This window comes from Phoca vitulina, unplaced genomic scaffold, assembly GCF_004348235.1.
Source record: "Phoca vitulina isolate PV1807 unplaced genomic scaffold, GSC_HSeal_1.0 scaffold40, whole genome shotgun sequence".
Lineage (NCBI taxonomy): Eukaryota > Metazoa > Chordata > Mammalia > Carnivora > Phocidae > Phoca > Phoca vitulina.
Window position 1 is genome coordinate 24,137,303 of NW_022589743.1, and position 282,750 is coordinate 24,420,052.

Sequence of the window (282,750 nt, forward strand, 5' to 3'; positions counted from 1 at the left end):
TTGGGGGCAGGGCATTTAACCCTGCCTGTGAAGTCAGAGTTAGATAGACAATAAACCTGGAAAAATAAAAAAGCCTTGGGGAACAACTTTGCTCAGTGTCTTTACCACTCCCCCTCCGTTCCATTTCTTCTCTCTCTAGCAATGATTGCATTATGGAGTATATAGTGGACACCTTATAAATGCTTCTTGTTTCCCTCAGGTTCTGCCTGTTTTGCTGCCTGAATTGTGCTCCATCTCCTGCCATCCTTGTTTCACTTTCTCTCTCATTCTATCCTAACAACTTTATTTATTTATTTTAAGCTTTCTTCATTTATTTGACAGAGAGAGACACAGCGAGAGAGGGAACACAAGCAGGGGGAGTGGGAGAGGGAGAAGCAGGCTCCCCGCTGAGCAGGGAGCCCGATGTGGGGCTCGATCCCAGGACCCTGGGATCATGACCTGAGCCGAAAGCAGACACTTAACGACTGAGCCACCCAGGCGCCCCTATCCTAACAACTTTAAATCTGACTTAGTCAACAGGTAAGTTTGTTTGAACTCACACAGTTTACTGTGGAGGATGCAGAGGAATTGTAACTGATAAACCTCTCAATCTGGCTGAGAATTTAGGACTCAAAGGTGAAATAATAGAGAAAAATGCAAAGAAGAGTTCAGGCAAGGGCTGGCTGGTGCGGAGATTCACAGTCACAGAAGGAAGAGGAGCATTAGTAAAGATTTGATGGAAATGGATGGGTGTGAAGGATTTGATGGAATAAAGAAAGAGGAAGGAAAAAGGAATCCCAAGTGGTAGACACTGCTAGAGTTGGAGTTTAGAAAGAAGAACCAATATGGCAGCTCTGAAACCAGCCAGTCAATCAGACGGGCAACAGTAGAAATTTCACCATCATTATTATTATGTTCATCATTGTCATTGTCATGAAGTCCTTCCACCTGTATAAGGTTTACTTGTGTGGCTGGTATTGTTCTAAACCCTGGTAATGGGGCGCCTGGGTGGCTCAGATGGTTAAGCATCTGCCTTCGGCTCAGGTCATGATCCTAGGGTCCTGGGATCGAGCCCCGTGTCTGGCTCCTGGCTCAGCGGGGAGCCGCTTCTCTCTCTGCCTCTCCCCCTGCTCGTACTCTCTCTCTCTCTCTCTCTCTGTATCTCTGTCTCGAATGAATAAATAAAATCTTAAAAAAAATAAAATAAACCCTGGTAATATCCTACTATTGTCTGTGGTTTTGTTAAAAGTACTAATGTCGATTTCTGGTTTTGATTTTTCTGCTATGGTCATGTAAGAAGTTCCCAAGTGGGTGAAAAGTACATGGGAACTCTCTGTACTATTTCTTTTTCTGTCTCCAAGATCAAGTACTGAGCTGAGATCAAGAGTAGGACACTTAACCAACTGAGCCACCCAGTCACCCCTCTTTTTTTTTTAAGATTTTATTTTTTTTTTTTAATTTTTTTATTGTTATGTTAATCCCCATACATTACATCATTAGTTTTAGATATAGTGTTCCATGATTCATTGTTTGTGCATAACACCCAGTGCTCCATGCAGAACGTGCCCTCCTCAATACCCATCACCAGGCTAACCCATCCTCCCACCCCCTCCCCTCTAGAACCCTCAGTTTGTTTTTCAGAGTCCATCGTCTCTCATGGTTCTTCTCCCCCTCATAAGATTTTATTTTTAAGTAATCTCTACACTCAACGTGGGGCTCTAACTCACAACCCTGAGATCAAGAGTCATGTTCTCTACTGACTGAGCCAGCCAGGTGCCCCTGTACTATTTCTAAACATTATTATTGAGATATAATTTGCATTCCATAAAGTTCAGCTGTTTCAAGTGTACAATCCAATGATTTTTAGCATATTTATAGAGTTGTGCAATTATCATTACTATCTAGTTCCAGAACATTCTCATCATCCCAAAAAGAAACCTTGTACCCATTAGCACTCACTGCCCAAGTCCTCCTACCTCCTACTCCTCAGCCCTAGGCAACCACTAATCTACTTTCTGAGTCTATAGTTTTGCCTGCTCTAGACATTTCTTATAATTAGTACTATACAATAGTGATCTTTTGTGACTGGCTTCTTTTACTTAGCATGTTTTTGAGGTTCATCCTCAAAATATACACACGTACACACACATATGCATATATACATATACATATATATGTATATAAATCTTCTTCGGAGAAATGTCTATTCAGATCCTTTGCCTATATTAAAATTGTGTTGTCTTTTTATTATTGAGTTCTGGAAGTTCTTTATCCTAGATACAAGTCCCCTGTCCTTGGGGCGCCTGGGTGGCTCAGTTGGTTGAGTGTCTGCCTTCAACTCTGGTCATGATCCCAGGGTCCTGGGATTGAGCCTCATGTCGGGTTCCCCGCTCAGTGGGAGCCTGCTTCTCCCTCTCCTTCCTGCTCATGCTCTCTCCATCTCTCTCTCTCAAATAAATAAAATTTTTAAAAAAACAAAACAAAACAAAACAAGTCCCCTGTCCTTTATTTGATATGCAAAAATTTTCTTTCACTCTTAGGGTTATTTTTTCATTTTCTTGATGGGTTCTTTGGAGATCAAAGGTTTTTAATTTAAATAAAGTTCAACCTATCAAATCTTCTATTGCTTATGATTTTGGTGTCAAATCTTAGAAACCATTGCCTAATCCAGCCTACAAAGATGTACTCCTGTGTTTTCTTCTAATAGTTGTATAATTTTAGCTCTTACATGTAGATCTATGATTCACATTCAGTTAATTTTTGTGTGTGGTGTGAGATAGGGTCCGAATGCATTCTTTTGCATGTGCATATTCCGTTGTCCCAGTACCATTTGCTAAAAAGACTATTTTTTCCGTTTTGAATTGTCTTGGCCCCTTTGTCAAAAATCAGTTGACCATTTGTTTGTTTCTTGACACTGTTTTATTCCATTGATCTATATGTTTATCTTTATGCTCTCTGTGCCATTTTTGCAATTTTTTTTTTTTAAAGATTTTATTTATTTATTTGACAGAGAGAGACACAGCGAGAGAAGGAACACAAGCAGAGGGAGTGGGAGAGGGAGAAGCAGGCCTCCCGCGGAGCAGGGAGCCCGATGCGGGGCTCGATCCCAGGACCCTGGGATCATGACCTGAGCCGAAGGCAGACGCCCATCGACTGAGCCACCCAGGCGCCCCTGCCATTTTTGCAATTTTAATGTGAGCTTAAAATCATTTCAAAATAAAAAGCTAATAAATAAATAAACTAATTTAATCCTCGAAACAACCTTAGAAGATAGTTATTATTATTATACCCATTTTACTGATGAGAGACCCAAGCTCAGAATGATTGAGTAATCTGCCTCGGGTCACATGGCTAATTACACAAAGCATGTGTCAGGTTTTGTCTAACAACATTATATGCATTAGTTCATTTAATTGTCACAATAATCCAACAAGGTAGCTGCTCTTTTTTTTTTTTTAAGATTTTATTTATTTAGGGACGTCTGGGTGGCTCAGTCGGTTAAGCGTCTGCCTTCGGCTCAGGTCATGATCCCAGGGTCCTGGGATCGAGCCCTGCGTCAGGCTCCCTGCTCCACGGGAAGCCTGCTTCTCCCTCTCCCTCTGCCTGCTGATCCCCCTTCTTGTGCTCTCTCTCTCTCTGTCAAATAAATAAATAAATAAAATCTAGGAAAGAAAAGATTTTATCTCACCATAAGCAACTGGATCCAGAACATATGGGTTTTTTGTTTGTTTGTTTGTTTGTTTGTTTAGTAGATTTTGCCCCCAACATGGGGCTTGAACTCATGACCCTGAGATTAAGTGTCGCATGCTCTACCAACTGAGCCAGCCAGCTGCCCCTGGAGCTTATGTTCTTAACCATACTGCTATATCATCTCTAAGAAGCATAATGTTGGATGGGAAAATCTGGCCTAAGCTGTAGTTGGTCTTGAATTCCAGAGCTTTGGCAGCATTTTGACTTTGCCAGTAATTTGATCTATTTGCCAATGTTTTCCAAGCTTTTTGTTTTAAAGCTGGAAAACATTTTTGTAAATGGAATAACTTACAAATGAAGAAACTTTAAGACTTAAAGAGTTAAGAACTTCTCTTAAAGTCTCTTAACTGGTCAAACATAGTCTGAGTTAGTCTGACGAAGCTCAGTTGAGTAGCAAAGTGACAAAGCCGAGAACAGATCTGAACAGAAAATATTACCTGTCATTGTTATGGACCATTCATTACATCCAAACCAGTCTCCTCATTGTTTATGGAGTTTAAAACTGGACTTGGAGAGGTGCCTGGGCGGCTCAGTCAGTTGGGCATCTGCCTTTGGCTCAGGTCCTGTGATTGAGCCCTGGGTAGGACTCTTGTTTCTCCCTCTCCCTCTGACCCTCCTCCCCCCACTCATGTTCTCTCTCGTGCTCTTTCTCTCTCTCTCTCAAATATATAAATAAAATCTTTAAAAAAACTGGACTTGAAGGTGATTGTGGGTTATATAAATGAAGGAGTCCTCTGGCTAGAAATACACAAGTGTTGAGTCTGGAAGCTAAGACTAGATATTCAATCAACAGACCAAAGCTGATACTAAAGCCATAAAAACAACGACAGAAAGTCAGATGAGGAAGCCCAGAGACACAGTCTGGAACAGGAGGATGCCGGAAAAAGCCAGGGAAGTAATAGCTGGAAAGGTTGGGAGAGGCCCATAGGAAGGAAGAGCTTCAAGAAAAGGAAGCCCTCTACCGTGTTAGATGATGCAAGAAGTAGAGGAAGACAGAGAAAGGACATGATATTGGCAAGAAAGAATTCTCTGAGCAAGGAGAGCAGTTTCAGAAAAATAATGGGACAGTAAGGTTCCTGGTTGCCAAGGAGGTTCATAAAACAATGAAGACAATGGGAATCAACCATTCATTTGAAAATTTAGGCATAAAAGAAAAACAAGAATTTGGACTGTAACAAGAGGGTTAAGAGAAATTGAGATAAGGAGGAAGGTAGATTAGAGTCATAGAAGTGGCAGAGGGGTGCCTGGTTGGCTCAGTCAGTTGAGCATCCGACTCTTGGTTTCGGCTCAGGTCATGATCTCAGGGTCACGAGATCAAGGAGCGGCAGGCTCCAAGCTCAGCAGGGAGTCTGCTGGAGATTCTCTCTCTCTCTCTCTCCCTCTGCCCCTGCTTGCACACACACACTTTCTCTCTCTCTCAAAATAAATAAATAAATCTTTTTTAAAAATCTTAAAAAAAAAATCGTTGGTGTGCCTGGGTGGCTCAATTGGTTAAGCGACTGCCTTCAGCTCGGGTCATGATCCTGGAGTCCCGGGATCGAGTCCCGCATCGGGCTCCCCATTCGGTGGGGAGCCTGCTTCTCCCTCTGACCCTCCCCCTCCCTTATGCTTTCTCACTCTCCTTCTCTCTCTCAAATAAATAAATAAAATCTTTTAAAAAAAAAATCATGGAACTGGCAGAGACATCAGAGATTATCTTGTCCAAAGTCCTATACAACGCAGTAAGTCTTTTCAAAGCATACATACACTTAAAGATTTATTTCTACAAAAGTTTAACACACACCTCCAGGTGCTGGCCTTGCCAGGGTGCCAGGATACAGAAGACAGCCAACCAGACCAAGGCTATCCCTGCTGGGAGCTTGCATTCTAGATGGGGATATTAAATAGCTAGTTATACAGTGAATGTTTTTAGTTTCAGTTTTTACAAAGTTATACAGTCTCATAGAATTTGTTACAAAGAACAGCTGCCTAATATACCCTCTGCCCATTTCTCCCTCTCCAAAGAAAACCACTTGCACCAATTTTAGGCGATCATTTTGGCGTTTATTTTCATATCTCCAAATAAGTGTGTAATGCTACCTTTTTTAAGTAGGCTCAACGCCCAACATGGGGCTTGAACTCAGAATCCTGAGATTAAGAATCACATGCTGTGCCAGTTGAGCCAGCCAGGTGCCCCTGTATTGCTATGGTTGATCTTTTGCTTTCAGAGATTTACTTACTTCCCACTACAGAAAATAGAGATCCAAATCTCCCCGCTAGCCTCCCAAATATATGTATATCCTTCCCACTACCATTCTCCCAATCTGGTTATTGAATAATTTTGGAAAGATTTATAAGCAGTGTTTATGTAATTGTGCATGTAATAACAATAGCCAGCCCTTATACTCTGTGTTAGGCACTTTTCTAAGCACATTGCACATGTTAATTAATTTAATTCTCATGATAATCCTATTACTGTCATTCCATTGCACAGATGAGGATACTGGGGCACAGAAAAATCAAGTAACTTGCCCAAGTCCACATAGCTATTTAGTGGCAGGTTTGGGGTTGTAATCCAAGCAGTCTGGCTCTGGAAGCCACAAGCTCAGGTTCCCTCCCCACTTGCTGTAGGAGGACATAGCAGTATTGGGTGAGTGCCCAGCCTCTGAGACTCTCATTTATTTCCTCACTCCTCAGGTACAGAGGGCTGTGCCAAGGCCCACCTCCTGGGCAGACATTTTCCTCTTGCTAAGGATCCAGCCTATAGGGGAGAATCTACACCTCTCCTGAACCTTCCCCCTAAGTTATTACCTCTCCTGTCCCCCTGTTTAGTGCACTCACCTCCACCTGCCATTTGTGTGTCTATCATCAGTAATTCACATGAGGTATTTTTTTTTTTTTTTAAAGATTTTATTTATTTATTTGAGAGAGAGAATGAGACAGAGAGAGAGAGAGCATGAGAGGGGGGAGGATCAGAGGGAGAAGCAGACTCCCCGCCGAGCAGTGAGTCCGATGCGGGACTCGATCCCGGGACTCCAGGATCATGACCTGAGCCGAAGGCAGTCGCCCAACCAACTGAGCCACCCAGGCGCCCCTCACATGAGGTTTTAATGTAAAAAAAAAAAACAAACCATACAAACAAAAAAAACTTTATTATTCCTGTCTATACAAATGTTATGCACAGATTTGCAGCTCATTCATGTAGTCAACAATGACTGCATTTCCTTTCCTAAGCAACTGTTCATTTTGTCTATAGTTAACAGATGCATCTGTTCAGTTTTCTATAGACTCTTTGGCAATTACTCCCCTGGCTCCTCATTAGTTTTAGATCTCTTCTCAAATATGCAGACATATAAGGCAGCCTATCAGTTTCACCTTTCCCAAAAGGTACCTTCCAGAGCTTTATGACCCACTGTAGTATGCCAGCTTCCCTCTGTGCTTGCTTATTGTACAGCTCTCTTCCTAGGATCCCCATTCAATATCATCCTGGAAAGTCCTTTCTTCTCTTTTATCTTGATTCTCCTGTTTTCTTCATCTGTGTGCTCCTCTTTCTTGTTTAACTCCCCCCCCCCTTTTTTTTTTTGGTGAAGTGTATCTTCTAGTAGTTACCTGAAAAGGGTGCATGGAAAATGAATTTGGGGGGACAACCCTCACACTTGATTGGTAGTTTGGCTGGGTATCAAATTCTAGTTTGAAATAATTTTCCTTCAAATTTTTGGTGACATCACTCTGTTACCTTTTAGCTTCCAGTGTGCTGTTTAGAATTCCAAAGTCATTTTTATTCCCAGTGTTTGTATGTAACTCTCCCTCCCCTCTAGAACATTAATCTCAATGTCCTGAAATTTACCTATAATGTTGCTTGATGTAAATTTATCTCCTTTCACTAGACTGGGCATTCCACGGACCCCTCAATATGTAATAACCGCAACTCATGTTCTTTGGTTTTGAGGAGTTGTCTTTCATTACTTCACTAATGATTTTCTTTCTCTTTTTTTCTCAGTTCTCTCTTTCTGGGACTCCGATTATTATTTTTTATTATTTTTCTATTTTTTTAAAGATTTTATTTATTTATTTGAGAAATAGAGACCGAGCACAAGAAGGGGGAGGGGCTGAGGGAGAGGGAGAAGCAGACTCTCTGCTCAGCAGGGAGCCCGATTCGGGGCTCAATCCCAGGACCCTGGGATCATGACCTGAGCCGAAGGCAGACGCTTAACCAACAGAGCCACGAAGGCGCCCCTCCCATTATTATTTTTTAAAGTAAACTCTGTGCCCAACATGGGGCTTGAACTCACAACCCTGAGATCAAAAGTAGCATGCTCTACTGACTGAGCCAGCCAGGGACTTCGTCCCATTATTTTGATGTTGGGTCTCCTGCACTGGTCCCATGATTGTCTCATCTTTTCTCTCCTAATTCTGGAAAATTTGCTCAATTTTCTCTTCCAACTCTTCCATGAATTTTTCATTTCCAGTATTACATTTAATTTCAAAGTACTCTTTTTGGTTTTCTCTGAACGTCTTTTTTTTTTTTTTTTGCTAGTTCTTATTTCATGGTTACAATATATTTCCTGGTCTCTCTGAGGAAAACAATAAGAGCTTTTCTGAAATTTTATTCTCCATGCATAGTCTCTGCTTTCTGTGTGTTTTCCCCCATTTTTCTTTTACTATATATACCATGTTAGAGGCTTTCCTCAAATGTGCATAATTGGTTCTTTAATTAAACTTGCAATAAGTACTTCCAATGAAAAGTACAGAGAGATTTGACCTAATTATAGGGGGAGGGTCATGGGCATTTCTTTGGAAAAAGACATGTTGGAAATGAGCACTGAGGGGTGCCTGGGTGGCTCAGTTAGTTAAGCACCCGACTCTTGTTTTGGCTCAGGTCATGATCTCAGAGTGGTGAGATAGAGCCCCATGTTGGGCTCTGCGCTCAGTGTGGAGTCTGCTTATCCCTCTCCCTCTGCTCCTCCCTCCCCCCACCCCCGCTCTTGCTCTCTCAAATAAACAAAAAAATCTTTTTTTTTTAAAGATTTTATTTATTTATTTATTTGAGAGAGAGCATAAGCAGGGGGAGCAGCAGGCAGAGGGAGGAGGAGAAGCAGGCTACCCGCTGAGCAGGGAACCCGATGTGGGACTCGATCCCAGGACCCAGAGATCATGACCTGAGCCCTTGAAGGCAGACGCTTAACTGACTGAGCCACCCAAGTACCTCAATAAATAAAAAAAAATCTTAAAAAAAAAAAAAAGAAATGAGCACTGAAAAATGAGAATGTAAAAAAGAAAAAAAAAAACAAAGAAAAAAAGTAAAAGAAAAGTGAGAGTATATAAGATGTAGGGTGTGGGGTAGGAGGAGGGGAGCCAGAAAGATGGGAGCAGGGGATAATGGGAAGCCTACCAGGCATTGGCCATTGCCTGTGCAAGGTCCTGAGAAAGAAAGAGTGAAATAGTGAAACACAAAGTACCATGAGTCTGGAGAGTAGACAAGGGTAGATCATGCAGAACACTATAGGCCACATCATGAGTCATGCCTTTATCTTAAAAAGAAAGAGGAGCATCTGGATGGCATCAAGCAGGAGAATGACACGATCAGATTTGCATTTTAACAATCACAGACTGGCTGCTACATGGAGAATAGTTAGAGAGTCATCCTCATGTCACCCGGGCTAACGATGACGGTGACTTTGACCAGTGTGGGAAAGCGGAGATAGAAAGGAATTAATGGATGTGGAATCCATTCCAGACTGGGTGATCAATCAGATATGTGAGTACGGGGTAGGAAGTGGGGTGACATGCTTGAGGGTGATTCTTCCGTCCCTGGCTGACGTGGTGAGCTGATGGCAGCGCTATGCACAGACCGGGAGAGTCCTGGGAAGGCTGCAGGTCTGGGCAGAAAGTGCCTGACTTCGCTTCTGCACAAGACCTTGGATGTCAGAATGCAACAATCCCACCCTCTAGACGTTCGTTCTGGTTCATTCTCAGTCTGTCGATGACCCGTTTTTACATTTCTTACCTCTGGTTTCCCTCCTCTGGATGACCCTTCCTTTTCCAATTTCCCACCTTAAAAAAATCCTGATTCCGGATTTCCCATAGCCAGGGATCTGGCGTGTTTACTCAATAGTATAAATACTTTATAGGTACTTGTTGAAAGGAGAAATAGGGGCACCTGGGTGGCTCAGTGGGTTAAGCGTCTGCCTTCGGCTCAGGTCACGACCCCAGGGTCCTCGGATCGAGTCCCGCATCGGGCTCCCTGCTCAGCGGGGAGCCTGCTTCTCCCTCTCCCTCTCCCTCTGCCTGATGCTCCCCCTGCTTGTGTTCTCTCTCTCTGATAAAGAAATAAATAAAATCTTAAAAAAAAAAGAAAGGAGAAATGAAGAAAAGTGGTGCCAGTAATAGCTGGAGACACAGAATAAAATGGGCACATCTTCCTGGATCATAAAACTGACAATTTCACTTGATATTTTGTAAAAAAAAATACATAATATATACATATATATGTATTTATTTATTTTTAAGATTTTATTCATTTATTTAAGAGAGAGGGAAAGAGTACCAGCGCATGAGCAGGGGGAAGGGCAGAGGGAGAAGCAGACTCCCCGCTGAGCAGGGAGCCCGATGTAGGGCTCGATCCCAGGACCCCGAGATTATGACCTGAGCTGAGGGCAGACACTTAACTGACGGAGCCACCCAGGCACCCCTATTTTTTTTTTAAAGATTTTATTTATTTATTTGACAGAGAGAGAGCACAAGTGGGGGGTAGGGGCAGAGGGAGCGGGCAGACTCTGCTGAGCAGGGAGCCTGACTCAGGGCTGGATCCCAGGACCCCAGGATCATGACCTGAGCGGAAGGCATGAAGGCATATGCTTAACCAACTGAGCCACTAGGAGCCCCTTTATTTATTTTTTTTAAAGATTTATTTATTTATTTTGAGAGAGAGAGAGAGAAGGGGGGAGGAGCAGAGAGCAAGGAAGAGAATCTCAAATAGGCTCCATGCCCAGCATGGAGCCTGACACGGGGAGCCTGACATCATGATCTGAGCTGAAATCAAGTGTCTGACACTTAACCGACTGAGCCACCCAGTCGCCTCTGTAAAAAAATTTTAAATCAAGTATTATAACTTCTTGGGGCGCCTGGGTGGCTCAGTCAGTTAAAGGTCTGCCTCGGCTCAGGTCAGGATCCCAGGGTCCTGCTTGATGGGGAGTCTGCTTCTCCCTCTCCCTCTGCCACTCTCCCTGCTTGTGTGCTCTCTCTCTCTGTCAAATGAATAAACAAAATCTTTTTAAAAAAAGTATTATAACTTCTAAGTAATTTCATATAGTATTTCATATGAAAACATAGCAAGAGACTTTGAAGCAGAATGCAAAGTTCATATGAATTTCTAGAATTCAGTATATGTCAAGGAAGGGCTGTTGTAGCTGCCCTACCTAGGCCGTGCCCCCTGTTTCCCTGCCCACATCCCCTCGACCTCCCCAGGTCTGCACCCTTGCTTGCTGTCAGGGTGGAAACCTTTGGATTTGGGGAAGAGCTGGGGTTAGGGAAGGAAGGGCAGGAGCTTGAAGCAAACAATGTTTGGACAAACTGCTGTGGGGAGCAAGTAACCAGCAGAGTAACGGTGCTGTTGTTTTTGTTTTTTTTAAGAATATTTTATTTTATTTATTTGACAGAGAGACAGAGAGAGAGCACAAGCAGGGGGAGCAGCAGGGGGAGAGGGAGAAGCAGGCTCCTCGCTGAGCAGGGAGCCTGATGCAGGGCTCGATCTCAGGACCCCGGGATCATGACCTGAGTCGAAGGCAGACGCCCAACCGACTGAGCCACCAGGCGCCCTAGCAGTGCTGTTCTAGGCCAGTGTGGCAGCAGGACTTTGTGGTATTCCAGTTCTTCAGGCTTCTCAGTCCTCCTCTAGCCATGCCCTGACTTGGGATCAGGGGCAAACACTGTGCCAGTCTCTCAGCCCCCAGGATTAGCAATGCCAACCAGTGAAATTCAAGGAGGTCAAGGAGTCTTTCAAGGGCATAGGCAGGTAGGCCAGAGTGAGGGGGACAAAGCTGAAGCCCAAGGAATCATTTCCTATCCCTGGAATGTCAGACACCACCCCAGAGTGGTTTTGGGGTTGGGTGGTGGTAGGCAGGGAGCCCTTTGCAGGGACCCTCACGTTGCACGACACAAAGGAACTCCCATTCTTCTACTCCTACCCCTGGGTTTACATCCTTACTTCAGCTGAAAGAGCTCACTAGGTCTGAGAATCGCTACTGTGTCCGGTTCCTGCAGAAGATGTGGCAAGTGAAGGTTTGTTTCCCACCAGGTGAGAGGCAGGGAAAGAATACACACAACATGGAGTTAAGTGATATTCTTGTTTGCAGGGGAAAGCTGAAATGGACCTCTGCCCTGCAGTTACTACATTCCTGAAAAGCATCGAAATCAACACTTGGTGAATATAAGTCTGGCTTTCAAACTGAAGCACCCTGACTTAGAAATACGACTTCAGGGGCACCTGGGTGGCTCAGTCGTTAAGCGCCTGCGTTCGGCTCGGGTCATGATCCCAGGGTCCTGGGATCGAGCCCCATATCGGGCTCCCTGCTTGGCGGGAGGCCTGCTTCTCCCTCTCCCACTCCCCCTGCTTGTGTTCCCTCTCTCGCTGTGTCTCTCTCTGTCAAATAAACAAGTAAAAAATCTTTAAAAAAAAAAAAAAAGGACGTCTTTCACCCTACTTTATTAAAAAAAAACAACAAACTCAGTTACAAGGGAAAACAAACTGAACCCATACTCACGTAGGCAAATCAAAAGTTTTTTGGCTTGTGTAATTGAAATTCCAGGGAAGTTCTGGCTTCAGGCAGAGTTTGATCTAGATACTCAAATGATGATAGAAATCTCCATCTGTGCCCCCTCTTTCTGTGGTTGCTTCATGCTCAGGGAAGCTCTCTTGCATCCTACTGGCTTAGCAATGTTAGCACACGTGGTGTATCTTACCCAAAAGTTCTAGCCGAAGTCAAGGTGCTGAGGCTCAGAAGCTCTGCTTATGTGTCATGAACTCATTTCAGGGAAAGACGATATGGTGTTTTGATTGGCTAGGCCTAGGTCACATACCCATGGACAGGAGAATGAAAGAGGGGTGGTTTTTAAAGGAAAATCTCTACAGTGCTGGCAGGCAAAAATAGCAGACGTTGGCCACAGGTGATGTAATGGGGAAAAAATGGGTTTGAGTCCAGACCCTGTCACTAACTAGCTGGGTAAAACTGAGCAAATTATCTAGCCTCTCTGAGCCTGTTTTCTCATCCAAATAATGGGATTAGTCTCTATCTATCGAGTGGGGTTAAATAGGATAAAGCATAAAAGGTGAGTGACATGTGGGAGAAGTACAAGAAATGTTCAGCTCGGGATGCTGTGAATTTAGGTTAGTGATTCCAAGCAAACATTTCATTTCAATACAAGAGCATTTCTTTAAAGAATAGCTTCCGTTATGTACTTTCCTGCTAAGTGAGGGCTCCTAATTTTCAGCCTGACACGTCCAGATTTTATATAAGATAAAGCCTTGACAACTCAGTTATGGAGATTTCTGTTTAATTAATTTTCTTGTTAACTCAAGATTAATTTGGCTGAAAGATTCTTTGGGTTTCAAACCTTGGCATTGAAAATCAGTCTAAATTGTCTGAATCCATTCGCTTGCTCTAAGCCCATTCCACTGAACAAATTGGGTTTGCTTTTTGATAGTGAAGGATCTTCGAACACTTGCGGGCTTTGTAGATCAAAAAGTTGGTGCCAAGAGGAGACCTTCCCAAAGCAAAGCTTCCACAATCCAGTGTTTCATTATAAATCAGACCACTAGAGCCAAGAAGAAGTGACTCAAAGAGACTGCATTCACAAAAGACTGATGCAATTATTTGCATGGCAATTTATTAATTTATGATCAGGATAGTGTTTTGAGACTATAAAATACCAATGTCCCCCATCCAAGAAAGCCACTCCCCTGTGCCAGAAGACAAATAATTCATCAGCCAGTAGCTTGGTGGCATGGAATCAGTCTTGGGGACCACTTCACTAGGCCATGATGAGGTCTGACAGATCACTGCCACAGTGACCCAACTCATGGTACTAAATGCAGCATTTGCCAACCTCTACATTTTTGAGCTTCTCTTTTCTAGGGACCCAACTGACCGTGCCTCTCTAGGACCCATCATCTATATCTTGTCCACACCATCTATAACTGGTCTACTTGATATCTACTTAACCAATTATAATTATAATGCAGTCCTGCCTTCCTGAAGTTTCACTGGGTCACCATGATGAAAATTTGTGATCCCAAATTCTTCAGGTGTTCTCTTTTGTCCTACCCCCACCAGTAGCTAATCTCACCCTTCCTGTAGCAGTTTTACTAGTTAACCCACAGAAACAGTCATATGTCCATAATGGTCAAGGTCTTGACAACTCTCAGAGATACTATCAGCTATTACCTGGAAGGGTACTCACTGGAACCATGAATTTGACAGTGGCAAAAGAAAACATGCAGGGCTTGCAATGAATCAATATTGACCTCCACACATACTTAGGGAACAGATTCCTGCCATGGGTTTGCCACATTTCTTTTCTTTTTTAAAAAATTATTATTTATTTATTTGACAGAGAGACAGTGAGAGAGGGAACACAAGCAGGGGGAGTGGGAGATGGAGAAGCAGACTCCCCACTGAGCAGGGAGCCCGATGCGGGGCTCGATCCCTGGACCCTGGGATCATGACCTGAGCTGAAGGCAGACGCTTAACGACTGAGCCACCCAGGTGCCCCGCCACATTTCTTTTTCTTTCTTTTTTTTTTTTTTAGATTTTATTTATTTGAGAGAGAGAGAATGAGATAAAGCATGAGAGGGGGGAGGGTCAGAGGGAGAAGCAGACTCCCTGCTGAGCAGGGAGCCCGACACAGGACTCGATCCCAGGACTCCAGGATCATGACCTGAGCCGAAGGCAGTTGCTTAACCAACTGAGCCACCCAGGCGCCCCACATTTCTTTTTCTTTGAAAACTCAAGACAATGTTTTTCTTAATCAAGACATTCAGTGAAGATGGCAGACTGAGTTTTGAAGTTGCTACTTCTATTAAGGACACACACACTCTGAGAGAATTCTACTATTTCTCAATCTCAACTCTTATACCTTTACCTCTCTGGCTTTTGTCTGATTACATGAAATATCTCTGCTCTTATTTTCTGCCTGTATTTGCTTCCAGCTGTGGCAATTTCTCCTCAGTCTCTATTTGTTATTCTTCCCTTTGTGCTTTAATGACTCTATGATGGGCATCTCACACAATCCCCCCCTTAATTTTTCCCTATCTCTATTCTTTCTTTCTTCCTCTCTTCATCTATTTCCTCTTTTTCCTTGTTCCTTCCTTCGGATATTTTTGTTTGTCTGGGTTTTTTTTTTTTTTTTTTTCTTAGATCTTATTTTTTTTAGGTAATCTCTACACCCAACTGGGGCTCAGACTCACAACCCTGACATCACACTGCTCTATCAACTGAGCCAGCCAGGTGCTCCCTTCCTTCGGATGTGTATTTAATCAGTCTGCCCCCACCCCCTTCTTTCCCTCTCTGTGGTTCTCCTCAGTCCCTTTGCCTATTCTTCCATCTCAGTTTACATCCCTGATTCTGACTTCTCTTCATCTTCCTACCAGTCTCTGCCTATCAGTTCCTGTCAGGCTCTTTGTGTTTTGCACTGTAGCTGTTTGTCCTTTGTCTTTCTGCCCGTCTCCAACTCAACATATTTCCTACTTTCTTTTTCTGCCAGTGAATCTTTCCATTGAGTGCCTCCTCCACCTTCTGTTCTTCTGCTTCTCAGCTCCCCTAATTCCCCTCATCTCTATTTCCCCCCCTCTCTTCTCTTGCTCTGCCCATCTCTCAAAATGCCTCTCTTCCCTCCATCTCTCCTGAGTCTGGTTGTTCCTCTTTGTCACTCACTCTATTTCTCTGTCTAGACCATCTGTGCCTTGCACCCTTGGGGTCCCTTCCTGTCAGCTTTTATTTCTATTTTTCTTGTCCTCTTTGTTTATGCCCATTTTACCAGTTCTGTGACTTTGGTTCCCGTCAGCATCCACAACAGTCTTTCTTAACATTTCGCCAAGGATTCCCTGTCTTGTCCTCCATCTCTCTTCACCTCTGTCTCTTCGATACAGGTGATCCTTCTCTTTCTTTCTGTCCCTCAATCTATGTATGTCTATTTCTATCATCCCTTTTGTCTTTCTCTAGCTCAACTTTTGGGCAGAATTTTTTTGTTTTAATCTTCCTGTCTCTTGCTTTTGCTCATGTATCTTTTCTGTGGGTAATTAAGGGTTATCTCTTTCTGTCCATTGTTTAGTAGAATAGCAATCTTAATCTGCTTTACACTTCCCATAACCTGGCTGTTCTGCCTGAAGAAAGGAGAGATTTTGTGCCATAGGGGAAAGAAAAGGCAGCAGAAGTGGTAGGGGAGAGGGGCGCCTCGGTGGCTCAGTCAGTTAAGTGTTGAACTCTCGATTTCAGCTCAGGTCACGATCTCAGGGTTGTGAGATCAAGCGTGGCGTTGGGTGTAGAGCTTACTTAAAAATAAAATTTAACAAAAAAAAAAAAAAGAATTTTTCCTGTCTCTTAAGTGAGATGAGAGAATGAAAATTGGATGATTAAAAAATTACCCCAGGGGCACCTGGGTGGCTCAGTCGGTTAAGCACCTGACTCTTGGTTTCAGCTCAGGTCATGATCTCAGGTTTGGAGATGGAGCCTGCTTAAGATTCTCTCTCTCTCTCTCTCTCCTATTGCCCCCACCTCTAAAAAAAAAAGTTGCATGGGAGAAAGGAGAGGACAAGCTTGCAAATGAATCCTAGTAGAGGGTCAAATATTCCTTAATCCCTCTGCAGGCAAGTGAAAGCCTTCCCTCATCTACTTCTACCCCTGCCTTCATCCTTCCATGAAAGCCTGGACCTTGGAAAACGTTACACTTGGCACCCAGAATGGGTGTTTAAGTCCCTGCTATGGCTCTGGACTTCAGTACTGTCCTAAGAAGACAGACCTAGTCCCATGCTCATTCCTTTAAGGATCTGCACTTTCGGATGCCTGGGTGGCTCAGTTGGTTAAGCGACTGCCTTCGGCTCAGGTCATGATCCTGGCATCCCGGGATCGAGTCCCGCATTGGGCTCCCTGCTCAGTGGGGAGTCTGCTTTGCCCTCTGACCCTCCCCCCCTCACGCTCTCTCACTTTCTCTCCCTCAAATAAATAATAAAAAACCAAAATCTTTTAAAAAAAAGAATCTGCATTTTCTTAGAAAAGGTCAGGAGATAGTAAGAAAATTTAAAAGGCAGATGCTGGGCTTTTTAAAAATGTAAAAGGCCGTAGGACTAGCAGTAAGTACAAACACAGTAGTGTGGCTTTGAGAACCAGAAATAGCAGCACTGCAGTGGTCCAGTCCTTCTGTTTCTTGGCCACGAGTACGTCCATCCCTACCGCTACCGATAGCACCTGTTGTGGCCTCCTCCCCCTGCTAGAATTTGGTGGCAGGTGAGACCTCTCTTCCCTCTGAACCCACCCCCTCCACATTGGATCTCTCCGGTCCTAACAAGACCTCACCTTTCTTCACCTGTTCCTGTGTTAAAAGTAGAGGATGTCATTGGCAATTTCACTTAGCTTCATGCCTCCTGCCACCCCTTATTGGTAGCACTGGCCGTACCTCGAGTTAGTTTGCTGGAAGAAGCAGTCATCTGATGATGGAATTCACTGAACAATAGCCCAGTTTCCCACCCATCCATGAACATCAGCATTTCTTCTCAGATCCTAGGAATGGGGGAGGGGTGTGAGTGACTTGGAAGAGGGACTGAGATACTGAAAATTCAGTCCAGTCCTTACCCCAATGAAGGACTGTACACTGTAGACCACCATCTCCTTGTCCTGGCCCTACCTCCCCCAGGACTGGCAGAAGAGGAGCCTGAGGCCTCTCTCTAGTCTTTCAGGCTGAGAGTGGAATCATCCCTGGTGACAAGCTCACCATCACGACATCTCCTTGTGCCCCTGGTTTCCTTGTGCCCAGGGATGGGTGGATGAGGCTGAGACCGCAGGACATCGCTGACCAAAATACGGACACCCAGTGTGATGCTTAGGGCACCCACAGTGACCAGCCCAGTTGCACCAAGGATGACCAGAGGAGGAGGCACCTGGTGTTGCTGTCGGATCAGCCACAGACTCATCCACCCCAGAGGCACCAGGCGGAAGAGGACCAGGGTGGCCAGGGTGGCCCAGCTGGCCATGCAGAAGGCCAGGGATGGGGCCTGGTGAGAAAGCAGCAGCAACTGTCGTAGGTGCAGGCAGACAGAGTTCAGCTCCAGGAGCAGAGACACCATAGAGAAGCCCACATACTGGCTGGACAGAATGGCAGTGCTGAAGCAGCTCACTACCTGGGGAACCGGGGTCAGAGGTCAGAGGACCCTCCATGACCTCCCCCACCCCAATCATGTACCAATATCCCAGGCCTTAAGACAGGGGCTCCCAAGCATTTTGTGGCACCCTATCAAAAACCTGCCCTTTATACTTACCCTTATGTTGGGGACTGAATGGCCTTAAAATAACCCTTCCATAGGACAGAAGCAGCCTTGGCCCAGAGGCTGTCTCCCCTGGGGCAGCAACAGCATCCGCACACTTCCATTCCTGGGCTTTCATGCCGCATGCCCACTCCCTATACTGGGACTCCCCTTTCTCAGAAAAGCTCCATATGCAACATTTCTGCAATCAGATGGGACACCCGAGGGAATCCGAGCTACTCAGGCAGTGCTCAGACTCCAGCTGTGGCTAGCAGTCAATCCTCTTCCCCCAAACCAGCCCAAGGTTGGGGAGATCAAGCACCAACAGGGGTCAGAGACTCTGGGAAGTCATTGGACAGAAACCTGAAGAGAAACTGGGGACCCCAGCCTGAGCATACCACCCTTCCTGTGTCTCCTTTCCCCAAGTCTCACCACCAAATGATGACACAGATGTTCCCAGGCCTGGCCCAAGGTCTGGTTCCACAGTATGTCAACTCCATCCGCCAAGAAATAACCTATGGGTGTGGCACGAGGGGGAGGGGCATTAGGCCTCCCCTAAGTTGTAGCTCCTGGAGAGGAATCTTCATCCCCTCCTTTTTCTGGGTCTTCAGTTTCCTTCAGCAAAGCTGCCAGAAACATTTGACCCCTATGGAGAGGGCAAAGGGGATGTGGAGTAACCATTGTTAGGTTGCTCCCCGACCAAATGGCCCGGCATTCCCTGCAGACTCACCCACGGACACAGCCACCAGCACCAGGGCCCAGGGCGGGTGGCCGTGAATCGGGTCGGCAGCCATCTGAGGGTACACCAACAGCCTGTAGAAGGGGGGGGGGGCCATGGTCAGCATCGTGCAGACTCAGACCCCATTCTCCCGCTGTGCACACTCACCCACCCATTCACACCCCCACCCGGTGTCAGACTGTCGAGGTCCGGCTTCGATTTTGAAGGCGCCCGCCGGGTCTTTCAATCTCAGCTTTCCACCCCTCACCCAGGTGCCTCCCGAACCTCTATACCCCGCACCCGAGCAGCGCCCCAACCCCTGTGAGCAGGCTGTGCAGCAGGGAGACACAGATGTTCCGCCACTTCCAACGGTCCTGGGCAGCAGATCCTGGCGCGGGCAGCAGCTGCAGCGCCCAGCGCAGCCCCCGGAAGGCGGCGAAGGAGGCGCCGGTCACAAGGAGCCCCCAGGACGCCATGGCCTGGTGGGCGGGCTAGATCCGGTTCAGTCCCTTGGACCCCTGCGCTCTCAGCCGGGACTCATCCAATGCCAGCTGCGGGGACTGTGCGCTGGCTTCCGGACAGGAACAGGTCCTCGGCCTCCCCGGCCCACCGCGCCTCTGGCATCCGCTCCAACTTTTCCAGGGTTTGACCACGCCCCCATCACTCGGCTAGGTGGCGATTGGAGCAGCCGTGGGGCCACGCCCCGGAGCCCCCGCAGCCGATCGCGTCCCGCCCTAGCCGGGGATGGAGGGTTGGGGGCTCCCGGGGACCAAGCCTGGCGACCGAGCTCAGGGGGACTTCCAGCATGTCCATAGGGGTCTTCCCCAACGCCATGTGTCCCAAACCCCTCGGAGCTCCAGAAATAGGTTGCTAATCTCACCTGACATTCCCACAGGCCCCGCCCCATCGTCTTTCACCTCCTCTTCCCACGCTAACCTCTCACCTGCTGGTCATCCTTCTGCCCACTGCACTCTCCCCGACCTGAAGGTAGAGGCCAGCGCACACCCACTCGCACATGCTTAAACATCGCCACCGCCCTGCCCCGCACCACCCCCCGTCTCAGCTGTGGGGGTACCTCGCTTCCTTGGAGCCACCCTTTCCACCTCCCGAGGTTTCCAGACCTTTAGCACATCATAGCGACCCTATGATTCCAACAGTCCTGTTCCTTTACGCTGTACCTTCAAACGGAACAACAGCTCCCATTTTGGAGAGGCGACCCACTGGGGACTCCTCCCCCAACCACTTTTGGGGGCCTACGGAGGAGCCTTGCTATTAGGAAGGGGAGGCAAAAGGAAAGCACTCAACACCGAAGTCTTGAAAAGCAGCCCTCCCCCAAGGGCTTGGTACACGGTAGGTGAATAGAATTCCCTCTTCCAATCTGAGGCGGCAAGGAGAGGTCACACAGGGTCACCTCAAGGTTGGGGCAGAATCAGAATAACAAAGACTGATGGGATTCTAGAACCTTTCAGCCTGGAGAGGAAAATCTGCGCCCCTCCCCCATCTTCCAACTCCTGAAGAGTGACAGGTTTTTACTGTTTTCCTTACTCCACTCCACACCTCTTAGCGGGCTGAAAGCCAGTAACTCAAGAGCGCCGTTGCCATACATGGAAAGGGTAGATTCCAGCTACTCCCAGAGAATGAAGTTGTCCACATTCTCACAACCCCTTTTCTTCACCAAAACCCCATTATGTCCAAAGGGCTAGGGGCACCCCTTGATTCTTCCACACCTGCCTCTCCAAGCTTTTAAAAAAATTACACTGATTCTTTTAAATTTTATTACATGAAAACCATACACAATATAGAAAATTTTAAAGTTACAGAAAAGCCAAAGAGAAAATTACAATGACTTTGTTCCACTGTGCAAAGATAACCACCATTAACATTTTGTCTTCTTCATCTGTTTTATGTATACAAGAATATACCCATCTTTTTAAAAAACAAAATTGAGATCACATAATACACATTATTTTTATAACCCTCTTAATATTCAAAGAGCATTTTTCTTTCCAGTCAAATGTTCTTCTACATGACTTTTAATGGCTGTGCGGTACACCATCTGGATGGATATACAATGATTTACTTAAGCAATCCCCCATTGCAAATTTTCATTACAGCAGAAAAGAAATGAATTCCCAATCAGACAGTTGCTTCTCATTTTCTCTATTGCAATACTGGGATGAGCATCTTGTGACTAAATCTTTAATTATTTTCTCAGGATAAATTCCCAAATGTAGAATTACTAGGTCAAAGGCGATGGAAACTTTTAGGGTATTTGAGACATATTACCAAACTGACATCCAGGAAGGCCATACCAGTTTGCACCCCCATATGCAATGTATAGGAGTGTTATTTTAGTATTTCTTTGCCAATACTGGGTCTTTCTTTTTTTAAAATATAGTTTGCTAAGGGAAAAATGCTTTCAGCTATATTTGTCTTTCTTTAATTACTAATGAAACACACTTTGTTTTTCATGGTTTTATCCATTTGAATTTCTTCTATGAATTTCCTTCGTTATGTCCTTTCACAGCTGGTTCTTGCTCCTTGAGGCTGCTTTATATAAAAATTACAGGGTAGGGAGGTAGAAGTAGGAGAATGAAGCCACAGGACACTTTAATACAGTCTCCTATCTCTGAGGGAGGCAGTAAGTAACACTGGAGAGAAATAGTGAATGAGGCAGATGGCTGGGAGCTGGCTGTCCTCCCTCCTCCTGGGGTGCTCCTGCCCTTTATGGGTCCCCTCTGCAGGGTGCCCAGACAGGGCCCTGTGCTCTCCAGGCCTGGTCCTTCACTGGTCTTCTGCCTGCCTCTGTGTCCCCAGGCTGCTCTTCCTCATCTTTACTTCATGATGGGTGAGGATGGCAGAGCCACATACCCGGGGCTGGAGGGAGACTCTGTGGCCAGTGAAGCGGGGAGGGGAAGAAAGGATGGAAGCAATGTCCAGGGACAGAGCAATCTTTGTTGCAGACTATGAGTTGACTCAGTCTACCCACCTCCTCCACCGCAGTCCCACACACATCCAGCTTAGGCTGCAGGAGGGTGGGTTCAATGATCTACTCTCCCCTAGATCTCTGTTTCTCATAAATGGAGACTAGGACCCTGCTATCTCCACACCTCCTGCTCCACAACAGGACAGCTTCCTACAGCCCCTGAATTTGGCCACCTTCAGGCAGGGAGACTGGGTCACGGTTGAACCACACCAGAGCCTGAGCCCCAAGAGTCAGACTGCATCAGGAGCTGGGGGGTGGTAGGTTTATACTGCTTGATGCCCCAAACGGGGTCACATCCCATAACCCACCTCTCCTCATTGCTGGAGGGAACTGTCTGCCTGCACAAGCCGGAGCAGGGTCTCACAAATTATCCTGGAAGGTAAAGTGAGGAAAGAAACAGGAACAGCGGTTGCAACCCCATCAGGGGCTGCAGTCCTGTTTCGGGTGGCAGAGGAAGCCTGGGGCCACCTTTGCATGGTGGGATGTCAATGGAGAGACTGAGCTCCTCCCGGCCCCTTGCACTGGTCTAACCCTAGCACCCCCTTCTAACCCTCCCCCCACTCTCCTTGGGTTATGGTGTTCATGGATGGGGGGAGGGGCAATAGCTTATGTGAAAAGCTGTTTTGTTCCCACCCACCCGGAGAGGACAGCCCAGGCTCTGAGTAGTCTGTAGAAGTAGGCTTCTGATTCCCTCCTGCATACTCAACCATGTGATTCCCCATGTCACAGGTGGAGAAGCTGAGACAAGAGGTCTAAGGGTCCCACACATAGGTGATTATTCCTGAATCTAGAGTCTAGGCCAGTCTAAGGAAATAGAGGAAAAGGTAAGAGCATTGGGATGACTACTCAGATGGGAGTCTCAGCATGACCGTTTTCCTGAAGAAGAAATTTACTTTGGACCTCACCTGGAAAGGCAGTAGGAGCGAAAGGGAGACAAGGAAGGAGGGCCAAGAAAGACATCTGGGTAAAAGGGTAGACAGTCTTCTTTGCTCCTGTTATCATCCTCCTCTTGTCACACCAGTGTAGACCAACTATCCTTGGTTGGTCACAGCCATCTATTCCCCAAACCAACCAGGGTCTCTAATCTGAAATTGTTCTTTCTTGGTGGGCCAATCTGGCTGAAGGCTCTCCAACTGAACAAGGTCCCCTTCCCTCCCACTGTTCGGACCTTCCCATCCCCAGTTCTGTCACCTTCCAGATGAAGGGGAAAGCAGCTCCTTCTCCTCTTCCTCCTCCTCCTTGAAGCCAGGGGCAGAGGGCAACAGTTCTTCAACTGGCAGCTTTAGCTGGGTCAGGACATAAAGCTTGCCACTGAAGAACTACTGCGGCTCAGCCAGGTGAGGATGTGGGAGGGACAGGCTCCTAAAAGGAAAAGGAAGAAAAAATGGGAAGGATCTGAGCAGGGCCATATCACAGGGACACTGTCCCACTGGCCATCGAAGTCCAGCTCCAACAGATGCTCAACCTTGTAACAAAGCGTTCTTGGCTCTGACCTGGGCCTGCAGGAGCGGTTAACTTCAGTAAGAAGCAAGAGGCAGCTCTAAACATACTTCCTTGTGCCTCTTTCCAGAACCGAAGGCTGTAGAGACCCAGGTCTGCTCTCACCCCTCCTTGCCCCAGCTATCCATGGAGGGCCCAGCCTCTTCAGCATTCAGAGAGGGCTGGACTTAGAACCCTGGATATACTCCACCAGTTGCCCAGGTACTAGGTGAGAAGTTACACCTTAGGTCCAGAAATGTGAGTTCAGTGATCAGGGAGTTCAGCTGGAAGAGTTTTGGGGGCCTACATCTGGGGAAGAGTGAGGAAGGGAGGAGGTCTAGAGTTTGGAAGGTCAGCAGAGCCTCCAGGGACTGTGAGGAGAGGACAGGGGACCAAAGGCTGGAGGGGAGGGAGGTATGGGCAGGGTGGATGGGCAGCTTCCCCAAGACTCTTAAATGCCAGGCATTCCGCTTGCGCATTCCGGGTACATCTGGTATGAATTCCAGGCTGTCTGCCGGCCCCTCCATGTCTGAACTTTGTTCCAAGTTCCAAGCCCCGCCCCCACAGTTCCAACGCATGAATCAGCAGGAAAAGCCGGGCCCTGCAGCATGGCCCAGGGAGGGGGCTGGGGGCGTGGCAGGCTTGAGGGCCGAGAGCTGGGGAGGGCGGGTCTGTGCTGACACTCAGTCCAAGGGCATGGCCCATGCCAGTGTGAGGAGCCAAAGGCAGTCTTGCCTTGAGACTTCTATACTCAGAGGGTAAGAAAAATTAGGGTGGGGGTGGGAGGTTTTCAAATTACAAAAACCCTCTTGGGGAGACATGAACTTTGTGGTATCTTCCTTCCCCCAGGTGACCAGTCCAACTCCTTCCCACTCTCCTCTGTCTGAGCCAGCTCTGTTCAGCCCATAGGACTCAACGGCTGCTCAGAGTCTATGCCAAGCAGGTGCCCTTGGCTGCAGGGCGGGGTGGGCCCAGGGCACTGACCCTCTGACCAGCTGCTCCATCAACTCTTTGGCACCCTGACAATTCCTAGCCCAGTCTGACAGCCAGGATGACAGGCCAAATGAGTTGGAGGCTGGAACTAGGGCCGGAGGGAGGTGGGGGCGATAGCCTAGCGAGAGGCCATAGGGAGGGGCCAAGAGTTGGCCGAGAGGTGGGGAGAGAGGGAGCCCAGTGATGACTAACCCAGGCGCCCCACCCAGCCAGCCGGCTTCCCAGGCGGTCACGGCCAGGCCTGGGCTAGGGGCCCCACAACCGGACATGCTGGGGGGAGGTGCAGAGGTGACCTTCTCTGGGCCCAAGACGGCCAGTTAGGCTGGGGAGGGGGGGTTAGAGTTTCCAGGTCCTCCTCCAGCCCGCTTCCCCCACCAACCGCGGTGAAACCCTAACCTTTGGGTTGCATAAGGCCCCCGCACCGCCGCCCCCTACTCCTCTCCCCTCCCCCCTTACATAACATCCCCTGGAGGGAACGAGAGGAGGGGCCGGCCCGCCCAGAGACCCCTTCCCTGCCAGGGCGCTCAGTTGGCCCTGACCAACTGACTGCCAGTAGAGGAAAACTACCTCCCCGCTACCCGCCCAGTCCAAACCCTCCCCAAGCTGGGAGGCCAGTTCTCGTATCCGCTGACCAGGAGGCGCCGAGGTTAGCTGCCCCTAACCCTCTAGCCCCTCGTCTTCCTTCTAGCCACTCTGCAAAACCCTCCGCCACGACTGTCGTTCCGTTCTTTCTTTAAACCTCCTGCCACACTACTCCAGCCAGTCCAGGCCCCCTCTCCCCAAAGGCTTCCCTGCCCCCGCCGCCCCCTTACCCCTCCCCCGGAAGGGCAGGGTGTGGCCACCAGGACCCTACTTTCCCCCATTACCCCATTAGCATGGTTCCCTCCAGTGCGACCGGGACCCCAGCTCACACCCACCTGGTGCTGGGTGGGGGGTTTGCTGAGGGTAAGGGAGCAAATCAGTGCGTCCGTTCCCCACGGCCGGCGGCGCTGTGTCTTCCCTGCGCCCAGCACACACCGGCTCCAGTCTCCGATCAGCTGGCGGCGTCGTGACGCACAAGCTGCGATTGCACCGCCCAGGGCCAATCACCGCCCACTGCTGGGCAGCGTGACCACACCCACTCGGGGGCGCCAGCACTTCGCCCAGGACCCGCCTCACCGGGCGTCTTAGCTCTGATTGGCAAGGAGGCCACCCCTTTGCCTGGTGGAGCTGCGCTAGGCCACGCCCACCAACTCACGAGCTCGCCAATAGATGAAAGGGTGTGGCTGAGCCCTCCGCCTAAGGCCGCTTGCTTTGAGAGCGCTACGTCAAACCATAGTCCTAAAGAGCAGAAGGAAGTAAAGGCGTGTGTGTTTGCAGTGCACACTGGTCAATGTAGTTCTCGGTCTGACACCTCGTTCCCAGAATCCAGCGCGCTCTGTGAGTTGGCATTTTTAAACTCAGTTCTGAATCCATCCCGGCGAAGTCCTTAAAGGGCTACAGCCCCACCTTTTGGGAGCCGTGAGTGCTTCTTTTAAGACTACCCCAAAACGGATTCGCTGACTTCTGCGCATTAGGCAATAGCTCTCTAGGGAAAGATGGAGCAGGCGAAGCAGCAGGAGTGGGTAGAACTGAAGGTGGAAATCAGCCTCCAGGGCAGCAGGCTCTTCCATTGGATGAGGACTCCTGAGGGTTTTTGGGGAAGGGAAAACTGCCCACCTCGCCTAGTGCTAGCTTTCACTGGAGAGATCTAGTCCTCCTCTCCTGGCGGGCTCTTACTAACCAGGAGACTTTTCTTGTAGAGTATGTCTTGTCCCAGTCGTAGACAGAGCCTCTCAAGCCGCAGACTCCTAACAAAAGATTCATAGTACAGTCTTCACCTGAGGGTAGAAGCAAGACTTGTGGTTGGAAACTAGGGGATGGGTCGTGCCAAAGTGTCAACTGGTAAGCAACCCCATCCTCTGCCTAATACTCCATTCTGTCCCGCCCTCCAGAAGCCTTTCACTGACTCAGGCCTACTTAGAAGGGATTTCAAAGGTAAAGACCAATGGGGAGGCTGCCCCTTCCCCAGGGGCCAATCAGAGCCTTGGGGGGGCGGGGAATGGGCAAAACCGAGAGGAACCCAATGACTTGGCAAAAGCTGCTGAACCGCTTATTTAAAGGGGCAAGTCTGGGACCCGTGGCAATTTATCACCCACCCGCCCCCACCCCGCTCCCCCAAAGACGAACGTGTGGACGGGGGTCCATGACTTTTCCATAGGCTCCCAATTGAGTGTAAGGGTAACTGAGCCGGAAGGATGAGTCTGGGGTGTGAGATAGTTTCTCTGTATTAAATACGGGCTCCACCAAGTAATTGCTGTGGTTCCTAGGAGCTCCAGAATTTTGAGCCTGCGTTCAGAACATTGTGCCTTTAAGGAAACTTCCTGCCTTCCACCCCAGTAACAGCTGATTGTTGGAAAGTGTGACCTCAGGGGACGAATCAGCTGTTACCACATCCTCCTCCAGGCCTGCCCTCCTCCATCCCCTTATCCCCCCACCCCCACCCCGGCGCCTCCGCCCCAACCCTCTTGGGTCGTGAGGGAAAAAAAGAGATGGAACCCCAAATATGGGGGACCTACTTGTATGTTCTTTCCTCTTTCACTCCAAGATTGTCTCCCTCCTCCCTCTCGCCGCCGCTCCCCCCCCCCCAAATCTGCTGGTTAGTTCTTCAGAGGTTCTGAGCTTGGAACGAGAGGTATTTCCTGTCTGCACAGTCAGCTCAGATCTGCCTTCGCAGGTCTAGAAGGAGGCCAGTATTGGGGAAGCCCAGAATGGTGGCTGGCTGTGTGTGTGGGTGCTCCAGGAATGGGTGCTGGGGAAGGTCCAGTGAAGCAGCAAACCAAACCTAGAGGAGAGGAATGGCTGTGGAAAGCAAGCCTCCTGGGGTCAGAACCCTGCTCCCCAGGCCATTTGCCCCCTACTCCCTACTCAAGTTGCCCTATTCCTTCCCAGACAGGGACCAGCTAAGGGGACTCTCTTGGCTTTGCCCATTCACTCCACTTTTACCCTAGATGCCACCTGGCCCTTGTTTTATTTACCTTCTCACCCTCCACAGCAAGGGTGCTAATGTGGATCTTCACAGGGGCTGCAGGTGGAAGGCACTGATCCCAGGAACCAGGGGCTTTGACTGGGAAGTCCTGCAGGAAGACCCAGGTAAATATTTTACCCCAGTCCTGAGCTGGGGAGTCAGGGTCATTCCAGGACAAACTTAGTGTGAAGTCCCAGGACTGACTTGGCAAGGTTGGGAGAAACTGAGCAGGGCCTTGGCCAAGCTTGGAAGAAAGAGAAACCTCACCAGCTGCCCCCATTATCCATTATCCTTATCTTGGAAGTCCCATCCCCTTCCTACCCAAGGCCTTTGGGGTAGGCCTATCCCTACTTTGTTCTGCTAACTCTCCCTCCCCTCACCCTCCCACCCCATAGGGCAAAAGCACAGGCTTTGAGTCCAGGGTTTCTCAACCTCAGCACTATTGACATTTTGGGCTAGATAATTTCTTGTTGTGGGGGCTGTCGTTTGTAACATACTTAGCAGCATCCCTGGCCCACTAGATGAAATTAGCAACACCCCTACCCTGCAGTTAGGACAACCACAAGTGTCTCTGGACATTACCAGATGTGCCCTGGTAGCCAGAATCTCCCCCAGTTGAGAATTATGGAATTAGACAAACTTGGATTCAAATTCCAGCCCTTACCAGCTGTGAACTTGATGAAGATACCCAACATCTCGGCACCTCAATTTCCTCATCTACAAAAGAGTGAATAATAAATTCACGGTTTAGGGGCGCCTGGGTGGCTCAGTCGTTAAGCGTCTGCCTTGGCTCAGGTCATGATCCCAGGGTCCTGGGGTCGAGTCCCGCATCGGGCTCCCTGCTCAATTGGAAGCCTGCTTCTCCCTCTCCCACTCCCCCTGCTTGTGCTCCCTCTCTCGCTGTGTCTCTCTCTCTGTCAAATAAATAAAATCTTCAAAAAAAAAAAAATTCACGGTTTATTGTAGGTATTAAAAAAGGATTATATTTGAAAACACCTAGCACAATATCTGGCCCACAGTTGGTGCACTAAATGTTAGCTTCCTTCAGTTTTCTCCCTGCCAGATCAGCAAGAACTAACCTCACTCAGCCTGGGCTGACTGCCTGGGCAGCTGCAGCTTCCCTCCCTGACTAGCCAAGCCATGACCTCCAGGAAACTCAATATTGAAGTTGGCAAAAGGGAGTGGCTAATTTGGTCCCAGAATCCCCAACGCTCAAGGGTGCTTGGGTTGGGATTCCACGGAAATGTGGGAATTGAGCTGTTACAAATCATTACATCAAGATGTGGCCTGCAGAATGAACTGGGGTGCTTGTTAAAAATTCAGATTCCTGGGTCTCACCCCAGACTACTGAATCAGAAGTACATCATCAAGTTTGAAAATCACTGTTTTAGGCCTCGGATTGGGGAAGGAGTCAGTGCTCCAGAAATCTTAGTGCACCAGTGCCCAGCATTGTAAGGCCATCCTATTCAAGGGAAGAAAAGAATCCTTAAGTTATGGTTAGTTACACTCAAGGTCATTGTTGTATTGCAACGAAACCACTAGAGGGCAGAGCACACACCGACTTGCAGGGAGAAAAAGCAGCGCCTGCTCAGTCTGGGTAAACAGACCAGAGCAAAGACCAGGTGGACCCAATTTTATTGTTCCTTAGCAGCAGGCACTACCTTTTATCAAAACCCGTTCTCTTGCCTTCAGGTACTCAGACCAAATTTGGGGATGGAGATTGTCAAGGAACCCGTAATTTCTCAGGTGAAAAAAATAGTACTATATGGCCAAGGAGTACAGTGAACATTGGTTTGAGAATGAGATAGTCTGAGTTTGAATCTTGGCTCTACCACTTCTTACCTATGTGACCTTGGGCAAGTTACCTAAGGGTGTCAGCTTCCTCATCCTAAATGCTAATAAAAATATCTTCTTAAAAGGGCTGTGGTGAGGATTAAACAAAACAAGATATGCAAAGTGCTTAGCAGGGTGCCTGGCTCCTAATCAGTGCTCCGGGAGTGATGGTTGTAAGTTATTCCTGCCCAAGGCCATGTGACCAAGCACATCAGGGCTCCCGCTGCTTCAAGAAAGAGGATACAGATGGAATCAGATCACAGCCGAGCCATTTGTTTCTTCTGTAATTAGGACTGTAGTTTTTCTTGTCTTTATGGATCCCCCAAACCTCTACACCAAACTCCTCCACAAGGCAAAATCTCCTTCTAGGAGAGACTCAAAAAAAAAAAAAAAAAAAAAAAAACAGCCGGTGGTTTTACTATAATGGCCTCTCTGTCCTGCAAATGAGTCAGAACTGAGTTTTGGAGCCAGCTCTCTGGTTTCTGCTCCCTATCCTGTGCTGCATCCTCCCGCCCCCCCCCCCCCCCCCCGCCCAAGTAGCAACTGCAAGGCTCTGACCACAGCAGCAGGCTCTGACGCCGCAAAGGCAGATCTTTAACGGGAAGTCTTGGGGGGAACATTTCCTCCCAAGAACTACAAGCATCTGGGCCTGGGACACTTCTCTCCATCTCAGATCGCCCAGAATTTGAAAGAAAGAGAGAGAGAGCCCCAAGAGGGCTTGGGGGGTGGGGAGAGGCGCGGAGGGAGTACTCTAGGGCAGAAAGTTTGTGCACCAGCTTCTAGGTTTCCATTCTGCCACTGGGCAAGTCTCTTTGGTGGCTCTTGGTAATCACTTGTAAAATATAAACAATATTAACTGTCTTTTCTACCTCAAGGTTGTTGTAAAGACCAGATGGAATGTTACTGATGAAATGTACTGGAAAACTAAAAGCCCCTTCACTTGGTAGGCAGCATGGAGGCGCTGAAGGGACTTAACGTCAAAAGCCCCAGCTCTAGCCTGCGGTTTCTTATCTGTAAAACCAGAGGGGCGGGTGGGATCAGCCCGCTAAAGACTGGAATCTCCGGGAAAATCCTCCTTAAATCCGCGTTCTGGTGCGTGCAGGAGGAAGCAGGGAAGGGAGGGGAAATCTCGTGGGCCGTTCAGCATCTCCCTCCCCTGCTCCCTGAGGAAACGAAGCCGCCACCTGACCGGAGCAGAGCACGGGGAGGGAGGGCACCGAGGCCTGCCAGGCGGTGGCGCCGGCGGGAGGCGCGGTCCGGCCGCCCCATTTGAGCCACGTGCGGTTGTTTCCGTGCCGGGGCGGTCACGTGAGCCGCGTCAGCTGACCGGTCACGGCAGAACCCGGCTCAGGCGCCCCGCAGCCCCTGCCTGGCTGCGCCCGGAGCGCGGGACCCTGCAGAGGGGTAAGAGCGTCCCCGCCCTCCCTTCCTCTGTCCCCGGCTCCCCGCCCCCGCCGCCTCGGCCTCAGCCCCGGCCCTTCGCCCATCCCTCCCCGCCCGGCCTGGCACCCCGGAAACCGTCGCGGGCAGGGCCGTGGCCGGGCTCAGCCCCGCGCTGCCCCCAGGCGGCCGGGAGGGGATGGCGCTGGGGAGCAAGGGGCGGGAAGTCGCTCCTACCCATGGGGCCGACGGCTGGTCCCCGCCCCCAAGCCCCGACATGGAGGAGCTGCTCCAGAGCGTGGAGAGGGACCTGAACATCGATGCCCGGCAGCTGGCTCCGGCCCCGGGGGGCCCCCACGTGGTGGCCCTAGTGCCCGCGCGCTGGCTGGCCAGCCTCCGCGAGCGCCGGCTGCCCCCCGGACCCTGCCCCCGGGCAGAGGGCCTGAGCGAGGCGGAAGTGAGGACTCTTCTGCAGCGCTCCGTGCAGAAGCTGCCCGCCGGCTGGACGCGCGTGGAGGTGCACGGGCTGCGGAAACGGAGGCTGTCCTACCCCCTGGGCGGCGGCTTGCCCTCTGAGGAAGGGTCCAGCAGCCCTGAGACCCTCACTCGCTTCATGCAGGATGTGGCTGCCCAGAATTATCGCAACCTGTGGCGTCATGCTTACCGCACTTACGGGCAGCCCTATAGTCACAGCCCTGCCCCTTCAGCTGTCCCTGCGCTGGACTTAGTACGACAGGCTCTGCAGAGGGTCTATGGTTGTTCCTTCCTGTTGGTGGGTGAATTTACCCAATGCCCATCATCCGCAAGAGATGGTCCCTGTCCCCCTCGGGGCAGCCTGGCCTGTCCCAGTCTTTTGCGAGCTGAGGCCCTGCTGGAGTCTCCAGAGATGCTCTACGTGGTGCACCCGTACGTGCAGTTCTCCCTGCATGATGTGGTCACCTTCAGCCCTGCCAAGCTGACCAACAGCCAAGCTAAGGTGCTCTTCATTCTCTTCCGTGTGCTGAGGGCTATGGATGCCTGTCACCGCCAGGGACTGGCCTGCGGGGCGCTAACTTTGCACCACATCGCCCTAGACGAGAAGCTTTGCAGTGAGCTTCGGCTGGACCTGAGTGCTTATGAGAGGCCCCAGGAGGATGAGAATGAGGAGACCCCTGTGGCAAGGGATGGGCCAGGCATTGCACCTGGGGAGGAGGGAGGAGGGGGACCTGGGTGTCCCACCTGCCAGGAGGAACTTCAGGGCCTTGTGCTAGATTGGGTCCATGGCCGCATCAGCAACTTCCACTACCTCATGCAGCTAAATAGGTTGGCAGGTCGGCGGCAGGGGGATCCCAACTACCATCCAGTGCTACCCTGGGTGGTGGACTTCACCACACCCCATGGGCGCTTTCGAGACCTACGCAAGTCCAAATTCCGCCTCAACAAGGGGGATAAACAGCTGGACTTCACATATGAGATGACGCGGCAGGCGTTTGTAGCCGGTGGTGCGGGTGGTGGGGAGCCCCCTCATGTTCCTCACCACATCTCAGATGTGCTCTCCGACATCACGTATTACGTGTACAAGGCTCGGCGGACACCCCGATTGGTGCTCTGTGGACATGTGCGTGCACAATGGGAGCCCCACGAGTATCCCGCCAGCATGGAGCGCATGCAGAGCTGGACACCTGACGAGTGCATTCCTGAGTTCTACACCGATCCCTCCATCTTCTCCTCCATCCACCCCGACATGCCTGACCTGGATGTGCCAGCCTGGTGCGGCTCCAGCCAGGAGTTCGTGTCCGCCCACCGGGCGCTGTTGGAGAGCCGAGAGGTGTCCCAGGACCTGCACCATTGGATTGACCTCACATTTGGCTACAAACTCCAGGGCAAGGAAGCTGTGAAAGAGAAGAATGTGTGTCTGCACCTGGTAGATGCTCACACGCACCTGACCAGCTATGGCGTGGTGCAGCTCTTCGATCAGCCGCACCCCCAACGCCTGGCTGGGGCTCCTGCCCTTGCCCCTGAGCCCCCACTCATCCCCAGAGTGCTGTTCCAGACCATCCAGGAGAGCATAGGCCGGGAGGACTTACCTGGACAGCTTACGAATGGGGTGGGCAGGCTGGTTTTGGAGGCCACTCCCTGTGAGGCTGGCTGGGTCAGAGACCGGCCTGTGGCAGGGGAAGATGACTTGGAACAGGCCACAGAAGCTCTGGATTCCATCTCCCTCACGGGGAAAGCGGGTGACCAGCCAGCTTCCTCCTCATCTGCCTCCAGTCAAGCGCCCCCGGGCCTCCTGTCTTTCTCAGTGGCCTCGGCCTCTCGACCAGGCCGCAGGAGCAAACCTGCTGGGGCAGACCCTGGGGAAGGTGAGGAGGGGAAGATTCTTCTTCCCGAGGGCTTCAATCCTGTGCAGGCTCTGGAAGGGCTAGAGAAACTGGGCAACTTCCTGACCAAAGGCCTAGGGAGCCAGTTAGAGGTGTCTGAGCAGCCCCAGGTCCAGCCAGCCGTGCAGCTGCGGGAACTCTTCCATCGGGACATGCAGGCGCTGGGGGTTCTGTTGGCCGAGATGGTGTTTGCCACCAGGGTCCGAACACTGCAGCCTGATGCACCCTTGTGGGTACGCTTTGAGGCTGTTCGGGGGCTCTGCCTACGCTACCCCAAGGAGGTCCCCGTGTCTCTGCAGCCCGTGCTGGATATACTCCTGCAGCTAAGTGGACCTGAAGGCCCTGTGGTCGCAGGGAGGGGCAAGCTGGCCCCCCTCTTTGAGTATAGGCCCGTCTCCCAGGGATTGCCCCCACCCTGCCCGGCCCAGCTCCTCAGCCCCTTCAGCTCTGTGGTGCCCTTCCCCCTGTACTTCCCGGCGCTACACAAGTTCATCCTCCTGTATCAGGCAAGACGTGTGGAGGACGAGGCCCAGGGGCGGGAGCTGGTGTTTGCTTTGTGGCAGCAACTGGGTGCAGTGCTGGGTGACATCACCCCGGAGGGCTTGGAGATCCTGCTGCCCTTCGTGCTGTCACTCATGTCTGAGGAACACACGGCCGTGTACACAGCCTGGTACCTATTTGAACCTGTTGCTAAGGCCCTGGGCCCCAAAAATGCTAATAAGTACCTCCTGAAGCCTCTCATTGGTGCCTACGAGAGCCCCTGCAGGTTGCACGGCCGCTTCTACTTGTACACGGACTGCTTTGTGGCCCAGCTGATGGTGCGGCTGGGCCTGCAGGCCTTTCTCATCCACCTGCTGCCCCACGTCCTGCAGGTGCTGGCTGGCGTGGAGGCCTCCCAGGAGGAAAGCAAGGGCCTGGCGGGTGCCCCCGAGGATGAGGAGAGTGAGCTCCCAGGGGCCAGGCCCAACTCCTGTGCTTTCAGGGAGGAGATTCAGATGGATGGTGAACCTGCTGCCTCCTCGGGCCTGGGGCTCCCAGACTACACGTCTGGTGTCAGCTTCCACGACCAGGCCTACCTCCCTGAGACCGAGGACTTCCAAGCTGGGCTCTACGTGGCTGAGTCCCCACAGCCCCAGGAAGCTGAGTCCGTGAGCCTAGGTCGGCTGAGTGACAAGAGCAGCACCAGCGAGACCTCCCTGGGCGAGGAGCGGGCTGCAGATGAGGGCGGTGCTCCTGTGGACAAGAGCAGCCTCAGGTCAGGCGACAGCAGCCAGGACTTGAAGCAAAGCGAGGGCTCAGAGGAGGAAGAGGAGGAGGAGGAAGGCTGTGTGGTGTTGGAGGAGGAGGAGGGAGACGGGGACCAAGACGAGATCACCAGGGCATCTGAGCTCACTCTCTCCGACACTGTGCTGTCCATGGATACGGTTGTGGCCCAAGGTGGCGAGACAGATGGGGAGGAAGAGGAGGGGCCGCTGACTGAGCAGTCGGAAGGCAAAGAACAGAAGATCCTCCTTGGTGAGTTCTCAGGCCTTAAGGTCTTGGTCAAACAGTCCTCTGGTTGGTTATGTATGTGTGTAATCTTTACACCCAACATGGGGCTCAAACTCATGACCCTGAGATCAAGAGTCCCGTGTTCTTCTGACTGAGCCAGCCAGGCACCCTGTGGTGTTTTTTTTTTTTTTTTTATTCCAGTACATTTAACATGCGGTGTTTTATTAGTTTCACATGTATTATATAGTGATCCAACAATTCTGTACATTACTCTGTGCTCATCACGGCAAGTGTACGCTTAATCCCCACCACCTATTTCCCCCATCCCCCCACCCTCTTCCCCTCTGGTCACCATCAATTTGTTCTCTAGAGTTAAGTCTGTTTTTTGGTTTGTCTCTCTCTCTTGCTTCTTTGCTCTTTTTTTTTTTTTAAGATTTATTTATTTGAGAGAGAGCACGCACAAGCATGCACACATGGTGGGAAGGGGCCGAGGGAGAGGGAGAGAGTATCTCAAGCAGACTCTGCACTGAGCACCGAGCCTGACGCAGGGCTCGGTCTCACGACCCTGAGATCATGACCTGAGCCAAAACCAAGAGTCGGACACTTAACCAACTGTGCCACCCAGGCACGCCATGCTCTTTTGTTTTGTTTCTTAAATTCCACATATGAGTGAAATCATAAGGGATTTGTCTCTCTCTGGCTGACTTATTTTGCTTAGCATTATACTCTAGGTCCATTCATGTTGTTGCAAATGGCAAGATACGATTCCTTTTTATGGCTGAATAATATTCCATTGTGTATATATTACATCCTTTTTTTAAGATTTTTTTTTTTATTTGTCGGAGAGAGAGCACAAGCAGAGGGAGCGGCAGGCAGAGGGAGAGGGAGAAGCAGGCTCCCCGCTGAGCAAGGAGCCCAATACAGGACTCGATCCCAGGACCCTGGGATCATGACCTGAGCCAAAGGCAGACGCTTAACCTACTGAGCCACCCAGGCATCCCTGTACTACATCTTTTTTATCCATTCATCTATCAGTGGACACTTGGGCTGCTTCCATAGTTTGGCTGTTGGAAATAATGCTGCAAAAACATAGGGGTGCATGTATCCCTTTGAATTAGTGTTTTTGTATTTTGGTGGTAAATGCCAGTAGTGCAATTATTGGATCATAGGGTAGTTCTATTTTTAACTTTTTAAAAAATTTTTATTAATTTATTTTTTTAAAATTTTATTAATTTATTTGACAGACAAGAGACATAGCGAGAGAGGGAACACAAGCAGGGGGAGTGGGAGAGGGAGAAGCAGGCTTCCCGTCGAGCAGGGAGCCTGATGCGGGGCTCGATCCCAGGACCCTGGGATCATGACCTGAGCCAAAGGCGGACGCTTAACGACTGAGCCACCCAGGCACCCCTTTAACTTTTTTTTTAAAGATTTTATTTATTTACTAGAGAGAGAGAGAAAATGAGTGGGGGGAGGGAGGGGGAGAGGGAGAAGCAGACTCCCTGCTGAGCAGGGAGCCTGATGCGGGGCTTGATCCTAGGACCCCAAGATCATGACCTGAGCCGAAGGCTGACATTCAACCAACTGAGCCACCCAGGCACCTCCCTATTTTTAATTTTTGAGGAACCTCCCAACTGTCTTCTACAGTGGCTGCAGCAGTTTGCATTCCCACCATCAGTGCACAAGGGTTCCTTTTTCTCCTCATCTTCACCAACACTTGTTTCTTGTGTTGTTGATTTTAGCCATTCTGACAGGTGTGAGATGATATTGTAGTTTTAATTTACATTTCCCTGATGATGAGTGATGTTGAGCATCTTTTCATGTGTCTGTTGGCCATCTGTATGTCTTCTTTGGAGAAATGTCTGTTCATGTCTTCTGTCCATTTTTTAATTGGATTATTTGTGTTTTGGGTGTTGACTTACTGTAGCAGTTCTTAATATATTTTGGATACTAAGCCTTTATCAGATATGTCATTTAAAGATATGATCTCCCATTCTTTAGGTTGTCTTTTAGTTTTGTTGATTGTTTCCTTTGCTGTGCAGAAGCTTTTTATTTTGATGTAGTCCCAGTAGTTTATTTTTGCTTTTATTTCCCTTGCCTCAGGAGACCTATCTAGAAAGATGTTGCTACTGCTGATGTCAGAGAAATTATTGCCTGTGCTGTCTTCTAGGATTTTTATGGTTTCAGGTCTCATATTTAGGTCTTTAATCCATATTGAGTTTATTTTTAATTTTTTCTCAATATTTTGAGTTTGTTTTTGTGTATGGTGTAAGAAAGTGGGCCAGTTTGATTTTTTTTTTTTTTTTTTTTTTTTTAAGCAGGCTCCACTCTAGGTGGAGCCCAATGTGGGGCTTGAACTCAAGACCCTGAGATCAAGACCTGAGCTGAAATCAAGAATAGGGTGCAAGACCGACTGAGCCACCCAAGCCCCCCAGTTTGATTCTTTTGCATGTAGCTGTCCAGTTTTTCGCCATTTGACGAAGAGACTTTTTTCCTGTTGTATAGTCTTTCTTTTCTTCCTTTGCTTAAGATCAGTTGACCATATAATTGTAGGTTTATTTCTGGTTTTTCTATTTTGTTCCCTTGATCTGTGTGTCTTTTTTTGTGCCAGTATCGTACTGTTATGATTGCTACAGCTTTGTAATATAACTTGCAGTCTGGAATTGTGATGCCTCCAGCTTTTCTTTTTGAAGATTGCTTTGGCTATTCGGGGTTCTTTATGGTTCCATAATAATTTTAGGATTGTTTGTTCTAGTTCTGCGAAAAATGCTGTTGGTATTTTGGTAGGGATTGCATTAAATTTGTAGAGTGCTTTGGGTGGTTTAGACATTTTAACAATATCCGTTCTTCCAATCCATGAACATGGAATGCTTTTCCATTTCTTTGTGTTGTCTTCAATTTCTTTCATCAGTGTTTTATATTTTTCAAAGTATAGGTGTTCTGCCTCTTTGGTTAAATTTATTCCTAGGCCTTTTGTTATTTTTGGTGCGATTATAAATGGGAGTGTTTTCTTAATTTCACTTTCTGTTGCTTTATTATTAGCGTATAGAAGTGCAACAGATTTCTGTACATTGATTTTGCATCCTGTGACTTTACTGAACTCATTTATCAGGGCTAGTACTTTTTTGGTGGAGTCTTCATGGTTTTCTTTTCTCTTCTTTTTTTTTTTTTTTTAAAGATTTTATTTATTTATTTGACAGAGAGAGAGAGAGTGAGAGCAGGAACACAAGCAGAGGGAGTGGGAGAGGGAGAAGCAGGCTCCCCACAGAGCAGGGAGCCCGATGTGGGACTCGATCACAGGACCCTAGGACCATGACCTGAGCCGAAGGCAGACGCTTAACAACTGAGCCACCCAGCCACCCCTGGTTTTCTGTATATAGTATCATGTCATCTACAAATAGTGAAAGTTTTACTTCTTCTTTTACTTCTTCCTTACCATTTTTTTTAAAATTTCTTTTTGTCTAATTGCTGTGGTTCGGATTTCCCAGTGGTGAGACGGGACATCTTTGTCTTATTCCTGACCTTAGGGGAAAAGCTCCTAGTTTTTCCCCATTGAGGATGATATTTGCTGTGGGTTTTTCATATAAGGCCTTTATTATGTTGAGGTATGTTCCCTCTAAACCTACTTTGTTGAGGGTTTTTATCGTGAGCGGATGTTGTACTTTGTCAAATGCTTTTTCTGCATCTGTTGAAATGATCATGTTTTTCTTTTTTTCCTTTCATTTTTTAAAAAGATTTTATTGATTTATTTGACAGAGAGAGAGAGTACAAGCAAGGGGAGCTGCAGGGAGAGGGAGAAGCAGGCTCTCCGCTAAGCAGGGAGCGAGATGTGGGACTTGATCCCAGGACCCTGGGATCATGACCTGAGCCAAAGGCAGACGCTTAATGACTGAGCCACCCAGGTGCCCGGTCATATGGTTTTCATCCTTTCTCTTGTTGATGTGATGTATCATGTTGGTTGATTTGCAAATATTGAACCATCCTTGCATCCCAGGAATAAATCCCACTTGATCGTTGTGAATAATTTTCTTAATGTGTTGTTGGATTCGGTTTGCTAGTATTTTTTTTTTAAAGATTTTATTTATTTATTTGACAGAGAGTGAGAGAGCACAAGCAGGGGAAGCAGCAGGCAGAGGGAGAGGGAGCAGCAGGCAGAGGGAGAGGGAGAAGCAGGCTCCCTGCTGAACAAAGAGCCCTATGCGGGGCTTGATTCCAAGACCCTGGGATCATGACCTGAACTGAAGGCAGCCACTTAACCGACTGAGCCACCCAGGCGCCCCTCGGTGTGCTAGTATTTTGTTGAGGATTTCTGTATCTATAGTCATCAGAGATAATGGCCTCTAGTTCTCTTAGTGTCTTTATCTAGTTTTGGTATTAAGATAATACTGCTTCATAGAATGAATTTGGAAATTTTCCTTCCTCTTCTATTTTTTAGAATAGTTTGAGAAAAATAGGTATTAACTTTTCTTCACTCTGGTTTTCATTCAACATTTCTGAGTACCTAGTCTGTGCCAAGGAGGGGATTAAGCAGATTCACACACAGCACAGGTGTGGGCCCGCCTTCCTGGAGCTCACCTCTAGCAGAGGGGGTGCCACATTGTAGACAGTCTTAGAGTAAAGTAAGGCTGTAAAGAACAGGGCTAGGTGCTACAAGGGAATATAAATAGGGCTCAGATCTAGTTTTCAGGGGTCAGAGAAGGCTTCCATGAAAGTAGAGCCAGGGGCACCTGGGTGGCTCAGTCGGTTAAGCATCTGCCTTTGGCTCAGGTCATGATCTCAGGGTCCTGGGATTGAGCCCCATGTTGGGCTCCCTGCTCAGCGTATGGGCCACCATCGAAGTCTGCTTCTCCCTCTCTCTCTGCCCCTCCCCCCCAACCTGTGCTCTCTAGCTCTCTCTCTATCAAATAAATAAATAAAATCTTTAGGAGAAAAAAAAAAAAGTAGAGACGGTTGAGGTCCAATGAATAGGAGATAGCAAGGCAAAAATGGTAGGGCCTGCAGTGGGAAGAGCATACCGGGCAGGCTCTATGACTGTCTATGGTCCCATTAAAGAATCAATGAAAGGCTAGCATGGTTAGACAGGGAGAGTGGAGGGAAGAAGAGGGAGCAAAAGCCACAGGGGGAGGGAGCTGGGCCTGGCCAGGCTTCATTTGGTAGCTTAAGAAGATTCACTGAAAGGATAACTTCCCTGGAAGTTGTGCCTGAGGAGAGGGTCCTGGAGCAGCCCCGAAGCCAGGGTCACGTGGGGCAGTCCCAAAGCCACAAGCTACCTCTGCCACTGTGGAATAAAGGGTGGTGGTGTGGGGCACCCAGCATCTGCTGGGCTCCTGGGCAGGTTTGCAGCCAGGATTGGCTAGATGGGGTGCCTGGGGTGGGGTGGGAGGAGTGGCAAGCCACTCCGTTATCTCATGAGCTCAGGGCCTGCTCATGCCTTGCAGATACGGCCTGCAAGATGGTCCGCTGGCTCTCTGCCAAGCTTGGCCCCACGGTGGCCTCTCGCTACGTGGCCCGGAACCTGCTCCGCTTGCTGACATCTTGTTATGTTGGTAAGGCCTGTGGTCGGTGCTGGAGATGGGGCTTCATCTCAGACCCTCTGTCCATCTTCAGCCCCCTGTAGGGGATCCTTCCCACTTCCACGTCCCTGCCAGGTCCTGGGTCCCCGTCTGTAAGCTACTTCCTCCCTTGGGTAGGGCATGGGGTGGGCCCCACGCTAGAGTGAGCAGGAGTGGCTACCGTGGTTCCCAGAAGACCGACCTCCCCCCTGCCTGCTGCGAGCTACTCAAGGCTGCCGGTTCTTCCTTGGCAGGGCCCACTCGGCAGCAATTCACAGTGAGCAGCGGTGAGAGCCCCCCGCTGAGTGCTGGCAACATCTACCAGAAGAGGCCGGTACTGGGTGATGTGGTGTCAGGACCCGTGCTCAGCTGCCTCCTGCACATCGCCCACCTGTACGGGGAGCCTGTCCTCACCTACCAGTACCTGCCCTACATTAGCTACCTGGTCAGTCGCTGACTTGGCAGCCTCAGGGGAGGCCAGGGGGCTTGAGGGCAGACCTGGGCAATCTGGGGGCTCCGGGGGGGTCCTTGGGCAGCCTGGCCCTCATCTACTCTGTGGCCCTAGGTGGCCCCAGGTAGCACCTCAGGCCCCAGTCGACTGAACAGCCGTAAGGAGGCAGGCCTGCTGGCAGCGGTGACTCTGGCCCAGAAGATCATTGTGTACCTCTCGGACACCACCCTCATGGACATCCTGCCCCGAATCAGCCACGAGGTCTTACTCCCCGTGCTCAGCTTTCTCACGTCCCTCGTCACTGGGTAGGCTGCTGCCGTTCCCCTGTGCAGGGAGTAGCCCGGCTGAGGGGGCTACCCGGGAGGGGCTGGGAAGCCTGGGAGTGAGACTGGACTGGGTGTCAGGAGTCCTGGTTCTGATCCAGCTGTGCAATCCTGAGCAAGCCGCACCTTCTTTCTGTGCCTCAGTTTCCTTATCTGGTTTGGACCAGTTGGTCTTGTAGATTCTGTGCAAGTCCTGCGGAGTGAGGAGTGGGGGGCGCTGGAGCTCATGTACTCTCTTTCCAGGTTCCCGAGTGGGGCCCAGGCCCGGACCGTCCTGTGTGTGAAAACCATCAGCCTAATCGCCCTCATATGCCTGCGCATCGGACAGGAGATGGTCCAGCAGCACCTGAGCGAGCCCGTGGCCACCTTCTTCCAAGTCTTCTCTCAGCTGCACGAGCTTCGGCAGCAGGTAGGCAGACCTACTTCCCTTACCTGGCTGGGTTGGGCTGGCCAGGGGGCCGTGAACTTGGCTGACTCCCCGGGCTGCCCTGCCCACAGGATCTGAAGCTGGATCCCGCGGGCCATATCGAGGGCCAGCTGCCAGAGGTGGCCTTCTCCGATGGGCAGCGGCGGCTAGTGGACCCCAACCTGCTGGACGAGCTGCAGAAGGTGTTCACCTTGGAGATGGCGTACACAATCTACGTGCCCTTCTCCTGCCTGTTGGGTACTGCCCCACCACATTCCCTTGCAAAGCCTTTGGGGCTCTGTCTCTTCCCCCGGGAGGGCTCCGTGCTCCCCTTGCCCCCAGAGTCCATAGTGGGTATTCAGCACGGTGTTCTGCATCAGAGCAAAGGGATTTGGCCTCAGACCTCGGAGTCCCAAGGTGACATAGAAACAGGGACTGAGCATTAGCCAGCAGGGAGGCCCGGGGGCTGGTCTAGAGTATCCCTGGGGAAGGCAGGGCCATCACGCTGATGTATGGACCTCTCCAGGAGCTTCTGAGAGGAATACGTGGCCCGCCGTCTGTGTATCCTCCCGTGCGGGCCCGGCACCGCTGAGCAGTTCTGTGTGTTGGCTCCCTCAATAGGATGAGCAGCCCTGTGTGGTTAGATATGCTCTCGTCCCTCCACCGAAACCTGGGTCCTGGGAGGGAGAGGACAGCGGCTCTCTTTCTCACCATTCTGTTTCCGACGCGCCGCATGGCGCCCAGGACATGTAGAGGACGCTCATGTGAATGAATCCACGTTTTTCTGGGGAAGAAACAGGCTCAGAGACGAAGAGTTCCTTGCCCAGAGTTGCACAGCCAGTACCTGCCCTGTCTTCTGTGGTTCCCAAGCCTTGGCTGGGTGGTGGCAGCTGCCTGCCATCTTCCCTAACCGTAGGACCACTCCCACTCCCATCCAGGTGACATCATCAGGAAAATCATCCCCAACCACGAGCTGGTCGGGGAGCTGGCGGGGCTGTATTTGGAGAGCATCAGTCCAAGCAGCCGTAGCCCCGCCAGCGTGGAGCCCCCCGTGCCCAGCACCGGCCCCGAGTGGGACCCCCAGAGTGGGGGCTGCCCGCGGGATGACGGCCACTCGGGGACCTTTGGGAGCGTCCTGGTGGGGAACCGCATCCAGATTCCTGACGACTCTCAGCCCGAGAGCCCCGGCTTGCTGGGCCCCATCCCGGGGGCGGGCAGCGGGGGCCTCCGCAGCGAGGAGGACCACGCGCTGAAGCGGGAGCTGCCACGGAGCGCCCACGGGCTGAGCGGGAACTGGCTGGCGTACTGGCAGTACGAGATTGGCGTGAGCCAGCAGGATGCCCACTTCCACTTCCATCAGATCCGCCTGCAGAGCTTCCCGGGCCACTCGGGGGCCGTCAAGGGCGTGGCGCCCCTGAGCAGTGAGGACTTCTTCCTGAGCGGCAGCAAGGACCGCACGGTGCGCCTCTGGCCTCTCTACAACTCTGGGGACGGCACTGCTGAGACGGCCCCGCGCCTCGTCTATGCTCAGCACCGCAAGAGTGTCTTCTTCGTGGGCCAGCTCGAGGCCCCACAGTACGTGGTGAGCTGCGACGGGGCTGTGCACGTCTGGGACCCCTTCACAGGTGAGCGGGCCCAGGTGAGGCCTGTTCTCTTGCTGCCATCCTGTGCCCTGCCGGGCCTCTGGGTATGGGGACCCAGGGTTGGGCATTTGGGGTGTAATGGCATGCGGTGTGGGGCGACCCAGTGAGGCCGCACGGAGGAGCAGTTAGACCTGAGTTGGAATCCGTGAGCCCTGAGCTTGAATTGGTTCTGCCAGCTGGAGGCGTTCGTTTTCCCATCTGTAAAATGGGAATCAGACCAGGGTCAGAAGATGCACGTAGGAGTTTGGCTTAACATGTGGCATGTCATACAAGTTTGGCAAATGGTTGCTTGATTATTTTTTGGCATCCGGGCGGCGGAGAAATAAGGTTAATAAGGTTTTTAAAGGAGGAGGGGCTAGAGTAGCATTGAGGTAGACTGAGAAGAGTTAGCATTTGGTCAGGGTGCGTTGTGGGAAGAGAAGAGGTTGCTTTGGGGACCGGAGCCTGGCCTGGCCACGGAAGCAGGAAGGTGGGAGAGTCGAAAAACATCTTTAGCATTTTCTTAGGTCCTCTGGGATATGGGAGGCAGATCCAGGGTAGGTCAGGGAGATAGGAAGAGTTGGGGTGCTTCCATCAGCTACTGGGACCCCAGATGCACTGCGCCTTTCCTTCCCAGGGAAGACCCTTCGCGTGATGGAGCCGTGGGACAGCCGGGTGCCCCTGACTGCTGTGGCCGTCATGCCCGCCCCGCATACCAGCATCACCATGGCCAGCTCTGACTCGACCCTGCGCTTTGTGGACTGCAGGAAGCCTGGCCTGCAGGTCAGGGGCGTCCGGTTCCCTGAGCCCTGGCCTGGATGCCCGGCAGGGAGGAGAGACCCTGAAGAGAGAAGGCCAGGGTGGAGTTTAGGCCAGTCACCCACAGCAGCAAACCCTGGGGGGTGGGACTCTGATCTGAGATGACGGGGAGCCGTCCGCTTGATGGAGGGGGAGGGGAATAGAGGATCAGGCCCTTCAGCTGTGTGGGCTCGGGGGTGAACGGGAGCTCGGAGAGATGGTTGGGGTGGGTGGCAGCACTTTAGCTCATGTCCCTCTCTGCAGCATGAGTTCCGCCTCGGCGGCGGGCTGAACCCTGGGCTCGTCCGCTCCCTGGCCGTCAGCCCCAGTGGCCGTAGCGTGGTAGCTGGCTTCTCCTCGGGCTTCATGGTGCTCCTGGACACCCGTACTGGCCTGGTTCTGCGTGGCTGGCCGGCCCACGAGGGGGACATCCTGCAGATCAAGGTGACTGACTAGGTCCCCTTCCCTGCCTCACTCCGGGTCCTCTTAAGGCCCACCCGGGACAGGCTCCAGCTGAGATGATCTCCTTTGGACCTGCCCCAGGGCTGACGGGCAGAGAGGGTTAGGAGCCAGCTGCGCTGCAGGGGCCCAGGTGGCGGGCGGCCCGTGGGGGCGGGAAGCAGGGGGAGAGCTGACCCTGCTGCTCCCTGGGGATGCTCTAATGAGTAACCCTTGTCCATATTTGCCTTGCTTGGAGGATCAGGGGTCAGGCCCTGTCCGTGACCCAGTTCAGGTTAAATAAAGCTCAGCCGGGAGGCTGTTTACTGCCCCCAGACCGCGGAGCAGAGTCCATGCCGCATGCTGGGCTGCCCTGGTGGGGGCAGGGACATCCCGGCCTAGGGATCCTGCCCCTGCCCCCGCCCATTCTCAGTCACAGACCTCAGGGAACTGCCCAGGGAGGGACAGCAGGGGAGGAACAGGGCTCTTTGTGGGAGGATGTTTCCAGGCAGCGGCACTCCCTGTCCTGATCGCACCCAGGGGGCCTGCACTGCCGCTGCTAAGGGCAGCCTGCCCCCAACTCTGTCCAGGACCCCAGGGGACCCAGGGGCCCAGGTGGCTTTCACTTCGGACCTTCCAAGGATGCGTCAGGAGGGCTTTGGGGCAGCCTGGGTGTTAGTCCTGGCAGTGCCACTTACCGGCTGTGTGGCCTTGGTGGGATTACTTAACTTTTATGAGCCTCGGGTTCTTTCTCTGTAAAACGGGAACAACAGCAGCATTTACATCATCGAGTTGTCATGGAAATTAAATGTGGTCATACGGCATGCCTCACACAACGCCCAGGTGTAGTAACTGCTCAAGTTGCAGGGATGACTAGGTTAAAGACACTTTGTCACAGTCCCATTAACTCATATGATGTGGTGGGAGGGGGGGCAGCTGGTCACCTGCCCAGGATCCCCTATCTTCCTGGGAGATCCTGTGCGAGTAGTCGGAAGACCCTGGAGCTCGGGCACATGGTAGGGCCCAGGCCCTGCTGAGGCTCTCTTCTCTCCGAGCAGGCGGTGGAGGGCAGTGTCCTGGTCAGCTCCTCCTCTGACCACTCCTTGACCGTGTGGAAGGAGCTGGAACAGAAGCCCACACACCACTACAAGTCAGCATCTGACCCCATCCACACCTTCGACCTGTATGGCAGCGAGGTGGTCACTGGCACGGTGGCCAACAAGATCGGCGTCTGCTCCCTGCTTGAGCCGCCCTCCCAGGCCACCACCAAGCTCAGCTCCGAGAACTTCCGAGGCACGCTCACCAGCCTGGCCTTGCTGCCCACCAAACGCCACCTCCTGCTGGGCTCGGACAACGGGGTCATCCGCCTCCTGGCGTAGGCTGAGGCGGGGCTGGCCAACGAGGGTGGGCAGACATTCCCCCGGAGTCCATCCCTCACCCTTGTTTTCCCAGCAGCTCCCTCTTGGGCAAGCCTCAGGCCGCGCACCCCGAGTGCCCACGTGGCCTGCCAGCTACGGTGACGCAGGGGTCCAGGCTCCCGAACTGCCAGAGCCACCAGTGCTGCCAGGAGGGATCTCCTTCACGGCTTGGGGGAGATGCTGCCCCTAGTCAGCAGGAAGCGAGAGCGAGAGCGTGGGAAAGCATCGCCGTCCCTTCTCCCTAGCTCTGCCCTCTGGGTCCACATGGGGACAGGGAAGCTGTGAGAAGAGGAAGGGAGGCTGGCCCTGTGCAGCCAGTCTCCAGCCAAGGATGCCCCGCTCCTTGCCGAGCTCTCACAAGGCCAGGGCGGCTGCTCCAGTCCAGGACACCGATGGTGCTTGGACTCCAGCCCCTAATGAGGGCTGGCCGTGGTCCAGGAGTTAAGGGCCTTGGGCTGGGGTTTAAGTGTCCACCCAGCCATGCCTTGCCCAGCGTGGGACCAGTAGGGGAAGAAAGAGGGCAGGACCAGGGGAGGGAAAATGGACTGGGCCAGCTGGTTCCTGCCAGGAGTGACCCCATGCCTTGCCTGCCCACCCCTCACCACAGTGTTTGTGCCTTGAACTGAGGAGGCAGCCCCTGGGCCCAGTACCCTTGTGGTCCAACACCCTGAGAGAAGGGGTGAGAATGATCTCTGCATCTCAGGTCTCTCCCAGGGGATGGGAAGACCCAGGCATCCCGGGACCCTCACATTCTGGAGCAGAGATGAGGTCTGAGCCTGCGCCCCTACTGCCTCCTCATTATTTGCAATAGATGTAAATATGACCAATAAATCCTTCGGAAGAGCCATGGAACCGAGTGACGCTTTTCTTAGCGATGGCGTCAGGGTGGGGAAGAGTTGAGACGCAGCAGCTTCCAGGGCAGTGAGGAGAGGGTGAGAAGCAGGGCAGGAGGGTGGGAGACAGCCTGATCATTGCTCTTGGGTGCCACGGGCACAGGGCTTCTGGTGCACGCAGCCCCAGGCCAGTTTCCTGAACCCTCAGCCATGGGGGAAGGTAAGGAGGCATTGCTCCCGCCGGGAGGATGCTGGCTGGCGCTGTGGCCCTCTCTCCTCTCCCCACCCCTTCCAGATCCAGGCTAAAGGCAGCCAATCAGGATCCTGGGCTTGTAAGGCTTGGGGATGGGCATCTTATCTTGGGTTCCCCACATAGGCTCCTGCAGCTTCCCCTTCCTTCCCCTCAGGATGGGAGAGAGGAAAGGACATTGTAAGGGGGAAGCTGGATGTGACCCTGAACCCAGTTCTGTCCTTGGGCATGTCACATAGCCTCTCTGATCCCACTAAAGTGGGGATAACCCCGCCACCTCATGGGGTTGCTGGTAGGCCCTTGTCCTTCCTGGATCTGCCCTACAGATGAGGACATTCTCCTCAACTTTCCTGAACCTCCTTTCTCCAGGCTTGGGGGGGGGGGATCCAAATCCACAGGGGCTCCAGGTGGCTGTCTCAGGATTAGATACCCTGGTGGGAATGGGGCTTCCGGCCCCAATATCAATGTTTAACCGGATGTGCAGGTCAATATTTACCAGAAGAGAAAGCAATCTGAACAGGGGTTGGCTGAGAGCAAAGGTCCTGGTGGGAGGGGAGGGCTCAGCTGGGCTGGCTGGAGCCTGAGCAGTGTGGGGAGTACCCAAGTGGGGCCAGAGGGACACTGTGTGCAGCAGCGAGGAGCCTGCAGAGGTACGAGGGGAGGGGTGGCTTGACCTGCTCTTTGGGCAGGAGAGGAGGTAAAAGCTGTCCATCTGGCTTAGGGGGTCTGGGGTGAATTTATTCAGAAGGCCTCTCATTTCCCAGCCTCCTGGGGTGATGAGGAGCCAAGATGGGGGTTCTGGCAGGACTCTCTCTGGGACTTGGAAAACTAGAGGTCTTTTCTTGTCAGGAAGATTCAAAAGCCCAGGTTGGAGATCAGGGGCCCTGGCCAAGGGTCCTTGCGTGTGATGGGGGTGGGGCCAGCAGTGATAGAAGGCTCCCCTGGAAGGACTGGCCCTGAGATGGGGGTGGGGTTGGAGTGTGTGGGACCTGCTCTGAGGCCAGACCAAGACCTGCCCATCCCCACCTGCCAGTCTGGCTTCCCGGAGCCGACCTGGACAGAGTGGGGGGCAAGGCCTGTGTTTCCCGTAAGTCCAAAGGTGGCTCCGTCCAGAGCCATTCATTGGGCTCCGTGGCTGGGTCAACAACGCGGCTCTCCAGCCCACCCCACCAACCCTGCTGAGACTTCAGGGACTCACAGGCCTGTCCACCCTTGTGGTCAAGACCAGACCAGCCAGAAAAGGTGGGTCTGTGGACAGCAGGTTGGACAGGAGCTCTGGGAAAGGAGCCCCAGTATACTGGAGGCTTCAGGGCAGGCTTCCCAGAAGAGGAGCCTTGGGCTGGGCTGACAAGAGCCGCATTACCGAGTGCCAGGCATTGTAATCGGGCCTCACAAAGACCACCTTATTTTGGTCCTCACAATATACCGTGGGAGGAGACAGGGACTTTTGCTACCATTTTGCAAGAAAAGGCAAAGCCCAGAGGGGTTAAAGGAGATATCTAAGGTCCTCTCGGAAGAGGCCAAGTCTGGATTCAAATCCACGGCTGACTCACAAGGCCAGGCCTTGAAGAATGAGGACTTCTTCGGTTTTGGTATTTCCCCTATGAACCAAAACATTTTCAGTGCACGAAATGTGAAAAACTGGAAAATACAGAGGGGTTGAAAACAATTCAGGGGGACCTCCCACCCCACAGAGATGGGAACCACGGCTCGTGTGTTTGGGGTGTGCGGGTGGTAGCTGGGTGTCCCCTCAGTGGGAGAAGCTCAGGATCTGCCATGCCAGGCAGCGTGGGGGTGGGCTCCCACGCAGGAGTGCGGCCCGGTGGGAACAGAGGCTTCCTGTCCCGCACAGGAACATGGTGCTGCTCCGGGGGCTCCTGGTGCTCAGCTTGTCCTGCCTGCAGGGTCCCGGCTTGCTGGTGAGCCTGGGCCTCGGTCTGGGTGGGGCCGGGAGGCAGGTGGGGCCGCGCCAGGGGTCCGGGTGGGAAGAGGAGGGGGGCTGAGTCAGGGGAGGGTCTGGCTCTGAGGGGGTTCCCTCTCCTCTCATCCTTTTCTCAACAGTTGTCTCCTGCCAGCTCCATGGAGCCCTTGGACCAGCAGGTACTGGGGAGGGAGAGGCATGAGGGGGGAGGAGGGCCCCCAGGGGCCTCACCTGTGGCTCGCGCAGGGTGGGGGAACCTGTGGGAAGGGTCACGCTCCATCTGCTTCCTCCCTTCTTCAGCTCAGGAGCGGGCAGACCCAGGAGAAGCTGCCCCCGCTTACCCTCCTCAAGTTGGGCAACCAGGTACAACCAGGTGGGGCTGGGGGAAGAGTGGGCGGGGTCCGAGGGAGGAGGGCCAGTCAGCAGGGGCCAGGGAATGGGGGGGGGGGCCCCCGAGGCGGAGGCCAGAAGACAGAGGGTGGGAGGGACCAGAGGAAAGGACCGGGTCCCTCTAATGCCATTGTCCGCGTGGCTGTCCCTCTCTCGTCAGGACTGGGACAAGGCCCTGCTGTTCCCAGGCACAGGGGACTCTGAAAGGGATCTTCAGCACAGAGCTGACTCCTTGACCCTCTTGACCCCTGATCTGTCCCTGTAGGAGGCCCGTGGCCATACTGTCCTGAAGAAGTCCCCAAGAGACTGCAAGGGGGCCCCAACCCCGGAGCAGACCCGCAGGTTGGCCCAGGCTATGATGGCCTTCACCACAGACCTGTTCTCCCTGGTGGCCCAAAGGTCCACCAGCCCCAACCTCATCCTGTCGCCTCTGAGCGTGGCCCTGGCACTGTCTCACCTGGCACTAGGTAGCGTGGCATCACCTGTCCAGACCAGCAGAGCTGGGAGGCCAGCAGGAACTCACTACTCCAGAGTTGACTAGTGGGTGCTTCCTCCCTCGGGGTCGCTTGGCTGTTTGGTAAAAAGGCAGATTCCTGGGCACACCTCTAGTCTCTGTGAATCAGATTCCCAGGGATGGGGCCTAAGGATATGCTTCTGGTGATTTTGATGCAAGAGTTTGATTGCTGCAATGTCTTCACTGGATGGAGGCTCTCATTGCGGGAAACCAAGGTCCAGAGAGGGAAAACAACTTGGATGGGGTGAGGTCACCCAGACGGCCAGCAGCAGAGATGAAAGTGGAACTTGGGGAGTACTGCCAGTCAGACCAGTTCAGTCGATACGGGAGGAGAATGTGTGGTGCCGGGGGCACGCGCACCACGGGCGTTCAGGAGGGACTGGAGCGGGCGGCAGGGCCGGGAAAGAGCCGCCGGCCTGGGCCACAGCCCATGCGGTCCCCTCCAGGTGCTCAGAACCAGACGCTGCGGAGGTTAGAGCAGGTGCTGCATGCAGACTCAGGGCTCTGCCTGCCCCACCTGCTGAGCCGCCTCTGCCAGGACCTGGGCCCTGGGGCATTCCGATTGGCTGCCAGAATGTACCTGCAGAAAGGTAGGTGCTGCTGGCTTGGAGCTCCCCAGGTAGTGCCCTGGGGTGGACAGGGGTGATGGAGATGGGCTTGGCCTCAGGTAGCCAGTCAGAGCCTTGGTGGCTCTGGAGCTCAAGCCCCTAGGAACAGCCTGTGGTCCCTTCTGTGTAGGATTTCCCATCAAAGAGGACTTCCTGGAACAGTCAGAACAGCTCTTTGGTGCAAAGCCCATGAGCCTGACGGGAAGGAAAGGGGATGATCTGCTGAACATCAACCAGTGGGTGAAGGAGGCTACAGAAGGGAAGATTGAGGATTTCCTCTCCGAGCTGCCAGATGACACAGTGTTGCTTCTGCTCAATGCCATCCACTTCCAGGGTGTGTTCCTCCTCTCCTCAGGTCCCCCACCCCAGCAGCCCCTACTCCTGCCCTGTAGGCTGAGCTGAGCTGTGAAACCTTTGTCCTGAGGGTGTCTCTCTCCCCTCAGGGCTGGGCCAGGAGGCAGGGAGCTCTTTGGGTTGTGGCTTGGGGGAGGGTAGGAAACAGGTAATGGTGTGCCAAGGAGGGGCCCCAGGAACTGGATGAGGCTGTTGTGAAGAGAGAACCCTAGGAGGAAACCGAGTCCTGGGAGCATGGCAGGGCTCAGGAAGAACGCAAGCCCAGATTTCAAAAATGCTGCAGGGAAGAAACCTCAGATCAACTGAGTATCACCTGGCACAGTGCCCCTTGGGGTTTCGACCTCTACCTTCCGTCCCTGGAATGGGTTCTGGGTGGGATGGAGAAGAGACTGCTGGTATAGAACCTCCCCCTATCTGGGTCTACGTGGCCCCTGCCTTCTGCTGGTTATAGGTTTCTGGAGGAGCAAGTTTGATCCAAGCCTCACCCAGCGAGACAGTTTCCACCTGAATGAGCAGTTCACGGTACCAGTGGACATGATGCACGCCCGCACGTACCCCCTGCGCTGGTTCCTGCTGGAGCAGCCTGAGATACAGGTCACCCTTGATTGCCCAGGCTGGGCCTGGCCACCGGGAGGTGGCGCAGGGAGTGGGCAGGCTGTGGGACAGGCACAGGGGTGGAGGGGGGTGTGCCCTGCCTTCCTTGCAGTCACGTCTCTGAGACAGGTGGCTCTGGAAGGTCTTGCTATGCCCCGACCCAGGGGGACTGAGGTTCTACGCTCTTGGAAATTCATGAATTTGACAAAATTATATTGGGCGTTTGCCGTGTGCCAGATACTGTCCCAGGCTCTAGAACACACCGGCACAAGGGAGACTGGGTCCCTGCTCTCGGCACGAAAGACACACAATACACGAACAAACCTAAATCACAAGATCATTTCAGATAGTGTAAGTGCTCTGAAGGTAAAAAAGAAAGTGATCAATTAGTGACTGGGGAAGGTATTTTAGATAGAGTGGTCAGAGAGCATTCTTTGAGGATGCTACCTAGGAGGGTGTCTGGCATTCTGGCCAAGGAACACCTCCAACCCACAGATCCCGGCTTAACTCTTATTTAACCTGCAAGTATGAGCTTCAAGGTCACTTCCTCCAGGAAGCCTTTCCCGATCCCCTGCCCATGTGGGGAGGTAGTGTTCCTGCACTTCACGGGTGAGGAAGTGGAGGCTCAGGGAGGCCGAACACACACCTGAGGAGAATGGACCGGCACCCCTGGTCCTTCCATCTCAGAAGCGTATGCTCGCTCAGAGCCCCACTGGTCTGGGCACTTTCTGGTCCTCATGTTGTCTCTTCTCCTCCTCTGTAGGTGGCTCATTTCCCCTTCAATAACAACATGAGCTTTGTGGTCATGATGCCCACCCACTTTGAGTGGAATGTGTCCCGGGTGCTGGCCAACGTAAGCTGGGACATCCTGCACCAGCCCTCGCTTCGAGAGAAGCCCACCAAGGTCCGGCTGCCCAGGCTGCATCTCAACTACCAGTTGGACCTGGTGGCCACCCTCAGCCGGATGGGTAAGGAGGCCGGCCACGGGACAGCCCCCTAGGTCAGGCTAGGCAGAGTGCGTGGGGGGGGACACCCCCCCCGCAGTGGGTCCGAGTCAGAGCAACAGCCTTGTGTCCTGGCCTTTTTGGGGGCTTTGGGAGGTAAGAGGGCTTCCTAGGACCCCCCCGGGCCCTCTGTCCTGGGGTTGGCTGGGGTGGCCCAGGGAATGAGGACCTGCTCCATCCAAGACTGAGCATTGCAAACACTCTCAGGCAGGGAGCCTGGGTGGCATGTGGGCCTTAGCTGGCTGTCCCGCCAGGGGCACTGAGCTAGACACTGGGCACCCACCGCCTACGAAGACTCAGTCAAATGGAGTTGGGCAGATAAGGAATCAGGTATTTACAATTCAGCGTAAGTGATAAGACAGACGGCTTCTCTCCAGTTCACCGAAGAAAAGGCATCTGCCCGGACTTTGGGGCAGGGGATCGGGAAAGGCTTCCTGGAGGAAGTAACCTTGAAGTGATACTTGCAGGTTAAATAAGAGTTAAGCCGCGATCTATGGGTTGGAGGTGTTCCTTGGCCGGAATACCAGACACCCTCCCAGGCAGGTCCCGGCAGCCTGTGCGGCAGAAGGCCGCTCTGACCCGCCATCTCCTGCCCTGGGCAGGCCTGCAGGAACTGTTCCAGGCCCCAGACCTGCGTGGGATCTCTGACCAGAGCCTGGTGGTCTCCAGCGTGCAGCATCAGTCCACGCTGGAGCTCAGCGAGGCCGGTGTGGAGGCGGCCGCGGCTACCGGCACGGCCATGTCCCGCATGTCTCTCTCCTCCTTCAGCGTGAACCGCCCCTTTCTCTTCTTCATCCTCGAGGACACAACAAGCCTGCCCCTCTTCGTGGGCAGCGTGAGGAACCCTAACCCTAGTGCGCAGTGGGAGCGCAAGGAGCAGCAGGATTCCCCGGATGACAGGGACTACTTCCAGAACCGGAAAGCCTTCCCCCGTGGAGACAAGCCCTTCGGCCCTGACTTGAAACTCGCGCCCCCCTCAGAGGAGGATTACCCCCAACTTAATAGCCCCAAGTGAGAGGCCAGCGGCCAGCATCCCGAGTCCCTGCCTGCAACAACCTCTCCACTCCTGGGACTCTTTCCAGATGGCTTTGTGGGATTAGGGCCGGGGCCTGAGTGGGCAGTCTGGGAGCGAGAGGGAGCCATCCTCTCCCGTCCCCTCTCCGGGGGAGCTTGGGGTGCGTGGGGCCGGGACGAGGGCAGGCCTCGGGGAACCATGGGCCTTGATCCCACATCATTTCTTGCAAAGAGGCTCGGAGGCGTCCTTGTTTGGGGCTTGGGCAGAGGGGCAGCTGTCGATCCACTTTGGTCAGGAAGGTGGGTAGGTCGTTCCCGAAGCCGGCTGGGGCACTTCCACGTTTGTTTGCCAGAGAGTGGGGGACAGGAGGGATTGGATACCTTGGCTGGGGCGAGGAGCCTTGTCCGGCTCTGGGGGTAGGGGCCTCGCCTGGCACCTCACGGCTTCTGCCACCACCTGCCCCAGGCCCTCCAGCCTCCACCCGCCCTGATGCTCTGCCAGCCAGCCTCCCCACAGATACCAACATTGCCAGGACTCTCCCTCCTCTTCTTCCTCAGCCAGGTGTCCCAGGGCCTGCGGGAGGGAGGGCAATAGTCCCCTCAGGCTCTTTTGTAAAGTTTTTGTAGTGATTTTTACGGCACCCGAATAAAGAATGAATGGCCCTGGCTGCTTTGATGTCACTATTCTGGGCGGAGTGGGGGCAGCCCCCCCCCCCCAAGGCGGGAGGAGGCCACAGGCTGCCCAGAGCCCCGCGCTGGGCCCCGAGAGCAGGCGCCCGTCTCTGCCACGTCTGTTGTCGGCCGCTCGCCAGCCCGTCTGGGCGCAGCCCCCTCTGACCTCGCCACCCGCTCCACGGCCACCTCCACGCCAGCCCGGCTCCGTTCTCAGCCGCCTCCTCTCTCGAGGCCGCAAGCAGCCAGCAACAAGGGTGGCTCAGAATAGCGCTGGCCTCCCGGGTTGGGAGCAAACTGGCAATTAGGGAGCTTGGGGAGTTTCTAATTACAGGCCGGTCCTTCTACCAAGGGCCGCCGCCCGCCAGCCCAGGGCCGGGGGTCGGGCTGCCGGGAGCAGCGGCAGGGTTTGGGGGAGGTGGTTGGGCGCAGCTTGGCCCTGGGCTGGGGGCCGCACAGGGGTCTACGCGGGTGGGCCCGTGTCTGCGAGGCCGGGGTGTCCGTGTGAAGGGCAGTGGTCAAGAGCAAGGGCCTGGGGTGGACTCCTGCTTCTTACAGAGCAGCGGTGTGGGGAGACGGTAATACATAGAAGGAGTGAAATCGGCGGTGAGGCAGAGGGTGGGACGCGCTGTGGTGAGAAGTAGAGCAGGGAAGGCCTCCCTCAGGAGGTGGTGTGGGAGCAGAGGCCTGAAGCGGGTCAGGACAGGCGCCGTGGACCAGCTTGGGGCAGAGCTTCCCGGGCAGCGGAGTGGCAGGGGCGGAGTTCCTGGAGGGAGCATGCGCGGAAGGTTCAGGCTGAGCCGGGGATCCGCGGGGCTGGGGTGGAGGGGTCGGAAGGAGTCAGAGGGGAGCATCTGGGGCTTTAGGGCCCCCGTAAAGACTGTTGTTTTTATCTTAGGAGTAAGAAGTAATTGGAAAGTTAAATCAGCAAGCCACCAACTTAATTTTACCTGCAAAATCTTTCTCAGCTCTCTCCTCCTCTCCACTCTGGCTCTAAGCCATGGATCTGGTCGTCATGCCCAAGGGTCACTGCCCTTGCCTCCTAGGTTCTCCCTGCTCCTGGTCTGGCTATCTTCCCTGCATTCCCCTGCAAGTCCTTATCAGAGCCCATGAGTGTCAGCAGTGCGTCAGGCTCTGGGGATGCAGTGAGCAAGCCGGCAAGATCCGTCCCCCTCCCCCCAGAGCCTAAATCCAGCGGTAGAGTGGTCTAGACAAGAAACAAGGTAACATTTTCTGTTGAAATATACACAATGTACACAAGTCAGAACTGTATATGAGCTTAATGACTTTTCTCATGAATCAAATACCCCTGTGCAACCAGCACCCACATCAGGAAACAGTACTCACTCTTTTTTTTTTTTAAGATTTTATTTATTTGAGAGAGAGCACACGAGCCAGGGGGGAGAGGGAGAAGCAGATTCCCCGCAGAGCAGGGAGCCCAACTCGGGGCTCGATCCCAGGACCCTGGGATCATGACCTGAGCCAAAGGCAGACGCTTAACGACTGAGCCACCCAGGCGCTGTCACTCCCCTGACTTCTAATAACAGATTTCTCTTTCCTGGTTCTGAACTCCATGTAAAGGAATCATACAGTCTGCTCTCTTGGGTCTGGCTCCTTTCATTCAACCTCATGTTTGTGACATGCATCTGGGCTGTGGATGGCAGTAATCCATTCACTGTGGAAAGCTTTTAATTAAGGGGTGCCATGGTCTGATGTAAGCCCTAGAAGGCTCACTTGGCTGCTGTGTGGAGAACAGAATGTAGAGGGACAAGCGTGGGTTAGCAGGCAAGAGACAGGTGGCCTGGCCCAGGGTGTCGGCTGTGGAAATGGAGGAAAGGGGTCACCATGCAAAAATATTTTGCGAGTAGTGCTATAGAATTGGTGCATAGATTGTACGGACATGAGGGAAAGGAAAGGCTTAAGGATCGCGGGTTTTATGGTTCAGATTCCTGGGTTGTTTTTTTTTTTAAGATTTTTTTATTTATTTGACAGAGAGAGACACAGCGAGAGAGGGAACACAAGCAGGGGGAGCAGGAAAGGGAGAAGCAGGCTTCTGGCTGAGCAGGGAGCCCGATGTGGGGCTCCATCCCAGGATCCTGGGATCATGACCTGAGCCGAAGGCAGATGCTTAACGACTGAGCCACCCAGGCGCCCCTGGTGGAGGTAATCTAAGAGGAGAGGAGATATAGATGGAAAGGAAAAGGGGTCCCGGATCAAGTGAGCAAAGGAGACAGAAAAGACGCAGCATGTGAGGTGGGGGGCCGGAATGGAAGTGTGTGCAGAGGCAGAGTTTCAAGAAGGAGGAACAGTCTGCTCTCCTGCCTGCTGTCCAGGGAAGAGATGTCCTATTGGTGGTCAACATGAAGGTCACCCATGAACCTGGCGACAGCTGTTTCAGTGGAGAGATGGGCACAGAAGCGAGATTGGGGTTGAGGAGGGAATGGCGCTAAGACAGTACAGACACAAGAATAAATAGCTCTTTCCCTCGTGGCCGTGAGGGAGAGCGGAGAAATGGACAGTAGCCTTAGGGGATGTGTCACAGAGGAAGTGTCACCAAAGAGGGGAGTGACAGAGGATGTTTGAAGGCTGTGGGATGGCCCTCAGAGATGGATACGTGGATTAGGCAGGAGAGGGGCCACCTGCAGGAGCAGAGCCCACAGAGCACACAGTGGAGGCCCCCTCCTTTGGCAGGAGCGGGACACCTTTCACGGCAATCGGAGGAGGAGAGATGAATCTTTCTTTGTAAGTTACCATGAAATAATTGGAGCACGCAAAAAGGTATAATGAATTGCATAAGGCCATTGCTCAGCGGACAGATCTATGTTGATAAAAGTGGCTTCCCTTCACGATTTCTCAGGGCTGTAAGACTTCTCCATCTCTATCCACTCAGCTATTGATGGGCACGCAAGGAGCTTCCACTTTTTTTTTTGCCGCTACAAACAGTGCTGCGATAACATTCTTGTACATGCATACTTTGTGCACGTATGTGGAGTTTTTCCAGCGCACATGCTTAGGAGTGGAACTGCTGAGTTGTGGGTTTGGGTTTACCCATCTTTAATTGTAAGGGCTGCCATATATGGTTATGCACAGCTTTGCCATTTGGGGCCGGATTCTTCTTCAAAGTGGTTGCGTCAGTTTACATTCCCACATCCTCGCCAGCAGGGCAGAAGAGATCCTGGTTGCCACATCCTCATCAACACTTGGTCTTGTCAGATGTTTAAAATTTGGCCATCTGATGAGCGTGAAATACGCTCGTCAAATTATGGTTTTGATTGCATTCCCCTGATTACTGGTGAGGATGAAACATCTTTTTCAGAAGTTTATTGGCCACTTAGGATTCTTCTCCTGTGAATTACCTGGGTCTGTGTTTCTGCTGAGTTTTTATTTTTTGTATTAATTTATAGTTCTTTTTATATTACCATGCATAATTTTTTTTTCATAATCTTTTTTGTCAGTTACCTGTGTAACAAATATTTTCTCCCAGTGTGAGTCTTTTGTTTTCACTTTGTTTTATGGTATCTCTTCCTGTAAATAAGTTTTTAACTTTAGTGTCAAATTTATCAATCTTTTGGGTGGCTCAGTCGGTTGAGCGTCTGCCTTTGGCTTAGGTCATGATCTTGGAGTTCTGGGATCTAGCCCCGGATCAGGCTCCCTGCTCAGTGGGGAGTCTGCTTCTCCCTCTCCCTGCTCTTGTGCTCTCTCTTGCTCTCTCTCTTTCTCCCTCTCAAATAAATAAATAAATTCTTTTTAAAAATTTATCAATTTTTATAATCTCTGCTTCTTTTGGTGTCTTGTCTAAAAAAAAAAAATCTTTTTTTTTTTTTTAAATATTCTATTAATTTGACAGAGAGAGACACAGCGAGAGAGGGAACACAAGCAGGGGGAGTGGGAGAGGGAGAAGCAGGCTTCCCGCCGAGCGCGGAGCCCGATGGGCTCGATCCCAGGACCCTGGGATCATGACCTGAGCTGAAGGCAGCCGCTTAACTGACTGAGCCACCCAGGTGCCCCCAAAAATCTTTTTTTTAAGTAGGCTCCACCCCCCATTGTGGAGCCCAGTGTGGGGCTTGACCTGGGGGTTGAAGTGGGGCTGACATGGGGCTTGAACGTATGACCCTGAGATCAAGATCTGAGCTGAGATCAAGAGTTGGAAGCTCAACTGACTGAGCCACCCAGGCGCCCCTAAAAAAAAAAAAAAAATCCTTTCTACCTAGAGATCACAAAGGGATCCATCTATATTTTTTCTAAAACATTTACAGTTTTTCCTGTTGTATATGTGTGTTGGTATTTGCTTTTTTAAAAGCATTAAAAATATTTCTGAAAGGATACATAGGAAAGAGATTAACATCAGAGGTCTCCGGGGAACGCAATCAGGTAACTGGAGATCACAGTGAGGGGAAGACTTTTCACTGTTTACCTCTTGTTGCTTTTGAGTTTTGAACCATGTGAACAAAATGCCTATTCTTAAATAATTTGAATAAAAAGTCATTAAGAAATGTTCTGCAGGGCACCTGGGTGGCTCAGTCAGTTAAGCGTCTGCCTTCAGCTCGGGTCACGATCCCGGGGTCCTGGGATTGAGCCCCACATTGGGTTCCCTGCTCAGCGGGGAGTCTGCTTCTCCCTCTCCCTCTCCCTGCCAGTCCACCTGCTTGTGCTCACTCTCTCTCTGACAAATAAATAAATAAAATATTTTTTAAAAAAGAAAGAAAGGCTCTGCAAAAACAGAAATTGCTGTTCACGTTTAATCCCTAATGTAGCTAGAGCTATTTTTTGTGTATGGTGTGAGATAGGGATCCAACTTTAACTTGTCCACATGGATAGTTATGCCCTTCCTGCCTTTCTATGCTTAGCCCATTCTTATTCACCCTTCAAGATTCAGCTTAGGTTCATATATTCCGACTACATTGCCACAACACCCTGCAGAACAATGCTGTCCAATAGAAATACAATGCAAACTACATATGTGATTTAAGATTTTCTGGTAGTCACATTAAAAAAGAAATCGGTGAAATTAAGTTTAATAATATGTTTTATTTAACCCAATATATATAATCGGCATTAAAATTATTGAGATACTTTACATTATTTTTTTCACACTAAATATCCAGAGTCTGGTGTGTTTTTTACACTTACAGCAGCCCCGACTAGCCACATTTCGGGGGCTCTGTGGCCACATGGCTGGTGGCTATTGTTTTGTATTGGCTGTAGAGACTGCTGGCATAGAATGTGTCACATTATAGTGGAATGATCTGTCCTCATACCAGCCTTTTACTAGCCAGTAAATTCTTGGAGTGTGCCACTGAGTCTTATTTTCATCTACATCTTCCTCCTCCTCCACATACCTAGCTAGTGCCTTGCATGGAGGTACTCCATTTTTTGATGAAAGGATTGAACTCTGTTGATACATTTTTTCTTACATAAAGCTGAACCTTGCCCACTGGGAAGTTCTACCCAGAGGCTCTAGCTCTGCTCCCGGGAGCCTCACATGAGGTAATGTTTCCCTAAATTTTCTCTTCCTTCAGCTATATATCCCGGAGCATTCTCCATCCCTTCTCTGAGCTCTCGTCTAAATGACCACTGGGCTTTCGGTCAACACTCATACCTGCCTAGAAGGCATTTTGTTACACTAATTATTTCTCATTTTTTATTTTTTAAAAGATTTATTTATTCATTTGAGAGAGAGAGAGAGTGCGCACATGAGTGGGGAGAGAGGAGAGGAAGAGGGAGAAGTAGACTCCCCTACTCAGCAGGGAGCCCGATACGGGGCTCAAGCCCAGGACCCCGAGCTCATGATGTGAGTGTAAGGCAGACGCTTCACTCAGCTACCCAGGTGCCCCTCCCACGTCGATTTTAGATTCACAACCACATCGTAAGGTCCTAAGCATCCCAGGTGAGCAGGGCCTAGGTGTTGTCCTGTCTAGGTGACCTCTACGATGCCTAGGTGACCTCTACGATGCCTAGGCAGTGCCAGGCACACAGTCGGCCTCCCCTTAGGACCAATGGTTATAGCACAGCTCAATTCTTCCTCCGGTCGGATATTTTTTCCACTGTGCTTTCTGATCTTCAGAAATCACAGAATTCTAGGGCTGAAAAAGCAAATAGACATCCCAGTTCCGTCTCTTCATTTTTCAGCCAAGAAAGCCGGGAGAGTTGTCTTCCCCAAACCCCAGTTAGTGCCAGAACCAAGGACCAGGAAAAATCTAGAGTCCCAGCACAGGAGCAGGGTTTGCTCTGGTCCGGCCTGCCTTCCGGGCTTCCTCCAGAAGACTGTTCCTCGGCCCTGTCTCCCACCCAGGTGGGCCAGGGTGCCCTCTGGGGGTGGGACCGCGGGCAGGAGGAAGGCCAGGGCCCTGAAGGAAGGTCTGGTGGGGAAGGCGGCTGTGTGGAGGGGTGTGTTGGCCGTGTGGGGTGGAAGGGCAGCAGGGGGTTAAAGTTATCATCAGGCAATGATGCAATCACAGAATCCGAATTGAGTGCAGGTCGCTTTAAGAAGGGAGTAGCTGTAATCTGAAGCGTGCTGGGCTCTGGACTGGGAGGCGCAGGCTGGAGCCCCTGGGCCTGCAGACCTAGGCTGGCCAGCCGGCACACCCACAGGGAAAGCAGCTCCTGGTCTGGCGCGAGTGTCAGGGTAAGACTGGACAGGCTCCCCTGGGCCGGGGGCCCTGGGAAGGGGCAGGAGTACTCTGGGGAGCAGCAAAGAGGGGTGCAAGGGAGAGGAGGTGGGGGACAGTGGCTCCTGCAGCTTGGGCACCGGGGTGAGAGGATGAGAGGGGGCAGAGGGAGCTGGGGCTCAGAAGGCCAGGGCCCAATTATCCCCAAGGCCCACTGCCCCACTAGGAGAAGAGGCTGGGAAGACTTTTGAATGAAGTGGGTGGGTAGCCACAGGGGAGGGCAGTGGTGGGAAGGAGCAGAGGGCGCAGCTGCTGGGCCCCATCTGAGCAGCACCTCGAAGGGGCTCTGCGGGCCCCGGCGCCCCAAGGGAAGGAGGCTGTCCCCCAGCTGGGCTTCCCTGGGGCAGTCAGGGGGCAGCCGGCCCCCACAGTCCAGCCTTGGCTTGGGCTCAGCTCCCTGCTGCTTTTTCAAAATCAACTGGTGCTGATTTTGATTCAATAGGCCACTGGCCTATTGAGCCCCACAGAAGACTGGGAGGGAGGACAGCTGGGTCCTTTGATCCAGTGCCCACCCCTTCTCTTTGGCCAAATTAGTTGCCAGTGAACACTGGGAGACCCATGGGGCTTTGGCCTCTGGCAAACAATGACCGCTCTTTAGTCCAGCCAGTGTATGGGGTCTGGGGGCCCGCGGCCCCCGTGCTGCAGAGGATAGCGGCCCGCATCCTTTCCGCTTCCCGGGGTAAGCCGCAGCAAGGGGAGGGTCTGGGCCCAGGAGAAGCCGCAGGCTTCCCAGAAACCTCATCACTGTCTGGCCCATGCCCATCCTCCAGGAGTTCAGCCCCTAGGCTCAGGGGGCCAGGGGGTTCTGCTTCTAGGGCCGGTCCTCCTGGGCAGTGCGGAGGTGGAACTCATGGGTGCCCTGCCCTGACTCACTCAGATTCCAAGACTCGAGAAGGAACGCTACATGGGGACTGGCGGGGTTGCCACGGGTGGAGTGGGCCTGGAGGGGACCCCTCGGAACCTCCCTCCCGAAGCCAGGAGAGAGGGCGGCGCCCTTCCCTGCACAGCCCAGGAGGTCCACCGCCATGTGGCTTTAGGCTGCGTGGTGCAGGGAGGAGGAGGGGGAGGAGGGATGGTGTTTGTCTCACAACTGGATTTAATCTGAAACACATGTACTGGCTCAAATTTATCCTCCCAGCTGGAAGGCAAGATCACAAAATCCCATTTCCTTGTGTCTCTTTTGATTTTGGTAAATGTGGCAGAAAGGAAGACCTGACCTTGGTCCAACAGCGAGAATATCTACCTCGTCCTCATGGCCTCCCCTTCCTGGTAGGACAGGAGTCTGGCTTGGATACTGCCCTTTGGACAGAGGGCATCAGCGTCCAGTGCCAGGCGGCGGCTGCCTGCCCTCAGGCCATGGAACAATCCCCTTGGACAGGGTATTGGGTGGGCTCAGAGGGACCCTCAACCCCATGCACACTGACTCTCTGCCCTCCCAGGGCCCTTTTCAGGGGCTCTCCATAATCTCTCCTCTTCCCTCATCCCCAGGGTTTGAGGTGGAGGATTCAGAGGTACCATGAATACTACATGTCCCAGCAACTGGCTCTGGACCAGCTGGGGACCCATGTGCCTTTCAGGGCCAGGGTCCCTCACCTTACCTTCAGTCCTCAGCCCACCCACATGGGGACCGTGATCCCACAGCCTGGGGCTTGGGCTGACTGTAGGGACTCCTACAGAGAAGGTTTGACCTTCAAGTGCATTTGAACCGTGAGCTTAGTTCTCTTAAACACCATGGCAGGCTGACCCCCATGTCCCTCCTACCTCAGCTCCCTACCCTGGCCAGAGGGACGAGCGCGAACGCCTTCTCCTGCACCCTTGCCGCCTAGACATCTCACAGAATTGGGTGTCTGATAAACCAGTCTGCTGGGGCTCAGGCAAGAAGACTCCCGCTAGCTCTGGGGTGGGGCGGGAGGGCGGCGAGAGCATCAGTGAGCCTGTGTGATGTTCAGGGTCTCCATCTGGTGCCGCAGAAAGCTTGTCCCGGTGCCTCAGTGGAAGATTCTGCCTGAGCGCCAGGGGCAGCTGGGTAGGACAGTAGCTGGCTGAGCCCTCGGGGTCTGTGGGGCTCTCTCTGGAACACAAGTTCCAGATCAGGGTTTGGGAAGAAAGCAGTCCAGCCATAAACTGAGCCAACTCTGGAGGCGGTCTCTTCTTTTGTTGCCTTTCATCTCTACAGTGTTGTCTGGTGGATTATCTGGCTTGATTCTAAGGACTTTGGCCAAAAATCACACACCGCACTCCCAGCTTTCCTATTTGTTCTGAGAAGTCAGGAAAGTATGTGTGCTGCGCGTGTGGGAGGGTATTTATGGGCATATAAACAGATGACGATGAAGGCGCTGGAGACCCTCGGCCTGTGTGTGCGTGCGTGTGCGTAGGGGAGGTGGGGGCAGGGAAGACAGACATTGTGAATTGTTGACCTGGCAATGTGGATGGGAGGGAGGACACGGACCAAGCAAAGGTCCTAGTTACTGAGACCTTGTCCCACTTTTTAAACAGAAGGCCCCTTGGAAGATCCTATCTGTGAAACCCCCCTAGCTGCCTTCATCCCCTCCCGCTACCCCACACCCTGACTCCAAGGGGTGAGCTCATGGATGTAGCGAGTGCAGGACGCTGAGGGATGGTGGCATACATAGAGCCCCGGACTCAGATTTCCCTTTTCCCTTGTGGTCCAGGGGCCAGAGGGAGCTGGTCAGAGGAGGCCACTGCTGGGGGACATGAAGCGACCTGGGGTGGTTTAACCTGAAGGAGAAAAAGCTCTGAGGGTGTAAGAGCTATTTTTGAGCTGGTAGGGGGCAGAGGAGCTGGCTCCCCAGGAGAGAAGGGGGGCCCTGGGGTTCCAGGTGTAGGGAGACACATTTTTAGCTCTGGGATCGCTGGAGAGCTCACCTGTCTCTGCGCTGTTCAGTTCTTTGGAGACATTATCTAATTTAATCCGCATCACAATAGGTAAGAACTATTTGATTTCCATTTTGCAAGAGAAGACACTGTGAGTTAGAATTGAGATTTGAACCCAGGCTGTCTGATCCTAGACCCAGTGCTCCTTAGCAGGAGAGTAAGAACTCTCCCTAGAGAACTATCTGCGAGGGGAATGAGTCCCTTATGAGGCCACAGGTTCTAGGCCAGAGTAAATTCAAGGACAGAGTCTCAGAACTTCCTGGGTATCGATAGCAAGGAGCTGGACCAGATGCCTCCATTCTCGGTATTCTGGAATTCTACATATGGGAACTAGATTCTGTCCCATTCTGACATTACCCCAAATCCTGTATCATGAGCTGGTCAGGTGCCTCCAGAAGAGCCTTGCTGTGCATTTGTGCTAGGCCATGGCCACGCAGAGGAGTCCACTGCTGGGTCCCCACGGCCCTGGAGCTTTAGGCCCCGACGGCTCCTGACACACACAGGGGGACGAAAGCACAAGCTCATCCTGGGGCTGTAGGCCATGAGGCAGGTGCAGGGGTGGTGAGGTGATCAGAGGGAGGGACCCTCAAGTTGAGGGTCCACTTCCAGCCTGGGGAGGTCGGAGGCAAGGTGCCTAGTCCTGCCAAGCTCCTGCTCCCCGCTCAGCGTGGCTGGCGGAGCGGGGCAGTCGGGGGAGGGAAACGGCTGGCTGCCTCTTGCTTTCTTGCAGGCCCCAGGATGCAGGCCCTCATGCTACTCCTCTGGACTGGAGCCCTCCTCGGGCACAGCAGCGGCCAGGACCGCGCCGGCAGCCCACAGGAGGTCAGTGGGGCTGGGGTGAGGCGGGGTGTCAGCAATCCCAGCCCCTCCTTAGCAAGGAGCACGGGAGATAGGACAGCCACCCGGGTTCCAGGCCAGGCTCTGGCCTTTATGTGCAGATAAGGCCTTGATTTCTCCTTCAGCAAAAGAGACAGAAAACATCTTGCCTTGCCTTTTTTTTTTTTTTTTTTTTAGATTTTATTTATTTATTTGACAGAGACAGAGATAGCGAGAGCAGGAACACAAGCAGCGGGAGTGGGAGAGGGAGAAGCAGGCCTCCCCTTGAGGAGGGAGCCCGACGTGGGGCTCGATCCCAGGACCCTGGGATCATGACCTGAGCTGAAGGCAGACGCTTAACGACTGAGCCACCCAGGCGCCCTATCATCTTGCCTTGCCTTTCAGACAACATAGTGGAGACAAAAAGAAGATCCCAGAAGGTGAAAAGTGAAGGCAGTCTAGCAAGCCTAGGGTGATCCCTTTCAGTGAAGACCTTTTCTCATTACTATGCATTACTTGTGGGTCTCACTGACTGGGTGGTGGTCCTGGATATTTGTGCAGTGGAGATGGAAGCGTGTGGCAAGGCCTCTTTCCTGTCCAGAGGAAGCACGGCCCGACTGCAAAGGCAGACGCTGAGAAGCTTATGCTAAGGGACAGTGAGAGGCCAGGGCAACCCGGGCGTACTGGCTGGAACCCTGGACTTTGTCAAGTTCTGGCTTTACCTCTCACTTAGCTTTGTTACCATAGACAAGCCACTTTGACCTGAGTCTCTTTCTTATCTATAAAATGGGATTAAAAATACCTATCCTGGGGCGCCTGGGTGGCTCAGTAGGTTAAGCGTCTGCCTTTGGCTCAGGTTATGATCCCGGGGGTCCTGGGATCGAGTCCCGCATCGGGCTCCCTGCTCAGTAGGAAGCCTGCTTCTCCCTCTTCCTTTGTAGCTCCCCCTGCTTGTGCTCTCTCTCTCTCCCTCTCCGTCTCTCAAATAAATAAATAAATCTTTAAAGAAAAACGAAAACCACCCTTGCAGGGCCATTATGGCCAGTCACTTACTTTTTACCTACCGAATACCTGCTCTGTAGGGGCTGGGGCTGGGTGGAAATATAGAAGACTCAGTTCTTGCCTTCAAGGAACTCAGTCTTTTGAGGTATCAAATACATCAACAAGCATGAAATGAAGTAACTCCAATGAAAAGAACCAGCACAGAGCCTGGCACATGGTAGGTGGTTAGTATAAGTGGTAGTTGACCCCGTAAAAAGCTCAGAAAACCAAAAAGTGCCTTCAGATTGGAGTGATTAGGGAAAAGTTGTGGAGGAAATACTATGTGATCAGGGCCATGAAAGATGGACACAGGGTGGGGGGATCATAGAAGGGCCCAGGTAGAGACCTGGGAGCAGTAAGCAAGGGGGGAACAGACAGGCAGCTTACTCTGGCCTGAGCAGGGTTCCTTGGAAGGGAGGGGCTCTTCTCCTTCTCTCTTTTTTTTTAAAGATCTTATTTATTTATTTGTCAGAGAGGGAGAGAGCACAAGCAGGGGAAGCAGCAGAGGGAGAAGTAGGCTCCTCGCTGAGCAGGAAGCCCAGGACCCCCGGGATCGTGACCTGAGCTGAAGGCAGACGCTTAACCAACTGAGCCACCCAGGCGTCCTCACACTCTCTTTTTTTAAGTATGTCACAGGCCTGAGGCTCACAGGTCACTAGTGTTTCAGTCAGCTAATTTCCGTGTGGGGCTGCCTGTCCCCAGCCGAGAACTCCAGCATGATCCGGGAGCACACCCTCCTTCCAACATTAGGCTACACGTAGGGTACTCAAGCAGGACGTCTCGAAGGGGCCAGAAGGACAATCCCACTCAGAGCAACGAGGGCTCCGGTCACGCACAGCTCATCTCTGACGGTCCTTGTACTCAAATCCAGGACTCCCCAGCTCCCGACACCACAGGGGTGCCTGTGGAGGAGGAGGACCCCTTCTTCAAGGTCCCTGTGAATAAGCTGGCAGCGGCCATCTCCAACTTTGGCTATGATCTGTACCGCGTGAGGTCCGGCCTCAGCCCCGCGGCCAACGTGCTGCTGTCCCCACTCAGCGTGGCCACCGCTCTCTCTGCGCTCTCGCTGGGTGAGTTCTCAGATGCGGACGGCCCCGGGGTCCTGGAGGCCCCTGCATAGACGCGGGCCCCTCAGGGAGGGGCAGAGAGGTGCTGAGAGAGCGGCCGCCCGGCGATCCCTCCCTGGCTCCACGGAGGGCGCCGACCACTGCCGACCCGGGGACGTGGCCTCACGACCACTCATTGTCGGGATGACTTCAACACTCATTCCATACACGAGCTTCTGCGTGCCAGCCGTCCGGCTAGACGCTGGGGGTGCCCCGCCCGCAAGCAGGCGTGGTCCCTGCCCTCACCCGGTCACAGCTGTTCCTGGGGGAGACTCGGGAGCAGGTGACCGCAAAACGTTCTGGTAAGAGCTGTGACCGGAGAAGCCCAGGGGCTTGAACCCTCCCTCCTGCCCTTGTCGCTCTCTCTAGGCCTCCTGGCCTTTGCCTGCTTCAGGAAAATCTTGTTTTTCTTCCACTGCCTTCGAATTTCTTGCCCACCTAGAATGCCTTCAGTATGAACAGTGGAAGACCAAGAGCGTGGTGTCCCCGTCCTGTCCCTGGAGCTGGCCTGACCTGCGCCCGGGTGGCCCGTTACTAACGCTCCCGCCCTGGTCTCTCTGGCAGGAGCGGAACAGCGGACGGAATCCACCATTCACCGGGCTCTCTACTATGACCTGATCAGCAACCCGGACATCCACAGCACCTATAAGGAGCTCCTTGCCTCCGTCACTGTCCCTGAGAAGAACTTCAAGAGTGCCTCCCGGATCATCTTTGAGAGGAGTGGGTCACCTGGCTAGCCCGGGATGCCTGAGGAATATGGGGCTCTATGCTGCACGGGGGGGAAGGGGGGGTTCTTTCTAAACACTAGATCACGGCTGCCCAGGCTGGGCCTGGCGCTGGTGGGTAGGCAGGGGCCCCGTGAGCTCAAAGAGGATCAGAAAGAGGAAGTAGACTGAGGGCGACAGTGGGAGGGCCGGGGGAGGGCGGTACCCTGAAGAGAAAGAGCAATGAGTGAAATTCCTTGTTCCCTGTCCTGGGGAAGCTGGCACAGAGTCTCGGGAAGTCAGGGCCTGCTGCGTGGTAAACCAGAGCCTCAGCCGGGCGCGCTCTCCAAGAGCGGGTGTTGGTGAGCGCTCAGAGCACACTCACTTCTGCTTCCTCTCTACCCAGAGTTGCGGGTAAAATCCAGCTTTGTCGCCCCACTGGAGAAGTCCTATGGCACCAGGCCCAGAATCCTGACCGGCAACCCTCGCTTGGACCTTCAGGAGGTTAACAACTGGGTGCAGGCCCAGATGAAAGGGAAAATCACTAGGTCCACCCAGGAAATCCCCAGTGGAGTCAGCATTCTCCTCCTTGGTGTGGCTTACTTCAAGGGTGAGGGCTTCACTTCTCCTTTGGCCAAGGGTGGGTGGTGGGTGTCAGAGGGGCTGGGGAAGGGGGGACGTCAGAGACGGAGCTCAGCAGGAACGGAGAGGCAAAGCCAGAGGACAGCCTGGGAAAGGCGCCTGCCTGAGGGCTCCGTGCTTGTCGTTGGTCCCAGGCAAACATGCAGTGCGTGTCTACAAAGCGTAAGAGGCCGTGCACAAAGCCCAGCAGAGAGAAGAAAGCGCTAGCTCTCCTGTGCCTGTTTGGGGGTGGGCACCGTGAGATCCGGGCCGGAGTCAGATGAGGGTCAAAGCCCAGCTGGGCCTTCCTTGGCGTCGAGCCCTGCACAGGCCTCCCGGCCTTCCTGGCTCCCTCACCCCTAACACGGGCTGACACACTTACTTCGGAGGCTGGCTGTCTACATGGTCTCCTGTCTTCACATCCACCGGGGCACTGTGCCCGGGGCACAACAAGGATTCAACAAACCGTTGTTAGTTCTCGAACAGCATCCTGCTGTGGTGACGTGCCCAAGACTCCTCCACGGACCGTGTGAGGCCGGCCCCATTCAGATAAGACTTGGGTGGGATTTGGGGCAACCTCTCCTTAAAATGCTTTATAACCGTCTATCAGGCAGTAGCCAGTGGACCCCTGACCTTGAGAGAGGCCCTACTTGAAGCACCGATCTCCAGAAAGTGAGAGAAGCCGTTACAGGTCAGCATATTAAAGGTCCCCTTGGTAATCACCTCTCTGTGAGCACTGGCCTGGGCCTCCACCCCTCTGAGCTCTGGTGCTTTTCCGGATGTGAGAGGGGTGATATTGGGGTCCCTTGCGGCTCTGACCTCCTTTAATCCTGTCCCCCAGACACCTCACTGCAGAAGGAGACACCAGTTGACTTTTCTCCCAGGCCATTGCAGAATTTGTATGATCCAGATGGTCAAATCAATGATGCCTCCTATTTCCTCCCGAGTCTCTACGTGGAGGGTATTCAGGCCCTTGACATATTGTGGTCCAGCCCGCATGTTCTGAGACAGAGCTGTTCTCTGACGGTCGGGGCCTCTAAGATTCCTTTAGCCAGGCAGCTTTCAACAATAGGCTTTGGTCTCCCGGCACGGTCCCAATGCCTGCCTGGTCTCCTGGGGCTCAGGGCACTCCATCTGTTTCATTCCAGGGCAGTGGGTAACAAAGTTCGACTCCAGAAAGACTTCCCTTCAGGATTTCCACTTGGATGAGGAGAGGACCGTGAGAGTCCCCATGATGTCAGACCCTAAGGCCATCATACGCTACGGCTTGGACTCTGATCTCAACTGCAAGGTGTGTAGGGGCTGGGGGAGTGGTGGGTCGGGGGAGGACAGACAGGCAGGATGGCATAGTGGGAAGAGGATGACCTGTGAGATGGGACAGCTGTCTAAATTCTGCCTGCTGTGTGGCTTTCAGCAAGTCAATAGCTTCTCTGAGCCTTTCTTCTTAAAATGAAGGATAGGTATCGAAACTTATCCTCTTAGGGTTTGTTGTAAGGATTAAGAGATAATGTGAAATGGGCTGAGACTGGGCAACTCACATGTTGGTGTTTTCTTGTCTTTTTTCCCCTTCTTCCTCTGCCTCTCCTTTTCTTTCTTTGGCGGGAACTTTTATTTCTAGAATCCAAAGCCAAACTTAAAAAAAACCTGTCACACACTCCAAATTGCTGGCATTCTAAGTCTTTCACATATACCTCACATCTTTTAATTCTAAGTCAGTAGTTCTTAAACCTTCTTCTTTGGGAATCTGACAAAACGCCTAAAACAGTTGAGAGAAATGTCACGTATGCACACGCACATATTTCCGTATGTGGTTTCAGGGGCTGTTAGGACTCCTGCTGCTGTTTGTCCCATGGACCTAAGGTTAAGAACCTCTGCTCAAAAGACCCATTTTATGTTTTGTTTTGTTTTCTATAGATTTTATTTATTTATTTGTCGGAGAGAGAGAGCGAGAGCGAGGAAGAGCACGAGCAGGGGGAGTGGGAGAGGGAGAAGCAGACTCCCCGCTGAGCAGGGAGCCCAATGTGGAACTCGATCCCAGGAACCTGGGATCATGACCTGAGCCGAAGGCAGACGCTCAACCAACTGAGCCACCCAGGCGCCCCTAAAGACCCATTTTTTGTTTTACTGCTTCTGTGTTGCTGTACTCAACACCCCCCACTTCTAGTCCAGGGCTCTGTATATAACAGATGATCAGTCACTATTGGCAGACAATCTTTGGGAGAAAACACAGACCTGGAATTCAATTCTAGCTCCTTGAACCACAGGAGAAAATTCAGTTGGTATTAGGTCAAGGTAAGAAAAGACAACGGTCTACTTTTTTGAAGGAACCTCAGTAAACATCTTGCTGCCAGAAGGCAATGGCCAAGAGGGACAGTTATTAAATAGATGAGGGGCTGGGGACAGCACGGCCAGGGACCCACTGCAGGAGAGGAGGAGGCAGTGTGGAGTGTGTGTCGAGCCCTGGGCTCTTGGGCTCCAAGGGACTAACCCATGTGCTCCCTCCCTATTGTTTCAGATTGCCCAGCTGCCCCTGACTGGCAGCACGAGTATCATCTTTTTCCTGCCCCTGAAAGTAACCCAGAACTTGACCATGATAGAAGAGAGCCTCACCTCTGAGTTCATTCATGACATCGACCGAGAGCTGAAGACCATTCAGGCGGTCCTGACCATCCCCAAGCTGAAGCTGAGTTATGAAGGCGAAGTCACTAAGTCCCTGCAGGAGATGAGTATGTCTGCAAGACCACTTTGCTCTTGGGTGGGTGGAGTTGAGCCTTTGAGCTTTCCAGCCGTGCTAAGCAGCACTCAAGGGCTCTATGGCTTTGTGGGGAGGCCATGGATGATTCCTTAATTCTAGCAGTGCTGGAGGGGAAGCCTGAACTGCCTTTCTTATCAGACACATTCCTCAGCCCCAAAAGCACGTATCTTGTAACAGAACACTGTCTCTCGACAGGTCTGTTGAGCTGGTTTTTAATCTTTTTTTTTTTTTTAAAGATTTTATTTATTTATTTGACAGAGAGAGACATAGCGAGAGAGGTAACAAAAGCAGGGGGAGTGGGAGAGGGAGAAGCAGGCTTCCCTGATGAGCAGGGAGCCCGATGCGGGGCTCGATCCCAAGACCCTGGGATCATGACCTGAGCCAAAGGCAGACGCTTAACAACTGAGCCACCCAGGCGCCCCAGAGCTGGTTTTTAATCTTAACCTCACTTGCTGTGTGCTCTTGGGCAAGTCACTTAAGCCCTACCCAGCCCAGAGGTCTACAGACCTCACCGAGGGTCCAAAGTGGTGATGTACTCCCAGCTTGCCTGCCTTCTTGAGAATCAGGACTCCCATCCAAGTGGACTCTATTCTTTCGAGGGGTGTTGGGTAAGGCAGGGTTTTAATGGAAATCTCTCTCAATTCTGCAGAACTGCAATCCTTGTTTGATTCGCCAGACTTTAGCAAGATCACAGGCAAACCTATTAAACTTACCCAAGTGGAACATCGATCTGGCTTCGAGTGGAACGAGGATGGGGCAGGCACCACCCCCAGCCCAGGGCTCCAGCCTGCCCGCCTCACCTTTCCCCTGGACTATCACCTCAACCAACCTTTCATCTTTGTACTGAGAGACACAGACACAGGGGCCCTTCTCTTCATAGGCAAAATTCTGGACCCCAGGGGCATGTAATGCTCCAGTAAATAGCCTGGAAGAACAAAACCCTCGAGGGATGGCAGATTACATAGTACATGAAGGCTGCCCCTACAATGTTTCAGTGTATACTTTGCAATAAAAGTGCTTTATCCTTAACTTTTGTTGCCCTGTTCCTCCTTCTGTTCTGAGCTATGTTAAGTTTAATATGAAGATAAATAGCCCTTTCGTGATTTGCTGGTCCTATACTTATAGCCTGGTCTCTCTAAACTCTGCAGAAAGTCACCACTTATAAGAACTTTTAGTTACCTTCATTGTATAATGCAGGGTGGATTCTCTGCTCTGGGAGTGTTTATGTACTAGGGCCACTAATGCTTGCAAGAGGGTATCTCCTGCGCCCACAATCAGTGGAGTATGCTCTTAAATAAATCAAACCTTAGGGCTTTTCTTTTTCTTAGATTTATTTATTTTATTTTAGAGAGAGAGAGCGCACACACGAGCAGGAGGGGCAGAGGGAGAGGGAGAGAGAATCTCATGCAGACTTCGTGCTGAGTGCGGAGCCTGACGCGGGGCCTGATCTCATGACCCTGAGACCACGTCCTGAGCCGAAACCAAGAATTGGCTGCACCACCCAGCTGCCCCCAAAAACTTTAGCTTGCTTATTTATTTATTTATTTATTTATTTATTTAAAGATTTCACTTATTCATTTGACAGAGAGCACAAGCAGAGGGAGTGGAGGCAAAGGGAGAGGGAGAAGCAGGCTCCCCGTCAAGCAGGGAGCCCGACGCAGGGCTCGATCCCAGGACCCCGGGATCATGACCTGAGCCGAAGGCAGATGCCCAACCGCCTGAGCCACCCAGGCACCCCAAAACGTCAGCTTTCCACGCAAGCACAGATACCCCCAGTCAAGCTAATGTCACCTGCCAACACAGGGTAACACACGGACAGATGAGAGAGGTGATCTGTAACTTAAGGAAATGTTTCATAAAGCATTTAAGGAAAGCTCCCAAGTACACCTAAAATGGGAACCTGACATGTGAAAATTCTAAACACATTCTTTTTAAGGAAGCATGCCTATTTTACAGAGTATAAGAGGACCTTTTTTTAGGAACATGAAACATGACAAGTGTTTGGAACAGAATACAGAGCTGTCCTCAGGACTAAATTTTCAAGAAGAAAAATTTATCTCCATGAAAAAAAAAATCTCACTGGCCACTGTTTTGCCACAGTGAATTAGTAGAAAGAAGAATAAATGAGATCCTGCCTGACCTTCACTCACACGTTTGAATGTAAACTGTGTTCTAAACACTAAGTTTCCTGAAAAGCTACTGCCAGACATCTCCAGGCTATTCATTTCCTGATGAGAATGCTGAGGCTAGCAGCGGGGACTTCCTGGGCAGGCCAGGGAGGGCAAGCTCTCAAAGCAGCGTGGACCTGACGTTCCTTTCCACTAACTCACTGGAACCACTCGGTCACGGACGGTGATATGGCAACCAGGTTTCAGAACAGAGAGTCTCCCAGCCTTCTGGCCAGGATGGAAATCTAGACTATTGTTCTACACATCCAGGCAGAAAAGAGCTATCACCCCTCCCTTCTGTCGCTCGAGTCTGAAACCACAAGCAGCAATGATTCTATTAGTGTTTGGTCAGCGGGTCTGCCAAGAGTTCAGAAGGAGAGGCCAATAATAAGGACTGGAAAACTGGTAGGAGACAAATTTAGAGTTGCCATCCCAGGAAGAGACTGCCCAACAATAAAGTGGCCCCATACTTATTTCTCTATTCACAATTTACACTGTACCAGTTTTAACAAAGGATTCGAGAAAGCTAGATACGATAACATGAAATGATGTCTCTAGAGGTAAGGAGCCTCGGTGATTTCTTGCTTTATAATTATTTTTCAATTACAACACAACTACTAAGAGCATAAGTTCCCACTGGAGTGGTACATAACATGTCATTACTACTAGAAGCCATAGGAATGTTCCAGGGAAATAGACTATCATCATTTAGTGAGATGGAGTCTAGCCAAAACCCCAGGATAACATCCAGATGCCTGCAGATCAGCCAAAATCCTTTTAAAGGGCTTAGGCTCTCCAGACACTAGTTTCAAGTCTTTTCTGGGAACTGGGAGTTTTTACGGGAGGGTAGTTAACTATCTGAAGAAAACCTTGGGTTCCTACACTGAAGGCCCCAATGAGATGGGTGGCGAGTCCAATAAACAAGATTTCATCTTCTGTAGCTCCTGGATCTCGTCATTGCAAGGGCCATAGTGCACCATCAGAACCTTTTCTGCCCTCTGTATTGTGTTCAGTGCTTCTGGGATTGCAAACCTGAACCAAAGGAGGTAAAAGGAGTGAAGCCACTCATTCAGTCAAGCAAACATTAATCAAGGGCCTACTCCCACCCTGTGAAGAATACAAAATTATCTAAGATCAGTTTGTCCTCAGGGATCTCACAATCTAGAAGGGTAGGGGAGAGACCTTCACAAACACACTGTAAGGCAGAGTTTGAAAACAAAGTTATGAGAAAAAGCATAAAGATTCTAAGGTCCTGAGAAATAGGCAAATCTCAAGGTGTTCAATCTGGGATTTATCCCATGATTTCCTCAGGAGTCTTCACCTGCAGGTAACCAAGTCCACCCCAGACCTGACTCTGCAGCCCTGTTCTCTTGACCAAATGGGCAACCTCTATGTCTTGGGTATCAGGTCCACAAACCATTCATAATCTTAGGATCGAGCTTCAAACATTGCCTCACCCCAAAGTGCACCAATGGCAGCTTTATCAAGGCTGGAAGGAAGTATTCCATCTAGAAATAGGGCCTCCCAATGACATCCACACCTACTGTTCTTTCCGTTAAACCTTCCGTTAAACCTTCAAACCTTCAAAACCTTCAAACCTCTCTCTGCCTTGACACTATTGCCATTTTGGGCCGGATAATTCTGAGCTGTGGGGGGCTGTCCTGTGCATTGCAGGATGTTTACTAGCATCTGGGCCTCCACCCTGAATCATGACAACCAAAAATGTCTCCAGACATTGCCAAATATCCCCTGGGGGCAAAATTACTCCTGGTTGAAAACAACTGCTTTAAAAGGAAAAGGATGGGGGAAGGAAGAGCCCCTGGAGTTGAAGGTGCTGAGAAAGAGGGCGGTGAGGGAGGCGTGAGGAAGCAGAGGGCTAAGGAGAGCTGCCGGGATGCGGGTGGTGGGACCGCCTGGCAACTTCCCCCTAGGAATGTCCCTCCAGTGCTAAGAGCTTTCCCCATATCTCTCAGGAGGAAATTCTAAAGCTTCAAGCTTGTCAGCGAAACAGAAGGAAAGGATCTTTCCTCAAGGGGAAATAAAGGAAGTTTCCACATGGAGAAAAGTAACGCCAGAAGAGCCTAATAAAAAATAGTGTGTGGCCTAGAGGGTGTTAGGAAACCAGAGAAAGACTTACCCATTGAAAAAGAGTTGGGCCAGTTTGAAGAGCTCATGGCCCATTTCAACACTGGATGGCCCATGCTGTACCTCAACCACTTGGAGACTCTTCTGGAGATGGGTAGCTGACTTTTGCCAGTCCCCTGTAAAGAAAGAGAAATCTGGTTCCAGAAAAGAACCACAGTCAACTGTGTTGGGTGAGTGTTTTCAGGGTGAGGAAAGCTCAGTGGAAGGTGAGAACAGCTTCAGCTGAAAAGACTGAGGAGACCAACCAGATGAGGCTGGGCTCATGACCAAAAGCATAAGGCAAACGTGGTCCTCGGAGCAGCAGATGAAGACATGTGCCTTACCTAAGGCAGCGTAGGCCTGGGCCAGGGCATCCTCCATCTCTCCTACCATGCTGTGTTCTGCTGACAGGAAGCTCTCAGCGTCGTGCCGGCACCCCAACAACAGCTGAATGGCTCGCTCTATCAATGCAAAGGAAGGTGGCCTCATTACTACACAAACCCAGGCCTAGAAATGAGAACCCAGCTCTTAAGTTCCATATTGGCTGGGCTGAATGCGGAAACCCCACTTTGTCTCCTTGTTGTGACCGACCCACAATGTTTGTTCCGATAAAGCTGTTGTTCCCTCACAGTTTCTCTTTCAGCAGAAGAGGTGTGAGGTGAGGCCTCCCCACATTGACGCTGGGTTTCCAACTTCAAGTGGCCTAGATTCCACTTACGATCATCATTTCTCTTGACTCAGAAATCTAAGTTAAAGGTCAACTTTTACAAAGTCGGGTAAATAAATTCCTACGACATCAAGTTCTAAGGCAGAATTTGTAAGGATAATGTGGAGTTCCACAAGTCTCTGAAAACAGCAGGCTACTTCTATCCACTGGGCACTTGTTCCACTGTTCTCTAGAAGAGATGGGCCTCTGAGGAGAGCAGACCAATCTCTCTAGGAAATTGGGTCATTAGGCCCTGGAATTAAAATAAATGACACAGAACTTCTGGATCTGCACAAAGACCACGGATGTCAGAGATAACCCTTTACTCATCGCGGGGTACTTTAACTTCGCTCCCTGACCCCCAGGAGAACAACAGCTTAAATCATCTGGCCCTTTTCAAGGACACCACACAAACTCAGCCGGTTAGGGCTCGGTCTCATTGGCCTGCATAGCCATCTTGTGGCTGGCATGGGGATAATTAAATGTAATTCTTCTATCATCACTGAGTAGCCTCGAGTCCAAGGTGAACCCAGAATAAATAAAAAGGGACGGGCTGGAGGACCAAAGCAGGGAGCCAGTCTCACCTAGCTGACCACTTCTGAGAAGCTTCCGGGCCTGCCCAACCCGCTGCTGAAGGTCCTGTAACCGGGAGATGAGGTGATCCCTGCTGACTGATTCCGTACAGGACGTGCTGCCACAGCTCAGAACGTCACGTCCCTGTGAAAGGCAGTTTGTCTTTAGTCCTGTACCACAGTCGGTTAGCAACACGGCATGTGTTTTACATTACAGGGTCGCTCTGCAGCTTCCGACCCTGTGGGGCAAAGAGACGCCCCTGCTAATACACCATGACCAAAGCCTGACTCAACTGGGTCTGACAGCAGCAACTCTAATGAAAGCAGTAGGCGGTCCCTCCCAGAGATTTAATTGTTGCAACCAAAATTAAACTGGTACAGGTCACAGTTTCTTTCCATCTCTATACCCCTCTCCTGTGTCTCTGGATCCAGAACTTTGGATGACAGACATATTTCTAGTGGTTATGAAGAAGCCATTAGTATAGAGTTGTTAAATCACTCTGTTATGCACCTGAAATTAATGTGACATTGTGTGTCAACTGTACTTCCATTAAAAAAAAGCAAAAGCCAGGGGCACCTGGGTGGCTCGGTCAGTTAAGCGTCCAACACTCGGTTTCGCCTCAGGTCCTGATCTCAGGGTCATGGGATCGAGCCCTGCATCGGGCTCCATGCTCAGTGCGGAGTTTGCTGGAGATTCTCTCTCCCTTTGCTCTGGCCCTCCCACTTGTGCTCTCTCTTTCTAAAATAAATGAATAGGGATGCCTGGGTGGCTCAGTCAGTTAAGTGTCTGCCTTCGGATCAGGTCATGATCCCAGGGTCCTGGGATCAAGTTCTGAAATCGGGTCCTTGCTCAGCAGGGAGTCTGCTTCTCCTTCTGCCTGCCGCTCCCCTGCTTGTGCGTGCGCTCTCTCTCTGACAAACAAATAAAATATTAAAAAAAAATAAAATAGGGGTGCCTGGGTGGCTCAGTCATTAAGCATCTGCCTTCGGCTCAGGTCATGATCCCAGGGTCCTGGGATCGAGCCCCACATTGGGCTCCCTGCTCCGCGGGAAGCCTGCTTCTCTCTCTCCCACTTCCCCTGCTTGTGTTCCCTCTCTCGCTGTGTCTCTCTCTGTCAAATAAATAAATAAAATCTTTAAAAAAAAAAAAAGCAAAACCGTAAGAAAACCAATAGGAAGAGATGCCAGGTGAGGCCTCCCTATATTTGACCTTGGGTTTGTAACTTCAGCTTTGCAACACGGCCAGCTCTACACTACACTTACGGTTCCCCGAAGAATACTGTATCCTCTGGCAGAGGAGAAAATCTTTGAGGTGGACTTTTGCTGTTTTTTATTTATTTATTCACTTATTTATTTTTAATTTTTTGGGGGGGAGGGGCAAAGGGAGAAGGAGAGAGAGAATCTTAGGCAGGTTCCATGCCCAGCACGGAGCCCAGTGTGGGGCTTGATCCCATGACCCTAAGATCATGACCCGAGCTGAAATCAAGAGTCGGATGCTCAACTGACTGCGCCACCCAGGTGCCCATGTGCTGTTTTTTTTAAAATGCCAGTATCTAGACCCTCATTTGGCAACGGCAACATGATTTCTCCCGAGGATCCTCTCCTACCCTCCCAGAGTCAGTGCCTGGTGGCTGAGGGGGTAGGCGTGTGGCTCGCATCTGACCCATTCCTCTGGGCCAAACGGCTGGAGGAAAACTATGAGTCTGAGTTGCCACCAGCCACAGGTATCAGGTCAATGAAATGCAGTAAAATTTTTGCCCAGACTGCTGTCGGGGGGCTCGTGCCTTTACCCCCCCGGAGCAGAGGCTGTGAGGCTGGGGCCGCAGGTGGCTGTCCTGCCCCAACCAGAGGGAAGTCTGGCTGGGACTGCGCTGACTGAGAAGGTGGAGCTGAGGCAGGTAGAGACAAATTGGGCCTGGGTGACGTTATCAGCCCCTGGATCAAGCGGTTAGCTGAAATACCCCCGTACTGGGACCTTTCAGTGATTTACTTGAGCAAATAATTCTCAAGCCTTTTTTCCCCCCTTTCTCTCAGACCAGTTTAGGGGGGATTTTCTGTTATTTGCCAAGAGACCGATGACTAGACCCAGCCTTTCCTGGGGGAATTCCCGTGGAGGGGTAACCAGTGTGCGGGCAAGATGGGCTGAAGGGGAAGACACTGTGGCTCTCAGCCTCTCCTGGAGATTTATGGCCTCTGGGCTGGATGACTGACCTCCAGCACAAGTGGAGAAGAGAAGGGAGAAGAGAGCTTCACCTGCAGGGGTGCTCTGCACCGGTCACAACAGAATGCCTCCCACCGGGGCCCGACAGCAGCCCGGTGCTTCTCCTTCTGACAAGCCGGGCAGCCGCAGTCAAAGAAGTACTGGGACCTCAGCTTCTGCTGCCTCTCGGCAACAGCCATCCTGCTGCGGTGAGGCCCTGCGGAGAGACCACGCCTGGCCAATGTTTACGGCAACAGAGAGTCGGCCACTACTTACAAAACTTCAGCTTAGCAGAGGTGATTCTTCATCATGCGACAAGTACCCTTTACTCAAACACTCGTGGCGCTAGATATAGAAATAAGCTTCCAAGTTGCAAGGAAAAAAAAAAACCCAAAGTTATTCTTAGCCCATTTTTTGGAAAAGGAAGTTTATGGGATTAAGCAGGGAGATACATGATAGTTTAGACACAACAGGGCCAAGGAAGGAGGCCAGAGGCCTTTTTTTTTTTGGGCCTAAGTATGCACTGCCTTCACCTGTCCGGGGGTTTGCTCGTTCTCATTCGCCCTGCCCTTTCCTGCCAGAGAAGCGTGGCCAGTGATGAGGAGGGAGGGCTCACCATAGCAGTGGAGGATCTCTTGCCCTTTTCCAATCTTCTCTGATGCCCGGATGGTGGCGACGGTGCTAACAAAGGACACGCTGGTGTTGGGGCTACAGGAATGGTTCAGGAGGCTGACGACAGGGAAGATGCCTGTAGCAAGGCGGACCTGTCTGCTGTCGGTAACGCTGTGCTCTTTAGATCCTGAAGGTGCTGCAGGAGAAAGGACAAACGTGTCAGGACGTTAGTCTTGGCCTCACCATCCATTCCTCAGGAGATGAGCTGGGCAACTGGGCCTGAAGCCCATCTGAGTCAGAGCTCCACAGCCGGATCCAATATACATCAGATGGAAAACGACTCACAGCAAACTCTCGTCCCCAGGAAGCAAAGCAAAGGAACACATGAAAAGTCCACCGGAATCCTGGCACCTAACCATTGTGTCTCAATATCAGGAAAAAATCCAAAGGTTAGAATTTATTAAAAAAAATAATAAAGGAACTATCAGTCGGGAACCTTCTAGATAGACAGTTTCATAATGTTCACCAGGACACAGAAAACCAGAGTACCTGCTGAGGTTATTTCCCAAAGGCTTCTATAGTTGAAGCTGCTTTTGTTTAACTGGTCTTTGGTTAGTTAATAGAACAAATAACCTAATTATTCTCCCAAACTAAACAGGTTTATAATACATTCTTAAAAATCATATTCCTTAAGCTCACCTGTTTATTTTTGCCGTCTGTCCCAACTTTGTGGGAAATCAGCCAGCAGTAGTTGTCACTGAAAAAAAACCTCTCTGGGGGCGCCTGGGGGGCTCAGTCGTTAAGCGTCTGCCTTCGGCTCAGGTCATGATCCCAGGGTCCTGGGATCGAGCCCCACATCGGGCTCTCTGCTCGGCAGGAAGCCTGCTTCTCCCTCTCCCACTCCCCCTGCTTGTGTTCCCTCTCTTGCTGTGTCTCTCTCTGTCAAATAAATAAATAAAATCTTTAAAAAAAAAATAAAATAAAATCTTTGGGGAAAAAAACCAAAAACGAAAAGCTCTATTCAAGACAGTCTCATGTCCCAAACAATCTCTTCTTTGAAACACAATTAACCAGCAATTTAACTACATAATTGAACATTAGGAAGGAAGGAAAAGGCCTCTGAGCAGTGAGGCTATTTCTGCACCAAAGCTCCTACACTTATATTCCTAGATGAGGAGTTCTTTATCCTCTCATGCAGTCCTATCTGCTCTTATTTTAGCCACAGTTTTCACTGGCTTGGTTATTCAGCTTCTCAGCCCACAGCAGTTGAGAAACAGAGAACTAATAAGAGGCAGGTTTTCTGACAACGGCAAAAGAGACAGGGTGACAAACACGAGAAGGAGGAAGAAAACTTACATAAGAATAACAGCTTTAGGGCAAACAAAAACACTAGTACCACTCAGGCTTTACACTGTAACATTTCCCTCAACCAGAGGTTCCTAGACTGATGGTATATCTATGTGGGTTTTGTAATAGCCATACATATCTCAGGAAGATGCACGCACTAGATAACCTTGGGCATCCAGAATGGCTTAAATTGTGTTCAATTGGTGGAAGCATGAGGAAATTGTATTTTTTTTTTTAAAGATTTTATTTATTTGACAGAGAGAGATAGCGAGAGCAGGAACACAAGCGGGGGAGTGGGAGAGGGAGAAGCAGGCTTCCTGCCGAGCAGGGAGCCCGATGTGGGACTCGATCCCGGGACCCCAGGATCATGACCTGAGCCGAAGGCAGATGCTTAACGAATGAGCCACCCAGGCGCCCAGGAAATTGTATTTTCAACCAAACTGGTTGAAATACGAAAGATACTCGTACTTCAGAGGGAAACTTTCAGGTTTCTGGATAACTGAAAAACCATCAGGAATCTCAACCCACCAATCACCGAAGAAATGAAGCAGTCTAGGGACAAATGTAATGAATAAAGAAAATATCATGAACCACCATGTGGAAATGTTCTAGAAAGGCAAACATTAAATATAGGAATAGTGTTGTCTCTCTGCAGACAATTCTATTATCTGTTGCTATGGAGGACAAGAATAGAACAAGTAAATAAACTTCACAGGGAATCCAAATGACTCAATTTCAGTCAACAGTCCTACAAATTGTATTGAAACCTTTCATCAGAGCTTCTCGTAAGTATTTAGCAGATTTTGGTTTCTCCTCCTTTTCCCCCTGTCCAATGCCTACCTCTGGAGTATGTGCTAATGAGCAGGGAAAATGCTAAAAGGTAGGCAGCAGGAAGAAGCAGTACAGGGCACGACCAGTTTGTAGTCTGAATAATCAGCCTCTGCTTAATTAAAAGCTGACTTGCATTCCCAACTACTGATAACTGGCAAGCTATATTAGAACAGTTGCTAAAATTTTCCCAGAAAAATTATCACAATACAGTGAGTAATGCCAGCTTTGTGAATTATTTATAGATTATTCTCTAACATAAGTAGGCCCAGGAACTGAGTGGGGTGAATATTTATGTCAGAGTTGAGTCTCTAATTATTTCTAAAAATTAAGTATTGACTTAAAAAAAATTATCCAATATTTTGCATTAGTCATCTGTTAGCAGAGATAATGGAAAGTGAGAATATATATGAAACTTATCAACCAAATTTAGTATGTGACATTTTGTGTATAAAACAAAAACAAAGAGGGAGTGATTCTTTATTTTACTAAAAGTGTACCTTGGTAATAGCCCCTAGTGCATTTAAAATGGAATCAAAGGGCACTAGGGGGTCCCAGTCTGTTAAATGTCTGACTCTTGATTTCAGCTCAGTTCATGATCTTGGGGTTGTGAGATAGGGCCCTGTGTTGGGTTCCATGCTCAAGGGAGTCTGCTCTCCCTCCCCCCCTACCTCTCCCCTCATGTGCTCTTTCTCTTGAATAAATAAATAAACGTTAAAAAAAATAAAATGGGAAGGGGCACCTGGGTGGCTCAGTTGGTTAAGCAACTGCCTTCAGCTCAGGTCATGATCCTGGAGTCCCAGGATCGAGTCCCACATCGGGCTCCCTGCTCAGTGGGGAGTCTGCTTCTCCCTCTGACCCTCTCCCCTCTCATGCTCTCTCTCACTCTCTCTCAAATAAATAAATAAATCTTTAAAAAAAAATAAAATGGGATTCAAGTACAGAAGAAAAAGATTCATTCACAATACTTCCAGAATATACCTATTCTGGTAGATATTTATTTATTTATTTATTTATTTATTAAAGATTTTATTTATTTAGGGGCGCCTGAGTGGCTCAGTCGTTAAGCGTCTGCCTTCGGCTCAGGTCACGATCCCAGGGTCCTGGGATCGAGCCCCGCATTGGGCTCCCTGCTCGGTGGGAAGCCTGCTTCTCCCTCTCCCACTCCCCCTGCTTGTGTTCCTGCTCTCGCTGTGTCTCTCTCTGTCAAATAAATAAATAAAATCATTAAAAAAAAAAAAAAAAAGATTTTATTTATTTATTTGACAGAGAGAGACAGTGAGAGAGGGAACACAAGCAGGTGGAGTGGGAGAGGGAGAAGCAGGCTTCCCACCGAGCAGGGAGCCCAATGCGGGGCTCGATCCCAGGACGCCGGGATCGTGACCTGAGCCGAAGGCAGACGCTTAACAACTGAGCCACCCAGGAGCCCTATTTTTTTTTTTAAGATTTTATTTATTTACTTGACAGAGAGAGACACAGCGAGAGAGGGAACACAAGCAGGGGGAGTGGGAGAGGGAGAAGCAGGCTTCCCGAGGAGCAGGGAGCCTGATGTGGGGCTTGATCCCAGGACCCTGGGATCATGACCTGAGCTGAAGGCAGAAGCTTAACAACTGAGCCACCCAGGCTCCCCTCTGGTAGATATTTTATAACACAAGAAATTTGTGTGTATATCACACAAATAAGGACAGAAACTGAAGGTAGATTCCTTGGTTGTTGAAGAGTGAAAGCAAACGGCAGTGAATTAATCTGAACCTACATGGAACCTCATTAAACCTTGTAATGAATCCAGATACATCTCAAATCTGCCGTTCCCTCTGAGATAGAACCACACTGACCGAGGTCTAGAATATCATCAATGGCCAGTTCTGTGCCTTAAGATTAGTACCAAAGAAAGGTTCCCGAGGAACTTTGATTAAATAGGATTTTTTTTTTTAAAGATTTTATTTATTTATTTGACAGAGAGAACGAGAGAGCACAAGCAGGGGGAACGTTAGAGGGAAAGGGAGAAGCAGGCTCCCTGCCAAGCAGGTAGCCTGATGCGGGGCTCGATCCCAGGATCCTGGGATCATGACCTGAGCCGAAGGCAGACGCTTAACCATCTGAGCCACCCAGGCGCCCCTGATTAAATAGGATTTATGCAAAGATAATAACATACATTTTTACAGGTTTCGGTCAAAGTCTATCTTAGTTAATGCTTGAATCCTTCTGTGCTGCTAATGAGGTTCCGTAAGAACACTAACTGGGAAGTGTTGGAACCCCAAGGAAATAATGAAAAGGGATATACCATGATTAGAAATATGAGCAGACTAAAACAAAATCAGATTGGACTCAAAACTGAAAGTGAACATTGCTGGTGGGCGTGTAACTGGTGCAACTTTCCTGGAGAGCAATTTTGCAGTATGTATCAAGGTGCCTTAAAAACATTCTTATAGGGGCTCCCGGGTGGCTCAGTCAGCTGGGCTTCCAACTCTAGATTTCGGCTCAGGTCATGATTTGGGGTCATGGGATCAAGCCCTGCCTTGGACCCGCACAGAGTCTGCTTGAGTTTCTCTCCCTATGCCCCTCCCCCAGCTCATGGGCACTCGTGTGTGCTCTCTCTCAAATAAATAAATCTTTTAAAAAAATTAAAAATGTTCATATAAAAAAAGTTCCTATCATTTGAATTGTTTTTATTATTTAGAAAACGAATTAAAATTACAAAAGGAATACATGGTAGCCAGAAAAAAAATTACGAAGTGAAAATTATAGAGAAAATAAGTCATCTGTAAGCCTATCAGCCAGGTAGAACAGTTTGGGGCATTTTCTTGCAGGCCTCTTTCTAGCCTTATGTATGAAATTCTCATGTGACGCACAGAGCAATTTGTAAGTTACTTCTTTTCACTTAACACACCATGGCCATTTCTTTATACTCTAACCTAAAATGCATATTATAGTTAAAGAAGAAAGCCAAAAAAGCAACACTGCCAATCTAATAGGGAAAGAATGGTATCTTGTTTTAATTACAAGAGGGCTTAAATATGACCATGTTTACTACTGCTTTGATAAAGGGCTTGCTCATGTACCTTTTTAAACAGCTTTTTAAAGATATAATTTATCTACCATAAAATTCACCTATTTTAAGTGTACTAATTCAATGATTTTCTTTAAGAAATTCATGTAAGTTGTGTAACCATTATCACAATCTAGTTTTACATTTTCACCACTATGCATATGCTTAAAGACTGACTTTAAGAGTTGCCTAGTTGCTAGAAATGTTCTCTCATTTTGTCATTTACATTTTAGCTTATGGGATTTTTTTTCCCCCCTCTGGGGGTGGTTTGCTTTTAAAGTAACAACTATTTTGGGTGCCTGGGTGGCTTAGTTTGTTAAGTGTCTGACTCTTGATTTTGGCTCAGGTCATCATCTCCGGGTGTGAGATTGAGCCCTGAGTATCGGGGAGTCTGCTTGTGATTCTTTCCCTCTGCCCCTTCCCTCCACTTGCATGAGCACCCTCGCTCTCTCCTGGGTGAATAAATAAATCTTTAAAAACAAACAAACAAACAAAAGCAACTATTTCATTTGCTTACAGTGCTCTGTGCCAGCCACTTTGCCCAGAGTTCAACTACACATGTTTTCCGCTGGTCTTACCCGGGGCTATTCATATGATTGCATTCCTCTAGCATATGGTCTTTTACCCTCAAGAAGGCTAGACTTAAAAAAAAAAAAGGCTAACCTAGGCTTGTTCATATGGCTATACACCATCATTCCAAGAAAATGACACAGAAGCTACAAGGCCTCTTAAAGCTTAGCCTCAAAAGTCACATAAGGTCACTTCTACTGCATTCCACGGGTCAAAGTAAGTTACAGGGCTGGCCCAGATTCAAGGACAGAGGAAACAGACTCTACCTCTTGATTGGAGAAAAAGCAATGTCAAGTTGCAAAAGGGCAAACATACAGGGGTGGGTGAAATTGTTGGGATCATCTTTGTAAACAATCTTCCCCAGAAGCCTGGAGGTTCACTCAGTCCTCTCATTATCCATATGAGAATACTGACTGAAATTTCTCTGACATTGGTGGTAGCAACATCTTTCTAGATATGTCTCCTGAGGCAAGGGAAACAAAAGCAAAAACAGACTATTGGACTACACCAAAATATAAAGCTTTTGCACAGCAAACTAAATAATGGACAAAACTACAAGGCAATCTTCTGAACGGGAGAAGGTATCTGCAAATGACATGTCTGATAAAGGTTAGTATCCAAAATATATAAAGAACTGATTCAACTCAACACCCAAAAAACAAATAATCCAATTAAAAAATGGGCAGAAGAACAGACATTTCTCCAAAGACATACAAATGGCCAAGAGACACATGAAAAGATGATCAACATCACTCATCATCAGGGGAATGCAAATCAAAAACCTCATACCTGTCAGAATGGCTACAATAAAAAACTCAAGGAACAATAATGTGGGCGAGCACGTGGAAAAAAAGAATCCCTTGTGCACTGTTTGTGGGAATGCAAACTGGTGCAGCCACTGTGGGAGACAGTTGGGAGGTTCCTCAAAAAGTTAAAAATAGAACTATCCTATGACCCAGTAATTGCACTACTGGGTATTTACCCCGAAGGAATATGAAAACACTAATTCAAAGGGATACATGTACCCCTCTGTTCACAGCAGCATTATTTACAATAGCCAAACTATGGAAACAGCCCAAGTGTCCATTGATAGATGAATGGATAAAGAAGATGTGGTGTATGTATACACAATGTAGTATTATTCAGCCATAAAAAAGAATGAAATCTTGCCATTCTAACAACATAGATGGACCTAGAGAATATAACGATAAGCGAAATAAGCCAGTCAGACAAAGATAAATACCATGTGATTTCACTCATATGTGGAATTTAAGAAACAAAATAAGGGGCGCCTGGGTGGCTCAGTTGGTTAAGTGTCTGCCTTTGGCTCAGGTCATGATCCCAGGGTCCTGGGATTGAGCTCTGGGTCAGGCTCCCTGCTCAGCGGGGAGCCTGCTTCTCCCTCTGCCCCTTTCCCTGCTTGTGCTCTCTCTCTCAAATAAATAAGTAAAATCTTTAAAAAAAAAAAAAAAGAGAGAGAGAGAGAGAAATTAGCAAAGAAAAAAAGAGAGAGAGACAAGCCAAGAAACAGACTCTTAACTATGGAGAACAAACCTGATGGTTACCAGAGGGGAGGCGGGTAGAGGGATGGGGGAAATAGGTGGCAGGGATTAAGAGTACACTTGTGGTGATGAGCACTGAGTAATGTATATAATTGTTGAATTACTATATTGTACACCTGAAACTAATATAACATTGTTAACAACACTGGAATTTAAAAAAAGTATACTAAGTGAGACACACAGAAAGTAATCTGAGTTCATATGGAGAGTTAGCGGTTAGAATCAGTGGAGTGGAAACCCAGGTCTGTTGCCTCTCAGTCCATATTTTCATTCCTTCAAGGATCTCTTTCACCCATATTCTCTATCCTCTTCACATATTATAGTGTTTTTGATATTTGGTCTTTAGGTTAAATCTAGCTATCTTTTATTTACCTAAATTGGATATTCTATGCTTTAAAAAGTTTCTCTCACCCTAACACCATGTAAGTATTCACTTATCTTTTCCTAGATATTTTATGGTTTAATGTTTCACTGTTTAACTTTTTAATGATTTGGAGAATTTAATACTTTTAGGAGGCTCTCATATCAGTACCATCCTGCCTTCAATTACTGTAGCTTAATGCTGATATGAAATCTGACAGTACCAAGCCCCTTCAGTACTCCTCTATTTTTTATTATTATTATTATTATTATTATTATTGGAGCGCCTGGGTGGCTCAGTCGGTTAAGCCACCGACTCTTGATTTTTGGCTCAGTCCTGATCTCAGGGTCCTGAGATGGGGCCCTGCCTTCAGCTCCAGGGCTAGGTGCGAGTCCACTTGAGATTCTCTCTCTCCCTTTCCCTCTCCTCCCCGCCCCACGCTCGTGCTCTCTCACTAAATACAATCTTTAAAAAATACTTTATTATTAAGAGTTCAGCTTTTTATTGAACAGGTTACAGAAGAGATGTAGTCAAAAAGACCAAAGCAAACATCATCATTGGGCTCCTCTGATTCTAATTTTTTTTTAAAAAGATTTTATTTATTTATTTGAGAGAGAGAGACACAGCGAGAGAGGGAACACAAGCAGGGGGAGTGGGAGAGGGAGAAGCAGGCTTCCCGCTGAGCAGGGAGCCCGATGTGGGGCTCGATCCCAGGACCCTGGGATCATGACCTGAGCCCAGGGCAGACGCTTAACGACTGAGCCACCCAGGCGCCCCGCTCCTCTGATTCTTCTTTCTTTGCTTCTGTCTCCTCCCCGGGGCAGCAGTGGTGGTCCCAGCTGCTGGGATGAGACTCCCAGTGTTGACATTGGCCAGGGCCTTTGCAAACAAGTGGGCGGGAAGGGTTGGACATTTACACGGGGACTTTGAGGAGGGCGTGATCTTAGCCAGGGTGAGCCCCACCTGGTCGTGCTGGATGAGTCTGGAGAGGGAGGGTGTGGGCAGGCACCAGCCTTGGCTTCTGAGGAAAAGGGTTCAGTAGGCTATTCTCACCACTTATTCAAGATGAACTTTAGAATCAGTGCCCAATTCCAAGAAAAATCCAATTGTGGTTTTGTGTGGAATTGCATTGCACTGGTTGGGGGAATGCGGGGGAACTGCCGTTTTTAGTTTTCAGTTTTTCCATCTCAGAATATGGCCTGTCTCTGCATTTACCCAAACCTGTGTATCCAAGTTACCATATGCTTGCATTTCTGGATGAAGCCCTTCTTGGTCATCTCTTAGCATTCCTTCAATAAATTGCCAGATGTGATATGGCAGTGATTTTTTCAAGGTTCCTACAGGGATATTCACAAGTGAGATTAATCAATAGTTTTTATCCTTGGCTTTGCAAAGTGAGTGGGAAAGGTTTCTCCATGCCCTGGAACACTTTATATTGTATAAAAATGGTAAGTTCCTTGAAAGATATTTTTTCTTTGCTTTATAAAAAAAAAAAAAAAAAATGGGGCTAGGGACGCCTGGATGGCTCAGATGGTTAAGCATCTGCCTTCGGCTCCGGTTGTCTTCTCAGGGTCCTGGTATCGAGCCCCATGCTGGGCTCCCAGCTCAGCGGGGAGTCTGCTTCTCCCTCTCCCTCTGCCTCTACCTCTCCTGCTTGTGCTGTCTCTGTCTCTCTCAAATGAATACATAAAATCTCTTTTAAAAATGTAGCTAAATATGGTCCTTAAAAGTTTTAAAGAACTTACACAGGAAAGAGTGGGTCTGGCTTGTTTTTATGGAAATATATATATATATTTTTAAGATTTTATTTATTTGTTAGAGAGAGAGACAGAGAGACAGAGCACAAGCAGGGGGAGCCACAGAGGGAGAGGGAGAAGCAGACTCCCCACTGAGCAGGGAGCCTGATGTTGGGGTCCATCCCAGGACCTTGGGATCATGACCTGAGCTGAAGGCAGATGCTTAACTGAGTGAGCCACCCAGGTGTCCCTGGAAATATTTTGATAATCTTTTTCAATTTCTTCCACGATCACTGGATTTTTGAAGTGTTCTCCTGTAGGAGAGGAGAACAGCAGGAAATTTATGTTTTCTACAAAGTTTTCTACTTAATGCTTTCAAATCTAATAGTCTAAAATTTGCTTAAAATTTAAAAATTAATTTATATTATTGACTATATCCCCATCCTTGATCCTCATTTTGTGGGCTTTTTTCTTTTTTCTAAATAGATATCTTAATTAGATTTGCCAAATCCTTGTCTGCATCGAGTCTGTATACTGTAACCTGTTGGCCAAATCCTGCCGGCTGTCTGTTTTTGTAGAGTATAGTCTAAGAACTGTTTTCACATTTTCAAGTGGTTGAAAAAAATGAAAAGAATAATGCTCACGATGTGAAAAATTCTAAGAAATCAAATTTCAGAGTCCATCATGAAGTGTGAGTGGAGCCCAGCCATACTCATTCATCTGTGCTACAAGGGCAGAGCTGAGTCAGAGGGACACCCCAGCCTGCAAAGCCTAAAATATGTACCGTCTGGCCCTTGACAAAGTTTGCTAACCCTGTGATGAGGAGAACAAAGGCAAAAGAAAAGTAGGTAAAATTAAATTTCCTTACAACTTGCAGCCCATTGACAAGTACTTGAGACAGGCAGAGTACGGCAGTCCCCAAGGAGTTCACAACTGCCTTAATGTTCATGCTTTCCTAGAGGCTAAAAGCAACCTTAGCTTGACAACAGCCAGACCTCCAGGATTCTCTCCCCCCCACTCCCCGCAGTGCACTTGTGCGCTCGAATGCACGCTCTCTCTCTCTCAATAAATAAAAAAATGAAATATTTTTTTTAAAAGATTTTATTTATTTATCTGAGAGAGAGAGAGAGAGAGAGAGCACAAGCAGGCAAGGGAGAGGGAGAAGCAGACTCCCTGCTGAGCAGGGAGCCCGCTGTGGGACTTGTTCCAGGACCCGGGGATCACCACCTGAGCCAACGGCAGACACTTAACCGACTGAGCCACCCAGGTGCCCCTCAGTGAACTGGTTTTTTTAAAAATTTTTCTTCCCTAGAATAATGGGAAAGGTATACAATCCATTTTAAAGATTTATTTACTTTTAGAGAGAGAGCACGTCATCAGCAAGAGAGAGAGCAGCGGGAGGGGCAGAGAGAGAGGGAGAGGAGAATCTCAAGCAGACCTCTGGTTGAGCTCTGAGCCCAACGAGGGGCTCGATCTCACAACCCCGACATCACAACCTGAGCCGAAGCCAAGAGTTGGACACTCAACCAACTGAGCCACCCAGGTGCCCCCAATCCATTTTAAATTTACTAGAATAATATTACTGTGTGAATCAGTGTTTTTAATTTTAAAAACGTAGTAAAAGTTCAAAGAAGAAAGTAGCAATCACCCATACCTCCACCTTTAGAATTGATTACTGTTAAGATTTTGGTATTTTTGCTTTTAGTCTTTTTCCCCCCCTATGTATATATTTTTATTTAGTTATTTAAGATTTCATTTATTTATTTGTTTGTTTATTTATTTATTATTTTTTAAAGATTTTATTTATTTATTTGAGAGAGAAACACAGCGAGAGAGGGAACACAGGCAGGGGGAGTGGGAGAGGGAGAAGCAGCCTTCCCGCAGAGCAGGGAGCCCAATGCGGGGCTCGATCCCAGGACCCTGGGATCATGACCCGAGCCAAAGGCAGATGCTTAACAACTGAGCCACCCAGGCGCCCCCATTTATTTATTTATTTTGAGAGAGCAAGAGCGCGTGAGCGCACATGTGTGCACTAGCGGGGGCGGGGGGGCAGAGGGAGAGGGAGAAAGAATTTCAATTAGACTCGGGACTTGATCTCACAACCCTGATATCATGACCTGAGCCGAAATCAAGAGTCGGATGCTTAACTGACTGAATCACCCAGGCGCCACTCTATGTATATATTTTTAAAACATCATATAAAGAATAAATTATGCATAAAATATAGAGCCTGACAGGTAAAGCCAAAGTCTCCAATCCTCTTTCCATCACTCCAGGTAGCCAGTATCATGCTATGTATCTATTTCTCCAGTCCTTATTAGCCACAGAAAATACAGGTATTCCTGGCTATACATATATTCATTATCCAAAAGTTTATTCTGAACAACTTGTGAAAAATTTTACCCGAAACTTGCTATGCAAATAAAAACCTGACTATAATGAAATGTCATGCACATGGAGCAAAAACATTAAGGCTAAGATTCTTTGACAGTTAGGGGTAGGCCACTGGTGGAAAGTGGATGGAAGACTCCTTTGGTCCCCATGGCTTGGCCATTCTGCCTCAGGGATTCAGCCTGCTATTGTTTACTTGGACAGTAGTTTCTATAGTTTTTGGAGCTCCTGACATTTGTATCTTTTTTTGTATGTTATATTAAGTACTTTAGAGGCAAGACACAATAAAATCAGGAGTCGGTAACTTTCTGCCATTATAATCTGGAAGCCCCGTATACTATTTTTTTATATTCACAAAAACGAAACTAAATGAAAATAATAGTTCTTAAAATGCCAGCGAATGTACCCAAGAGAAAACATAATTTTGGAAAAACACTCAACAGATGTATTTTAGAAGGTAGCAATGGCTCAAAGAAGCAAATGAAAGCAGAGAAGAGAACGGAGACTGCTTGCAATGGGATTTCCTAGCATTATAGGATGAAGCCAGGGCTATTTTTGGGTGTTCCATGTGTTTCAGGATGGGGAAGACCGTCTTCCTCCAAAACACCTCTAGTGAAACGCCTACACATTGTATAACTTGGCAGTTGCATTAAAATTAAAGATAAAAACATATTGACAAGATTCTAGGCTACCTAATGTGAGACGATCAAAAGAGCTAACTAAGCATGTATAGCTTACTAAAGCCACATTTATATCAGTCTGTCTATAAATCTTAGGTTTAGGTAATATCTAATTTTTCCCTTCAATAGAGTTAATTAGAAAACTGAGAAAAGTATAATGCCCTAATTGAATTGAAAGACATTATCTGCTAAAATGGAGATCATACAATAGAAAAGTAGAAACACTGTTTCTTTTCTAATAGTATCTGTTGTCAGTACAGCGTCACTCATGATGCTGGGCACATCCAATCTCTCCATCTACCTTAAATAAGACAGCCTTACCTATAGGACCCGGTTCAGGCAAGCAGGGCTAGGCTGATCTGTGTCTAGAGGTGGCCCCTAGATTGTTGGCCCCTGGCCAAAGGACAGCCCAAACAGGCTGGCCAACAGTTCATGGTAGTACTGTGTGAAAAGCTATGCTTGGCCAGATTGCTCTCTTGGAAATTTAAAACAGAAGAATGGGGGAAATCTGTCAATTGGAAAGAGGAGAGACAGAGCAGCTGAGTCACATGAATAAGATTTTGACACCTTAACTCAACTGCAGACCCCTCTTTTTTTTTTTAAGATTAAAAAAAAGGATTTTATTCATTCATTTGAGAGAGCGAGCGAGGGCGAGAGCACAAGCAGGGGGAGCAGCGGAGGGAGAGGGAGAAGCAGGCTTCCCCGACGTGGGGCTCGATCCCAGGACCCTGGGATCATGACCCGAGCCGAAGGCAGACGCTTAACGACTGAGCCACTCAGGCTCCCCTGCAGACCCCTCTTCTTTCTGTAGTCTTGATTATTATTTCAGTTCTCCTTCATAATAAAAATCCCTCTGTAACAGGGTTTTTAATTTTGAGGTATATTTACAAACAAACCCATCACGACTCAGTCAAGTGAGGTGGGATCAAACACTGTTGAGATGAGAAAACTGAGGCAGAGTGCGATCAAAGACTCTGTTCAGGTCACACAGCTTGTCAATAGCGTAATCATGGAGACCCAAGATAGCGAGCTCTGCTTTCCCACTAGAGCACCACTACTGTTCCCATTCGCAGCTCTTCCTCCCCAGGTACCGTAAGGCTAACAAAGCTTCCCTCTCACCTGGTCGCTGAATGCTCGTCACCGCCTGAGCGTTGCACTGCAGCTGGAGCATGTGCTTCAACATGGCCACTCCCCAGGCACGCCACTCCGAACGCCAGGCAGGAGGCGCTGTGGCCGGCTCCGAGGAATCGGCGGCCTCGAGCTGCCTGCAGAGCGCAGACACACTGACAGCGCAGAGGAATTTGTACTCTGGGCTATGGCTTTCAGTATGGGGCATGAGGTGGAAGACAGCATTATAGTTATTTTCGTATTTGCCAGTAAGATCACACCCTGGAACTGGGGTCTTAACTGTTTTGCCATTTTTCTCACTCTCCCCTCCCAGGTCAGAACTGGGTGTTTGTACCAGATTCTCACTTTCAGGTGAACACATGTCCTTGTTACTCATCTCAACACAGAGTTTTCTTACGACTTCGCTGGCATCCTCAAATCTAGCTAGAAGAGTCGACCTCAGGGCGATGTGGCAAAAGATACCCAGGGTGAGCAGCAGGCCCCCTAGAGGACACTCTCTATTATGGTAGAGATCCCAGGCCTGCTGCATACACTCATGGCTGCAGTACTTGGCGTAGCTGCATCCATCACAGGGAACAGTGGCCAAAGCGTGCCTCAAACATCGGTGACAGTAGAGGTCCCCGTTAGTAACTCTGGTATCCCACTTGCTCTCTAAGCCATGATGTAGTGGTGGCCTTTCTCCCGGGTTAAGGACACTCACAAAAGCATCCTCCTTCACCAAGAGCTCTCCCGGGAGAATATCTTTTGTGGCAATCAGATAGCGGCCTTTTAAAGGGTCCATGCATAGGCTGACAGATGATGATGCACCGGGAATCTGTTCATTCTCTTCCCTTAGGTCCATATCCTCAAAGGCTTTCGTTAGAGTTGCTGGGAAGGATGCTGTGAGATTCTCCCTTTCTTGTACCTTCATTTTCAGACGACAGAGGTTTCTTTGCAGAATTTGAAACTGGGCAGCTGCTAGGCTTGGTTTGGCAGCAAAGTTACTTTCAAGATCCCTGATGGTCTGGCCTGCCTCCTGTAGTCTCCCTAGGGTCACCAGACATTCGACCTTACGCAACGTCACCTTGGGTTGCAAACTTTCCGGATACCCATGCATCTGTGCTCTCGTGATGTCTTTAAGACACATCTGAAAACAGAAAGGAAATCCCCACATGACCCTTGGTCCTGACTCTTCAATGTCTACTGAAAATCTTAACAAAAATCTACAGGAAAGTTAAAGATGATTAAAAATGGAGCAACTATAACCACATGCTTATTTCTTTAAATCATACTCTACTGTGTGATCTTTTGAGTGATTAAGTAATAGTTGCCAAGGATATTGTATTTAATTGTCTTATTAAATATTTCTGTTTTGAGGAAAAAAAGTCTTACAGATAGAAGAACTGTAGTGATTAAAGGGGTAGGCTTAGAAGCCAGACAGATCTGCATTCCACTACTGATTGCTTCTTACTAGCTGGATGACCTTGTGCAAGCAACTTCATTTCTCAGTGTCTTAGCGTTCTCATCTGAAAAACACGGACACCTCACAGGGTTGTTTTAAGGATGAAATAAGGTAATATACCTAAAGTGCTGAAAAGAGTTCATGTGTTCAATGTATGATACTCGCTGCTATAAGAAGGGAAATAGAAATAACCAATATAGGGAGGTTATAAAGGGTTAAATATTTTACAAGCTCTTCCAACTGTTGTCCTCAATTGTCTAGGACTTTTTGCTTAGGGCCTAGAGTTAAATTCTTGCTCGCCTCTTTTATTTTATTTTATTTTTAGAGAGAAAGGGAGAGGGTGAGAGTGGGCGGGGAGGGTAAAGGAGGGGGAGAGAAAGAGAGAATCTTAAGCAGGCTCCACGCCCCAGTGCAGAGCCTGATGTGGGGCTTGATCTCAGGATCCTGAGATCATGACCTGAGCCAAAATCAAGAGTCGGACACTCAACTGACTGAGCCACCCAGGTGCTCCCCTTGCTTGTCTCTTTCAGTTCAAAGGGCAGTAAGTGTGAACTCGTGATTATTCAACTAGTTCTTAACTCTAGGGCATATTTTAAAAATTTCTGTGGAATTCCAAAACGGATGTACCAAAATGACATTTGAGAGCTTGGCTTTAGTCCTCAATCGGAAGATGAGAAGAAAGCCACTCAGATCAAGCCCACTCCCTCATAGGCATACACAGGCATTTCAGTGAAACTTACTTGCCCACTCAAAATGCATGTTGAGGGTGAGCCATATTACTGCAGGGATAATCCTGAACATACTCCACTTATTAAGAAACAAACAAACAAGTAAATAGTTTGCAAACACTTGGAACCTGAAGTATTATTAGCAACATATCTCACAGCTGATCTTGACACTGAGAACTGCTGACCCACTGGATATCATCCATGGCCCCGTGCCATGTGCCATGACTCCTATCAACCAGTACTACCCCACGTGATCACGTGATAGGTAAAATGAATCAGGAGAAAGAAAAAAATGCATCAGGAGAAAGAACATATTTGGGAGGATACCAATTTTCTTCCAACTCAACCAGTTGCAGCAGGGCCCAGTTTTAGTGCTCTAAGGTAGGAGCAGAGCTGAAGGTCTAGTCTTCCAGTGAACCCCCTACAGATCCTCTCCAATCACACCAGGCACCCCGATACTCACTTCATACTCATCCAGGTAGAAGAGGGCCGCAGAGCGATTGGCATAACACAGTGAAATGTCTGCACTGTGAGGCCTTGCATGCGATATTCCCTGCAAAACAATGAACCAGTTAAAGGCATAAACGAAAACTGGCATTTTTAAAAATAATTTCTCCACTCAACATGGGGCTGGAACTCATGACCCCAAGATCAAGAGTCACATGCTCTGCCTACTGAGCCAGCCAGGCGCACCGAAAACTAGCATTTTTAAAGTTTTTTGGGGGTGGGGGGATGCCTGGGTGACTCAAGTCGGTTAAGCATTGGCCTTAAGCTCAGGTCATGATCCCAGGGTCCTGGGATCGAGCCCTGCATCCTGCTCAGCGGGGAGCCCGCTTCTCCCTCTGCCTATCACACCCCTGCTTGTGCGCATGCATGCTTCTCTCTCTCTGACAAATAAATATAATCTTTAAAAAAATAAACTTTTTTTTTCAGATAATAAGGGCTATACTATGAAAGATGGTATAAAATTGGTAAAGTTAGTGGATCTCTTTGTGCTTCAGCTTCATTTTTAACTACCTTAGAGCAAAGCTGTGAAGATCAAGTGAGGAAATAAATATCCAAAGCACTTTTAAGACAGCAGCATCAGACACAGCTTCAACCACAAACAATACTGAAGGTAAATGAAAACAGAGAAAAATATTGCAAGCACAATCCCAACATAACAAAGGGTAAGTGGCACAAACAGAAATTCACAGAAGAAACGCTAATGATACTTATTTCTTAGAAAATAGTTAATTCATTTGTGGATCACAAAATATATGAAAATGAAAGCACACACAGTTTCCTTTTTTTCTACCACGAAATTGGCAAGGATTAATAATTATCACAAAGGCAGCATCTCAAATCACTGGAGAAAAGATAGGGATTATTCAATATAAGTACTGACAAGTAGGTAGCCACTGAAGACAAATAAAGTTGGCTCTCTATTTATGATAAACCTTTCATTAGGATAAATTCCAAATGGATCAAAATCTTAATGTAAAAAATGAAACTCTCAGAGCACTAGAAGAAACTTTAGGAATAATCTAAAGTAATGATGGAGTGAGGAATCCCTTTCTAACTATGATACAAAACCCAGAAGTCATAAGAGCTTAATAAATTTGACTATATAAAACATTTCTTTATAGCAAAAACCAATAAAAGCAATATCAAAAGGCAAACATTGAACTGGAAAAAATATCTGCAATTCATATCACAAGCAAAGGGCTCATTTCTTTACTTTATGATTAGTTCCTACAGATCAATAAGATGATGACCAATAATTCAATAGGAAAATATGCAAATGATAGGAACAGATGGTTCTAATGGGAAATATAAATGGCTCAAAAACATACGAAAAAATGCTCAACTTCATTCGTAATCAGCAAAATGCAAATTAAAACTCTACTGGATCTTGAAAACATTATGCCAAGGGAAATAAACCAGAAACGAAAGGACAAATATTGTATGATTTCACTTGCATGAGGTACCTGGAATTGGCAGTATCACAGAGACAGAAAGTAGAGAAGAGGTTGTCTGAGGTGAGGGGGGAGGGAGGTATGGAGAGTTAGTGTTTGTTTAATGGGCACAGAGTTAGGTTGGGTTGATGAGAATGTTGTGGAAATGTATAGTGATGACAGTTGCACAACATTGTGAATGTACTTAATGCCACGGCATTAGATACTTAAACATGGTTAAAATGGAATATTTTATGTAGTGTATATTTTACCATGATAAAAAAAGTTTTCATCTGATAAATTGAAAAAAAACCTCCAAGATAGTATTTTTTATTTATCAGACTGGCAAAGATAAATAAAACTGATAGCACACTGAGTTGTCAAAGGAGTGGGAAAATGGGCATTCTTACATGTTGCTAGTGGGAGTATAAGTTGGTTTCATGATTATGAAGGGCAAGTTAGCAATATGTATGTGTATTTCATAAACACCCATATCATTTATATCTCCATTATGCCAGCAATTCTTCTTCTAGAATTTATCCTACAGATAGAAGCCTTTACCCTAAAGATATGTGCAAAATAACATGCAAAGTTTCTCAACACAGGGTTGTTTGGAATAGCAAAAGATAGGAAACAACTTAGATCGATTACATATAGATTTATAAGACAGTGGTTAAATAAACTATACATCCATATTACGGAATATCATGTAGCTGTAAGAAAAGAATAAGGAAGCTCTTAATGTACTGATGTAGAATGATCTTCAAGATACTAGTAAGTGAAAAAAGCATGGGGCTGAACAGTGTATATAGAATGTTATTGGGGGGGCGCCTGGGTGGCTCAGTTGGTTAAGCGACTGCCTTCGGCTCAGGTCATGATCCCAGGGTCCTGGGATCGAGTCCCACATCGGGCTCCCGGCTCAGCAGGGAGCCTGCTTCTCCCTCTGACCCTCTCCTCTCTCATGCTGTTTCTCTCTCGCTCGCTCTCTAATAAATAAATAAATAAATAAAATCTTTAAAAAAAAAAAAAAAAAAAAAAAAAAGAATGTTATTGGGGTGCCTGGGTGGCTCAGTCGTTAAGCGTCTGCCTTCGGCTCAGGTCATGATCCCAGGGTCCTGGGATTGAGCCCTGCATCGGGTTCCCTGCTCCGCGGGAAGCCTGCTTCTCCCTCTCCCACTCCCCCTGCTTGTGTTCCCTCTCTCGCTGTGTCTCTCTCTGTCAAATAAATAAATAAAATCTTTAAAAAAAAAAAAAGAATGTTATTTACATAAAAAGTGTTGTGTGTGCAGGAACGAGAGTATTTGTATTCATTTATATATGCCAAAGTATCTCTGGAAAGATACATTAAAAAAAAGATTTATGTATTTACTTTAGAGAAGAGAGAGAGCATGTGAGCAGGGGGAGGTACAGAAGGAGGTGCAAAGGGAGAGACCGCAGCGGACTCCTTGCTGAGCACTGAGTGAGGAGCCTGAGGTGGGGCTTGATCCTAAGACCCTGAAATCAGGACCTTGAGATCATGACCTGAGCTGAAATCAAGAGTCAGAAGCTTAACTGACTGAGCTACCCAGGCGGCCCTGGAAAGATACATTTAACAGTGCTAGCTTCTGGTATTGGGTAAAGAGGTGGCTAGGGGACAGAAGAAATAGACTGTACTGTATATACACTCTTGTACCTTTTGAATTCGAACTATGTAAACACATTTCCTATTCAAACATAAATAGAGGGGCACCTGGGTGGCTCAGATGGATAAGCATCTGCCTTCGGCTCAGGTCATGATCCCAGGGTCCTAGGATCAAGCCCCACATCGGGCTCCGGGCTCAGCAGGAAGTCTGATTCTCCCTCGCCCTCTGCCTCTCCCCCCACTTGTGCTCTCTCCCGCTCTCTCTCAAATAAATAAATAAAATCTTTAAAAACAAATAAATAGATAAAATAATAATAAAATCCTAATAACTAGTATTGTTAAGGATTAGAGAAACGAATATTCCCATACTTTTTTTTTTTTTAAAGATTTTATTTATTTATTTGACAGAGAGAGAGCAAGAAAGCACAAGCAGGGGGAACGGTAGAGGGAGAGGGAGAAGCAGGCTCCTCGCCAAGCGGGGAGCCCGATGTGGGGTGATCCCAGGACCCTGGGATCATGACCTGAGCCGAAGGCAGACGCTTAACCATCTGAGCCACCCAGGCGCCCCAAACATTCCCGTACTTTACTAGAAGGGTTGTTAACTAGTTCTTTCCTAGAGAACAATTCAGCATCAAGTACCAAAGGCCTTAATGAAATACATTCAACTGACCCAGCAATTGCTCTTCTAGGAATTTATCCTAAGAAAACAATCAGATGTGTAAAAATATTTACATAGACGCTCCTTTGTAGCTCTACAATGCCAAGCAATCTGCCAACATTAGATGTTAAATCAAGTATAGTTCTCTGTAATGGAACACTAAGCTAGCTGTAAAAAATCATGTGCTAGTGGAAAATTTAGTAACACGAGAAAATGGTCATAAATTGTTGAGGGAGAAAAGCAGATTACAAAACAGGAAGTGCAGCATTATCCCAATTTTGTAAAAGAAAAACATATTTTTGGAGGAAAAAGTGTCTGGATGGATATAAGCAAAAATGTTAACAGTGCCTATCATTGATTATGGGATTTTTTACTCCTTATGCTTCTATTTTCCAAGTAAATTACAAAATATAGTACTTTTATAATCAGATAAAAACAACAAATATTATTTTAAAAAAGAAAGAAAATAGCAGCTTTGTAGAAAATTGCGAAGTACCATAATCACCAAAATACTAGCTTCGTGAAATAGGAAGGCTCATCTCCCTCCACATTCAGAGCAAACCTTAATTTTTTGTCTGATTTCACTTTTTACTTGTTTTCCTTTAACAACTTCCCATGGGATCACATTTCTGATGTACATGCATAAAGCTGAAGAGATTAGCTCTGAAAAAGAACTATTAAGCCATTTATTAGTGTATCATTGCATCTAACGAATCATAATTCTCCAGCATTCACTAATGCTTATAGTACTCCACTAAATACTTTATAACATTACAAAGCAGGGCCTTTATCAGTTAGAGAGGCTGTTGTTCCAAGTCTGATAGTTGTTGGAAAACGAATTCCAAACATCAAGTTTAACCCTGTTGAAGATTCAGAGTAGGGGTACACCCTTCAAATTCACACTCATCCTTTTAATAATCTTCACAGACCTGGTGCAGGGGATTGGTTCATTCTTGCTTTAGGCCCATATTTATCTCTTAAATGTTATGGAAGGAAGTCTCTCAGGGGTCTCGCTTCAGTTTCTACCATGGAAGCAGGACAATAAGGGCAGCAGATTGGTAAAAGTCACTCTTTGTCATCAAAATCTAGTTCAGGGATGCTTAATTTTAAATACAGGCACACCTCATTTTAATGTGCTTTGCGGACACAGTATTTTCTTTTCTTTTCTTTCTTTTACAAATTAAAGGCTTGTGGCAATCCCGCATCACGCAAGTCTATCACAGCACCACGTAATAGCATTTGCTCATACTGCGTCTCTGTGTCACATTTCGTTAATTCCTGCAATATTTCAAACTGTTCATCATTATTATATTTGTTATAGTGAGTTGGGATAAGTGATGATGACTTGCTGAAAGCTCAGATGGTGGTGGTGTTTTTAGCAATAAAGAATTTTAAATTAAGGTATACAGTTTTTTTAGACATCATGCTATTTGCACACTTAACAGACAACGGTATGGTGTAAACAACTCTTATACACACTGGGAAACCAAAAAATTTACTTGCCATGCTTTATTGCGGTAGTCTGGAACCAAACCCACGATATCTCCTAGGTATTTCTGGATCTGTTGACATCCTTCAAAACGGAGTTCAAATAGGCTGTGGCAACTGAGCTTATTTTCCTTTCAGACTTAATCTAAGTCACACTGGTTGTAAACTAACACCGTGGCTAACCAAAAATCGAGGTGCTCTCTAAATTGGGACTATCAAACCAACAGCCTCATCATTCATCAGATAAAAATGGCACGCAATTCAGTGGCAGCTGACAGACACGGGCAAGGCAGAGCCAGGGGTCCAATAAGCCTATAGCGCACAAGGCATCTGAGGGAATTTGAGAAGTTTCTGGGTGGAATCCAGGACATATAATACAAACTACCTGTTGTTTCGGCATATAACCAACAGCAGAATTCTGCCAGTTTTCTTTAACAAATTCAATTCGCAAATGATAAACAAAGCAACCACTGGCTACACAATTCAGCAAGAAGCTTCTATCTTGTGAAGAAATATGCATTGCTAAATTGTTAACATAGCCCCTCCTGCTGAGCTGGGGGGTGCCTTACCTTAGAGTACAGCACTGTGGCTCCCATATAATCCTTCTTCTGAAATTTTTTGTTTCCTTCTTCTCTGTAGAAAGGGGGAGCGTTGGGCTCCTTTCCCACCAGGTAACCTCTAGAGAGACTTTTTAAAAACATCTCATCCTCAGGTCTTCATGAAGAAACAAACAAAAAAGAGCACAGATTTGTTATTTCAAATAACAAGCTCCTAACCACTGAACTTGAAATGGGAGTGAGTAGCTGCAAAACACTGGGACACGTGAGGTTGTCTGGGTCATGTAATGTGAATGGGGGCGGGTGACCTTGCCTAAAATAATGGATTCTTTGCTAATAATTTCCTTTTTTTCCACTCCCTCTCTACCTTTAAAAACCTTCCCTTTTCTGTAGCCTTTTGGAGCTCCCCTCTAGTTGCTAGAAGGGATGCTGCTCAACTTTTTTTTTAAAAAGATTTATCTATTTATTTGAGAGAGAGCGCATGAGCAGAGGGAAGGGGTAGAGGGAGAGGGAGAAGCAGGCTCCCCGCTGATCAAGGAGCCCGATATGGGGCTTGAGCCCAGACCCCTGGGATTACGACCTGAGCGGAAGGCAGATGCTTAACTGACTGAGCCACCCGGGCGCCCCAGGATGCTGCTCAATTTATGAATCAATTAATAAAGCCAACTTGATTTTTAAAATTTACTTGGTTGACTTTTTGATATTTAACAAAGGATATCACACAGCAATTCTTGGTACTATTTTTGCAAGTAATTCTGAAATTATTTTAACTTGAAAAGCTAAAAAAATAAGTATACAGGGCGCCTGGGTGGCTCAGTTGGTTAAGCGACTGCCTTCGGCTCAGGTCATGATCCTGGAGTCCCGGGATCGAGTCCCGCATCGGGCTCCCTGCTCGGCAGGGAGTCTGCTTCTCCCTCTCCCACTCCCCCCCTCTTGTGCTCTCTCTCTCTCTCACTCTCTCTCTCAAAAAAAAAAAAAATAAGTATACAAATGCTCTATATTAATAATAAAATTAACAAAGTTGATCTAATACATACACAAATATACACACACACACAGGCAATGGAGACTAAACATTTTTCCCAACAAGGAGAAATAGTATAGAATACCCTAAATTCTCTCTTTGACTGTAAAGCAATAAAGTAAAATATGCATAACGTGAAAACTAAAAATTCTCTTAAGCAACTCTTGGGTCAAAGAAATCAAAATCAAAACTGAAGAATGTTTAGAAAAGTGTATTTCAAATTTTTGTTTACAAAGACCCATAATAAGAAGTATCTTTTAAACTATGATTCAATATGATACATCTCTGTATGTATATATTGAAATTTCACAAAACGTTACTATTATGAGTTAATATCAAATATTTTATCAATATTTAAATACAATATAGAAAAAGTCTCAAATAACACAAAAAGGAAAATTAGAAAAGATTTTATTTAATTTAAAAGATGTATTTGGTGCACCTGGGTGGCTCAGTTGGTTAAGCATCCCAACTCTTGATTTCAGCTCAGGTCATGATCTCAGGGTCCTGGGATCCAGCCCCGCATCGGGCTCTGCATTCAGCAGAGTCTGCTTGTCCCTCCCCCTCTGCTCCTCCCCCCCACTGGTGCTCTCTCTTTAAAATAAATAAATAAAATCTTAAAAAAGTGTGCTTGCCTGTTCTAAATTTATTCCAGTCTAAGACATTATGAGGACTATGCCCCATGCATATCTGGTACCCCATAGAGCCTGTTCTTTTTTCTGTTTTGTTTTGAATTAGGTTAACCCTGAAAATCCTAGTTCAAACAAAAAGACTGTGGTGAATAAGAACAGCAAAATTCTTCTTGCCTAACAATGGATATTCTTTATCTTAATCCAAAATGATGATAAATTCAATGTTGTGTAATTGTTCTTTAGGGCAATTAAGAACTAAGCTGCAATAATTCATTCTTTTCTTCAGGCACCAAGTAAACTCAGTAATTGATTCAAAGTTTTGAAAAGCAAATGGATGTTCTATCTTTTTTTTTTTTAAAGATTTTATTTTATTTATTTGAGAGAGAAAGAGAGAATGAGAGAGAGAGAGCATGGGCGGGGGAGGGTCAGAGGGAGAAGCAGACTCCCTGCCGAGCAGGGAGCCTGATGTGGGACTCGATCCCGGGACTCCAGGATCATGACCTGAGCCGAAGGCAGTCGCTTAACCAACTGAGCCACCCAGGCGCCCCTATCTTTTTTTTTAATATCAAATTTTCTTCTGGAATAGTATGATAAAAATTTGAGGAAGTAAGATAAAACAATTTTTCTAATTTTTTTATGGTGGTAAAATACACACTACAAAATTTACATTTTACCCATTTTTTAAGTGTACAGTTCAGTAACATTAAGTACATTTATAATGTTGTACAATCATCACCACCATCCATTTCCAGAACTTTGTCACCAACCCAAACTGAAATTCTGTACTCATTAAAAGATAACTCCCCACTGCTCCTTCTCCCTTCTCCTTAGCCCCTGGTAACCTCTATTCTATGTTCTGTCTCTATGAATTTGTCTATTCTAGGTACTTCAGATAAGTGGAATCATATAATATTTATCCTTTTATGCCTGGCTTATTTCACTTAGCATACTATTCCAAGATTCATCCATGTTGTAGCATGTACCAGAATTTCATCTCCTTTTATGGATGCATAATATTCTATTGTATGTATATACCAAATTTTGTTGATCCATTCATCTGTGGACGGACATTTGGGTTGTTTCCATTTTTGGCTGTTGTGAAAAATACTGCCATGAACACTGGTGTGCAAATATCTGTTCAAGTTCTGTTTTCAATTTTTTGAGGTATAAATGCAAAAGTGGGGTTGCTGGATCATATAGTTAATTCTAGTTTTATTTATTTATTTTTTTTAAGATTTTATTTACTTATTTGAGAGAGAGAGAGCACCAGCTGGGGGAGAGGCAGAGGGAGAAGCAGACTCCCCACTGAGCAGGGAGCCCAACGTGGGGCTCTATCCCAGAACCCTGGGATCATGACCCAAGCTGAAGACAGACAATTAACCAACTGAGCCACCTAGGCGCCCCTCTAGTTCTAATTTTTTGAGGAATTATACTGTTCTCCATAGTGGCTATACCACTTTACATTCCCACCAGCAATGCACAAAGGCTCCAGTTTCTCCACATCCTCACCGACACGTGCTATTTTCTGTTTGTTTTCCCTAGTAGCCATCCTAATGAATGTGAGGTGCTATCTCACTGTAGTTTTGATTTGCATTTCCCTAGTGATTGGTGATTTCAAGAGCACCTTTTCATGTGCTTGTTGGCCATTTATATATCCTCTTTGGAGAAATGTCTATTCAAGTCCTTTGCCCATTTTTTAAAGGTTTTTTTTTTATTATTTATTCATTTGAGAGAGAGAGAGAGAGAGTGAGTGAGAGCACAAGCAGTGGGGAGGGTCAAAAGGAGAGGGAGAATCAAACTCCCCGCTGAACAAGGTGCCCAATGTGAGGCTTGATCCCAGGACTCCGGATCATGACCTGAACTGGAGGCAGACGCTTAACCGACTGAGCCACCCAGGTGCCCCTTTTGCCCATTTTTAATCAGGTTGTTCTCTTGCTGTTGAGTCTAAGAGTTTTCTATAAATTCTAAATATTAATCCCTTATCAGATACGTGATTTGCCAATATTTTCTCCCATTCTGTGGGTTGCCTTTTTTAAAAATCTTTTTTATTTTTGTTTATTTTTTTTAGTAATCTCTCTGCCTAATGTGGGGCTTGAACTTACGACCCTGACATCAAGAGTTGCATGCTCTACAGTCAGGTGCCTCTCTGTGTGTTGCCTTTTTACTCTGTTGATACTATCTTTTTATGCACAAAGTGTTTTAATTTTCACAAAGTCCAATTTGTCTATTTTTTTTGTTGTTGCCAGTGTCTTTGGTGTTATATCCAAGAAAATATTGCCAGCCGATGTCGTAAGTCTTTTTTTTTCCTTTTTTTTCAATGTCGTAAGTTTTACCTTAGGTTTTCTTCTAAAAGTCTTATAGTTTTAGCTCTGAAGTTTAAGTCCTTGGGCTATTCTGAGTTAGCTTTTGTATATGGTATAAGGTAAGGGTCCAACTTCATTCTTTTCACGTGGATTCTAATTAGGGAGCAGACAGAAAGAACCAAGTTTCTTTTTCCAGTCTTGCCTTTTCTCTCTAGACCCCTACAGAGGGAAAGCCTCTCAGGGAGTCAACTGGCAAAGCATCAAGTTCCAGCCTCAGCACAGAGTACAGAAGATTGTACTGAGAAACAATAGCTTATTAACTCCCATACATCCATGTTTTTTCCTGAACCATTTGAAGGTGAGTACAATCATCATGAAAGTTCACCTCTAAGCATTTCAGTAGGCCTCTGCAAGAATAAGAATGTTTTATATCTTCATATCACATACTATCATTATCAGACCTGAAAAAAATTAACACTAATTCAAATATTTAAATTAAAATTTCCCAATTACTCCTAAAATATCTTTTATGTTCTTCCATTTGCCCCAACCTGATCCAGGATCAAAGTTTTGTTTTGTTTAGTATTTTATTTATTTTAGAGATAGAGCAAGTGGGGGGAAGAGCAGAGGGAGAGGGACAAGCAGACTCTGCTGAGCACAGAGCCCGATGTGGGGCTCGATCCTAGTGAATAAGGAAAGGGTTAAGGTACAGGCAGGGAGAGGTAGGGGGCCCTGGCTGGGCTCTGAAACTATTCCTGGCAGGCAGAAGCCCTAAGCCAGAGTGAACAAGAGATAAAGAAACAGATCACCTGGCCTCCGATGTTAGGGAGTATTTTTCTTTGGTGGTTACAGTGTAATCATAGAAAATAACCAAACCTCAAAGAATTAAGTCATTAAGGGTGTTACCAATAGTCCTTGCTCAAACCAAGAGGGCATAAGAATCTCAAGGCCACAAGCTTCCCAGTCAGTTCTCAATAAAAGACTGACACTAAAAACCCTCAGTGGCAATCCATTCGGGACCCGTCTCACTCTAGAGAGCTTCTTCTTTGCTTTCTGCTCTCACCTTCACTTAATAAACTTTCACTTTACTTCACCCTTTTGTGTCCGCAAGATTCATTCTTTGACTCTGTGACACAAGAACCCTGCAATCCTGTGACACTAGGACCCTGAGATCACGACCTGAGCTGAAATCAAGAGTCCATCACTCAACCGACTGAGCCACCCAGGCACCCCAAGGATCAAAGTTTTAATGTACTACATTTAGTTGTTATTTCTCTTCAGTCTCTTGAGATAGTCCAGTAATTTTTTTGTTTTTCATGACTGACTTTTTCGAAGACTCAAGGCCAGGAAATGTTCCACACTCTGGTTTTGTCTCACTGCTTCCTCATGATTTAGATTCAGATTAAACAATTCTTGTCAAGGACACTAGTACATAGTTAAATCTGTATACTTCCTACTGCTTCAAGTCAGGAGACATATAATGTCAAGTAGTCCCCATTGGTGATGCTAAGTTTGGTCATTTGGTTAAAGTGGTGATTGTGGATCTTTCCAATGTAAGTAATCTATGGGCCGTACTTTGAGACCATGTGAATAAACTGTTCCAACGGTCTTTCTTCTTTGAACATCCACTGATGACCATTGCCACAATCAGTTATTATCCTGGGTTATAAAATGGTGATTTTCTAGTTCTATCTATTTCTAAATTTTTAATTGGCATTCTTCTGTAAAGATAAATGCTTCCTCCTTCCTTTCTTTCTTTTACTTATTTATGTCTTTGATAATCACTATACACTTAAAATAATTCAATGTTAGAAACTATTATAATACAGTATATTTTTATGCTCCATTTGTCCTAAATTTGGCCGGTGGGAACCTCTTCAGTTTGGCTCTTATGTTCTTTTTTTATATAAACCCATTAGTCTTTGAGTGCTTCCTTGCTTTCTGGTCCAACAAGGTATGCCAGTTGAATCAGTAGAAAATCAAAACAAACAGGGTGGATAATGAGTCTGTTTAGGATTTCAGGACACTGTGAGATATTAATTGTGGGGGAGAGTCATCTGCCTCAAAAGGTCTTCGATACTGATAAAAGTTACCTATTTTGGGAAAATATTCCTCAAAGATTGTAAATCAGCAAGAAAGAAAAGCATATGCCTGGCTTTAAACTTTAAAGGCCCAATTCATACTTTTATTTAATGGGCATGCATATAGAGATTAGAAGTTTAAATGTTTTGGTCACTTTTGATTATGATTGAATAGTTTTACAAACAAGTCTTCAGAACTAACTTGTTCTAAGTAAAGCAGTTTGGGGATGAAGCAGTGAAAGATACATGGAAAAAATTAAAATGGAGGCAATTATTAACTCCAGGGAAAACAAGAGGTGTACAAGAAGAGAAATGTAATTCGAAGTCTACTTCGTGGTTCATATGAGTAGTATTTACATAGACATTTGCTTAACCAATGTTATATTCTATTGATTATAGTACGTTATAAACTATAATATAGTTAGGAGGATGAGGCAAAAACAAAGTATATACACGTGATTTGGAGTTAAGAGAGCAAAATTTGACATCTAAAGCTAAAAATTCAAAAAACAGCAGTATTAGCATACTGTTTAGAAATATGAAATAAAATACTAGAAAGAACAGTTAAAGCAGCATCCACTGGGGAATAGGAATGGGGAAGAATGAAACAAAGGGTTGCTGTTTTTCTTTATAAGCTTTGAAGTACTATTTGACTTCTTGCACTATGTGTATATTATTGATAAAAAATTCAACTAAAAATGGGAAATATTTCCATTTATTTATTTAATATATTTTTAACGATTTTATTTATTTATTTGTCAGAAAGCAGGGGTAATGTCAGGCAGAGGGAGAAAAAGGCTCCCCACTGAGCAAGGAGCCTGATGCGGGACTCGATCCCAGGACCCTGGGATCATGAGCTGAGCTGAAGGCAGATGCTTAACCGACTGAGCCACCCAGGCGTCCCTATTTATTTAATTTTTTTGAAAAGAGTTTATTTATTTGTCAGAGCAAGAAGGCGAGTGAGCACAAGCAGGGGGAGTGTCAGGCAGAGGGAGAAGTGGGCTCCCTGCTGAGCAGGGAGCCTGATGTGGGACTCAATCCCAGGACCCTGGGATCATGACCTGAGCCAAAGGCAGCCGCTTAACCAACTGTGCCACCCAGGCATCCCGAAAATATTTCCATTTAATAAGGCACGTGGTTTACATATTTTTACAGGATTTTTCCACTAGCCTTTAAGAATCAAATGATCCCTACATTATAGGAACTATTTCAGAGCATAGAAAAAAATGGGAAGCTCTTCAATACATGCTACAAAGCCACCAAAACCCAGATACCAAGAGTTGACAGAGCACACACGCACACACAAGAACATGTAAGGTAATATAATTAATGAACATATATATAAAATTAAAAATAATATTAGAAAATTGAATCAAGCCATGTGTTAAAAAAAATGATGGATAATACATAGAGTTTATCTCCAAAACAGTTCAACTTCAATAAATCTATAAATGTAAATCCTATAGTAACAGATGAAAAGAGAAAAAGAAAATGACTGTTCCACCCAAAATATATATAAAAATATATATAAAAATAAAGTATCTGGGGGAGCCTGGGTGGCTCAGTCGTTAAGCGTCTGCCTTTGGCTCAGGTCATGATCCCACGGTCCTGGGATTGAGCCCCACATCGGGCTCCCTGCTCAGCGGGAAGCCTGCTTCTCCCTCTCCCACTCCCACTTGCTTGTGTTCCCTCTCTCGCTGTGTCTCTCTCTGTCAAATAAATAAATAAAAATTTTTAGGGGTGCCTGGGTGGCTCAGTCGTTAAGCATCTGCCTTTGGCTCAGGTCATGATCCCAGGGTCCTGGGATTGAGTCCATCAGCAGGGAGCCTGCTTCTCCCTCTCCCACTCCCCCTGCTTATATTCCCTCTCTTGCTGTCTCTCTCTCTGTCAAATAAATAAATAAAATCTTGAAAAAAATATATATATAAATTTAAAAAAAAATTAAAAATAGGGGCACCTGGGTGGCTCAGTCATTAAGCGTCTGCCTTCAGCTCAGGTCATGATCCCAGGGTCCTGGGATCGAGCCCCGCATCCAGCTCCCTGCTCCGCGGGAAGCCTGCTTCTCCCTCTCCCATTGCCCCTGCTTGTGTTCCCTCTCTCGCTGTGTCTCTCTGTCAAATAAATAAATAAAATCTTAAAAAAAAAAAAAAATTTTTTTTAAAATTTAAAAAGTATCTGATAAAATTCAATACCTACTTATGAGAGAATATAGGCAACTTTCCTTAAACTGAAAAAGGGTATGTACTATAAACCTATGGCAAATGTCCTAAATGGCTGTTACTATTCAATATTGCACTGGAGGTCTAACTAATGTGATGATAATTAAAAGATAAAATAAGAGTAAAAATATTGGAAAAGAGGATTACTATTTGCAGATATAGCTATTTACCTAAAAAGTCCAAGTGAATTGGCATAAAAACAACAAAATAATGTGAAAATACAGTTAGGTGGCCAATTACAAGATGAGAAAAAAATTCCTAGCTTTTATTTATACCACCAATCATCAGTTAGAGAATGTAATTGGGGGAGAAAAAGTCTTATTCACAATAATGAAAACTTACAATAAGTAAGAATAAATCTAAGTGGGAATGTGCAAGACTTCTACAAAGAAAACAGTAAAACTTTACTTAAGGATATAAAAGAAGCCCTAAAGAAATGACAAGACATACCCTTTACTTGGATGAGGAAATTTAATATTGTAAAGATGTCAAGTCTCCCTAAATGAATCTATAAATCCAACATAATCCCCATCAAAACCCCAACATTTTTTATGGAACCTGACAGGCCTACAAAAGTTACAAGGAGGGGGCGCCTGGGTGGCTCAGTTGGTTAAGCGACTGCCTTCGGCTCAGGTCATGATCCTGGAGTTCCGGGATCGAGTCCCGCATCGGGCTCCCTGCTCGACAGGGAGTCTGCTTCTCCCTCAGACCCTCCCCCCTCTCATGTGCTCTCTTTCTCATTCTCTCTCTCTCAAAAAAAAAAAAAAAGTTACAAGGGGGAAATGTACAGAAAATAGCCAAGATATTCTTGAAAAAGAATGAGTATATATGTGTGTGGGAACTTGGCCTTCTATGCTTTCGAGTGCTCCTTCCTTCTACTTCTGGTAATAAAATCTCAGGGAGAAAAACATTTCTTGTGGTTGAAGTAGGGAAGACTCCAATGTGGCAACAGGGTTGAGCATGTGCTATAGGCCTAGCCAATCAGAAAGGCCCTAAACCTTTTTTTTTTTTTTTAAAGATTTTATTTATTTATTTGAGACAAAGAGAATGAGAGAGAGAGAGCACATGAGAGGGGGGAGGGTCAGAGGGAGAAGCAGGCTCCTTGCCGAGCAGGGAGCCCAATGCGGGATTCGATCCAGGGACTCCAGGATCATGACCTGAGCCGAAGGCAGTCGCTTAACCAGCTGAGCCACCCAGGCGCCCGGCCCTAAACCTTTTATTGAAAGGATTCACCAGGCAGTCAAAATCAGGTTGACTGGAGTCCAATCCAGACCTTTTCTGCCAAAACTCTCAGGAAAGAGTGCCAAACACTCTTTTCTTGTGGTTTCTTGTGGTTCAGAATGTGCCCAAGGCTACCAGTGTTTATTATGCCCATCAGGTGTAGAGTTTGTCCGAGATATGAAGAGATACAGAGTCTAATGCCATCTGAGGCCCTGGATTCAACGCTGCTTGAAAACAGATCTGCCTTTGGATATCCTAGTTTCATAGTGCATAAATTTCCTAATTTGAGCTAGGTTTCTGTCACTTGAAACTGACAGAATTTTAATATGATACTCTAAAGTCACAGTAAAAACCCTTTGGTTTTGGCATAGAAATAGAGTCTAGAAACAAATTTATGGGTTAAGTGTGAATTTAATTTTTAACATGGCATTTTGAACCACTAAGGAAAGAATGGACTATTCAATAAATGCTGAAGAAAATTATCGGGAAAAAGGTTAGAACACTCTCTCACATTATACACAAAAATAAATTTCAGGGGTGCCTGGGTGGCTCAATTGTTAAGCATCTGCCTTGGGCTCAGGTCATGATCCCAGGGTCCTGGGATTGAGTCCTGCATTGGGCTCTTCGTTCAGCAGGGAGCCTGCTTCTCCCTCTGCCTGCCACTCGCCCTGCTTGTGCTCTCTCTCTGACAAATAAATAAATAAAATCTTTAAATAAATAAATAAATTCCAGATGGATTTGATAGTGAAAACAAAAACACAAAACTACAAAAAAAAAGTTAGAAGAAAATAAAGAATATTTTTATAATCTTGGAGTAGACCATTCTAAGCAAGAGACATAACTCAGAAGCCATTAAAAAAAATGACAGAGGGGAGGGGGGTAGGAGGATGGGTTAGCCTGGTGATGGGTATTAAAGAGGGCACGTTCTGCATGGAGCACTGGGTGTTATGCACAAACAATGAATCATGGAACACTACATCAAAAACTAATGATGTAATGTATGGTGATTAACATAACAATAAAAAAATTTTAAAAAAATGACAGACATACTTGTATAAAAATGAAAACACACACAATTTATATACAATGCAAAACACGGCAAGTAAAATAAAGATAAATAATAGACTGGGAGAAAAATTAGTCACATATATAGCAAAGAACTATATGACCAGAATTTTGAAGATCTCCTATAAATTCGTAAGAGAAAGACAGACAACCCAGTAGAAAAATGGGCAAAGGACACAAATGAACAGTTTGCAGAAGAAATACAGGTGGATTGTGATGTCAGAAACGATGCATTCCTTCACTAGTAATCAGAAAAATGCAAAACAAACAAAACAACCACTAGACACTTTTGTCCTGAAGTTTGGCAAAATTAAAGACTTGCTTTCTAGCGTCGGCAAGGATTATAGGGAAGTGATTTTCATACATTGTTCATGGTAAACTGGTGAAGTCTTTTTGGAAGACAATTTGTCAGTGCTTGTTAAATTTTAAAATGCTTGTAACAAGTGATTATAACCATTCCTCTTCTTTTTTTTTTTTTAAAGATTTTATTTATTTATTTGACAGAGAGAGACACAGCGAGAGAGGGAACACAAGCAGGGGGAGTGGGAGAGGGAGAAGCAGGCTTCCCGCGGAGCAGGGAGCCCGATGCGGGGCTCGATCCCAGGACCCTGGGATCGTGACCTGAGCCGAAGGCAGACACCCAACGACTGAGCCACCCAGGCGCCCCAACCATTCCTCTTCTAAGAATCTATCTTAAATTCTTAAATATGTGTACAAAAACATATAAAAAAAGTTATTTGGATGCCTGGGTGGCTCAGTCGGTTAAGCGTCTGCCTTCGGCTCAGGTCATGATCTCAGGGTCCTGGGATTGAGTCCCGCATCAGGCTCCTTGCTCAGCAGGGAGCCTGCTTCTCCCTCTGCCTATCGCTCCCCCTGCTTGTGCTCATTCTCACTCTCTCTGACAAATAAATAAATAAAATCTTAAAAAAAAAAAAAGTTGTTCACGGCCACATGGTTTGTTAACAGTAAAAATACAACAACTGGAAATAATATAATTACCCCTCAACAGGGAAAGAACAACTACATTATGGTGTAACTATACAAGTAATATCACAGGGTTGCCAGAAAGATCAAGGTGTGACATTGGAGAAAACATCCTAGAACAAAGCACATAATATAATCTAACAGAATAAAGAAACAGATATGTATATACTTATCTACAATTACATAAAAAGAACTAGAAAACTCCAATAAACGGTGGTTATTTCTGTGGAACTGAATGAGGAGAAGGGTAAAGGAGAAACTTTCCTGTTAACTTCATTAAATATCATTTCAAATATGATGAGAATGTATTTCTATCTTATGAACATTTGTGAAAAAGAAAACAAGCGGACAAAAAAAAAACAACACACACACACACACACAAAACCCCAAACCCAACTATTACCCTAATTGTACCTAGTTAGTACCTGAATTGCCAAGGCTCAACACTGTGCTCATTATTTCTTTCAACTAAAATCTGAGTGCCTGCTATGTGTGAGAAACTGTCGATAGTTGCCTGCACAAAGATAAAGATGTTAACATTGAACTTGAAAGGTATGCGTTTATGTATCTGTATACATATGAAGCTCTCATTTAAGTGTCATATTGAGCATTCACATGTGCCAGTTGGTAAAGAGCTTTATACATATTTCCAAACTGTCATTTGATCAGTATTTATTAAATACCTGGGTTTTTTTTTTTTTTTTGGACACAGCACTGCTTTTGTCTACAGAAAGACAGACACAGACAAGATCTCTGCCCTCATGGAGTTTATAGTTTAGTAGTGAAGATAGACAGTAAGCAAATGATTACACAAATATAAAAAGGAAAGCTACGTAGTGTTGTAAACGTATAAAAAATGAAGGTAAGCCAGCTGGGACTCAGGGAAGGCTTTCCTGATGAAAGATCTGGCTGACCCTGAAGTTCTGAATTAAGCAGAACTTAATTCAGGTGTAGAGGAGAGAGAAGCCAGGGAAAGCATTTCAGGCAGAAGAAATCAAGGCCACGTGGCAAGAAGAAGCAGAGTGCACATCAAGAACCGAAAGAAGGCCCATATGCTGAGAACAGGAGTGGGGTGAAAGAGGAGGCCAGGCAGATAGGCAGTGGGCCCACTGCAATGACTTGCTGGCTATACTGAGTTGAGAAATTTAGTCTTTCTTGTAAGAACAAAAAAGACTCCTGAAAGATTTTAAGTGAGAGCAACAGAAACTGATTTCTGTTTTGAAAAATGATTCCTGTTGGGGTGTAGGAAATAGTTTGGAGGGAGGCAAGTATGCATACGGGAAAAAAGATAGTCATGGTCTAGCTACTTATAGTAATTTGGATTAGGGAGGTCAAGGAAGTGCATGGTTTTTTTGTCACTGCTGTAACAAATTCCCACCAAATTAGTGGCTTAAAACAAAAATGTGTTATTTTACAGTTCTGTCATGGGGCTCACTGGGCTAAAATCAAGGTGTTGGTAAAGATGTGCTGCTTTCTGGAGGCTCCAGGGAAGAATCTGTTTTCTCACCTTTTCCAGTTTTTAGAGGCTGCCTGCATTCTCTGGCTTGTGGCTCCCTTTCTCTACCTTCAAAACCAGCAATGCTGTGTCTCTCTCACAATTCTTCCACTAATTCTATCTCCCTCTAACATTTCTGCTTCCTTTCTCCACTTTTAAGGGTTCTTGTGATTATACTGGCCTCACAGGGATAATCCAGGCTACTCTGCCTATCTTAAACTTGGCTCATTGGCAACCTTTATTCCATTTGCAAACTTAATTTCTCTCTGCCACATAACCCAGCATATTCGTAAATTCCAGGGATTAGGATGCAGAGAACATTGGAATATACGCCTACCACATAGGAAAAGGGGGAGAATTAACTTGATTTTATTACAAAATTTTAAATAAATGTTTCGTGGTTTTCCTGGGGATTACAAAATGAATCCATTTATTTACCATCTTCAGCTAGTACTTTTGCCATTTCCCAAATTATATAGAAGAACCTTAAAACAATTTACCTCCATTTGCCCATTTGTCTATTATCATGTCTCACTTCTAAATGTTCTAAGTCCTGTAACATTATTATTATTGTTTTAAATAATGATTTTTAAAATATTTAGTCACATATTTATCTTTTCTGGTACCTTTCCTTCCTTTCTGCAATTGCATGCTTCTATCTGGGATGATTTTTCTGTAACCTGAGAACTTCCTTCAGTATTCCTTTAGGCTCTAATCTGCAGAAGATGGTCTCTCAGAATTATTATTTTTTTTGTCTGAAAATACCTTTATTTTGCATTCATTTTTGAAAGGTATTTTATTCCTTTTTATTTAAAATTTTTTTTTATGTAATCTCTACCCCCAACATGGGGCTCAAACTCATGACCCGGAGATGAACAGTCACAAACTCAGGGCACCTGGGTGGCTCAGTTGTTAAGCGTCTGCCTTCGGCTCAGGTCATGATCCCAGGATCCTGGGATCAAGCCCCGCGTCAGGCTCCCTGCTCAACGGGAAGCCTGCTTCTCCCTCTCCCACTCCCCTTGCTTGTGTTCCCTCTCTTGCTGTCTCTGTCAAATAAATAAATAAAAATCTTAAAAAAAAAGTCACAAACTCTTCTGACTGAGCCCGCCAGGTGCCCCACGTGTCTAGTAATCTTTTACTGTATTCTTGACTATGCATAGAGGACATAATAAAGCTAGATGACATTTTCCATTGTCAAAGTCCCCCTTCTCCTATGTTAGGCAGATAGGATGAGGGGCTGGCCAACCTTCATCTAACTGAAAATTGAGTTGGATCAGGGTTGGGCTACCATTTTTTTTTTTTTTTTACTAGCATATAATGTATTATTTGTTTCAGGGGTTTGTTTGTTTTTTAAAGATTTTATTTATTTATTTGACAGAGAGACAGCGAGAGCAGGAACACAAACAGGATGAGTGGGAGAGGGAGAAGCAGGCTTCTGGTGGAGCAGAGAGCCCGATGAAGGGCTCGATCCCAGGACCCTGGGATCATGACCCGAGCCGAAGGCAGATGCTTAACGACTGAGCCACCCAGGCGCCCCATGAGCCTAGATTTTTAACCTACCATACCACAGATGTTCAAAATCTGGCAAATGTCTTAACAGGGAGAATGTTTGTGCCAAGCCCCTTTCTGTAGGAATTTGGGGCACCCGGGTGGCTCAGTCCTTAAGTGTGTGCCTTCAGCTCGGGTCATGATCCCAGGGTCCTGGGATCGAGCCCCACGTCCGGCTCCCTGCTCCGAGGGAAGCCTGCTTCTCCCTCTCCCACTCCCCCTGCTTGTGTTCCCTCTCTCGCTGTGTCTCTCTCTGTCAAATAAATAAATAAAATCTTAAAAAAAAAAAAAAGACTGTAGGAATTTTATTCTGCCTTTTTGGTTGGCCTCTTGCACTTCCTGAGAACTCAGTAAATGTCCTAGGAGGTAAACCTACTGTTTGGGCCTTGAGTTTGGGCCTCCCCTATTTTTTTAAACATTTATTTATTTTTTTTTTAGTAATCTCTACACCCAATGTGGGGCTCAAACTCATGATCCCAAGATCAAGAGTTGCATGCTCCACTGACTAAGCCAGCCAGGCAACCCCCCATGAGTTATTTTTAAATACAGAATGGTTCATAGGTTTCTAGCTTTAGGAACTGAAATAAGGCAGTGCAAGTCACTAAAATAGGGACCACTGTAAGGGCCTATGAGTTTGGTTATGGATATGTTGAATTTTAAGGATTTTTTTTTTTAAAGATTTTATTTATTTATTTAACAGAGAGAGAGAGAGAGAGAGCCCAAGCAGGGGGAGCGGCAGGTAGAGAGAGAGGGAGAAGCAGGCTTCCCTCTGAGCAGGGAGCCCAAAGTGGGGCTCAATCCCAGGACCCTGGGATCATGACCTGAGCCAAAGGCAGACGCTTAACAGACTGAGCCACCCAGGAGCCCCTGAATTTTAAGTATCTTTGAGACTTCAAGTAGTCCGCTGGATTTAGAGATTTGAGTCTCAGAAGAGAGGTGAGGGCTGGACATACAATTTTCAGGGTAATTAGCATATAGGACATAACCGATGTCATGGGTGTGAATGAGACTGTTATCAGTTGAGAATACAGAGTGGAAAGGAAAGAGAGCCTAGGCTGGAGTCAGGAGGAACTCCAATTTTAAATGACCAGGCAAATTCTCTTGATTTATATTCCTTTCAGTGCACCAAAAGTTCAAATGATTCTTGTGGATTATGACATCTTGCTGTTAGTAAACCATATCAAATTATCTTCGGATAACTCTGCCTATTAATACTTTCATCAATAGGTATCCATCATCTTTGGAAATTCTGTAAAGGGAATCCACACATCCTGCAGAGCTTTAGACATTATTTTTCAAATTGTAGGTCACGACTGAGTGGGTCATGAAATCAATTTAGTGGGTCCTGATTACTATTATTTTTTAAAGATTTTATTTCTTTATTTTGGGGGAGGGGAGAGGGAGAGGGAGAGAGAGTCTTAAGCAGACTCTATGCTGAGTGCAGAGCCTAACATGGGCTTGATCCCACAACCCTGAGATCATGACATGAGCCAAAACCAAGAGTTGGTGGCTTAACTAACTGTGCCACCCAGGTGCCCCCGATTAGTATTTTTATTTTTTATTTGAAAAATTTTTTTAATTTGTATTTTTAATTTTTAAATTTCTATTTTTTTTTTTTTTAACGTTTTATTTATTTACCTGAGAGCGTGAGAGCACAACCAGGGGGAGCAGCAGAGGGAGAGGGAGAAGCAGACTCCCCACTGAGCAGGGAGCCTAATGTGCGGCTTGATCTCAGGACCCTGAGATCATGACCTGAGCTGAAAGTAGCCGCTTAACCAACTGAGCCACCCAGGCGCCCCTATTTGTATTTTTTAAAGATTTATTTATTTAAGAGAGAGGGAGAAAGTGAGAGAGAGGGAGGGAGGAGAGAGAGCACGCAAGGGTGGGGTGGAGGGAGAGACAGAATGCCAAGCAGACTCCCCACCTAACGTGGAGCCCCACACAGGGCTGGATCCCAGGACCCTCAGATCACCATCTGAGCCAAAATCAAGAGTCGGACGCTTAACCGACTGAGGCACCCAGGCACCCCTAATTAGTATTTTTAAAATGAGATAGAGGGAAATATCGAAGTACATCATATGCAGTAAGCATCTACACTCTCTTCCATGGTGAAACTTATCCAGTCTGTGACTTGAAATCCCATGTATGACTCCCAAATTTCTATCTCTAGCCCAGTGCTCTCTCCTAAATGCCATGCTCATTTAGAAAGCTCCACTTGGCTGTCTACTAGACATCTCAAACTGAACGATGAACCCCTGATCATCTTTCCCAAAACAGCTCCATCTGCCACCCCCCCCAGGTGTTGGTAATTTCATTCTTCTTAGGCCTGTATCCCCAGAGCCACTTTTTACTTCTCTTATTCTCTAACACAGCACATCTCATCTTTCAGGGAATGCTATTAAGTCTACCTTCAGAATCTAGCCACTTCTCATCATCCTTACCACTACCACCCTGGTCCAAATTATCATCACCTCATCTCTCACCTGGATTAATGCAAGAGCCTCCCAACAGGTTTCTCTAATTACACCCTTTCTTCTATAGCCTATTCTCAACACTGTAGTCAGAGTGATCTCTTGAAACAGGAGTCAGCAAACTTTTCCTGTGGAGTCAGAGAGTAAATATTCAGGTTTTTTGGGCCAAGAGGAAAATCAAGGCTATTACAGAGGTATTTCTATAAGAGAAGACAAATTTCTGTAAAATGTTTGATAAAATTAAAAAATAATTGAGTCTATTTTTTGTAATACAGATCTACTTTTAAAAAGTATTTATTTGAGAGAGAAAGAGTGAGACAGAGAGAGAGAGAGCGTGCGCACGCAAGTGGGGGGAGCGGCAGAGGGAGAAGTAGACTCCCCAGGGAGCAGGACGTGGGGCTTGATCCCAGGACTCCAGGATCATGACCTCAGCCAAAGGCAGACGCTTAACTGACTGAGCCACCCAGGTGCCCCACAGGTCTACTTTAAAAAAATTTTTTTTGGGCGCCTGGGTGGCTCAGTCGTTAAGCGTCTGCCTTCGGCTCAGGTCATGATCCCAGGGTCCTGGGATCGAGCCCCGCATCGGGCTTCCTGCTCAGCGGGAAGCCTGCTTCTCCCTCTCCCACTCCCCCTGCTTGTGTTCCTGCTCTCTCTATCTCTCTCTCTGTCAAATAAATAAAATAAATAAAATCTTTAAAAAAAAAAAAAAATTTTTTTTTAGCAATTTCTATCCCCACCTTGGGGCTCGAACTCATGACCCTGAGATTAAGAGTCACATGTTCCTCTGACTGAGCAGGCCAGGTGCCCCATGTAATACAGGTCTACTGATGAGAATGGAATTCTTTTTTTTATTTTAATTTTATTTTAAGATTTATTTATTTATTTGGGGGGGCAGAGGGAGAGGAAGAGAATCTCAAACAGACTGCCCACCAAGCACAGAGTTCCACATGGGGCTCAATCCCAGGACCCTGAGATCATGACCTGAGCTGAACCCAAGAGTCAGACGCTTAACTGATTGAGCCACCCAGGCACCCGTCTTTATTTTTTTAATGGATTTTGCTTAATTGGGGTTCAAAGCAAGTGTTCCCTATCATCAAATCAACTAAATGCTTACTTGTAAAAACCATTCTTAGCTGATGGCCATATAAAAACAGGCAGCAAGATGGATTTACACTGCAGCTGTAGTTTGCTGACCTCTGCTTTAAAATATTATCAGATTGTACCATTCTCTCAAAACCCCGTGAATTAGTTTTCTTCTGTTGTGTAACCAATACCACAACTTCAGCAGCTTAAATACCCATTTATTATCCTCACAGTCTATAGATCAGAAGTGCAGGTGAGCTTGGCTGAGTTCTCTTGAGAAGGGTCTCACAAGGCTGAAATCAAGGTGACCTCTTATATGGAAGACCTGGGAAAGAATCCACTTCTAAGGTCATTCAGGTTTTTGGTAGAAGCCAGTTCCTTACAGTTGTAGGCCTGACATCCTCAGTTCCTTGCTGGCTATTAGCCAGGAACTACTCTTAGCTTATAGAGGCTTCCTGCATTCCTTATGTGGTCCCCCTCCATCTTCAAACTCAACACAAGCACATTCACATCTCATGGTTTGAATCTCTTTGAAGTTCCTTTATGCTACCAGCTGGAAAAAAATGCTCTGCTTTTAAAGATGTCACCTGATTAGGCTAGGACCACTCAGATAATTGTATCTCAAGGTCAACTTCTGGTGGGGGGCATCAGTTTTTGAAGTCGGCCTACCCCACCCTGCAATAATTTCCTACTCAGAGTCAAAAGACAAGGCACTTAGGAGGGCCAACATGATTTGTGCCACCTGCTATCCCCCAATCCCCATGCCTCTCTGATGTTATTTCCTGCTCTTCTCCCTCTGGCTTGTTCTGTTCATTCACACTAGCTTTCTTGCTATTGCTTGAACATGCCAGACACACTCCCAACCTGGGATCTCTGTCTGGAGTACTCTTCTCTCAAATATCTGATTTGTTAGCTTCTATATCTCCAAGACTTTGCTCAACTTCCACCTTTTTTTTTTTTTTCAGAGAGAGAGAGAGATAGCGTGTGCACCCAAGTGTGGAGGGCCAGAAGGAGAACAAGAGAATCTTAAGCAGGCTCCATGCTCAGCATGGAGACTGATGGGGGGCTTGATCTCACAACCCTGAGATCATGACCTGAGCTGAAATCAAGAGTTGGATACTTAACTGACTGAGCCACCCAGGTGCCCCTCAACTTCCATCTTTTCAATGAGACCACATCTGATCACACTATTTAATACTACAGTCTGCACTCTCACTCCTGGCACTGCCTATTTCCCTTACCCTGTTCTATCTTAATTTTTTTTCTATTATACTTAGCACCTTTAACATACTATATACTTTGCTTATTTATGTTTATTGTCTGTCTCTCCTTGCCAGAATTAAGCTCCTCAAGGGTAAGGATCTGTGTCTATTTTTTATTTTATTTATTTTTAAAGATTTTATTTATTTATTTGACACAGAGAGAGAGAGAGCACAAGCAGGGGGAGCAGCAGGCAGGAGGAGAGGGAGAAGCAGGCTCTCCGCTGAGCAGGGAGCCCGATGATATGGGGCTTGATCCCAGGACCCTGGGATCATAACTGGAGGAGCCGAAGGCAGCTGCTTAACCAACTAAGCCACCCAGGCGCCCCTGTGTCTATTTTTTATTCACTAATGTATTTTTCTTTTCTTTTTTTTAAGTAAGCTCTACTGCCCAGTGTGGGGCTTGAACTCACGACCCTAAGATCAAGAGTCACATGCTCTACTGACTGACCCAGCCAGGCGCCCCTCACTAATGTATTTTTTGTGCTCTAAGCATCTAGCACAGTGGCTGGCACCAATAAAAATTCACTGGATGTTTTGGGAAACTCTTGTTTCAACTTTCTATATATGTATGTACATACTAGGTTGTGATAATAAAATAGTATTTTTACTGAGGAGAATAGTCAAGAGAGTTTGAAAAATACTGGGGTAAGACTATATGACTTCTTAAGTCCTTTCTCAATTTGAGCACTTACAAATTTCTACGTGTAGCTAGTAAATGTCCACTACATCTTTTGGGAGATGGCAAAGTTCACAGTCGAGTTTCTGTAGCAAGGCACTGAATACTGAAACATAACACTGACACCAAAAAAGCCATTAGCATCCCTGCCTGTTCTATAATAGTAGGTTAGGAAAACCTGGAAATAGCAAGAACTGCTGAATGCCCCAAAATATAAAAATCTGAACTTAATCCTTCCATGAAAAGGAGACAGAACTTGAGAGCAAATGACAAAACAGAACATTTCTTATATCAAGATCTCTCAGGTTAAAGCTTTCACACACTTACTGAAGAAGCGAAGAGGAGTGAAGAAAGATATCCCTTAAAGTGTCTGCTGTAGAAATTGTGTCCTGAATGGACTTTGGGAGCAAAGACCACTTCTGAAATATATATGATTTCCACTCATCCACAGGCAGATCCATTCTACTTTAGGTCTATAAAGTGAATAAGAAAATAAGGAATTCAGATTTCTACAAATGCACAATTCTAGAAAAATATAATAAAGATTTCACTCAAGCAAATGTGAAGCAACAAAATCAATTCTTGTGGTCTTTTTCTGTGGTTTACATGCTGAGGATCTATTTTCTCTCACACCTATTCACTGAACATCGTTTTATTCAGAAATATTTACTGAAGGCCTACTTTGTTCCACACACCAGGCTTGCCTCTTAGACCTCCATCTTCCCAAGCTCAAGTCAGAAACCTGAGACATCCCAGATTTTTCTCTCTCTCCCTAGCTACTATTAAATTAACAAATGTTTCTATCTCTTACACAGTTCAGTTTTTTCTTTCAATCCCCAGATCATTCCTTTAGTTCAAGTCCTCACCATCTCTTGTCTGGCATCCTTTGCAGGATCATAACTAGTCTCCATGTCCTCAGTTCCCTACCCTACCCCCTAAATTCAATTCATCCTCCACACTGAGACAGATGTCAGTCCTCTGCCTTAATCAATGCTCCTCCAAGCATTTAGGGAAGCCCAGTACAAATTTGACCCCCGGGCTCATTTTCTAATGCCCAAGTCTCACCTCTTCCTTTGTACCCTACTATCCTGAGCTACTTAAAGCTATCCCCAGCTTGCCTGGCTCTTCACCTCTCTAGTTTTTGCATAGGTTATGCATTCTTCCGGGAGCATCCCTACCCTCAGAGTCCACCTCGCAAATCTGCACACACCCTTCAAGACCAAGTTCAAATGGCACCTCCTCCAGGAAGCCTTCCCTGATTTTCCATCTGTGCGTGCAGACACACTTTGTGTCTCTCCTGAGGCCCATATTATGTCTACCTGGAGTTAGGGCTACTCACTGCGGTAACTCCCTCGACAGACTATGCTCTCCTCTGAGGGCAGGGACCGGATCCTATTTACCTTCGGAGATTCCCCACTGTGCCAAGCTCAGGGTCTAGCAATGGCGGGAGCTCGGCACTCGGGTTGCTGAAGGAATCGTTACTGCTTTGCCTACGGTTAGCAGCAGAGCTATCAGGGAACAGCTCTAACTCTCTTCCGGGCTAACAGTCGGTCTGCCCGTCAAAGGCCGAGCCAGGTTTTTTCCCCGAGGACCGTCTCGGAAAGCTTCCGGTACAGGACCTCGCGCCCAGAGAAAGAACCCGCGTCATCCTTGGCGCGCCCCACGGCTCGGGCCCCGCCCCAGGCGCAGTCGTCGGGTGACTAGGTCCTGAACCCCGGCTCTGGCACGTCACGTGGGCTACCTCGGCCAATGCGGTGGCTGCTCCGCCCCGAAGCCCGCCCCTGTGACTTGCGCATGTCAGAAGACGGGGGTGGTGCCTACAGCTACTTGGCGCAAAAGCTTTGGAGCGCGCGGGGTCCCGTAAGTGAAGCAGAGGCTGCGGAGAAGCCGGAGCGCGCGAGTTGGTGCGGCGCAGTCATGGTGGGCCACCTGAGCGAGGGGGCCATTGCGGTGAGGAGACGCCTGCGGGCAGGCGGGCTGGGGTGGCGGTGGGCCCTGGGGTTGTGGGGGTGGAGAAGGGAGAGAGGAGCTGGAGGCGATGGGGAGAGAACGCGGGAGGGGAAGATAAGGGGGGGGACCGTCGGGTGACTTCCTAGAATTCTCACCCTCTCCTCGAATTTTTACTGTCGTCTTTTAAACATGTCCATGTTTTTTTCTACTTAAGAAAACGAAGCAAAATTAACTTGATCGTCCCCCATCACCCTCCTGCGGCCACTCCCTATCTCCTCCCCGTCCCCTATCCACAGCCAAACTTCTCGAGTTGTCTGTTTTCAGCTCACCTGCCGTTAACAGACTCCAATCCGTTGTTCCCTCGATCACTATAGAAAGAACCCTCGGCAAGAACCCTGGCAGAAGTTAGCGGTGCTTCCAAGTCGTTAAATCTAACAGACACTTTTCAGTTTTTAACTTAACCAGAATTCTCAGTAGTGTTTGAGAGTTACTTCTTTTGAGCAGTTTTGAGCATTACTTCTCTCTGATAACACTCTCTTTTGGCTTCTATGGCTTGGCTTGTCTTTCCTCGTTTTATTTGCCGGTCCCTCATTGTAAGTTTTTGTTTACTCAAGGTTATGTTTTAGGCCCTCTTCTACCAAGACAATCCCATTACCAACTATGTCAGTTGCTCACACATTTCTTTGTCCAGAGCCACCTTTATTCTGAAAGATAAACCTCTAATATGTCTGCCTACCTGATACCTCAAAGGCATTTTATATTCAACATGCCCCAAAGCAAATCCGTTATTTTACTAAGTTTGGGCCTCTTGGTGTTCCCTCTCTTGATGAATGGCACCATTATCCATTAAGATATGCTAGCCAGAAATTGTGGAATCATTCTTCCTGCAAACTTCCATCACCTTAGATGTTCAGTCCATCACCCAATCTGGTGTTTTACCTCCACACATACCTCTTAAATCCATCTACTTCTCTTCTTCCACTCTGGCACTGGACTACTGACTTCCACCCAGCATAACCTCCCCTCCCACGCCCACACACCTTCCCATCACTGCATATTCCCACTTGTTCTCTCTTCCTTTCCAGCCTTTTTGTTGTTGTTTTTTTATTTTTAAAATTTTAACTCCAGTATAGTTAACATACAGTGTTCTGTATGGTTAGCAGCAGAGCTATCAGGGTCTAGCAACCACGGGAGTACAATATAGTGTACAATATAGTGATTCAGCAATTCTGTACATTACTCAGGGCTCATGAAAAGTGTACTCTTTAATCCGCTTCACCTATTTCCCCCATCCCCCCACCCACCTCTCTCTGGTAACCATCAGTTCTCTATGGTTAAGAGTCTGTTTTTGGTTTGTCTCTCTCTTCCTTTTTTTCCTTTGCTCATTTGTTTTGTTTCTTAAATTCCACGTATGAATGAAAGCATATGGGATTTGTCTCTCTCTGACTGACTGACTTTGCTTAGCATTATACTCTCTAGCTCCATCCATGTTGTTACAAATGGCAAGATTTCATTCTTTGTTATGGCTGAATAATATTCTATTGTATATATGTAACATATCTTCTTTATCCATTCATCTACCAGTGGACACTTGGGCTGCTTTCATAATTTGGCTATTGTAAATAATGCTGCAACAAACATGGGGTGCATGTATCCTTTTGAATTAGTGTTTTCATATTTTTGGGAAACTACCCAATAGTGCAATTAATGGATCCTAAGGTAGTTCTATTTTTAACTTTTTGAGGAGCCTCCATACTGTTTTTGCACCTGTTTGCATTCCCACCAACAGTGCACGAGGGTTCCTTTTTCACATCATCCTTGCCAACACTTGTTTCTTGTGTTGTTGGTTTTAGCCATTCTGATAGGTGTAAAGTGATATCTCATTGTAGTTTTGATATGCATTTCCCTGATGATGAGTCATGTTGAACATTTTTGCATGTGTGTTGGCCATCTGTCTGTCTTCTTTGGAGAAATGTCTGTTAATGTCTTCTGTCCATTTTTTAATTGGGTTATTTGTGTTTTGGGTGTTGAGTTGTAGCAGTTCTTTATATATTTTGGATACTAAGCCTTTATCAGATCTGTCATTTTCAAATATCTTCTCCCATTCAGTAGGTTGTCTTTTGGTTTTGTTGACTGTTTACTTTGCTGTGCAAGAGCTTTTTATTTTGATGTGGTCCGAGTAGTTTTATTTTTGCTTTTATTTCCCTTGTCTCAGGAGACCTATCCAGAAAGATGTTGCTATGGCTGATGTCAGAGAAATTACTGCCTCTGCTGTCTTCTAGGATTCTTATGGTTCAGGTCTCACATTTAGATCTTTAATTCATTTTGAGTTTGTGTTTGTGTATGGTGTAAGGAAGTGGTCCAGTTTCATTCTTTTGCATGTTGCTGTTCAGTTTTCCCAAAACCATTTGTTGAAGACTGTCTTTTTCCCATTGTATATTCTTTTCCTCCTTCGTTGGAGATTAACTGACCATATAATTGTGGGTTTATTTCTGGGTTTTCTGTTTTGTTTCATTGATTTGAGTGTCTGTTTTTGTGCCAGTACCATACTGTTTTGATGACTATGGCTTTGTAATATAACTTGAAGTCTGGAATTGTGATGCCTCTGGTTTTTCTTTTTCAAGATTGCTTTAGCTATTTGAGGTCTTTTGTGGTTCCTTGCAAATTTTAGGATTATTCTAGTTCTGTGAAAAATGTTATTGGCATTTTGATAGGGATTGTATTAAATGTGTAGACTGCTTTGGGTAGTATAGACATTTTGACAATACTTATTCCTCTGACCCACGAGCACGGAATGTCTTTCCATTTCTTTGTATCTTTTTTCTTTTTTTTTAATTTAAATTCCTGGTATATTCCATACTCTTGCACATTCTTTTCCCATCTCCCTGTGTAGTTCTTCACTCTCCCCTCCCTGGCTAACAATCTTCAAATTTCAGCTCAGTTAGTTCTTCAGAGAAGCCTTCCTTGACTTACTAGCCTAATTCCCTTTATTTTGAGACCCTAATTCCTGCTTGTTCACTTATTAGCTGTGTGACTTTGGGCAAGATACTAAACTTTACCTTTTCTCTTCTGTAAAATGAGGGTAATGATACCTGGTACCTATTGCCTAGGGTTAGTGGGGAATTAGGTGAGCTATTACATTTAAAGTGCTTAGTCCATGCCTGGTACACAGCAAATGCTCAGTATATGTTATCTCTTATTAATAATCACAGATGTAATTTTATACTTATTTACTTTTTATTTGACTAATATTAGTTACTTTCTGTCTTCCCCACTGGATTGTAGATTCTTTGAGGCCTGAAATTACATCTTTTTTTGCTCAAAATAGTCTCCTAAATACCTGGAGCAGTGCTGGCAAGTTTTAGGTATCCAGTAAATGTTTGCTAGTTGCATTTGAGGCAGTGAAAAGAAAGGGACAGGGATGAATGGGGAAGAACAGTTGGCAGAGTGGAGTGACTGTTTGAATAAATTAGGAACAGTTAAACCTGAGAAGTGATTGAAAATTGTAGTTCTCATTTACTTATAGCTGCTACCTTGCGCTTAAAAAAAAAAAAAAAAAAGATTTATTGGGATGCCTGGGCAGCTTAGTGGGTTGAGTGTCTACCTTTGGCTCAGGTCATGATCCTGGGGTTCAGGCATCAAGGCCCGCATCAGGCCCCTTGCTCAGTGGGAAGCCTGCTTCTCCCTCTGCCTGCTGCTTCCCCTGCTTGTGCTCTCTCTCTGATGAATAAATAAAATCTTAAAAAAAAAAAAGTATTTAAGAGAGAGAGAGCAAGAGCGTGTGACTGAGCCACCCAGGCGCCCCACCTTGTGCCTTTAAGACAAATTAGGAATTGTTCTTCACTTTCATTTATTTATATTTATTTTTATTATTTTTTTGTTCTTCGCTTTTAGAAAGAATGATTATGGTGTTAATAATTTGATTGCTTGGTTTTTGCTGTATTCAAAACTTTGGAAACATATTTCCAGTGTTAGGTCAAGTATTAAGTTTTATTCATAAATGACAAAGAAAATTTTTGTGTTTGTGGTGACAGTGTGGAGAACTTTTGCCAACTCTGATTATCATCAGCTAAAGCAAGTAGTATCATTTTAGTTCAAAAGACACAGGCCCAAAGGGTAAGCAACTAACACATAAATAGTAGAGGCATTTGGGGCAAGAGCTAATATCATAAAAGAAGAGATTATGCATGGAAGTATTGTGGTAAATCGAATAAATAGCATTTGTATCTTAATTTATTGGGTAATATAAAGAAAAGGGAAAGGAACTAATATTTTTGCCTTTTCCAATGTGCCAGATACTTTATCTATAATAATCAGTACTTACAGTACAGTAACCCTGTAAGGTAGATTTTCATAATTACCTGCATCTCACAGATGAAGAAATTAAAGTGCAGAGAAGTTAAATAATTTGTCAGTGAGGTGAAGATTTGAATGCACGTGCCCTTGACTATTACATTCTGTTGCTTTGTATTTCTTTAATTGAAGTATAATTGACATACAGTATTCTATTAGTTTCAGGTGTTCATCATAGTGATTTGGTATTTTTATACATTAGGAAATGATCCCCATAATAAATCTGGTTACTGTCTGTTACCACACAAAGTTATTACATTGTTACTAAGTTCCCTGTGTTGTGCATTACATCCCCATGACCCATTTATTTTATATCTGGAAGCCTAAACCTCTTTTTTTTTTTTTAAGGATTTTATTTATTTATTTGACAGAGAGAGCACAAGCAGGGGAAGCGGCAGGCAGAGGGAGAGGGAGAAGCAGGTTTCCTGCTGAGCAGGGAGCCCAAAACGGGGCTTGATCCCAGGACCCTGAGATCTCAACCTGAGCCAAAGGCAGATGCTTAACCAGCTGAGCCACCCAGGCGCTCCAAGCCTGAACCTCTTAATTCCCTTCACCCATTTCACCCGTACCCCCAGTCACTCCCCACTCTTGTAACTAATAGTTTCCTGTATCTATGAGTTTGTTTCTGTTTTGTTTTGTTTCATAGATTCAACATGAAATCATATGTTATTTGTCTTCTCTGTCAGGCTTATTTCATTTAGCATAGTACTGTCTAGGTCCATCTATGTTGTCACAAATGGTAAGATTTCATTCTTTTTTATGGTTGAGTAATACTCCTGTGTGTGTGTGTGTGTGTGTGTGTGTGTGTGTCTTTATCCGTTCATCTCTTTATGGACACTTAGGTTGCTTCTTAATCTTGGATATTATAAGTAATGCTGCCATGAACATAGGCTTCGTATATCTCTGAATTGGTATTTTGGTTTTCTTCAGGTACATACCCGGAAGTTGAATTGCTGGATCATATGGTGGTTTTGATTTTTAATTTTTTGAGGAGCCTCCATACTGTTTTCCATAGTGGCTGCACCAATTTATGTTCCCCACCAACAGTGTACAAGGGTTCGCTTTCATCCACATCTTTGCCAACACTTCATACTTTTTGTCTTTTTGATAATACTCAATCTGATTGTGGTTTTGGTTTGCATTTGCATGATGATTAGTGATGTTGAGGATTCTTTGTATCTATTGGCCATCTGTAGGTCTTCTTTGGAAAATGTCTATTCTAAAGTCTTTTGCCCATTTTTTAAATTGGGTTTACTTTGTGTTTTTATAGGTAATGTTAATTTGGAAAGTTTAAGGCAATTTTGTCTTAAGTGTACATATCATGTTGTATTACCCAGAAGATTTAATCTTATAATCACTTTATGATGACACAAATTAAAAAGAATAATAAATTAATACATGCGTGTGGTTTTAAAATCAAATAGAACAGAAAGGTGTTTTAAGAAATTACTGACTTTTTGCTCCACCCTGCCCAAGTTCTGTTCCCTAGGAACTTAAAAAAATCACCTTTACTGAAATTCAGTGTGATTTACACTTAATAAAAACTGTAATGTATATAATAAATGTATATAATAAAAACTCATCAAGATGTTTTCAGTTTGATGAGCTTTGGCAAATGTATACACCATTCCAATCTCCTGTTCCTTCCCTAGTCCTTGCTTCCAGCCTAGGTAAACCAGAGTTTTGACTTCTGGTTTTTATCTCTAAAGGTTAGTTTTGACTATTCTGAAACTTCATGTAAACTTGTATCTGGCTTCTTTGTCTCAGCAAAATGTTTTTTGAGATTTATCTCTGTCGTTTCAGTAGTTTGCACCTTTTATTTCTGTGTAGTACTCTATTGTGTGAATAAACACAATTTGTTTAATTGACCTGGTACTGTTAAACATTTGGGTTATTTTCATTTTTTGGCTATTATGAATGAAGATGGTATGAACATTTATGTACACGTCTTTTTATGGAAATATATTTTCACTTCTCTGGGATAAATGCCTAGGAGTGTAATTGCTGGGTTATATTTTAAGTGAATATAAGAAATTGCTAAACTGTTCTCCAAAGTGATTGTGAGAATTCTAGTTGCTCCATATCCTTGCTAACACTTAGTTTTATCAGTCTTTTTAAGTTTATCCTAGTGAATGTATAGTGGTATTTTGCATCTACATTCATGAGTTGTATATAGGTCTGTAGTTTTCTTTTTTATTTTATTTTATTTTATTTTTAAACAGAAAGAGATACAGTGAGAGAGGGAGCACAAGCAGGGGGAGTGGCTGAGGGAGAAGCAGGCTTCCTCCCAAGCAGGGAGCCTGATGCGGGGCTCGATCCCAGGACCCTGGGTTCATGACCTGAGCTGAAGGCAGACACCTAACGACTGAGCCACCCAGACGCCCCAGTTAGTTTTCTTTTTAGAATGACTTTGTTTTTTCTATGAGGTAAACCTAACATCATAAAATGAGTTGGAAAGTGTTCTCCTCTATTGCCTGACATAGTTTATGCAAGATTGATATTTTTTTGTCTTTACACGTTAGACAAAATTTACCAATAAAGCCATCTGGACCTAGTGTTACCTCTGTTGGAATATTTTAAATTATAAATTCAGTTTCTTTAATGGATATAGTACTATCTAGATTCTCCACATTTTGTATGTTAGTTTTGATAATTTGTGTTTTTCGAGGGACTTACCCATTTAATCTAAGTTTTTTTAATAAAGTTGTTCCTAATATTCCCTTATTATCTCGTGTATGTATAATCTAATATATATGTGAATTATTGTGATGCATTTTTCATTTCTTTTTTTTTTGCATTTTGCATTTCTGATATTGAGAATATTTGTTTTCTTTTTCTTCATCAGACTAGTTAGAGGTTTATCAATTTTGTTGATCTTTTCAAAGATCCAGCTTTTGGTTCAATTGTTTTTTCCTGTTGTTTATCCATTTTCTATTTTATTGATTTTTGCTCTTTCTTTCATTCCTTCCTTCTACATGCTTGAGTTTAGTTTATTCTTTTTCTGGCTTCTTATGGTGGAAGCTTAGATAATTGATTTTGGACCTTTTTTCTTAAAGCATTTTATTTTTTTATTTTTTATTTTTTTAAGATTTTATTTATTTATTTGACAGAGAGAGACACAGCGAGAGAGGGAACACAAGCAGGGGGAGTGGGAGAGGGAGAAGCAGGCTTCCCGCGGAGCAGGGAGCCCGATGCGGGGCTTGACCCCAGGACCCTGGATCATGACCTGAGCCGAAGGCAGACAGACACTCAACGACTGAGCCACCCAGGCGCCCCTTCTTTAAGCATTTAAAGCTTTAATTTTCCCTCTAAGCATTTCTCTAGTGAGTCCCATACATTTAGATAGATTGTATTTTCATTTTCATTCTTTTAATAATACTTTCTATTTTCTCTTGTGATTTCTTTGCAACAGATGGGTTATTTAGAAGTTTATTGTTTACAGGGTGCCTTGCCGGCTCAATAGGTAGAGCATGCGACTCTTGATCTCTGAGTTGGAGTTCAAGCCCCAAGTTGGGTATAGAGATTACTTAAAAAAAAAAAAAAGAGTTTACTGTTTAATTTCCAAGTATTTGGAAGTTTTCTAGATATCCTATTGTTAGGATTTTTAGTTTAATTCCAGTGTGGTCAAATAACATACTCTCTGAATTCAGTCTTTTAACATGTATTGAGACTTGTTTTATTTCCCAGCATATGGAATCTTGATGAAAATGTTATAGGTGCACTTAAAAGACTGTGTATTCTGCAATTGTTAGATTATCTAATTAGGTCAAGTTGGTTGATAGTTTAATCTTTCATATTGTTCTACGTATTTTTTTGTCTATTTGCCCTATCATTAACTGAAAGAAGAGTGTTGAAACCACCAATTATAATGGTGAACTTCTCTATTTCTCCTTTTAATTCTGTAGGTTTTTGCTTCATGTATTTTGAAACTTTGTTATTAGGTGCATACATTTATCATTGTGTCTTCTTCAGGAATCAACCCCATTATTATGAAATATCCTTTTTTATCTCTGGTATTATTCCTTGTCCTGAAGCCTTCTTTGCCTGCCAGTAATAATACATCTTTTTTCAATGTTTCATTTTTAACCTGTCTCTCTATATTTGAAGTACATTTCTTGTAGACAGCACATAGTTGGATCTTATTCATTCTGATAGTTTCTGCCTTTTAATTGGAGTACTTGAACCATTTACGCTTAATATAGTTACATGTTTAGGTTTAAATTTTTCATTTTGCTACTTTTCCCATCTGTTTGTTGTTGTTGTTGTTGTTTAGCTTTTCCTGACTTCTGGATTGAGTATTTTTTATGATTTGAATTTATTTCCACTATTGATTTATTAGCTGTATTCTTTGCTTTACTTTTTAAAGGATTGCTTTAGAGCACTTCATCTTAGTTCGGACTACTATTATAAAATAGACTGGGTGGTGCAAACAACAGATTTAGTTCTCATAGAGGCCAGGAAATCTGAGATTGAGGTGCCAGCAGATTCAGTTCTGGATGAGGGCTGTGTTCCTGGCTGGAAGCTGCCATCTCACTGTGTGCTCACGTGACTGCATCTTTGTGGGAAGAGAGAACTCTGCTGTCTGTTCCTCCTCTAAGGGCAATAGTTCTGATATGGAGTCTTCATCCTCATGACCTTGTTACAACTAAGTACCTCCAGGGGTGCCTGGGTGGCTCAGATGGTTAAGCGTCTGCCTTCGGCTCAGGTCATGATCCCAGGGTCCTGGGATCGAGTCCCACATCGGGCTCCTGGCTCAGTGGGGAGCCTGCTTCTCTCTCTGCCTGCCCCTCCCCCTTCTTGTACTCTCCCTCTCTCTCTCTCTGGCAAATAAATAAATAAAATCTTTAAAAAAAAAAAAAATCTAAGTACCTCCAAAGGCTCCCATCACACTGGGGGTTAGGGCTTCAACATATGAATTGGGGGAGGGGAGATACAAATATTTAGTCTAAAACGCGGTGGTTCTCTCTCTCTCTCTCTTTTTTATTAAGTACGGTGGATACACAACATTATCTTAGTTTCAGATGTATAACACAGCAATTGGACAACTCTGTATGTTATGCTACACTCAACATCAAACATTTTGATCTTAGAATACTCTTTTTATTTAAACGTTTTATCTATTTATTTAGAGACAGAGAGTGAGCGTGTCCTCAAGCAGGGTGAGGGACAGAGGGAGAGCATCTCAAGCAGACTCCATGCCCAGTGCCCCATGCCCCGTGCCCCTGAGCCTGACGCAGGCCTGAGATCATGACCTGAGCCAAAATCAAGAGCTTGACAGACTGAGCCACTCAGGCACCCCGATCTTAGAATACTCTTAAAAAATCATTGCCCCTCTACCCCCAAGAACTTTTTTTTTTGTGAGATATCTACCTTACCATATTTGAAATTATAACAGATATTTTATAAAAATATTTATACATTTAAGATTATAATAAGCTGCTAACATAAATGTTTTGTGAAAAACAGCTATATATTTCAAAACAAATAGAAAATTGATATTTTACATTTTTGCACATTGCTTTAGCATCTGGCTTTAGAAGATATGGCAGCTAGATTTTCATATCAGCTTCTGCATTTGGTATATTGATATTTTTTGGGGGGGTGATCTATATAAAGGAAATCTGGCCTCAGGTATGTAGTTGGAAAAAGAGGGAGTATTTTAATATTTCAGGCTTCTTTTTTTGATCCTTGTGATATTGTAATATTGTAATATAATAAGAAACATATATTTAGTCTTGGGGCACCTGAGTGGCGTAGTCAGTTGAGCATCCGACTCTTGGTTTCAGCTCACGTCATGATCTCAGGGTCCTGGGATCAAGCCCCACGTCCAGCTCTGCACTCAGTGCAGAGTCTGCTTGAGATTCTCTCTCCCATTCCCTCTACCCCTCCCACTCATGCTAATGTGCGCACGCACACGCGCTCTCTCTCTCAAATAAATAAATCTTAAAAAAAAGGAAAGGGTTGGAACTTTCAACCCTAAACTCCCCCCTGCCCTGCCACTGTCCCCCAGAGAGTCAGGAGATTGATCTAGTCACCAATGGCCAGTGATTTAATCAATCGTGCCTATGTAATGGGACCTTCAGAAAGCCCCTAAACAGCAGGAATCAGAGAGCTTCCAGGTTGGTGAACACATCTACATGCCAGGAGGGTCACATACCCCAAACTCCACACAGGGACAGAAATTCCTATGCTCAGTATCCTTCCAGACCTTGCCCTATGTACCTCTTCATCTGGTGGTTCATTTGTATCCTTTATAATATCTTTTATAATAAACCAGTAAAGTGATTCCCTGAGTTCTTTGAGCCTGAGGAGGGGGTCATAGGAACCCCCAATTTGTAGGCAAGTAAGGCAGAAGTGTGGGCATCCTAAGGACCCACTACTTGAGGTTGGTATCTGAAGTAAGCAAGGGAGGTCTTGTGGGACTGAGCCTCTAACCTATGGGGTCTACACTAATTCTAGTGTCAGAATTGATTTGTAGGACACCCACTTGGTGTCTACAGAGAGTTGCTTCATGTGGAAAACCCACACATACGGTGTCAGAAATGGTTATGAATAGATAAAGCTTTTCTCTAATACTATATCAAACTCAACAAATGGTAGTTTCTTAAAGGTTAGTTGGAATGTAAAATTGGTCTATCTTGGGGCACCTGGGAGGCTCAGTCGATTAAGCATCTGCCTTCTGCTCAGGTCATGATCCCAGGGATCTAGCCCTGTGTTGGGCTCCCTGATCAGCAGGGAGTCTGCTTCTCCCTCTCCTTCTGCCCCTCCTCCCGCTCATGCTTGCTCTCTATCGCTCTCTCAAATTAAAAAAAAAAGAATTGGTCTGTCTTGCATTTTGAATGGATCTTTTGCCTATGCATTATTCATAATGTCATGCATTGGTCATTTGGAAAATGCTGGCTCATTGCATTATGCAGATCTTCCAAATATTGGTATGTTTCATTATATAACAAAAATTCATGTTTATTAATCTCACTAATCAGAAAAGTTTGTAAGCATTGAGAAGCTGTAAAGCTCATTGTTGGCGAATAGAAGTTTTCAAAAGTTCTGATTTTCACTAAAAAACCCTTGTATAATTGGCGGTAACTTTCGTTTTCCTTGAAAACAGGTTCATCTTATTTTTGAGAAAATATTTACTAAATTCTGAAGTTTGAATAACCAGTCTGTCATTTTTTTTTTTTTTTTTTTTAAAGATTTTATTTATTTATTTGAGAGAGAGAGAATGAGAGACAGAGAGCATGAGAGGGAGGAGGGTCAGAGGGAGAAGCAGACTCCCTGCCGAGCAGGGAGCCTGATGCGGGACTCGATCCCGGGACTCCAGGATCATGACCTGAGCCGAAGGCAGTCGCTTAACCAACTGAGCCACCCAGGCGTCCCAACCAGCCTGTCATTTGGCCTTGCAAGTAAAAATGGTGTTGTGTAAAAAAGCAGTTGGTTCAACTCACAACTCAACTGCACAAATGCTTTTCCTTGGAGTGACAGCCAGTACTCCAGTGTGCAGTGAAAGTACTTTTTGCCTACTTCCCATACTGTTACATAGAGTATTTTAAAATTTCTTTAAAGAATAGTAAGTTGTGGGGCACCTGGGTGGTGCAGTTGGTTAAGTGTCTGACTCTTGGTTTCGGCTCAGGTCATGAGATCGAGCCCTGTGTTGGGCTCCACACTCAGCTTGGAATCTGCTTGAGAACCTCTCCCTCTGCCCCTCCCACCATGCATGCGTGCCTGTGCACGCTCGCGTTCTCTCTCAAATAAATAAATAAATCTTAAAAAAGAATATTGAGTTGTTTTGGCAGACTGTTAATTTACTTGCAAATCAGCTGATCCCTCAGAGACTGGAATGGGTCTAGAATAGCTTTTACTTTGGTCTAGTTTAGTTCTGTTTCTAAAGCATGCCCTTTCTGGGATTTTCTGCTGAATGCAGCAGATGTTTATTGAGTTTTCTGTCTTCAGGCTGGTTAGAACTCATCTGTATTCCAGCCTGTGTGAGCTCCACTAATTTTTCAGTTTATAGCTCTCTAATATTTACTCTTTGCCTGGCCTTGTAGAATCTCATTCTGTGTATGCACAACTCAGAATTCAGCCAGAGACTCAAAGGAATCCCTGTGTAGGTTATTGAAGCTCTTTCTCTGTGTAGCTCCCTCATCTCTGGTACTCTGCATCCATGAAATCCAGCTAACTCACCTCCCTGAACTCTGATCTGTGCTCAGTAGGGCTACCACGTTCTTCTTGGGCTCCCTCGTCCATGCTGTGGTCTAGAAGTGCCTCTGTGCCAAAAGCCAGGATGATCATGGGGTTCCCGTCATTTCAGTGATCAGTCTTTCTCTACCTGTTGTCCTGTATTGGAAAACAGTTATATATTTTTGTCCAGTTTTTTAGTTGGTGGTTGGAAGAGCTAGTCTGGTACCATTTATTTCATTTTTTTTAAAAAGATTTTATTTATTTATTTGACAGAGAGACAGCGAGAGAGGGAATATAAGCAGGGAGAGTGGGAGAGGGAGAAGCAGGCCCCCTGCCGAGCAGGGAGCCTGATGTGGGGCTCGATCCCAGGACCCTGGGATCATGACCTGAGCCGAAGGCAGACGCTTGACGACTGAGCCAACCAGGCGCCCCTGTACCATTTATTTCAGCATGGGCAAAATTAGAGGCCAGAGAACCAGTCTTCACTGCTGTTAGTTTTTCTGATGGTTACCTTTATTGAGAGAGAGAAAGAGAGAGAGCGCATGTAGAAGAGTGGGGAGGAGGGGCAGAGGGAGAGGGAAACCTAAGCAGACTCTGTGCTGAGTGAGGAGCCCCACGCAGGGCCTGATCCCAAGACCCCGAGATCGTGACCCAAGCCCTGAGCTGAAACCAAGAGCCTGATGTTTAAGGGGCTGCGCTATCCAGGCACCCCCTGATGGTTACCTTTAAATGATGGCTTTTTAAACACAAACTAAAAGCCTGATTGATATTCTGGTGTTTTTTGGTTTTTTGGTTTTTTTAGATATTATTATTTGGGGGGTAGGGGCAGAGGGAGAAGGAAAAGGGGAGAGAATCTTAGTGCAGAGCCTGATGTAGGGCTCCATCTCCCAACCCTGAGATCACGACCTGAGCCAAAGTCAAGAGTCAGATGCTTAACTAACTGAGCCACCCAGGCGCCCCTTTTTTTAGATATTATTTTCATAATTGCTAATAGAGTCAAGAGTTTTAAAATTTAAAAGGTGTAAAAAGAAGATTCAGTATGAGGTCTGCCTCCCACATGTGGCCCCCACTCCTCAGTTCTCTCACAAGAGGCAACCAGTATTATATAAACATCTTTTTTTTTTTTTAAGATTTTATTTATTTATTTGACAGAGAGAGACACAGCGAAAGAGGGAACACAAGCAGGGGGAGTGGGAGAGGGAGAAGCAGGCTTCCCGCAGAGCAGGGAGCCCGATGTGGGGCCCGATCCCAGGACCCTGGGATCATGACCTGAGCCAAAGGCGGACACTCAATGACTGAGCCACTCAGGCGCCCCTATAAACATCTTTTTAAGGCTGCATGATACTCTAAGGATTTACTGTACTTATCTAATTCTCTATTAATGGGCACTATAGTCAAATTAATGCACTGTTCTGAATAATGAGTACATATGTGAAGCCTTTATTTTGGATGTATTAAGTATATCCTTGTTGGTAAGCATGTATACCACTTTTTTTTTTTTTTAATTAATTTATTTGACAGAGAGTGACACAGCGAGAGAGGGAACACAAGCAGGGGGAGTGGGAGAGGGAGAAGCAGGCCTCCTGCCGAGCAGGGAGCCTGGTGCGGGGCTCGATCCCAGGACCCTGGGATCATGACCTGAGCCGAAGGCAGCCGCTTAACGACTGAGCCACCCATGCACCCCGCATGTATCCCACTTTTATGATTTTATGATTTGTCTATAGTGATAAAACTTAAACTGGATTTTCAAATGATAAGCTCCAAAAAGCCTCTTTAATAATGTTATCTGTAGTTTATTCCAAATACCAAACTGTAAAAATATGTCAGATTTTGGTCATGATTTGAATGTGTATCTCATTCTGTTTTTACTCTTTCAGGTCATAATGCAACAAGGAGATACATCCATAAAACCCATCCTCCAAGTCATCGTGAGTACCTTCGAATATTTTATGTCACACATTTTAAAAACTTTTATGTAATTACAAATTACATTTGATGAAGCACACACAGATTCATCCACTTTAAGGAATTCTCTCCCTCATCCCAAAAAATAGGCCAGTCTTGTTGTAACCCTAAGAGAGGAAGCAGGCCTTTTTTTTCCCCCCCAATATTATGCTAGCCAAAGGCTTTGCCTTTCTGTTCTTTCCACAATTGATGGATACTGTAGTGCTACCCATCATTACCACTGCCTCCTTTTCTTCCTGCCCTGAGGTTTGTCTTGCTCAAATCTGCCTTACGTGGGCCTGCAGTGAACATATCTGCTTAAAATTCTTCATTAACCCTATCATTCATTTATAGGGTTCTCAAATTTTAGTGGGAATTTAAAAAATGCATAGAAGCAGCATCCTGGATCATACCTGCAGATTCTGAGTCATAGGCCTAATGATCTCCCTGTTACTCCCAAACTCACCGCCACTCATCTTAAAGCTCTGTTTATGTACTTTACTTCCTTTGGAGAACTGCTTCTGATTTCCTTCAAGTTGTGATAAACGTCTTGGCTGTGTCCCCATGTCATGTGCATAACTCTCTATGTCTCTTTGCCTCTGTCTCCACCTCATTTGTAAGCCCCTTCAGGGCAAGGATATTTTTTTTCCATTTTCTATTTTTAGCATGTTTTCTATGTAGCTCCTTATATATATTAGGTGCCTTGTCGTATCTTTTTTAAAATTAATTTTTAATCAAATTTGAGTTGAGAGAGAACAGAAGAGAATTGAAACTCATTTTATTCTCAACTATGTTGTGTTTAATAATGTTAATACAGAGACGGTGTTTGGAAAATCATCAAATCCAATTTTCTTTTGCTTAGATTTAGGTGTCAAGAGAATGGGCGAGCAGTTCAGTGTTTGTTGAACTAATGGCAAACCCACTCTCCTGCCACTTAAGTTTACTTATCCCTGAGACTGGGAAGACAACCCGACTAATGAATCAAGTTTTCTATCCTAGAACATCCGTCCCATTATTACAGGGAATAGTCCACCCCGTTATCGACTGCTTATGAGTGATGGATTGAACACTCTATCCTGTAAGTATGGTGTATAAATCTAGGAATTTGCATTTAAATAATAAAAGAACACCCAGCACTTTGATTGCAATAATTTGGGGCATTTTGGAAATGTACATTTGCTTGGCCGTGCACTTCATTCACCCAGAATTACGGCTGGCAGAGAGCATTCTTTTTTTTTTTTTTAAAGATGTTATTTATTTATTTATTTATTTATTTGACAGAGACAGAGACAGCGAGAGCAGGAACACAAGCGGGGGAGTGGGAGAGGGAGAAGCAGCCTTCCCGCTGAGCAGGGAGCCCGATGTGGGACTCGATCCCAGGAATCTGGGATCATGACCTGCGCCGAAGGCAGCCGCTTAACAACTGAGCCACCCAGGCGCCGGGCAGAGAGCATTCTAACAATAGACTAGATCTAGTGGAAAGCTGCCACTTGGCTTAATTAATTTTCTCTAACTGGTGCTCTGTTTTCTTTGATTAATTTCCCTCAGGATGGTATTGACATTTAGTGAATATAATGGGTTAGCTGTCCTATACTTGCCTTTTGGGGGATTTATTTCTGTGTTGTAAACTTTACAAGGGAGAAAGAGAATTTGCAGAATATTGCTTGCTATCTCTAGTCACAAGGTGAAGAACATAGAAAAGACTTTTTAGTCTTTGTCATGAAACCTGAATGATGGAAAAAATTATTTTGGGCACTTTAAGAAATACATTTCAAAGTACCAGCAGATGTTTAACGCAGTAAATTATATTGTTTTTCACTATGCAGAATCTGAGTCGTTTTAATTTCGGAAACATATTCAAGGCATTGTTTTCCTTTGCTAGTCCAGGTGTGATCAACTTTCAGATTGTCATGACTGAAATGTTGTGGGGACTAAAGTAATCTCTGTGCTTTTCAGCTTTCATGTTGGCAACACAGTTGAACCCTCTGGTTGAGGAAGAACAATTGTCTAACAATTGTATTTGCCAGATTAACCGATTCATTGTTAACACTCTGAAAGATGGAAGGTATGTGGTGTTTTTCTTTGTTTTGGGGGGTTTTCTTTGGTTTTATTGTGTTGTAGAATGGGGACTAATTTTTCAACAGAGAAATCCATTGGATGCCAAAATTCATGTAGGAATCAAAGACGATGATGAGCTTTCAGCTAAGAATTTACATGAGATTTGAACTCGGGTGACTAAAACATGGCACCAGAGGAAGAGAAATATGGAAACAGATTGGAAATTTCAAAGCAGGAGATTAAAGCAGAATGCAGAACTTTTATTTCTAATTTCTTCAGAAGCACTGTTTTTAAGATTCTCTTTTGAAGTATGTGTTAATGAAAAGGGGTTACTTATAAGAGCAGAACTGATGTAATTAATTATGTAAGGCTGCCCCCTTTTTGCCATCTTGAATGTTTCATGGTAAACTTTATTCAGCCTATATAGAGTATGCTGAGTACTGACAGATGCTACACGCTCGAGGTGCAGTGGTGAGCAGCACTGTTATTCCTGGGTAACTGTTGCTAAAATAGGACATTTTTTGTTGGGGAGAGGCTTTTAAGCTTTTTATTTCCAATCACAGAACACATGGGAAACAAATGTAGCGAGCATTCCCCTCTTAATAAGGGTATGCCAGTGTATGTTACAGTATTATCTGTAGTTTTGCTTTATATTTGTTTGCTGTATCATTGTCCTTCTTTTAACTTTCAGCTTCTCTGTTCTTAACCTTGGATGTCTTTTACAAACAGCATATGATTTTAGAAATCAGTTTGAGATTTAGTTGGTGAGTTTATGCTGCTTAATTTATTATTGATTTTTTTTTCTAATTTTTGTGTTTTTACCATGTTTTTGCTTTATTTTTTCTTGCCTTGGATTGATTTTTTCCTTAAATTTTTTTCCTCTACTGGTTTGAAATATATTTGTGCTGTGTTTTTGTTTGTTTTGTTTTGTTTTGTTGATATTCTCACATTTAAAAAACCCCATATGTGAATTAACAGATGTTCTAAAATAGGTCTGTATTTTTACAATCCTCTCAAATAAAGCAAAGGTCTCAAAATGGTCAATGTTCAGTGTTTTAGCTCAACTTTGTTTTTATTTCCTTGAATTAGTATATTCTCTATATAGACAGCAATTACTTAGACTTACGCATAGAGTCTCCCTTTCTCTCCTTTATCACACTCCTTTCTTTTTAGTTCAGTTCTCATTTTCCTGAAGAGTATCTTTTAGCAGCTCTTTTTTTTTTTTTTTTTTAAAGATTTTATTTATTTATTTGACAGAGAGAGACAACAGTGAGAGAGGGAACACAAGCAGGGGGAATGGGAGAGGGAGAGGCAGGCTCCCAGCTGAGCAGGGAGCCTGATGCGGGGCTTGATCCCAGCACCCTGGGATCACGACCTGAGCCGAAGGCAGACGCTTAACCGACTGAGCCACCCAGGCACCCAGATCTGCCTTCCTCTTACAGGGATACATGTGGTTGCTTTTAGGGCCTAGCAGAGGATCCAGGATAATCTTGACATTTCAGTCCTTAACTTAATCACATTTGAAAAGTCCCTTGTTGTCCCATTCACAGGTTCCAGGGGTTAGGAGGTGGATATCTTCTGGGGGCCATTCAGTCTACCACAGATGCTGAAACGGGTGAAGTTTGCAGAGTAACAAGTTATTTATGGAGTTAAAGTTCCTACCCACAACATAATTACTAATTGTAAAAGGAGCAGAGACAACTTTATAGTGGAGGAACCTGGCAGACAGCACCTTACTGCAGTGATTAGGGTTAACATTACCAGCAATGGGACAAATAGAAAATGTGTATTTATTACCTGATAGGATGCAATGAGAAGAACACAGCATCACTAATATTATACTTTTGCCAAGGATGCATACTCTGTATCTAATCATGAGGAGGCCTCAGGTAAAGTAAGGGACATTCTACAAAGTAAGTGACCTCTGATTTCTTTCTTTCTTTCTTTCTTTGTTTCTTTCTCTCTCTCTCTCTTTCTTTCTTTTTCTTTCTTTCAAGATTTATTTACTTATTTGAGAGAGAGAATATGAGCCAGGGAGGGAGCAGACTCCCCGCTGAACATGGAGCCCAACATGGGGCGTGATCCCAGGACTCCGAGATAACGACCTGAGCTGAAATCAGGAGTCGGACGTTTAACTGAGTCACCCAGGCGTCTCAGTGACCTTTAATTTTCAAATCTCAAGCATGAAAGTAAAAAAGTTGTGTACACTGAGAGACTGTTCCAGATTGAAGGAGTCTTGAGAGATTGGTAATTAAATATAACAAGTGATCCTGTACTAGATCTTTTTTGCTAATGAGGACATCATTTAGATAGTTGATGAAACTTGAATAGGTTCTGTGGATTAAATGGAAAAATTCTTTGGTTATGTTTCAGGTTCAGTGACTTAACCAGGCTGTGTCTTAACGTCAATTGTTATTACCATTTTTTTTTTCCTGGTATATGGTATCCCTTTCAGTCTGCAGATTCTATTCCTTAATGCTATTTTCTGTTTCATTTGAGCTTTAATTTTTACTTATATTGTGGATAACTGTCCTCCCTTTGTGTCTTCAGTTTGCTTTAGTCTTTTTTTCTAATGCATACATTGGATTAAGTCAAGATTTTCCAACATAATAGTAGTTCAGTTTTTGCCTTTCTGCTGGTGTTTTTTGATGTTTATAATGTTTAAGTGTTAGATGTATAATGGTATTACTTTTGTTCTATTTTTGTCATAACTTCTCAAGCTCCCTTTTTCTTTTTTCTTTTTTTAATGTTTTATTTATTTATTCATGAGAGTCAGAGAGAGAGAGAGAGGCAGAGGTAGAGGGAGAAGCAGGCTCCCCGCTCAGCAGGGAGCCCGATGCGGGACTCGATTCCAGGACCCCCGGGATCACGACCCGAGCTGAAGGCAGACGCTTAACCATCTGAGCCACCCAGGCACCCCTCAAGCTCCCTTTTTCTTCTCAATCTCTTGTTTTATCTCATCTTTTGAGTTTTATTTTATTAAATTCTTAGTCTTATTTCTCAAACCACTCTTGGAAAGTATTATTCCCTTTCTTGGCTTATGCATTCTTCTAGATCGGATTCTTTAATTGTCTCTGCCTTCTTTGTTCCTTTTATTTTTATACACTTTTATATGTTACATTGTTGCTGTGTCATTTGTTTTTATCTTGTTCATGCTTGATGTGGATAGTTCTGTCAGACTTCATATTTGCTCTGACATAGTTTAGCCTAGGTACATCTCCTTGCCAACCTTCCCACATGGGACCTGTTATCTTCCACTCCAGGCTACCTTTGAGTGCTTGAGTGGTGCTTTCTATCCATTTTCCTGTCTTCTAAGGTATGGTTATGGGAGAGGGTGGAGAGCTTTGCTCGCCTGTCGGGTACAAAAACTTAGGCTTCATTCTCCAATCAGGGATAGAATTTCACTCCCATGGGCTTTGTTTTATTCTACCACCTCAGAATGGTGGCATGTCTTGTATTCTTTCTTACTTCTGTTGAGAACCTGTGTATGTATGTACAAGTTTATTTACCCTTTACTTTTTTGATGGTCATTTAGACTTATTCCAAACGGCTTCAGCATTCATTCTTGCACGTTTATCTTTATGTGCTTATGGTATTATTTCTGAAGAGCAGATTCCTTGAATTAGTATCGTGGGGATCAAAGGACATGTCTTACAGAAAATCTACAAGTTAATATACTCATTAACTTTGTGTAAGAGTGCTTGTTTCTGAATAAGCAAATCCAAAGAAACAGATTAGTGGTTCCCCAGGGGTGGGGAAGTGGAGTGGCATGTGTGTGATATCTCAAAAAGCTGATATTTAAAACAAAACAAAACAAAACTTTCTCCTTAACCTTGTTAACATACTGGATACTACTAATTTTTATGAATAATTGTTAATCATCATAATTTTAATTTATATTTCCCTAGTGATGTAAAGTGTCTTTTTATTTTATTTATTTATTTGTTTTTTAAAAGATTTTATTTATTTATTTGACAGAGGAAGACACAGCGAGAGAGGGAACACAAGCAGGGGGATTGGAAGAGGGAGAAGCAGGCTTCCCACAGAGCAGGGAGCCCGATGTGGGGCTTGATCCCAGGACCCTGAGATCATGACCTGAGCCGAAAGCAGACGCTTAACAACTGAGCCACCCAGGCGCCCCTAAAGTGTCTATTTATATACTCGTTGACTGTAGTTCTTTTTTTTTTTTTTTTAAGATTTTATTGATTTATTTGAGAGGGGAGAGAGAGAGAGCACAGAGGGAGAGTGAGAGGGAGAAGCAGACTCCCCACTGAGCGCAGAGCCCAACATGGGGCTCCATCCCAGGACCCTGAGATCATGACCTGACCCAAAATCAAGAGTTGGATGGTTAACCAACTGAGCCACCCAGGCGGCCCTGATATAGTCACATTGTTTTAGCAACCTTGCAAAATTCATTTAGTATTTCTTTTTTTGTTTGTTTCAAATTTTTATTTAAATTCTGGGTGCCTCATGAAGGGGGAGAAATCGGAGGGGGAGAAGAACCATGAGAGACGATGGACTCTGAAAAACAAACTGAGGGTTCTAGAGGGGAGGGGGGTGGGAGGATGGGTTAGCCTGGTGATGGGTATTGAGGTGGGCACGTTCTGCATGGAGCACTGGGTGTTATGCACAAACAATGAATCATGGAACACTATATCTAAAACTAATGATGTAATGTATGGGGATTAACATAACAATAAAAAAAATAAATTCTGGGTGCCTCAGTCAATTAAGTGCTGGCCTTCACCTCAGGTCATGGTCCTAGGGTCCTGGGATCAAGCCCTGCGTGGGGCTCTCTGCTCAGCAGGGAGTCTGCTTCTCCCTCTCCCTCTGTCCCTCCCCCTTAATCGCGCTCGCTCTCTCTCTCTCGGTCTCAAATAAATAAAATAAATAAATTCATTCTAGTTAGTTAACATGTAGTGTATACTGGCTTCAGGAGTAGAATTTAGTGATTCATCACTTACATGTAACACCTAGTGCTCATCCTCCTTAATGCCCACCCCCCACCTACCTCCCTCCTTCTACCTTCAGTTTGTTCTCTCTACTTAAGAGTCTCTTATGGTTTGCTTCCTTCTCTTTTTTTCTTTTTTCTTTTCCATATGTCCATCTGTTTTGTTTCTTAAATTCCACATATGAGTGAAGTCATATGGTGTTTTCTTTCTCTGACTGACTTATTTAGCATAATACACTCTAGCTCCATCTACATCTTTGCAAATGGCAAGATTTCATTCTTTTTGATGGCTGAGTAATATTTCATTGTGTGTATATACCACATCTTTATCCATTCATCAGTTGATGGACATTTGGGCTCTTTCCATAGTTTGGCTATTGTTGATAATGGTCAGTGCCATAGTTTTGTTTTGTTTTGTTTTTAGTAACAGCTTTATTGAGATATAATTCACAGTCAGCTATAATTCATCCATTTAAAGTGTAAAATGGTTTTTTAATATATTGACAGAGTTGTTCAGTCATTACCACAATTAATTTTAGAATATTTCATCATCCCCAAAATAAACCCTGTACCCTTCAGCTATCACCTCTAAACTCCCCATTCTTTCTAGCCCTAGACAACTACTAATCTATTTTCTGTCTCTCTAGATTGCTTATTCTAGACATTTCATATGAACGAAATCATAAAATGTGTGGTCCCTCGTGACTTGCCCCTTTGACGTAGCATAATGTTTTCAAGGTTTATCCATGTTCTGGCATCTGCCAGTACTTCATTCCTTTGTATGGCCAAATAATATTCTGTTGTATGAGTATGTCACATTTTGTTTATCCATTTGTTTGGACATTTGGGTTTCTATCTTTTTGCTATTAAGAATAACGCTGTGGACATTTGGGTATAAGTTTATGTGTGGACATCTTCCATTTTATATATGTATATATTTAGGAGTGGAATTGTGGGTCATATATATGGTAACTTTAAGATTAAATTTCTTTTTTTTTTTAAGTTTTTATTTATTTATTTATTTGACAGAGAGAGACACAGCGAGAGAGGGAACACAAGCAGGGGGAGTGGGAGAGGGAGAAACAGGGTTCCCGCTGAGCAGGGAGCCTGATGTGGGGCTCGATCCCAGGACCCTGGGATCATGACCTGAGCCGAAGGCAGACACTTAACAACTGAGCCACCCAGGCGCCCCTAAGATTAAATTTCTGAAGGAGTACCAGACTATTTTCCAAAGTGGCTACCAATTTATATTCCCACTAGCAATGTATGAGGGTTCCAGTTTCTTCATGTTCTCACCAACATAGGTAATTAAATCTGTCGTAGTATTTTCAGTTAAAGTGTCATCTGTAGAATAGTTTAGTAATTTACAGGTGAGGTCTTCTTTTACCATTTTCCCCCAGAATTTTCTTGGCAGCTCTTCTCTTTATTCTTCCATATGAATTCCAGAGTTATATAGTCAAGTTGAAGAAAATAGAAGTCTCACTGGAATGCAAGGAATTGCATTAAATTTATATAGTATTTGATACTAAGTCATTGCATTCAAGAATATGGTATGGAGGGGTGCCTGGGTGGCTCAGTGGGTTAAGCGACTACCTTCGACTTAGGTCATGATCCTGGAGTCCTGGGATCGAGTCCTGCATCAGGCTCCCTGCTTGGTGGGGAGCCTGCTTCTCCCTCTCCCTCTGCCTGCCGCTCCCCTTGCTTGTGTGAGCTCTCTCTGTTAAATGAATAAATAAAATCTTAAAAAAAAAAAAAAGAATATGGTATGAGAACTGAGGGTTGCTGGAGGGGAGTTGGGTGGGGGGATGGGATAAATGAGTGATGGGCATTAAAGAGAGACTGGATGTAATGAGCACTGGGTGTTATATGCAACTGATGAATCACTAAATTCTACCCCTGAAACTAGTAATACGGTATATGTTAATTAAATTGAACTTAAATAAAAAATCTAAAAAAATATATGGTATATGACTTCCCATATATCCCAATATCCAGCTTCAAATTATCACCTGATACAGATCTTATTTATACTGTATCCCTTCTATGTCTACCCTCTTCTATAATTTTGAAGCAAGTCTCAGACATTGTATTATTTCATCCATAAATATCTTAGTATATATCTTTAGAAGATAACATTTTTATTTATTTATTTTATTTAATCTAATCATTTTTCTAAAGTAGTCTCCATGCTTAAAGTCACAGCCCTGAGATTAAGAGTCATATGCTTTATTGACTGAGCCAGCCAGGCACCCAAAAGATAACTCTTTTTTTTTTTTTTTTAAATACCATTTTACACCTGAAATATTAAATATCCTGTCAGCGTTCTGTTTCCAGCTATTTGTGTGTGTGTATGTGTGTGTGTGTGAGAGAGAGAGAGAGAGAGAATTTTATCTGAATCAGGATCCAAAATAAAGTTCACACTGTAATAGGTTGATACTTCTTTTAAGTCTCTTTGTATCTGGGGGCGCCTGGGTGGCTCAGTTGGTTGGGCGTCTGCCTTCGGCTCGGGTCATGATCCCAGAGTCCTGGGATCGAGTCCTGCGTCGGACTCCCTGCTCTTCGGGGAGTCTGCTTTCCTCTCTGCCCCTCCCTCCACTCGTTCTCTCAATCTCTCTCTCAAATAAATAAGAAAAAAGTCTATTTGTCTCTGTAGGTTCCTCCAGTATATCTTTTTTCACCCTTACTGTTTGTTTTTGTAGTTTCAAGTTTTTGCTTAAATTCCAGTTAGTTAACACTTTACTGTTTATTTGTTAAAGAAGCCAGGTCAGGGCACCTTGGTGTCTCAATCAGTTAAGCGTCTGCCTTTGGCTCAGGACATGATCCCAAAGTCCTGGGCTTAAACCCCACATTGGGCTCCCTGCTCCATGGGGAGTCTGCTTCTCTCTCTCTCTCTCTGTCAAATAAATAAATAAAATCTTTAAAAAAAAAAAAAAAATTAAAAAAAGAAACCAGGTCATTTGCCCTTTAGCCTCATGCAGTTTCCCATAGTCTGGATTTTGCTGATTGTATCTCTGTAAAGTTGTAATGTGTCCCTGTCATCTGTGTTTTCTGTAAGTAGATATTGGTATGTTCCTTTGATATGCTGCTGGATTCATCTCGCTAATGTTTTATGTAGGATATATATATTAAAAGATAAAATTAATTTTTTGAGCCTATTTTCTCTTAGATTTTGCTATTTAGCCAATGCTAAATGATTGATAAGCCTGGAGTAATTTGGATAATTTTGGAAGGTAGTTAAATATCTACCACTAAATTTCTATCAGGTAGTTTTTATAGGGAATCTATATCTAATTGTCAGGAATAGATAGTTTCAAGCTTCTTTTATTAAAGTAATATAACTTTGATATGAAAGCCTGATAAAGGTAGCACAAACTCATCAGTTATATATAAAAACTCAAAATATAGCAATCAGACCATTTGAAGAATACAACATGGTGAAGTTGCGTTTGTTATTGCTTAAATATTGCTCCAGGGGTGCCTGGTTGGCTCAGTTGGTTGAGTGTCTGACTCTTGATTTTGGCTTGGATCATGGTCTTGGGGTTGTGGGATTGGGCCCCAAATCGGGCTCCGTGCTTGGTGCAGAATCTGCTTGAGATTCTCTCTTTCCCTGTCCTGCCCTTCCCCCTGCTTGCGCACACGCTCTCTCTGTCTCTCAAAGAAATAAATAAAATCCTAAAAATATATTGCTTTAAACCATCCACTTCTTTTTATCACCATTGCCATGACCCTAATAGAGGCTACCATCTTTTGGTCTCCCTGCTTCCAGTGTGTTCCCCTCAAATTCCTTCTTCAAGTTTCAGTTCTTTTTCAAATACACATGTGATCATGACATTCTCATTCAAGTATGTATTGAACAATAGCTGTGGATACCTGGAGGCCACCTATTCTCATTGAAAGTGCTATCTGGTAGGAGAGATCGATAATAATGAAATGAAGAGTGTATAAAATATATATAAATGAATAGTTAAATGATGAACACAATTAAAATCTATGTTCATAATTCTGTATTAATGTATATTAAACCTGAGAGAAGTGATGTGAAGGAAAGAAGTCATGGCTGTAGAGAAAAGTATAACAGAAACCCAGTCTAAACTAAAGATGAAGGAAGTGTCTCTTGAAGAAGTGATGTTTGAAATGAGAGCAAAATGAGTACTAGCTGAGGGCAGAATAAGAGAAGGCCATACCAGTCAGTGAGCAGCAGGTACAAAGGCTTTGTGGCAGGAGAGAGCATGGCACATACCAGGAACTGAAAGCAGACAGAATGGCCGGAGAGCAGAGCATCTCAGGGAAGTGGTATGAGATGAGCTGGAGAGAGATTGGCAAGGCCAGACCACACAGAGCCTTGTAGGCTGTGTGTGAAAGGTCTTAGTTTTGGCCTAAGGTTCTTGGGAAGTTATTGAAAGGTTTTAATCAGAGTTAAAGGTAGATGAAAGAACTGTAAGTTGTTAGATAATAATTATATTAAAAAATAGCTACAGGCGTAATGTTTTTCACTGGGAAAAGGTAATTGTTTAGGTAAGTATACGTTTCTGAAAACAGATCATCTTTTGTTGTGCCATATATTATTGTGTTTAGTAATCTAAATTCTGATCGTGTCATTTGCTCCTTGAAGATATGGTTTGTGGTAAGGACACTGCATTTTAATTAAAGGACTAGATGGAAAATGAAAACCCTGCAATCATAAAAAGCCTTGATAATGATGCAGTGAAAGATTAAGGGAAATATTTACATAGGAATTGATATCATATCTTTCTCAAGTTATTCAGTAATGAAAACCCGTTGACAAACGGAAATAGTTTTATCAAAATGATTATGGGGGAAAGCTTTTTTTAAGTAGCTTGTCATTTGAAGGGCTTCTGAATTGATTTTTTCTAACTTGTTTCTATTTCTTTGCCTTCACAGGAGAGTAGTTATTTTGATGGAGTTAGACATTTTGAAATCTGCTGAAGCAGTTGGATTAAAGATTGGCAATCCCGTGCCCTATAATGAAGGTAAAAGACTTTTTTTATAGGTTGTAGCTCTCAATTGAATACCTCTTTATAGATCCAGAATTCTACCTTTTGGGTTCAGTTTGGTTTGTTGGTCTTACCAAGACTAGTGATTTGGGGGTTTAGGAACCAGGTTAATCTTTCAGGGTTTTCAGCGCTAAAGAAATGATGGTAGGACTCTGAAGGAAAACCCTCTTCTCTGTTTTTCTCTGCATACAACTTCTTCCATACTTTTGGCTTATCTGTCACCAGAAGTATGGGGTTTATCCTACACTAAGCAATTCTCTAATTCTCCATGGACACTGGCTGGTTGTCCTACGATTCAGTTTAGTTCTGATGCTATCTATCTGAAGTTAGCATCAGATTCCTTAGGTAAAGACTGAGTCCCACAAGGCTGCCTCCGTACCCCTCTGCCACCCCCAAACCCCAGTTCCGATGCCAGTCAAAAGTCCTAGGTAGTTACTTGGGCTTCTGACTAACTGGCTGTAAATTGGAGTTCCCACAACCCCCTCCTCAGGTTCGATTAGATTAATGAGCTAGAGTGGCTCACAGAACTCAGAGAGCAGCCAGGTGGAAGAGGTGTACTGGGCAAGGTATGTGGGAAGGGGTGCAGAGTTTCTGTACTCTCTCAGGGTACACTGTCCTCCCAGCACTTCCATGTCTTCACCAACAGAAGCTCCCAAACCCCATCCTTTTGGGTTTTTATGGAGGCCTCCTTAGTTAGGCATGATTTAATAATCATTGATCATTGGTGATTGGTTCAATCTCTAATCCCTCTTCTCTCCTTAGAGGTGATGGGTAGGTGCTGAAAGTTCCAAGTCTAATCACATGGTTGGTTCCCCTGACAATCATCCCCATCCTTAGAGGCTTTCCAAAAGTCACCTCACTGACACTCAGGTGTGGTTGAAATGGGCTTCCTGGGGCGCCTGGGTGGCTCAGTCGTTAAGCGTCTGCCTTCGGCTCAGGTCGTGGTCCCAGGGTCCTGGGATCGAGCCCCGCATCGGGCTCCCTGCTCCGCGGGAAGCCTGCTTCTCCCTCTCCCATTCCCCCTGCTTGTATTCCCTCTCTCGCTGTGTCTCTCTCTGTCAAATAAATAAATAAAATCTTTAAAAAAAAAAAAAAAAAAAAGAAATGGGCTTCCTCCTACCACTTAGGAAATTATAAGGGTTTTAAGAGCTCTGTGCCAGGAACCATGGATGAAGGCCAAAAAAATACTTGTTATATCACAATATCACAAGCTCACATTAGGAAAGGAGGAAAAATTAGAGAATATAATGGAAAAAGATCCCACTTACAATAGATTAAAAATAAATACATAGGGGCACCTGGATGGCTCAGTTGGAGGAGTGTGTAACTTTTGATCTCGGGGTCGTGAGTTTGAGTCCCGTGTTGGGTGTAGAGATTACTTAAATAAAAAAAACTTGAAAAAGAAGCCAATATATAGAAGTAATATTAATGAGAAATGTGCTTTCTTAAACGCACATTTTTGTTTTTGTTTGTTTTTGTTTTTAAAAAATGTAAAGCAAGGGGCACCTGCTTGGCTCAGTCAGTAGAACATGTGATTCTTGATCTCAGGGTCTTAAGTTTGAGTTCTATGTTGAGGGTAGAGTTTACTCAATTAAAAAAAAAACTTAAAAAAAATAATGTAAAGCAAGGGCTCCTGGCTGGCTTAGTCAGTAGAACATGCAGCTCTTTATCTCGAGGTTGTGAGTTTGAGCCCCACATTGGGTGTAGAGATTACTTAAAAATAAAATCTTCAAAAACTAATAAAATAAAAAATGAAACCATCAAAAATAATAGAATGGGGCTGCATCTAGATTGGGATAATTCACAATGAATATTTGATTACATTGAAATAAAAAAATTTTGCATGGTAAAAATAGAAAGATGTGTGAACTTAAACTAGGATAAAATAGTTACAAAAGATAGGACTGACAGGGGCTCCTGGCTGACTCAGTCAGTAGAGCATGTGACTGGATCCTTCGGGTGGTGAGTTTGAGCCCCACGCTGGGGTAGAATTTACTTAAAAAAAAAGATGGGACTGACAAAAGATTAATATCTAATATTTACTGAATTTTTTACAAGAGAAAATTACTTTTTATTATTGCTATTGAAATATTTTTTCCAAGGAAAAATACTCAGTAGGAAAGCAGGCATCAGGCATTTGATAAGAAGAGTGTTCACTGTGGAGAAAACAAATGGCCAATACATAGCAAAAAATATTTAGCTTTATTGGTGATTTTTGTCTTTTTCCTGATTTTAGGGAGATAACATTGTCTTTTTCCATCAAGTATTTTGTTAGCTGTAGGTTTTTCATAGATTCTTTTTATCAGTATGAAGAAGTTTATTTTCAATTCCTAGTTTGCTGAGGGTTTTTATCAGGAATAGGTGGTGAATTTTGTCAAATGTTTTTTCTGTGTCTATTGATGATCATACCGTTTTACTTTTTTAATTGGTTAATAATGGTGCATTACATTCAGTGATTTTTGAATGCTAAACCAGTTTGGTTTCTGGGGTAAGTTATATCATCATGATCTATTTGTACTTTTTATATATTGTTGGATTTCTGAATTCTCTTGATTTAACAATCCAGTTTGATTTGATTTGATTTTGTTTGAAATTTTTACATCTGTATTATGAGGAATATTGGTCTGTAATTTTCTTACACCCTTGTCTAATTTTGGTATCATAGTAACCCTGGCCTCACAGAATGATGTAGAAAGTGTTCCCTCTTAAATTTTCTAAAATAGTTTATGTAGAATTATTACTTCTTACTTAAAATGTTTAGTAAAGTTTACCAGTGAAGCCATCTGGGCCTGATATATTTTTTTAGAAAGGTTTTAAACCTCAGTGCAGTTGCTTTAACAGATATACATAGGGTTATCCAGATAATCTATTTCTTTTTGAGTGAGCTATAGTAGATTGTGTTTTAAGGAATTCGACCATGTCACTTAAGTTAACTTAGTTGGATTTATTGGCCGGCATAAAAGTAAACCGTCTAGGGGTGCCTGGCTGGCTCAGTTGGTAAAACGTGTGACTCTTTTTTTTTTTTTTTTTTTTTTAAGATTTTATTTATTTATTTGACAGAGAGAGACACAGTGAGAGAGGGAACACAAGCAGGGGGAGTGGGAGAGGAGAAGCAGGCTTCCCGCGGAGCAGGGAGCCCGATGCGGGGCTCGATCCCAGGACCCTGAGATCACGACCTGAGCTGAAGGCAGACGCTTAACGACTGAGCCACCCAGGCGCCCCTTTTTTTTTTTTTTTTAAGATTTTATTTATTTATTTGACAGAGAGAGACACAGAGAGAGAAGGAACACAAGCAGGGGGAGTGGGAGAGGGAGAAGCAGGCTTCCCGCTGAGCAGGGGGCCTGATGCGGGGCTGGAGCCTGATGCGGGGCTTGATCCCAGGACCCTGGGATCATGACCTGAGCCGAAGGCAGACGCTTAACAACTGAGCCACCCAGGTGCCCCAAACGTGTGACTCTTGATCTCAGGGTTGTAAATTCGAGCCCTACGTTGGGCATAGAAATTACTTAAAAATAAAATCTTTAAAAAATAAATAAATAAAAGTAAATAGTCTGAAAACCCCAATTAAGTGGCAGAAATTATCATATTGGATAATATAAGTACAGTAGTCCCTTATTAGCCTTTTAGTGTCTTTAGAATCTGTGGTGATGTCACTTCTCTCATACCTGATATTGATCATTTGTGTTCTTTTTTTTTTTTTTTTTTTTTCCCTTGATCAGTCTAGCTATGTGGTTTATCAGTCTTACTGATCTTTTCAAAGAACCAGCTTTTGGTTTCATTGATTTTTTTTCCTCTTTTTATATTTTCTATAATATTGATTTTATGCCTTGATCTGTAATATTTTCTTTCCTCTGTTTACCTTGTGCTTACTGTGTTCTTTCCATTTCTTGAGGTGAATGCTGGGCTCATTGATTTGAGACCTTTCTTTTCTAAAATTAGAGGTGATTAGTGTTAAAAATTTACCCCTAAGCACTGCTTTAACAGCATCAAGCAAGTTCTGGTGTTGCAAGTTTTATTCTGTTCAAAATACTTTCTAATTACCCTTTTAACTTCTTCTTTGACATTATATTACTTTGACATATATTTGGTTTCAAATATTTAGAGATTTTCCAGAGATCTTTCTGTTATTGATAATACAGTTTAGTTCAAATATGGATAAATACCATACGTTGTGTGACCTGAATCCTGTTATTTTATTGTCCCAAGTTGTGATCTCTTGTGGTAAATTTTTTATATACTTGAGATGAATGTGTTTTCTGATGTTGGGCACAGTGTCCTATAAAATAAATGTCAGTTAAGTCGCGTTGGTTGATAGTAGTTGTTCAAGTACTGATTTTCTGTTGACTCGTTCTATCAGTTATTGAGAGGGATATTGAAATCTCTGACTATAATTGTGGATTTCTCTATTTCTCTTTGAGGTCCTATTAGGTTTTGCTTCATGTATTCTGAAGCTCTGTTATTAAGTGCATTAAACATTTAGGATTGTTATGTTCTCTTTATGAACTGACTTCTTTATCATTATGAGATGACTTTATCATTGACAAAATTCTATGCTTTGAAGTCTCTCTGCTATTAATATAACCACTTCGTTTTTGATAATAAAAATCCTAGAGAATCAGGTTTGAAAATATATATATATAACCACTTCATTTGTCTTTTAATTAGTTTAGCTTGGTATATCTTTTTTCATCCTTTAACTGTTCACCTATTTACGTCTTTATATTAACTGTATTTCTTGTAAGCAGGGTATAGGTGGGCCTTGCTCTTTTATCCAATTTGATAATTTCTACCTTTTAACTGGGGTGTTTAGACCATTTACATTTAATATAGTTATTGATATGGTATGTTTAAGTCTATCATCTTGCTATTTGTTTTTTATTTGTCCCATTTGGGGTTCCCCCCCTTTTCTGCCTTCTTTTGGGTTGAATATTTTTTGTGATTCCTTTTATCTCCTTTGTGGACTTATTAACTATTGTCTGTATTTTGATATTCTAGTGGTTGGCTTAAGGTTTATACTATGCACTTTAACTTAATCAGGGTCTGCCTTTGAGTGATGCTGCACCACTTCACTTTTGGTGTAAGAATCTTCTTTTTCTCCCCTCCCAGGCTTTGTACTATGGTTGTCACACATCTTACCTATGTTATAAGCCTCTTGGTACATTGTTAGTATTTTTGTTTAGTTATCCTTTAAAGACACTTAGTTAATAATATCTTATGTATTTACTTGTGTAGTTGCCATTTCTGGTGCTCTTTATTCCTTGGTCTAGACTGATATTTTTCACTGTTATTTAGCATTTCTTGTAGGGGAGATCTGCAAGTGATGAATTTTTTCAGCTTTTGTAGGTCTGAAAAATATTTCGTTGTTGACTCTGAAAGACATTTTTGCTAGGCATAGAATTCCAAGTACATAGTTTTTTTCTTTCTTTCTTTTTAAGATTTGTTTATTTTAGGGGGAGGGGCAGAGGGAGAGAGAATCCTGAAGCAGACTCCCTGCTGACCGCAGAGCCCAATATGGGGTTCAATCCCAGGACCCTGAGATTATGACCTGAGTCAAAATCAAAAGTCGGCGCTTAACTGACCACTTAACCGACTAAGCCACCCAGGCGCCCCTATATTTTTCTTTCTATATATTTTGAAGATGTCCTCTTGCTTGCATGTTACCCCAAGAGAAGTCTGTGATCATCCCTATTTTTATTCTCTGTTCTTAACATGACTTTTTCTCTGACCATTTTACAATTTTCTGTCATTAGTTTTGAGCAATTTGATTGTGATGTACCTTGGTGTCATTTTCTTTGTGTCTTTTGTCTTGATGTTCATTGAGCTTCTTGGATCTATGCGTGTATAATTTTCATCAAATTTGGAAGATTTTTGGCCATTATTTCTTAAATATCTTCCCCACCCTTTGGATCTCCAATTATATATATATACATAGGCTGCTTGAAGTTGTCTCATAGTTAGTTCATGGGTGCTGGGTTTTTTGTTTGGTTTTTTCCTTCTTTTTCATTTTGGATAGTTTCTGTTGCTGGGCATTCAGGTTCACTAATCTTTTCACTAATCTTGTCTCACCTGCTATTAATCCTATCTGGTATGTTCTTTTTCTCAGTCATTGTAATTTTCAGTTAATTTTTAAAAGTTTTAATTCCAGTGTAGTTAACATACAGTGTTTTATTAGTTTCAGGTGTACAATATAGTGATTCAGTGATTCTGTACATTTTTTAATGCTTATCATGATAAGTGTACTCTTAATCCCCATCACTTATTTTCCCCCATCCACCCACCCACCTCTCCTCTGGTAACCATCAGTTTGTTCTCTATAGTTAAGAGTCTGCTCTTTGGTTTGTCCCTTTTTTTCTGTATTCATTTGTTTTGTTTCCTAAATTCCCCATATGAGTGACATCATATAATATTTGTCTTTCTCTGACTGACTTATTTCACTTAGCATTATATTTTCGAGCTCCATCCATGTTGTTGCAAATGGTAACATTTTGTGTGTGTGTGTGGCTGAATAATGCCACATTTTCTTTCTTTCTTTCTTTCTTTCTTTCTTTCTTTCTTTCTTTCTTTCTTTCCTTCTTTCCTTCTTTCCTTCTTTCCTTCTTTCCTTCTTTCCTTCCTTCCTTCCTTCCTTCTATTTTTTAAGATTTTATTTATTCATTTGAGAGAGAGAGCACAAGCAGAGAGAGAGAGGCAGAGGGAGAGGGAGAAGCAGACTCCCTGCTTAGCTGGGAACCCGATGTGGGACTCGATCCCAGGATCTGGAGATCATGACCTGAGCAGACGTTTAATCATCTGAGCCACCGAGGTGCCCCAGTGCCACATTTTCTTTATCCATTCATCTATTAGTGGCACTTGGGCTGATTCCATAATTTGGCTGTTGTAAATAATGCTACCATAAGCATGGGGATGCATGTATCTTTTCAAATTAGTGTTTTCATATTCTTGGGGTAATTATCCAGTAGTAGAATTACTGGATCATATGGTAGTTCTATTCTTTTTTTTTTTTTTTAATTTTCATTTTCTATGTGTAAACATTTGTATTAATGCAGACTTTAATCTGATAAAGTTTGCCCCCAATCAGACTGTTATTTCCATTTGTAAGTAGTTAAATCAAAGAAAAAAATTTAAATTAATTTCAAATATATACCATCAAAAATAAATATTCACTTAATGTGGTCTTATCTGTTTTATGATATCAAAAGGTTTTTTCCTCCACTTAATAAAGATTCTAAGATAAATTCAAGATTCTTTTGAATAAAAAAAGATTACACCTTCTAAAACAGTGAGTTTACAAAACAATGCAGGGGATTGCTAGGCACACTTAACTGTAAGAGAAAAGTATGTCCAATGAAAAGGAAATTTAAAACATGACCTTAAACTTTTGTGAAAACTTTTAACAAGGCCTTTCCTTCATTTACTTTTAGCTATTCCATAAATACTAGAAGAGAAATTGAACATTTTTTTTAAAGATTTTATTTATTTATTTGACAGAGATAGAGAGCACAAGCAGGGGGAGCGGCAGGCAGAGGGAGAGGGAGAAGCAGGCTCCCCGCCGAGCAGGGAGCCCGATGTGGGGCTTGATCCCAGGACCCTGGGATCATGACCTGAGCCGAAGGCAGACGCTTAACCGAATGAGCCACACAGGCGCCCCGAGAAATTGAACATTTTGTAATGAAACTTAGAAAAATGTCTTTTTCCATAAACATCCATCTTTCCCTTTGGCTCCTTCTTCCAATCCTCCACTGTGCTGAAGAGCTGTTGAGTTCTTCCAGATTTTTGGTTAGGCAGGTGGTTTCCAAGCTGACTGGGTTTTCCAGGTAGCTTCCTGCACAGGGTTTTCCAGTCACTGGACCTGTGACTTATCCAACTTTGAAAATGGCCTTGGCCCATTCATGTTTCATGTGCTTTATTCATGAGACAGGTAGGGCTTTGAGAAACACAATATCCCCAACTGTGCACTGCTGAAGAGCATCATGAGCGAAGTAGGCTTTTTGCTTATTAAAATAATTTAATAAATAGGCATCCAAAATAAGTCTGGTCACTCTCACTTTAGCTGTTTTTTGCATTGCTCTTCCAGTCACTCCACACGATCCATTTGGCTTGGGCAGATGAATGAACTACTGACATTATGTGGCTTTGGTCACCTCCCAGCTCTCCTTTCCATGTGTGTGTCCTGGTAGTTCGTTTTTTGAGGAACCTCCATACTGTTTTCCAGAGTGGCTGCACCAGTTTGCATTCCCACCAACAGTGCATGAGGGTTCCTTTTTCTCCACATTCTTGCCGACACTTGTTGTTTCTTGTGTTTTTGATTTTAGCCATTCTGACAGGCGTGAGGTGGTATCTCATTATAGTTATGATTTGCGTTTGCTGAATGATGAGTGATGTTGAATATCCTTTCATGTCTGTTTGCCATCTGTATCTCTTCTTTGGAAAAATGTCTGTTCATGTCTTCTGCCCATTTTTTAATTGGATTATTTGTCATTATCTGTTAATTTTTTAACTAAATCTGAAGAGATGATGGTCAGTCAATGAATATTTGGAAAAGAATTTCTGACACAATTTATGAGGAATACATATGTTTAGGGAAATGTATTGAATAATGTAAGAGTTTATATAATTTATTAAATTAATAGCTTATATTAGCTATTTTAATTATAAACATGACATCAAAAAAATTAAAAATGACTTTTCAGCTGGTCAGCATAAAGATGCCAAAAGTTGTATATATGACTTCACTCATTTAAAGTTTTCTACTATGTATTTCTTTTTCTTTCCCAATTGATTTCACAGTAGGAAATTAAATAGGTGGTTTTGAGTCTTTTTGACTTAGACAAATAAAGGTTCCAGTTAAAATTAAACTCTGTTGCTCCTAATAAAGAAAGGTGCTTAGGTGGTTTCTACTTGAAGGACACTAAATCACCATTTTAATTTAAATTTACCAAACATAATTCTTCAGTTTTTCATTAATCAAAAATTATTAGTCAGGTTTTTGCCTAAGAATAAATAGATTTGATGCTAATAATTTTTGTGCTAGAGGCAAACTGCATCCTGTCTTCGTTTTCCTATCTGGGACTCAGTTCTAGCCATCGCCTCAGTAGAGTCAATGGAAAGGAAAGGAAAGTTTGAGAAGCTCATGGCTGAACTCTCACACAGTAGTCAGCACACTCACAGAATGTTAGAGATAGAAGGAACTATTTTAGAGATCAGTTTTAATCATAAGAAAAAAATGAAGGTGAAGGAGGTGATAAGTGACTTGGCTAAGGTTGCATAGCAGGTGAGTTGCTTCAACAAATGAGACTCATTATTCCTAATTTCCAGGTGAAGATGCTTTCCACTGTACCCACACCTTCAAAAATTAACCTTCATATCAAAGTTTTTGCCTATTCCGAAAATTGTATTTTAGTTAATAGGTTGTGTGAGTTGAATCTATTATTGGAATGTTTTATATGTATATACACACACACACACACACACACACACAAGTTATCTCTGTTTCGTGTTAGTATACTTGTCCATTAAAACTTGTATAATTTTAAAAATTGAAATATAATTAAGATAATCAAACATCTGTTTTATTTTTTATTTTTAAAGATTTTATTTATTTGAGAGAGAGAGAGAGCACAAGAAGGGGGGAGCGGGAGAGGGAGAAGCAGACTCCCCGCTGAGCAGGGAGCCCGATGTGGGACTTGATCCCGGAACTCCAGGATCATGACCTGAGCCGAAGGCAGTCGCTTAACCAACTGAGCCACCCAGATGCCCTCTGTTTTGTTTTTTAAAGATTTTATTCACTTGAGAGAGAGAACAAGCAGGAGGAGGGGGAGGGTCAGGGGGAGAGGGAGAAGTAGACTCCCCATTGAGTGGGGAGCCCCATGTGGGGCTCCATCCCAGGACCCCGAGATCATGACCCAAGCTGAAGTCAGACACTTAACCAACTGAACCACTCAGGCGCACCCAGACATCTGTTTTTTATTTTTATTTTTATTTTTATTTTTATTTTTATTTTTGTAAAGACTTTATTTGAGAAAGAGAGAATGAGAGACAGAGAGCATGAGAGGGAAGAGGGTCAGAGGGAGAAGAAGCAGACTCCCCACCGAGCAGGGAGCCCGATGTGGGACTCGATCCCGGGACTCCAGGATCATGACCTGAGCTGAAGGCAGTCGCTTAACCAACTAAGCCACCCAGGCGCCTAGACATCTGTTTTTTATTTTTATTTTTATTTTTTATTTTATTTTTTTAAAGATTTTATTTATTTTTTGACAGAGAGACAGCGAGAGAGGGAACACAAGCAGGGGGAGTGGGAGAGGGAGAAGCAGGCTTCCCACGGAGCAGGGAGCCCGATGCGGGGCTTGATCCCAGGACCCTGGGACCATGACCTGAGCCGAAGGCAGACGCTTAACGACTGAGCCACCCAGGCGCCCCCCGGACATCTGTTTTTTAAATAAACATTAATTTTGTTTTAATTTTTGAATAGATAATATAGTTACATGTTTCAAAAATCAAAACTGCAAAATTACATATTTAGAGAAATCTTACTCCTACCCCGCCTCTTCTGCCATGTTTGTACCCACTGCTGACCTCTATAAGTAACCAGTTTTAGTGGTTTCTTTTTATCCTTCAGGTGTTTCTTTATGCAAATATATATTACCAAATAAAAATATTATTGCTCCAGTTTGCTTACACAAAAGGTAGGATATTATGTATACTATCTTACCTTTTTTTTGATCCTGCTTTTTTTGTTTTTTTTTTCTTTTTTTTTTAAGATTTTATTTATTTGAGAGAGAGCGAGAGAATGAGAGAGAGAACACGAGAGGGGGGAGGGTAGGAGGGAGAAGCAGACTCCCTGCTGAGCAGGGAGCCCGATGTGGGACTCGATCCTGGGACTCCAGGACCATGACCTGAGCCGAAGGCAGTCACTCAACCAACTGAGCCAACCAGGCGCCCCTTTGTTTGTTTTTAAGTAGGCTTCATGCTGGGTGTGGAGCCCAATGTGGGCCTTGAACTCCTGACCTTGAGACTGAGACCTGAGCTGAGATCAAGAGTCAGATGCTTAACCAACTGAGCCACCCATGCACCCCTTTTATGATTGTGCTTTTAAAAAAATTTTTAGCCTAGAGATATTTCCATATATATATACTTAGAGATCTTCCTTATTAAAAACAAACAAACAATTATAGAGTGTTCTGTTGTGTGACTGTTCCATAATTAACTAGCCTTGTGTTGATGACCCTTGGGTTGTTTGCTGTAGCAATCAAAACAGTACTGTAGTGAATAACTTTATACATATGCAGGTATATGGGCAGAAGTGGTTTGATTGCCAGAAGTGAGATCGCTGCACCAGTGGTAGGTGGATATGGTTGCATTCCCCTCTGTAGCATGGAGACATTCTGCATTCCCACCAGAGTGCCTGAAAATACTGGTTTCTTCACAGCTGTGCTAACAGGAGTATGTTATTAATCTTTTGAATTTTTAACCAATCTCATAGATGAAAACTGGGATCTCAGTGTAGTGTTTAATTTGCATTCTGAGCAAGATGAACATCCTTTTAAATGTTTGAGAGCTTTTTATTCTCTGAACTGACTGTTGTATTCTCCATTTTTATTTTGAGTTGTCTTTTTCTTCTCCATCTTTGAGAGTTCTTTAAAGAGTAGGGACATTAGTCCTTTGTCTCTGAGTTATGAGGGCTTTTTTACTTTGCTTATGGTGGCTTTTTGCTAGGTAGCAATTTTTTTGTTGTTGCTGTTTTTATGAAGTTGAATTTTCCAATCTTTTTTTTTTTTAACGACTTTGGAGTTTTGAGCCATTGTTAGAAAGGTCTTCCTTACTCTAAAGTTATTAGGGCATTCATCCATGTTTTATTCTAGTACTTACACGATTTCATTTTTATATTTAAATCACCTATGTTGCTTCTGTCTTAAAATTGGTTTCTTGGTTTGTGGTGTTTGAGCTTCAGTTTTCACATCATTTGGAATTTGTGAATTTTCTCTGCTCTCCTCAATTCACTGAAGATGTAGTCTCTATGTGGGACATTTGTATATAGAGTGGCTATTCATTCTTACTGCTCTATATGATTTTTAGAAGTGGGAAGACTTGGTCATCATTCTTCCTCCAGAAATGGAACCTTTTAGATTTTAATGTTTACCTACACAAAACATAGTAATTTGGTGCTTTAAATTGGAGAGGGAGAGCTGGAGCCTATTTAGGTAAAGTTCTAAAATCTTAAATGGAAACATCACATTTCTTTGCAGTAGTAAACTTTTGTTAAAACGGGCACATTGGTTATCTTCTCAGCTTTCAGGACAAAGCAGTGGTTAGCATCTCTGTGAAATCTTTGGATGCAGTAGGGTTGAGGGAGAGATGATTGTGCTCAACTTTATCACCTTTGGCCAGATTTCTAATGTTTTTTTATGTTGTATTTGATTGAGTGGTTGCTTTGGACATTTTGTGTTTCAGGTGCAAAAGTATTTGAGACAAAGATGGAGTTGAAAGGGTTGAAAGGTAATTAATTATCGCTTGGGGTCAGAACTATAGAACTAGGGGAAAAAACTCCTTTGTCTCGATACTCCATTCCACTCGCTCTTTCCTTTCTTCAGAGTCTGTTAAAGTGCAGAGGGATGAGAGATGGTTTTGCTGTTCTGGATTATTTGCTATTGAATTTCATTGTAACTAGATCAATAATACTTTGTTACTTGGGCCATCATGGAAATAGCTTTGTTACAGTGGCTATTACCTTAAGGTGTATTTCACAGAAATGGTTTCTAATTACCTATTGTGATGGCAAGTAAACTGTTACTAGTGAAGAGAGAAGTAAGGTTAGATTTGTATCCTCCCAGTACTTAACCCAGAACCTGTGACATATCAGGTGAGTGGTAAAATTAATTGACTAAACCCAGCCGGGAAATAGGCAGAGGAATTCCAAAACGTGCACTGAAATTGTTTGGCACTAGTACCACATTAAATACGGACACTTACAGAATTTTCCAAATGTGAGAAATAAAACTTCAAACACATTTCACATTTCATATAATATTGGATGATTTTAAACTCCCATATCTACCACTATATATTTTTGTCATTATGTATATCATTGCTATGTACCTACACTATTTCTAACAATATTTTACTTAAATTTCTCATGAAAACTTAGTTATAATGTATTATTCATTATTGAAAGGTATTAGTTGGAATTTTTTTCAGCCTGATTCTGATCATTTTCTGCCAACGGGAATTTTTAATTATTGGATTGACTTTTATTGTAGTTGTTGTTAAGAAAGTACTTGCTAGTAGAAATTGAGTTTTTGTAACTCTGTATACTCTGTCTGTTAGCTAATTTTTCTCAGCTGGTGGCTCACTTACCATTTTATATATATGTGTGTGTGTGTGTTTATATAGTTTTTAAAGATTTTATTTATTTGAGGGAGAGAGTGCACACAAGTGAGAGAGCACAAGCAGGGAGAGCAGCAGAAGGAGAGGGAGAAGCAGACTCCCCACTGAGCGGGAAACCGGTGTGGGGCTCAATCTCAGGAGATCATGACCCAAGCCTAAGGCAGCTGCTTTTTTTTTTTTTTTTTAAGATTTTATTTATTTATTTGACAGAGAAAGATATAGCGAGAGAGAGGGAACACAAGCAGGGGGAGTGGGAGAGGGAGAAGCAGGCTTCCCGCTGAGCAGGGAGCCTGATGCAGGGCTCGATCCCAGGACCCCAGGATCATGACCTGAGCCGAAGGCAGACGCTTAACAACTGAGCCACCCAGGAGCCACTATATATTTAAAAAAAAAATTTTTTTAAGATTTTATTTATTTATTTGTCAGAGAGTGAGAGTGAGACAGTGCAAGCACAAGCAGGGGGAGCTGCAGGCAGAGGGAGAAGCAGGCTCCCCACTGAGCAATGCGGGACTCCACCCCAGGACCCTGGGATCATGACCCAAGCTGAAGGCAGATGCTTAACCGATTGAGCCACCCAGGCGTCCCTATATTTTTATTTTTTTTTAAAGTAATCTCTATACCCCAATGTGGGGATCGAGCTCACAACCCTGAGATACAGAGTGGCATGCTCCACTGACTGAGCCAGCCTCACTTAATCAGTGTGAATGCAAGTAACTTGAGGAGCTGGAGTCTGCTTTTTTTTTTTTAAGATTTATTTATGTATTTGAAAGAAAGAGCACGATGTGAGGCAGGGGGAGGGGCAGAAAGAAAAGGGAAGCAGACTCCCCAGTGAGTGGGGAGCCTGATGCAGGGTTCCATCTCACCAACTTGAGATCATGACCCTAGCTGAAACCAAGAATCATACGCTCAACCGACTGAGCCACCCAGGCGTCCCTAGAGTCTGCTTTTAAATGTCCTATTTTCCCTGGTTCAGAGACAGTGATAGGACGCTAGCATAGAGCAAAAGAGTCTAAGAATTATGACCTTGATTCATCTTACTGAAATGGTTTCATTTGCAGGTGGCACAAAACAGAAGATTAGCCTTGGTTGACTCTCTGCATTACTGCTTTGGGGTACAATTTCAGTTTTTAGAAAGATTATCATTTAGCCGTAGACTAATTTCAGGTTTCATGGTCAGCAGCTGTGTTGCAGTACATTAAATTGAAAGGCAGTTGTTGCTGTTGAGAATGCACTAGGACTTCTGTCGTCCGTTTGGTTTCAGTACTGTTTCTTGTCTCCTGCGCCAGCTTTGCAGGTATGGTCCAGGGCAGCAGTTAAGGATTGCTTTCATAAATGAATGGATCAGTAACTTTCCTGACTACTAGGTATTATGGTTATTAGTTATGTTCTATATAACTAGAATTTTGTCTGCCAGAATTGGTTGCTTACAATTAAAAATTAACTAGATTGTGGTGAAGTCGATGGATGTAGTTAGACAAACCTGGTTAAGACTAGGTTCTGCCTCCTCCTAGCTGTGTATGACTTTGGGCAAGTTACGTGACCTCTTTAACCCAGTTTTCTCATCTGTTAAATGAACATAATAATACTGTCTTTGTCATAGGCCTGAAGATTAAATGGAATAATGCACTTAACCTTGTACACAAAGATTGGTAGCTATTATTAATATATCTGTTATATGGTCTAATTGGTTTCTTGTTAAATATACTGCTTCATCGAGTCTGAGAATCCAATGATTGTGATAGACTGTACCATTATATTATGTACTGATAAGAAATTATAACACATAGATCACCTATTAGATTTTATCTGGGACCTGCAGTTTGGCTTTGGGATTAATCACCTGTGGATTTCATTCCTGACAAATCCCTTGCTGTCCACCCTTTACTCTCTCCCCTGGTTCTCAACCTCTCAGCAAGTTCAAATCAGCCATTCTATTTAGCTCCCGGGGAATTGTTTTGTACCTGCCTCCTTACTAATCTACCTTAGTGTAAAAAATGTACATACTGTCAATTTTTTATTAAAAGAAATACGCTTTAGGGATGCCTGGCTGGCTCAGTTGATAGAGCATACAGCTCTTGATCTTGGGGTTCTGAGTTTGAGCCCCATGTTGGGTCTATAGCTTACTTTTAAAAAAAGAAAAAGAAGAAAGAAATAAACTTTGTTGTGCTAACATAACTGCTCTAGCTTCTTGTGTACCATAGTTCTATGTAGCTTCAGATTTAGTACCTGTGAACAGACATACAAGACATTTATTATACTTTTTACCAAAGGGAGTTACCATTGTACTACTTTTGTGTAAAACTTGTCATCCCCCTTGCCCCAACTTTTTTTTTTTATTCTTTTCTTTTTTTTGGTAAATAAACAACACTTGGCTCTTAAGGAATAAACTCTCAACCCAACTCCCTTGTTCTCACCAGAGAACTGTTATGGGGCAGGGATTTGGGCTTCAGTTCTTATCCTCACTACAAACAAGATTTTGCTTTAAATAGCAGTTAATTGCACTTGTCCCAAATCAAAATATTCCAAAATTTTTAAAGATTTTATTTATTTTATTTTCGAGAGCACGAGCAGGGGGAGGGGGAGAAGGGGAGAGAAAGAGGCAAACTCCCCTCCCAGGCACCCCTTGATGGTTACCTTTAAATGATGGCTTTTTAAACACAAACTAAAAGCCTGATTGATACTTTTTTTTTTTTTTTAAGATATTATTATTTTGTAGGGAGGGGCAGGGGAGATGGAGAGAAAATCTTAAGCAGTCTCCACACCCAGCGCTGAGCCTGATGCAGGCTCTGTATCATGGCCTGTGCTAAAACCAAGAGTCAGACGGTTAATGGACCACGCCACACAGGCACCCCTCCAGAATTTTTAAATAGAGTACTTTGTTCTTTGGGTACATGTTTTTGCCCCTTATTTCAACTGTTTGGAAGTATTTTACATTTGGGTAAGGTGTCTAGCTGTGCAGTTTGCATTTCTCTGTATTTTTTTCTTACCCTTATTGGAAATGGGGGTGAACAACTTATATACCAAACTGGTATTTGAAAGAAGTGCGTATAAGGCATATGGTAAAAATGGAGTTGGGAGAGAAAAGATTTGATAGATTTTTAGCAACTGCAAATGAAGTGAGTGTGTGTGTGTGTGTGTGTGTGTGTGTGTAGCATTATTTTTTTATTTTTTTTATTTTTTTAGTTACCTAAATGTAGACTAGCAGACATTTAAACATGAGTAATTAGGATTTTTATATGTGTTCAGCCTGGAGTTTCTGAACAAAGACCAGCTGAGCCCCTCTTAGTACTCTATAGATATTTCTCCAGCAGCCATTACCCTAGTTTAGTTAAGTAACCAACAGTATTTTGTGTAGTGTTGTTTGCTTTTTAATTAAAAATCCCCAACACCAAAGAAAGAAATAAATTACAATACATTCATTTTAACTCATATATTAAAATGTCAAAAAATGTTCAACCTAGAACAGGTAAATAGGCAAGTTATGTTACTGAAAGTTGTGGTAAAATACTCAACAAAATTTACATCTTAATCATTTTTAAGTGTGTAGTTTGGTGGCATCAAGTACATTCAAATTGTTGCACAACTATCACCACCATCCATCTCCAGAACTTTTTTTGTTTGTTTGTTTGAAGATTTTATTGATAAGTAATCTCTGCATCCAGTGTGGAGCCTGAGCTCACAAGCTGAGATCATGAGTTGTGTGTCCCACTGACACAGCCAGCCCGGCGTTATCTCAAACTCTCTCTGCCCGTTAAACCATAACTCCCCATTCCCTACTCCTGCCAGTCCCTAGTAACCATGTTCTATTTTCTGTCACTGTAATTTGATTTCTCTAGGTACCTCATAAAGGTTAGTTATTTTTTTATAGAAATTAAATGTTAAGTGGCCAGCACGATCCCGTGACCATGTCCTGTTCAGCAAGAAGCAGGCATGATAATGAGGCCGCGACTTTAGATATGTTTGAGACTGTGGAACTGGAGTGGAGTGGGGTTTGTATATTTTTATGGCTCCGTCTTTAAATGTTTAAATCTTTTGAGTCTTCTGAATATATTTCATGAAGCAAGTAAGAATAGTTTTATTTTTTTCTAGTTACTTAGCCCCAATACTGTTTACTGAGCAACTCAGTTTTTCCCTACTGATTTAAGAAAAGGTTTACTTTAAAATTTCAATGTTGGGCACCTGGGTGGCTCAGTCAGTTAAGCAGCTGCCTTCAGCTCAGGTTATGCTCCCAGGGTCCTGGGATCAAGTCCCACATTGGGCTCCACACTTAGTGTGGAATCTGCTTGAGATTGTCTCTCTCTCCCTCTGCCCCTCCTGCTCGTGCGTGTCCTTGCTCATTCTTTGTCAAATAAATAAATGAATCTTAAAAAAAAAAAAAGATACCAACAGCATTTTTCATAGAGCTAAGACAGATAATCCTAAAATTTGTATGGAATATTTACAAAAGACCCTGAATAGCTAGAGCAATCTTGAAGAAAAAACAAAACTGGAAGTATCACAATTCCAGACTTCAAGTTATATTACAGATCATAGAAGCCAAGGAAGTATGGTACTGGCACAAAAATAGACACACAGATCAATGGAACAGAATAGAAAACCCAGGAATAAACCCACAATTTATGTGATCAATTAATCTTTAACAAGGGAGGAAAGAATATACAATGGGAAAAAGACCGTCTCTTCAACAAATGGTGTGGGGGAAACTGGACAGCTCCGTGCAAAAGAATGAAACTGGACCACTTTCTTAACACCATACACAAAAATAAACTCAAAATTGATTAAAGACCTAAATGTAAGAGCTGAAACCATAAAAGTCCTAGAAGAGAGCATAGATAGTAATTTCTTTGACATTGGCCGTAGCAGCATCTTTCTAGATATGTTTCCTAAGGCAAGGGAAATAAAAGCAAAAATAAACTATTGGGACTACATCAAAATAAAAAGCTTATGCACAGCAGAGGAAACAGTCAACAAAACTAAAAGGCAACCTACAGAATGGGAGAAGATATTTACAAATGACATGTCTGATAAAGGCTTAGCATCCAAAATATATAAAGAACTAATACAATTCAGTACCCAAAAAACAAATAACCCAGTTAAAAAATGGGCAGCAGATATGAACAGACATTTCTTCAAAGATATACAAATGGCCAACAGACACAATGAAAGATGCTCAACATCGCTCATCGTCAGGGAAGTGCAACTCAAAACTACAGTGAAATATCACCTCACACCTCACACCCGTCAGAATGGCTAAAACGAACAACACAAGGAACAACAAGTGTTGGTGAGGTTGCCCTGTTGGTGGGAATGCAAACTGGTGCAGCCACCGTGGAAAACAGTATGGAGTTTCCTCAAAAAGTTAAAAATAGAACAACCTTAGGATCCAGTAATAGCATTACTGGGTATTTACCCAAAAAATACAAAAACTTGAATTCAAAAGAATACATGCAACCCATGTTTATTGCAACATTATTTACAATAGCCAAATTATGGAAGCAGTCCAAGTGTCCATTGAAAGATGAATGCATAAAGAAGATATGTTACACATATACAATGTAGTATTATTCAGCCGTAAAAAGAGATTGAAATCTTGCCATTTGCAACAACACGGATGGAACTAGAGAGTATTGTGCTAAGGGAAATAAGTTAGAGAAAGACAAATACCATATGATTTCATTCATATGTGAAATTTAAGAAAGAAAACAAATGAACAAAGGAAAAAGAGAGAGAGAAGCCAAGAAACAGACCCTTAACTCTAGAGAACAAACTAATGGTGACCAGAAGGGAGGTGGGAGGTGGGATGTGTGAAATTGGGGATTAAAGAAAATAAAATTAAGGTCTTAATTTTTCTCTCCATAGGAAGAACTAAAGAATAAGCAATTCTGTTTTAACCTTTTTAATTTTATGCTAAATTTATTTTACTCTAATAGCACAGTTAATTCTCATTTTGTTGTATTAAGAGAAATATTGGCAGAAGGAAATGAAGGCAGTGTATAACAGGCCCATTTGAGTGAGGGCCTTGGGAAACCCATCAGGAATAAGCCTAGTGATTGGAGAAGGCAGAGACAAGGTGGCAGGCAGGGAGCCTTTTCAGCAGGGCTCACCATTTTTGTTTGTAGGACTTTCTAGGAAATCTTTTTGAGCTGTACTTGTGTGCTGCAGGCACTCTTGGTGAGCAGCCTAGATTAGGTTTAGTGCCCCTCACAAAGGCAAAATCAAATGCCATAAACCTATTGTTTGTTTTAATTAGGTGTAGTTTGCAATTTTAATGTTCTTCAACTCATAAACATTTGTAGAAAGGGTGAGGGGCAAATAAATAGTCTCGTGGTATGGCACTTATTTTCTGCTTGAGAGACATGTTCCTTTCCCCTCCTTCCTTTTAATCTTCCTGTTTCCTTGACACCTGCTTCTGAACTCCATCCCGTCCCTCCCCGCTGTGACGGTGCACTAGCACTTCACGGTACCTAAGGCTCTTTCAACTCTTATTTCCCACCAACTGTCAGTTGAGAAATAAGGTTGCTTTGTTTGGGAGGGAAAGGGTAGAATCCTTTCTGAATGTCTCCTTTTCCTTTGAAGCAGGAGCACTTCAGAGACAATTGAACTGCTTTTAGGTTTTTCTTTACCACCCAGCTTTTTCTTCTGAGAGATCCTGCCGTGAACACGGTTCTGTTGATGACATCGATTTGTTGCTATGGAAATAGTGGTAATGTCACAGATTCAGCCCAGTGACTTGACTTCAGGTTCATGCAGGAGAAATGCGCAAGGCTTTAGGGGAGAACCTCATTAAAACTGAAAGCTATCAATTATAAGCAGGTGAAAGGTAAATGGAGCCAACCTTTTATATAATGAAAACAGAAGTGAACCCCTAGCTGATTGACTGCATGCAGTTGAATACCCCAGCATGAATTCTGACCCATGAGAGTCTTTGACAAAATAAAACATTTACACTTTCTCAGAGTATTTCTTCTACCTAAGTTTAAATCTTTTAACCTGCATTATTTGCACTAAAATTGTCTTTGTTTTGATCCTCAGGACATGGGCAGCAGCAGATAGTTCCTTCTTCAGGACATGGGCAGCAGCAGATAGTTCCTTCCTCAGTCTCAGCGGCCAACCCACCAGCCAACAAGCCCCAGCAGCAGAATGGGAGCTCAGCAATGGGTAAATGGCCACATGAGGACATGTGCTAATTATATGTATCAGGCTTCTGAATAATGTTTTGAAATGTAATCTGGGACTAAAGGGAATTTTCAAAATGCCGTTCATGATCGTTGCTTCTTGCAAAGGAGAAGTCCAATTCTCATTGTAAAGTGTGTGATTGAACAAATGATTAAAGATAGTCTTTTAAAGATACTTAATATGCTTATTTTTATCAGGATGATATACTGTTCTCTGTTAATAATAGTTTATCTGGTACTTTCTCACATCTTAGGTTTTACACTCTTGACTTTGCGAATTTACATACCTTTTAAATTCTCGCCTTTTAACTATTTGGAATCCACTTGTCTCTCTCCAAGTTTCCCATTTCGGGTTCTCATCGGAATTTATCTTAACGTGAAGATGGTATCATTTATATTGGTCATAGGTTCTGCTTCCCAGTCTCATGGATGAGAAATAGTTTTTCCTTTAACGCTCTCTGCAATAGGTCCTGAGAGGCTATAATGGAACCATTTTGTTTACTTTCTGGCCTTTGCTTTAGGAATTACTATTGAAAATGATGATTTGGGTTGGATTTATTTTTAGAGGTTGGATTTATTTTTAGAGGTTCTTTTTTCTGTCACAGCTTCTTATACTCCACCTCTTCCCCTCCCCTCAACTATTAATTGCTAATTTTGAATGCTGAGATTTTAAGAAGGGCAAGGTTAAGATGTCACTAATCTTGTTGTGAAACTTCCAGGACATGGGACTTTTTCCCCATTGGTCTTTGATATTTTTATCTACCTTGCAATATCTGTTAACGTACCTTCTATCTATCTCCCTTTATAAGTGGATCTATTGATTTTATTTTTTTGAAGATTTTATTTAAGAGAAAGAGTGAGAGAGAGAGAGCGAGATTGAGAGAGAACACAAGCAAGGGGGAGGGGCAGAGGGAGAAGCAGGCTCCCTGCTGAGCAGGGAGCCCGACTCAGGGCTCGATTCCAGGACCCCGGGATCATGACCTGAGCCAAAGGCAGACGCTTAATGACGAGCCACCCAGGCGTCCCATAAGTGGATCTATTTATACACAACTCGCAAATTATGTACTTTGAAGGAGGTCATGGAATAGATTTAGTATCTAAGATGGTAAATAATCTAATAGTCACTTCCTTAGGCTGAACTACAGATAGTATGTTATTCTTCTCCCTCCTCCCACAGATTTATTTTCCAAATTGTCTATCTTTGACTTATGTTAACATTTATTTTTAAAAATCCGTTAATGTTGTCTAAACACACATCAATTGGGTGGCGAAAGAAAAAAAGACTGGTTGTGTATTGAGGGGAAGCATGTGTGTGTGTGTTATATATAACTATCTTATAGAGAGTATTAGGTATGTATACACACATACATTCTTCAGAGTTCATGTGCTTCCTTGCATAATCTTGAGGCAATTATTACTGTTGTGTGTATAGTTCTCTCTTGACTCCCCAGTTAGAATAGAAAATGTTAAGATCCAGGACAGTCTATGTATAGTTTTTACTAAGTGCTACAAATACCTGGAATAGTGTCTTACAGGATGTAGAAACTCAATAAAGAAATGCTGGGGGCGCCTGGGTGGCTCAGTCAGTTCAGTGTCCGCCTTCGGCTCAGGTCATGATCCCAGGGTCCTGGGATCGAGCCTCATATCAGGCTCCTTGCTCAGCCCGGGAGCCTGCTTCTCCCTCTGCCTGCTGCTCCCTCTGCTTGTGCTGCTCACTCTCGCTCTCTCTCTCTCTCTGACAAATAAATAAATAAAATCTTTAAAAAAGAAAAAGAAATGCTGAATATGGTAGATTTACATTTCCAGCCAAATTCCATCCTAAAGAAATGCTTTGGTAGAGAAGATATGAAGTAATTGGACGAAATTAGATTTTCTCAATTTGGAGGTTGAAACTTTATAGAAACTGTGCATATAAAGGAGCTCATGTGTTTATAGGCTTTAGTTACCTGCTCTTTCCAAGCACATGGTAGCTGCTCAGGCTTGGATAAAAAAGCAGAAGGGATCCTGGTGCCCAGCCGCCTAGTTGTCTTGAACCAAAAAGTGATTCATGTCCTTTGCTCCCAACTAAACCCAGTCCCATAGACTTCATTATAGACTTTTCAGTCCTGTAGATCTATTGAACATGGTGTGTTTTCTGAGGATGTTTTGAGGTAAAATGTTTGTGAATAGGTATCCTTCACCTCATATGGTTCATTCAGTATGTCCCTTACCTCCTAGCCTTTCCTTTTTCTTTTTTTTAAGATTTTATTTATTTATTCAACAGAGAGAGACAAAGTGAGAGAGGGAACGTAAGCAGGGGGAGTGGGAGAGGGAGAAGCAGGCTTCCCACAGAGCAGGGAGCCCGATGTGGCAACTGAGCCACCCAGGCGCCCCTTGCTTTTTTTTCTTACGCATCTAGTGACTTGCTATCAGTTTTACAGTCAAGAAGGTTGGTTGATTTTCTCTGACCCATTATCTTGCCCATCGATACAAAGGACAGTTTAAGAAGGATGGGCCTCCGGGGTACCTGGGTGGCTCCGTTGGTTGGGCCTTCGGCTCGGGTCATGATCCCAGGATCCTGGGATCGAGGCCCACATTGGGCTCCCCACTCAGTGGGGAGTCTGCTTCTCCCTCTCCCTCTGCAGCTCCCCCTGCTCATGCGCTCTCTCTCTTTCTCTCTCTCTCTCTCTCACTCTCTCTCACTCTCTCTGTCAAATAAATAGAATCTTTGCGGGGGAAAAAAGAAGAAGGATGGGCCTCTGAAAGAGCATTGTCTATACTCAGTATAATTATTATCTTGACTTCAGTCAGAGCTTCAGTTAGCAAATGTAGTAAACTTCTGTGTGCCCAGGCCTTCATTCTCAGTTGCTTTTCTAGCCTCCTGTTTTGGTCTCTATTTGATCTCCATATCTCTTGATTACTAAAAAGGAAAAACTTTGCTTCTCATTTTGTTTGATTTCACCAGCAACGCCTCCATCATTGAGAGTTAGTACAAAATTTATATAAAATTTACATAGAATAATGATGGTCCTTCTTTGTGTTTGTTTTTAAAGGTTCCACTGCATCTAAGACTTATGGTGCCTCAAAGACACTTGGAAAAGCTGGAGGTACCAGCTTCGTGAACAGTTCTGGAGGAACACAGGTCAAAGTGGTACCCATTGCCAGCCTCACCCCTTACCAATCCAAGTGAGTTATTCCATAGAGTAAGTTCAGAATGTGCCTACGATATGAGGTTAGAGGTTATTACGGGCTCTAGAGTTATTTATGTGTGAACGTCAGGGTTACCATACATAAAGTAAGTTTCATCTTTTTTTTTTTTTTTTTTAAGATTTTATTTATTTGACAGAGAGAGAGACACAGCGAGAGAGGGAACACAAGCAGGGGGAGCGGCAGGCAGAAGGAGAAGCAGGCTTCCCGCAGAGCAGGGAGCCCGATGCAGGGGTTCGATCCCAGGACCCTGAGATCATGACCTGAGCAGAAGGCAGACGCTTAACGACTGAGCCATCCAGGCGCCCCCATCTTTTTTTTTTCCTCCAATGGGGGAGGAGGGTACAAATTGTGGCAAACTTCAACTCTCTTACCATAAAAGAATGGCAAGAAAAGCAATCTGCTATAGCCTATGGAGTTTCATTTGTTTTGAAATAATTTGAATTGAAAAATATTTAATGCTTAAAGAATCCATTTATCATCTTATGAGTAAAAATAAATATTTTTTGTAATTCAGAAGGTGTTTCATCTTCTCATAAATAAGTGACTTTCAGTCTAAAAACTGTTACTATGATTTAGTAGACTAAGAGAATCTGTACTGTTTGTATAGCCACATTATTAATATACCCTGAACAGATATTTTCCATTAAAAGTTAATTTTAGCAGTTAAAAATTAGTGAGTTCTGGGGCGCCTGGGTGGCTCAGTCGTTAAGCGTCTGCCTTCGGCTCAGGTCATGGTCTTGGGGTTCTGGGATTGAGCCCCACATCGGGCTCCCTGCTTGGTGGGAAGTCTGCTTCTCCCTCTCCCACTTCCCCTGCTGTGTTCCTGCTCTCACCGTGTCTCTCTCTGTCAAATAAATAAATAAAATCTTAAAAAAAAAAAAAATCAGTGAGTTCTCTTTCCAGAATTCTTTCAGATATGTTTTTATCTAATCTTCAATTCTTTGCAGTGCAGGGAAAATGAGTAAGGTAACTAATGTGCCCAACACTTGTGTTCAGTATGGGCCCCAGGACTGGGTATTGGATCTTGTACCTCCTTCTTTTTTTTTTTTTTTTTAAAGATTTTATTTATTTGACAGAGACACAGCGAGAGAGGAACACCAGCAGGGGGAGTGGGAGAGGGAGAAGCAGGCTTCCCGTGGAGCAGGGAGCCCGATGCGGGGCTCGATCCCAGGACCCTGGGATCATGACCTGAGCCGAAGGCAGACACTTAACGACTGAGCCACCCAGGCGCCCCTTGTACCTCCTTTTTTTTTAAGTGGCCTCTGTCTGAGGTCATACTGCTTTAGCGTGTTTTCTTTTGGTGGCTTACCAATACCATGTCCCATAATTTTGTATATATATATTCAAGGTGTGTCAGAATGGAGACAGAAGTTTGACACCAGTTTTATCAGTTCCCATAATTGAAAATAGTGGCAAAATATAATTGCTGGTATTACTGCATCTTCTAGCTTAGAACCTTTCATTAAGGGGATACTGTTGCCTTGGTGATGCTTTTTGGAGAAGGGAGAGAGTTTATAAATTTACTAATTTGACAGGAGAATGAGTTAGTGTTAAATCATCTTGTATGTTTTACTACTTGCTTATTCTACAAACTGTCAAACCTGTATGTCATCTTGGGGTTTTAATTAGCTGGACTAAAATACAGCTTACATTGAAAAATGGAATATGCATAAGAAAGGCTATAGGAAGATGAAGGGAACCTTTAAGATCTGTCCCAGGTAAGCCTCTGAGCACTAATATAATCTATTTGATTTTTAGGTGGACTATCTGTGCTCGAGTTACCAACAAAAGTCAGATCCGTACCTGGAGCAATTCCCGAGGGGAAGGGAAGCTTTTCTCCATAGAACTAGTTGATGAAAGTGTGAGTATTTGTCAAGTGGGCAGGTAGGAGCAGTCTGAGAAACAGGCCTGTGTGATGAAAAACCAGAGTAGGCCAAAAATAAACATGATTGTTATTATTGTCTTTCCTTTTTTATAGTCTTTTGATGCTGTCTAGGAGCAAAGGGTTAAAGGTCTTTTTTTTTTCCCCAGAGGGGGTTGTGGGGGGGGAGGGGGAGAGAGAATCTTAAGCAGGCTCCACACCTGGTTTGGAGCCTGACGTGGGGCTCAATCTCTCATCCCTGAGATCATGACCTGAGCCAAAATCAAGAGTCGGATGCTTAACCAACTGAGCTTGCCAGGTGCCCCAAAGGGTTAAAGGTCTTAAATAAAATCCTTTTATGTTATGTTATGTTATGTTCTTTTTTAAAAAAATTTTCTTTTAAAGATTTTATTTATTTGACAGACACAGCGAGAGAGGGAGCACAAGCATGGGCAGAGGGAGAGGGAGAAGCAGGCCTCCCGCCGAGCAGGGAGCCCGATGCAGGGCTCGATCCCAGGACCCTGGGATCATGACCTGAGCCAAAGGCAGACGCTTAACGACTGAGCCACCCAGGCGCCCAAAAAAATTTTTTTTAATTTATTTATTCTTTTTAAGTAGGCTCCGTGCCCAAAGTGCAGCTTGGACTCATGACCCTGAGATCAACAGTCACATACTCAGGGCGCCTGGCTGGCTCAGTAGGTAGAACATGTGACTCTGTTGACTCTCTCTCTCTCTTTTTTAAGATTTGTTTATTTGAGAGAAGGAGCACATGAGTTGCAGGGGAGGTGCAGAGGGAAAGGGAGAGAATCTCAGACTCCCCACTGAGTGCGGAGTCTGACTCAGGGCTTGGTGTCACAGCCCTGAGATCATGATCCTGAGATCATAACCTGAGTCGAAACCAAGAGTCAGACACTCAACTGACTAAGCCACCCAGGCACCCCTAGAGCATGGGACTCTTGATCTCGGGGTTGTGAGTTTGAGCCCCAAGTTGGGTGTGGAAATTACTTAAACAAACAAAATTTTTAACAACAACAACAAAAAAGAGTCGCATACTCTACCAACTGAGCCAGCCAGGCGCCCCTAAAATCCTTGATGTTAATGATTTTATTTCTGAGAGTCACACACTCTACCAACTAAGCCAGTCAGGCGCCCCTGAAATCCTTGATTTTATTTTTTTTTTTATTTTTTTTTTAAAGATTTTATTTATTTATTTGAGAGAGAGAATGAGAGACAGAGAGCATGAGAGGGGGGAGGGTCAGAGGGAGAAGCAGACTCCCTGCCAAGCAGGGAGCCCGATGCGGGACTCGATCCAGGGACGCCAGGATCATGACCTGAGCCGAAGGCAGTCGCTTAACCAACTGAGCCACCCAGGCGCCCGAAATCCTTGATTTTAAATGAAAGCATTTGTAGCAGTAGAAATTAGTTTTCAAATGTTTGAGCAGCCTCATGAGCAAGAGAAACCAGAGACACTCTGTCTGACCTGTTTGCAGGCTAAATTGAAGCCCTGAGAAGTGATGTCTGCTTATGAGCAAAGTGTTGCTTTGGGCCACAGCAGAAAGCACGCACCAGCCGCCTTGAGAAGTGAACGGTTTTGTGGGAGATGGATTCTGCCTGTGTAGACTCTATGCTTTACTTAAACAAAACCAAACTGTGATGAAGAAACAAAAAATCCACAATGTGGAATCTCGACAGTCTTGTTAGCCATTTCTCTGTTAATTTTGTTTATAATTCCTGATATGTACTTGATACATTGTTTTCAAGCTGCTGCATATTTCCTATTGGCTCAGACTTCTGAGAAGGCAGAAAAAAAATAGGTGGTTTGTTTTTGGAAGATGGACTGATACCCCAAATATATTGACTGTATGATGGCAGAATCAATATCAGAACCTAATTTTTTACCAGATTATCAGTCTAATCTGTCAGTTGGCTAAAATTTCAGCCCTTTCTTTAAGTTTCTTATCCATCTGAAGTTTGTTTTTGTTTTAAGTAATCTCTACACCCAACGTGGGGCTTGAACTTACAACCCTGAGATCAAGAGTCGCATGCGCCCCTAACTGAGCCAGCCAGGCTCCCCCGTCTATAGTATTTTGACTGATGGAAAAGTAAAAGTGAAAATCAAATCAAAAGCAACTTGAAAACATGATGTATTACAACATTTTGGCAGTGACTCCCAAATATGATGTAATTCCTTGCTTGGTAGGAGCGTGAGGGCAGCTGGGGAATCATTTGACTCATCACACTTCCTTGTGGGCTTCATTTGTGTCACTCAGTGTTCAGAATTTATTTTTGTTGTCAGAATATTAAAATCACTAGGTTTCTTGTGTTTTTTTGTTAGGTCTCTAACTTGAGGTTAATAAAGCACCACAGCAGGATCAGCTAGTTAAACCTAGGTTGTTCCATTGTGAATAACTTGAATATGTGACTATAAAATGTGTGTTTCTGGGGTGTCTGTAGCTCTCTCACACATTCCGTTTGTGCCTGTGTGACTGCCTTAAAGATCAGGGGTAAAATTTGATAAGCACAATTCTAACCTGCTCTTGCATGCTTCTGCAGGGTGAAATCAGAGCTACTGCTTTCAATGAGCAAGTGGACAAGTTCTTTCCCCTTATCGACATGAACAAGGTAGGGTAGTGTTACGTTGAGAACTGAAACCATTGAGTGGTACCGGGAGGAGGGAGGGATCTCTCGTCCATTGGAGAACTGCGTGGTGGTAAGGAGTTGTTTGTTGAATCTGATAGACTACCCACATTCCATGGCTTGCCTCTTTTGCAGGTCTATTATATCTCTAAAGGCATCCTGAAGATTGCTAACAAACAGTTCACAGCTGTTAAAAATGACTATGAGATGACCTTCAACAATGAGACTTCTGTCATGCCCTGTGAACATGGTCATCATTTACCTACAGTTCAGTTTGATTTCACAGGGATTAGTGACCTGGAGAACAAGCCTAAAGACTCACTTATAGGTAAGTCTGTGTATGAGAGCAAAGAGAGTTGTGATTACTGGTTTTGTTTGCAACATGTAAGGGACTGAAGTGCTTGCCATTCAGCCTTTGATCATGCTGTAATGGGTGCCTTGACCATTTTTGCTAACACATTGTGCCTGTATTTTAGACATAATTGGGATCTGCAAGAGCTACGAAGATGCCACCAAAATCACAGTGAAATCTAACAACAGAGAAGTTTCTAAGCGAAATATCTATTTGATGGACATGTCAGGGAAAGTGGTCACCGCTACTCTGTGGGGGGAGGATGTAAGTATTTTCTTGAGCAGTCAGAGCATGTGCAGAAGGCAGAGACGTAGAGAGCCGGGCGGCTGTCTTGTCTTGAGAGTTGTGGGGCTTTGGCCGTGTGGGCCCGTCCTAAAGAAGGATTGAGCTGGCCAGGGAATATCCGAAATCCTTTATTTGATTTACTTTTGTGAAATATGCTGTGATCTTAGTTTTACACAGTGAAATGATCTTTCCTCTAACTCTAGATTAGTTTTGCTTTATCTTGGAACAGATTCCTGGGTGTGAGGTTATCTTGGATAGATTCCATGTACCATTTATTGCATTTACTCTGCTACTGACTGTTTTCCTTGTTTTCTATAAAAATGTTCTGTGTCCTTCCTGCTAGTGACACCTGTTCACTGTATTTGTTTGGTGTTTTTGTTATTACTCAGGCTGATAGATTTGATGGTTCTAGACAACCCGTGATGGCTATCAAAGGAGCCAGAGTTTCTGATTTTGGTGGACGGAGCCTCTCTGTACTGTCTTCAAGCACGGTCATTGTGAATCCTGACATCCCAGAGGCCTATAAGCTTCGTGGATGGTAGGTTTTATGGGACTAAACAAAGGGTTTATTTGAGCCCGGCCTTTGAGTGAGAAGAGCTGGCTCTTTTGGCTCTCACGATCAGTATGTGAGCTGTCTGCCGAGCAGAGGGCTTTGTTACTGAATGGAGCAGTTCCTATATTTCTTGGAAGCATTATGCCTTCTGAGAGGATGGCTTTAAAGCCCTTAAACTGACAAACCTGTAATCCCATGACAAACCCAAATACTGCAGAGGAGGCCGGCAGAATGGAAGTGCTGTGCTGCAGCCGACCTCGATCCTGCCAAAGTAAGGGGCGGCCAGGCTCTCACAGCTGTGTGCAGGACTGTGGGGGGCAGTTTTTTTCCCTAGGTTTAAAGCTGCGGGCTTCCAGGGGGTGGGGGAAGAATGTGCTTCCTTGTTTTGTCCACTTGGTGCTGAACGCATCTTCTGGTGTGTGTTCACTGGACTCTGATAAAGTGCGGTGGGAACAATGGGCTTTTGTTGGCATTGTATTGTTATTTCCCAAGTACTCAGGGGCTGAGGAGAGCCTATTAAAATCTCACTATATCTAGCTTTGTAGGGTGTTAAAACTCTGCCTTTAAGGAGCACTTCAGACTGAAACACGGTATGCAAGAATTGATGTGGTCAGGGAAAGCACTTTAACTAGCTTGAGCTTTAATAATTTGTATAGCTGTAGTCCCAGGGGAGTTGTGTCGGGTTCCGCCTCTGGCCTAGGGTTTTAGTACTTAAAGAATTAGTTCCTGTGACAGACTTCTCACTTTTATTCTGAGTGTAATGTGAGCCACTAGAAGCACTAGTATTTGAATGATTTCATGAAACAACTACTCGAGTGTTCATGTCACTCAAGCCGGCCTTCTGAGTATCCACACGCATCTATATGTAACTATCCTGGTAGCTGGCATGGCATTAGAAGGCAGGGCCTATTTGTAGTCTGACCAGAAATAACCACAGCTTTGGTTTGTCCTTACTGCTTGATTTTCTTTCGGGCTCTAGAGCTCGACCCCAGGTTAATTGCATGCCCACATTAAGGTCTTCATATTTTACTTGTCAATAAGAGTGATCCTGGTCAACATAAAAAGACATAGCTGTCTCCAGAATAAAATAACTAGCATTGATCAAAGAGAAGTTCAGTGCACACACCCCACCTAGGCAAGGATTGGGCATGTTAGATCTTGGTTATAACAATGTGGTATTTTTTATTGTGAGAAGGGCTGCCTCTGTCCTTGCTCTGTTGATTCCTGATGAGCTATCTTTGGTGGCAAATGTCTCCTTGGAGTTTTTGAAACCGTAAACTGGTGTAGCTAGTAGTGGTGAAACAGATTTATGGACCTTGCTGTGCTTCTGTGACGGATTTAGCCGCTTACCTGACAGAATGTGAAGGCAATTGTCTGCAGCTTAAGGCAGCATCCATTCTGTTAGATGGTCTCTTTTTAAAAAGCCTGTTCTGTATGTGTTTAGCTTTTAGTTATCCTCCTTTTAGATGACATTGGCATGTTTTTAATCTCAGACTGACTCTTCCCTGCCACAACTATGTTTCTGAGCCACTTTCCTTCATATCAGCTGATACGTGATCAAGAAGTATAATCAGTTTTGGGGCACCTGGGTGGCTCAGTCGTTAAGCGTCTGCCTTCGGCTCAGGTCATGATCCCAGGGTCCTGGGATCGAGCCCCGCATCAGGCTCCCTGCTCAGCGGGGGGCCTGCTTCTCCCTCTCCCACTCCCCCTGCTTGTGCTCTCTCTCTCGCTGTGTCTCTCTCTGTCAAATAAATAAATAAAAATCTTAAAAAAAAAGTTTTTTTTTTTAAAGTATCATCAGTTTTAATAATACTGTAGCACAAATTAATGTTAATTTTGATATTGGCATAGGTAAAATCTCACTAAGAAGATATTATCTATTTATCTTCTGTTAAATTACTTTGGATTATATAATCCTTTAAACTCTATTATCAGGCTTACCAGATCTTTTTTTGTTTTTTAAGATTTTATTTATTTGAGACAGAGCACAAGCTGGGGGAGGGGCAAAGGGAGAGGGATAAGCAGACTCCCCACTGAGCGTGGAGCCCGAGGCGGGGCTCAATCCTAGGACCCTGGGATTGTGATCTGATCTGAAGTCAGATGCTTAGAAGTCAGACACTTAACCAACTGAGCCACCCAGGTGCCCCAGGCTTACAAGATCTTTTACCATGGGAACGTTTTTTGCCACCATGTTATAATATGGGGACTGCCACTTTCTATGCTGATGTATTTCAGTAATGATAAAGATGCAGCTATTGACTGAGAATGAGCATCAGTAGCCTAAAGAACTATGTACCAGATGCTAATTTAAGAAAAGGTTGTTGTATTTTGGCACTGTGTTTCTTGACCACTGGGGGGCATCAAAGCAATTGAGATGAAAAGAGGTCATTCCCTTGCTGCAGTTGGCTTAAGATACAAGGAGGATACTAATTTCAGCCCACGTGACCATGACCTATGAAAGTTGGATGAGTAGGGGGTTGGGGTGTGGATGGCCTGTATCTGGCATTTAGACACAAGTAATATATTCAATAAATATATATAAAGTACCTGTCGTTCTTTGTTTATTTTTCAGGTTTGACTCAGAAGGACAAGCCTTAGATGGTGTTTCCATCTCTGATCTAAAGAGTGGAGGAATAGGAGGGAGCAACACCAACTGGAAAACTTTATATGAGGTTAAATCAGAGAACCTGGGCCATGGTGACAAGGTATCCCACATTCCTAACTTTCTTCACAAAAGCACATAAAGTGTGCAAGAGTGAGTTTTCAAACCTGATTTTTGGTACTAGCTGTCAGACATTCATTCAGAGCTATGATTCTTAACCAGTGCTCTGACCAGAGGATTACGTGATGGTGGAGAATCACTGCCAGGGTGAGGGAGCCATGCCTCCGTGTATCTCTCACATATCTTACTTTTTTTTTTTTTTTTTAAGATTTTTTATTTATTTATTTGACAGAGAGAGAGACAGCGAGAGCAGGAGCACAAGCAGGGGGAGTGGGAGAGGGAGAAGCAGGCTTCCCGCCGAGCAGGGAGCCCGATGTGGGACTCGATCCCAGGACCCTGGGATCATGACCTGAGCCTAAGGCAGATGCTTAACGACTGAGCCACCCAGGCGCCCCATCTCTCACGTATCTTGAGGCAAAAAAAATGTTATGAACTCTGACTTAGAGAGTTGTTTAATTCTTAGAGGGATCTTAATGAAGAGGTAATGACTTCGGGTCCATATTTATTTTTGCTGATTGTTCCTGCAAATCGAAATGCCCACATACCAAGAAGATGCGTTTTGAGGTTAGAGCCAACACTGAGCATTAGTGAGGCTCCGTGTCAGACATCAGGCAGTTCATGTAGGCCTCCACTGGCTGCACGATACTAACCTCTCATGGGCCAAGCGTTTGCCACTATTCTCGGACAGGAACTGGCTCTCGTATTTGACTTTAGTTGCAGCTTCCTTTCAATGTTTGTATGTAATGACGCTCTTCCCGTCTTTTTTTTTTGTTTTAAGATATTATTTATTTATTTGACAGAGAGAGAGACACAGCGAGAGAGGGAACACAAGCAGGGGGAATGGGAGAGGGAGAAGCAGGCTTCCCGCGGAGCAGGGAGCCCAATGCGGGGCTCGATCCCAGGACCCTGGGACCATGACCTGAGCCGAAGGCAGATGCTTAACGACTGAGCCACCCAGGCACCCCTTCCCGTCTTGATCTAAACCTGTATTCTGCCAGCAGTTCAACATTTAAGTCATTTATTTCTCCTTTATGCTCCCCAAAACACAATTCCTACTTTTATTATTTTCATATTATATAACATAGTTTTTATTCTTTACTGTCTCATTTCGCTGTACTCCCTTATCCATCATTGTCATGGTGGCATCTTATGATGCTGTCATATAGCATCTTGAGAATTAAACATTAGATCTGTGTTGTCCTGGTCAGAGGAGCAGGCACTCTTCAGTTTCTCTTGACACCCAGTGTCTCTCTTAGATCTAAAGTATGTAATAAGAAATCAGGCCTGGGGGCACCTGGCTCACTCACTTGGAAGAGTATGTGACTCTTGGATCTCAGGGTTGTGAGTTCGAGCCCCTCGTTGGGTGTAGGGATTACTTAAAAATAAATAAATAAATTTTTAAAAAAAGAAAAGAGGGCGCCTGGGTGGCTCAGTTGGTTAAGCAACTGCCTTCAGCTCAGGTCATGATCCTGGAGTCCCGGGATCGAGTCCCGCATCGGGCTCCCTGCTCAGCGGGGAGTCTGCTTCTCCTTCTGACCCTCTTCCCTCTCGTGCTCTCTGTCTCTCATTCTCTCTCTCTCAAATAAATAAATAAAATCTTTAAAAAAATAAAATAATAAAATAAAAAGAAAAGAAATCAGGCCTGGAGAGCACCTATTTGCACCCAAACTTTAAAGTCATGCATTGAATCTGGATCTTACCTGGAAATACAGAAAAACTCCATAGGCATTCTCCTAGGAGACTTTCTCCTGGGGTGTAACCTCTGTACCCAGTGTGGGGCTCAAATGCACAACCCCGAGATCGAGAGTCGCGTGCTCTCCTGACTGAGCCAGCCAGGCGCCCCGAGACTTACTTTCTTGGAGCCTTCTAGATTGAGGCCTCATTCAGTCTCTTTAAACATTCACATTATTGTTTGGCTTTTTTTTGGTCTGAGACATTGGGAAGCCCTGGAGGTTGCCGACCTGGCTCTGAATTCGGAGTACACCCAGAGGGAACTGTTCACCCCCCAAAATTATTCACTCTGTATCCTCTCTGTGAGAGGTAAAAAGCAAAACAAATAGGGACAACATAAAGCAGGAGCACATGACATAGTCCTTGCTACATTGACCTCTCGGTGGCGTCCCCGCGTCGACGGCTTAGGCCAGGGTTGGCAAGCAGCTCATGCGTGCGTTGGCGACAGAGACGGTGACTGGCTCGCAGAGCCTAAAATACTTCCTGTCTGACTTTCTACAAAGTTTGCCACCGTGGCCTAGACAAAGATGCAGGGGACTGTAGGCCCCGGCAATCACTGCTGCTGTTGTACCTGTGGGAGGGCGGCTGGCCACCACTGCGCTGGGTTCGCCCTCATTCGCCTGTGTTTCCTCCATTGGGTTACCTTGGGAGAGTCAGAGGAACCGGAGGAACAAATCTTGTCTCTTGAAGTCTTTGTCTTTCATAGCGTCTTTTTCTGTTTTTAATTAATTAATTTGGTCTAATTTAGAATTTGCTTTCATTGTTAAGGGATAATACCCTTTAGAGCTTAGTTTATTATCTTTGTAGGTTTTGGAGTCCGCACAAGTAATTTCAAAAGCTATAGCATAAATTATTCCCTCTAAAGCCAGTGGGATCTTAGGGATTCGTGTATGTAAACACTGAGCGCTTACATGTAAGGGCAAGCTGTGGGCGGCCTCAGAGTCCCGTCTCGAACGTAGGCCTTGTGTTCTAGATCTCATGGCACTCTTTTCTCCCGAAGGCCGACTATTTTAGCTCTGTGGCGACCGTCGTGTATCTTCGCAAGGAGAACTGTATGTATCAGGCCTGCCCAACTCAGGACTGCAACAAGAAAGTGATTGACCAACAGAATGGATTATACCGCTGTGAAAAGTGTGACAGTGAATTTCCCAGCTTCAAGTACCGCATGATCCTGTCAGTAAGTAGAATGGGTAGATGGGAAGTACTGTGCTGTCTCCTGAGTCCCTGCCAAGAGCCAGGCCCTGTAGAGACAACAGCAAAAATAAGATGGCTGGGGGTAGGAAGCCTGCAGATGAGTAAGTGCTAAAGAGCTTCTTACTGTTCTAGAAGTACGGCAAGTAAGGGGCCTTTCACTCAACTGAATAGCAGTCTGTTCTCCTACTAAGAGCTTTTTTTCATACCAGAAAGTTGCATTTAGATATGCAGCTGATGGCGGTTGTGCGTGTAGTACAATGCAGAATCGCTGACACTCTCCTGCTAACTGGTGTGAAGACCAATTAATGTGCAATGGCATTTCTGGAGAGCAGTAATTATACTTATACAGCCAGTGCCTATATTTAGTTATTTTTCTTGTAGATAATCTGTTCCTCTTAGCCTTTGTAGAGCTGACTTCTCAGGAATGTGACTGCATGCTGATGCGGGACTGTGGCTTTTTTGCATTGTAAGAATTGTTTCTGTTTTAAAAACCTTTAAAGTGGAGGGTGTCCTTTAAAAAAAAAACCATAATACTAAATCATAATAGGTATTCTTGCATTTTTCTAGAAGGTGATTTGGCAGTAATATATCAGGAGCCTTAAAAATGTTTATATTTTCTGGCACATTAAACACTTGGAGGGAATTTCTTCTAAGAAATCATCAGAGATGTTACAGCTGTGTAAAGTTATTTCTTACTCTGTTATTTTGAAAACTTTGATACAACTTAAACTTCCTTAATATTTTATTGGTTAATTCCTTTATTATGTATCTGTAGTGTGGAATACTGTGAAGGCATCAGAATCTGCCAATCATTTGACAGTTTTCTACAGTTAAAATATTTGAAAATGACATGAATATATGTTCAGGTTTATTAATTGAAACGGCAAATTTTAAGTAGAGTGTTTGATATAGTCTTGAAGTATGTACACACACACACACAAAACAGACTTAGAGGACAAATACCAGAGTGTTGATTGAGGTTATTTCTGGTTGATTTCTAGTTTCTTCTGCATTTTCCTTTTTTTCCCCCTTGTAATAGCAAATTTAAAGTAAATGAATTAATTAAAAATATTTTTAGATAAAAAATAAAGGATTTTACTTATCCTTTCTATATTCTAATTGCCCCTTAAAATGTTAGTTCACAAAAACTAATGATGTAATGTATGATGATTAACATAACATAATAAAAAAAATTTGGAAAAAAAAATGTTAGTTCAGCAGGAAAGTTCTACATTTCTACATTTAAGCTTCCTATTTTTACAGAAAATAAACATAAACTTAACTTCATCGAACTAGGATGGAGAAAATTGTTTATTTTTTTTAATTTAAAAAATTTTTAATTTTAATTTTATTTATTTATTTGACACAGAGAGAGACAGCTAGAGAGGGAACACAAGCAGGGGGAGCAGGAAAGGGAGAAGCAGGCTCCTGGCTGATCAGGGAGCCCGATGTGGGGCTCCATCCCAGGATCCTGGGATCATGACCTGAGCCGAAGGCAGACGCTTAACGACTGAGCCACCCAGGCGCCCCGAAAAAATTGTTTTAGATGGTTTATCAGCCTTTCTGTGAAACTCGTAAATAAGAATCCCAGCACACTGGTTTCACAAGATGGTGTCTCCATTGTCACCCTCCTCAGCTCTTTGCCTCTAGGAATAGCATGAGGTAAACATACGGTAGGTGTGAACCCTAGTGTGTGATATATTCTCTCATATATGTGAGTGTTTTTAACTTTTCTTGTCCCCTATTTTTTCATCATAACTTTTGATATTAAACCTCCATGTATATGCCAAGCGAATATGTAGAATCATCAAATGCTACCTTAAAAAAAAAAAAAAAACCTTTGCTTTCTTATATGTACTAAGACTTTTACTTTAGCAGGTGGATTCTATGTGATCCACTTTCTTCCCTGACTCTCCCCTGTTTAATTTTACCATTGTCCAAGTGGAGACACTTGATTGCTTATTTCTGTTGCTAGTTAAGTTTGGCGGCTGGATGAAGGCCCTTAAGCTCAAGCTTTTAAATAGTCTGGGATGTTCAGCAGTGAATGGAACTAGTCTTATGGAACTAGTGACTGAAGGATGTAGAGTTTGAAATGCAGAGAACCTGCTGTCACTCTTTGGAGGCTCATTCAAAACCTTGAGTCCAAAGGGCATTGCAGCTGGAGGGGAACCTAGTCTGGTATACCTGGATTCTGTGTCTGAAGGAGAGGTGAGTTGGGTTGTTATCTCCACTGAGATCTGAAATCACATGTCCATGGCATATTGTGTTCCTCCTGTGATCCAGACTTACATTTTAAACTTCTTTCTGCAGTATTTTCCTCTTTTGAAAGAATATAGCATATATAGTGGTAATGGTTTTTTCCTTGGGAATTATTTTAATGAATGGAAAAAGTTAATCTTCCAGTCTCTGAGTATGTCTTCCTTTTATTATTTCTTGGCTGAATTAATATATAGTGTGTTTTTCAGGTAAATATTGCTGATTTTCAAGAGAATCAGTGGGTCACTTGTTTCCAAGAGTCTGCAGAGACCATCATTGGACAAAACACTGCTTATCTTGGGGAGTTAAAAGAGAAGGTTGGCCTCATCTTTTATTATTACTGTAACAGTTGCCAATAACACCCTTTTTTTGCTCTTTAATTTTTTTTAACTTCTTTGGGGTGTTGTATATAGTTTCTCAGTCTGATGATGATTTAAGAGCTCATCTGATTCTGTCAAATTTTGTCCACCTTGGGTGTGCTAACAATGAGTAATCAAGTAATGTATAAAAAAGTGCTTTATGGGCGCCTGGCTGGCTCTTTCGGTAGAGCGTGCAGCTCTTGATCTCAGGGTTGTGAGTTTAAGCTCCACGTTGGGTGTGGAGCCTCCTTAAAAAAAAAAAAAAATGCTTTAAAAACAGCACTTTACAAGTATAAAACATTTACTTCTGTTACTGTTAGCACACTGAAGTTGATGTGCCTACAATCACTTGAGATCTGGAAGGTATCTTCTCAAGTAACCTGAGGTACAGATGTGCCCTTTTAACATAATAAACACCTTCCTGAAAAGTTGAGTCAAATCCTGGTTTAAATTCACATATAAGGTACTTGCTACTCCAGGTCTTTGGATGCAGTTCTTACAAAGTAACTTTCTTTCCTAAGATAACTTTATCCATTTCATTTTTATAAATTTATATTTTAATATATAGGTTTATTTAATGTAGGGAATAGATTACTGATTTTGCTAAATGTAGGAAAGATACTCAGATAAAATGTGTAAAGATGGAGGCACCTGGGTGGCTCAGTTGGTTAAGCGTCTGCCTTTGGCTCAGGTCATGATCCCAGGGTCCTGGGATCGAGTCCTGCATTGGGCTCCCTGCTCAGTGGGGAGTCTGCTTCTCCCTCTGCCTTTGTCCCTCTCCCCCACTCATGCTCTCTCTCTCAAATAAATAAAATCGTTTAAAAAAAATGTGTAAAGATGACCAATGAAAGCTGTGTTTTCTGGGCCACACAAATTAGCATCTCTCTATAGATTTTTCCGCTTTTCCTCCAAATTGCTTAGAAAATTTATAAATAAACCAATAAGGAAACACACATACACACACACACACACACACACCACTAAGAAAAAAAAGATTTGTCGTTGGTTTGGTGTGTTTTTCTTATTCTTCCCTGTCTTCAGTTTGTCCATTTGGCTCCCCCCCTCCCCCAGCACACACCTTTTTAAAATTGTTTGTGAGATCTCTGAAAATAATGCTAACAAGCCCCTTTTATAAAAGAACTGGAATTGACTTTAAACTATGATGGTATCTTTCATCTGTTTTGCCTGGTTCTTTATTTTCATATCAGATTTTAAGGCTCGAGGCAGCTTTTCAGGGTTGTTTTTTTTTTTTTGAAGATTTTATTTATTTATTTATTTATTTAATTTATTTATTTATTAGCGCGCGCGAGAGAGAAATAGCATGAGAGGGGAGAGGGTCTGAGGGAGAAGCAGACTCCCCCCCGAGCTGGGAGCCCGATGTGGGACTCGATCCCAGGACTCTGGGATCATGACCTGAGCCAAAGGCAGTCGCTTAACCAACTGAGCCACCCAGGTGCCCTTTTTCAGGGTTTTTTATGAGCTTATTACATTTCACTGTTTTTACCGCTGGTGAATGAGGACATATAGAAACTCTTCCCTCAGGAACCATGATATTCTTGGAGTACATGCTCCATGGTTTCTCTTGTCTTGAAGAATAATGGCAACTAGTATAATTTTCTTAAGGTTTAACACATTGTTTTATTTACATACCTGAAAGCCCAGGGGACTTTGTGTGTATATGTGAAGTAACTTTTATACAAGAGTTCTGTGTAACAAAACCATTTTCATGTTCCATGTGGTTTGAAAAGATAATATTGACTGACACGAACTATTAATTTTATATAAAGTTACTGGAAATTTTATGCATATTTATATAAAATGCTTTCTCTGATTCCTTTCTGTTTACCAGACTTTTTTTTTTTTTTTTTTTTTAAATAAAAAAGCTTAATTAGTGGGGCGCCTGGCTGCCTCAGTCCGTGGAACATGTGACTTTTGATATCAGGGTCATGTATTTGAGCCCCACACTGGGTGTAGAGATTACTTTAAAAAAAAAAAAAAAAAAAGTAAAAGAAAAGCTTAAATAGGGATGCCTGCGTGGCTCAGTCATTAAGCGTCTGCCTTCGGCTCAGGTCATGATCCCAAGGTCCTGGGATCAAGCCCTGCGTCTGGCTCTATGCTCCGCGGGGAGCCTGCTTCTCCCTCTCCCTCTGCTTCTCCCTCTCCTTTTGCTCTCTTTCTGTCTGTGTCAAATAAAGTCTTTAAAAATAAAAAAAAAGCTTAAATAGTGTTTGAGGGACAAGACAAAGAGGGAGAGAACTGTGCTTTTCAAACTTTCCCTAATCTTTACCCACTTGACCTGCCTTCTTCACTTGCTTACAAATAACTGTAAATGCAGAGACTAAAACAGTATGAAAACTTGAACTTTTTTCTATTTTGTCCCTCAATTCTTTTTTTTAAGACTTTATTTTTTTAAGTTTTTTTTTTTTTTTAAGATTTTATTTGTCAGAGAGAGCCTGCAAAAGCAGGGGGAGTGGCAGGCAGAGGGAGAAACAGACTCCCCACTGAACAGGGGTCCTGACATGGGGCTCGATCCCAGGACCCCAAGGTCATGACCTGAGCCAAAGATAGACATTTAACCAACTGAGCCACCCAGGCGGTCCCTTTAAGATTTTATTTTTAAGTAAATCTCTACATCCAACATGGGGCTCAAATTCATAACCCTGAGATTCCATCACAAACATTTGAAGTTTAGAAATGTGTTTCTAAGAGTGGTTTAATTTTATTATTATTATTATTATGGTGAAATATGCATAACATAAAATTTACCATTTTAACCATTGTTACGTTCAGTACACTCATTAGGTACTAATTCTCCATTTCCCCTTCCTCTTGGCCCTGGCAACCATTCTACTTTCTGTCTCTGAATTTGACCACTATAGGTAGAGTATTTTAGTTTATTAATAAAATTCTACCTAAACAGTTTTTTTTTAAAGATTTTATTTATTTATTTGACAGAGAGAGACACAGTGAGAGAGGGAACACAAGCGGGGGAGTGGGAGAGGGAAGCAGACCTCCCGTGGAGCAGGGAGCCTGATGGAGGGCTCGATCCCAGGACCCCGGGATCATGACCTGAGCTGAAGGCAGACGCTTAACGACTGAGCCACCCAGGCGCCCCTCTACCTAAACAGTTTTATGTAATGAAATGTCACCTATAGATTAGTCATTCCTAAGTAATTTAAACCACTGGGGGTAAAAAAATTTTGAGATTTTTCTCAAAAGTCTTTTTAAAAATGTTTTTTTCTTGGGGCGCCCGGGTGGTTCAGTGGGTTGAATGTTTGTCTTCGGCTCGGGTCATGATCCCGGGGCCCTGGGATAGAGCCCCACATTGGGCTCCCTGCTCAGTGGGGAGTCTGTCTCTCCCTCTCCCTCTGCCACTCCCTCTGCTTGTGCTCTCTCTCAAATAAATAAATAAAATCTTAAAAAATAAAAAATTTAGAAAAAATAAAGATTTTATTTTTAAGTAATCCCTACACCCAATGTGGGGCTTGAACCTACAACCCCAAGATACAGAGTCATATGCTCTTCTGCCTGAGCCAGCCAGGCGCCCCTTCAAAAAAAAAATTTTTTTTTTTTAAGATTTTATTTATTTATTTGACAGAGAGAGCACAAGCAGGGGGAGTGGCAGGCAGAGGCAGAAGCAGGTTCCCCGCGGAGCAGGGAGCCCGATGCAGGGCTCCATCCCAGGACCCCAGGATCATGACCTGAGCCAAAGGCAGATGCTTAACCAACTGAGCCACCCAGGCGCCCCGCCCCTTCAAAAATCTTAATGGGTATTTTCAAATGGTCTGGTAGCTTCCATGCCTAAAGTTTTAACGTTTGTTTTTGCAGAATGAGCAAGCATTTGAGGAAGTTTTCCAGAATGCCAACTTCCGATCTTTCACATTCAGGATCAGGGTGAAACTAGAGACCTACAATGTAAGTGGGGTCACCTGGGGTGGGAAGCTACTGTTTGTCACCCACAGCAAGAGTCCGGTGGCAGCTGTCACTCGATTGTGTACTGTGTGCCAGACCCAGTGCCAAGCTCCCTGGATCTTCCCAGCGCTGAGGAAACAAAGTTAGAGAGGTTGAGTGTTCTGTCTAGTGTTGAACATCTAGAGGGAAATGCTGCGTGTTCTCTTCAGTTACAACCTGGGGGTTTTTTTGTTGGTGTACTGACAAAGAATGGTAAGGTGTTCAGCGGACTCACTTCCATGAGGTTTAGGCCCTGAGATTGGTATGTGAAACAAAGACCGCACATAGTTAAAATTACCTTGAAAATTCCTTTAGGTTGCCTATAACATCATATAATTGGATAGTCCTACTATAACAGCATTTATTGAGCACTTACTATCTGCCAGTTACTCTTCTATACCCTTTATTTTACATCTAGTATCTCACTTGATCCTGGCAGTAACCCACATGTAGGAACTACTGTTATCCCCATTTTACCACTGAAAAAATGGAGGCATGCAGAGAATAAGTAATATACATAAGTCATATGCCAGCACATGGCAGAACTAAGATTCCGGTCCCAGCTTCAGAGCTTGCTCTTCACCATCCTTATAAATAGGATTACGTCGTCATTATGGAGTGCATGCACACAGAAGTGCTTGAGCCCTGGAACCAGACCGCACCCTTTCTGGGCATCCCGTCATCCTGCCTCTAATGGGATTGTTGAGTCCTGATGAACGAGCGAGGACGGGGAGTTCTCTCTGCTTGTTTCAGGGTTTCCTCTCTCTGTTTTATTATTACACCTTAACCCTAGTACCTGCTAGTAGGCAGTGAATGAGGTAGGGAGTCAAATGTCTATGACGGAGTGTCAGAGTGAGGTGGGACCCAGGGACGGTTTGAGGGGTCGTGCAGTGCTCTCATGGTGCGGACGGGGACGGTGAGGTGCAGAGAGCTTGTCTCTTGCAGAGCTGAGATGGCCCCAGACCAGGGATTCCTCCTCTGCTGTGGGAGCTTTTGCTTTCACACCACTCTCAGAACTAGCTGTGTGGCTTCAGGCAAGTCACTTCTCTTCTCTGGGCTCCTGTGTCCCCTTCTGCAGAGAAAATAAATTGACCTAGATCAGCCCGCTATGGTCTATCCCATTTGGAATCTAGGTTTCTGAGAGCTTGGGGGCACGAGGGAAGGATGAAGAGGGGCTTCTGTCCACTCTCCCAGCTCCAGAAGTTCTGAACGTGGCTCTAACTGGTGATTGTTTTCTGTATTGGAGTGACTGAACACTAAGTCCAGCATGCCCTTGTGTTTTCTCCCGCTGGGATCATTGAAACCTCTGAAGCAAAGGGGGTTATCACCACCGCTCTGTGCCGCGCGGGCTTTCCTCCGCTCACAGACTGCTTTTCTCTCCTCAAAGGACGAGTCTCGAATTAAGGCCACCGTGATGGACGTGAAGCCCGTGGACTACAGAGAATATGGCAGAAGGCTGATCATGAACATCAGGAGAAACGCGCTAATGTGAGAAGAGCAGGGCTGATGAGGCAGAAGTTTGAAGAGGCAGAGCTGAAATGGAACCAATTCCTTCCCCCCACCCCCCACCCCATGTGACATTTCCACGTGAGCTGTGCGGCCAGAGAGCCGCTCTGCGGCGGCCGAAGCGCTTTCCTCCCTTGGGCGCCTCTCGGAGCCCATCGTACCCTGACAGGTGAAGCAAAACGGGCTCCGACGGCTCTGGTGTGAACTGTCTGTCCCAGCGGGTCGGCGGCAGGTAATGTAGTGCCGGCCGCTCCCTCTGTCTTCAGGCTTTTGTCTGTTTTATTAAGATTTCATTATCTTCAAGCAGGAATTATGTCACAAGTAATTGACCCTAACTCTGCAGACAGTGAAATAAATTATGTAATGAGGGTTTCCGCCTCTCCCGTGGCGACACCCTCTCGACTTGGGCTCCCTCTCAGGAGGGGGAGCCGAGAAGCGGGTGCGCGGAGCCTGTACTGCAGTGTGAGTGTGTCTGTCTGGAATTCAAAGGCTCTCTCTCTCCAGAGGTGCCACATAGTTGTTAATGCCTGGAATGGCAATAGGGTAGAATTATTAATCAAAGGCATATCTTTTATATCTGAAGAATATCCCTCCTTCAGGGTTTAATAGACGAGTCAGTGGGTCTGATATTCATCAAAATTGTCTCTTCTGAGGAAAGCTGATAAGCATTGACTTGCTGTCCCCCAGGGACATCCCGGCAACTACAAAGCATTGCTTTAGTTTTCACTTCAATTAATGTTGCATTTGGGTTGGCAAATGCACACTTTTTCTACCTGTACGTATTTCTTATACTTGTATGTTTCATTTCTTGATTAAAGCTATGTTAAATAGAAGGGATTTTGAAGGAGAGGCCCTTTGTTTCCCCTGCTTTGTTTTAATAAACAGAATATTCTCTGCATGTGAATCCTACTTTCTTTGAATGCAAAGCGTTCTTGTAACTGGAAAGCAATTAATTAGCCTTTATAATAAATGTTCGCTTGGGGGAGATGTTAACTCATTACAGACTCAAAGATTAGTCCAAGGCCTAGAGATCATTCGTCCTAATGTTTGCCACCCTAAAATGCATCTTTAAAAGAATGAAAACACTAAAAACAAAAAGCCATTGTGCTCAAGAATGCTGATGATCTGGCACTTTGGGATTTTATTGATGTTTACACAGCAGTCTAGCACCAACCAGGCTTTGAAATGTGTACAGACAGTGAGCTAGTAAGAAAACAGTAATTATGCTACTGGGCTTTTCAGTCAGCAAGAGCATGCTTGCTCTGTGTGTTCCTAATCATATTAATTATCTATCCAGTTGCCGCGACCCACCACTTGGCATTTGCTGCACATCTCTCCCCGAGCATCCAGGCGGTGTTGCAGTCAACCTGCAGCAGCAGGACCCGGGTTTTAATCCGCGCAGGGGCGGCATGTGGCGGCCCTTTGTAGAGCTGTAGTGATGATGGCCTGGCTGTTTCGTCCTTACCCGTCCTCTGTCAGGAGGGAAGCAGCCAGCTCTAGGCCAGATGACTCCCGTTGCTCACAACAGACAGGGTCTTTCTCAGGCTGGCTGATGGTTTGGACGCATTCCAGTCTCAGGCGATGGTCATCGGGCGGCACTTGCTTCTTGGGCTGAGGCCTCAACCATTTTTATGGAAGCTCTTTTCTGTCTGACCTTGCTTATCAAGCACTGACTGGAAAATTACAGTCTTCAGCACAATTCCAGATTGACAAATTGAGGGTTGGAAGTGGTCATCTAGCTTTCAGCCCAGTAACCAGTCTCACATCTACTCCTCCCGGCATTCCCTTCGTTCACGCTCACGACGGCTCTACCTCGTGGAGAGCGTGTTGCCCTGACATATCTCGGGACCACTACACGGGCGCCGGGTGTTCTCGGTGACCACGTGGGGAGACTGGGGTGGGGCGGCTCCCTGGGGAGGGAGGCTGTTGAGCAGATTTCCCTCCTGAAATCAGATCAGTAGTGGAGGAGCATCAGAAGTCGGCGCCACTGTTAGGCTTTTAAGAGATTTAGGTCCCTGAGGATGGCCTAAATAGATTCTGGCCCACAGTTCTTGGAATTCTCTTGGATATGGTTTACCTCGAAAGGCTGTTCATGTTGTTCTATTTCTCATCTTTCACTTTGAGATCAATGTTTATTTTGCGTACACCATGACATCAGCGTTAAGCAATTAGGAGAAAAATCTAATCATTTTGCCTTCATTTTAAATGGTTCTTGGAGTTCCTCCAGTCTCATTGTGAAAGAGGCAAGAAAAAAAATAAACGGGCAATAATCTGATTTCTGTCCATATTTTCAGTGTTTTATGCTTTCCATTAAAGCCTTGCTAATCTCTAGTGTGCCGATCTTTTTTGAACTGCAGGGTCAAAAATTTCCCCCTCCCCCACTTTTTTTTCCTGAGTGGCCTGTCTTGGAAAAGTATAAATAATATTGATCATGGTATTTAATACACTAATGAAACCCGTGGTTATTGACTACATAATTAATATACTGTCTAAAAGTGAAGTTTGGCAGTCCAGTGTATAAAGGTTTATATTGACTTGTGTTTCTTTGGCAATATGCCTTCTAAGGTTTTATTTATAGAAAGTGAAACAGGTTGTCAAGTCTCCTTTCCTTTTCACTTGTTAGAAGGCCACTGCTCCCCTAGTAAATTGAATGTTTCCTTATCACAGAGGATTTCTACCCCACCCCCCACCCCTACCCCCACCACCATAAAATGTGATTTGTTAGCTCTTAGTCTTATAATCCACTCTTGGTAGAGTTCTGGCTTTTATGAACACTTTTGGAAATAATTAGCTTTTCTCAAAAAGGATAGAATTTAGATGTTTTCATTTGTTGAAAAAACCTCAACTAAGTATATTTGTTACTAAGCTAATGAGTATTGTTAGTGTCTGTTGAGAAGGAAAGGAATAGGGTCTCTTTGGCCCATTGATTATCTCTTATATAAGGAATCCATGTTTGTTGTAGAAAAATAATCCACAGATAAGAAAAAACAAAATTATCCATAATCCCACAAATCAGCAGTAACCACTTGTAGAGCTGACTTTTCTATGCATACATGCATATAAATGTGGTTTTAATTGAAATAGGATTATACTATTCTGCAACACTGCTCCTAGCACTCCAGGATGGACATCTTTTCTATTTCAATAAAAGTAGATCTGCATAATTTTAATTGGTATTTGGCTTATATGGATGTATACATCTATTGAGCCAATTCACTTGCTGGATGTTTATACTCCAACTATTTTTAAATTTTATTTTTCTTAAGATGTAATTGGCATATAACATGGTGTTCGTTTTAGAGTTACATACGCTTCCTGATTGTTCTCATAAACCCAGTATCTGATGGGCAGGAACATGCATCCTTTGTGGTGCTGTGAAAATGTCTGCTTTCTCTACTTGTTGTGTTAGCTTTTCCGACGGCTTTCTCCGTGCCGTAGTCCGGTGACGCCTCCCCTCACTCTGTGTGCCATCAGAGGCTGGCAAGTGATTTGAGCAGGCCCTGGAATCCTCTGGAGCAATAGCAGGTAGGTGAATGTAGGGAGGAGAGGGGAGGGGAAGGCTCCGGAGCCATCGAGGGCCCCGCCCTACCTACCACCGACGGGGCTGTGGCTCTGAAGAGGCCGAGATCCTCCAGTTCTCTGCTAGCAGGTGTGGCAGGAATGGCCTCTTGAGAACACATTTGACTCACTTTACAAATCAGCATATGCCAATGATTCTTCATTCAAAGCTATTAGTTAATGATTATTAGGGCTTTTAATTACATTTGTGATGGCGGCTTTGTTGTTGAGAAGAGTATGGGGCACTTGTCTCCTTTGATTGCCTATTCTGCCCTCCTTGTAAGTGATTTCAAATCAAGACGCCTTGTCCCCAAGAACTGTGGTCTATCTGGAGCAAGGCTTGGGGCTAAGTAGTAATATCCCAAGTCAAGTTAAAATTCAGTAAATGGGGCGCCTGGGTGGCTCAGTTGGTTAAGCGACTGCCTTCGGCTCAGGTCATGATCCCAGGGTCCTGGGATCGAGTCCCACATCGGGCTCCCTGCTCTGCGGGAAGCCTGCTTCTCCCTCTCCCACTCCCCCTGCTTGTGTTCCCTCTCTCGCTATGTCTCTCTCTGTCAAATAAATAAATAAAATCTTTAAAAAAAAAAAAAAATTCAGTAAATGGAGGGGCTCCCAGCTGGCTCAGTCAGTCGGAGAAGCGTGTGACTCTTGATCGCGGGGCTGCAGGTTCGAGCTCCACAGAGATTCATTCCTTAAGGAAATAAGACAATATATCAGTAAACGGAGAGATCCCCGGAGACTGGAGTCTTCAGGAAAGATTTCACAAAGAGTTGAGTGATTTGAGCCTCACAAATTGTAGCCTTCCTTTCGATCAGGGGCTGTCTGATCTCTGTGGAAGAGCACGTGCCGCAGCTGGTAAGGGCCGTCTGTTCCGTGTTGCTGCACGTGAGACTGTGTAGACACCATGAACGGCAGACAACACCAAAGGGAACGGAGTCCCTTCTGCGAATAATGTCTGACCACGCTGGGGGAAGGGGGCTTAACTTACAGCTTCTATTGCCAGATCCCTCACTCTTGCTTGGGCCTGACCTGAGCGTTTGTGACTTGCCAGCAACATGTGGGTGTGCTCGAGACCTTGAACCTGGCCATTTTTAACAGCCTCTCGGCTTTGCCAGGCCTCTTGATGACCGTCCCCTGGCACCCCCTACTTCGGAGCTGTTGATAAATCTCAAAAATGTATAATTTTCAAGAAAACAGTCCTCCTTTTTCCAGCCTTGACTACAGACCACGTGAAAAACTGAGTCCCACCTTGCCTCGTGAGAAATATTAAATCCAGCTCAGAAGTAATCGTGTAAACTTTCCATAATTGTGAGCTGTTCTTACAGACCTGGACCTGCTCCCTGGTGTATTACCCAGTGGGTAATTGGAAGTTTGTGCTGTCATTAAAAGTGACAGCTTCCTCAGATAACATGCTTGGTGCTCGTAAAATGCAGGTAACTCAGCCTATATATAACTTGTGTGTGGTGCTGCTTCCTCGCGGTGGTGAGGTAACCCAGGGGCTGGTGCCCCGGGAAAGCAGGGGAGCTCGCTGCAGGGAGCTGCGGCTTTGTGCTCCTCAATGCCCTGCCCCGAAACGGAGTCAGAACAACCAGGACTTTTTTAAAAATAAGCCCCAACTGGACTCTCATCTCTCCTCTCACCGGTGACACTGCTGTTGATGTTGAAGTTTATTTATATCTTCAGTCAGCCATAGTGCAGAGGTCATTTCTATTGGCCTAAAATTTTAGAGGCTTATGTGTTTGCCTAGGAAAGCTGATCTCCCCAGCACTCGGGCTTGAAATGCAAAGCCTGTCTTTTGTAGAAGCTTCTCCGTCTCCATAGCACCCCTTCTCCCACCACCACCACCACCACCATTTCCTTCTCCACTATTTTTTAAAAATTTGAATAGCTTTAGAAGGTGCATCCCTGTAAATGAGCTCTCCTCCTGTAATGGGTTCTCTCCAGACAGCAAACCTTCCATAAAGGAGCCACTAATTAAGCAGGAAACGGTTTGTCTTGCTTAGCCACATTCCGTGAATCCAGCAGTCAATTTAGAAGATAGCAACATCCTTCTTTATAGCTATGATTTTAATAATATTCCTCTGTCTTTCCGCCTGCGGTTGGTGGGGGGCGCGGGGGGATTGTCCCTGTCCCTGTCTTGCTCTCCATCTTTAAAAGGAAGATCCCTTTCCGTGGACTTTCCTTTTTATGACAATCCTTATTAAAGTTACTCTTTCAGGATCAAACCCACGCCGAGCCTTCCTGGCTGGAGAGCGGTGCTGTGGGGAAGCGTGTGATTTGCAGTAGAAGCACGCGCGGGCTTTCGGGAAGATGCCTGTCAGTCAGCGGGGTCTCGGGTGGTGACAGGCCTGAGCAGCTCCCCCCCTGGGTCTGAGGGAGCATGGAGGGTGTGAGCAGGCTTCCCCGGGCCCGGCCGCCCGTGCCTTCTAGCTTCAGCGCCTGGAGCCAAGTCTCATTTTGCATGTGTGACTAAATCGCGGGTGGCTAGGAAAAGCAGAGCCCTCTTAATTAGAGAGCCACATTCTTGCGTAGTAGTTGCGTTCCGTTGGTGGTATCATTGTCACGGCAAATTACCAGCTAGGTTAAATATTGAGCTGGTAGTTCTCAGAGCTTCAATTATTCCCCCCGGCCCCCTCCTCCCCGCACCATCACCTGCTATCCTGCACTTCCAACTTGATCTTCTGCCAAGTGTTGGCTTTTAAGTGAGGCTTACAGAAGATACACTTTACAGCGGGAGCAATAAATCTGGCTCTGGGCAAGTCATAGGACGCCAAGAACATCTGAATGGGGCGCAACTGTTGCTGCGGGGGCGGGGGGGGGCGTGCTGGGTCATCTCACGGGCCGTCTAACTCCAGTCATAAAACTCCTAGGTCGGTCAGTATATCTAGTGGGGGTGTCTAACGTGAAAACCCTGCGTTTGGGCTGCCACAAGAAACACAAAGGAAATAGAAGACCTGGTCCCCTCTCTCTCAATTGTAATCCATGATGGGAGTCCACAGAATGGAAGCACGCTTTTTATAAAGAAGCAAAGTAACCGAGAGCAGACCGAGTACATGGTGGGGGAGAGGAGGAAACCCGTCTGGTAGAGGCGAGCGGTCATCGTAAAGGTGAGGACAATGGACCGGCAGGGAGAAGAGAGAGACGCGTGTCCGGGCGAAGGACCAGCCCGCTGCACAGGCACGGGAGGAGGAAAAAAGTGGGCCAGGTGCAGGGGATACCAAGGAAATGAGTTTGGTTCGAGTGGTAGCCTTTTGTAGAGAAATAATAAACGAGATTGCGGAACATCAGGAGTGCAGCTTGCACCGTGATTTTCTGGGAGCTTAAGGCTTAAGCCCTGTGGAATGCAGGTCTCAGCGAGTGTCCTTTGTCTTTAATTGACCTTTCAGTCGCTCCTAGAGGGGGCTTCTGGCTAAGCAGGGCGGGGCGGAGATCGCTCCAGCACGGCCTGCTCTGCTTAGCCGACTAAAGAGCTGAGGAAATCCTGCAGGGATGTTATTGGAGTGTTGTACACTCGATTCCTCACAAGCTTCATGCTGGGCTGCTCATTTTCTCTGGACAAAGATAGACTGGCTCCCTCTCTTGTTGATGGGATGAAAATTCTCTCTTGCATTATGGCTCATGTGATAACTTTGGTGGCGGTGGTGTGGGAATAATGAAGGGTCTCTTAATGGCTCTAGTTAAACCTGGTAATATCACTCCATCAACCTTCAGCCGGCTGTGGGAATCTAACCCAGATTCGCATTCCTAAATGTCTAAAACCCGCCGCTGGCATCTTCAAAGTGCTAAAAGGGAGCCGGCCGGCCCTCGCCTGTTTCCTGGAGCATATGTATAAGGCAGCGCTCATTTCTTGACTCTAGAATTGTGCCTCCTCCCATTCCAGCTCCCCAGCCCAAGGTCAGTCTCCTTGGATAAACTTGGGAAGCCGAAGTTATTTCGGCTACAGCATCCCCCTTGGCAGTCTCGTCGCTGCTGGTTTAATGCCCCCAATGGAAGAGAACTCATTTTATTCTGGACAATGGGGAAATGAATTTGCTGCAGGACCTGCCCGGGTCTAATTAGTCCAGTCCGCGTCGGAGGCGTGTGTGCACGTGTAGGGGGTGTGTGTGCACGCGCGGGTGGCATGTGAACGCGCGTGCCCTTGGCTACAGTAAGGCGTGCTCAGCCCTGGCGCCTGTCCGCCCACGTTGGCCCGCTTCAGTCCCGCGCTCTGGAGAGCTGGTGGGTGCGGCCACCTTACAACCGGCTTGCCTTCCTGCACACGTCGCAGATTCACCCCCAAACGGAGAAGTAGCCAGGTCAATGCCAAGGCAACTTTTTGGTGCGAATTAGGAAGCAGAGGCCGCAGGCCGAGGCAGAGGGCGGGGAAATGGGGAGGGACTGGGAGACGAGGCATAGGTGGGAACGAGGTCATTTTAACCTAAATTAAATAATGGGAATGACAATTATGAACAGCAACGAGGGCAATGATGGGGCAGCCGGAACTACAAGACCCCGACAATCGGCTCTCCTGGGAAAAGGGGCTCAGGCTCCTCTCCTGGAAGTCCGGGAAGGGGGTCCCTCCAGCCACCAGGGGCGGGGGGCAGGGCCTAAGGCTGCCGGATTTAGGCTGGAAGTTAAAATCGCCAGAGCAGTTTATAGAAACACCGAGTGAGCTGTGGCGCACGTTCAGTGCGCAGGATGCAGAGATGATATAGCGTAAATGTTTCAGATGTGCTCGGGGTAATTAGTTTTGAATTACCATGTGCATATTTTAAACATTTAAATGATCATCCCAGGTTTTCGAAAACAGTTTCACACGAATTCGAGTGGCTCCCCCGCCCTCGCGCCCCTCTCCCCCCCCCCCCCCCCCCCCCCCCCCCCCCCCCCAGGCAGCCGGGCGGCCGCGCTCGGTGGAGCCAGGTCTGTGCGGCCCAGGGGCGGCGGCGGCGCGCTAAGCCTTCGGATAAAGGGGGATTAGGCCGCAGCCCCGGGCCCTGGCTCAGCCAGCTTGCCCAGGACTCTCCCTGCTCCAAGCCAACGTGGTCTGTGCCAGTTTTTCAAAACAGTTTGTTCAGCTTTTAAGTTTTCCATTGTGCATGAAAAGGCAATTCCATTTGGGTCGGGGTTTTGTCGGTTTTTTTTTTTTTCCCCTTTCTTTCTTCCTTCTTCATTTTGTTTTATGAAGACCTGGACAGCGGGGAGGCTTGAAAGATGACGAGCCAGGTAAGAACCACATGTGGTATTTTAAACCGGCGACCGTGTCCACCAGTCATTCCGGGCAAACAGCCTTCCAGCAACTTCAGTCTCCCTGATGTTAGACCCAGAACGTAAACAGCAATTTCTAAAATCCCTAAATCAGTAGAGAGTAGCAAAGGCAAAGGCTTTCATGCCACAGCCCTGGAGCCTCCTTCCTCCTGCAAGAATTGTTAAAGGGGGGCGCCCTCCGGAATCCTCCAGAGGCTCCTTGCAGGCCCTTTGGGCTCCGGGAGGAGACGTTTAAAGTCAGCTCTCTAACTTCACGGGCCTGAAGGTAGAGAAGCGGCTCGGAAACGGCGCCTTGCATCCTTTCCTCCCTGTTAAGCGTTGTTTCTCCAGCAGGGGGTGCTGGGAGAATAGAAACTCTGAGCCGGTGCCGAGGACCTTGGAGTGGGAGCTATCTCTGCTGAGATCCCGATTGAATGAAAATTGTTCATTATGCAAACTGTCTGGTTCAACACATAGAGGCAGCCCCCAGGCACAAACCCCAAGTAGTTGCTTTTTCTCTCCCCAGATTAAAACATATGAATTGCTTTGATGTAATCTTATAACAAAGCCTAATAGAAATTTTATTTCTTCTGAAGTTGCCTGTCATTTCTTATTGCCCCCCTTCTTCTGTCCTATTAATACCCTTACAGTCAGGAATCTGCTGCTGAGTTTAGACTGTGTTTGAGGATGAGAACAGTGTGTTTTTCTCCGTATGGCCCAGGTTATTTAAATACGGTTACTACACCGCTTGCAATATGTTTAATCTCTTGGTTCCCCCCCACCCCCCCAACACTGCTGTTTATCATTTTAATGGAATGCTACAGAATATCACATTATGCAATGTATTTAAATTGATAAATTGTATTAGAAAAATATTGGATAGGGTGTTTTAATGGTAAGTGGGTTTTTGTAGAAATATTTTCTCATTAGTAGATCAGCCGCTTGCAGGGTAGAAATTGTAAGGATTTGGGAATAAGCTATATTTATGACCTATTTGGCTAATTAAAATTAAAGCATAATTTTAGCATGAAGTTCCTGCAAGACTTTGCAGGGAGGGTGGAGGAAGAAACTTGCCCAAATCCAGTTACTTTTAAATGTCAGTTGCCATAACAACTTCACATGAGCCATATTTTTACTTGAAAATTCCTTTTAGGATTCAGTTGCTATAATAATTTGCTTCAGCTCTTTTTAGGAGGCATATTTTCCCGTTTTCCTTTTGTGATCATTTCAAGCTTTCATTACTGGAACAAAAATGACCATGTAAACCTCAACCCTTCCTTTTTCCATGTACCAGAGCAGAGTGGCCCCCCAAAATAGAAGTGTGGGCTACGGGGAATTCTTCCACAGGGAAGGCTCTCCCCAGTCACCAGGGAAAGGGGCCAAGGGCGAGGGGTTCATCGCTGCAGGAGCCGGTGCCCTTCTTGGTGGAAATTAAGTCAACAGAATTTCTTTAGTGTGACTATTCACCTTTTGTGTGTCCTGGGAGTTCTGCACAAGGTGAAGCCTAGCCTGACCCTCTGAAGAAGGGATGGGTCCGCTCCTGAGTTCTGAAGGCCTCATCGGCTCCCGTCAGCTCGTTCAGTGAAGGTATTGGCATTTGATGACTAAGTGAGGCAATCCCGAAAGTATTTACTTAGAAGCAAAGTGGTAGCAGACTAAAGTTCGTTGCCCTTTCTTTCGCTGTTCAGCTGTTAACCTTAATTCATTAGACAATATGACCTCAGAGAAGCACCTGAATCTAAAATCTCTTCTGGCCGCAGACGCACCAGAGGGGACTAATTGCTGCCAGCCTTCGAGATCTCTCTGGAGCAGGCATTGTCGTTGTTGAGGGCAAGCCTGTGATCCCAAGGAAAGGGTCTTACAAGTGGGCAGACCACTTAATTTCAAAAGACGTATGGTCCCATCTCCTTGAAGGAGCTTGGTGCTCATCCCCCAAGCCCCTGGTGGAAGCTGCAATCAGGTTTCTGACTTGACCCCACCCCGGTTTTAGTGACCACTGCTCGTCTTCCTAGGTATTGCCTTGGACCATCCCTTCTCTCTCCCATCTCCTCCCACCCCAACTCTTTGGTGGGATCTCAAATTGTCACATTTTCTGGGACTCTGAAGCTTGCAAGGGGACCGTGGGACTCCTGCAAAGAGGAGAGTAGAGAAAGAGGTGCCCTGGCTACTAGCCGGCCTTCCCCTGGGATTCCCCATTGGGCAGACTCCCCGTTGGGCAGACTCCCCGTTGGGCAGACCCACCTTTGCAGTGAGGGGAACATCAACCCCCACCCCCACCCATGCCTCATAGGGCAGAAGGGACAATCAAATGCAAAGGTTTGTGGGAAAGAGAAAGCATAAAACATTCCATAAAGGTATAAAAATAATTATTATTCTATTTTCCTGGATGATCCGGCCTTTGGAGGTGTGGAGCTCATCCTCTGGAAAAATCAGCTGGGCTGGCAACATGAGCTGCTCTTTTCTAAACCTCGGTGATGTGCCTCTGCAAGATACTTTGGTGAAGGGCGCCTGGGTGGCTCAGTTGGTTAAGCGACTGCCTTTGGATCAGGTCATGATCCTGGAGTACCGGAATCGAGTCCCACATCGGGCTTCCTGCTCGGTGGGGAGTCTGCTTCTCCCTCTGACCTTCCCCCCTCTCATGCTCTCTCTCTCTCTCTCTCTAATAAATAAATAAATAAATCTTTAAAAAAAAAAAAAAAGATACTTTGGTGAAGGTTTGCATCTGTTTGGGGACGTTCAACATTTGGATTGTTCCGCACATGTCCACTGAAATGTAATACTTGACATTTCTCAAGCATCAGTTGTGCTTTTTTTTTAAACCAAGGGTAACTGAACTCTGCGTTCAGGGAAATTGAAATAAAACATTATTGCTTGGTTTAGATGTGAAATGAGATTCTGCTTCATCCTAACCCTTCCTGGACGACTTTCATCCTTTCGCCACCTTCTAGCCCCCAGGCAGAGGAAACAGACTGTTCCTTCACGCTTGAGGGCAAGCAGTGGGCAGGTGGTGGGGAGGGCTCTCTGTGGCCAGCCAGATCTGGGTTCAAGTCCCACATCTCCTACTTAGCTGACCTCAGAACTCATTCCCTCGCATACAAAGCACAGTTGATAATAATGCACACTTTTGGGGCCTGTCGTGAGGATTAGAAATAGTATACTTAAAGCACCTAGCAGATAATGGTCTACATTCCCAGCCTGCAGCGCTGGTTGCTACCTGTGCTTGTGGAAGCACTGAAACTCCTCCGGTCCGTCTGGCCCAGCTGCCAGTGTCCTGTGACCTCGGGGGAGATATTTTCATCCCCTCAACTGATTAGAATGAGACGTCTTCTAAGAGCCCAGTGGTGACCTTCATCTCTAGAGTTCCTGAAGGCAAATCTGGGACAGTGGGTGCCGATGGCATGACAGGTAGGTCAGTTTTGACTCAACTGAAGGAAGTGTTTTCTAATTATTAGAACCGACCAATGACATAATAGGTCACTTTAGAATATAATGAGCTTCCATCCCTTTTCAATTAAGAAAAGGCTGGTAAACATCTGCGCAGCCCCTGTAGGAGAGGAGCCCTGTGCTTGGCCCTGGCAACTCGGGGCTTCAGGTGAGGACAGTCGGTGAGCAGGTACGTCCCGGCTACACTCGACTCCTGGCTCCCTGGGATGCCTTGTGGGCGGGGTGCTCTGCTGTGGTCTGCCATCTTAGCAGCTGCCTTGGAGACAAGGCTTTCAGGGCTGAGTGGCACTCAGATGGGGAAATGGTTTTGAAAACAGTGGCCTGAAAAAAAGAAAGAAAGAAAGAAAAGAAAAGAGTGGCCTGGTTTGAGGAAAGGCCCAGCATCCCTGTGGCTTTGTTAGGGAGCCACAATCACAAGTGTCCCAAGGGCAGGCAGAGGGTCCAGTGGGAGGTGGTCCAGTCCTAGAGCGAAGGCTCTGTCCTGGGAGCAGTTCTGCAGGTGGCTTTGGCTGTCAGAGTGGGTCGAACAGCAGCTGCCCAAAAGATACGTCTAAAGGAAACTGTGAATGGGGCCTTATTGGAAAAAGGGTCTCCAGGTGAGATCATCCTGGATGCAGGTGGTCCTGAACTCCAGTGACAAGTGTCCTCAGAAGAGGAGAGAAGACACAGAGGAGGTGATGTGAAGACAGAGACTGGAGCTATGCTTCTACAAGCCAAGGACACCGAGGATTGCTGAGGCGTGGAACGGAGGCTCCCTGAGAGCATCCAGAAGGAAACAACCCTATTGACACCTCGATTTCAGACTTCTGACCTCCAGGCTGGACAGAATAAATTGCTGTTGTTTTTAGCCAGCCAGTTTGTGGTTGTTTGCTCGGCAGCCCTAGGAAACTCAGACAGCGATTGCTCTGCCATCTGGAATTCCCTCACGCTCTTGCAGCTGGGTCAGTGAGGGGAGCCCGGCAGTCACTCAGTTCCATTGTATTCTGGGACCAACCGTGATCCCTCCTTCCGGGGCTGTGCTGTTAGGCTCCTCAGCTCAGTACTCCCTGTCTCTATCCCCAAATGCCTCGTGGCATCTGCTTTCTTCCCCATCAGGTACAATGCTGTTGTATTCTTAATGGCTAGGGTTTTATTGCTTAATGAGGTCTGAGCCACAGCGTGAAGGAACACGGGGACATTAGCACCAGGCCTATGCCCCATGCACAAAAAGGCACGTCACCAACCGGAAGAACATTTCTGAAAATCACCTAAAAAAAAAAAAAAAAGTAGCACCAAGCAAGCCATAAACAGCTCTCAGCCTCAGTCTGCCAGCCATAAATTTAATCTGTTCTGACCTGGACACAGCTGTTTCCCCCTCTTTTCTTCAGCATCTTATTCTGAACTGGCAGCAGCCAAGGGCCCATTGTCACCGGCAGTGAGGTTTCATGTTGAAAGACACTTTAATGAGAGAGTTGGCACCACATCCTGCACCTTGGTGGGCATTGTTCCCTCAGCAAAGTTTTTAGCTAACGAGTTTGGGGTTTTTGATCTCAAAAGCGCTGGGGAGATAGGCTGGAAGGCCTGGCGGTGACATTCCTTTGGAGACAAGCATGAGCCGACGCCATTTTCCGGGAGCCGCAGATCTGCCCCCAAGGGGTCTGGAGGCAGACCCCGCAGGAGGGCTGGGCATGCTGGGCCCTTCCAGCCCACCCACAGCAGCCCCCACCCTCGCTCCTGCCTTCTCCCGGAAAGAACCCCGGAACCACTGAGTGTGCTTCTCTGAGCTATGGTGGCCCACCCCTGCTTTTCCAGAAATCGTGTTTCTTCTATGTGCAGCCCAGGATTAGCATGGAAATAGAGACATCATTCTTTAGGGGACTTCTGTTGACATCTCCTTCACACATCAGTATTGGGGAGTCAGTCCCTGGGCCATGCTCTGAGGAGAGAGGATCCATTTATCCTGTCTCCTGGCAGGTGCTACCTGAGGAGCTCTTGCATTGGACCCTGTCGCTACAGAATGTCCAACATTCTGGTCGTTGCGGATTCGCCCTGCCAGGCTCCGATGTCTGCGGAGCGGCGGCCTTTCTAATTCTTGGGACTAATATGAACCTTTCAAACCTTTTGCTCTTCCTCTTCTTTTTTTTTTTCCCCCTTCCTTTTCATATTCTTTTTTGTCTGTGTGAAAGCACCAAGCGCTGAATGCTGCTAAAAATGAAGGAGCTGTCAAAAGTCGGAAGGGAAGGGAAAAATCAAAGTCCCCCCCAGCGGCAACAGCTGAAAGGCGCGTCGTGGCCCATCCCCACGCCTCAGTGGGACGGAGAACCTGGGCCAGCCCGACGGCCGCCAGTCTGCGGGCACCAGGTACTCCCCAGATGATGCGACATCAAAGCTGCTTCCATGCACGCCCCGGCACGCACCTCTGCTCCGCTTAATTACCGGCGGCATTTGACTTCCAAGGAAGCTTCTCTTGCCCACGGAACCCATTCCTCCCTCCTCCCGTGCACATGCCGTGGCCTCACGTAGACAGTGGGGTGGCACGTCGTGGGGCAACAGATTGTGATCTGGGGGCGAGGGTGGCGATCCCCAGGGCAGGAGGGATGCGGGCGGAGAGCAGGAGGCACGGTGTGATGGGGCCATCGGCAGAGGTGGAGAGGGAGGGGCGATGGAGGGAGAGGCAGGAAGCGCTGCGCCAAGTGTAAATATGATGATTGTTGTCTCTTTCACGGGAAGTAAATAAATCGGCTCCACGTCGATTCGAGAGGTGGCTGAGGCTGCTGTGTACTTGGCCGGCGGCCCGAGCCTGGCCTCTCCAGAGACGTTGATTCATGGCGCCGTCCAGCGCCCACGGAGGGCGGAGGTGGGAGAGTCATTACCCCTCCGCTGAGGCAAGGGGCCCAGAGAGGCTAAGAGGGCTGAGCGGGGAGCGGAAGACAGCAGTCCCAGCAGTGCGTCGCGTGTCACCGCCACTAGATCATGCTCCACTTAGAAGCAAGTAATTGTCAGGTAACCTATTTTTCGGGGGCTAATTTCAGCACATGAGGACTTTGTCTCCTCCGTATATTTCTTTGCCTGAAAAATGTATGAGTTTATGGAGCAGGAAGGGACGATGGTAACCATGCGCCACGCTTGTCTGGGGAACGAGGGTTCAAGTGCGAGAGAGCAGGAGCATCTGACCCAGCCCGGCCCCCGGCCCCCGGCCCCCGGCCCCCACCTGAATGGATTCCCTTCCACACACAGACGAGCATTTGGAAGGGGAAATGCCTTGTATATGTGGAATCGTGACGCTTGTGGCCCGAGGTTTCATGAAAACGTAGACCCGAATTATTTTCTCATCAGGGACATGTTGACCAAGTGTCACGCAGGAGGGCCGCGCCCGGGAGAAGTAGCCAGGTGCTTGGGCCATGGGTTCTGCTCAGCAGCCGAGCCGAGGCAGAAGAACTGCAGCTGGGGTTTGCAAATGGGGGGGCGGGGGGGGTGCCCAGTCGTGAATCTTCGTCACACCGGCCTGGAGCTCAACCCTGACTGTAGGATGGGGAAGCCGGGAAGTGAGGAAGGGACGAGATTCAGACACGGGAGGGGCAGCGTTTGCAACAAGCCTCCGCAGTTCTGCTGCCGTGTGCTGGACTGTCCAGAACTGCCCGGGCCCAGCAGCGCTCCCGGGTGCCAAGAATGGGAGGTGAGAGTAGCCGAGTTGCTCGCGGAGCTCTGTCCTATGCGTTACCAAGGAGCAGGCAAAAGGAGGAAACTGCCTGCCATGTCCCCAAAGGCCAATTTCCTCCAGCACCAGCCAGAGTGCAGAGCCAGCACCAAGTCCTGCACGTGGTGAGGGGGAGGGGGGGCTGTGGCTCAGCATCTCGGGCGCGGCCCCGCAGATGGATGCCCACCAGCGCCTCCAAGCACCCGGACGCAGACACATCTGGGCATGCCCGCCTGGGCATCACTTCCACCCCTAGTGTGTGCACGCTGGGGAGAGGAAGCCAAAGCAAGCCCCGTCCCTGTTTACTTAGCCCAAAGCAGCAGGGCCCAGACTGAGCCCAGCTATATGGGGTTGGCCCTGCGGGGATGGAAGGGTACGTGTTTGGCCCTGGTGCGGGTACTTGCCACCATGAGAGCTAGCTAACCGCCAACTGCTCCCCCCTTTCCACGCCTCCCCTTCGTTCTCTCCCTTCTCCTCCCCATCTCCTCTCTCTCTCCCTCACTCTCTGCTGAATTCCGCATTGACATCAGCACTTCCAAAAACAACAACAAAGGAAAGTAGGTCACTGGCAGTTCCAGGTCGGAGCTGCGCCCTGGTGTCAGCTGAGTCAGGGGTTCGGCCCATTTCACCGACAGAGGAGAGGGGGCCGCTGCCTTGCCAATGGAGTTGGTTGGCCCTGTATCCTTAGGTGGAAGGGTAGGTATGCGCACCCCCTACTGTGTGTTTGCACCCTGGCTCACGGACGGGTACTGAGGGCAACACTCCACACATTCAGTGTTGGCATTCAAGGGACCCGGGGTACACGCACCTGGTCTGGTGAGTGCGGGGCCAGCCTGCAGAGACCCACGTTTATTCCCACGCGTGTATGTGCACAGGCCCGACAGCTCTGCCCTCGCTGCCCTGTTCCTCAGTGGCTTCACACACAAGGTTTCTTCTGCTCTCTCTGGTCATGGAACTCCCAGTTCTACTTGAAAGACTACCCAACACGCTAATTGGGACTCCTGCTATGATTAAAAAGAAATTTCAGATTAGAACCACCATGCCATAGAGCTCAGGAAGAAAACAGCTCTTTATAAACCCAGCAGGAGCAGACTTTAAGGTTGTTTTTTTTCTAGCTTCGAAAGAAACTGCTTCTTGCTATTATTTTGCCTACCAATGAGTCAAGTGCAAATAGCCACCAGGTATGGTCTGAACCATAAAGAGAGGGACACTTGGGAAGAGATAAAATTGCGCCCCCAAACCCTTTAATACAACAACCATAAAGGAGTTATCTCTATAAGCCTAGAGCCTGCCTCGGCCAGCACCTCTGGTCTCCTGACTTAAGAGATGCCTCCATTCATTCTGGGTCAGCCTTTGCTCAGGATAAAGCTTTTATGAGCAGCTGAGGGTAAAGAGCACATTTCAATCAAGCTCCCTGAAGCGATGAGCTCTGGAGGTCCCCAGGGGTGGCTGGGGGAGGGTAGGGGGGTTAAGCTGTGGTCAATAAGAGGCAGGCACAGAGGAGAGGACTGCACATCTGAATGATTTCACTTGCAGGGCTGAGCTCATCACATTGATACTTTTAGATCTGATTATCTTGGGCCGGGGCAGGCCACACTGTACTAGGCCCCCTGGGCACCTTGCTTTTTAAAGCAGCACCTCTTGTTTCAAGTGGGAAAAAGCCCTCCCAGCTCCTTTCCTGACCATCAGCCCCAGCTCCCAGCCCCCAGTTAAGATTTTAAAACTCTATTTTTATTTTTTTTAAAGAGTCTATTTATTTGATTTGAGAGAGAGAGCATGAGCAGGGGAAGGGGCAAGGGGACAAGCAGACTCCCGGCCCAGTGAGGAGCCCCACATGGGGCTCGATCCCAGGTCCGAGATCATGACCTGAGCCGAAGTCAGACACTCAGCCAACTGAACCACCCAGGCGCCCAAGATTTTAAAACTTTAAGGTTGAACCCAAACCCTCCTTAAAGGGGACCATTTGGCTTTATGTAAATAAGTGTCTCCTTAATATTGCCTTCATTAAAAGACCCAAGAAAAGAACATCAATATTTGCTGATGGAAAAGCATAACTGTCTTTAAGGGTAATTGGTTAATTATTGCAGATAATTGTCTGCAAATAATGGAAAGGCAGGTAATAAAGAGAAACGGGGCTATTCAAAGGGGCTCTCGCACAGGTAAGCAGGCTCTGGGGCAAGAATGGGACGAGGCTGGGGCTGGGAGGGTGCACTGCCGCCCGCCTCCAGGACCACCATTCCCAGAGTTCAGGATTCCCCAGAGCAGTGAAAGTGCAGAAAGATTCTGGAGGGCCTACCTGGGGTGGCCAATGTTTATTTGGCCAACTGGAGACCTTGAGAAGCGACAGGCTCCACCAATAGAATTTAGTTTGTAAAAGATCTTTTTAGGCCACCCCCTCCCTTTCCCAACCAAAAACAGGGACACAGTTCTAGAATAAAGGATTATCTCTGGATTGAATAAATTTGGCTTAATGAAAAGCTCGCTACGTTAATATTTCATGGCAAATCTGTAGAATCGCAATCACAGGCTCCCCTGGTCTTCCAACTGGCGTTTGCAAACCGCAGTTCTCATGAGCTCTGCTTCTGACCAGGGCCGCCCCTTTCGGGAATAATGAGGAAGCAGGGAGCCTGGCTTTAAAACGTTGCTGCTGTCTTCTTCTCGGTCCTTGTTTCACCCCCTTTCCTTGTGTGAGAGAGCGGGGAAGAGTAGAGTTTGGTCGAAGCCAAATGGGTTGAAAGGATAAATTGGTCAAGAAAGTCTACTTCCACCCCAGCCTTTGTGGCTCTTCCTGCCCCGGGTTGCCCCAGCAGCCAGTGACGTCATCCCAAAGGCAGAGCGCCACCTGTGGGAGAGGGTGGAGAGCTGCAGCGACGCGGAGGGTTGCCTGAAGGTTTGCTTAGGGTGCGTCTACACCCCAAGTCTTGAACCTTTCCCAGGGTCTGATGGAAAGCTCTCTCTAGAAACCCGCACACACCCAGAAGGACTTGCACCAAATTCCAAGAGGTTTACGGACACACTCCTCCCTCATTCCCCCAACCCCGGCATGGACTCTGGTTAAGAACCCTAAATCTGGGCAAACATTTCTCATCTTTCATTTTTCAGTCCAATGATCCATTTACAGTTAAAATTGTAATATTTCACTCAGAAATATCCAAGCAAAAATGTGACTGTTCATATCTTGGTCTCTGTCAGAAGCTTTATTTTTTCCTCATCAATTTTGTTTAAATATAAGAAAACTCTACCTAAATAGATAAATAAATATCATTAGCCAAAAATAAATTTAGAATGGAAAAGGCAAAATAACATGATGTTATGCAAGAAGTTACCATTGAGGAAATCTGGGTGAAGATATATGGAACCTCCCTGTACCTTTTTTTGGGGGGGTGGGGTGGGGGGACAACTTTTATTTGTAAATAAAAAGTTTCTTTTTAATGGAAAAGAGTGCTTGGCTGGCTCAGTCCATAGAGCATGCCTCTCTTGATCTCAGGGTCATGACTTCAAGCCCTATTTTGGGGGTTTAGCCTACAAAAAAAAAAAAAAAAAGGAAAGAGTTTTACTAAGATAAATCGTAAAAAGTTATTCTATCACTTAGGATAAATTAATATATGAACCAGTGGTTGCTTGTTCATTTTTTAAGCCAATTTGCTATTAGCCAATTTAAAATTGGATACAAAATTTAAAAATTCATGAAAATATTCCAAACAAAGCAGACATATTTGACTGAAAATTATTATGATGATTTTAAGTTAATTTTCCAAATGAACAAAAACAATGAAAACACAAATTCCCAGAGCAGACTTCAAGGTTCATAAAAAACTCTGAATTGAGGCCGAACAGCAATGATCAAAAATGCTTAAAGCACAAGTTGTCAAAAAGGCAGCCCCTTGAGGGGACAGCCAGGAAATTACCTGCTTTATGTTGATACATAGGAACCCCCACGTGGGAAGATCGTCAGCTTCCAGTAAGCCCTAGGCCCGCTGTCTTCCTTTCCCATGGTGGGAAGAAATCCCCTCATAGCCCCTGCAGAGGGAAGGTTTGTGGGGCAGGGTCTTCCTTCTCTGCTCTCACTATTGGAGTCCACCCCACTTTACGTGGGGTCCTTTCAGAAACAGGGACCCAGCTACAGCTGTCAAGAAACTGTTGAGGGCACCTGTCTCGCTCGGTCAGTGGAGCATGCGAATCTTGATCTTGGGGTTGCGAGTTCAAGCCCGACGTTGGGTGTAGAGATTACTTAAAAATAAAATAAGAAAAGAAGGAAGGAGGGAAGGAAGGAAGGAAGGAAGGAAGGGAGGGAGGGAGGGAGGGAGGAAGGAAACTTTTGAAACCACGCTGGCCACCATGGGAGTTTCCTCCACTGCACCCCTATTCTTGGTGGAAAGGAAGCCAGAGAGCAGGGGTTCTGCCAGTTCCTTCACTCACCAGGTTGGTGACCCCAGCGACCTAGTTTGGGAAAGTTTAAAGGGTCAGGAGAGCAGAGAACTGCTAGGAAAAAGTTCTGACTTCCTCTGCAGGGCTCTCGCAGATCAGTTCTTCTGAGCTTGAAGTTCCTGGGGGTGGGAAGGAAGTGATAGGCCCCCCAGTGTTGATTCCACTCTTCGCCATGGGTCATGTGGGATGGGGTCTTCCACTCAGGAGAAGGCAGCCCAGGGCTGAGTTGGGGAAGAGCCGCTGCCTTGGACTTAGAAGCACAGGTTTTAAATCACCAGGAGGCCCATTTCTCCATCTGTAATAGTCAAATCTCCTCAGAGGTGACACTTCCCAGTTAGTTATGAGGCTGTGTCCCACAGGGGGCTTAAAAAAAATCAGAAACGCTACCCAATTCCCTGGACTTAGGACAGGGAGTGGATGAGGAGGAAACCTCTGCAGGAAGACAGGGCTGTGGCCTGGCGGGAGCCCAGTCAGCAGCTGAAATGAGCCTGCGACTGAGGGATGAAGCGTGTCTGAGCGAGAAGGCCAAGGGGGAGTGGGCCGGTGGACGCGGCTCCTGACCAGGCCCTGGGAAGGCCGCTGCCAGTGCTGGGCCCAGCGTGGGGCCGGCAGGAGAGGAGAGAGGAGCTAGTAACCCGGTACCTGGCATGCCTCGTCTGTGAGGCCGGGAGGGCCGTTCTCTGGGGCTCTGGGGCAGAGACTGGAAGGACGGCGGGGCCGACCTGGGACTGGGGGGCAGCTGGGAGGCGTGCAGTTCACAGCAGCTGCGCCCACAGCAACTTCCAGCACAATACCTGTCCCACCCGTCTCCCCTTCTGGGTGTGGAGCTGAGAGCAAAGTGGGGCGCACCCGGGCTGGGCGTGAGCCCCTTTCTCAAGAACTCAGGTCACAACTGGAAGGGACACAGGTGAGGAGGCGAGCTTACAGTGGCTTCTGGAAAGAGGGCTGGTGTGGAAATTCAGAAAAGTCTGTATCTTAGGCTCACAAAGTGCCAGACACTCGGCGGCACTTTAAATGCCACAGATAAAAAGTGAGGTGGCAGGTGGCAGGCGAGACGAGAGGTCAGGGCCCTGGGGCCTCTGAGGCTCAGACGCCGGAGTAAAGAATAAAAACACCTTGGAGACCCCTGTGACCCTGAGCGTGGGGGGAGAATGTCAATGCAGCCCAGCTGGCCTGGAGCCCCGAGCTGAGGCGTGCGCTGGACAGGTGCAGAATCTGTAGATTAAGGCCGAGTGGCCTCTTCAGAACCTCCACGGTGCCGGAAGTGGGACAAGCCCCTTCAGGGTCAAGGCTCGCTGGGGAACTGGGAGGCTCAGGGCTCAGACTACAATCGGCCTCTCATCACACACCTGCTGGTGTCCCTGATGGATGGTCACCAGCGTGTGGGGACAGTGGGCCCTCCGCCCCTCTCCTGACCACACCCCCTTGTAATCAAATAAAAGGGGCTGCTATTGGCTGGCACTTGTGGAGGGGCACTCTTGTTCCATGGCATTCCAGGGCCTGGCTGGGCCGCACACGTGCTTGGTGATCAGATCTGTGGACAGCATGCATGTCCCACACTGTCCCCACATGAAGGAGAGTGACAGGAGGTGGTGGCTGAGCAATGTGTATGTGCCTGCAGGTGCAAAATGTCTCTTTCCCTATTGACCCTCCTGTCTGTCTGTCTGTCTGTCTGCATCTTTCTCTGCCTCTTTTGGTGACCTGACAGACCCATAGGGCTGTGCTTTCTGTCTCCTAGAGACACCGTACGGGTCTCACTCGGAACTTCACCTTCCCTTGCCCACCCAGTCCATGACCCCAGCCCGGGCCAGGAGTCCCTCACTGGGTTTGTCCTGCTGGCCCCTCCCCACCGAGGGAGACTTACCTGGAGATGATCCCTCGCATCTCTCTCTGGCCGGAGCGGCGAGCGGCCACCTGGATGCTCCACATCTCCGTTCCAGTCAGCTGCCGTGCGGAGGGCATCACGGTCCGGCCCGTGCCTGTCCCTGAACCTGGGCAGTGGAGGCCTCGTGATATGGAGCCGGTTGCCTGGGAGGCCTCCCACCTGGTTAGGCCTCGAGCACTTGCCTTTCCTTCTTCCTTAGAGCCTGCCTCCTGGGGAAATGGTACTTACAGAGGTGGAAGGGTTTCGTGCATCTCTCGCTTCCTCTCTGTTTCCCGAGGCCCTGAGAGGGAGCGGCAGAAGCCGTGGCTGGCCGGGCTGCCCTGAGACGCCTGGGTGAAAGAGGAGGGGCGGCGTGGAGTCGCAGGCAATTTGGAAAGCACTGTGACCCAAGCAGATCTTGCAGCGGTCGTGTCAAATTCGGCTATTCAGGCGTGCCAGCAGTGTGCGCACACAGAAACCCGTGACACAATAAGGCACAGCCCTGCCCTCCCCGCCGGGGCTCAGAAACTCCCGGCTCTACTGAGAAATGAGAGCTGAAAGGAGAGAGATGGGGTCAGGCCGCATCAGGGCAGGCTGGAGCCGTGTCTTGGAGGAGGCTGACCCACTTCTTTTGGAGGTAAGGGGCCTTGTGGACCAGCCCACTGAAACGCCACTTGAATTAGCCACGGCTCCCTACACAGGGGTCTCCTTTGTCCTCCTCTCTCCCTCGTTCCTCTGGGAGGGAGGCCTGTCAACATGGCACCGGAGCCACTCGCTTTGCGTCCGGGGCATCCTTGGTCCCTTCACCCGGGGGACATTTTAGGGCCATAAATCTCCCTGAGTCCAGCGGCCCCCTTGAACGAGACAGGCGAGGACAGTGTGAGGGAGAAGGTACAGGGGCACGCCTTGCACTGAGCCTCCCTTTTGTTCCTGCCTTTTTGATTGTGTGGTGAGTTATTTAGCCAACAATAGATGTTTATGTATATTTTTTTAGAGCTTGTATTTATTAACAGCCTGCAAAGGGGAGACCGCGAGATTTATTCCGAAAGCGTGGTGAGTTAAAAGGGACAATTAGGGGAGCAGAAAGAGATATCGAGCATGGAGCTGTGAAGGATATTTTAATGCACAATCAAAGGGTTCTGGAGATATTTTCCAAGTAGACAGAAGGTATAAGAAAATTGGCCCATTACGAGCTGATAGTGGGGGATTGGTGACACAGGGTGGAGTAACGGCTGACATGCTAAACTCCTACTTGAGGAAGGTGAGTCCAGAGAGCCAGACTGGGAGGAGATGAGCCAGAATGTCACCACGGCTGGGTCAGCAGGCTGAGCAACACGTGTTGGCCCGGACCCCATCGAAAGCTACACGCACCTCAGTCAATCAAAGGATGTGCACAGAGAAAGGCTGGCATCGTCTGGGTCTGTGTGGAGTAGGGCCCTGAGGAGCTGGGTCCCAGAGGGGAGTTCTGGCCAGGGACTGCTGGGGACAGCCTGGGGAGGTGGTGAGACTAGGAGGGAAGATTTGCTGCCGGCTCCAGGGAGCCCTCCCAGCAAACGTATTCTCTCTGACCCCTGGGCCCTGCCTCTTGTCCTCCAAGAAGCTTTCCTGCCCCCCATGCCCTGGCTCTCTCAAACTTGCCAACAGGCCTTCTGGAACTGCATTCGCCATGGTGGCAGAGTGCTGGGTGATTAGTTAGGTGACAAGTAAACATTTGCTAAATGGGATTCTTGGCTCCCTGGTAATGAACAGCCCCTAGCAGGAGAATAAAAAGGGGGAGATGCTGTGTGGAGGGTTCTAGGGATTGCTGATGGTCAGCCGAAGTGGGCACAGCTAGAGGTGGCCATGCCTGGAGGCAAGGGAGGGGCCAAGGGCTGAGCCCTGCGTGGATCGGAAAGGAGGGAGCACGGAAGACAAACCGGCTATGGGGTACTTTCCGGGCTTGGAAGCAGCAGGTGTCTGGGAATGGGACTGTGGCCCAGGCAGATTTCCAGGGAGCGCTCCGGCGTGCTGGCACAAGGGAAGGATCTGGCTGAGCAGAAGAGGCAAGTTAGGATGATGAAACCCACTGTTGAGGAACATTGGCAAGCACGCCACGAGTGGAGGACACGTGCTCGGAGAGATGCTGGGGGTGTGGGGTAGGGAAGAAGACCGCAGAGGGGGCCATACCTCCACTGCACAGTCAAGTCCAAGTCCCTGAGTAGGATTCCCCCCAACCTTCCTCTTGCCAGGCTCGCCTCCCACGCCTCTCCCCATAGGATTCCCAGTCTTCAACTCACAGCGCTTTGCTGGTACCCCAAACCAGCATGGTCCTGCTGTAACCCTCCAGCCTTCTGCCTCGAATACTCCCCACACTCTTCTTTGGCCACCTCCTCATCCTCTTAGAGCCATTGTGTGTCACCTCCTCTGGAAGTCCTCCTGGACCGTCCTCACCCCAGCTGACTTTCTCATGATGGGCGGGGTGGGCACTAACAGAGGCACCAATCTCATACCTGTTTCCACATCTAGGCCCTGAACTCCTTACAGGAGAGGCACATCTTCCCACTTCTATGTCCCCAGAGCCTGCGCCAATGGCGGGCACATATAGGCCTTTGATCAGCAAGTGTTGAAGGGTAAAGAGGCAACTGAGCTCTGGGGTCAAGGGAAGAGCTTCTGTGATGAGCCGCTGAGACCACCAGTGGCCACCCAGCCCCTCCCACAGGCCACCCCCCCACCCAGAGTGGACTGCTGGGTGGCAGGAGGGGAGAGAGGGAGAAGAGGAGACGGCTCTATCCCAGGGCTCAGGGAAAGAGCCGAGAGCAAAGACAGCAGAGGGGCTGGCCCCGTTAGGAACAAAGGAGGAGGACAGGATTCCCAGGGGCAAGGACCCACCCTGTCTCCAGGCCTGACCCACCCAGGAGGGACACGGCGTCTGGTGACCAGGGAGGTCTAGCCCCTGACTTGTCAACTTGCTCTGGTGCTTTGGGCAATGGTGTCATCGTTCCTGCGTAGCATGTGGACTGCCAAGTGACAAGTGATGTCATCCACAACAGAGCCGCTTTCATTCCCTCTACCTCTTAGAGGAGAAAGCTGCTAAAAATACACCTGGCGTCCTGGGCCCCTCTGCCTCGCTTCTAAAAACAGTCGGCAACCAGAGACTGTGCTGCACTTGACAGAAGCGGATCATTTATAAAACATTAGCATTTCTTGTACTGACATTTCACTTTCATATTACAGGACTTACTAAGTCTTCTAAAATAATTTAATAAAGCGCTTGGACTCTTGACTTTCCCACGGAGGGCTTTGCTGTCTAACGTTGGACATGAAATCAACAACAGGACAGCGTCCTCGGGTTCTAAGGGACAGCTGGGCCCTGGCACCGGCCTGGGAGAGCGCGCACTGTGCTCTGCGGGCCCTGCACTCCCCGCACTCCCGTTAGTGCGGGTTTCAAGCCTTGTACCGAGGCAGATTTGTTCAGCCGCGCCTGGAAACCCAGCCCTCCCCTCTCTATCTGGAGAACTGCCTCGTTTCTCTGAAGCAGGAGAAGCAGGTGCAGCCTCCAGACCCTCTCTGCTGCCGTCTGGGTGGGTCCCTGGCCTCCTGGAAACCCCTCTGGGCCCCAGGAACCAGCAGCTCCCTTCCAGCCACTCCTGAGCCCCCTAAGAATCCACAGTTCAGCTGCTGCGCATGAGGCTCTTGGGAACAGACCAGGAAGGATCCAGGACCAGCCTGCTCCAGGGAAAGCCGCAGAGATTGGGCCGACCCAGCACAGCCAGGCTGTGGGAAGTGAGTCATGTTCTGTGAGGCTGAGGGAAGAATCCTAGCACAGAGAACAAGTGTGCGTGTGTGTGTGTGTGTTCGCACGCGTGTGCACACATGCATCCCAGTGAGTCAGTGTGCCCCTGCCCCATATGGCTCCTCCCACCAACAAACGTGCTGTGCCCGGCCAGGCTCGCCCACCCCACAAAAGCCTGCGATCCGCCACCACTTCAGGAATGCAGGGTTAGGAAATGAGAAACAGGGTTCTTTTCCAAGAGAAATTTTTTTATTATTATTTTCCTCTCTTGATTGGATTCGGTGTTTCTTGCTCCTCACACACATCCTCTCTGGTGGGGAATTCAGGTTTGTGCAAAGCTCAGAGGAGATTGCGCCTGCCGGGACCCTGGCCGGCAGCATGGCCAACCTTGACTGGAGCCACTGTCCCCTCACTGGGCTTGCCTGTTCCATGCCCGGCACGTCTGCACTCCTGACCCCTGAGTCTGGACCCCTCCGCCACCTCTGCCGGTCCCTGGGCGTGTTCAGAAGGGCCAGGAGGGATGCGGCCTCTGTAATGCAGAAGTGCCTGAGATGGTTCTTGAAATGCCCTCTTTGTTCCCCTTCTGCTAAGGCCACCTGATGCTTTCCCTCCTGCCGCCTACACAGGACCCTTGCTGGGATGGCCATCAAAGAGCCTCAAGGAAAAATTCAGCAGCTGAGCCATGCTGGAGGCCTGGGCTCATGCCCGGAGTCTCCCTGGCCTGTCCAGACCGTCGCTGGCAAAAACGCTAGGCTGATGACACTGCCCAGCCTGTTGGGCTGACACTGTGGATGCTGCCTGCCCGTCGGCAAAAAAGACCCAGAGCCCCTTCCGTCCCCTTCTCCGTGAAGCCCGTCCCCAGGGCCTGGCTCCCTGATGTCCAATGAGCTGCTTCTCGCTTCTGGCCCTGACAACACCTAGTACAGTGGGGGTGATGGGGTGCTCTGGGGCGGCAGCCGGACTTGCGTTGCATATAAAAACAAGGTGATGCTCTAAACATTGAAGAAGATTGGTCCCCTGAAGTGATTCTTGCTGCCTCCCCTTCTTCTCTCTGGCCCTTCCCACTGACCCTTTGCCCTAGGCCCTGGCAAGCACAGGTTACAACGAGGACTGTTGTTGCCAGGTTGGGATTCTAGACAAAAACCCTGTAACTCTTTTCTTGCTAGAAATCACCAATACAATCCTTAGTTCATAGTTCTCCGTATAGTTTATAAACATGAGAAGACATACAGTTTGGGGGGGGCGGGGGGCGGGGCCCTGGGCAGTTGTGTGTATCTATATGTGGAGAGTGTGTATATATATAAGTGGACGTAGCTATAAAACTGCACCTCCTATGAGAATCTCACTGCACTTGATGCAGTGCTGAATTTCAGCCTCTGATGATCTTTCCTTTGGTAATTGGTTCTTGGAGCCCAGCGGCTGGGCCTGGGTCTGCCAGGGCTGCCTGAGACATCAGGAACGAGAGGCGTTACCCCCGAGGGAGGGGTTGAGGGTCGGAGTGAGGGCAGGTAGACTCCGTGGCCTCAGGCAAGAGCCAAAATACCACCTGCTTCTGTGCTCCCAGACAGCTGGGACACCCAGCCTCTTGGGTGAGCCTCGGCTCTTCTCCTCTGAGTCCTGCTTCCTCCAGGGATGGCGGGGGCCCTTCAGACCTCTCCAATGACCCCGATTCCACAGAGCCCAGCTCCTGTGGGGCACTGTCCCATTGTTGCTAATGAAGGATTCATTTTGCGGGCTTTAACCACCTTGCTGGATGGATGCTGTCCGTGGGCGCTCGGCAGGGCCTGGCTGGACAGCTGGGTGTGATGCGCTCGCTAATCCCTTCCCACTTTGGGGCTGTACACTTTGGGTTTATAATCCACCGGGCAGGGCCCAGACAGCAGCCGAAGACCTTACCAGCCTTTGCCTGAAACCCAGCAGATCCTCCACTTGTTAAAAAAAAGAAAAGAGATTCTGTTCCTTGGTGGACACGTGGCAGTGCTGGGTGCTGGCGCCCCAGGTCCTCAGCGGAGAGTGACCACCAGCCCCAGTATCCAGGCCAGGAGGGAGGCTCCCAGGGAACTGCCCGAGGAGGCCTGCTGCACCCCGCTGGGGGCACGGATGGGGGTCCTGCGGGCACACTTGCCCTTCCTCTTGGGCCGCCCAGTGGGCATGATGTCAAAGCTGAACTTGTGCTGGTAGTCAGGGGCGTAGTCCTGCAGCTCGTGGGCCTGCTTCCCGGTGCCCGCCTTGGACACCTGGTTGCGATTCCTGTGGCTGGTGCAGTTCTTGCCCGGCTTCCGGTGGCCTGGGCGGGAGCCGGGCAGGTGGCCATGCGGGTGGCCCCTGTCCCTGGCAGAGCCACGGGGCGGGTAGTGCTCCTTGCGGGCGGCCCTGTCGGTGGTGGTGAGCGTGTGCGACTTGATCTGGTGCGGGGAGGCTGGCCCCGTGCAGTTCCGGAAGTCCTCGGCCCTCAGCAGCTTCAGGTCCTGGCCTTGTCGCGCCTCGGGGGATGCGCAGGGGACGGCAGAGCTGGAGCCCCGGAATCTCCGCAGCCATTCCCACAGGGAGCGCGCCCGGCAGCCGCAGTCCCAAGCATTCCCGTTGAGGCGGAGGAACTCCAGGGCTCCCAGGGGTGCCAGGCAGTCGCCCTGCAGCTCGGAGAGACTGTTGTTGAAGAGAAAGAGGGTGGTCAGCCTGCGGAGGTCGTGGAAAGCCTTGTGGTGGACCCACTGCAGCTGGTTCTCGTGCAGCAGGAGCCGGTCCAAGTTCACCAGCCCCCGGAACGTGTCCTGGCCCAGGCTCCACAGCTTGTTGCCGTGCAGGAACAGGTGGCTGAGGTTGACCAGGTCCACAAAGATGTCGTCCTGCAGGTACTCGATGTGATTGTCCTGCAGGTAGAGGTACTGCAAGCTGTGCAGTCCACCGAAGACGCCTGCGGGCAGGGCGCTGAGCCCGCACTTATAGAGGTAGAGGGCGTGCAGCTTCACGAGGCCCTGGAAGGTCTCCGGCGCCAGCGTCCGCAGCTGCCGGTTGTCGCCAAGGTCCAGCTCCTCCAGGTGCACGAAGCCCTCGAAGGTGCCGGGGTCGATGAAGGTGATGTTGTTGGAGTAGATCCACAGGGTGACCATAGCGGGGCTGAAGTGGCCCTGCTGGAGGAGGGTGATGCGGTTGTTCTGCAGGAAGATGCGCTCGCTGTCCTCCGGGATGCCCTCGGGGACTGCGGCGAAGTTGTGCGCCTGGCAGCTGACCGTCATGGGTGCGGGGTAGCACACGCAGTCCCGCGGGCAGCCGCCGCCCAGGGGCAGCTCCCCGGCCAGCAGCAGCAGCAACAGTTCCACACAGCACCCTGGCGGGGGGGCGGGGGGGAGAGAGAGCACAGCCAGGTCAGGCTCGGCCAGGGGAGGCGGGGACGGACGGGCTGCGGGGCTGGGGGACGCGCCTCCCCCCTCGGCCGGGCTCTGTCCCGGGCTGTGCCCAACTCGGCCGTCTGGGATGGCAGCCCCCTGGGGGAGGCTCCTGCGGGGAGGAAGGCGGGGGTCGGGCCCAAGCGGGGCCCTCACCCGGCCTGAGACAACGCTCTGGCGCTCCGCCCCTTAGGCGGGGTCTCTCCGCAGTCCCCGCGGCGAGGAGAGCTCGGGGACGCGCGCCGGACCCTCAGTCCCGCCCCTAAGCCCTAGCCCCGCCCCCAGGCTCGGCCCGCCCTGCTGGGGTGGGCGTCGCAACCCACGGCCGCGGCGCCCAGCCTCTGGTTCCCGTCCCGGCTCTGTCCCTCCCTTAACAGCACATGAGCGGGTAGTGCTTCAGACTCCTGGTCTAACAAAGTAAATATATGGAGGCCTGAGGAGTCTTTTTATGTATTCTTTTTTTTTTTTTTAAGATTTTATTTATTTGACAGAGAGAGAGATAGCGAGAGCAGGAGCACAAGCGGGGGAGTGGGAGAGGGAGAAGCAGGCTTCCCGCCGAGCAGGGAGCCCGATGCGGGGCTCGATCCCAGGACCCTGGGATCATGACCTGAGCCGAAGGCAGACGCTTAACGACTGAGCCACCCAGGTGCCCCTTTTTATGTATTCTTAATGACAAAGCATGCATGCGAGACACCAAAGTTCAGCTCAAAAGATGTCTCATTATGTCTCATTTATAGGTGCCTTCTGTGTCCTCAAATATGTGACAGCTCTCTGGGCCTCAGTTTCTTCATTTCTAAATAGTAGTAGTTGTTCCTTGCGGAGCTGCGAAGATGTGCTAAGGGGACATATGTGTGAAGGACTGGGGGAGACACCAGGGCTGCCTGGCTTGGGCCACCCCCCATCGGGTCCATCTTCCGGCCCCTCCCCTCCCCGCACCTCACTCCCAGGCTGTGTGCTCCCAGGCTGTGGTTGCAAATCAGGCCTTTTGCCTCTCAACTGTCCGGAGCATTTCCTCTGTAGCTTCCCTCTAATTGGGCATTAATTAGGCATTCGTTAATGGATCCTTAAAATAATTTATTTTCGGATGTGTCCAGCCTGTGGTCACATAATAGCCCCGTGCTCATTATCGGAGCGTCCTCATTATAGACAATCATCATTACCTGCCTTTTTCCAGGGTCGCAGCTGCCCCAGGCTGCCCGGCAGGCGCGCCGGCGAGTGAGGACAGGCTCCAGGCCGGTAGACCCCCACCCTGCAGGGCCAGGCAGCCATCTCGTCCCTGCCCGGGCTTGGCCTCTTGCCTGCCCCTTCCAGCTTGGCCAGCTGGGCCTCTCGGGGGAGGCCGGGGCCTGGGGCAGCTCAGCTGATTCCTGCTGTCGGCTCTGCCCAAAGCAGGTGGAGAGAACCAAGACTCCCGGCCACTCTCAGACTGGCCTGCTCCCGGCCTCATCCGGGCCACTAGGCCAGGCTCCCAGGCCTGCTGCTGGCCTAGCCTCCTGGCCTGTCTCGGGCAGGCCTAGCCACCACTGCCACCCCCTCATTCCTGGCAGAAACGGCATCGTAAATAAGTGGCAGCTCCCAGCTGTTGGGAGTTACGGGCTTGCAGAGAGCGGCAGCTGCTTCCCGTCCCCCTGTAATCACCCGGCTTCCACCGAACGTTTCCAACATAAAAATCATCGCATATAACTTCATTTTTGCATAATTGGGTTCGGTTGCGATTTCAGAGCAATTATGACCTCGGTGGCGGCGGCGGCTGTGCAGCTGTGAGGACCCTTTCCGGGCCGGGCCACGCTCTAGGTGGTTCCTGCAGTGTCTTCAGTCATCGTGACCACTGGACAGCCTGCAGGCTAAGCCTCAGTTTCCCTCCCTGTAACACGGGTAGGACACGATCTCTTTGCCAGCGTGCCCCACGTGGAGGCTCGGGTCTGACCTCCAGGCCCCCATTGCCCACCTCAGTCTGGCAGGGGCTCCCAGCTGTGCAGGGGGAAGCAAGAGTGTGAGGGGCTGGGAGCCTGGACCCCAAGCCCCAGCTGACTCTCCGGGAGCCTGCCAGGTGCCTTGAGCCTCCGAAAGCCAGGGGTGGGAGGAGGGCCCAACCCACATTGGCTGCAGCTTCCACAGAGACTGACACCCCTTGCCCCTCTCTCGCTGGCACTCCTCACCCCTGCCCAGGCTGCCATCTCCCAGGAACCTTGCCCCAGGGAAGCGGCCCCCACCTTGCCATTGGGGGGGGCCCAGGGGACCCCTCCCAGCTCAAGGGCGTTCACAGTACTCACTGTGCTGAAGGGGACCAGGCCACAGTCACAAACAGGTGCTTGTGGGACACACAGTACCACACCAGACCCGGGGCGGGGGGCGATGCCGCAAAGAAAAAGGCTTTTCCTGCCCTTATGTCTGGCAGCAGAGAGACACCAACCATGGGGGCAGGGGTAAGCTGTGGCAGGCTCAGCACTAATACCACTCGACATTTGTGCAGCTTATGAAGTTTACAAAGTGCTTCTGCTTGCTCTCCTCTGATCCTCAGCATTACTGTGTGGTGGGGGTGTTCTCCTGCCCCCCTGACCTGGATGGGGGCAGACAACCCTTCCTCCTGCTGTTGTGGCCTATGTCTCCATGAGGCCCTGGGGTTGGGCTTCTCGGAAGTGTTCCCAGGGAAGCTGGGGGCCCCAAGGAGAGCCATAACCTCCCTTAGACAGGTGCGCCAGGGAATGTCGGAGCACAGGGAAACCAGGCAGAGACCCCAGCTTGGATGAAAAAAACAAATGCCCAAAAATCTAGGCATGGGCTGAGCAGCCAGCTTGTGAACACACTTTGGCGGGTGTGTGGGGTAAAGGCAGGACCCAGGAAGGAACCCCCCCAATGTCCTTCCTACGAGAGGGACCCCGAAGGAGGCAGGGATCCCAGCCAACCGCTAGGAGCTGCTCTCCATCCTTCAGTGCTGCCCAGATGCCAGGGATCCAGGCCAGGGAAGCTGCCCTTGCACTACCTCTGCCTCCTTCCACGGGGCACTGGAGTCGGTCTCCGCTGAATCTGCTTCTCCACCCTAGAAGCTGGTCCCATCTCCAAGGCCCTGGACCAGCCCTCCCAGCCATACTCCCCCGCCCTTGGCACCCGTGCTCAAGCCAATGGGTGTGCTGATCCTGGATCGTCACCCTGTGGGTTTCTTCCCAGGGAGGCTGGCGCTTGGTCGCTGCACCTCTTCCTCCTGTGCCCCCTCCGTGTGCCAGTGGGGGCCCCAACCCCACTGATGGCCTGATGAATGTACCAGCAATGAGGCGGGGTGCCTTTGCCGCGCACCTTAAGATGGCAAATTAGCAGCCGGGCTCCGTGGAGGAGCCTTGCACCCCCTCCCATCCGCCTCCTCAGCCCTCTCCTGCGTGGGGCGGGGGTTGCTCTGCCTGAGGCGGCTGAAGAAAGTAAGGCTGGGCCTCATCCCCCTTTCCTCACGCTCTCCTCCTCCTCTCCTCCAGGGGCATGCACCTGACTGCTCGGCTGCTCCCAAGCCTCCTGGCCTCCCACACATCTGAGCTCACCTGAGGCTCTGCAGCCTCATTCCTTCCTTCCTCCATTCAATACTTGCCCTGAGTCTTGGAGTGTCCAATGTGCTAGGGCAGGGAGGAGTCCGGGGATGAACTTCGCAAGCCCTCATGGGTTCATTAGCAGATAGGGGGCCCCCAATCCTAGGCAGTCTGGCCAGGTGCCGGGGCCCAGAGTAGGCACCTAAGGGTGTGTGTGTAAGGGGAAGCGCAGGGAAGGTCCCTGCCGCCCCATGCCGCCTCCTCCAGGAAGCCTTCTGCTCCCCTGCTAGCATAGAGAATACACAGTAGAGACTGTGTTGTTTCCATGTCCTCCTTCCCGCAAATCCCAAAACCCTGCACCTGCTGGGCAGGAACCTGTGGGGGAGGGGGCGAGTAGACCTCACCCAGTCTACTCAGCAACCCCAGATGTGCTTATGAATGGGCCTGTGGGGCTGGACCTGGCGGGATGGGTGGGAAGGGCATAACAGGCAGAAGGCACAGGATATGCAAAGGCACTGAGGTGGGGAAACAGGCCGTGTGCCCCCATCTTACCCCAGACCTCCTCTTCTCTCAGCCTCTAAGTAGCCAGAGCTCCCAAAGAAGCTGTAACACCAGCTCTGCGAGGCTGGGGACACCCAGGCCTGGGGAGGCCAGAGAGGTCCCCAGGGGAACCAGCACTGGCAGGACCTCTGCTCCAGTCCCAGGCCAGATGGCCAGAGTGGCAGGGGTCCTGCAGCTTGCCCACCCTGGGAGCAGGACGGAGCTAACCAAGGAGGACCCAGTCCTAATCACGGACCAGGTTCTTTAACGGAACCCTCACACCACCACACCATCCAAGAGGAAATGAGGCACAGTGGGGGGGGGGGTGGGAGGAGGGGAGAGAGGCTGGCTGAGGCCACACAGCTGGTGAAGAGGGTGGTGGAACAGGCCTCACCCCTGACTTCAAATCCAGGAGCTCCAAGTTGCCAGGGGCAGGCAGGCCAGCCTCATCGGCTCATCATCAGACGGACGGCCACTCAGCCCTCCCCGGCCCTGCGGTCTCAGCCCTCCTCCTGACCACCTCTCCCTACACCTGTGCAGGGACAGCCCCATGGCTTGGAATCCCCTGAAGGCCCCCAGGCAAGTCCGTGGGGGCTCTCTGAGCCTCAGAGACTTGTCAGTCATGTGGCCAATCCTTCTGGCTCTGCAGGCCCCCTCCCTCCACACAGGCCCAGCCCCCCCACCCCCGCCCCAGCCTTGCCAGATGCTTTTCTCTGAGCCAATCGATGCTAACCAAATGGCTCGGCCGGCCGGTCAGAGAACAGCCTTGGGCCAGGCTGGCTGAGCTCACAGAGCTCCTGGCGCCCCAGGCCACTTGGCAGGGTCCCTCCAGGCCACACCCAAGCACACACCACTTTCTGAAGTGTCCCCCCACCCCAGCCTGGCCCAGCCCTGGAGACAAGGAAGCCAGCCCAGAGAGGCTGGGCTTCCCTCCTCGGCCCCCGCTGCAGATGCCTGTGATCCACTCGCCGCTCTAGATCTCCATCCTTCAAATGCAGCCTGTCCGAAGGTGAGCTGCAGCTCCTCCACCCCCCCCCCCGCCCCCCGGCCTCCTCTGCAAGCATCTTCGCATCTTCTCCGCTTCAGGTGAAGGCAGCGTCTTCATTCTGGCGGCTCAGGCAAGAACCTCAGAGTCATGCCAACTCCTCTCTCTCACCTCATACCCAGTCTGCCAGGAGTCCTGTGTGCTCACCTTCACAATGTACCCAGAATCCACCCATGTCTCCCGGCCACCAGCCCAGCCAGGGCCCCCATCATCTCTCACCTGGCCTATTGCCACAGTCTCCCGAGGGGTCCCCGGGCTCCCACCCTTGCCCCTACATGTCGGCTAACACAGCAGCACAAGTCTGAGTCAGAGCACGTGACCCCTCTGCTCAAACCCTCCTTGGCCCCATCGTGCTCAGTAAGACCCTCCAGTCTTTTTTTTTTTTTTTAAAGATTTTATTTATTTATTTGACAGAGAGAGACACAGCGAGAGAGGGAACACAAGCAGGGAGAGTGGGAGAGGGAGAAGCAGGCTTCCCGCTGAGGAGAGAGCCCTATGCGGGGCTCGATCCCAGGACCCTGGGATCATGACCTGAGCCGAAGGCAGATGCTTAACGACTGAGCCACCCAGGCGCCCCAAGACCCTCCAGTCTTTACTGGGGCCCTGGCCACAGCCTCTCCTCCCTACCCCAGCCTCTTCTTGCTCTTTTTCACATGCTGGGCGTGTCCTGCCACCAGCCTTTGGCTGCTCCCTCCTCCTGGAGCACTGCCCAGGATACCTGCAAGGCCCTTGCCCTCACCCCAGAGTTCGGGTCTCTCCCAGGGTCACCTTCTCAGCCAATCCTTCCCGAGCAGCCTATTTAAAATAGGGAAGAAGCCCATCCCTGTTTTACTTTTCCGCTTAATGGTCATCCTCTTCTAATAAATTATTTCATTTATTTATTTATCTTGTTCCTTTTCTGTCCCCTCCCACTGAGTGTCAACTCCATGAGGACAGTGCTTTTGTCTGGTGCATTCCCCGCTGAGCCCCTGGGGCCTAGAACGGTGCCTGGAACATAGTAGGTGCTCAATAAACATAGCAGTTCTTGTTAGTACCAAGGCCTCCGGTAAGAGCATCCTTGGCCACGGCTCTCTCTCGAGGGCCCCTGGGCCATCATAGGGGGACAGATGGTGGGGAGGGCTCTGCAAGGGAAGTTACACACTAGGCCTGTCCAAGGGGCAGGCGACCAACACAGCTTTGCCTGGGACTCAGGGCTTTCCCAGGACTTGGGACTTTCGGGGCTAAAACTGGTAAGTCCCAAACAAACCAGGACAAGTCAGTCACCCTATCTGAGGCCAAGACTGTGCCATCCTTCCAAAAACCAAACTCTCTGGGCCCAGGAAAGGGATGGGACACACAGGCAGGCACGAAGCATGAGTGTTCTCTAGACACCCACGCCTTAGGTCTACTGTCTGCAGCCCGGGAGGCAGGCCCGGCCTACACGGAGCCTGTGCACGCGTGTGCGCGCACGGATCTGAGGACATCTCTGTGCACGTGTGTGCTACTGTGTGTTTAGCCGTGTGTGTATACATGGCCACGTATGCATGTGTATGCAGTATCTGAGTACATGCACATGTGTGTGCAAGCTCATGTTTGTCTCTGGAGGCCACCAAGGGGGCTGGCAGCCTGGGCCCTTTCCTCCTGCAGCATCCCTGAACTCCAGCCCAGAGAGGGGGCCTGGGTCTGTGACATCCCCGTCTTATCTCGGCACTCACTCTGGCTTTGCCTTTAGCTCCCACTCTCCTCCCGACACGCTCAATTACGTACCTACTCCAGGGTCACTCTCAGCTGGGAAGCAAGTGGCCCCTTACCGGAACAGTCCTTGGCTTTTACCTGCCGTGGCGAGCCCCCTGCACAGGCCTGGCCGGGATGCCGTGCTAACTGGGCTGCCGAGTTCTCAGGGGGCCTCACTGGAGCAACCTCAGGCTCCCCAGCTTTGCCTAGCCGCATCTGCCACCTCCTCTCTGCGGGGCGCCCTCTGGGGGGTGGGATGCCGGAGGCTGGCGCGAGCAGCTCTATACCCGGGTACTGCCTGGCTTTGGGAGCAGCCCCACTGGGAGCACATTTCAGCTGGGCAACCTGGGCAGGTCACTAAACCTCCAAGGCCTCAGTTTTTTAGTCCAGGAACTGGAGGCCGAGCAACTGCCTTACTGGGTGTTGGAAGCCCTTGGTGAGGCTGTGCCCTTGAACCGTAGCCCAGGGCGCGCTGAAGAAGAGCCTTCGCCAAGGGTGATGATTGTGTTACTGGTACTGTTATCAAAGGAGCTGCTGCTCACCCCCTCAGTGCTCTCCGCAACCCCGGTGCACCCTGGCTTTCACCCCACCCTACCCTGGTGCTCCCAGACCCCAGAGGCCTGGCAGAGGGACCTGACAGATCAGACACTGAGTCAGGGCTCAGACCCAGGTTCAAGTTCCTTCCCTGCCAGGCCTTGGCTGCCCCCAGGGCACCGCAGGTGGGGATGGGGTCTTGACCTCTCTACTTTGCCCTTCCTCCCAGTCCATCCATCTCCATCTGGAGTTGCCAGCTCTCTGCAGAATGCCCCAGGTATTTGGGCTCTACCTTCACCTCGGGAGGCCCCTCTGGGGCTCATAAAACGTGTTCCATGTTACTCAAATTTGCTCCTCGGTTTGGGGGCCCCAGAATCTGGGCTGTGGCAGCCCAAGGCTGAGGGCTGTGGGCTTCTGAGAGCCAGTCTTTCCCAGGAGGTTTTGAGAAGGCTCTGCATCCTGCCTCCTCCCTCCAAACCCTGGAGCCTACTGTCCCTCCCCCAGAACCACAGCAAACTGTGGACCCACCTGCACCCAGACAGGCTCACTGAAACTGGAGTGGTATCTTAGGTGTGTTTGGTGGGGCAGGTGAACCTCTGTGGCCATGGGACAGTCCCCAGGGGCAAGTGTCTACTGCCTGCCTGGGGGTCGCTGAGGGGTTGTGAGGGAGAGAGAGTAGGGGTGGGGATCTACCAAATCCCGAAGGCCCTGGCATTGGCTGACAGAAAACAGGAGATAGGACCCAGCCTGTGAGAAGCAGGTGCAGAACTCTCTTCCAGGAGCCCTTGTTCCTAGTTCCTGGAACAGCACCCTTTCCTTGCTGTCTGCAAAAGGCGTTCAGAACTCACACCTGGGGTATCGGTCACCTGGTCACCCCATTCTGAACCTGTCCCCTGACTCCTTCATTCATGCAAGTTCGCTCTGTGCTTGGTGCTGCCACAGTAGGACCCAGCTCCTTCTCTCACGGGCCTACGCGTTCCGGCAGGGAGATGATTAAGCCAGAGGACCAGACAAGACCAAACTGACAAACGGCGGTAGACACTGGGGACACAACAAGGGGGTTAAGACTGAGACAAATGGGGGCGCCTGGGTTGTTTAGTCCGTTGAGCCTCTGCCTTCAGCTCAGGTTATGATGCCAGGGTCCTGGGATCAGGCCCCACATCGGGCGCCCTGCTCACGGGAAGCCTGCTTCCTCTCCTCCCCACTAGAGCTCTCTCTCTCTATCTCTGTCTCTCAAATAAATAAATAAAATTAAAAAAAAAAAAAAAAAAAAGACTGAGAGGGCACCTGGGTGGCTCAGTGGGTTAAGCGACTGCCTTTGGCTCAGGTCATGATCCTGGGGTCCTGGGATCGAGCCCCACATTGGGCTCCTTGCTCAGCAGGGAGCCTGTTTCTCCCTCTCCCTCTGCCTGCCACTCCCCCTGCTTGTACTCTTTCTCCCTGTCAAATAAATAAATAAAATCTTAAAAAAAAAAAAAAAGGGGCGCCTGGGTGGCTCAGTCGGTTAAGCGTCTGCCTTCGGCTCAGGTCATGATCCCAGGGTCCTGGGATCGAGCCCCGCATCGGGCTCCCTGCTCGGCGGGGAGCCTGCTTCTCCCTCTCTCTCTGCTGCTCCCCCTGCTTGTGCTCTATCCCTCTCTCTCTCTCAAATAAATAATAAAATCTTAAAAAAAATTTAAAAAAAAAAAAAAAAAAAAAAGACTGAGACAAATGGGGGGACTGACATTAGTTTGTGTGCTCATGAAGGGCCTCCCTGAGCAGTGACACCTGAGTTGAAACCTAAAGGAAAGGAAGGAGCCAAAGAACAGAGGGAACAGCAGGTGCAAAGGCCCTGGGACAGGACCAAACTTAGTATGGATGAGGGAAGAAGGGCAGGGCAGGAGATGCAGTCAGAAAGGCAGGAGGCAGGCTTTGTAGTGACTTGAAAGCCTCAGTGGAAGAGTTTGGACCTAATTCTGGGTATGGTGGGCAGCCACGGAAGAGCCGTAAGTGGGAGCAGCATGACGGGATTTGAGGGACTGCTGCTGGAGCACGGATGGCGGGGCAGAAGGGGGCGCAGGGCCATGGAGTCAGAGAGCAGTGGACAGAATGAGACATGTTTAGGATGTAGAATTGGCAGGACCTAGAAGTGGACCAGTGTAAGGGATAGGGGTTGGGAGGGACATGGGGTGGCTCCAGAGGATGAGGCTACAGTGAGACTGGAGGAGCCTGGGAAAGCAGGCTCAGGGGCCAACAAGAGCTCAATTTAGGACACACGAAGTCTGTGGAGCCTTACAGGGCTGTTTAACTGGTGGCAGGTGGATGGACCAAACTGGAGGTGAGAGGCACACTTGGGAGTCACGGGCGCAGAGATGGTATTTAAATCTGTGGGAAAGGATGAGGTCACCTGTCAAGAGAGGGGAACCAGGATCGAGGCCTCCAGCAACACAATTCTGGAACGTAAAGGAGGAGGAACGGCCACGATGTCAAAGGAAAGCCCTGGTGCCCAGTGTGAGGGAAGCCAAGAGTGTTTCAAGAAGGAAGGTGGACTTGGCCATGATGAGGGCTGGGAGAGTTCCGTTCCGTGAGGATGAAGTGCAGTTGTTTGGCAACATGGAGGTAACTGGTGACACCAGAAAGTTCATTTCTGGGAGAAAGAGGGGGGCAGAATGCATTCTAGAGGGGGAGGAAGAGTGAATGGGGAGACAGCACTGGGTCAGCCAGGACAGGTTAGGGCATGCGAATGTAACCAGCGGCCCCAGGGTCTCGGTGGCTCACGGCAGAGGCTGGTTTCTTGCTCAGGGATCTGGGTGGAGAACACATCCTCCACCCAGAGCCCTGGCTGTCTCACGACAGAGGGGACAGAGGCCGTGGTCACCACGGGATTTTGTTTCAAGCAGCACTCCTGCTCGTGTATCATGGGTCAGAGTCAGTCACGTGGCCCAGCCCGTCCTCACCCAGCCAGGGAAGAATCCTGGGGTGCTGGTGTCAGGGAGCAGTGTCTGTGAGCACCCAGAGGTCACTCACTCAGAAACTTTGCTGTGAAGGGGGCAGAGACACAGGGCAGCGCCCGGAGAGGCGTGGAGTCCTGGGAGGTCGTCTGCTTTTTAAAGCTGGAAGAATCTAGAGCTTGTTTGCACGCTTGTGGGTGTGATTTGGGAGGAGGGAGAGGGAAAGAAGCCGAAGCAGCAGGAGTGGGAGGGCCAAAGGACCGGAGGCCCAGAGTGCTGAAGGAACACCCTCCCGCGGCAAGGGGAAGGACGCAGGTCTGTGCGAATGACAAGATGACGGAGGTGCCCCCCACCCCAGCCTTCTTGTCTCCCTGAAGTAAAAGGGGGTCATTAGCTGGGAACAAAGGTAGGGAGGAGGGTGGGAGTTTGAGGAGAAAGAAGACAGAATGAAGCAGGCCTTCCATTTGGTGGGAAATCAAACTACCCCAGTCGCATGAGACATTTGCACGTTTGCAAACACAGGTTTCCAGCGCCCACTGCCCGCCGGGCCCCTGCCCAAGTCCTCCTCACTGCCCGCTGGACTGCTGGGGCTCTCGGGCCCCTCTGATGACGTCTGCTGCGTCACTCCCCAGCTCACAGAGCTGCATTCGCTCAGCAAACATTCGCCCCTCCCCTTCCTCTGGGCCAGACACTGTGCCAGGAGGGCTCTGGGGACAAAAGACCCAGTTTCTCTGGGGACAAAAGAAGCCAGTTCCTGGCTTCCACGAGCTCACAGTCTTCCCCAGATGCCTCCAGGAGAGTGTGTTGTGGACATGCGTCACTCCTCTTGGCCACCCAGCTGCTAAACCCCCTTCCTGTATTTGCGAGATCTCCCAATTTAGGTACATGAGTCCTTCCCTCCCTGTGGAAGCTGAAAAGGTCAAGCCCTCACTTTCTCATCCTTCCTGGAAGACTGGGCAAGGCCTGTAACCCAGACTTTGAACTAGGACTTAATGGTGCGATTAAGCTGGGAGCAATGCTTACAAGGATGGTGGCAGAGCCAGTGTGGGCGGTGACTGTGACGGGAACATTAGACGGACGAGCTGGAAGTGTCTTTGTCTTTGTTTGGGGCATCGCTCCTGTCTGTGGAGCTCCCAACCCTTTGGGAGATTCTGTGAGTTACCTGTAAATAGATCTGCTTTTTATTTAAATTAGTCAAGGCTGGTGTGTCTGTTGCTTGCAAGTAAGAATCCTCACTGATGTGAGGTCCCTCCAGCTGAGCACGGCTTGAGCTGCATCACCCTGGTGGGGCCATCCTGAGGACACTGCCTAATGGTTCTTTCCACCAAGACCCCCAGAGCCACCCTGGTTCTTGCCCTGCCCAGACCTGGGGTTGTTCAGCTTCTTCTTTGGGTCCCATTTGCTTTCTGCAGCGGCCCACCTAACACCCCGCTTCTTGGCTATCAAGATCCAGATTTCATTCAGCTACCAGGTAGCCGTACGCCCTAGAGGAGCTAGACTCCTTCCCCAGAAGTGGGAGGGAGCCAGTCTCTATTAATCTACTCCATTGTCAGTGATTGGTTTAGATAGGAGCATGTGACTCCATTCTGACCAATGAGACACAAAGAAAGTCAACTGAAGGACTTGGGGGCGGGGCAATGCTCTTCCTTCTTTTGAAAAGGGACACAAGGAAGGGATGTTCTCTCTTCCTGCCTCTGAGTGAGGTTGGGTGAGAATGAAATGCTTGGTGCCCACGCACCATCTTTCGGCCATGAGGGAACCTAAAGGCCTAAAGGCCAAAGCCAGTTTGCCAAAGACTGCAGAGTGAAAAGATGGCGAGAACCTGGATCATAATGACCTTATTAAGCCAAGGAGTCAACCAATCCTGGGATCTCCAAACTTCTTATAGGACACAATAATTCTCGTTATAGCCATTGTGATTTGGGTGTTTTTTTTTTTTAAGTTTCATTTTTTTAAAAAGATTTTATTTATAAGAGAGAGTGAGCACAAGCAGAGGAGCGGCAGGCAGAGGGAGAAGCAGACTCCCCGCTGAGCAAGGAGCAAGGAGCCCCGTATAAGACTCGATCCCAGGACCCTGGGATCATGACCTGAGCTGAAGGTGGATGCTTAACCAACTGAACCACCCAGACATTCCTGATTTGGGTTTTTAATTACAGCCCCAAACACACCTTCCAGTGAGTTCCTCTTTTGCTTAGTCAGTCAGCCTAGATTTCTCTTGCTTACAATCAAAGAAGTCTAACTTACCTACTTGCATGGCTTGGCTCAGACAGGACCTGTCCCAGGAAGCCTCCCCAGACTGTTCCCTCTGGGTTAGACCCCCCACCCTCCTCAGTGCTGCCTCCTCTCCAAGCACTCATGACTCTCTTAAAGTCACCTGCCTCCAACACCAGGGGTGTGGAACTGCTGGGGTGCCCAGTTGGTGCACAAAGCTCATCCATACATGTCTGGAAAGTGCAGGAATGAATGGATGATTTAGCTGATGTAATTCGAGCCCAAAGCAAAGAAACCAGGTGCTTTCCTTAGCTGAGGCAGCCTTATTGTGGGTAGATGTAGATATACAATAAGTTTTAGCAGCCAGAGGCCACCAGGTATCTCATGCCTAAGAGGATAAATGAGTTTATGAGGCATTTCAGGCCTTGCCTCAAAGGACTTTCTCTTCTGACCCATCGGCAGAGTCCTGACTGGCCACTTAAGACCCCTGCAGGGAATGCTTCAAATGTATTTGTGGTGTTCTGTGTCTTAATCTGAGCAATGGACTCGGGGAATGTTAGTTTTATTATTCTCTATACCTTAAACATACTGTATTTTGATTTATGCATTTAATATTTAATAAAGGAAATAAATCATGGAGGAAAAAAAAAGACATCTTGCAGAGTCTAGGAATCTCAGGCCCCAGGCCTTGACTTGCCTCCTCCTCCCTGCTGTCTTGAGCCCTGCGCTTTCTCCGGGGCCCGACCTCCAGACAGCCAGCCAGCCAGCCACACGTTCCAGCCTCTGACCACAGGCCTGGGAGCTCTGATCCAGGCAGAAGTGGCATGGGCTTTCTCCGTGTGGGCCCCAAACCCTACGCTCCCCCGGAAGGTTTTTCTTTAAAGCCACTCTTCATTTATTTTAATTCTAAAATAATACTTGCCAATTGTGGAAAACATGGAAAGTAGAGAAGTGAAAAGGAAGAAAAGTCATCACAATCCCGTTACCCTCGACAACAATCGGCAGTGCCTTGCTGTGCTTTCTCTCTGTACTTCCTTCATTTATGTAGGGACATATAAATTTAAATAAAATTTTATTTAAAGCAATAAAATTGGGATCATGCTGTATATGAGCTCCGTATCCCGTGTCTTCTGCTTAACTTAGACCATTCATCCATTCAGCAGCTCTCCAGGTGCCTTCATATGTGAGGCCCTACAGTGAGACGGCTCGGCGGGCAGAGTGACCCCACCCCCAGGAGAGTACAGTCTGAAACAGACACTCATCAGGTGGTCCCATCCATATATAATCACACCCTGAAAAGAGGAGCCCATAGAGAGAGATCCAAGGAGCTATGAGGAATGTGGGGGCTCCCCTTGGCAGTGGGAGTGGGAAGGCTGGGAGAGTTTGAAGATTGAGAAGCACTCCATTGGGAAGGTGGGGAGGTGGGGTTCCAGGCAGAGGGAACAGCCTATGTGGAGGACCTGGGCCAGAGGAAACACACAGTTAAGTAACAGAAGAACGGTGTGGTAACGGTGTGGAGACTGCAGAGTATCTTTCTGTATGGACAGCCATAATTTGTTTATCTGTGGAATATTTCGATTGTTTCTCATTTTTCACTGTTATAGATTACCATGACAAAATTGGTAATATTAGTTGCCTCCTGGGAGGACTACTAGAAGCTCAGGGACTAGGGAGAGGGGAACGTCACTGCATACCTGACCTCATACATTTGGTTTATTGCCATGTGAATGTTCTTATTGATTCCTTTTTTTTTTTTTAAAGATTTTATTTATTTGACAGAGAGAGAGACAGCGAGAGAGGGAACACAAGCAGGTGGAGTGGGAGAGGGAGAAGCAGGCCTCCTGCTGAGCAGGGAGCCCGACGCAGGGCTCGATCCCAGGACCCTGGGATCATGACCTGAGCCGAAGGCAGATGCTTAACGACTGAGCCACCCAGGCGCCCCTCTTATTGATTCTTTCAAGAGTCAGCGGGGCGTCTGGGTGGCTCAGTTGGTTAAGCATCTGTCTTGGACTCAGGTCATGATCTCAGGGTCCTGGGATCGAGTCCCACGTGGGGCTCCCTGCTCAGCAGGGAGCCTACTTCTCCCTCTCATCCCCGCTCATGCTCTCTGTAGCTATCTCTGTCTCTCTCTCTCAAATAAATAAATAAAATCTTCAAAAAAAAAAAAAAGAGTCAGCTAAACTACACAATGTTGGAATGAACATCTTTGTGCATAAAGCTTTGTCCGAATTTCTCAGCCTTTCCCTAAATCAGATTCGTTGAGTCAAAGTCCCCTTGATGCAAGATGACAAATCACCTTCCAGAAAGTTTAGCTCACAGAGCCTTAAGTTCTATACCCAGAAGATCACCAGTCATAGGGACTTTCAGAGACCCCACTCTTCCCCGTTTGCCTTCCCAACTAGACTGAGCTACTCAAAAGAGACAAGAGCTGTGTGCCTCATATGGAGAGATCTCTGGGGCGGGGAAGCAAAGGTGATGAATGTGTGTTGAGTCCCTCCCGTGTGTCAGAACCATTCATAGCCGGGGGTATCACATACACTCATTGAATGTTCCAAAAAAAAATTATTATGAAATTATTATTTTACGGTTGAGAAAAATAAGGCTCAATAAAATGTGGGGATTCACCCAAGATGGTGGAGCCAGGATTCAAACCAAGACCTCGCTCTCTTTTTTAAAAAAGATTTATTTGTTTGTTTGTTTGTTTGTTTGTTTATTTATTTATTTATTAGAGAGAGAGAGGGAGGGAGAGAGAGCACAAGCAGGGGGAGGGACAGAGGGAGAGGGAGAAGCAGATGCCCCGCTGAGCACGGAGCCCAGTGTGAGGCTCGATCCCATCACCCTGAGATCATGACCTGAACCAAAATCAAGAGTCGGGCACTTAACCGACTGCACCATCCAGGTGCCCCTACACGTCTCTTTTGAGAGAGCTCTCTCACAGGCCCTCCCGGAGCCTCTGCCCCGTGGGCCCCCCAACAGGCAGCTCCCCTACCTCCCACGACCTGTATCTTACTCCCTTGCCAATAACTTCATTCCTGCCCCTGTCTTCATTATTTATTTTCTCTCCTGGTGCCTCACACTCATGAGGCTGGGGAAATGGACAAGGCGGCTGGGAAAGGAAGTGGAAATTCTGTGTAAGACCATCGTCTGTATCACAAAACTTGTCTTAAGTGCCAGCCCCAGGGATTTGCTGGAGTTGGTGCGACAGAGGTGGGGCTGAAGGTCAGATTAAATTGGACTAGTAACCCCAGGGGGACACTTGAAAGCGGTTGCTAAAGAAAGCGTTTCCGGCAGAAATGGGAGCAGTGGGAGGCGTGCTGGCCAGCCGGCCAGGTCAAGCCTGCTTAATGGGGGCTCGGTGGTGACAGGCTTGGGTTCACATGTCCTCCCCCGGAAACCTGAAATCTTGCCTTTTTCCCCCAATAATGAGTTGGTATAAAAATGGATCTTGAATAAAATTGTCTGCAGTTTTCAAATTTCAAACTGCATTAGTCAAAATATATCAAATTTCCGTGTACTGACTTACCACCTGCTCAAAATCTGATCCTTTTTCAGCTGGAATGTATTGAAATATGAATCACCTCTCCTGAGAGGAAAAAGGGAAAAGGAGCAGAGGGAAGGCCCTTTGAAAATGTGCCGGTGGGTGCACTGCAATCCTGGGCTGCTTTGGGCTCCCGCAGCCTCCCGCAGCCTCCCCTAGCCTCCCCACAGCAATGGCTGTTGGGTGGTCACAGCCCCTCAGCCACTTCCCTGTGAAATCTGGGTTCTTGCTCAAACCCCTAGGCTCTGGGCAGTCTATGCTGCCCGCTGCACAGCATCATTGTCTCGAGTCCTCCGACCTTTAAGAAGCGCCGACTATGATCCACGAGCACAGGTGCACCAGACAGGCTGGCCTGCATTCATACTGCCAAATCCAATAGTGACTTCGTTGTCACTCCCTCATCCACTCACCCTCTTAGCAGCACTGGACACAGCTGGCCCTTCCTTCGGGAAACACTTCCTTCTCTTGACTTCAGAGACAGGGCTCTGCCCTTTTTCCTCCTACCTGGCTGGCTGCTCTTCTTGGTCTGCTCTGCCGGCCGTTCCTCCTCTGATCTCTACACATCCCGATTCCCCAGGGCTCAGCACTTGGACCTTCCATCTTCTGCAGCCACACCTATCCCTAGCATCTATCGGGGGAGCTCAGGTTTTCAGTACAGTCTCCCCGGGGCGGAAGACCAGATGTGTGTCTCATTACTGAACTCCAGACCAGCCCACCCGACATTGCCACCTGGAGATCTGACCAGCAGCCCCACTCGACATGCCCTAAAGGTGTTTCTCGCGCACAGGCTTCCCCATCTTAGTAACTGACAACTCCATCCTTTTGGTTGATCAAGGTGAAGATGTAGACATCATTCCATATGCTTCCTCTTCCCCTGTTCTCTTTCCCTTTAATCCATCAAGTCCCGTGGGCTCTACCCTTTAAATAGATCCCAAATCTGTCCACATCACTCTGCCCCCACTGCGGGCACCCCGTCCCAAGCCGCCGTCCTCCCTCCCCTGGACCGCTGCTGTGGTCTCGCTAACTGGTCTCCCTGCCTTTGCTTCAGCTCCATCACCACCCACAGCCCACACCACAGCCACAAGGATCTTCAAAAACAGTAAGAGCTATCGGGTTACTTTCCTGCTTGAAATCTCCCAGTGGCTTTCCATTGCACCAAACAGAATGCAAACTCCCTACCAACCCCCAGTGTCCTCCTGACTGGCCCCCCACCACCTCTCCAGCCCCACCCCGCACCATTCCCCCCATCCCTGGCTGCACTAGCCTTCCTGTTCCTAGACCACGGCAAGCTCAGGCTTTTGTTTTGTTGTTTTAATGGTAAAAGACACATAACCTAAAATGTACCATTTTCACCATTTTAAAGCGTACAATTCTGTGGCATTTAGTACATTCACGATATTGGGCAAACATCACCACTATCGAATTCTAGAACATTTGCATCATCCCAAAGAGAAATCCCATACCCATTAGCAGTCATTCCCCATTCTTCCTCTCCCCGGCCCCTGGCAACCATTAATCTGCTTTCTGTCTCTGTGGATTTACCCATGCTGGGTATTTCGTGTAAACGGAGTGATACAACGTGTCTGTCTGGGAGTTTTCGCACCGACTGTTCCTGACTGAACACTCTGCCCCCGGCCCTCTCGCAGGACCACCTCCTTCTTAGCATTCAGGCCTCAGCTGGAGCATCGCCTCTCTGTCTAAAGCAGCTGTCCCTACCAGCCCCAGTCCCTCTTGATTACGTAAGTATCCTGCTCCATTTCCCTCTTAGCACTGAACACTCACTGCGAGTATCTTGCTTAATTATTTGTTTACATGTTTATTGTCTTCCCCCTTGTCTGCTTATTCCCTAGGATGTCCGCAGCTTCCAGGACGGTGCCCGGCACCCAAGAGGGGCTGGCTCGCTGGGCGATGACTTGTGGATTGAATGAACAAGTGCGCTCCCAGCGCTGGGATGGAGCGTCTACGATACTATGGAAACATGGAGGAGGTAGAAAGCAAGCAGCTGCCTGGAGTGGAGTCCCAGGGGGAAGGCAGCCTCCAAGGGCATTCAAGGGGGAAGGGGGAGGATGTTCTGGTGGGAGGAACTGCACGGTCAAAGGCCTGGAGGCACGAGAGAGCATGTCCAGTGTGGTGTCTTCTCTACTTTGCGATGTGTCCCCTGATTGTCCCCCAGCCTCCCGCAGAGAGGACAGAGTGTATGGCGGGGCACTCGTTTTCATACAAGATGTAAGGGACTGGCAGGAGAGAAAGGACAGAGTCTTTTTCATTTGTTTCTCCCACCCTGGTCTCAGCATGTGTTGCATATCCCCATGGACACAAAGGAAAACAGGCTTGTTCCAAGTTTTCTGATTTTTGAGTCGGCCTGTGACCACCTTTAAGAGAGATGGAAAGGGCTGGCTCAGTCAGGAGAGCATGTGACGCTTAATCTCGGGGTTGTGAGTCTGAGCCCCATGTGGAGTGTAGAGATTCGTTAAAAATAAATATTTTTTAAAAAGAGAGAGAGAATGGGAAGGCGGGAGAAGATGATGAGGTATAGTATAGATAATTGTCAACTGTGGAGGATGGGGGGCCTCCCAGGAGGGAGGCAGAGCTAGGATGGACCCGCAGCCCCCACATGGGCCCTCTTCACTGGCCTTATCTTTTGGGACTAAGCCACCGGCCCCTCTGGGTACTGCGCTGTCTGTGAGCCCTGTGTCTTTCATTTCTCCTGATCGAATCAGGCCTGGCTGACCCAGGCCCCGTGGCTCTGGTAGTCCAGCTAAGCTCCCAGGAGGAGAGGCCCTTCCCCAAAGCCAGGAAGCTCAGGAGGGCAAATTCAATTGTGTGCAAGGCAGGAGCCATTAACCTGTCTGTGGACTTCGATACCCCCACCCCCTCTCCCCTCTGCCAGTCGGCCTGTCCAGGCTACCTCTCCCAGATTCCAGCCTCCCACCATCCCAAGGGCCCGCTGCTGCCCCTGGGCTGTTCCTGGCCTCCTCTGTCCTTCAGTGCCCCATAGTTTTCCTCACTCCTGCCTCTAGGATCACAGTGGATTTTGAGCTGAGAAGGAAAGCGAGTCCATGTGGAATTCACCCTCCTTGGAGGCAAGACAGGCTCTTGGCCCTTCCCACCCCTCAAACTTCTGGTGCAATCTGCCCTGAAAAGTCCTAAATGGGGAAGAGGCCCTGGAAGCAGGCTGGGGCCATCTGAGCAGAGAATGCTGAGGTCTCAGATGCCTATGCCTAGTGTGTGGTCTAGAGCTGTCCAGGGCATGAGCTGCTACCCACATGTGGCTTCCGAACGCTGGAAGTGCGGCTACCTTGAAGGCCTAGTACAAAAAAGGATGCTCGCTATACTGATTACATGTTGAAATGATAGTACTCTGACTATACTGGCTTAAATAAAAATAAAAAAATATATATATTTTAAAGATTTTATTTATTCATTTGAGAGAGAGACAGCGAGAGAGGGAATATAAGCAGGGGGAGCATCAGGGAGAGGGAGAAGCAGGCCTCCCACGGAGCAGGGAGCCCGATGTGGGGCTCGATCCCAGGACCCTGGGACCATGACCTGGGCCAAAGGCAGACGCTTAACGACTGAGCCACCCAGGCGCCCCCAAAATAAAAATATTTTAAATGAATTTCACTTGTTGCTTTTTACCTTTTTAACGTAGCTACTAGAAAATATAAAGTACCTGTTGCTCACATTTCTATTGGACAGAACTGCCCTCGAGTGGTGGGCACGGGCTCCAGGTGGGCACATCTCCTTGGCTCCCTGAACTCCTTGCCCTTAGGGGAGGGGAGCAACAGGAAGGGGGCCAGAGCAGGACCCTCCAAAGGGTGGTCTCGCTTGGAGGAAACCAGTCCTGACATCCACTCAAAGGGCTCCCCTAAATGAGCACAGCTGGAGGACCAGTGAAGGACAGGCCCTGAGAGGTCCTGGAGACAGGCCCCAGGAAGGGGCGTGGCCTTTGCTGTCATTCACCGTCCCTCTAGCACAGCACAGCTTGAGCAACTACCTGGTGCCAGGTGCTGGCCGGGCACTGCTAACCGCGGCTGTGTGTCGGACAGACCCGGTGGCTACCCTGGGGTGGCTCACGCGGTCACGGGGTGGCAGGCGCACAGCAGGTCCCTGTGGCCCCCAGGAGGAGCGGCGGCAGCAGGGGTGTACCCAGGAATCCGAGAGCCCCAGAAGGTGGCTCTGAGCAAAGAGAGCAAACAGAACTCTCTGGGAAGGTTGGCACTGCCGATCCCCAAGCTGGAATGCCACAGACCTGAGGAGGGAAAGAGGAAAGGGAGAAAGAGAGAAGAGGAAGAAAAACTAAAGAAAGAAGAAGTGAGAGTGGAGACAGAGAGCCCGGTGCCCGTGCAGGGTGCGGCTCTGGTGCGGAGAACGGATGAGGCTGCGCAAGAAGGTGTGAGCGGTGCTGAAAGGGTGCCCAGAACGGGCCCAGGAAGCTGACTGGAGGTTTCTGCATGGGAACGGGGGGTGGGGGGGTAGGAGGCCGCCCAGGGTAACACATTCTCGCTAAAACTGGGAGCTGTGGGTGGCACCATGTGGGGACAAGCTGGGGCTTGATGGAGAAGGAGGGGCTGTGATGGGACTGCTGGGAAGGCGGGGCTGGGGAAACTGGTCTCCTGGTGGTCTCTCCTCAACACCTCTCAAGGGCTACCTGGTGTGCTCCTCCACCGTGGAGGGAGGCAGGTTGGGAGCACTTCGGAGGAGGTCTGGCTGACCCTCCCAGGGGCTCAGGGCAGGGCTGGCAAAGACCCCTGGCCGCTCTGTGCCCCTACCCCGGGCCTCATTAACACGTGCCACTGTGGAGGACTGTGGCTTCTGTCTTCCCCCCCCGCCCCAGAAAGGGACGACTTGCTTGCTTTCCTGCTTCAAAGTCCACAGTACCCTTTTTAGGCTCTCCACTAAAGCTCCCGCTTCCTGCTCCAGAACAGGGCCGGCTCAGTTTCCACAGCCATGAGGAGGAACACATCAGGAGCACCTCCAGAGCTAATGAATGATCTGAGCCTTCGGCTCAGGTCAGCAGTCCCCCACCTGCCTCCTTGGCCCTCTGTGATGGCTCATTATTCCAGTATTCCCAGGAGACAGACGGAATTTTTCCCCAACATCGCCTAATTACCTTCCAGCTCTATGTGATACAGCGACATGTGTCCCAGGCACACACACAGTTCCCAGTAAGACTGGGAGGAGAGTGTTCTGGCAGAGGGCGTGAACGGGGATGTTTTACTCCTGAAGTGTGCACCAAGAGCCCTTACCTGGGAAGGCCCCAGAATGACACCGTCCTCTGGGTCAGGAGCATGCCCCGCGCTGGGCGACTGATAAAACCAGCCCTGAGGCCACAGAGGGCCCGGCAGCAGAGACTTCCCAGGGAGCGCAGCTGGGGGATGCGTGTTTCCTGACAGCCTGGAACAGGGGATGGGATGCGGTTCTGATCAGGAATCTCAGGAGCATTCCAACTTAATGCAGGGCTCCCTTGGACTGATTCCTTCCCCAGGCCAAGTGGAGCCTCTCAGCGTGTTCCCAGCCTGGGAGAGTCCCTATGATGGGGGAGGACAGGCTGTGTTCTGGGGCCCTGTGTGGCCCTGAGCTTCAGGGACCGCCTACACCTACTGCCAGAGCCATGGGACACTCCGTTGGGTATGGAAGCTCCTGGAGGACGGAGCAGGCTCCTTAGCAGCCTCCTGCCCCTCCAGCCCCTGTTCCACCCTCAGGATGTGAGTCGGCGCCTCTGCAGATCCCTGGCTCGCAATCTTAGCTGGTCTCAGCTCTGTGGCCACCTCAGCATCGTTCCACGTGGCCTTCACAGCTTCCTGTCCTGATGCCCTCTAAGGCCATTCCAAATCTTGGCCTCTGGGCCTGACGCCTAACCGTGACAGCACCCCCACACATCCAGCCTCAGAGCTAAAGGCCTCAGGCCTTCTGCCTGAGGCTGGCTCTGGCCCGGCCCTCCTACCTTTCCCCATGCCAAGGTTTCAATTCAAATGCCCACAGGGACCAAGCAGGAAACAGAAAAGGTCAGAGATGGGCAGGTGGCAACCTGGAAGCCAAGCCATCCAGAGGGCCCCAGGCTCCAGCCACTGTTGCGGGAGAAGGGAGGCCCTGGGTTATCAGGTCTTTCGACTGGAAATCAGGATTTTTGCATGCATTGATTGGAAGCAAACGAAACAAAACAAAAAACAAAACAAAGAGAAAACACAGGGTGGGCCAACACAATTCCTGCAGCCTGATCTAAGCCGGGCTTTCTGACAGCTGCCTCCCTGTGTGGTGTGCCCCCAATCCCGGAATCTTCGGTCCCCACCCCTTCTGCTCCTTCTCTGCCTACACACCCGCTCGGCTCTCTCCCACGGAACAACAGACACTGTCCAACCACAATCTCCCGGCCGCTACCGCCTCCTTCGTCCCAGGCAAACCCCTCGAAAGGTCTGCCTCCGTGCAGTGGGCCCCCTTCCTCTCCTGTCTCTCTCTTCAAGCCCCCACACCTGGGATTGCACCCCTTCTCACACACAAACTCCCAGCGTATGCCCAAATCCAACAGTTTCCATCCCTGGCTTTCCTCAACTGCCCCAGGCACAAAGCAGCCCTTCAAATCTCCTTGACACAGCTCTCTTCGGGGTGCACCCCAACTTGGGTCTGCTGCGGACATTCCTTCTCAGCCCCTGTCATGGGCATGTCTTCCGCTTCTCATTTGACCCGCTGTCCTGGGGGCTGCCATGACCCCGGCCACTTTATTGGCGCTCAGCTCTCTCCGGGCTCCAACTCTGAATCTCCAATGCCTCCCTGGACACGTTCCCCGGATCTCCCAGACTCTTCCTACTCAGCATTCATGAAACAAACATCACCCTCCAAGCCTCCTCCCCTCCTCCTGGGTCACCTTCTTGGGGATCACTACCTTCTCAGTTTGCAAAACACCTGGACTCTGCATTCTCCTTCTCCCTTGGGTCCCGTTCACCAGGTCTTAAGCCTCCGTCTGCCTCGGGAACTCTCTCCTGATGGTACAGCTGCCCCTGGCTAATCTGCTTTCACCCTTGCCCTGCTCTGTCTTCTCCATCTGAAGAGTTTTTCTTAAACTTGGCTCTGCCTCTATAATCTAAATGTTTGTGACCCTTCTTTCCGGAGGATGTCTAACTCTTTGCCTCGTGCCCTGGGTCCTAAGCACACATTCCCCTCCCATCATGAGCCCAGCCATGTCAGCCTGCGGCAGACTCTCTCTTTTTTTTTAGAGAGGGAGAGAGATGGTGGGGAGGGGCAGAGGAAGAGAGAATCTTAAGCAGGCTCCACGCCCAGTGCAGAGCCCGATGCAGGGCTCGATCTCACGACCCTGAGATCATGACCTGAGCCAAAATCCAGAGTCAGACGCTTAACCGACTGAGCCACGAAGGTGTCCCTGCTGCAGTCACTTGCACACACTGTGTCCTCTTCCATCTGTAGGCCTTGGCTCATGCTTGGGTCTCTCTGCCTGGGATGTCCCTCCTTCCTTCACCTGCCTGCTGATTCTCACCTGTTCTTCATACTTGGCACAGGACATGAAGGATTCTCCCCACTTTGTGCTTACCTAGATCACTGTGTTCATTCACCAGGGCCTCATAATTGTCAGTGTGCGTGTAGGTATCTATTGTGTGAAAGACTGAATATACAGACAGTGCCAGACCACATATATAAACAGAACTCTGACCCCCGATCTACACTAACCGGCCCCAGAAACCATCCCGTTACCTATAGTAACCAGCCCAAGAAGCCAGTCTGCTTCTTGTAGGAAGTCAGACTTGTAGGACTTCGGACCACCATGGGCCACAGTCACTCCTGTGACAATCAACCCCAAATGGCCAGGACCTAATGAGCTTCCCTAATTTTTGTCCCCACTTCCAACTTAGGACCAAGCAGAGAAAACCAAATGTGCTCCCCTAACCAGTCCCAGAGGATGCCCCACTCTTCGTAAGCCCAGGTCCAGTTTCCCCATCAGAACCGTCTCCAACCAGGGCACACCTGAAGACTTGTCTTTTCTCTACCAAAACTTTTCCACTCCTCTGCCTGACTTGAGCCTTTGCCAAAATGTACGTGACAGTGACTGACTCCTTTGGAAAAGCAGGCTCTGAATAAACAGCCTTTACCTGTTCTCACTTGGTGGGTGTCCATTTATTTCCATATGTGTAACAAAGCATTCTAGATTTGAGGGCTTAAAACAAAACCACTTTACGACCTCATGGCTCTGTGAGCCAAGTGGGTTCCACGGGATGGTTTTTCTACTGTTCTCACTTGGGGTTTCTCATGTGGTTGCATGAAGTAAGATGCTGGGACACCTGAGCCTCTTCCCCCTCTCCGTGTGGTCCCGAGGCTTCTCTCACTGTGGTCCCTGCACACATGACCTCTCTAGCAGAGTAGCCCTACTTCCTACATGGCGGCTCAATCTCCCAAAACCACAAAAGTGAGGCTGCTGGCTTGCTTCAGCCTTGGGACTGGACATGGCATAGCCTCACTTGCAGTGCATCCCACTGGCTGAATCAAGTAGCGGGCCAGCCCAATTCCTTGTGGGGAGGGACCCTCACAAGGACACAATCGCAGGAGCTCGGTGGCGGCCTGGCGGCAGCCCATCTTCCTTCCCACTGACCTTGGGTCTCTGGGCCCTCAGCATCTAGCAGGGGGCCAGGCTGAGCCCGTGCTCAGCAGGGCTTAATGATCCAGTGAATGGATGGAAGGACTGTGGGTCCAACAGATGGACAGAAAGGCTCCAGACTGGCTTCCCTGCCCCCAGGCCCACACCACCATGTTCCATTACCATAAACACTGCTCTCTGCTGCTTAACACTCCTCTATTTTTAAACCTCTCAAGCAGTGAGTGGTGCTTAACATTTTTTGAATCAGGACCCCTTAGGGAATCTCACGAAAGCTGCAGGAGACCCTCTCCCTAGAGAAGAGCGCCTCTGTAATCGCTCCCGGTTCAGCCGCACACCAGACAGCTGCCCTTTCCCGAGCTCTTTCCTGCACGGCCCGGACAATGTGCAGCACCGCACGGCCCGGAGCTGCGCTTACTGCCCCAAGCACGCTTGCAAGCTAGACACCACCATTTAGTTCCATTTTAGAGATGAGAAAGCTGAGGCTCAAAAAGGTTAAGGAATAACGAGCAACTGGCACTGGGACTCAGAGCAGGCTGACCTGCTGAAGGTCAGAGAAGCCCATACACTCCCAGCCACTGCACCAGACAGCTGAGGAAGGTTCCAGGATGCTCTGAAGTCTGGCTATGAATTAAGAATTCCTCTCAAAGAGCTCCCAAAGTCTCACTTCCTGATTTAAGTATCCTACCTGGCTTCAAGGCCTTAAGTTAGCCAAACCCACCCTGTGCTCCCCGCTGCCCACTGGAGGCCTGGTTACTCTGAGGCCATACCTATTGCTGCCTTTGCCTGGCCACCTGCCCCTTCTCCCTTCATGGTCCCTTCCTTGAAATGTTCTTTCTACCCGTGGTCTTCACCCAAAAGTCAAGGCTCTCTTCTTCTGGAGCCTTCTCTGCTAGTCTGCCCCAGACTTATTCCCCCATCTGCTTGGGGCTCTCATCATTTCCTGAGGAAGTGCTAACTTCCCAACTTAGCTGTGATCCCCTTGAGATCAGAGACCCATCCTCCAGTCTTTCTCGCCTTCCCAGACAGACACTCCTGTAAACACTAACTGTTCACAGACTCCTCCCAGGCCTATTTCCTCTGCTCTTTTTGGTTCCTGAATCCTCCAACCCAAAAACTGAATGAGACTCCAGAGTGGACCAGGTCAGAGAGGGGCTGGCTGGAACTGGACATGTCTCCTTTAGACAGGGAAGCAACAGCTGAAATGCTGTTTCAGAGCCAAGCCAAGCCAGCCCCTCCCTGCCCCCCCCCCCCCCCCGCCCACTCAGTCACTCCAGCAGGGGTAGCTGGTGGCATCTGTTTCTTTCTTTTGCATTCTCAGGGGACACCATGTTGCATGAAATCTGTGGCTGCTTTGTTTCCCGATAACAATGAATGAAGACGGAAAAGAATATGTACATATATTGGTTGGATAGACGGCTTCTATGGGAGATCACAAGACAAAGGAAATACCAATCTCCTGAATCCCATGAGATTCTGTTCTTATGGTGCCCTCCACCCAAACTGGGCCACCGGTCAGCAGTGCCCAGCTCACGGATGGAAAGCAGAGAGCAGGATGGAAGATGGGCCCAAGGCCAGAGGCGACTGACCCTCCCCCACATACCATTTCTGCACCTTATACACACCATTTCTGTCCTTGCAGGCTGGTCCCTGCCCTTCGTGACCAGTCTGAAGGGTAATGTTACCATCCTCCAGGCCCTGGGTCAATCACTTTGTACTTGCAACCACACAATAGTAAAATTCATTCTATAGGTGAGGGAAACAAATCTCCAGAAGTAAATGACTTGCCCAGGACTGCTGTTTTAGTCAAATGTCATTAGGTCTTTTGAGGACAGTTTAATAAGGACAATTTACAAAGGGGTAGGCAGGCCCTAGGGAATCCACAGTGATAGCACGTAACAGGCAAGAAACCAGTGTCACCACTCGGCCTGGAGCGGGGAGGGAAGGGACTGGAAATCAGAACCCAGAACAGAGAAGCCGTGTGGGGAGCACCCTTTGACAAGACGGAGACCAGCCTGTAGGAAGGGGGATAAATAGCCAGCAATCACTCTCCTTCCTCTGTCCAAACAGTGCTTCCCAAACCTGAAGTCAGGTGTTAACACACAGGTCAGCCTCTGGCCACAGGGAAGGGGGCAAGTGGAATCCTCTAGCACCTTCACCAGCTGGAGGATGGCGGAGGCGGCCACCACTCAGACTTGCATGCCCTTCCACTACCGTATTTCGCTGGGGGGAAAGCTGGAGAGGCCCAAAGGGGGTGCACACAAGTCTGAGGTGCCTCACTGCCCTGGGTTTTGGCACCCCCGTCAACCCCAAGCATTATGGTCTACCCCCTATCTTGCTGACTATGCAGTTCTGACCCCAAAATGGACTTTGTAGTTCTTTGAGAAGATATGGTGTGGGAGGTTGGAGGAAGTCCCCAGCAGAGGGGAGCTGTGCTTCTATAGTTAACCTAAAAGCCTTTTATTAGCATCTTGGCCTAAAAGGGCCCAAACACCCACACAGAAATGGGTCTCCCCCACGCCGACTGGCTTCCAGCCTGGGGTAGAGAAAGGGCTTCGGCAAAGGTGTGGGCTGACTCCCCGCAGTTCAGAGAACCAGCACATCGCCCAACCCTCTGGGGGCGGGGTGAGGCTGCACCCGAGACAGGAAGCTCAGGGTGAGCTAATGTCACATCATCTCACCGAACCCCACTCCATTTGCAGATTTATTAAATCGAGAGCCAATTGTGACAGTTTCTTTCAAGCACTTCTACCTTGCAGGCGTGCAACATTTATTTGAGGTAAAGAAAACCATTACAGAGAGAGAGAGCACAATCTTCAAAGCCCACCTCTGAGACCAGAAAGAAATAAAAACAGTAGCCCGCACAAATGTGCAATTAAGTTTCCCAATACTTGGGAGCCAAGAGAAACACTATTCCTGCGGAGAGCGGGTCTTTAAGGCAATTTTCTTGAACTTTATTCAGCACTCACTCAAAATGCCTTTTAAAAATAACATATGATTTTCCTCCCTCTCCAAAGGCTCCCTTGTTCTTTCTCTTCCAGGTAAGAACGAGCCAGCTCTGGAGTGAGAACTGCAGTCGCTTGTTTTGATAGGGGATGATGGACTATGTTTCCAGGAAGGCGGATAAGGAAGCCAAACAAGCATCCCTGCCCACTGGTGCACGAGTCTTCCGGGGTGCGGGGAGACCCAGGGCCTGGGGGCTGGCCCCAGGGGTCTTCACCTACCCATAGAAGGCCACAGTGCCAGAGAGCAGACCTGGCTCTGAGGAGGTGTCTATCCACAGCCAAAGCTGGATTCAACAAATGCCCACCTTCCTTCCCCAGGTGGAGATCTGATCCCCTGTGAGGAGGAGGAGGAGGCTCGTTCTGCTATAAGATTTGCTCAGAATAAAAGACTCCTCTTTCCACATGAGGTTGAATGAGCTACAAAGAAGTGCAAAACAGAGTCAGTACTGCAGAGGGAGACAGGACATACATTCCAGACTTGCCACTCAGCAACAGTGTGATTTTGGGCAGGTGGCCTGGTCTCCCTGAGTCTCGGTCCCCAAAGCTGTAGAATGAGACACTTGACAGGGCTGCTGTTGGCAGAAAGTGTGGTTTATCTGTAAGAGCACCTAATGGGTTCTATTCCCTGAGGATAGGCAAACACAATTGGAGCTGGGGCTCAAATCATTGCCCTAGTCCTGGAAAGGGCCACCACCCAGTTACCAGGACAGAGAGCCAAAGGTGCCAATATGCAGAGAAATAATAGCACAGGCTGTGGCTGAAAGCCCAGCTTTTGGATGGGACTCAGCTTTGAATCTCAGTCCATCATTTAGTGTCTATGTGCCCCTTGACCAAAGCCCTTAGCTTCTCTGACCCTCAGTTTCCCCACCTGTGAAATGGGAATGTTACTATGTAATATCAGATCAAATGAGCTAACCCATTGAAAGTGCTTAGCTAGTGCGTGGCACAGCATAAATGCTTAACAAGCAGTTATTGTGTTATCATTATGGCCCTCCCAGATCAGACTCCCTGTGCTAAAATTTAATAACATTGTTTCTCTGTATTTATTTCTGTAGTTACTTTCTATTTATGGCACGTGATACTGAGTTTCCATTTACAGAGGTGTTATCGTTTCCTTTTTAAATGCATTTATTTAAGCTAAACTGGGTCAATATACAGAAGGAAAAGAGTGAACAAACAGTGCAGGTGGTGCACAGATGGGTGAGCCGCTGGGAAGGTGTGAGGCAGACACTGAAGTTTGGGAAACACCAAGAACCTATGTGTAAAGCCAGAAGCCAGGCCGAAGCCGGGCCCCATGCCCACCCCATGGCCATCCCCAGGTTGTTCAGAGGCCAGGGACCTTGGAGCCCGCCCTGCCTCACCTTCAACGTCCTCCCTTGGATCCACCATCTTGTCCAGGCGGAAGTCCCCAGATTCCTTGAGGATGACTTTCCCCAAATGAGGGCACCGTGAAGAGCCGCCAGAGGCCCCTTGCCTGCCTGCCTCGCGGAAGCCCGGGCCCGGGAGTGAGTGAATCACGGAGCAGAGACCCCTGGGCTGGGGACGTCTGAGGAGGGACACCAAATGCCATCCTTCTCCAACTTCTAAGGAGAGACTTGGAGCAGCTAGGAAATAAAACACCATCCTGGCTCTCGCCACCGAGGTGTTACAACTCAGCCCCAGTCGCCTGGCAACAGCGCAGGTGTGTGATAGGGCGAGCGGCGCTCCGCGGGAGCCAACCAGCGCCGGCCGGGCCCCAGGTGGGGGCGGCTGGGGGGCGGGGCCCGCAGCCGCACCCGGCCTCCCGCCGCCCTGCTGCTGCCCCCCCTCCTGCCCACCCCCGAGCCCCCGCACGCGCTCAGGCCCAAACCACGCATTTCCGAGAAACCCAAGAATAGGGACGGGCAACACGTCCCTCTCTGGGATCCGGGCTCTCCGCTGGCACATAGATGCACTTCCTTCCGTCCCCAGAGAAAGTGCTAATGGAGCAAAGCCTTCAGAGGAGGGATCTGGTGGACTCCCGCAACAGCCGACCGACTAGAAGCATCCAGGTGGTTCTGCAGCCGGCCTCCCGGGACCAACAGCTAGAAATAGTGGCCAAGAGGGCTGGCTTGAAATTAGGCCTGCATTTGGATTCCAGCTGGGCGGTGACTGGCTGTGTAACCTTAAGCAAGTCATGTAACCTCTCAGTTTGCTCTCCTGTGAAATGAGGGGGGAAAAACAGACCCACTGTGCTGGGCTGCTGTGCAGCTTAAGAATACATACAGAACTTCTCATGGTGCTGGGCAAATTCTTAGTCCTCAATCTCAGAAAGACCGATCGTTCCATTAGGGACTGGAAGCCACTGCCATGGAGTTGCCCGAGAGACTTCCAGCCAGAGGAGGGCATTCCAACCCCCACTTCCGGTAACCTATGCAGGTGGCCTCTCTGAGGTGGGGCCCAGTGAAGGACAGTGGGTTACTCTGCTCCCCATGTGGGGGCCCTGCCTTCTGCTGCCTCGCGGCACCATTTACAATCATCCTAAAGAAATGCTAAATGAGGGGGCAGCTGGTGTGGGCCCTCAAGATTTCTGCCTGACTCACTCCACTCTCTCCTGGCCCTGCCTTTTCTCTCTCCCTCTAAGGTGGCATTCTCCATGGGGTCCTCATCAGCCTGCACTAATGACTTGCCTTCCCACGGCAGAGGCTGCTCACATGCAATTCAGCACAACGGGCCACTTCCCCCCAACACACACACACACACACACACACACACACACACCCCTTCAGGAAAGAAAAGGGGACACAAGCCAGCCCACTCCCATCCTTTGCCAGGTGGGGCAGTTCTCCTCTTTGGAGCGCACCTCCCCCACTTCGTCCTTCCATCTTCTACCCTTTCCAGCCTTCCACTTGCTGACAGGCAGGCAAGCAGGCAGGCCGCGTGAAAGCCAGGAAGTGTGTGGAGAAGGAAATCAGTGACTGAGGCCAGCCTCATCCAACCTTCTGGGAGGCTCCTGGGAAGCTTGCTGGACCCCGGGGGCTGAAGCCCCAGACTTTGTCCCACCCTGCCCTGCCTAGGGGTATGTCCAAATCCCCGTACTTCAAATCTGCTTGGCTCAGATGTGTTTTTTTTTTCCTTTTTTTTTTTTTTTTTTTAAAGATTTTATTTATTTATCTGACAGATAGAGAGACAGTGAGAGAGGGAACACAAGCAGGAGGAGTGGGAGAGGGAGAAGCAGGCTTCCTGCTGAGCAGGGAGCCCGATGCGGGGCTCGATCCCATGACCCTGGGATCATGACCGGAGCCGAAGGCAGACGCTTAACGACTGAGCCACCCCGGCGCCCCTCCTTTTTTTTTTTTTTAAGATTATTTATTTGAGGGCGCCTGGGTGGCTCAGTTGGTTAAGTGACTGCCTTCGGCTCAGGTCATGATCCTGGAGTCCCAGGATCGAGTCCCGCATCGGGCTCCCTGCTCAGCAGGGAGTCTGCTTCTCCCTCTGACCCTCCTCCCTCTCATGCTCTCTGTCTCTCATTCTCTCTCTCAAATAAATAAATAAAATCTTAAAAAAAAAAAAAAAAAAAGATTATTTATTTGAGAGAGACAGAGCGAGAGAGAGAGAGAGAGCACAAGTGGGGTAAGGGTCAGAGGGAGAAGCAGGCTCCCCCTTAAGCAGGGAGCCCTAAGAGACTCGGGGCTTGATCCCAAAACCCTGGGATCATGACCTGAGCCAAAGGCAGACGCTTAACTGACTGAGCCACCCACGCGCCCCTCAGATGTGTTTTCTTAAAAAGATCAATCCATGGAATCCCAGGCAGCCTTTGACATTGCCGTTTACATGGGGTTTTTAAAAGCTTCTGCTTTTCAGTGGAAAGCCAAAATATTAACATGTTAACAGTTGTGCTTGACTCTGCTTTGGTGTGTGGGCTTTTCCTCCCTGTCTCTTTATAGTTTTCTGTACTTTTCAAAATTTCCCCAGATGGCATGTTTTACTTTTCTAGTAAAAATAAATAAACAAAAACAAAAGATTCATGACTGGGCCTGCTGAGCAACCTGTTTAAATCTTTATCGGCAATGTAGCAGGGTTTCCCAGGGGGCCAGAACAGGTCCCTGTTCCTGGCTCTGGGATGCCTCCTGGAGCCACATGGGGCAGGAAGGGCAGGAAGGCCCTGATGGGACAAAGTGCTCCAGATGAGCCCCGTCTGACCCCAACAGGGAATGGCTGTGGTCACAGTGGGCAGCAAGAGGCCAGCAGTTTCCTGGCAGTCACCTGCCCAGGCACCAGCCAGAACTGCCCTCCTATGAGGCCTAGAAATGAAGCTGACTCCACCCTGGCATTTCCCTTTCCTCGGCTCTGTCTCTCCAGGGACGTTAGGGAGATGGGCTGTAGCTGGGGGTAACCCTCTCTCCTCCCTGAAGCTGCCTCACCTGCCTGTCCTGAGCCACCCCGTACATGTCTCTGCTCCCGACCAGCTCAGCCTGCCTCTGGCCTGATGCGGCTAATGCTGCCCAAGGCCCTGCCCCAGGAGCTCTCAGCCTGGCCCACTCTTCTCCCAGGAAGCTCTGGACCCAACAGGAAAGGAGACTTACCAGGATGCTAGACAGGAAAGGGTGTCAACTCCAAGGGGCAGGGTCGGCTCTTCCAGAATAATAACTGTAGGACAGGCACTGGGCTCAGCCCTACATGTGTGAAATCCTTATCTTCTTCAACACCCCAGCAAGGTGGGTGTGATTATTTGTTTTCTAGATGACAAACTTGAGGCTCAGGGAGAATCAGAGGCTGCCGTAATCCCCACAAGTGGAAAGTGGCAGGGCAGAGCCAGCTCCCCTGTGGTCACCTTCTTGCTCATGACAGTATCTTTCTCACCATCAATCCTCAGTGCAGTGCCTGGCACACAGCAGGGACCCAATACTAGGAGACTGAATAAGGCAGGGGTGCAGGTAGCCCACAGCTTCTAGACCCCAACCTTCCATCCTCCAGTGGACCTGCCCAAAGCCTGGGCTTGGACAAAGAGTTGTGCTCTGCTCATCCCAACAGAAGCGAAGGGAAGGGCCTAATCACAAACACTGAGACCCTTCCTTGGATGCCCTGCAGGAGGCCCTCACCTCTTCTTGAGCAGAGGTAGATTGCCAGGGCTCCCCTACATCGCCAGCCTGCTGAGAGTGGCGTGAGGGGCGCCAGGCAACTTGCTGAGCTGAGGGAATAAGGAACAGGGAGGCTCAGCGGGCAGCAAAGTGAAAGCAGGGGAGGGGCGAAGGCAGACAAGTCATTGTTTACTGGCAAACTGCGTCTGCCTTTACTGGGAACTTGCTGAGGGCAGGGCTGGTCTGTTCACAATTCAAACCCAAGTACCCGGTGGGGCAGCAACCAGAAAACTGGGCAAATGCCTCTCGGGGGTGACAAGGGGGCCATGTGGTGGGTGAGCTATGCTGACACCCCACATTCTCCTGAGGACACTTGTCCAGGAAATGGCACCAGTGGAGGCCGACTTACAGCGATGCTAACGGGACGTCCACGGCCCCTCTCAAGGCCCTGCACCTAATTCTGCATTCATGACTTGTTATGCTTTTTCACAGAAGGGGGCCGGAAATTGCATAAGCTTCAGGCTCCATGAAATCCGGATCTGGCTCAGAATGCCCAAACCTGGAAACTCCCTCTGCCTGTAACGGGCCCGCACCCTGCTCCGTGCCGGCTCGCGGTCTTCTTCTTCTTCTTCTTCTTTTTTTTTTTTTTTTAAAGGTTTTATTTATTTGACAGAGAGAGACACAGTGAGAGAGGGAACACAAGCAGGGGGAGTGGGAGAGGGAGAAGCAGGCTTCCCGCCAAGCAGGAAGCCTGATGTGGGGCTCGATCTCAGGACCCTGGGATCATGACCTGAGCCGAAGGCAGATGCTTAACCGACTGAGCCACCCAGGCGCCCCCGGCTTGTGGTCTTCTAACCAGGCCGCAATGACAAGGGTTGGTGGGGGCCCTGAGGCCAAGGAAACCCCAGTGACAGTCAGATCTTGATCACGATTGAGGCCACGTATACACCAAATACAGGTGAGGGGGTGGGCGGGATCCCTCCCTTTACCCCATTTAGTCCCGTTATCACAGAGTCCAAAAGGTTCTTAATCATTTTGAGTGGGGGGCTCTCATGAGAATGAAAGGCCTAGATGCTCTAAACTGTGCCCACACAAGGAGCAGTACTTAGCATTTGAGGGGGTTATGGATGCCCGAGGCCCCTCGGTTGGCCCCATAGGACTCGGAGAACCCCAGGCCAGGCCCCTGCTATGGAGGAGCCAGCATGATGAGACAATGAAGCCTGGGTGACAGCTGGGGGACTGGGTTCCATCCCGATTTCTAAGTCTCTTCACTCCCCCAACCCTCCTCAGGGCTTTGCATGAAGTGTTCCCTAAATTCCTTCCAATTCTAGAATTCCGATTTCTGTGATACATGCAACAAGCATTTTTCAGGCATTGCTCATTTAATTCTCTCAGTTACCCTGTGGAACAAATATTCTTTGCTCCATTTTGAAGATCAAGAAATCCCTCCGTCAGGAAGAGGGGTAAAGGAACTCCCCGGAGGCTCCTGGTGGGTGGTGGGTTTCGGCCGTGCAACTGGATCTGCTGCACAGTACGAGCCTGTGCCTTTACCCACAGTCACAACCAGCACCCTTGGTCCCCTCCCTTTCGCACCACTGTCAACTCTGCCTTGAAATATGGGGTTTTCCCTCCACCTCTTGCACTTCTTGGCCTTGAGCCACCTGCCTCCCACTCTCTGTCCCCAGGGCCTGCTAGCTCCCTGGCAGATGGGAAATGAGGACCCCATTCCCATCCAGCTGGATCAGATTCTACCGAGCCTGACCCCTCCTGGGCCACTGCTTCGTTGGGGGACAATTAACGGCTGTGGCTGATTACTGGATGCTCGGGCATGGAGCAGCATTAACCAGGTCTGCAGCCCCAGCTTAAAAGCCCACATTAATCGCCCTGGGCTGCTTCTGTCACACACAGGGATATATTTTCTTCTTGGAATTTACAAGTAGTTCCATCTGAGAAATAAACAACCAGTGATAAAAATTACATTGTCACAGTGCAGGTGTGATAGATGTGGGTGGTGAGCCGTCGTAGTCGCCAAGGAGGTGCTCTGCCGACACAATCTACCGAATGAGACCTGGAGGAGCCCCAGGTAAGGGCAATGAGATGCTGATGGGATCAGGCATGGGATCTCTGCAGTTTACATTTCATCACTCTAAATCCTAGGGTTCCCACCCCCCCCCCCCAGGGCTGGCCTCGCCGAGCCAGCGTGAGAGGGTGATTGGCAGCAGGCCTCCTCCGCCCCCCCCCCCCCCCCCGCCCAAACACACACAAGCTGCAGGCCTCAGCATCCGGCCCTGCCCAGACCATAGGCCCCAACTGAGAGCATTTGGGAGGACACCGGCCTACCCTGGACAGCTCTGTCTCCACCAAGATGTCAACTCCCTGTCTCGTCTCACCACTGCTAGCTGAGGGGAGCTCAGCCTACCTGTGAAGAAAGCCACCTCAGAGAAGGAGGAGCAGGTGGCCGTGGGGTGTGAGTACTAACAACAGCTAACATTTCCTGAGCATTTCCATAGTGCCTGGCCCTCAGTGAAGGACTCGACAAGGATTATCTCACATGACAACCTTAGGAAATAGGCACTGTTATCATCCCCACGTTACAGGTGACAAACTGAGGTTCGAAGAGGCTAAGTGACTTGCCTAAAGTCCCTGGAATGCATTGAATGGTGACCTCCAAAAAAAAAAAAAAGTGTCCACTGGAACCCGTGAATGCTAGCTTATTTGGAAAAAGGGTCTTTGCAGATGCAATTAAGGATCTTGAGATGAGATCATCCCGTATTACCGAGATAGGCCCTAAATTTAACGACAAACGTCCTTTTAAGAGACAGAAGAGAAGACAGGCAGAGATCTGAGTGATGTGGCCACCAGAAGCTGGGAACAGCAAGGAGCAGAGCCTTCGAAGGGAGCTTGCCAGCACCTGGATTTCGGATTTCTGGCCTCCGGAACTGTGAGGATATAAATTTCTGCTGTTGTAAGCCCCTAAATTTGTAGCAGTTTATTATGGCAGCCCTAGGAAATGAACAGTCCCACAGCTAAGAAATGGCAAAGCCAGGATTCAGATCTGGCAGGCTGACCCCAGACTCAGGCTCTGCCCACCAGGTGATGCTGCCAGGCCCCAAGGCCTGGGTGCCAGCCCCGGATCCCCTGCAATGGAGCTGTGTGACCTTGAGAAAGTTGCTAAGCCTCCGTCTGTTCATCTACAAAGTGAGGGGTTTGGATGACATAAGCGGGGTGCCTCAGGGGCTGCCACAGCAACAGGACAAATGAGCTCTGAGGAAGACAGGTACAAAAAGGAAAAGAAAAACTTAGCAAACCACCTGTAGCCTATAATTTGTGTGGGTTTCTGGTCACCCACCATATGTTCCCCTCCTTCTAGACACAGCACCCCGATTTTACTTTGGGAGAACTGGTCCTCCTCGACTCTCTACCCGTGAGCTGACTCCAGCTGCCACCTTCAGGGCGGGCACGTACCCAGTCTGCACCTGCTCCCAGGCCTCAGTGACTGGTGTGAGGCAGAACCTGGGCAGATGACAACAGGCCCACAAGTCTGTCCAAAGTGTTGGGGGAAGAGAAGCTCTCTCTTTCTGACGGGAGTAGAAATGTGAACCTAGAGCTGCTGGAACCTTCTGAGTATGATGCCAAGTCAGGGGAAGCCATGCCAAGAAGCTGAGAAGAAACCAAGTCCTGGTGACACTGTGTGATCAGGTTGTACGTGTACAAGAAGATGAATCTTGTTAGTTTCATGAGCTTGTAAGATCCCTTTTTTGTCCCAAGAGTTTGGGTTTCTGTCATTTGTAACCAGAGACTGCCGAACCTCAGGTTACGAGTCATGACCACTTCCAAGCGTCCCTCTGGCTGTGAAGCAGTGTGATTTCAGGGCCAGAAAATCCACAGTGCGTGGTGGGCAATGCACGTGTGTGAGCTCACAGTGTCCTTTCCACACAGGATCCTCCCAACATCTCTGACAAGAAATCATGAAGGCTGTACTGCTTGATACCTCCCTTGGGAAGCCACTGATCCACTGGGGTCCAGACCAAGCCTCACCAAACCCTTCCTGGAGTCTTCCAGGTAACACCCTGGAGCCTCTGAGTCTAGCTCCTTTTTTTTTTTTTTTCAAGTTTATTGAAGGGTTTTGTTTTGCTTTTTAAGTAAGCTCTACACCTAACATGGGGCTTGGACTCACAACCCTGAGATCAAGAGTCACATGCTCTACTGACTGAGCCAGCCGGGTGCCCCTGAGTCTAGCTCCTTTATGCCTCTGAAGACGGAGGCCCCCCACATCTCTTCTTCAGGGCAAGCACCCACATGGTTCCTTCAGGAGTTCCTAACATAACCCAGTTTTTAGCATCTTCACTATTTCATGCAACAGGTATTTACTGAGTACTTAATACGTGCCAGGCACAGGTGAGAGCTAGGGATATGGAGTAAACAAGCGAGGGGCGCCTGGGTGGCTCAGTCAGTTAAGCGTCTGCCTTTGGCTCAGGTCATGGTCCCAGGATCCTGGGATCGAGCCCCACATTGGGCTCCCTGCTCAGTGGGGAGTCTGCTTCTCCCTCTCCCCCTCCCCCTGCTTGTGTTCCCTCTCTCACTGTGTCTCTGTCAAATAAATAAATAAATAAAATCTTAAAAACAAAACAAAACAAAAAACAAGCGACACAATGCCTGTCCTCATATGGCGCCCAGTCCAGAGGTGTGCGTGACTAAGTGATTGATAGCCATTCAGCCCTTACGTACCACCAAGTGGCAGCTAGTCCAAGTGACCACTCTCCTCAGGGGCACTGTAGTGTCTCCTAACTTCTCTGTTCTCTTCCCTTCTTCTTTCCCTGAGTCTCTTTCCCCCTTGGCAGTCAGGGTGGACTTCCAAAAATAGGAAGCCCTTGACCATGTACACCTTGACCATGTACACCAGCCCATCCCACTGAGCATACACCTGCATGATCTGCCCACAGTGCCGCCTCCCCTGCCCCTGTCCCTGAGCCACGGCCCCTGGGGGCTGTCCTCATCAGCCCTGCCCTCATCAGCCCTTCCATGGCCTTCTTGTCCACGAGACCCCCACACCCCCACCCCTGTCCGCTGTAGGACTGTGAGCTCCATGAGAACAGGTGGTGTGAGATGATGGCAAAGGGGGAGGCCAGGGCCAGCTTACATGAGGCCTCGAAAGCCCTGTTACAAATCAGGCCATTAGGGGCACCTGGCTGGCTCAGTCAGAAGAGCATGCGACTCTTGATCTCAGGGTTGTGAGTTCAAGCCCCACGTTGGGTGTAGAGATTACTTAAAAAAAAAAAAAAGAAAAGAAAAGAAAAAAAGGGGTCTCTATTCCCAGAGCTATGAGAAGCCTGAAGGATTTTTTTTTTTTTTAAAGATTTTATTTATTTATTTGAGACAGAATGAGAGAGAGAGAGAGCACATGAGAGGGGGGAGGGTCAGAGGGAGAAGCAGGCTCCCTGCCGAGCAGGGAGCCCGATGCGGGACTCGATCCAGGGACTCCAGGATCATGACCTGAGCCGAAGGCAGTTGCTTAACCAACTGAGCCACCCAGGCGCCCCAAGCCTGAAGGATTTTAAGCAATCGAAGTGATATGATCAGATTGTATTCCCCTAACATCAACAGTCTGCAGCATGGAGCCTGAAGACAAGAAGCTAGAGCACCAGTAGCAGGAGGCTACTGCAATGGTCTAAGCAAGAGACGTGGGGGCCTGGTTTAAGATGGTAGAGGCAGGGGCAATGGTGAGATGGGGATGAATTTAAGCAGGGTGCTGGTGATGGACTGGATTGGTGGAAGATGAGAGAAGATGACTCAGTGGGTGCTCAGCAGAGAGTGAAGCAGTTCCGTTGCCATCCCAGATTTGGACACTTCTATTAATGTGGCCAAAGATTATAGATGCTTTTTTGGGGTTGTTGTTGTTGTTGTTGTTTTTGGAAGGCACATCAAACTTTGTGACTCACTGTGCCTGCGGACAAATGCTTTCTCATCATAATAACCCTTACAGGGACAAGAAGTCTCTACTGCGAGCGGGCTGGATGGGTCCCAGGGCCCAAGGCGAGCTGCTGGATCACAGCCTTGAGACAGGTACCAGGGCATCACACACTGGCTAAGGCCAGAGAACTACTGGGAGAATTTCATTTTGAGAATGAAAAGTAGTCCTGGGCAAGAGATACACTCTCCTTCCTCCAAGCTAGTGCATTTTTGAGACAAGAAGAAGGCAACTGGAGGAGAAATGTCACCACACTGTACCTGGATCTCTGCTTCTAGAGGCTTCCATGACCACTCCCCATGGTCTCCTGGACTGCCAATGCCGTGCATGATTTCAGAGACCAGAGAAGGAATCCATCGAGGTGGAGGCTCCAGAAGCTAGGGTATGGAAGATGTAAGTGGAACTCGGGCCAAGTCTGAGCCAGGGTACCCTCCTTAGGCAGAAATCAAAGGCCACGCAGAGGCATTTCTCAGGCTTTCCCCACCTTTTAACAACTGTGCTAGTGGTACCGTATAAACCATTATCACGGGGGGTTGCACACCAATGTGACTGTACTTAATGCCACAGAACTGAACACTTAAAAACGGCTTAAGTGGTAAATTTTGTGTTATACATAACAAAGTAAATAATAAAAAAGGTACCTTATATTCCATTGAAATAACCAACTCCCTCATACTTTAATTTCTACAAAATGCTTGCTAGCTGGTTGTCTTTCAGCCTATGGTTGAACATACACAACAACAGACAATTCACTACCATGCTTAGAGACCTCCATCTTTCATAGCTCTATTAGAAAGTTCTTCGAATAAACTGGCTAATATTTAAAAAAAAAGTTGGGATGGCTGGGTGGCTCAGTCGGTTAAGCATCTGCCTTCGGCTCAGGTCATCATCCCAGGGTCCTGGGATCGAGTCCCACATCGAGCTCCCTGCTCAGCAAGGAGCCTGCTTCTCCCTCTGCCTGCCACTCCCCCTGCTTGTGTGCTCTCTTTCTGACAAATAAATAAAATCTTAAAAAAAAAAAAAAGTCATCATGGAGCTTTTGGACCCCACTACAGATGCTCTCCTGAGTCACAATCTTTCCAGAGCTGGGCCTTCCTGCCTAGCCCACCATGTTTGTCCCGCGGCCTCCTAAAGTGGCTCTGAGTTGTGTCTCCAGGAGATGAGAGGGTGTCCTCACCCTGTCTGGCGCTCACCTTCCATCTTTGCACACGGAGGCCCCCGCTGCCTCATGACTATGCTGGGGGGAGCAAGGGTTTGGATTCAAAAAGAGCCAAGCTATGTGGGATTTGGATGTCTGACCTTGGCCAATTAGCACCTTGCTCGGTGTAACCAACCGAGTCACAGATTCAATTCAGCTCGGCAAACATTTATCGAGCATCTCAGCGCCAACTGATTTCTGTCTGTTCTATAAGTGCAATGAAGCTCAGCCTTCTCTCCAGATTAGAGTTATTTGTATTTCAAGGCAAAAGGGTAGGTTTTAAGTACCTACAAGAGGCGGTAATGGATGCCTCGGGGAGAGGGGGGCATAGGCGGGGGCCAGGAGAAAGGATCTGAGAAATGGCCAGTAAGTCAGGGTGGCAGGACCTGGCTGCAGACAGGGAAGCCAGATAAAGCCTGAGGATTTGTTTTTTCTAAACCTCCCCCATTACCTTTTTAATCGAAAAGATAATGCATTCACATAGTAAAAAAAAATTTTTTTCAAAGAACACAAAAGGGTATACAATGAAAAATAAGTCTCCTTTCCTCTCCCAGACCTCCAGTCCCCAGTATCTTTCTTCAGAGGCATCCCACTGTTAACAGTTTCTTTTGTGCCTTTCCAGAAAATTTCTATCATGTACGAGTATATCTTTCTCTTTAAAACCAAATGGTAGTGCAGTATATCACCACTGCTTTTTCACTTAGCAATACAAGCTGGCATCCATCCCATATCAGTGCATACAAGGCAGCCATTCCTCGGAACACAGAATCCCCCTCTGTGGGGGTGTTGTAATCTACCCAATCGCTCCCCCACTGATGGACATTTAGGTTGTTGCCAGGTCCTGCCATTACAAGCAATGATAACACACATGCTCCTGTAGGTACGTTTCTGCTCACAGGTGCGAGGGTAGCAGTAACATTAATTCCTGGAAGCAGAATTGCTAAGTGTAGAGACAGCTGTGACTGGGAATGTGCCTGAGAAGTCCTGTTGGAGCTGTGTCTCCAGGAGAGGAAATGGTGTGTAGCGTCTCAAACCACCATCCTTGTAGCCCACACAAGCCCCCGGTTCCCTCACTGACTTGTGGCCACGGCGTGCAGGGAAAGAGCCCCTCTCTGAATTCAGAGAGAACCGACCTGCGTGGCTGGGGACCCCGTGGGAGCTAAGAGAGTACAGAGCCCCTCCAATCAGAGGCTAAGAGTGTGTAAAGGGATCAAAGCTTAATGCTAAGGCATTTAACACAATGCTCCATCAGCATGAGCTCTTATTGGTATTATTATTATTATTATCATCCAGAGGGATCCCTCTCTGGTCAGTGGCCAGGAGAGCTCCCAGAGTCAGTCCTTTCAACAGTCCAGTTGATTCAAAGGCCGCAAACTGGGACCTGCTCAGGATCTGGGGCTGGGTGAGAGCGGAGACAGGCCGTTCCCACTCATCACCGCGTGGCATCTGGAATTCCCGGGCCTCTGCCAGTACCTAATAAACACCATACTTCATGCCTTGCCATTGTCACCCACGCGTCCCCTGACGCCTGCTGACGTCTGCGGCCGCACACAGTCAGCATTTCGCCTTGGCACATGGCTCCTTTATGACCTGCTTTCCTTTTTAAGTGGTGGAGGCAGCCTGAACGATGCCACCATGACATTTTGAAACTAAATTTGTGTGTTATTGAGGGCAAGCACGAGTGGGGTCGATACACCAGAACTTACACACCCAAAAAAGAATTAGCCTTGAGTTTGGGGCCAATCAGATCTGGGTTCAAATCCAAGCTCTGACACTTAGGAGCTCTGTGGCCTTGGGAAGTTGTTTAACTTCCTTGAGCCTTAATTTCCTCACCTGTGAAATGGGCCCAGTGCTTGTTCTAATAGGATTACTCTGAAGAATAAGCAAGGTAATGGATTATTTATGAATTTTTTTTTTATAGACTGGCCTTATTCCAAAAATGACTTCAGGCAGTTGAGATAATGTATGTAAAGTGTCTGGCACATAGTAACAGCTCGATAAGGCATCGGTTCCCTTCCCCTGAGCTTCTAGCAAAGTAGTCACCTTTGGATCCAGGCCCCCCATTTCAGGGTGCTGCCATCACTTGAAACACTTCTGGAACGTCCTCGTGAGAAACTGGCTAAATTCTTGGTTTTAGCCTTAAAAAAGAAAAAATCTCAACAACAAAACAAACCACATTCTGCAAATTGTTCATTCCCTTTATTCACAACACACAGCTTCAAATTACTTTTGGCCTTTTCCAAAAAATCAAACCGACCCTCAAAGGTCAAGGATTCGCCACCACCGAGGCTATTAAGAGGAAAATGCTGTGAGATCTGAAGCAATTTCCCAGGAAGGACTCGTCCACTGTTTTGAGCTAGCACAGCAGAACTGGAATAAGAGCAAAGCCATCACGCCCCCAGCTCCCCCCCGCCTCAGGCCCCCCAGCTCCTTGACTACTTTGAACTGGCCCATTCCTTGGGACACTTACAGTCAAAGTGTCCCCTTTGCAGGAAAATGTGGCTCGTGGCTCCCCGGTCCCACTCTGTGGCTCACATGTCCCTGTCTCTGGGGTAAAAGCAGATGTTGCTGCCTCAGAGAAGTGTGTGCTCGGGTGGCAGTCAGAGACACTGGGTGTGAGGATAAGGCATTGAGAAGAAAGTGATGGCAAGAGTTTGAGGGGAGGGAGTGGCCTCCCCTCCATCTTTGGGGGGATTCTGGGTTGGAGATGGGATGCTTCAGGGAACAGAGAAGAGCATCTCCCTTGTGCCCACACCCACACCCACTTTGTTACAACGGACCCACCAACCCTCCCAGCTGGAGCCCCACTTGCCCCTCCTGGGGCAAAAGCAGGGCAAACACTGCCTATGTTCTGAGTTTCCTCTGCCTGGTCCCCAGAAAGTCTCAGGCCAGAAAATGCCAGAAAATGCCAAAGGAGCCCCGCATTCTCTCGTGGCCAGCTCATTGTGGACTTGTTCCTCCCAAACCCACAATGTGGAAAAAGCCTCTGCCCCTAGCGAACCTGTAAGAAGGCTGCAGGCCGTCCGTCCAGCCAAGTGAAAAGACACTTGACTCCAGAGCAGCCAGGTCCACGTGCAAATCGCTCGGACCGCACAAATAGGCTCTGCTGCCTCCCACCCCCAAGCTTCAGTTTTCTCGTCCAGGAAAAGGAATAATACATACATGGGTTGGGGGGTGGTAGTCAGGAAGGGGGCCTATAAAGATTAAAGGAGGCGGAGCAGGCCCTCCATAGACAGTGCTCGGGCGCAGGCCCCCGACGTGTGGCTCGTCTGCTCTCACAGGAAGCCTGGGACCGTACCCTGAGCTGACAGGGACAAAACGAGCCACTGAGGCCCCGGTGGCCCACTGAGCTCCGTGAAAGGAGGCAGGGGAAGGGAGCCTCCACAAGCAGGACGGCCTAGAAATGGCTCTGTGAGGACAAGCCCTTTGGCCTGCCCCAGCTCACCTCCTTGTAGGCTCATCCCAGAGATGAGGGGGCTTGACTCTCGGCTATGGATGGAAGCACGTCTGCCATGGTTTTTCCGTCATGCCTGGTCCTCAGCACTGAAAAAACACCTCTGTATCTGTATCATCCCTCTTAGACGCCTTGCTGCAAGATCTACAGTCAGTTAAAGATAAACAAGTCCTTATCCTCTTGCTAATTGGTTCAAATCGATTGACCTTATGAGTGGGTCTAATGTACAACTGGTAAAAGGTGGCCTGATGCCGAGCAACCCGTGCACTTTCAACTAGCTGTCGCTCAAGCAACTGAACAAGGCACATTAACCCAAATTTCTCAGAACACCTTCTCCTGATAGGCTGCAGCAACAGCGTTTCCCCTATTGGGCTAAAACATTTGCTGGGTCAACAGGCCTGCTTAAAGGCATCGGATCCTCTTAGGCGGGTGGTGATAATACTAGTGTAGATTCCTCAGGGAGGCGGGGGGGAGCACCCAGCGTGTGACAAGAGTCCCTAGGCCCTGCCCTGCCCTGCTTCAGGCCACCTGGCAGAAAAAGGGCTGCGTCCCAAGTGCTGACAAAGGAGGCACAGGGGGGCAACGTTCCTGGCATGCTCAGGATCTGGCTTACACGGCCTTTTGATCTCTTTCCTCACTCGGCCTTTTCCCAGGGAAGCTCGGCTCTGTCTCACTGAACCCGTCTCTGAGGCTGGCTCATCGCTGCTTTCCAGGTGGGAGCTGATGCTCAGCCTTTTGTGTTGCCAGTGTCTGAAATGGTCTGGAAACTGGTAAAGACAAAAGCCACCAGGAGATGGCCTAGAAGCCTTGGCCAGGGTGCGGGTGGACAGTGGCCCTCCCGCCTGCCCTCGCTCCCCAGTGCCACCCTGTGGAGGGCCAGCTGCCGGCCAGGAGTGCCTCTCAGCCCCCCGAGGGGCAGCCAGCCACCCCTAACTTTCTGCTCTATTTTTTTTTTTTTAAGATTTTATTTATTTATTTGACACAGGGAGAGGAAGCACAAGTAGGCAGAGAGGCGGGCAGAGAGAGAGGGAGAAGCAGGCTCTCCACTGAGCAGGGAGCCGGACGTGGGGCTCGATCCCAGGACCCAGGGAACACGACCTGAGCCGAAGGCAGCCGCTTAACCGACTGAGCCACCCAGGCGCCCCAACTTTCTGCTCTATTAATAAACCTCAGCTGAGTTCCTTCTGAGCCCCCCTCCTTGGGGTTTGATCCGCACCGCTTTGCCTTATCACCCTTGCTTTTCACAAGCCCTTAAATTCATGAGAAAAGGAAAAAAGTGAAATCAGATAGAAATGCAGGTCTGTTTGCTGTTTTCTCCAATGAAATGATTCTGGGTAAACAGCAGCCGCCTTTGATGAAATCCCAGCAGGCTTAAACAATAAAGCTGGTTACAAACTCAATCTGGCGGAGATATCAGATCTGAAATTGTTTCAAAAAACATGTCAACATTTTCTAATGCTCCTAAAAAAACTTCCTGGGCTGCCCACTGTGGAGTCTGGGTCGGGGAGATAGGATGAGGGCGACCTGGGTCTCGGCCTCTGTTCAGGTCCCATGGGACTTTCCAAGGCCGGAGCCCAGAAGCTCAGGAGCCCGCTGTTCCCCCGGCTGGGGACCCTCTCATCTGCAAAAGCCTACATGGCCACTTAACAGTCACTGCCCAGGCCAGGCAGGGCACCACTGTCCCTTCTCATACACCGCTGCTCCCCCCCACCCCAAACCTGGCCTGTCTGCCTCCACCCTTAACTCCCTACCTTCTATTCTCCATACTGCAGCTGGCGGAAGCTTTTAAAAAATGTAAATCAGATCACGCCATTCCTTTGCTTAAAACCTCTAATGCCTTCGCACTGCACTTAGAATAAAATCCGAACTCCCCCCCCCCCCCCCCCCCCCGCCCCGGCCTACAAAATCCCTCCAGGATATGCCCCTGCCTACTTGCCCACTCATGACACTCCAGCCTCCCCAGCCTTCTGCCCACACCTAGAACACCCATCTCTTTTCTGCTCCTGGAACCTTTGCACTCCCCGAAATCGGCCGGGATGTTTGGCCTCAGCGCTAGGCACTGTCTAGCTCGCGTCGCTCCTCTCCCTAGCCAAATGCATTCTCATATTACACTTTACTGTCTACACTGAGTTCAGCCACTGCCTGAAATGTGTTCACTTATTAACTGTTTCCTCCTTCAGAATTTAACCTCTCAGGGTGCCTGGGTGGCTCAGGCGTTAAGCGTCTGCCTTCGGGTCAGGTCATGATCCCAGGGTCCTGGGATCGAGCCCCACATCAGGCTCCTTGCTCCTCGGGAAGCCTGCTTCTCCCTCTCCCACTCCCCCTGCTTGTGTTCCCTCTCTTGCTGTGTCTCTCTCTGTCAAATAAATAAATAAAATCTTAAAAAAAAAAAAAAATGTAAACCCCCAAAGACCCAGACTCGTACGTCTCCTTGGGTGAAGCTTATGACTGGCATACGGTAGGTGCTCAATAATTATCTGCTGCATGAATGAACAGCAAAGATGTGACCTCTCTAGGTATCCTCCAGGGCAATACCCAGGAGGCCCGGAGCACACCCCCATAGAAGCATCTTGCCAGCCTCTCTATTTGGCCTCCCCGGCTGCCCCACTGCCGCTTTACCCAAGGCCGCTTTAGGCTTTGGGCTTCCAGGCCTTGGATGGCCTAGGAACTGGGATGTCCCCCCACTTTCACGGCTCCCTTCCCCCGAGCCGCCCCCCTCCCCGGGCAACAAGCTCAAACAAGTAGTCTAAGATCGGGTGGGCAGGGGCGGGGCGGTGGGGGAGCTGGATCCCTACGCCCTCTTAAGGCCTTCTTGGAAAAGCGCGGGCACCGGTCTGCACGGGCCTCCCGGGTCTGGGGCCCGGGGTGGACAGCGATGCCACCCGAGGGCACAGGCCCCCCAACCCCACCCGCCCGGGACGCGATCGATCCCTGCCACTCCGGCCTCATTACCGAGGAGAGCTGCCGGGGCTGGCGGAGGAGCCAGACGGCTGCGGAGCGGCTGGGGAGGCCTCCTTGGCTCCCTGGCCCGGATTAAATATTTACTATGTTTTGTTTGGCCTTTGGGGGAGGGGCAGGGAGGGCGCTCGCATCGATCCCGAGCTGCCTGCAAGGCCCGGCCCGGCGGGAGGCGAGGGTGGCGCCCAGGCCCCGCCCCCCCCACCTCCCCGCTGCGGGCCGGGCCGAGCGTGCCCCCCCTCACGGGCCCGCCCCCTCCCCGGGGCGAGGGTCTCTCCCTGACGAGCCGCCAGGCCGCGCTGACAGATCTGGGTTACCGCGCGGGGAGCCTCGGCCCGCCCTGGAAATCATTCCCACCTCGCGGGCGCCCAGACCGGGCGGGGGGCTGCGAGTGACGCCCCGCGCTCTGCTAACCCCGCCGCCTCCGGAACCCGGCCTCGGCCCCACGCGACCCAGCGCCCAGGCTATGCTAAACCGCGCCACTAGTTCCATCTCTTCTGGCCCACCAGCAGCCCCGGGCGGGCCTCACTCTCCCATTTCACAGATGTGAAATCGAGGCAGAGAAGGGTGGGTGCGGAGCCCCAAAGCCTGGTGGCTTCCTCACCTGGCTCACCCCGCGCTCTGCCCACCGGCCTGGCGGGCTTGGGAGCAGAGAGCGCGAAGGTCAGTGGTCTCGCCGGGCACGGACCCGATGGGGGGCTTTGGGACTGCTCTGAACCTGCCTGCTGGGGGGCAGCCGGATAGGACCCTGGGGTCCCTTTACATGGGCTCACGCACACCTCCTGGTCACACAAGGAAGAGGCCCCACTGGGGGTGGAGAACAGGGCCCCTGCCCCACCGAGAGCAGTCGGGTAGACGCGCGGTGTCCAGTCCCTCTGCTCCCATGTGCGCTGTGACGCATGCTCACATGCATACACGCAGGCATGGCCACCCTCCAGCAATCCTATTACATGCAGGTACGCTCACCCTAAAGAGCTCCTCACATCACACTCTACACAGGGAGATACACACACGTGTCCACACCACCCCAGCTATACATATATATGTGTACATATGCCCACAGACATGCACACATCGACTGAGTGGCCACCCCCCCGTCGCGTGTGCGCCCACTACTATAAACATGCACACGTACATACATACTAAGAACTGTCCCATCCCTATACATGTGTGTGTATATGCTGGCACACACACACTGACACACAAAGAACACCCATCTCTACCTTTGTACGTGTTTGCATACAGATGCACACAGAGCGGACTATCCCCTCATCCCATCCCTGCACACACTCACACACAAATGCACCAAAGTGTCCACCCCCACTCCATCCTTACACACGCGTGACACCCCTACACACCCCTGCGCACGCGCGCGCGCGCACACACACGCGCACTGACTACAGGCGGCTGGGGAAGAGCTGCAGCCTTCAGCCCTGCTCCTATTTAAAGAGAAGCATTGCTGGAAAAGGAACAAAAGCAAAGCCGGCTATAAATAGCCACCTCCCTCCCAGCTTTTCCTGCCCTCCGGCCTCAAGGCCTTGTGTCTTCTCTCCCAGCTCAGGCCCACAGCAGCCAGGGCAGGACTGTTTCCACCACCCCACCACCCCCCAGGGCTGGCTGTGGGGCCCCAGAGGCCACGTGCCCAGGCACTGACCACCAAAGCAGGCCAGGGGCTCTGGGCCTGGGTGGGTGCAGGGACTCTAAGGCCCCCATCTGCAGCCAGCCCTGCGAGCACGTGCCCAGCTCAGAGGGAGGGAGGCCCACTTGGGCCAGGCCGGCTGCCTCAGCAGAACGGCAAAGGCCTGCAGCTGCAGGGAAAGGAAGATGGGTCTGCCAAGCATCAGCCACACCTGCCCTGGGCGCTGTCTTCCCAGCCAGGCCAGGCCTTCCCTGTGTTGGTTCCTGGGTTGGTTCTTGGGCCCAGAGTTGGGGCAGGAAGCCTCAGAGGGTGGAGGAGAAGTGGAGGAGGGGATACAAGTCCCACTTCAAGTTCCAGTGCTGTCACCTACTGATCCTTGAGCAAGGCTCCTAACCACACCACCCGGCCTTGGGTTCAACCCCCTCTTCACATGGTGTTGGCAAGGCTGCATGAAAAACAGGTATGACTGGCAGGCCCTGGGGAACTGTGGAGCACCAGGTGATGGGGGAGATTACAGACTGCTCTCTGTGTCTGAGAAGAATTGGATCAAGAGAATAATTATTTATTTTGTATTTACCACTCGCTAGGCACTGGGCTGGCTTATTTGATCCTCTGTTAGCTAGTTTATATTTCCGTTTTATAGACTGAGCAACTGAGGTTCAGTTGCCTGCCCCAAGGTCACACAGGCCGCTAAAGCGCGAAGCCAGGTTGCAAAGCTCAGCTGGGGCTGTCTGAGACCAAAACCCTCTTTCCTATGTCCTGTACTCTGGGGGCCTGGGGGACCCTGGTCCTCAGGCAAGCCCCTCTTCAGGAGCCAGAGGAGGGCTGGGTTGGGCTGCTTCCCCCAGGCTAGCCTGGTACTGGAACTGGATGGGCTGCGGAGAGGGAGGATGGTGTGGTCCTTGGTTCCAGAGATCCCCCCCGCACTGGGACTCAGGACTCCTGCCACCACCACCACTCCCCCTCCCTACCCCCAGTCCTTAGCTCCCCAGAGGGGCCTTTCTCCACCAACCCCAGGGATGGGGAAGGGAGGGGGTGGGGGAGAGCTCAGGCAGACCTACTTTCAAGGCTTTAATCCTTTTTGCTTAAAGGATTTTTTTTTTGCTTGGGGAAGACTTGGTCTGATCACAGGAGAGACGCAGGGAGCTGACAAGCCGCAGAGGATGGGGGGGTTGGTGAGGAGAAAGAAATACATATTTATTACCCTCAATTATTAAAAAATAGATAGTACCAGATCTTAGGTCCTGGCAGACACTGCTGCGGCTTTTGCGCAAGGACTGTTTTCTTTTCTTTCCCTTTCTCTCTCTCTCTCTCTTTTTTTTTTTTTTGGTTAATTCTGGTGAGATTGTAATGTGGCCAGCCGGCTAGGAAAACCGCCCTGGCCAGTTTCCAGCGGGTGGAGGAAGGCTGGGGTACTGGACAGGTGAGCGGGACCTCCTACCGCAGGTACAGGGAAGCGCCCGCAGCTCATCTCCATGGAGGGCAGGGGTGGGTGGGAGGGGTCTGGGCCCCATTTGGGGCTGCACAGGCTGCGCCCCTGGCAGGCAGGGATCCTCAGCTCTTTCTCTCCCTCCATGGCTCTCTCAGGGTTCCTACTCTTTCCAAGGAAGTGGCCAGAGAGAGAAATCCATTCTGCATTCCTCCCTAGGGGCAGCGACACAGCTCGCCCCAGACCTTCTGAGGGCTTCACCCAGGGCCAGCCCCCCAGATACACCCTTCTCCTCCTATGATTGTATCAGCCTGTTGAAAAGGGGTCCGGTCGTCAGCCTAGTACAAAGACACCGAGGTCCCCTGAGGCCTGATACCCAAGAGGGCAAGGTGGGGCCTAGAACAAAGAAGAGAGAGATCTACCATGTGGGAAAAGGCAGGGGAGGCAAGGCCCCTGAGGACAGGACTGTGGCATTCATTCTGGTTCTCCGAGTCCCCACAGAGCCTGGCACGCAGTGGGCCTCGGCACATGGCTGCTGAGTAACAGGCTTGCGTGATGAAGACGGCGCAGCTGCCGTGACTCACCGAGGCCTTGCTACCTGCCGGGAAGGCACCTCACGTCCATTTGGTCGAGAATTCTCAGAACCCCTTTAAAAAAAAGAATTCTCAGAACCGCAAGAGGCAGGTGGCAGTAGCCCCATATTTCAGATGACAAAACTGAGGCCCCGAGAAGTAAAAGCATTTGCCCAAGGTCAGGCAGCTGGTAAGCGGCGGGGCAGGGCCCGGGGTCCCGCCTGTCCTACTCCACAGCCCTTGCTCTCATCCGCTCCGCTGTAGACGCAGAGAGAAAACCTGGGAAGAACAGAAATAACTTTGAGAGGAATCAGGCAAAAACCACTGACTATTTCACAGATCAAGAGACCAAGGCTCTGGGCTGGGGCTGGGCTTTCTTTTCTGATCGGGAAGACCTTGTTTTGAAGAGAAGGCCGCTGAGTAGAGGTCAGGGCCTAGGCGGGCGGTTGCCAATGATGGACCAGCTTTCTGGGGAAGCCTCCAACCTCATCTCAGCTTTCTAAGCCAAAGAAACCCACTTGAGAATGCTTCCCATTGCTCCCCTGCGTCGCCTTAGCGGACACCTCCCTGACCCTGGGCAGAGGGAGCAGGGAGTTCAGGACAGAGCCAGTCCTCCCCAGAAAGGGTGGCCCCCTCTGCCCAAGGTGACCTGACCCATCCCTACTAGTCCTGAGACTCCTGCTCCTGGCCAGGGCTGGCCCGTGTCAGCCAGGCTGCTCATTCAGACTCAGCCCTGGTCACAAGGAGGCAAAACTTCACACGGTAGTCAGGCCTGGCCTGCGGGAAGGGTGACACAGAAGTTCTCGCTGTTACTGCTAACACTGAGGGCAGCTAACCCTGAGGGCAACATTCCTGGAGCTCCCGGCACAGTCAAGCGCCAAGAACTTTATCAGGATTGTCTTGTTTATTTATTTATTTTTTTAAAGATTTTATTTATTAGAGAGAGAGAGAGACAAAGAGAGCAGAGGCTGGGGCAGAGGGAGAGGGAGAAGCAGACTCCCCGCTGAGCAGGGAGCCCGACATGGGACTCGATGACCTGAGCCGAAGGCAGACGCCCAACCGACTGAGCCACCCAGGCGCCCCAGGATTGTCTTGTTTAATATACACAACCTTACAAGGCAGGTACTCATCAGTAGCCCCATTTTAAAGATGGAAAAACTTAAGTTCAGAGAAATCAGGTCATTCCCAGGAGTTGAACCTGGGTCTGGCCAGATCCTGTGTGCTTAAGCAACCCACTTGGAGATGAAGGGCTTGTCCACTGACCCCTGGAATGAGCCCTCCCCACCAGCCTCCACTGAGCAAGGACAGCCACTAGTACTGTATGCTCAGCTGGGTTAGAGGCGCAGGAGGAGTCCGGGGATGGGGTCCTGGACAGATAAGGGGCAGTTACCGATGTCACCAGCACGCTGCAGCAAGCAGCACGCTTTGGACATTCTAGAGAACACATGAGCCAATCACTCCTAATGCTGTGTGATGTTGGGCAAGCCACGGCAGTTCTCTGTGCTTCGGTTTTCTCAGCTGAGCTACAAAGTCCCTTCTAGCACCAAATATGAAAGAGCTGGGGCACCTGGGTGGCTCAGTCAGTTAGGCGTCTGCCTTCGGCTCAGGTCACGATCTCAGGGCCCTGGTATTGAGTCCCATGTCGGGCTCCCTGCTCAGCAGGGAGTCTGCTTCTCCATCTCCCTCTGTGCTCTCTCTCGCTCTCTCTCTCTCAAATAAATAAAATCTTTAAAAAATAAAAAAAGATCCGACAAAACTGTCAAAATCACACAAATCCCCTGGTCCAAACCAAAAGCAAGGGGCATGCTCTTCCTCATACTCCATCCTCAGTTTTTGGTGCCACCCAACCCCAAGGAAAACTAATGCCTTTGTACACCTTTCCGTTTGGTTTGACCACAGCCTGCCTCACTGGAGACTTAGGCCATGTTCACGGCCACAACACATGTGCGTGCGCGCACACACGCGCACGCGCACGCACGGACCCGCCTCCGGACCTGCCTCCTCTCCACGTCTCCGAAGGCTTCAGGTCTGGCTGGCTGCTACTCGGGGTAGTATCCAGCCCGCCCACCAAAGGGGCGTCACTGACGTCCCACGATGGCCTCCGCGCACCGGGCTCCCTGTGAAGACCCTGACCCCTCACACTTCTTGCCTCGCCTGCTCGGAAGCCCACACAGCACACGGGCGTGTGGCACAGGTGTGGGCTAACACGTCGAACGGCAAAGAGCTGGAAACAGCCTCTGTGCACAGCCTGAGGGGACGGTAGTCATACGATGGAACACCCTGCAGCCCTTAAAATAGGTTCAGTTACCAACCTAGAGGGGCGCCTGGCCGGTTCAGGCGGTAGAGCATGCGACTCTTGATCTTGGGGTCAGGAGTTCGAACCCCACGTTGGGTGCAGAGATTACTTAAATAAATGAAACTTAAAAGAAGAAGAAGAAGAAGAATTACCCACCTAGAAATTCCTGAACCTAGTATCTGAGATATACTGTAGATGCAACAAGACAGGGTACATTTGCATGAATGCAGGAAGCAGCACAGAAGGATCTACCAAATGCACCAAGTGCCCTGGGAGGGCTTAGCTTTCCCACACTTCACTCTTTGGGGTGTGGGATGATAGTGATTTTCTTCCTTTAGCCAATCCAATGTTTTCTGTCACGTGTATGCATTATTTGGGAAGTTCAAAAATTTTACTCTGTGGCTGATGAGTCAACCAATCCTCCTCCTCCCTGGTACTTAGGGCTCTGAAACCATTGGGCTGCCCTCAATCTGCTCTGCAACCAAAATCCGCCACCACCCCATGCAGCCATCATGGTCTATGTACAGTCGTCCCCTTGCTCTCCAGCCTTCCCACCCTGCCTGTTCCTACCAGGCCCTCCTCCACCCACAAAGCCTTTGAGCAGGGACCTCCCCACCTGCCCCACTGACTTGAAAACACCTTCCTTCCCACCCTACCCTGGCCTCCACTGCCCTGGTGTGTGGCTTCTCTCTCCCACCAGGTGGCAAGTTTCCTGCATGGGGACGGGTCTTCAGCCTATCACTCACTCCCCGTGGCACCTGGTCCATAGTGAGAGTTTGGTTATTTAGGAAACAATTACAAGGGAGCACAGGGGCTCAAGCCTGGTCAGAGATGACAGTCTAATTGGGGAGAACAGGCTGATGTATAAATGAAAAAGACAAGACCATCCACAGAACTAAGTTCTGTGTTTCATGAAGCTCAGAGTTAAAGGGAAGGGCTTATGGGAAGTGATCTGTGACCCTGTATTCAGGCTGCAGACTGGGCCACATTAACGGAGGAGAAGCATCTGGCCCCAGTGGGAAGGGCGATCCCTAGACCCACCACTCCTCCTCCCGCCATAATGTTGCTTTGCTTTGTACTTTGGCTCCTCCCCCTAGCCAAGTGGCTGATGAACTTGGGACTGACACCAAGCTCTAGTCCTCTCCAAAGGAACCTGACACTACTTCATGGGCTATACCTCAGAATGCCAGCCCTGCCTATGGCCTTTGGCAGCCAGGTACTGTATCAAGAACACTCCTGCCTCAGGGCCTTTGCACTTGCTATTCCCTCTGCCTGGAGAGCTCTCCCCAAGCAGAACCAACTCAGATAGCTGCAGAGAGCCCTCCCTCCCTTAGGCCTCTATTGAAATGTCACCTTATCAGAAAGGCTTCCCAGTCTTTCTAAAATAACACCCCTCTAGGGGTGCCTGGGTGGCTCAGTGGGTTAAGCGTCTGCCTTCGGCTCAGGTCATGATCCCAGGGTCCTGGGATCGAGTCCCACATTGCGCTCCCTGCTCAGTGGGGAGTCTGCTTCTCCCTCTCCCACTCTCCCTGCTTGTGTTCTCTTTCTCTCTGTCTCAAATAAATAAAATCTTAAAAAATAATAATAATAAATAAAATAAAATAACACCTCTCTGGTCACCCTCTCTTCCTTAATTCACCCTCTAACAGGCTTTTCTTCTAAGGACCTCTCCCTACCTGACAGAATATAGTTAGTCGCTCATGGTCTCTCTCCCCCCACTAGAACACAAGCTCCATAGGAACAGGGGACTTGATTTTTACTCTTTGCTTCATGCTTAGGGCCAAGCCAGCAGTAGGCAGGCACTCAATAGCTGTTAAATGTTTGTCACATGGAGACACATCGCCCATACTCCTCTTGGCTGACAGAATAAAAGGCAGCCAGCTCATCCATGGATAGACAATTCATAGGTGACTGTGATCTATAACATAGAAAAACATGGCTGGCTCAACTGAGGTCTTCCTTCTGGGAACTGAGGCTGGGATACAAAGAATGCGAGGCAATTAGCAGTGGAGGTGGTGAAAGGCCATTTTGAAGAGCAAGCAGTCCTGGGTGACCATACTGGGCCTGGTACAAGGTGACAAGTCATGGGCACAGACGGTGGGGCAGAAGCAGGGGCAGCTGGGTTGGGTGGAAGGAGAGGCACCACAGAAAGCCTGCTACTTCCTAGAGCTACTCCCTTTCCTGGAGACTTCCGGAGCCCCAGGCACTCATCTCCTCGCAATAATTCCCCACTTCCAACGAGCTACCTTGAATCCCTGCAATCAGATTTGTCCACTGAAGGCAGAAATAGCAGCCCACCAGGGGTGGTGGGCCGGTTACAGGAAGATGAGAGCCACGCCTACCTCCAGGCGGCCCCAGGGCCAACTGGCGGCCCACAGCTGGGCAGCACAATGTCCCCCTTGGCTGGTGCATTCTCCTGAGTGTCGCCCTGTGAACCGCCCTGGCCTCTGTCCCTTGGCTCAGAGATTTTGTTCCAGCTGCAGGCTTGGGGCCTGGGCAACACCCCGGAGCCTCCCTCCCTGGGAGGAGAGGCAGCAGTTCAAAGTAACAAGTCATTTTCTCAGAGAAGACAAAACAGGCAGTCTCCTCACCCCAGGCCCCACCCGAGCTTGGCTGATCTCATGTTCAGTCCAGTCTCAGTCAAACATTTCAGATCTCTGAAGCCCAGAGCGTCCACAAGAGGTTTTTATTTGCCACGGAATCAATAGTGCAAATTTTGTTCCATAAAAATCTGCCAAGTACACCTTAAACTTTTCAGAGTAAGAGTTCTATTTCTTCTCCCAACACAGCTCCTGTCCTGCCAGATGTCCTCTGTGGTCCCAGCTGGCCCCGTTGTTTCTATGCCTCCTAGCTTCCTGGGTCCACAGAGAAGAGCTGGGCAGGGGTGAGGCGGCAGCAGCCCCGGGCCCTGGATGAGCCATGTAGCCTCTCTGAGCCTCAGTGTCCTCATCTGTAACTTGGGGCCAATAAGACCTGCCTTTTCTGCTTTTAATGAAACACTGCACAGGAAAGCTGTAAGATTGAAAAAAAAAAAAAAAAGTGTGTGTTCTCTTGGTTCCTGGTACTAAAGCCCCAGCCCCAGAGGCAGCCAGGTATTATATCAAGAATATTCCTGCCTCAGGGCCTTTGCACTTGCTGTTCCCTGGGCCTGGAGAGCTCTTCCCAAGTAGATGCAGCTGGATAGCTACAGAGAGCCCTCTTGTACTTTACTTAGCCTCTGTTCTTTTCTTCTTTCTTTTTCTTTCCTTTTTTTTTTAAGCACTAGGTTATCATGGTTTGATTTTTCTTATGATTACAAAACAATTTAATTTTTAAAAATGCGGGGGAGGGGCAAGGAAGAGGGAGAGAATCCTAAGCAGACTCCACGCTGAGCACGGAGCCTGACGTGGGGCTCCATCCCAGGACCCCGAGATCATGACCTGAGCTGAAATCAAGAGTCAGCCGCTTAACCGACTGAGCCACCCAGGTGCCCCACAGAACAATTTCAAAATGAGGTTTTGGTACTACGTTTTTGGGGTTCCCAAACCAGCGATTTGTGGTTGTGTACAATCACTGAATCAACATTTCTAACCAATTCATGGAGACATGACATTAGTTATTGATTCAACGCTACCCAATGTCACTATGTGCTCCATTTTCTTTTGTGCAGGGTGCTGTTTTACTCGGGTCCTGGTAGTTAATTTGAGGAGTACACAGAACTCAGAGAATCTGGGTAGGGAAATGGGGAAGAGAGACTGTCATTTGCCCCCACCTCCTCTCCGCCCTGGGGCTGACGGGAGGGAGCTCTTTTGAACCTGGAGCTCACTGGCAGGAGCTGTGGAGCAGATGCTGTGGAGGCCTGCCTATCCCTTGCTTTCACCATTTTAGCACACACCAGCCTGACTTCCAACTGGCAGAACCTGCATTTCTTTGCCTGAGGGCTTTTTCTAGCAGAGGAGCTGGCTCCGCTCACCCACAGAGCAGGCCAAAAGTGAGGGGGGATCTCATCTCTACACCAAGAACACCACTCAGCCAATGATGGGTAGGAGCTGTGTATAAATACCCCTGCTCCCTCCCGTCAGTGAGATAACTTTGAGGTGCATGTTCTAAACTGTATCCCCAAGTTCCCTGACGGGATTAAGTTCTGGTTGCCCACAGTGTTCATTTGCTCAACCACGGGCCCCTTATTGGCCTCTTCCCTTCTCTGTCTCACTTCCCAGCTCACCTACTGACATTTTCTAGGATGCCTCCCAAGTATACAATTTACACTTGAATTCTTATCTCAGGCTGCACTTCTGGAAGAATCTTTGGGGGATGATGGAGGGGCAGGAGAACTCATGGTGACTCACCATTGGTTAAAGCCAACTGGAAGCAAGAGGGTGTGGGAGCTCATTGTTGACGTTGGACAGGCCAACCTCCTGGGCCAGAGAGCAGATCTGGAGGGGCGGGGGGAGGGGGACTAACCGGTCTCCTCATGAAACCTACTTTCCAGTGAGGAGGGCAGATAATAAAAACAGGCTGGATACAATGACCAGGAAGCACAGAATATTATGGGCCATCCAGCTGGGAAGTCTGGACCATCCCCTGAAGAAAAAGAAATCTCTGTAGGTGTTTTAAGCAGGGGAGGGGAGGAGAGCAGGTGGCGTTGTAGAATGTAGCCACAGCGTAAAACTGGATTGGGTGAAGGCAAGAGAGGTGACAGGGAGCTAGCTGCCCATAAGGTCAGGGAGAAGAAGACAGCCTGGGCTGGGGTGCAGGCAGTGGGGGGAGGAGGTGTGAAGGCCACCGAGGGGGGAAAGGACAGCACTTGGAGATGAACTAATAGGGAGGGGTGGGGTGAGGGGGCTCATCGTGGGTCCAGTGCTTGAGCTGAGGGGGCCTGGGAGGTTGATGGTGCCAGACACCAAGATGGAGGGAAGTGGGGAAGGAGTGGGTCTGCTGCGAGCTCAGGTAGAAGTACAGGTTCGGACACGTGGAGTTGAAGGGGTCTGTGGGGCGGGGAGGGGGGCAGCGGGACGGATGGCCCTAGACGCCAGAGGCAGCACCTCCACGGACAAGGACACGCTGAAGGCCCCCAGAGGAGAGCGAGGGGTGAGACAGCACCCGGGGCGGTGCTTGGGGGGGGGGTGCCACGTTTGAGGATGGTGAGAAGTGGTGGGGTTGGCAGAGAAGGCTGAGAAGAAGCAGCCGGCTCTGTGGGCGAGCAAAGGAGGAGAAAGACCAGGGGAGCTGCCATCAGGGGAGCCATGGGAAAACCACGGCCAACAGTCCGATGCCACCAGAAGGTCAGGTGGGACGAGAGGAAGACGTGTGGTAGGGTCAGCAGCAGGCCAGAGCGGTGACAGTCGAGTGACAGAGGACACAGCCTGGCGTCTGGGTTGAGGAGTGAGAGAGGAGGGGAGGGCAAGGAGACGCCAAGTGTAGACAGCTCCTCTCAGAGAGCTAAGTGGTCACCAGGGGTCCAAAAGGAGAGGAGGCGACAACCCACTCCCCCTGCAAGAGACAGAGCTCACACCTCGAGCCTTGCAGGCACGGCTCTGTCCCTTTGTAAACACACCACACCCAGCACACCCAGTGGCCTTCCTGTGGCCACTGTCTTGCCAGAAGGGGCCACAAGAGACTCCCCCGTCTCCAAATTGGAGGGCTGTCAGGGTGTCCATGAGGCCAGAGTTGGACGCCCCTCTCCCCAGCTCTGACCAGGCCCACTTAGGCTTCTCTGTGTTACATTCTGGGCTCCGACAGTGGATATCATTGGAAAAAAACTGTTCTTCCGAAAAACATCTGAAAAGCCATCAATCCAGTCCTATTATCGACGGAGAAACTGAGGCCCAGGGAGGAGGAAGTGTACCCAGGGTCCTAGAGGCTCGGCCACAGAGCTGGAACCTAACGCAGCCCTGGGACTCCAACTTCGGTATTCTTTCTACAACGCCACGGTCCCTAGGAGGAAAAGGGCCGTGGCCGAGCCGAAGCCGGGGTCGCCCAGAGCCGCTGTCGGAGGCAGAGCCGGGCGGCCAGCGAAAACGGAGACGCACAGGAGAGTAAACACGGAAGGGCGTGCTGCGCGCAGCTCCTGCCGAGGAGGCAGCCCGCGGTAGGAACGGAGCCGCTCCCCCCAGCTCGGGCCTGCCCGGCTGCCCCCGCACTGGCCACGGAGGGACCCAGCGGGCCCTGCCTGCCCCCTAGGCTGCCTGGCCTCAGCCTGCTAGCCCACCGCACTGCATGCTCCTTCCTTCTGCCTGCCTGCTCGGGCAAGCCCATGAATAGAACATTAAAGGCAAAACCTTCTAAAAGAAAAAGCAGCTCCCTGGTAGGAGTCGCCCCACTAAATGTCAAATACAGAGCAAGGCTTTCTGCCTCGTGTGCTTCTCACTAATGGAGGCAGCTTAGCCTCCATGTCCCCATCATCCAATCGCCCTATAAATAAATCATTGTAAAAAGAATGCCAATTTTCCCCCTAGGGCCTCGTGAATCTCTCTACACAACCATATGTAAAGGCCTCCTTCACTGTGTTGGTGCAGGTGCCCAGAGAGAGATGGCAAACTCTGCTAGGGCAATTTTAGAGGCAGAAGCAAACTTTCACACCATCGCAGTGGGCTGCGAGTTGGGAGCCCAGCTTTTCTCCTGACTTGGGGGAGACTTCTGCTCAATTTCCTGCAGACCCACCCTGACGACGCTGCCACAGCCCTCTGGAATCTGCCCAGGAAGCCGCCAAGAGGCCCCTCTCCAGGGTCTGCTGGGGCCTGTCCCCTAGAACCCACCCCTGCGGGGCAGCCACACACCAGCTCACCAAGCTTGGCTCCCGACGCGTGGTGCATAGGGCGCTGGCCCACTCACTCCCGGAGGCCTCCCCTGACGAGCTCGCCAGCCCACTAAAGTCACCAACGCCGTGCTGCTGGCCCCGAGGTGCAGGTGCCGACGTAGGCTGCACGACCAGTGTGGGGGGGGGGCAGGCACGGGGGTGCTCTACTCTGCAACGGCAGACTTCTGGCATGCACACTTCCGGAGCCTGCTGCATGCCTGCCAGGTGTGCTTCTGCAAATGTGCACGTGCACACACACACTCACACACACTCACACACACTCACACACACACACTGTATTGTGCCAACCCTCTTGCCATGCCAGCACGGACGCCTCCAGAGCAACTCTCCTGAATCAGATAGCAGAGGCTGTTTGCTGGTTTGGATCCCAACTTCGCTGACTGATTAGACGATGATCACAGGCTCAGAAGGACCGGCTTATCTGTGAGATCAGACCCCCTGCCTCACCGTGGCAGGGGGAGCTCCTCACTCAGAGGTGGGAGTCTGCCCTTCTACCTCCCAAGACCACCTAGACTCTCGGCCTTAACTCATCTTCTTTCTTTTCCAAACCACAGGGAAAACTGGCCTCTGGAATTCCACCATGGCTGGAAGGGGGCAGGACAAGTCCCTTCTGGAGGACAGGTCTGAGCTCTGCAGTTACAGTCCAGCTAACAGACTAGGGCTGGGCCATGGGAACACCACCCCAGGAGTGAGGGAGGTGGGGGGGAGGTACATGTGGAGGGACCCGCTTCATCCAGCCTGCCAGCTACCACCCACTTGGGCCATACCTGGGGCTGTTGCGCCCCACACAAGCACCCGCCAGTCTGGGGTGTAGCTGTGTGAACAAGCTCACCAGGCTAGCCAGGAAGAGCAACGTATGGGGAAGGCCCAGCCCCCAAATAAACCGTGTCCCAGACTTTCTCAATGGCTTGAAAGCAGGCAGGATGGTGCTGGCCTAGGGTCCCAGTCTCTGCCATGAAGAAACCACAGCCGGAGGCAGGAGGCAGGAGGCAGCAGGTGAGCGTGTGTCTGCCCAGACACAGTGAGGGCTAGGGAAGAAGAGGACAGGTGAGACCCTGGCTCAGGGTCCTAGAGCCCCGGGTCCCAGCCAGAGACGCTCCTGGAGGTACGGCAGAAGGGGAGCGCATGGGAACTACCAGGGAGCTCTGTAACAAGACACAAATGATTCAGCACCCCGCAGAACAAATGTCACGTAAATTCAAGGCAGATGGGCATGTGAGACAGTGGAGCTTAGGGGTTAAGAGAGCAAGCAAGTGAAAGAGTGTGGTGGCTGGCGGATCTGGGATTGCACTCTGACTCAATAATGTGCCAGCCGAGTGACCCGGGGCAAGGGACTTCATTTGTCTGTGCCTCAGTTTCCATATCTGTAGAGCAGGGACAAGTACAGACTGACCTCAAAGGGCAACTGTGGAGATAACATGACAAAAGGTATGGAGTACACTCAGCTTGGTCCATCAGTAATTAATTATAAGCAGGTATTGGCAGTGCATGGACAGGGACTGGCATGGGTGGGCCCTTGCTGCCCCTGTCTCCGCTAGCATCCATACCTCCTCCTGGGGGGCTCAACCAGGCATGCTCTGAGACCCGACATGGCGTGGCTTTGCCCTTGTGAGGGACCCCAAGTCAGGGTGCCTCCTCTCCCCAGTTCAAAGGCATCCAAGGAGGTCCCTCCTCTGGGCCCCCTAACCTTGGAGCTGATGTCTCCCTAGGTGTTATCCCAGGCCTTGAGGCCTCTGAAGTCCCTGCCCCACACCTCTTTCCGACTCACTTGTAGTCAGGGTGGCCTGGCCAGCGCACCCCAAGGAAGGGCCGCTTCCGGCCTTCTGCGCGGAGGTCCTGCCTTCTGCCGTCCCTGGAGGCTGTTCCCGTTTCGCAGCTATTTTGCTTCCTTGGCCATCTGTTCCCTCCCTGTCATCTCCTCTCTGCTTTAACCTTAACCACTACTTTGCTGCAGATGGTCCCCAACAGATCCGTTCTTGACATCCTTCATGATGCCTGCCCCCTCCTTCTCCTCT

The 282,750-nt window shown here is 47.8% G+C and overlaps 8 protein-coding genes and 1 pseudogene across 14 annotated transcripts in view; 5 read left to right on the forward strand and 4 right to left on the reverse strand.

Moving 5' to 3' along the window:
• Nucleotides 1-16,985: 16,985 nt before the first annotated feature.
• Nucleotides 16,986-19,538, reverse strand: TLCD2 (TLC domain containing 2). The gene is made up of 4 exons (XM_032429038.1): nucleotides 19,239-19,538; nucleotides 18,951-19,033; nucleotides 18,653-18,735; nucleotides 16,986-18,097 (listed from the first exon to the last, which is right to left on the reverse strand). The coding sequence occupies exons 1-4, from the start codon at nucleotides 19,412-19,414 to the stop codon at nucleotides 17,645-17,647; spliced, it is 795 nt and encodes a 264-aa protein (XP_032284929.1). The 5' UTR covers nucleotides 19,415-19,538; the 3' UTR covers nucleotides 16,986-17,644.
• Nucleotides 19,539-30,598: 11,060 nt separating this feature from the next.
• Nucleotides 30,599-46,629, forward strand: WDR81 (WD repeat domain 81). 3 transcript variants are annotated; one of them, XM_032429059.1, is made up of 10 exons: nucleotides 30,599-34,530; nucleotides 39,942-40,049; nucleotides 40,310-40,500; nucleotides 40,621-40,811; nucleotides 41,073-41,238; nucleotides 41,328-41,493; nucleotides 42,174-42,860; nucleotides 43,495-43,640; nucleotides 43,920-44,099; nucleotides 45,152-46,629. In XM_032429059.1, the coding sequence occupies exons 1-10, from the start codon at nucleotides 30,855-30,857 to the stop codon at nucleotides 45,470-45,472; spliced, it is 5,832 nt and encodes a 1,943-aa protein (XP_032284950.1). In that variant the 5' UTR covers nucleotides 30,599-30,854; the 3' UTR covers nucleotides 45,473-46,629. The 3 variants fall into 3 exon arrangements, with proteins under 3 accessions (XP_032284950.1, XP_032284951.1, XP_032284952.1); XM_032429061.1 differs by having other exon boundaries at nucleotides 30,615-30,679; XM_032429060.1 differs by lacking the exons at nucleotides 43,495-43,640; nucleotides 43,920-44,099; nucleotides 45,152-46,629 and having other exon boundaries at nucleotides 41,328-41,438; nucleotides 42,174-42,643.
• Nucleotides 46,630-47,074: 445 nt separating this feature from the next.
• SERPINF2 (serpin family F member 2) lies at nucleotides 47,075-53,011 on the forward strand. 3 transcript variants are annotated; one of them, XM_032429004.1, is made up of 11 exons: nucleotides 47,075-47,244; nucleotides 47,628-47,836; nucleotides 48,447-48,513; nucleotides 48,656-48,694; nucleotides 48,816-48,878; nucleotides 49,171-49,372; nucleotides 49,866-50,009; nucleotides 50,158-50,361; nucleotides 50,833-50,975; nucleotides 51,739-51,943; nucleotides 52,582-53,011. In XM_032429004.1, the coding sequence occupies exons 3-11, from the start codon at nucleotides 48,451-48,453 to the stop codon at nucleotides 52,992-52,994; spliced, it is 1,476 nt and encodes a 491-aa protein (XP_032284895.1). In that variant the 5' UTR covers nucleotides 47,075-47,244; nucleotides 47,628-47,836; nucleotides 48,447-48,450; the 3' UTR covers nucleotides 52,995-53,011. The 3 variants fall into 3 exon arrangements, with proteins under 3 accessions (XP_032284895.1, XP_032284896.1, XP_032284897.1); XM_032429005.1 differs by lacking the exon at nucleotides 47,628-47,836; XM_032429006.1 differs by lacking the exons at nucleotides 47,075-47,244; nucleotides 47,628-47,836; nucleotides 49,171-49,372 and having other exon boundaries at nucleotides 48,451-48,513; nucleotides 48,816-48,888; nucleotides 52,582-52,994.
• Nucleotides 53,012-60,133: 7,122 nt separating this feature from the next.
• Nucleotides 60,134-71,590, forward strand: SERPINF1 (serpin family F member 1). 2 transcript variants are annotated; one of them, XM_032428655.1, is made up of 9 exons: nucleotides 60,164-60,290; nucleotides 63,239-63,279; nucleotides 63,959-64,050; nucleotides 65,957-66,155; nucleotides 66,756-66,911; nucleotides 67,302-67,505; nucleotides 68,665-68,807; nucleotides 70,032-70,242; nucleotides 70,921-71,590. In XM_032428655.1, the coding sequence occupies exons 3-9, from the start codon at nucleotides 63,967-63,969 to the stop codon at nucleotides 71,178-71,180; spliced, it is 1,257 nt and encodes a 418-aa protein (XP_032284546.1). In that variant the 5' UTR covers nucleotides 60,164-60,290; nucleotides 63,239-63,279; nucleotides 63,959-63,966; the 3' UTR covers nucleotides 71,181-71,590. The 2 variants fall into 2 exon arrangements, with proteins under 2 accessions (XP_032284545.1, XP_032284546.1); XM_032428654.1 differs by lacking the exon at nucleotides 63,239-63,279 and having other exon boundaries at nucleotides 60,134-60,290.
• LOC116647346 lies at nucleotides 60,298-63,225 on the forward strand. The gene has a single exon (XM_032428656.1). It carries the CDS (start codon nucleotides 60,892-60,894, stop codon nucleotides 61,795-61,797), a length of 906 nt encoding a protein of 301 aa, XP_032284547.1. The 5' UTR covers nucleotides 60,298-60,891; the 3' UTR covers nucleotides 61,798-63,225.
• A 347-nt stretch (nucleotides 71,591-71,937) lies between the features above and the next one.
• Nucleotides 71,938-122,516, reverse strand: SMYD4 (SET and MYND domain containing 4). 2 transcript variants are annotated; one of them, XM_032428651.1, is made up of 11 exons: nucleotides 122,200-122,516; nucleotides 121,127-121,272; nucleotides 100,748-100,892; nucleotides 94,938-95,027; nucleotides 92,297-93,431; nucleotides 78,658-78,849; nucleotides 78,095-78,258; nucleotides 75,854-75,986; nucleotides 74,908-75,024; nucleotides 74,577-74,700; nucleotides 71,938-73,471 (listed from the first exon to the last, which is right to left on the reverse strand). In XM_032428651.1, exons 2-11 carry the CDS (start codon nucleotides 121,258-121,260, stop codon nucleotides 73,318-73,320), a joined length of 2,388 nt encoding a protein of 795 aa, XP_032284542.1. In that variant the 5' UTR covers nucleotides 121,261-121,272; nucleotides 122,200-122,516; the 3' UTR covers nucleotides 71,938-73,317. The 2 variants fall into 2 exon arrangements, with proteins under 2 accessions (XP_032284542.1, XP_032284544.1); XM_032428653.1 differs by having other exon boundaries at nucleotides 122,139-122,516.
• Nucleotides 122,517-122,596: 80 nt separating this feature from the next.
• RPA1 (replication protein A1) lies at nucleotides 122,597-194,682 on the forward strand. The gene is made up of 17 exons (XM_032428726.1): nucleotides 122,597-122,749; nucleotides 137,158-137,208; nucleotides 138,224-138,302; nucleotides 139,181-139,289; nucleotides 149,136-149,224; nucleotides 169,661-169,786; nucleotides 172,836-172,968; nucleotides 174,751-174,853; nucleotides 177,407-177,475; nucleotides 177,626-177,818; nucleotides 177,967-178,106; nucleotides 178,517-178,665; nucleotides 181,253-181,385; nucleotides 184,134-184,310; nucleotides 186,793-186,900; nucleotides 190,771-190,857; nucleotides 192,281-194,682. Exons 1-17 carry the CDS (start codon nucleotides 122,717-122,719, stop codon nucleotides 192,383-192,385), a joined length of 1,884 nt encoding a protein of 627 aa, XP_032284617.1. The 5' UTR covers nucleotides 122,597-122,716; the 3' UTR covers nucleotides 192,386-194,682.
• LOC116647679 lies at nucleotides 156,567-157,455 on the reverse strand (annotated as a pseudogene).
• Nucleotides 194,683-218,605: 23,923 nt separating the features above from the next.
• Nucleotides 218,606-282,750, reverse strand: part of RTN4RL1 (reticulon 4 receptor like 1) — a 69,152-nt gene continuing 5,007 nt past the window's right edge. Inside the window, exon 2 of the mRNA XM_032428650.1 lies at nucleotides 218,606-221,692. Coding sequence (XP_032284541.1) covers nucleotides 220,368-221,692 — 1,325 coding nt within the window. The 3' untranslated portion in view covers nucleotides 218,606-220,367. The remainder of the gene's footprint in view (nucleotides 221,693-282,750) is intronic.

Coding starts and splice junctions, on each gene's coding strand:
- WDR81 (XM_032429059.1), top strand. CDS start 30,855: ATGGCGCTGGGGAGCAAGGGGCGGGAAGTCGCTCCTACCCATGGGGCC. Junction 40,050..40,309: donor GCTGACATCTTGTTATGTTG/GTAAGGCCTGTG, acceptor CTTCCTTGGCAG/GGCCCACTCGGCAGCAATTC. Junction 43,641..43,919: donor GCAGGAAGCCTGGCCTGCAG/GTCAGGGGCGTC, acceptor CCCTCTCTGCAG/CATGAGTTCCGCCTCGGCGG.
- SERPINF2 (XM_032429004.1), top strand. CDS start 48,451: ATGGTGCTGCTCCGGGGGCTCCTGGTGCTCAGCTTGTCCTGCCTGCAG. Junction 48,695..48,815: donor TGGAGCCCTTGGACCAGCAG/GTACTGGGGAGG, acceptor TCCCTTCTTCAG/CTCAGGAGCGGGCAGACCCA. Junction 49,373..49,865: donor ACTGTCTCACCTGGCACTAG/GTAGCGTGGCAT, acceptor GGTCCCCTCCAG/GTGCTCAGAACCAGACGCTG.
- RPA1 (XM_032428726.1), top strand. CDS start 122,717: ATGGTGGGCCACCTGAGCGAGGGGGCCATTGCG. Junction 186,901..190,770: donor TTGGGGAGTTAAAAGAGAAG/GTTGGCCTCATC, acceptor TTGTTTTTGCAG/AATGAGCAAGCATTTGAGGA. Junction 190,858..192,280: donor TGAAACTAGAGACCTACAAT/GTAAGTGGGGTC, acceptor CTCTCCTCAAAG/GACGAGTCTCGAATTAAGGC.
- TLCD2 (XM_032429038.1), bottom strand. CDS start 19,414: ATGGCGTCCTGGGGGCTCCTTGTGACCGGCGCCTCCTTCGCCGCCTTC. Junction 18,736..18,950: donor GCTGGTGGCTGTGTCCGTGG/GTGAGTCTGCAG, acceptor CCACACCCATAG/GTTATTTCTTGGCGGATGGA. Junction 18,098..18,652: donor ATCTGTGTCATCATTTGGTG/GTGAGACTTGGG, acceptor CCGGTTCCCCAG/GTAGTGAGCTGCTTCAGCAC.
- SMYD4 (XM_032428651.1), bottom strand. CDS start 121,260: ATGGATCTGCCTGTGGATGAGTGGAAATCATATATATTTCAGAAGTGG. Junction 75,025..75,853: donor TCTCAGAAGTGGTCAGCTAG/GTGAGACTGGCT, acceptor TTGCATTGATAG/AGCGAGCCATTCAGCTGTTG. Junction 74,701..74,907: donor CCAGGCCTACGCTGCCTTAG/GTAAGGCACATG, acceptor CTTTCTTTACAG/GGGACTGGCAAAAGTCAGCT.
- SERPINF1 (XM_032428654.1), top strand. CDS start 63,967: ATGCAGGCCCTCATGCTACTCCTCTGGACTGGAGCCCTCCTCGGGCAC. Junction 64,051..65,956: donor GCGCCGGCAGCCCACAGGAG/GTCAGTGGGGCT, acceptor ACTCAAATCCAG/GACTCCCCAGCTCCCGACAC. Junction 67,506..68,664: donor TGGTGTGGCTTACTTCAAGG/GTGAGGGCTTCA, acceptor GTTTCATTCCAG/GGCAGTGGGTAACAAAGTTC.
- LOC116647346 (XM_032428656.1), top strand. CDS start 60,892: ATGGGGCTTTGGCCTCTGGCAAACAATGACCGCTCTTTAGTCCAGCCA.